We start from the raw sequence: 288,358 nt of genomic DNA, 5'->3' as shown, positions 1-288,358 counted from the left end.
CAAATTCCAAAACTAGTAGCAATTTAAACCTTTCAATGCAGTTTTGGTGTAGGCCACAGAAGGGAAAATATACTAGTTCCGTCACTTTCTTTGCAGACCCAATCAAATAAAAAAATTAAAACTACACAAGGTTACATTGTAATAGATAAGCCTTTATTTTTTTTCAGTATATATGATCCATTTCTATTACAGCCAGAAAGAGTTCAATGGATCATAGGGCTGCAGTAGCTAGCCATGGCCCTAACAGTAAGGGGAGATTATTGCCAAGCTACACATAGGGGCTGATTTACTAACCCACGAATCCGACCAGAATTGGAAAAGTTCCGACTTGAAAACGAACATTTTGCGACTTTTTCGTGTGTTTTGCGATTTTTTCGGCGTCTTTACGAATTTTTCGTTACCAATACGATTTTTGCGTAAAAACGCGAGTTTTTCGTAGCCTTTACGAAAGTTGCGTAAAATCTTGCGATTTTTCCGTAGCGTTAAAACTTACACGAAAAACTTAAAAGGTGCGAAGTTTCGCGTAAGTTTTAACGCTACGAAAAAAGAGCAACTTTTTGCGCAAGTTTTAACGCTACGAAAAATCGCAAGATTTTACGCAACTTTCGTAATGGCTACGAAAAACTCGCGTTTTTACGCAAAAATCGTATTGGTAACGAAAAATTCGTAAAGACGCCGAAAAAATCGCAAAAAATAAGAAAAAATCGCAAAATACCGATCTTTACGAAAAAAACGCAATCGGACTCATTTCGACCCGTTCGTGGGTTAGTAAATCAGCCCCATAGTGGTGTATAGAAATGCATTTAAACAATTACTTAAAAAAAAAGTTTTGCTTGTTATTTAAAGGTCTGTAAGTTTCTATGTTTCTATGCTTCTGTGACATACAGTATTTACGCTTTTCTGACAATATCTCCCATAGTAACTGTACACAGAAATCCACTAGATTCCCTATAGGGAATTGTGCTGACATGACTTGCTTTAAAGATGTGTTAAGCCATGGCTGCCAAAAGGCCAAATGAGCTGGGAGTGCCACTGTGGCCGCTCAAACATTCGTAATAACGACACAACAACATCTGTGTGGATAAATTAGCGGCCACAGCTTTTATTAAACATATATATGAAAAAACAACATTAACAAAATATGCCAACTGCTGGGGGGCCTGGCAGGCACTAATTGAACCCCTCTGTACCAGGAGTCTCCTGCAGCTGGCCCCAGCCATAAGCTGCTGACTAGCCTCTTAACTCACCAAAATTATCTCCAGACTACACTGTCAGATGTTGCCATCCGCCAAATAAAAGCTGTGACAATAAAGAACCTAGGCATGAGATACATAAACAGAACATATCACAAAAGTGATATTGTGCCTTCAAGTTCAGCAAATGCATGAATTACTTTTTAGAGCTGCATTAACATTTGGGCCCAATCAAGTTTCCAGTGCACAGACTAACCAAACAAAAGGGATTCTGGGAACAAATTCTTTAAGGCCCTTAGAAAAATCCCATTTACATGGGTTTATCCTGTCGGCTAAAGCTTACCCACTGGGTTTTAAAGCAGCAGCCAGGAAAATAGCTGATCAGATTCCCAACTACAGACCGGTTTCACCTTTCTTGAGGCTCATCAGTATAGTGCAGGGTTTTCTGATCAGCTTAGGTAGAGTCAACGTGTGGTTTCACAAACAAATCATTTTCTGTTCAGTGCAATGTAATTGACTGTAATTGAGACAGTTACTCACAGTCAATCTCTTCATGAACAGTAAGATGGAGATACATACAGTACAGTCTACATTCTGCTAGTGGTGCCATCAACTGCAATCAAACCTAGGTTTGGGGTCTGTTATCTGAAATGTTTGGGACCTGGGGAATTCCAGATAAGAGTATATATTAGTAATTTGGATCACCTTAACTTAAGTCTGCTAAAAAGCCATTTAAACATTAAACAAACCCAATAGAATTGTTTTGCCCCCAATATGGATTCATGCAGCTTAGTTACCATCAAGTACAAGGCACTGTTTTATAAAAGGAAATCATTTTTAAAAATTAAAATTACTTGCCTAAAATGGACTCTGTAGGAGACGGCCTTCCCATAATTCGAAACTGTCTGAATAATGGGCTTCTGGATAAGGGATTCCATACCTGCACTCATTTTAAATTGAAATAAAAATAGTAAAAAACATAAGATACAGTAGAGTTGGCCCTAATGACTGATTAAATGTGTGACTAGCCAAGCAAGTGATGGGACATGGGTGAGCATCAGTATGCTGGTTAATGCTAGAGTAGATTAGCAGAAACCATGTAGTTTAACAGACGTTTCCCTAGAATTTCATTGGCTTTAAAATGCATTAGGCTGTGTATTTTACACAACCTAAGAAGTAAACTATTAAAAGCATCACTCTCATAAATATAATAAGAAAGCCTGGATCGACACAAGTACTTCCAGCTGAAATATATACAGTATGGAACACATCACAGTATATAATAAAGAAAATGGGGCCCCTATCAGCTGAATCAGTCTGAGCATCTGAGCACCAAATCAGTTTCCTGCCCCACTGTGCTGTGTAACAAGTGCAACTCTATGATATCTCTCCCTATGGGCTGTTATCAGTTGCAAGTTGTCTCTTTTTGGAAAATGTTGTACATTTTGTCATATAGTGTTTTGTACTGAAAAGTCATTCTTACTTGCCAATAAGCGTGTGGCCTATCTGTTTTATAAAATGAATACCTTACAAAATGTGTTTTTTTATTTGTGACATCAATACTATATCAGTATACAGCCTGCAGAGTCCTGCGTGCTTGTTTAACAGCTTGGTACATGATTCTTTCTTGAAATTTTTTCTACAGCAATGGGATTAAACATTTGGCAGTTCTGGGCATTAAAAAAGCAATTTTATAGAACATAATATCTCAAACCTAATTCTACAGCATTATACTGGTTCCATATACAGGTGGACAACCTTTTATCTAGAATGCTCGGGAGCTTCATGCCTTTAACTATTAAAACATTTACGTTGCAATAGGATTCAGTCGAATAGGATTGTATTGCCTTCATCCTGGATTTATGCAGCTTAGTTACCACTAACTACATGCTACTGTCTACAGAAAAAAAGCAAATTGCTGAAAATGGAGTATAATTCCTTTAAGTAGAGCACTACAGGAAATTCTAGTGATTTATTTTGGAGTTTACTGGTTATGGGTTTCTGAATAATAGATCCTGTACTTAAATACCTTCAATTACAAGGTAAAGCCTTATTATTGTATGTAGTATTCCTTGCTTTCAGTATCTGGATAGTATATGGATAGAAAGCTGTCTAAACAATATTTCCTATACAAGTTTATTAAGTTGAGGGATGAGAGTAACTACCTAACAACTACCTAATCTTTACTTTATCTAGATCTTTTTTATGTAGGGGCCAATACAATAAAAGTAGTAACATTTGCTCCAGGTCCAGCAATGAAATATGTACTTCTATTATTCTAAGTGCAGTAGACCAGTAAATACAATGTTGTGATTGGTTGCTATGGGTTACTATACCTGGAGCACAGTTTACATTCCCCTATATTATTAGAAGCTGTACATGACAACGTTGAGGGCAGTAGTATTGTTTGGGTAATTAGGTGAAGGATAGGTCAGGTTAGGGTGATTAACATAATGTTAGCGTCCCGCAGCACAATACATACAGTAAAGGTGGCCATACACGAGGCGATTTCGCTCGTTGTGCGATGAACGATTATATCGACAAACGATCGTATGGCGATCGAGTTCCCATACGATATGCCATCCACGGGCAACGATAATTCGGGAAAGATTTTGTCGCATCATTATCGTAAAATACCTACGATCGTATATCTACGTACGATCGATGTCGTTGACTTCTGCTGCTGGCAATCGTGACATGCGCAGAGAACAATCGTTGAAAGACAAATGTCTGACACTCACACCAACTGGCAGATTTTATCGTTAAACGACCAAAATTTTTAAACCTGGCCGATCGATTTTGGGGACGATAATGTCGGCTTGTTTGGTGGGCCGACGATCGTTCGTACACCACCAACTATACGATAACTTAACGATAGCATCGGATCGTTCGGGAATCGGTCGTTTGTAAGTAAAAAATCGGTCCGTGTATGGCCACCTTTAGGCTCCAGTGTTGTAGAAACAATTCAAAAACATTTTGAATGGACATATGCCTGGGGGACATGTATCCAATGCAAAGGGGGAAATCCACAGTCCAAAACCATTATTAAGTTAAGTACATTTTTTTTCAACTTAATTGTTTTATTAAAAATAAAACAGGTATTTAACAAGAAGAAACATGGTACATGATGTATTGGTTACAGAGTGGGGCATAGACCATAGCTATTACCCCATGAAGCGAGACATTCTAATACCTCATTATGGAGGGTAGAATTGTTGGCAGCTATTAGGCAGTTAAATCTCTAGGTTCTGTAATGTGCACTAAAAAGGCAAAAAGACGAATAGTAAGGCGAATAGAGAAAGACATAAAGAGGGGAGATGGAGAGAGTAAGAAAAGAAAATAATGACATGGGGAGGAGTAGTAGAATTGTACACAATATATGTCCTAGAGCTGGGGTTGTTTAGTATCCAGGGTGGCACATCTCCCTTCTTAAATGTGGAGACATATTGATCCCATCTGGACCATATCTTTGACACCATCCATCTCAACCTGCCCATCATATTAGCTATCCTGGATATCTTCTAAGCTTTTGAGGGTGGTAAGGGATTTTTATTAGTTTAAAGTGAAAATGCTGTTAAGATGTAGTTTAGAAGTTTCTGTTCATTCATCATAAAACAGTCCAATGGTTTCCCAACTATGGTGGAAAGAATGTCCAATTTAACTTCTTAGAAGAAAAATAGTTTCTCTGCACTTGTCCAAAAGGGATTAATAATGGGGCATTGGCTCATTATGCACAGTTAAGAGGTATTTTATCCAATTTTTTAACGTGTAATACAGGATAGACTTTGCCTAACATTGTCCCATATTTCTTCACATGTCTCCAATGACATTTCCGTTGAAGTTATCCTCTCCCATTTAAGCATATATTTATATTTTGGAAAGGGGTCTTTTGGTAAGTCATTCAACATACACTAAAGGATAGAGATTAAAGGTGGCCACACACGTGGCGATTTGCGATCTTTCCTGCGACCATCGGTCGCACGAAAGATCGTACAATCAGCCACAAACCGTTCAGGGCTGAAACGGCAGATAAGGAGGTAGAAACAATAGGATTTCTACCTCCTTCTGCCGATTCAGGGCTGAAGGCAGATTTTGGTCAGGCACCTTCTATGGCGCCCGATCAATATCTTTTAATTGGCCCGATCGGTGAGTCGACCAATATCAGCAGCTTCCTGCGACTTGAAACAAGGTTTCATACGATATTATCGGTGCGTGCTTGGCCAGCTTAAGTCTTTTCTGCAGAGGGCCCCACCTGTAGAGGTTGTTAAAACAAGTGAGAGGGGATGATTGTGGATGAAATATTAGGCAAAGTTAGCTATTTGCATATGTCCAGAGACCAAGGGATCAGGTGCTTATATTGCATGCTCTTGAATGTCAGAAGTTTGTTAGTAGGGGGGTCCAGAAAATCATACACAGTAAATAGTCCTTTATGATTCCAATGTGATTAGAATGTAGCAGACATCACAAGAGGAAAGGAGTTAGCTAATAATGGGATTTAGAGTGGCTTAGAACAGACAAGGTGGTTTTTAACTTTTGCACAGACGCCAGATATGCAATGAAAATGTAATTGAGCTGAAAGTGTCCTGATGTCATTTATGTTGGTTGGTATGTCTAGGTCCTATATATGGACACTGGGATGTACAGAAGTCATAGTAATTCAATTTGAGCCCATTGTGTGGGTATTTGGCATAAATGGGCTGCAGTTAAGTACCTTTTAATTGTACAATACTGTACAGTACTGGTGGTGTAGACCATTAAAGGAACAGTAACGCCAAAAATGAAAGTGTATTAAAGTATTTAAAATATAATGTACTGCTATCCTGCACAGGTAAAGTTGTGTATTTGCTAAAGTAACAGTACTATAGCTTATATAAATAAGATGCTGTGTAGCCCTGGGGGCAGCCATTCAACCTGGAAAAAAGGAGAAAAGGCACAGGTTACATAGCAGATAACAGATAAGCTCTGTAGAATATAATGGGGCTTTATCTGTTATCTGCTAATTGCCTGTGCCTTTTCTCCTTTGAATGGCTGCCCCCATGGCTACATAGCAGCTTTGTTTATATAAACTATAGTAGTCTTTCTGGGGCAAACACACCAGCTGTACCAGCACAGGGCAACAGTACATAATATCGTAATTATTTTTATTCACTTTTTTGGTGTTACTGTTCCTTTAAATGCACAATGCAATAGATCAGTCACTCTCACTGACCTAACAAAGGAATACACTGAGCTCTGAAATGGATACTTAAAAGATGAAACTTTTGAGCAGTGCACTCTCAAGCTGCGTAGTGTTTGACTGGGCTCACCCAAGAACATCATGTGGCCCATTTATTAACATTCAGAATTTATTTGTTTTCACAAATCATACTTTTTTGGCGCTTAAAATCATGTATTTAAATAATTGCTTGACACACAATTTTATTCAAATGTATCTAGTGTAAAAACCCTGAAAAACTCTAATACAAAACTACGCCGTCTAAGAACTGGCAAGGTCATGTAGAAGGCAATTGGATCTGTCCTAGGCAAATTCTAACAATTTTTTTATCTAATTTGTGGGTTTTAAAGGAACAGTAACACCAAAATATAAAATAAAAAAGTTTATATAAACAAAGCTGCTGCGTAGCCGTGGTGGCAGCCATTCAAGCTGGAAGAAAGGAGAAAAGTCACAGAGTACATAGCAGTAGTGATAAGCAAATCTGTCCCATTGTGTTTCACTGAAAAAGGCAAGAATCTTTCAAAAGATTTGTGTAACGGGCAAAAATGCGTGAAACTGAGAAAATGTTGCAGGAAAAAAAATTTGCCGCATGCAGCAAAAAAAATTTGCCGCAAATTCATGCCTGACAAAAAATGTCACCCATCACTACATAGCAGATAACAGATAAGCTCTGTAGAATATAATGGGGTTTTATCTGTTATCTGCTGTGTAACCTGTTCCTTTTCTCCTTTGAATGGCTGCCCCCAGGGCTACACAGCAGCTTTGTTTATATAAACTATAGTAGTCTTTAAAGCAAACACACCAGTTGTACCAGTGCAGGGCAGCAGTACATTACGTTGTAATTACTTTTATACACTTTCACTTTTTGGTGTTACTGTTCCTTTAAAATCCTTCCTATTTCTTTTTTTTTGTAAGTGCACAAAAATTCTTAGGAAAATTAGGATTTTGTTTGTTTTTTGTTTGTAATTTTTACTTTTTTTTGTTTGTTTTAGTCGTGGTAGAAAAAAACTCAAAAATTACACAAATCCTAATTTTGATAAATATGCCTCCCAGTCTATAGTCCACTGTAGGTTCCTTCACACTTTTACTGCTCTGTGTAATATATTTTACTGCTCTGTGTATGTATATATGTATATAACAAAGTCCAGAGTGGGGAGCACACCACAATCATGTAATAAAACCTAGGTGCCAGAGCTTGTGGTAAAATCTTCAGACTAGTAACGAATGTCGGCACTCATAGGATTTCCACAAGTAAGCAAAAATAACAAAGAAGCTTTTAGATGCGAATGGTGAGATTTATTGGTTCCAACGTTTCAGTCCTTTATTGACGAAAGTCCTAGTACAGGACTGAAACGTTGGAACCAATAAATCTCACCATTCGAGTGCCAACATTCATTACTATATATATATATATATATATATATATATGTTTGCATGCATTTGCTAAACTTATGTAGGATCCACCCTGACCAGGGCCCACAGGATAATTCCCAGGATAATTCAGACCATTCCTGGTGATGAGCGAATCTGTCCCGTTTCGCTACGTCGAATTTCCACGATAGTTTCGCAAAACAATTCGCCAATGCCGAAATGAGGAAATTCACTGCGACTCCATGCCTTTTATTTGTAATTTCTGCGCGGTTCACAGTTATATCCAAACATAAAATTCTGTTACAGTTTCTACACTTGTAAGTTTTTGGCCACTCTAAAAAAGAAGTTGTTTTTAACAAAGGTTTTCAGACATGTGGGGTTAATTCCCCGATTTTCTGTACAGAGACTGGTTAGGCCTTATGTATTCTCAAATGGTTAATTTCCTCCAGTCATCATATTTTCATTCAGGCTGACCCCATCACTATGTGATTCAAGTTTGGGGAGTGGAGCCTCAAAGCTGTAAGGTTGGCAGCAGTTTCAATTTCTCCATAAAAGTCAATGGGTGAAATTTGATTGGCTGTTGTTGGCCCCTCCCACTTTGGAATCATCCAACAAATGTCGCTGTTTCATTCTGTGACCCCATGATTAGGTTATTCAAGTTTGGGGGGTGTAGCCTCAAAGCTGTAAGGTGCAGTTTCAATTTCCCCATTAAAGTCAATGGGTGAAATTTGATTGGCGGTTGGTGGCTCTGCCCACTTTTTCTAACCTGGAACTGCAGTTACCCAGTGACTTACTCTGCAAAGTTTAGGGACCCTAGAATTAATAGTTAAAGAACGGCAGCAGTTTAAATTTAAACCAATAAAAGTCAATAGGTAAATTGTGATTGGTGGTTGGTGGGTATGCCCACTTTTTCTAACCTTGAGTCGAAGTCACCCAGTGACAAACAGTGGGCACCCTGGCATAAATAGTGTGAGAATGGAAGCATTTTAAATCAATAAAATTCAATGGATGAAATCTGATTGGCTGTTAGTGGCCCAACCCACTTTTCCTATTTTGAACTGTGCAAAGTTTGGGGACTCAGGCATAAAAATTGTGAGACTGACAGCATTTTACACTTCACCATTGAAAGTAAATAGGTGAAATGTGATTGGCTGTTGGTGGCTCCGCCCACTTTTTTCTAACTTTGAACAGCAAATACCCAGCGACTAACTCTGGAAAGTTTAACAACTCTGGAATTAATACTTAAATAATGGCATCAGTTAAGTATAAACCAATTAAATTTAATGGATGGAAATGGATTGGCTGTTGGTGGCTCCACCCACTTGTTCTAACCCTGAATATGTAGTCAGCCAGTGACTGACTGTGCAAAGTTTGGGAACCCTGACATAAATAGTGTGAGAAATTTAAACCCAAAAAAATCAATAGGTGAATAGTCTATAGGTGAAATCTGATTGTCTGTTTTTGGCCCTGCCCACTTTTCTAAACTTGAAACATAGTCACCCAAAGACAAACTGTGCAAAGTTTGGGGACCCTGACATTAAACATGTGAGAATGGCAACAGATAAAATTTCCCCACTGAAAACAATGAAAGAAATGTGATTGGCTTTTGGCAGCCCCGCCCACTTTTTTTAACCTTGAGTATGAAGTCACCCAGTGACTGACTGTGCAAAGTTTGGGAACCCTGGCATCAAACCAATAAAATTCAATAAGTGAAATCTGATTGGCTGTTGGTGGCCCCGCCCACTTTTTCAAAACTAAAACTGCAGTCCCCTAGTGACCAACTGTGAAAAGTTTGGGGACCCTGGGGTTAATACTGTGAGACTGGCAGCAGGTTGAATTTCCCCATTGAAAGTCAATAGGTAAAATCTGATTGGCTGTTGGTGGCTCTGTCCACTTTAAAAAAAAACTTGGTTGTGTAGTCACCCAGTGATTGGGAGTTTGGGAACCCTGGCATCAAACTAATAAAAAATCAATAGGTGAAATCAGATTGGCTGTTGGTGGCTCCACCCACTTTTAAACACTAAAACTGCAGTCCCCTAGTGACTGTGAAACTGTGAAAAGTTTGGGGACCCTGGGGCTAATACTGTGAGACTGGCAGCAGGTTGGATTTCCCCACTGAAAGTCAATAGTTAAAATCTGATTGGCTGTTGGTGGCTCCACCGATTTTTTTCTAACCTTGAACCGCAGTTACCTGGTGCCTAACTCTGCAAAGTTTGGGGACTCCGGTGTTATTACTGTGAGACTGGCAGCAGGTTGGATTTCCGCCAAGCCAATAGGTAAAATCTGATTGGCTGTTCGCAGCCCCGCCTACTTTTTGGCATCCAACAATCATCATATTTTCATTCAGGCTGAGCCCATGACTATGTGATTTAAGTTTGGGGAGTGTGGCCTCAAAGCTGTAAGGTTGGCAGCAGTTTCAATTTCCCCATTAAAGTCAATGGGTAAAATTTGATTGGCTGTTGTTAGCCCCTCCCACTTTGGGGTCATCCAACAAATATTGCTGTTTCATTCGGGGTGACCCCATTATTATGTTATTCAAGTTTAGGGGGTGTAGCTTCAAAGCTGTAAGTGTGGCAGCAGTTTGAAAATCTTCCCTGTCAAAGTCAATGGGAAAATTGGGGGGTTCGGAGCGGCGCCACAAAAAGACGGGGGGCGGGATCGCTTAGAAAAGCACAAGCAACCTGCTCCGCTATAGGGCGAAGAAGTGTGGGGAGTTTGGGTGTTGTACCCCTAAAACTGTAGGAGGAGTAGCGTTTAGAAAATGGGGGGCGCTAAGAATAAGAAGAAGCGGAAGAATAAGCTGAAGAGGAAGAACAGTAGGTTGGGGGGTTTCAACCAACATAATTATGGGACCTATTATCCAGAATGCTCGGAACCTGGGTTTTTTCAGATAATGGCTCTCTGTAATTTAGATCGTCACACACACATTTTTTATTTACATGGCTGCAACATTTTTGATGCGACCGCAACTTTTTTTGAAGTGACTGTGTTTTTTATTTTACACGAAAGAATATTTTCAGTGTCAAAATTTTGAGCCCGTTTTGCCAGTGGCGAAATGGGGAATTTGCTGCGAATCCATCCATGGCTGGAGAAAAATGTGCTCATCACTATACGGGACTATGGGTGTTAATTGGGCATTTTTCATTATGTAACCCTCGTTTGTTAACTTATGTAACCTTTTACCATTTGCAGTCTTAATTGACCTTTAGTAACCTTAAAGTTACCCTTCATGAACTTAAGTAACCCTTTATTTAATAGGATGTACAATAAAAGAAACATTCTCGGTTTGGGAAATATAGGATTATGTATTCGAAATTAGCATCGTTTATCTGAATATAAGTTTGTTGAAGTTGCACTTCCTATCTACTGGGGGATGAAGGTTAGTCACAAACCATTTAAACAGATCAGCAGGTCATGGCCGAGAGAGGCTGCTCACCAGGAAAGCCCCTTGCCTTTCTACTGTCCGTATATAGAGAGACCCAAGCCAAAGAATATTCTCTGCCATTCTATGTACTTAGGGGCTAATTTACTAAGACACGAATTCGAATCCGAATTGGAAAAATTCCGACTGGTAAACGAACTTTTTGCGACTTTTTCGTATTTTTTGCGATTTTTGTCGTTGCCTTTACGATTTGCACGAAAAAACGTGAGTTTTTCGTAGCCATTCCGAAAGTTGCTCAAAATCTGGCGATTTTTTCGTAGCGTTAAAACTTGTGCGAAAAGTTGCAATTTTTTCGTAGCGTTAAAACTTGCGCGAAAAGTCGCGCCTTTTTCGTAGCGTTAAAACTTAAAAGGTGCGACGTTTCGCGCAAGTTTTAGCGCTACGAAAAAAATCGCAACTTTTCGTGCAAGTTTTAACGCTACTAAAAAATCGCCACATTTTGCGCAACTTTCGGAATGGCTACGAAAAACTCCCGTTTTTTCTCGCAAATCGTATTGGTAACGGAAAAGTCGCGACAATTTTCCGAAAAAATACCGATCATTACGAAAAAGATGCATTCGGCCCGTTCGTGGGTTAGTAAATGTGCCCCTTAGCTTCTGCTACATTGTTTTAGGAGTCAGAACCAGTCCTACAGACAGATACTGATTTCAATAGCAAATCAATTTATAAATATGTTCACAATTTCTATTGATGACATCACTATTGAGTTAATGGTTAGTGATTCAGGCTGTGTTCCTATGGCAACAAGGATGCCATTGTAATGTCATAACGCTCTTATCACCAGGCTTGTCTTATCTCATAACTTCATGTACAAGACAGTGCCATTAGTTGGTGAGCTATCGAGCATTACACATCGTGATTGTTCGGTGCAAATCAACCAATAATCTGTAAGTATGGAAACTTTATTATTTATTAGGATAAACAATATACTTTTAGAACCTTAAGTAACCCCTTGCACAATACATTTGTGTGTGTATATATATATTTGAATTATTTAAAAGCCTTCCTGCAATTTGGAACTATATATATATATACCTGTATATATACATATATATATAATTGAATGTGTGTGTGTGTGTGTGTGTGTATATATATATATATAGTTCCAAATTGCAGGAAGGCCATCTGCCATAGAATCCATTTGTAATAATTCAAATTTTTTAAAAAGATTTGTTTTTTCTCTGTAATAATAAAACAGTATTTTATAGTTATAATTGATGTAAAAATAAATGTATGTATATATATATACATACCAATGTAATGGTCCCACCCTCATTTTATGCAAACCTATTGGTTTAAAATTGTTCAAAGGTGAGCACTACTTTCCCTTTTTGCTATATATAGTATATAATATATATTATAACATTTTAAGCATAAACTGATGTTTCTGTTTCTTTTTCTCCACAAATCTGTGATTTTTCTCTACAGTGTCTCATTTTCACTTTGCAAGTGAAAATGGTTAGACAGCAACAAACAACACAACTATCAAAAAAATCAAAAACATCTAAGTCAAAAGAGAGAAAGCCAAAAACATGCGAATATAAGGTGAGCAAATGTTTTTTAAAAACCCATAATGCTGTGTTTTAATTAGGAAATCACTGATCCCAGCATTCCATTAGGGATTGGGCTGAATCCTAGTATTTTTACAGGATGTAGCCAAATCCTTAGGGTTCCGTTTCAGTGCAACACTATAGATTTCAGTATATAATAATTTGAGTATTTCAACTTTATCTCAATTCAGAAAATATTTGGTTAATATACAACCCGGATTCCAAAAAAGTTGGGACACTAAACAAATTGTGAATAAAAACTGAATGCAATGATGTGGAGGTGCCAACTTCTAATATTTTATTCAGAATAGAACAATCACGGAACAAAAGTTTAAACTGAGAAAATGTACCATTTTAAGGGAAAAATATGTTGATTCAGAATTTCACGGTGTCAACAAATCCCAAAAAAGTTGGGACAAGGCCATTTTCACCACTGTGTGGCATCTCCCCTTCTTCTTACAACACTCAACAGACGTCTGGGGACCGAGGAGACCAGTTTCTCAAGTTTAGGAATAGGAATGCTCTCCCATTCTTGTCTAATACAGGCCTCTAACTGTTCAATCATCTTGGGCCTTCTTTGTCGCACCTTCCTCTTTATGATGCGCCAAATGTTCTCTATAGGTGAAAGACCTGGACTGCAGACTGGCCATTTCAGTACCCGGATCCTTCTCCTACGCAGCCATGATGTTGTGATTGATGCGGAATGTGGTCTGGCATTATCTTGTTGAAAAATGCAGGGTCTTCCCTGAAAGAGATCACGTCTGGATGGGATTATATTTTGTTCTAGAACCTGAATATATTTTTCTGCATTGATGCTGCCTTTCCAGACATGCAAGCTGCCCATGCCACACGCACTCATGCAACCCCATACCATCAGAGATGCAGGCTTCTGAACTGAGCGTTGATAACAACTTGGGTTGTCCTTGTCCTCTTTGGTCCTGATGACATGGCGTCCCAGATTTCCAAAAAGAACTTCGAATCGTGACTCATCTGACCACAGAACAGTCTTCCATTTTGCCACACTCCATTTTAAATGATCCCTGGCCCAGTGAAAACGCCTGAGCTTGTGGATCTTGCTTAGAAATGGCTTCTTCTTTGCACTGTAGAGTTTCAGCTGGCAACGGCGGATGGCACGGTGGATTGTGTTCACTGACAATGGTTTCTGGAAGTATTCCTGAGCCCATTCTGTGATTTCCTTTACAGTAGCATTCCTGTTTGTGGTGCAGTGTCGTTTAAGGGCCCGGAGATCATGGGCATCCAGTATGGTTTTACGGCTTTGACCCTTACGTACAGAGATTGTTCCAGATTCTCTGAATCTTCGGATGATGTTATGCACAGTTGATGATGATAGATGCAAAATCTTTGCAATTTTTCGCTGGGTAACACTTTTCTGATATTGCTCCACTATCTTTCTGCGCAACATTGTGGGAATTGGTGATCCTCTACCCATCTTGGCTTCTGAGAGGCACTGCCACTCTGAGAAGCTCTTTTTATACCCAATCATGTTGCCAATTGACCTAATTAGTGTTATTTGGTCTTCCAGCTCTTCGTTATGCTCAAATTTACTTTTTCCAGCCTCTTATTGCTACTTGTCCCAACTTTTTTGGGATTTGTTGACACCATGAAATTCTGAATCAACATATTTTTCCCTTAAAATGGTACATTTTCTCAGTTTAAACTTTTGTTCCGTGATTTATGTTCTATTCTGAATAAAATATTAGAAGTTGGCACCACCACATCATTGCGTTCAGTTTTTCTTCACAATTTGTTTAGTGTCCCAACTTTTTTGGAATCCGGTTTGTAATAATAATAATATTTTTCTGCCATCGTGCTACCAAAACTTTTGTTTTTCATGTCATAGTTTTGCTTTGCATTAATCTATTAATATTACATTTCCAGGATCCCAGTATAGATATAGAGCTGGGGAATGCTACTGGAGAAGGTAAAACTGGCCCTGTTAACAAGGTGAGCTTCCTGAGCAAGAATCTAAGCTAAATAGTGTTTATTAAGAGTAATATAATAAAAATGAATATTTGTTTTGTTTTTGTTCATCTATACTGTGTGTGTGTATATATACTTTATTTATATGCAATTTAATTCTCAGTCATGTTATATCAGACTGACTGTCATTGAGCAAAAGACAGTATTGGTATTGTAATATACAATACATGTTATACAGGTATGGGATCCCTTATCTGGAAACCCGTTATCCAGAAAGCTCTGAATTACGGAAATCCCGCCTCCCATAGACACCATTTTAATCAAATAATTCAGAATTTTAAAACTGATTCCCTTTTCATCTGTAATAATAAAACAGTACCTGTAATTGATCCCAACAAAGATATAATTAATCCTTATTGGTGGGAAAACAATCCTATTGGGTTTATTTAATGTTTTGTTGATCTTTTAGTAGACTTAGGGGCACATTTACTAATCCACGAACGTCCGAAAAGCGTCCGAATGCGTTTTTTTTGTAATGATCGGTACTTTGCGATCGGTACTTTTTTTTCGAGCTCTCAATACGAAAGTTGCGACAATTCGCGAAAGTCGTAATGGCTATGAAAAAGTCGCGACAATTCTTGAAAGTCAAAATAGCAATGAAAAAGCCGCGACAATTCTCGAAATTTGTAATGGCTATGAAAAAGTCGCGACAATTCGCGCAAGTCGTACCGGTTACGAAAAAGTTGCGACAATTTACGGGAAAGTCGTAACGGCGACGAAAAAAATCGCAAAAAATACGAAAAAGTCGCAAAATGTTCGTTTTCCAATCCGAATTTTTCTCATTCGGATTCGTGGATTAGTAAATCAGCCCCTTAAGGTATGGAGATCCAAATTATGGAAATACCCCATATCCGGAATACCCTTGGTAATGGGTCCTATACCTGTACAATATGTTATGGCAGTGCTGTCCAACTTCTGTTGTACCGAGGGCCGGAATTTTTCCGGCCTACGTGGTGGAGGGCCGATAATGGAAGCCAGTTTTGACCACTCCCCTTTTTGAAACCGCACCCACTTGAAACCACACCCATGTTATCACATGACCATACCCATATTAATGGTTGTAGTACAGCAAAAACCTGCCATACTCTGCCTGCCCTACCCTGCCTGTGTGTGCCATACTCTGCCTGCCCTACCCTGCCTGCGTGCCATACTTTCACTGTGTGTGCCATTCTTGGCTGGTTTGTGCCAAACTTGGCCTGTGTGTGCCATACTCTGCCTGCCCTACTCTGCCTGTGTGTGCCATACTCTGCTTGCCTTATGCTGCCTGTGTGTATGGCACACACAGGCAGCCTACAGTGACACAATGCTGGCACTGCTCCTACAGTCTGCACAATAACTATATATTAAAATTTTTTAATTGCAGTACCAGCTCAGTATATGTTCTTTTTGTAGTGTGCAGGGATTATTTGTGGGTTTCTACTGCTCCTGAGGTGTGAACAGGGGAACAATATGGGTGATTACAGCCTGAGCCTGAGGTGTGAACACTGCAGGGGGGAACAATGCAGAGATTAAAAGGTGTGAACAACACAGGGGATTACATATTTAAACAATACAGGGGGATTACAGCCTGAATCTGAGGTGAGAACCATGCAGGGGGCCAGTTAATCTCAGTACTGATACCATTTAAAGCTTACACAAGAGTAAGCCATCAAAGCAGCCAGACAGGTGGGGGGCCACACAGAGGGGGGTCACGGGCCGCATGCGGCCCGCGGGCCGCCAGTTGGACAGCACTGTGTTATGGTTTGGACAACTCAGCAATCACTCATCATAGATTGTTTGTGAGACCTTATGTTTAAAAATATAACATTTTAATCATGAACTAATGTTTCAGTTTCTTTTTCTCCACAGAGCTGCAATTTTTCTCTACAGTCTCTTCTACTGAAAATGTTCAAGATACTTAGAGACTTTTTCTGTTGCTGCCTGCCTTGTTGCAGACAGCCAGAAACACCAAAAACATCAGAAACACCCAAAACAGCAAAAAAGAGAAAGCCAAAAACATGCGAATATGAGGTGAGCAAATGTTTTTAAAAACCCATAATGCTGTGTTTTAATTAGGAAATCAATGATCCCAGCATTCCATTAGGGATTGGGCTGAATCCTAGTATTTTTACAGGATGTAGCAAAATCCTTAGGGGCACATTTACAAAGGCACGAACGCTTGTAGCGTTCATTCGAACACTCCGATCGTATTTTCGACGAATTTTTCATGCGTCTGCACGATTTTGTACGCTTGCACGAAAAAATCAGAAAGGTTTTCCGCTGTTTACAATTGTACGGTACAAAAATTTTGTGACTTTTGGATCGCCAATACGATATTATCATGACTAATACGATTTTTTCGTAAGCATTTTTGTGATCTTCAGAAATTTTCGTTTTCAATACGAATTTTTCCCATTCGGGATTCAAACTCGTGATTTGATAAATCTGCCCCTTATGGTTCAGTTTCAGTGAAACACCTAGGCCATAGATTTCAGTATATAATAATTCATATGCACATTTGAACATGATGAGTTTTCAACTTTCTCCCAAGTTTTATCTCAATTTGTAAAAAAAATCAAAAATACTTGTATACAATATTTGCAGAGTTGTTTTTCTGCCATCGTGCTACCAAAATATTTTTTTGTTTTTCATGTCATAGTTTTGCTTTGCATTAATCTATTAATATTACGTTTCCAGGATCCCAGGGGAATACTACAGCTGGGATATGCTATTGGAGAAGGTGCAAATAGCTTTGTTTGCAAGGTAAGCTTCCTGAGCAAGAATCTAAGCTAAAGAGTGTTTATAAAGAGTAATAAAATAATAATGACTTTGTTTCTCAGCTTGCCTGTGCCCTATACGGCATTCCATATTTGTGTGGGCTCTAAAGTTGAAAAGAGTAAACCATTTAATTATTAAATGAGATTACCTGAAGATGGGAATAAAGGTCCCCATACACGGGCCGATTTTAGCTGCCGATATCAGTCGCCAGCTAATCGGCCCATGTATGGGCACTACCGACGGGACTGCCCGACCGATATCTGGCCTGAAATCGACCAGATAAAGATCGGGCAGGTTAAAAAATCTAGTCGGATCGGGGACCACATCGGCTTGTTGATGTGGTCCCCGAACCGACTTTGCCTATACCCGTTGTTATATTGGCTTTATTGGTTTATTGGCTCCAGGGCCAAACGATCAAATTAGCCTGGATTCTCCCGATATCGTCCACCCGTAGGTGGGGGATATCGGGAGAAGATCCGCTCGGTTGGTGACATTGCCAAGCGAGCGGATCCGAAGGTGTATGGGGACCTTAAGACATGCAACTGATTGCCCCTTTTCCATCTACCAAATCCCATAAATGCTCTTGTTAGTCACTAGTGAAAAGCGAATCAGTCCCATTTCACTGTGCCAAAAAAATTTGCAAAACTGCTGAAAAATATGTGAAACTGTGAAATAGTCACGAAATGCAGCTGCTGCACGACACTTGATGCAATCTTGACATTTTGCATGTGACCACAACATTTTCTATGTGACTGCAACCTATTTGATGGAACCACAACTTTTTTCTTATTTGGAGATTTTTTGCCGCAGTTGCGTCAATGGTGAAATGTGGAAATTTGCAGTGAATCCATGCCTGCCGATAAAATTCGCACATCATTATTAGTCACTGGACACAATTTAAAAAAAAATTAGCAAATGTATTCATCAAAAAATGAAAGTATATTAACAAACTTTTTTTTTTCAGGGTCGCTACCTGGAAAACAATGAGACAGTAGCCATTAAAGTTATGGATGCTGAAAAGGTAACATATGAATTTTAAATTAATAACATAGATACATTAAGTCTTGTCTTTCATCAAATAAGTAATAGGGCTATATAGCTTAGTTCTAAGAAGTACTGTATTTGTGACCCATTACTATACCTCAAAATATGAGAAATTTGGACTAACTGGAATTTCTTTTACCTAGGCTAACAATAAGGAAATCAAAAATGAGATTAAACTCCTCCAAAAATATACTGAGCATAAGAATATTGCAACATTCCGTGGAGTATATTTAACACCTGTCCCGAAAGGAAGGGAGAAATTATGGGTAAGGAATTCATTTTTTAATAAGTTACCTATAGAAGGTAGAAACCTAGTGCTGCTTCCCTGATATTGTTTGGCTAAAACCATTGGCTTGCTGAGAATGACTAAAGATAATGTTCAGAAACACCTGAACCTTGCGTAACGTTAAGCTCAAAATACTTTAGGAAGCAGGCCTGAAAATGTGTATATCTTTTATTTACAATGCAGATTGCAATGGAATATTGTGGAGGCGGCAATATTGCTGAATTGATAAGCAGAACAACATACAGGGCATTTCCCGAGCCTTGGATTGCCTACATCATTCGGGAAGTCTTAAGGGTATGTTATTTTTCACCCATTTTAGATTATTCTTGGAATCTGTATAATGTCTATATTTTGCTTTAGTTCAAGTTGAAGAAAGTACATTTTTTAATACATACATTTTGTTTTTTGCTCTTCCAGGCCCTGAACTACCTTCACACACAGGGAGTCATACACCGCGATATAAAGGGTCTTAATGTAGCCCTTACAGAAGATGCACGTGTTCGTTTAAGTAAGTGAAATTGAGCTAAAAGAGAGCACAGCACTAAACTTAATGTGATATTGTATGCTATTTAGTGTTTTTGTGTAGTGAATGTATTTGATTATTCTTTCTATATACAGAAAAAATAATTGGCTGCTACACTTTTGACACTACCTGTTTTAACCACAGTATTTGGGGGGATTTGCCTTTGGTTTTTTAAACATTCTTTTATTTTTATTTTTCATTAAACATCTTATATATCTAGGATATATAATAATGCTGTGATTTCTGATTTCAGTTGATTTTGGTGTCAGTAAGAAGCTGAAGAACCAACAAGGTACCTGCAAAGGCCCAGCTGGTACACCTCATTGGATTGCACCAGAGGTTTGGTTCAGCGCAGCATTTGAAACTGTAACATATGACTGCAAGGTAAGATGCTTACTATAATGCCCTAATACCATTGCATTAAGCCTGCAATTTGTTTAAGTTTAGCAGGTAACAGAATTATTTAATGTTATCTAAATTCCTAAAAAAAAGGGGAGGGGGGAGCAGAAGCCAAAATATGACAATAAAATGTTAAGATTAAATGTTAAACTAACAGTAACACCAAAAAATGAAAGTGTATAAAAATAATTAATATATTATGTACTATTGCCCTGCACTGGTAAAAGTTGTGTGTTTGCTTCATAAACACTACTACAGTTTATATAAATACCCTGCTGTGTAGCCATGGGGGCAGCCATTTAAATTGAAAAAAGGAGAAAAGGCACAGGTTACTTAACAGATAACAGATAAGTAGCATAGATTCCCATTGTATTCTACACAGTTTATCTGTTATCTTCTCATGTAACCTGTTCCTTTTCTCCTTTTTTCAATTTAAATGGCTGCCCCCATGGCTACACAACAGCTATTTCTATTAACTACAGTAGTCTTTCTAAAGCAAACACACAACTTTTACCAGTGCAGGGCAACAGTACATTATATTTTAATTATTTTAAAACATTTTTATTTTTTAGTGTTACTGTTCCTTTAACTGAAATAAGTCCAACAAGCTTCTACTTTAGAAATCAGTACTAGGGAGACTGTACAATACAAAGTGATGGTGATGCAGTTTATTTCTCGCTTTCCCTCCCCATAAGAATTCATTTAGGATAAGAGAGTCCTGACAGATTCCTAACAAGTTACTGTATATACTCGAGTATAAGCCTAGTTTTTCAGCACCCAAAATGTGCCCTCGGCTTATACTCGAGTCGGGTGCCATGGGTCCCTCCAGACTAGCACCCTCTGTCCTTTGTGTGCAAATTAGGCCACCCGCAACCAGACCCTCCAGTGCCCTGGCCCACTCCCAAATTCATCTTCATCTACCATCCTCACCTGTCCCATTCTGCACTAGTCATTGCACTTTATATTCTATTTAAACTATATATAGTTTTGAAGGATTTTAACTCTTTGTGTTTTAGCTTGTTTGCTGATTGAGCTAAGGGGGTAGTACTCTTAAGGTATCATCATTGATACCATATTGTTTTTGTTGACCCTCTTCTCCACTAGAGCTAGTTTACTGTTTAAATATTTAAAAACACATACCCCACTCATTTAATGTAATTTTATTGGTATTTATTTTGATTATTGAAACTAAGCAGTAGCTGCTGCATTTCCCACCCTAGGCTTATACTCGAGTCAATACGTTTTTCCAGTTTTCTTAAGTAAAATTAGGTACCTCGCTTATATTCGGATCGGCTTATACTCGAGTATATACGGTATTTGGAAATCATTTATAGGCCTCACTATTTAATAACTTTCCTTTTCTCTTTTATTTGTAGTGTGACATATGGTCACTGGGGATCACAGCCATAGAGATGGCAGAAGGAAAGTACCGTAAGTACAACCCTGATAGTTTCAGTGTTTTCTCCACAACTATATAAGCATGTATATTTAATAATAACTTTAATCAATGACTAAGGATATAGGGATTTGTGTTCTACAACACCTGGAGGACTACACTATACATGGTCCTTGATAGTGAACATTTTGGAAATTTATTGTCATTTTTTATTTTTTTTCCTATTCCCATTAGCAATGCACTCTGTTGTACCTGATGAAGTGTGCAAAAGAATCCTGTATGATGACCCTCCCACACTAAGATCTCCAAGCAATTGGTAAGTCATCGTGATATGGTTTTTTACCATGTATCATCAGTTAATGATGCACTGTGGCTCTAGGCTGTTAGTAAGATAAAATGAATCCCTATTGGAAAAAAACAATCCTACTGGGTTTATTAAATGTTTAAATTATTTTTAGTTGACTTAAGGCATGGTGATCCAAAGACACCTTATCCACAAATCCCCATGTCTTGAGCATTCTAGATTACAGTTCTTATATCTGTATATTACAAATGATTTAATATATTGGATATATGTAGAAAAAAAAGGTTTACTTATGTACCCACAGGTAAATTATTGCACCATTATTTAATTTACAGGTCTACAAAATTCAACTCATTTTTGGGTCGCTGTCTTCAAAAGGATCCAAAGCTTAGGCCTAGTGCCAGACAGCTCCTCAAAGACCCATTTGTGAAAAACCTACAGAATGTGAAGACGGTCAGAGCAGAGATTCAAGATCTAATCTCTAAGATTGATAAAGCCATGAATGCTGAATTCACAAAATCAGAAAGCAGTTCTGAGAGTTAATATTGAGAGTTAAGATCAGCTATTGTTGAGGAACTACAAATAAAAGAGGAAAAGTCTAGAAGGTAAACACACAGATGTTTTATCTTAACAGCCAACACAAACTTGTTAGATTTCAATTTATTTGTGATTTATGAAAAGAGATTGTGAGACGTTTGAACAAACAATTCCTTCAAATTTGACTATTTTTGAAAAACATGCTATATAGTTACATCATAAAGCTGTTTTCATTGCCTGCAGACCAATGTTGCTAAGCTGGCTGTCCGTCTGGCCTAAGTTTCTATGCTGCAAACAATAGAGAGACTGCTGTACAAGCAAACATCACATTTTGACTTTACTAATTAATTTCAGTCAATATTTGCTACTGAAAGAAGAAGATAGAAGAAGACCATAGACAACAGAGGAGATTTCATATGGGTTACCCTGAAACATTTTGACTGGCTAGCACGGTACGTCACCTTTTCCTGCATCTAGTGCATTAGGAAATCGGAAATCAGGAGTAAAGAGCTTGGAAACAATCGAAAGACTGCTGAGCAAGGAAACACTGCGTTTTTACTTTTTTCCTTTAAGTACATCTATATTTGCTACTGAGAGAAGACACTACAGACAACAATGGCTAATGACAACTAATGCTCAACATAAAGAAAAAACACTTTTTAAATAAAAACATTGATATCTGTTATATATATGTATCTTAGCTGTCAATCATACATTGCCTGTATGTCTCAGGCATCGAGGCAGGACAGTCAATGACTTTCACTTTCCATTCTGCACTTCTTTCTCTTTATAAAATCTAATGGTGGGGGGGGGATATCAAGCCCTGCGACACAAACCATTGCCCAGGTCAGGGTGGTGCCAGCTATAACAAATACCTATGGGACCTAATATCCAGAATGCTCAGGACCTGGGGTTTTCCGGATGAGGAAATTTGGATCTCCATGACTTAAGTCTGCTAAAAACCATGTAACTATTGAATAAACCCAATAGGACTGTTCTGCCCCCAATAAGGGGTAATTATATCTTAGTTGGGATCAAGTACAGGTACTGTTTTATTATTACAGAGAAAAGGGAATCATTTAACCATTAAATAAACCCAATAGGGCTGTTCTGCCCCAATAAGGGGTAATTATATCTTAGTTGGGATCAAGTACAGGTACTGTTTTATTATTACAGAGAAAAGGGAATCATTTAACCATTAAATAAACCCAATAGGGCTGTTCTGCCCCCAATAAGGGGTAATTATATCTTAGTTGGGATCAAGTACAAGGTACTGTTTTATTATTACAGAGAAAAGGGAATCATTTAACCATTAAATAAACCCAATAGGGCTGTTCTGCCCCAATAAGGGGTAATTATATCTTAGTTGGGATCAAGTACAGGTACTGTTTTATTATTACAGAGAAAAAAGGAAATCATTTTTAAAAATTAGAATTATTTGCTTATAATGGAGTCTATGGGAGATGGCCTTTCCGTAATTCGGAACTTTCTGGATAACGGATTTCTGGATAAGGGATCCAATACCTGTATAACTGTAGGTAAATAGTTAAGACCACTATATGGGGATTACCCTGACAGGGCATGGTGGCTTGTCAATTTTATGATCATAACCTTGTAATGATATGTTCTATTTTAGTAAATACATAAACTTGCATACATACTAAATGACTAGTGCAACAGGGGACCAGGGGGGATCAATCCTCTCTCTTTTGTATGCCTTTAGCTAATTTGGCCGGATCAGTCGTACTTCCATTCTACGTAGCCTTGGAGTGCTCTCACAACCCCCCTTATCTGTGTATTTTGTATTTTAGCCAAGTTATTTGCAGGAAGAATGGTCAAACTTCGATATGGTTGTAGCACCCCCACACCTGTCCCTTTAATGGTGGTCTTATTCCTTTAAAAATGGTTGTTGGTCTGGACAGTCTCTCTCCTTTAAAAGCTGCAAGCGGGGGAGGATTAAGCCTGTGAAACCAATGCTTTGGTCTTGGCAATCTTGATGCCAGCCTATGAAAAATATGACTTTTGGTAAATAGTCACTGTAAACTGCCACGTGGAGTTTACCTTGATGTTATATGATGGCTTTCCAATTTTATGGTCATAGCTCTGCAACTAAAACCCCCCAGGGAATGTATATTTTTAAGTTAGCCTTGGAGTACACCAAAACCATTCCCCCCTTTCTTGTGTTGCTTTCCTTATTGCCTTTCTCATAATATCTAGGTTCCCTTGCTTGAGGGTAGTACCACCACAAATTTACTGGGGTTTTGTAGTAGCTTTGAATAAAACGTGGGGAACTTAAGCTTATAATAACAACTAGAAAGGGAAGTTTCAGAACATACTTCATGTTGGTTTGAAAATTGGTCACTGAATGAAATCTGATCTGTTGTTGGCTCCGCCCACTTTTTCTAACCTTGGACCACAGTTATATAGTAAAAACCACTGTGCAAAGTTTGGGGACCTTGGTTTTAATAGGGTCTGAATGGCAGCAATTTATATTTCCCCACTGAAAGTCAACGAGTGACATCTGATTGGCAGTTGGTGGCTCCACCCCCTTTTTCTAACCTGGAACTGCAATTAGCCAGTGACTAACTCTGCAAAGTTTAGGGACCCTACGATTAATAGTTAAAGAATGGCAGCAGTTTAAATTTAAACCAATAAAAGTCAATAGGTAAATTGTGATTGGTTGGTGTGCCCACTTTTTCTAACCTTGAGTTGAAGTCACCCAGTGACAATAAAATCAATGGATGAAATCTGATTAGCTGTTAGTTGCCCAACCCTCTTTTCCTATTTTTGAACAGCAGTCCCCCAGTGACCAACTTTGCAACATTTGAGGACTCAGGCATAAAAATTGTGGGACTGACAGCATTTTACACTTCACCAATAAAAGTAAATAGGTGAAATGTGATTGGTTGTTGGTGGCTCCCTCCACTTGTTCTAACCCTGAATACACAGTCAGCCAGTGACTGACTGTGCAAAATTTAGGAGCCCTGACATAAATAGTGTGAGAAAGGCAGCATTTTAAATTTAAACCCCAAAAATTCAATAAGTGAAGTCTGATTGGCTGTTGGTGGCTCCACCCACTTTTTAAAACCTAAAAATGCAGTCCCCTAGTGACCCTGGTGTTAATACTGTGAGAATGGCAGCAGGTTGAATTTCCCCATTGAAAATCAATAGTTAAAATCTGATTGGCTGTTGGTGGCTCCACTCACTTTTTCTAACTCTGAACTGCAGTTACCTGGTGACTAGCTCTGCAAAGTTTGGAGACCTTAGTATTAATATTTAAAGAATGGCAGCAGTTTAAATTTAAACGTATGAAGTCTATAGGTGAAATCTGATTGGCTGTTGTTGGCCCCACCCACTTTTCTAAACTTGGAACGTAGTCACCCAGTGACTGACTGTGCAAAGTTTGGGAACCCTGGCATCAAACCAATAAAATCTGATTGGCCGTTGGTGGCTCCCCCCACTTTTTTGCAAAACTAAAACTGCAGTCCCCTAGTGACCAACTGCACAAAGTTTGGGGACCCTGGGGTTAATACTGTGAGAATGGCAGCAGGTTGGATTTCCCTATTGAAAGTCAATAGTTAAAATCTGTGTTGGTGGCTCCGCCCACTTTTTCTAACCTTGAACCGCAGTTACCTGGTGCCTAACCCTGCAAAGTTTGGGGGCTACGGTGTTATTACTGTGAGAATGGCAGCAGGTTGGATTTCAATAGGTAAAATCTGATTGGCTGTTCATGCTCCGCCCACTTTTGGGCATCCAACAATGCAATCCAACAATCATCATATTTTCATTCAGGCTGACCCCATGACTGTGTGATTCAAGTTTGGGGAGAGTAGCCTCAAAGCTGTAAGGTTGGCAGCAGTTTAAATTTCCCCATTAAAGTCAAAGGGGGAATAAGCTGAAGTTGAAGAACAGTAGGTTGGGGTTTTTCAACCCAACACAATGAAGAAAGAATATAGCTGCACAGTCAGACGATTACAGGAAGGAGCAGATATGTTTTCAATAGTTTCCAATGAATGTACTCAGCAGAAAATCATTAAAATAAACCCCCTCCCTCCATTACATTTACAGATACAAGACACAAGATGGGACATACCATGTGTGGCTAAGTGCAGCAGTGTACAGTCTCTACAAGGCAAATGGATGCCCTTTAGAAATACAAAAGGGGGCGCTGCAGCACCAGTGTGCAAATACAAGCTACCAAACCGAATGAAAAGGGGTAGAGTCATTTTGTGTCTAACCAGTGTTTTTAAATGAATAATTTCAGGGATAGAGATGTACAGCACACAGTTACACAGAAGGACAAATACACAGCCTTATTAAAATAAATATATTTTGCACTTTTCTGCCATTAATCATATTACACAGCTTTATAAACAGACCCTTTCCTCTAATACTCAAAAAATAAGGCTACATATTTTAATAATGTAACTTCAAAAATATGTTTTTAAAATTTTTAATGGCACAGTGAATGATTTACTATGTAAACAGTGTCATTTAGAAATAAAAAGTGCCCCATATAAATCATGATAGAATCTCTTTAATTTGTTACTACCGGCATATTCAGACCTGCCTACAGTCTAGTTAAAGGTGCTGGTATGTACATTTAGCTAAAGCTGGTTATCCACATATTAGTGCATTTATCTACAGTAACCACCACAAAGCTGAATAATAGAAAAGAATTGAGATTTCATGCTAGGTGTGTCCTTTGTTTAGAGGCTTATCCATAGTAATACTGTACTTGAATAAAGATTTATTATGCCATTAAATAGAATTACAAGGTTGTATGCCTTCGATAGCTATAAGATCTATTACATGTAGTGATGAGCAAAATTTTTTGCCAGGCATGGATTCACAGCGAATTTCTGTGTTTCGCCATTGGCGGATTGTTTTGCAAAACAGGCACAAAAATTTGGCGATGGAAAATTCAAAACACTGCAAAAAATTGTTGCAAATGTCAAAAGAAATTGTCGTGTAGGCCAGAAAAATTACACCGTCAAAAAAAAATTGTTGCATGCGTCAAAAAAAAATCAGCAAAACGGCACAGATTTGCTTATCACTCATTATATGTAATGCTTGGGACCTAGGCTTTTCCAGATAAGGGGGTTTTCTGTCATTTAGATCACCATACCTTAAGGGACACATTTACTAAAACTCTAACATTTCTAATTTTTTTTTTATTTTTAAAAATTCAAATAAACTCATTTGCCTGGATGTCCGACATTTATTTAAAATTCTGAACTGAAAAAGCCTGTGCAGGAAAAAGTCCCAGAAAAGTCACTATTGTTACTTTTTCGAATTGTCCCACAAAAAAACCAGTGTGAAGTTTCAGAGCAAAGCAAGGATCCTCCAGGGAAGGGATTTCTGCCATTGACTTCTACATGATCTCAGCAAGTTTTAGTTGGTGAATTGTTGGATTCGGATTTTTAGCTGTTTTGTGGCATAGTAAATCTCAGAAAAGTTGCATATTTTTTGCCTGTGGCTTTTAGTGCTAAAAATCCAATTCAGAAAAAAAAATCTGTTAGTTAATGGCCCCTTAATAATAGGATTGTTTCGCCCCCAATATGGATTCATGTAGCTTAGTTACCATCAAGTACAAGCTACTGTTTTATAATTACAGAGAGGGAATCATTTAAAAAAACAGAATTATTTGCTTATAATGTGTTTCCAGTAATTTGGAGCTTTTCTTGAGCTTTCTGGATAATAGAACCCCATACCCATACTTTTATTTTCCAGCATTATTTTATATTTTAGCTGTTCTCTTAACAAAACACAAAGTCACCTTTTCTACTTATTGGGGTTCCATTTGATTCAAATATCATTAAGAGTTGAACTTGTATAATACATGTTGGGATCCCCAACCTTTTATACCTGTGAGCCACATTCAAATGGAAAAAGTGTGGGAGCAGCACACACCTGGGGGTGCAAATAAGGGCAACATTTGACTATTTGTTAGCCCCTATGTAAACTGGCAGCCTACAGAAGGCTCTGTTTGGCTTTACACTGGGTTTTATGCAACCAACACTTGCCTCCAAGCCAGAAATTCAAAAACAAGCAAATACTTTGAGGCCACTGGGAGCAACATCCAAGGGGTTTCTTGATCACTGCAGTAAAATGGACACCTGAACAGATTTAAAAAAAATATCAAAGTTTTTTTTAATAGCCGAAGTGTTTTGCTCTGCACAGCTCCCAAGCTCCTTCCCTGGAAGCCATGCACTCATGCACATCCATGCACACAGAAACTAGGACTTAATATGTCATGTAATGAGTGACTTTTTGTAATGAGTTAGTGTTTCCAAGATGTGATGATACGTAAGTCAGTACTTGTCCAGACCCACCCACTACATTGCACATGTACTTAGTACGGCAAGGTTGTTGAGCTCCTAAGTGCTGATATTTCAAAGATTAATTCTATATGCAGAACATTTCCCAGTAAGAAGCCTCTTGGCATAGTGACTACTTGCACTCTATCCCATTGGCAGATTGCAGGTGGAACTAAGCAGCTTCCTGAAAACATGGGGCTTTGATGTGATTGGTTGGGTGGCAATTGGCTTATGGATAAGGTGAATAATATGTTTCTGGGTTGGAGGATTGCTTTAAGCAGAATAGGAGGGACAGGGTAATAATAGGGTGGTGCCTTGAGTAACCCTTGATTGATTGGTCATGTTACTAATGGGTGGGGGTCAGTGTGTATATGGCTGTCCAATAAATATTCATAATTTTGTTATGAATTTGTTCCTAAACAAAATTGTGATATATGGTACATTAATGGTAATGGCTTTACTGATCAATACATATCTATCTATCTATCTATCTATCTGGCTATCTATCTATCCTCTATCTGTCTGTCTGGCTACCTATCTATCATCAAATTTACAAGAGAACCCCCCCCCCCCCCCCCCGGCTCTGCTGTCGGTACTGTTGGATTTAGCAGCAAGTTTCCAGTGGAAGTCTAAGGGATTTTTTTATTTACCATATAGGCCACTGGGCCACGGTAGATATGGCCCTGACTGTTGTCATAATAAGACGTGAATGTGTTTGCCTGAAAGCAGTGCATAATATTGTGCACAGAGGTGTCACTGCAAAAAAAAATGTCTGAAAAAGTTATTAGCATATTTATCTCTGACTTTATGTCAGGGATTTTAGATATACCCTCAGGCTGACAGTTTCCCACAAGCCAAAGTCAGATCTGTTACCCTTTTATGTGAAAGGCTCATTAGCATTTAGTACGCCGCAGGTTGGAGATGCCTGTGGCTGATTTAGCAATGAGAGTGAGAAAGTATTACTAAGTTACTGAAAACAGAAAAACCCAACTTTTAAACGACAGAACATTGAAATGTCAGCCTGTTTAAGAGAGAAAATTACATGGAACTATTAAAGCTTGTGTACAAAATTACATGTTTTGTCATAAAAGTAACTAACAGTGTAAAAAAATATATGTGAGTTTAGATAAAGAGCTGTCTAAAAGCCTTGTGTTGCTAGCTACCTAATGTAGCTTCTCCAAATGGGAAAAGTAAATGCACGAAAAAAAAGTGGCAAGTTCTCTTTAATGGGAAACTGTTTTAAAACAATCACTAACTTGTAGTAGACATGTAGTAATTCTATTTAACATACAGTATGCTTTATTATTTTAGTCATGTACTTTCTCAGCCTAACATTTCCCTCCTACTACAGTTAGGTATCTGTTATCCAGAATGCTCTTGACCTAGGGTTTCTCCAATAAGGAGCCATTCCGTATATTGGACTGGGGGTCCGTATAGGGCTGTGGGGCCCTTGGGCTGTTAGAGAATGCCAAAACATATGATGTAGCCTTTCCACCCGAATCCTTTCTCAAGCTTTAGTTCTCCTTTACGAAGCAAAGTGGTTCCTGGAAAAGTTACATCACAAACGCGGCTCCTGTTCATATTGCTATAAATGTTTTACTACACCATACTAATGTACTGTAGTACAATTACTTCAAGGGTCTTAGTAAATAGTTTTAATGAGCAATATTAGCTAAAATCTAATGGGAACTGGATACATGCTTTAGTCTTGTAATTACAATAACCCAAAGAAGATTCTGGCTATAATATAACAAGGACAGACAGGCTCCATCTGACATTTATTTCAATAGTAAATAATCACAAAGATTTATTTTTCCATTTTGCAGCTCTTTTGAGTTAGGGAATGGTGTGGTTTTCTCTCCCAGGAGAGAGAGAAATTAAGGCTTTTTGGGCAATAAATCACACTGATTCTTTTGCAGTGAGTGAATTGTTGGTTACAATGTTCAGAAATTAAACATAATGGGAATTGTTCCACCAAGTGACTTTGACTGATTAATGAATCAGCTCATAGACTTCTGACATTAACTTTACATTATTAGCAGTTCCTATTAATATTGACGTAGTGACAAGAAATAAATGAAACATAGAAAATAAGCATAATTGTCCACTGCAAACTCAGTGGTGTCCATCAGGGTAGGTTTGAGGCATGGTGCTCCCTGGCATTCTAAAAACACATCCAATAGCTGTACTTACATAAATACATGTATGTACTTATTGTACAGCGCTGCGGAATATGGTGGCGCTTTATAAATAAATGTTAATAATAATGTATGTGCCATTTCACAACCCACATCACCGACATTACAAATGATGCTGTGTTGAAACACAAAAAAAACGTGCGTGTGTGTCCATGTATTGTTCCAGAGTTATGGATGAGGTGCCACTGGCACATTGAGAGCTAATCTGGGGGCAAGCAGTGGCCCTCCTAGTACTAACAAAACCGAAGGGACTAACCAATACCATATCTAGAGGGTTTATTTGGATAAAGAGGAGAATCTTGTTTGAAGATTAGCTCTAGCAATATTGCAATGTCTAAATACTGTACCTTGGCCCAAATAATATAGCATGGTACAGAGTTCTTATCCAGAACACCCATTATGCAGAAAGCTCTGAAATACAGGAAGGCCATCTCCAATAGAGCCCATTAAAAGCATATAATTCCCATTTTTAAAATTTTCCTTTTTCTCTGTAATAATAAACTGTACCTTGTACTTTAGCCCAACTACGGTATAATTAATCCTTACTGGGGGCTACACAATCTTATTTGGCATAATAAATGTTTAAATTATTTTTAGTAGACTTAAAGGAACAGTAACACCAAAAAATGAAAGTGTATAAAAGTAACTAAAATGTAATGTGCTGCTGCCCTGCACTGGTAAAAGTTGTGTGTTTACTTCAGAAAGTCTACTATAATTTATATAAATAAGCTGCTATGTAGCCATGGGGGCAGCCATTCAAAGGAGAAAAGGCACAGGTACATAGCAGATAGCAGATAAAACACTATTATAACTTATCTGTTATCTGCTATGTAACCTGTGCCTTTTCTCCTTTTCCAGCTTGAATGGCTGCCCCCGTGGCTACCCAGCAACTTATTATATAAATTATAGTAGTGTTACTGTAGCAAACACACCAGTTTTACCAGTGCAGGGCAACAGTGCATTATATTTTTATTACTTTAAAGCTATTTCATTTTTTGGAGTTACTGTTCCTTTAAAATATAGTAATTACAGAGAAATTCCTTATCCGGAAAACCCCAGGTTCCTGAAATTCCCAGTAGCCCATACCTGTATTATGTTCTTTGCTTGTCTGGGTAAGACCAATGGAAGTTCATAAAACATGACATTAAACAACAACCAAAATGCATTTTTGGACAATACTGCTTTTTAACTCATCAGTACAGGTATAGGACACGTTACCAAGGTTATTCTGGATAAGGGATCAGTAATTTGGATCTCCATACCTTAAGTCTACTAAAAAATCAATAAAACATTTATTAAACCCAATAGTTTGTTTTGCATCGAATAAGGATTATTTATATCTTAGTTGGGACCAATTACAAGGTACTGCTTTATTATTACAGAGAAAAAGGAAATCAGTTTTAAAATTCTGAATTATTTGATTTAAATGGAGTCTTTGGGCGACTGCCTTTCCATAATTCGGAGCTTTCTGGATAATGGGTTTCCAGATAAGGGATCCCATACCTGTACAAATCTGCTGTTTCTCTATTCCAGAGGTAGGATGGATTACCTACATCTCAGGTGCCTAAAATAAAGGTCAGTTTGAGTAACATTTGGAGTAAATGTAAATTATTGCTGCATATTCTCAGAGTACAAAATTGCTATATGACTCTAATTCTAAATCAAGGGGAGGCCCAACAAAGTAGAGGTGGGAAGATAAAAGATGAAATGAGAAATTGTATACTATATATAGTCACTATATATTGTGTTGTTTTATGTGACTGCTTATTTGTGCTAGTGTTTTTTTGTATAATGCAAGTATAATACACTGTTTTATACATTGCATAATGAGCCACGTAGCAGGTACTTTTGGGAATAAAGAGTTATATAACACATGCAGAACACATTGAAGTTGAATGAGTTTGTCTATTCAGCTTGATGCTTCCTGGGTTTCGTACTGAAATGCTGGCAAATACAAACAGACTGCTCTTTCTTGGTGAATGCCACTCACAATACTAATGAGAGATTCAAAGAAGGGAGCAGAATGCAACACAATGGAAATTCTTCATGGTTTGTCAAAATAAATAAGCATTCTAATACCAGACTGGGGTGTATGGCTCCCATTTTGTAACGTTGCACACACAGTGCACCATTCACTCATTTAATTGTGGGCAAGTAGTTCTTAGGGCCAAATCCTCCTCTCCTGATTGTGTAGATTATTTATATGCAGTGCTATCTCTATGTTTGTGTGTGTGTATATTTATATGAACCGGGGTAGTTGGCACCCATTCTGTTTCTGCGTCCCTAGCGAAATTTATCCCCAGACACTGATCTCAGTGCATTATTTTTTAGACCCCCAAAGAGAGCAACTGGCTGACCTCTGGTTATACTGTCTCACTACAGACTGCTGCTCACCATGATGAATTATATTTGACCTTGATCACTGCTATTTTTGATTGACTATTTTTTTTGGCTTTAACTGCTGCCATATTTTGATCAATTGAATATGGACTGAAATTTCATTTTTTGGTTGATGCTATTGCTGCTAATTGTGATTGTTTTTTATGATAATGAATCCTTGGTAACGAATTCTATTAATTGATCATGTTAAATTATGTACTTTGAGACTACGGAATAGTTATATGTTTTTAGAATTTTATTGTAGTCTGGTCAGCAACAAGGTTATTTATATTTAAAATTAAGTATTAAATTGATATTAATAACCTGTGGCATCTTCATTTTTAAATGATGTACATTTCCTGATCCCATCAATAGTCAATCATTTTCTGTTCTTTTCCATGTTCTTCTACAAAATGGTCATGTTCATTACAGAAACATTCCATAACAATATAAGGCAGAAAATAGCCAAATTGCACCATTTAGCAATAGGGGCAGAGTATGATATTTGGAAACAGCGGGTAGATCTTTCCATTATTCATTAGTGTCACCCTTGGATTCCACTTAGGATCAGATAAGGAGCATTTTCAATGCATTTAAATGTGATTATAGAAAAAGCACATCATTCTGCACTATGATGATTTAGTGTGGCACTTGCTGAGCACAGCCAGATGATTTGTTCTTTAAGCAAATTTGTAATGCTTGTTAGAACTTTATATTGGTCAAAGATTACTGCTTGGGACATTTAGATATTCCTATAAATAGCTGTTCTTAGCCTCTTCATATTTTTACCTACATACATAATTCATGATAACTTCCCACTGCAAAGCAGCAACATTATTTTTTGATGGAATAGATTTTATTTTATAGAATTTTTAAGATACTTGAAAAAATTAGAAAGTTATAGCACGCACTGTTCTCTTTGGTATGGGGCACTTTATCACAGATACAGATGCTTTTGTAGGGGGTATCAAATCAAGGAGCCCCTACCAGAATGGAGCCCTTAATTCTATGAAACCTATCTGCTGCAAGTTTTATTAATTAATGGGAGAGCTTTATAGTATACCTTTTAATGATGTTGGATTTTTGTTTGTGGAAACAGGGCCATGCAATCCTGTCACAATTGTAGGGAAATGGTTCACTCTATACAGCTCTCTGGGATTCTAGGCTTGAAGGTATTTGTGGATCTGGAGCTGCCCCAGCACTTTTCTAGTAAGGCACTCATTGAATGTGGATAAACCAGTGCAGTGGACTCTATGGGTAATGAGGTGGCCTTTTCTTTGCTGGCACTTTGGGGCAGTGGTAACTAAACAAATACTGATTGATGCTGTCTGTGCCTTCCAATGAGTTCAATAGGTAAATAGCTGCAATATTTACATAGCTAAAGTCAATACAGAGCAGAGCTGGACACAGCTTTCCTTGGAATTTTAGAGCAACAATAAGATAGATAATGTGAGGTTGGTAGAGGTAGCTTGTATGGTAGCTTTTTAGACTGTCAACCTTTACTCAGCAGTCTTTGAGCACCCTCTCCCTAAGGATAGTTCTGAGTTTAGGGGTGGGGTGCTTAATAGTTATAACCTTACTCTACCCTTTCTGGTGCTAGCATGAATAGAAGACCAAGATGGCAAAATGGTAACGGTGGTATCAGTGTAGCCCACCTTATATTTATTGTATAGTTATCGTCCAACAACATATAAAGGGCAATTTTGAAAATCTCTTTTCTGCTGGGCCACTACACAACTAAAGATTCATATTCTGCATACAGTATGCTCTATGTACTGTGTTATAGCACCTTGCTAGTTACATTTTAAGAGAGGGTTTAAAGATCCTAATACTTTTTCAACTATTGTTACACTTTTGTCTATTAATACACCCAATATGTCGGATTGTCATCTTAACAGCTAGAGAAACCTGCAGGGTGGAATGTGGTGAATGAAAACATTGTGCAGAGATACAGTGATCATTCTAAGGCTAAATGGCAAGTGCACAATCAACACAAAACTGACATAACGTAATAAAGCTTGAGGAGCATTTGGTTGGTATGTGCAGTAGATAAACCTGTTTTATACCTGAGTATGGAAGGTTTGCTGGAGATGGTCATGGGGCATATTTATAGAGGTGCCTAGACTATTGTATGGGGGTGTTGGGGTTTGGTGCCTAAAATGAAAAAAAAGCACTCTGCCCCCTGCTTCCTGCAGACAAGGAAGTAGTTCATCTGGACACAGCTGGAGGATCTGTAGGAGAACAAAAAACACAAATGAATCATAAGAATGGAATAAGTAACCCAAGACCTATTGTATATACTGGGTGTGCACTTGTATGAATAAATTCAAGTTTTAACACTAGTGCTGCAGCGGTATCTGCCCAAGGAGAAGAGAACCCGTTTGAAATGCACAGCACAGCAGCACTAAAGGGACTAGGCACACAGAAAGACATTACTGAGGCCAGTATGGCAGCTACAGGCTGTGATTGACAGTAGCCCATTAGTCACTGAATTGTTTGTGCAGCTCTTGGATCCCATCAGCTAATCAAGATCCTGATAACACAAGCAACCTGACATGTAAAAAGTTATATTATTATGTAAAAAGTTATATTATTATGCATGTTTAGTAGCATGCGTAGTCATTATACTTCTGTTGTGTGACATCTCTGGAAAAGTCCCCTTTTTTCAACTCTAGGCCCAAAAGAGGAGTAATTAATCTCTAGAGATAAGGGCAGGTCAGAACAGTCAGATAATAGGTGTGAAAGAACACTCTCTGGTCATCAGGGCTACAAAGCATAGGTCAAGTCCCAGGGGATCCTAATAGATAAAGAACATGAAGCATGATGGAACATGTAAGTATAACTCCTTGTGTAGTGGGTAAGCTAGGCCTTATTCATGGGGATGCCTCCTTTCCCCAAGAGTAAGGTGCAACTCTTTGTGCGCCACCCTATAGCACAAAGAGCTGCACCTCAGGGTGCAACCAGCATGAACAAGTGCAAAATACAGGGTTCTTTGTACCCATTTTTTGCATTTTTAAAGTTGCCCCATAAGTTAAATGAGACCCAATGTATTGTCGGAATACTTGCATTCAAAGAATTGAACAACAGATGTTAACTATGCTTGCCAAGGAGATGAATTCTGCTTAATCCCATCTTTAACACACATAAGGCAAAGAATATACTGGCTACTCACTGGAAAAGTAACTGAAATTCAATTGACTTTTTAACTTCCAGCACAGAAGCTCTTATTCCCAAGATTGGAGTCTCATTTCAAGTTACAGCATGTGTTTCCCTCCAGATGGAACATCTACCCTCTGTATGGTTATATTTTTAATATTTCAATTATGTATGCGGTTGAAAAGTATATAATAGGGTGCTCAACTTTGGAATCAAACACACTGTAATATATTAGAGTATTAGGATTAGTGTGTTCTACTTGAGCACGTATTGTCTCACAGAAGGATTTCGCTGCTGAGCATGCTAATTATAGCCATGACAATAAGGCATATTCAATTAATCCCTGCTAGAAATGTCACTAATCCCCCACTTCAAGCAGCATTTATTCACCTATGCAACTGTCCAATTCAAACATAATGGGGGGTCATTTCTCAACACTGGGCATATTTGCCCATGGGCAGTAACCTATGACAACCAATCAAATTGTTGCATTCATTGTTCTACATGCGGCTGGCTGAAAAAAAGCCAATCATTAATTGGTTGCTATGGGTTACTGCCAATGGGCAAATTTGCCCAGTGTTGATAAATGAGCCCCAATGTGTCTCTCAGTGCTTCATTGCAAGGCAATTTAATCTGTCTAAGAAAGGTAAGAATGAATATGGACAATTTAAATAGAGAAACAAGAAACATTTTATCTCGGTCCTGTATATTTAAAGGAACACTAAAAAATAAAAATGTTTTAAAATAATTAAAATATAATGTACTGTTGCCCTGCACTGGTAAAAGTTGTGTGTTTGCTTCAGAAAGACTACTATAGTTTATATAAATACCCTGTTGTGTAGCCATGGGGGCAGCCATTTAAATTGAAAAAAGGAGAAAAGGCACAGGTTACATAAGAAGATAACAGATAACTGCGTAGAATACAATGGGAATCTATGCTACTTATCTGTTATCTGCTTAGTAACCTGTGCCTTTTCTCCTTTTTTCAATTTAAATGGCTGCCCCCATGGCTACACAGCAGGGTATTTATATAAACTGTAGTAGTGTTTATGAAGTAAACACACAACTTTTACCAGTGCAGGGCAATAGTACATTATATATTAATTATTTTTATACACTTTCATTTTTTGGTGTTACTGTTCCTTTAAGCCATGACGCTAGCTATGAAGGATGGTACAACTATTCCTTGTGATCTCAATGGAGACCCCAGTTTTGCCTATGCATAGTTTTGTGCCTACTTTTGTGCAAGTTGATTGGTCTCTTTCTTTCCTTGCCATGCAAATATAAAGCATTCTGTGTTCCGTGTCCTTGGACGCAATTCCTTTTACTTTACCTACGGAAAATTAAATATTCCTCTCTTTTTTCCAGGACTTTGAACATAAAAGATAAAGTTCATTAAAGCTAATTTACTAGCAAATTATTTTCTTCTCATTATGGCACTAAAACATATCAAGCAGTGAGATAATTCCCTCTCTGACCACAACCCAGCCAATCTTACCATTACAGTTCTGCCTAGCCATTTACCTCAACATGTTTGCCACACAATCCTTGCCATAAAGCAAGGCAGGACTGTTGCTCTTGTCAGGAAAAAACAATAGTTTGTAGTGTGTACCAAGATATAGAATTACCTATGCTACCTGGCTCCCCTGGTTCAGTAGTGGAGCTGGCAATTCCTTGGCTACCAGTTGTGTGAGGGATGTGTAAGGGTTGTGTAAGGGTTGTGTAAGGGTTGTGTGAGGGTTGTGTAAGGGTTGTGTGAGGGTTGTGTGAGGGTTGTGTGAGGGTTGTGTAAAGGTTGTGTGAGGGTTGTGTGAGGGTTGTGTAAGGGTTGTGTGAGGGTTGTGTGAGGGTAGCGAGGAATACATTTCACATTCAGTGACACAGTGAATAACATGGATATGAAATGCAGTCATGGCCATAACTGTGGCAGTGAAATCATGTGGGGAAGGAAATGTTTCATAAAAAAAGATGCAGAAATGAGACAACAGGTTTTCAAGAGTTTCAAGGCATGCTTATACTCAAACACATTATAAAGTTCTCTTAAATTTGCTCTATAATGAATACCTGAAATATGTGGATGTTTTTTCTTAAAACATAAATAATGAACGTGGCAGTTTTAGATTTTGGCTCCTATTCTACCTTAATCTTTTCCAGCTCAAACCCATCTAGTGCACCTCCGATTCCATTTGTGGTCCCTCCTTGGTTCCTCCTGCCATTTTCATTGCCTCATGTGAGTGTAATGTTGTTCCATCTATCCCTGCAAGAATGTTAAATGTTTATTTTAATATGCATTAAGCTTTTGGAATCCTTCTAAACATCCATCCATATTTTCCAGCCCCTGCTGCTAAACAACACACACACAGCCATCTATCCACTCACAAACATTCACACAAGCACAAAATCTAATTTGCTTTATACCTAAAGTCAAGCTCAAACAAGACCAACCCTGTCATTTCTTCTGACTAAGGAGTTAGAATATGTTTTTATTCATTTTTGTGCACATTTAAATGCTGGCAATTTGAGGCAGTCTTTTGTCTCCCTGAGTTTGTATGACAGGGCTATAGTCACACTGTTACTTTTTATAGTGCTCGTGCCATTGGGTTGGGTTCGAGGCTGCTGTTAAACCTGTGGTATTTTAGTAGACAAAGATGCACTTCCTTCTCATGTTTCATTTCACAGAAAGGGGTTGTGGGAGCACTCCAAGGCTAAATAGAGTATACAAATACAATGGAAGTGTGACTGATCTGGCCAAATTAACTACAAGCATACAAAAAGAGGGGGGATTGATCAATGCACATTCCCTGGTCCCCTGTTTAATAAGTAAATTGTCTATGCTAGTGCATGTATTGACAAATAACAGGGATTTTTAGTTACAAAATTATGATCATAAGATTGGTAAGCCACCATACCACGTCAAGGTAAACCCCGTATGGCAGTCCTATCTATTTACCTCTGGTCATATTTTTCAAAGGCTGGCACTCCCGTGCACTGTTGCCATTCTTGACCTGGGGGCTGGTTTGATTCAGAGGGCTTAGTCACTCCCATGCCTTCCCATGCAATTATGGGATTTATACTGATTACAGGTTTGTGTGACTTGGTGAGTATAACTCTCATGTCTGATGGATTACCTTAGTAAAGCAAACACACAGTGATGGACAGTTTATGTCATTATATGTAACTCATACTTAGCAAGGAAAGTTATGCTAAATTTTTATTTACCACTACAGTACAGTTATTTATTGGGGGTGTAGTATCTGCAGCCATTATTAAGGAAAAACAAATATCAGGTTAAGCTTGCGGCCATACTGGGGATTACTAGATTTCTATTTGCTATCATGAGAAAACTCACAAACATCACTGCCAACAACTATGGTACAAATGCCCATATGAGTGATAGGCCAGCACTGTACATATAGACCAAGTATTTTCTCAAGTGACTAGCTCAGAAACACCACCTGTTGCATTTCCCATGATAACTCCTCCTGAAACTCTGGGGCTAATTATCTGCAAAAATAGATTGGACTAACAAATGTTGCTTACCCACAGTGAGAAAGTTTCTTGTCTGGTCTAAGTCTGAACAGGGACAGACCACTTTGCAAAAAGCAGGATAATTAGATAAGGAACATATAATTGAACGTGGATTCTGCTTTCTTGCTTCTAAATCTCTTAGTATGAGTTGCATGAATTGCATATTACAATTTACAATGGCATGACTGTAAGATCACTTTACTTTATAGGATCTATAGCAGGGATCCCCAATCTTTTTAACCCGTGAGCAACATTTAAATATAAAAAAAGTTGGGGAGCAACACAGCCCCTATGTGAATTGGCAGACTATAGGAGGCTCTGTTTGGCAGTACCCATGGTCTGTATGCCTCCAAAACTTGCTTCCAAGCCAGAAATTAAAAAATGAGCACCTACTTTGAGGCCACTAGAAGCAACATCCGAGGGGCTGGTGAGCAACTAGTTGGGGATCACTGATCTATAGTCACATCAAATCACGTCAGGTTACCATGCCCTTAATTTAATACTGAATATAAATTGTATAAGGGCTAAACTCCACAGATTTTGTAGGATGGTGTCAGATCGACAGAAAGCATCCTGCAAGTCAGATGTAGTTGCATGAGTTAAAATATTATAGGACTGATAGAAAAATCCGATGTGTAAACTATGTGAAAGATTTGCCATCATTGAAATACACTGACTGTCAGATGGAGCCTCAGGAGCAAAACCTACCATTTGACTTTATTTGATCCAACTTTACATTACAGATGTGGAGATCATATTTTGTAGGATACAACAAAATCTTGTGCTGTTGCATGCTGTTGCATGGTGTTGCATGACAGGATCAAAAGACAAAATCTGATCCACATAATCTGATCAAAATCTCATGTAGATTTTAGCCCTAATAGGTGTAACAGAATTCTGCATCATTCTGAAATTCATTACCAATGGATGGGTATAAAACATGATTGTATCAACAATAAAAAAATAAGCACATTCAAGATAGTATATCCATTGTCTGGGTGCCTACATATGGTCTGTCTTTGTGTATCATGTTTATTATTAATGTGCTGATTAAATGTGTTCTTTTATATGATTCCCAATCAGTGTATGAATAATATACTCATTATCTGTGCTTAGATACCCAGCGGTGTTACAATACAGCAGGCACTCTCATTATCAGTGCATTGCTAAGCACCAATAAAAGGCAAACAAGCCTTCAGTATTTACCAGCAAAACACAAGTCAATTAGAATGTATTCATTCCCAGTAAAATTTACTAAGTACCCCCCCACACACACACACACGCACCTGATTTACCTTGGCTTGCACTTGCTTGAACCCTGTACGATTTCACGATTTCAGGCCCGTCAGTAGTGCCCATACACAGCCCGATTAGCTGCCGAATCGGTCTAAGGGACCGATATAGGCAGCTAGAATTGGCCCGTGAATGGGGACCTTTAACCTTGGGTACCCAGATGTTGTTGACCTACAACTCCCATATATTTTAACACTTGATTACATGCCAGAGAGTTCTGGTAGCTGTAGTCCAGCAACATCTAGGGGCCCAAGGTTACAAAACTAGGCCTGGAACTGAAGAAGACTCTGGTTCAGGGCTGTATCTATTTATAGGCACCAGAGCGGCAGCCTTAGGGAGGGATTCTCTAGGGTACCTACATAATGGATAATTTTTTTTAAAATAAACCCCCCCCCCAGCTGCCAGGTACTTCCATGCCAAACCATCAATGGAGCTGGGGGAGTGAGGGTTCCCACAGAGAACACGGGCGCATACGTACGTCATCAGAAAGTGACATCAAGCACACCCGTATGTGACATCACTTCCACAACCTAGGGCTGTAGTTATATCTGATGCCTAGGGTGGCACCTGACCTAAAACAACCCTTCATCTCCTTCGGGCATGTGTGAATCACATAACAATACATTATTTTTGGTTACCATGGAATGTAACAATACAAGCTATCATCTTAGGCTGTCAGCCCAGCCTATTAAAAAAATCCAGATACTGGAAAGTCCTGGTTCCACCTTTATTTTGTTTTTATAGCATTGCCCAGCAGGACTAGCACTTACCCAGCCCTATAGTTTTGGTCTCCACTGATTGAATTTAAAAAAGAGGCCAAAGAAGGGCAACTAAGCTGATAAATGGAAATGGAAAGTGTCAGTTATAAATAAAAGACTGACCAAATTGGGATTGTTTACACTATAGAAGAGGCGTTTCAAGGAGATATGATAACTTTGTATAACAATAATAAATAGGACCGTACAAAACCACTCTCTGATGCTTTATGTACTTGTAGGTCCTCCCAGCAGAGGAAGGCTATTCAACTGAGGAGAATGGAGTTTCCACATTAGAAAGCTTCAAAAAAGGCTTATAAGCAAGTGAGAAAACATAAAGTTAGTAAAATCAACTATTAGCAAAAAGTTGTCGAGGGACTGGTCCAGTTGCCTTCTAGGATTCAGGGAGACACACCCCCCCCCCCCCAAACACAAATTGGAGAGGTTTTAGACAGGGGTTTTCATTTTCCTCTTGATCAACAAGCAGTTAGGAAGCTTTCATTTACTCCAAAAAGGTTTATCTTAATGGAGTTTTTAAGCCCAAATTACTACGTTTCTTGCGTGGTGTAAGAAAATCTTTTTCCCCAGGCCCCCACCACTTCCCCAGCCAAAATTACAGATGACCCATAAATCTGTGCATGCCACGGGTCACCTATGGGCCCCCTTACAGAAGAAGCAAACACAGGCACCTCCCTGTGGCCGTGGGGTCTGCTTCCTCTGCAGCTACACCACTCGTTATTTGGTATAGGAAAAGGACACAAGCAGAAGCATAGAGCATCTATGATCTTCCCATAACTTTATACTGAATTTTGCCGTACTACCCAGTATAACTGACTGTGCTGATATAGGAATTGCAGCGTTAGTACAGATCCTCACACTATGACAGACCTTAAAAGCCTTATTACTTATGTAAGTACAGAAGAGACTAAAAGCAAATGCACATCCCCCATTAACAGGCTGTGTTAAATTGTTTTAGCACTTGCACCTCAAAAGACATAAAGGGGGGCCTTTAATTTGACCCCAGATGCAAGTGCACAAACACTAAGGGGAGCAATAGCTTTACACAATCTCTCCCGTCCCTCCAATGAGCCTATCACTGTCCAAAATTTGCTGTTCCTACGAAAAGCTGCTAGCAAGTGAGAACAAGACATATGCATCTATTCTGCTATCATAAATACACCTAGACCAAATTTGCTGCATACTTTAGCCAGATCCTGCTTTATCTAGAGTTGGAACTTGTGCTTTCCTGAGATAAAATAAACAGTTACGCAAATGTATGGCCCAGAATGAGCAACAGCCTCATCATTTATATACTGTCTGTACATCATGTCACTGCATGAAAACTGCCAACTTAAGCAAAGGATAGAAAGTCTTTTATAAATAAGTCACTCATAGCCAAAGAACAGTTGATGCTTGCAATTAGCTTGCAATGGTAAATAGCGCAAACCAGCTCTTTGAATGGGCTCCTTCATGTAATTGGTAGCCATATGCAGTGATATGTACTGTATGCACTAATGTTTGTTCATAGCTTAAACTTCAACTGACCCTCAGAATATAGAATATACAGTGTATCCTGTATTGCTGATGATTTATTGGAGCAACTGATCTTATTAATGAAATGAAGAAGGGACACAAAGCTTCAACAGAAATGTCCATTAGATTGCACATGATAAACATAAAAGTCCACTTAACTCGGGTCTAGGAGGCATGGGACATGCAAATAAGCCTTGATTCACATATCTGAAAAACAAATTTGGCAGTACCTCAACAGCTATTAGAATACACTTAATGCACTCACTGGTAAGAGTTTAACTCACATATCCTTTACACCACCATTACCAGTGAGGAAAGAGAAGATAAAACTTAAAGGTGCAGGCAGAAGGTGTAACACTAACTAAATCTAGGCAGGGTCAGGGCTGGCATTAGGCAAGGCATGTACTAGGCAGAAACAAGCCAATCACTGGCCCATTTTAACCCCAGCTCTGCTTGTGCTGAGCTCACTGGACGGAAATGAGGCCAAGTGGGATCTATATATAAAGGGTAGGGTAAAGAAGAAACTAGCCATGCATAGGGTAGTGTAGCCAAGAACAAGTGTGGGAGGAACAAGACTGACTCAAAAAATCCCCAGGCCTACAAGGACATGTAGCTTTTGACAGGGTCGGATTGGGCCACTAGGGCACCGGTGCTCTAGTGGGTCCTGGCGGCCCAGACCCAATCCCTGCAGGGAACTCCACCGAACCTCTGGTTCCCCTTCCCCAATGTGCTGCAGGTAAGACTACGACTATGACTGCAGGGGTCCCATGAGGTATAAGGGTTCAACAAATGTTTATTAAAAATGTCTCATTTCTAAAGTTTAGGGGGCTCTAAAATGATTTCACTGAGGGCCCAGTTACACCACTGTTACTCGTGCCCTTATTACTTCATATTTGTACCTAATATCATTATACCAGGATAAATGTTATATAACATGATTGCCAAGCATAATATGGATAAGATATCTGGTATTCCACCATCTAATCTGTAAAAATCTATGAAAAATTTGTGATTAAACCCAAAACTGTGTAACCAACTAGTTTTTATCTCACGTGTCCAAATATATTTGTCCATTTATATATTTATGTCAATTATATTTGCTTGTTTCCCTCCTTAGCATATATTTACAGCATGTTGAATTCACCTGTGTGTTGGGCCTGTACTTTATTGTGCAAAATGTAAAGGAAATAGGTTTGGATGTAACAATGGTAGCACATGTGTAATTACCTGTACCTGGGCAGGAAGATAGATAGCTGCTACTATATCACTGCTCCAGAACTGAGCAAGCTTGTCAAGTCCTACTGTATATAGAAAATGCTTAGCAACAACATCACTGCTTGGCAACATGAACTCTGAAACAAACTAATAATAAACTGATAATGAAAAAGCATCCACTTTGCTTTTAATAGCCATAGTGGTCAGCACAGCCATTCTCTCTAGATATTGCACTTAGGAACTGTACACGCTATTCATATCTGATATTCTTCATAGGGGACTTTTGGCCAGCGCTGCTCTACATTAGTGCAACTCAGCGCCCAGGAATAAAACGGGAATTGATCAAAGAAAAATATAATTACCTGGCAAGAAGATGTTATTTTGTGTTAATTATTAGGATAGATGTAAAGTTGAACTTGGCTTGTACCACGCGTGAAAATATATATTACTGGGCAATAAGTGAACATCAAAACATGTTCCTGAATTGCACCCCGTGTTGGCCCAGCCATGAAAGCATATGTAGGTCTTCAGCTGCTGTTAAACTACAACATCCCACCTTTTCTGGCAGCCATCAGTCTGTAGAGGCATGCTGGGGTTGATAATGAATCAATTCTGATGCAGAATAGCCATTATTTTAATGTTCCCAGCGCACTGGTTCCTGTACCTGTAACTATGAACAATAAAAACTGCCTGTGACTGCCTCCAGGAGAAAATGCTGTGTAGGAATGTCTACATTTACGCACAAGGTAATGAAAGAAATACGCTTTGGGAAATGTTATTTAAAGCATACCATTCACATATATCTGTAACTTACAAGCTTCTTTATTCTGCTTCAGCTTTCTTAGATCTTTGATTTTCAGAGCATGAACTTATTTCTCCTTTTAGTTAAATTAAGCAAAAGTTGCGCAAAGTTGCTGCAGGAGGAATCTTTGCATGACTTTAGAATACGGAAGTAATGCAAAGGGCTTTCCACCGGCGACTCCTACTGTTGCAGATGGAAAGCCATTTTAGTGAGGTTAGTCGCCTGCAATAGCAGGGACCAATCGCAGGTGATTTAATGGCTCCGTGGGTCCTTACCCTGTCATCCTGGCTATCTATTGATTCCTGCTTCCCTTCCAGTTCTTCTGTTTCCTGCTTCACTTCCAGCTCTTCTGTTTCCTGCTTCCCTTCCAATTCTTCTGTTTCCTGCTTCACTTGCGGCTCTTCTGCTTCCTGCTTCCCTTCCAGTTCTTCGGTTTCCTGCTTCCCTTGCGGCTCTTCTGTTTCCTGCTTCCCTTGTGGCTCTTCTGCTTCCTGCTTCCCTTCCAGTTCTTCTGTTTCCTGCTTCCCTTGCGGCTCTTCTGCTTCCTGCTTCCCTTCCAGTTCTTCTGTTTCCTGCTTTCCTTGCGGCTCTTCTGCTTCCCGCTTCCCTTCCAGTTCTTCTGTTTCCGGCTTCTCTTGCGGCTCTTCTGCTTCCTGCTTCCCTTGCGGCTCTTCTGCTTCCAGATTCCCTTCCAGTTCTTCTGTTTCCTGCTTCCCTTCCAGTTATTCAGTTTCCTGCTTCCCTTGTGGCTCTTCTGCTTCCTGCTTCCCTTCCAGTTCTTCTGTTTCCTGCTTCCCTTCCAGTTATTCAGTTTCCTGCTTCCCTTGCGAGTCTTCTGCTTCCTGCTTCCCTTGTGGCTCTTCTGTTTCCTGCTTCCATTCCAGTTCTTCTGTTTCCTGCTTCTCTTGCGGCTTTTCTGCTGAATGGAGCCTCCTGCTTGCTTTTAGTGTCCCCCTAGCTGTAAAACAAAATCAGTTATTGTGCCAGATGGGGGCGCTTCACGGGGCAATTCTGCAAAGTCCTGAAATGGGACCTGTCCCTGTGGGATGGGAAGAATGGTAAGCATTATGCACTTTATGTTCCCGTATGTTCCCCATATTATGCCCCTGCTGTCCTTACCACTAGACTCCTCACCAGTTCAGTCCCCAACACTAAAAGAATTCCTAACAGCTAATGCTTCCATTAATGGTTATTTGCTTACTGTCCTCTGGGTTGGGATAAACAGGATTAATGTACAGCTGAACTTAATGGCCTGGCTTGAGTCTTATTTTAAATGTCAACTTATACATTACACTGTTCTTAAGTAACTATTACCTTCCATTCATAAGAGAAGAATATTAGCCATGATCCATTTAGTGCTTTTATCCGCTTGTTCCATGCAAAGTATCAGATATATGATTAATATAAGGTAAATAATTATAAGGAATTTTGGAATCATGCCCCTTTTGCACTCAAACCTTGGGCCAAAACAAACGAGAAGATATATAATCCCCAAATAATGAAGTTATATAAATTGTATATTTTTATTCAGCTAATGCCAGGTTATTGGCACAACAGCTCAAGACAAAGAGTCGCCCTAGGATGACAAGACTATACAGAAAGTGCACAGACAGTACATAGACAGTTAGCATTGCAGACACCATGCTTTCAAGAGGAGCCATGGAGCTTACAGTTAGCAGTATAAAATTGTCTAAGGCTGCTAATATCTTACAAACCACTGAAACAACTTAACTTAATTTTACCAGCAAAGAGGCCAGGACACAAATCCATATGTGGAATGAATAAAAAGGTTAACTAGTGAGGTTGAAAAACATAAATCCATTAAGGTCAGACCTACAAAAACATTATACAAGTTGATATAGAGAAAAGGAAACCGAAACACCCTGCCCCTTGAAATAACCCATATTGGAACAGGCATCTATTAGGCAGATTAAAGAATCCTCTTGGGAAGGACCACATAGCTCAGCAGATGAGTCTGTATGGGCCTCCTTATTGATCTGATCATTGGCTCTTAGGTAAGTGATCACATCCGTATGACTTTGCCAAGCACATAGGTAGCAAGAGATTTATTCAGACAAAAACTGGGAAACAAACAGGCCAAAGTTTCTCATTTGATGCTAATGTTGTGATAACGAAAAAAAATATTTTTTTTGGAGGTGTCTAGGGCTACTTAATTTAGTTAATCTGTACTGGCCAGCCTGCTAGGCTTTAATGTGTGTTATTCTGTGGGGAATTTATGTCTTGTATACAGATTTATATAAAGTGTTTAATTTTTATAATTCATTGAAGTTTGTGGATCACTACATTAGTGTTATTGTTGTTTGGTTTGGAATTCCCTAAAGATGGCCATACACAGGCAGATTTCAGTTGCCAATGTGGGTCCTTCAGACTGATAAGGCAGCTTATCTGCCCATGTATGGGGACCCCCGACGGGCCTACCAGACCGATATCTAGCCTAAAATTAACTAGATCTGGATTGGGCAGGTTTGATGTTCGTGTTGGATTAGGGACTGCATCAGCTCATAAATGTGGTCCTTGGTCCGACAGCCCATATACCCACCGTTCATCTGGCGACCTTACCAAATGAGTGGATCTAAGTGAGTAATTAAGTCATAATATACAAAATCTGGGCATAATATATTCATTTTCTATTAAGAGCTGCAACCCAGAGTCTTGGTGGACAGGAAGTGACAGGAAGTTTTTGATTGGCTGCTGGCAGTTCCTCTGCCTATGCAGCATATTAAGGTGCACAAGTAATTTAGATTTGTTTAGCTTAGTCTTTCATATTTTATTAGCATTAAATTGGACTTGTCACTCAGACATAAAAAGCTGTATAATAAAATACCTTTTTGTAGTAAGCATGAAACCCTCATTTTTTTTAGTAAAACATCCAGACCTGTTATAAATGTATTTAAAAATCTCAGCTGTCATATATTGCCTGCCCGCCTCTATGCCTTGTTATGCCCCCAATTCTTAGAATACCATAACATTGACTGAATCTGAAATGTTGAGGTTTGTCTGAGACGCTTGATTCAGTGTGCATTGGTTTATATGCTACATATGGTGTTGTACCATTTCCCCCTTTTGGGGCATTACATCTTCACCTGGGCCATAATACTATTCCCGTATTATTTTATGCCTAATTGACGGTACTTGCCATTAACCTCAAAGGGATATTGTGGAAAACTATATAGAAATTCCTGGACTTACATAGAACATGCTATATCTCATTGCACATAATGAGAAAACCAGCTCTATGGAGAGTACTGTTAACTGCTGCCTTGTTCAGTTGGCTATGCCTCCAGGGATGCCATGCCACCTCCCTGGGACTTCTAGGCCCCGTCTACTCTGGTTTTATAAATAATAAAATGATACACAATATGGAGCTTGTGAGTAGGGTTGATATGAAGCTTGTGGCCAGCCTACAAAAGGACAAAGGTTGATTAAGCAAAACTATATGTCAAGCTGATCCATACATAGCCTTGTATAAGAATGATGGTATGTTGGACCTTCAATCACCATCTAAAGGGAAAATAAAAACAAAGGTATCTTTAGTGATCTCTGAAAAGTCAGCTAGAGTATTTGATTCTTTTAGCCTTCATACAATGTCTCTATTAGATGTAACTATGACCCAAAGCATCAGACATTTTAATGCGTTCACATAAAATATATGTACCCATATCCATTAGGAAGATAATCATTTCTACACATGCACTCCCTTATCTCTTGGCAGTACTGTATAACAGACTATGCAGAAATCCTATCTACAATTCTCTGACCCTCTGCATAGAACAAATTTGATTTTCAAAAGATCCAAAGGCACAGCTTCTCTGGTATTTAAGGCCTCAATGAAAATCATAACTGTTCACATGACATTATGCTGTACAATGGTTCTCTTAATGGCTTGAGACAGTTTTGTTACCATTTGCTGTTCTGTTTTATGTCTGTCTGACCTTAAGCTTTGAATACACCTTTGGCACTGATGCTATTTTAAGCACCAAGTTGGATGCTCTCGGGTCAGATGTACGGATCTGCTCTTAGGTCAGAGAAAATGCCATCAATAGATTTTTCTCTCTAATGGAGAATAAAGGACATTTGTAGTCTTTGGCAAAGGTGTATAAATAGCTTGTGTGGTCAATGTGGCTTGTTGGCCTCTCAGGGGACAGGGGCCTTTATCTCCCCATAGGGAGTGCATTGTGTATTTCACCATTTCCCAGAAGTTTTTTGAAGTGTGCAACACAAGGCAATGATAAAAGTAGCCGAGTGGTAGCCGACAAGGCCCAGCTATCTGTCTAAGGCAGGGGTGGCCAAACTACGGCCCGCGGGCCATGTCCGGCCCATTGGCCCGCCGAGGATTGGTGTGTCTCGCTTTTCCTAACAGAGACAGCAGTCCGCAATCTTCTGTATTTCAGAAAATCCCGACTCCTCAAGTCTCATCACGCGAGACTTGGCCTCAAGACTGCATGTAAATGCAGCAACGCAAAACCTAGGGGACTGACGAGCGGAGATGGCGCTGGCCCGGCCTGTCTGTCAAATTTTAAAAGTCAATGTGGTCCCTGAGCCTAAAAGTTTGCCCACCCCTGGTTTAAGGGGTACACAAGGGGTGTACAGTGTCATTACTATTCATTTGGTTGCCAGAACATTATTTTTATATGACTTTATAATAAGTAAATTGAGGCCCCCTATCTAGAGTGAGCAATGCAGGAAGGGCAAGAGCTGTCATGAGCAATGCTGCAACCTGGGTCTAGCTGTCTCTACTTTGGCCCCCTTCGCTCTTTATAGCTAATTAATGTGTGTATGACACCCCCTCCATTACCCCCATATGGATTACATGGTCAGGACACTAAAAGCCAGAAACACGGGGAACAGGAGTACCTTACCAACACAGGTACCCAGGAGTCTACAGACCTTCCTTTTAGAGAAGATAATTTGGTGTGTGTTTGCTTAAATACATTGGTTCAGCACCTGTGTACCTGCCAGTAGCTAAAAACCTGCCTATTACTTCAGTTCAGCTACATACCAAGCAGTACTAAGAGCTTTTTAATGATTCTCCACCTGCGGAAGCACGCTGGCAGGGAAATGCTAAGTGTGCCATTGGTCTTATTGTCTTTATTCTGTACAGTAGGAATGTAAGTGGAATAATTTTCAAGCCTGGATGGAGGCACAGCTGTTACATGTATATCTTTGTTCTCTCACATAGAGATGGTTCAAGCACTTAACATACAGTACAACATGCGAATCAACTTTATATCTCCATAAACCCCCTACCTGTAAAATTGTTGCTAGGGGAGAAAATATATAGTCATCAACCTACCCAACACATATACACCATACACACACAAGTCATGCGCAACATTATTTTAATTTTAGTTTCACTAAAATACACTGCAAAATATAGGAAAAGAGAAAAAACTAGTTAACCCCAGGCCAAAAAAAAAATTATACAAAACAACTAAGTTTAACCATTTAATTCAAATGTAGTGGGTGTCTGTTCCATTTCACCTCAAAGGGGATTTTTTGACTACCCAAATTATTGGCACCAATATGCTCCTCATTCTTTAACTTTAAAGAATAAGTAAACCTTTTTTTTTTATTAATAAAATTACTCTAAACAGCTTCCCAGCATTGCCTACCTTTGTCCCTCTGTTCTTTCTGCCCTGGTTCCTCAGTTACAAGCTTCTCCATTCCTCTCCTTCCTTGTTCATAGTGAAGCTCCGCCCCACTTCCTGTTCAGGTCTTTCATTACATCGGAGATTTTTAACAAATGAAGGGGACAAGGACAGGGGCAATAAGGGCCATTTAGGCCATGGGAACATGGAGCATTGGCTCTCACCCTGTGTTTTTTCTGCAGGCTGGGAAGCAGCTCCTTTCCACAGCTCCAGTTATCTCCACTAAAAAGTACAGCTTCTGCTTGAGTGCAGGTACACGGAGTGAAGTGGAGATTGGGCCGGAAAACGTGAAAATGAGAAACTACAGTTTCCAGCTTTCAGGCCGACATCCAATCCACTCCATGTACTTCTACTCAGGCGGAAGATGTACTTTTGTGTTTTTGCATTTTCCAGGTCAATCTCTGCTTCACTCCCTGTACCTCCACTCAGGCGGAAGCTGTACTTTTCAGTGTAGACAGAGAGAAGATCTGCTCGGTGTTTCCTTGGCCTAAGAGCCCCATGCACAAAACACTTAAAGCTCTGTGACCCGCACCTTGCTACCAAAGGAGCTATTAACTCATGCCTGATATTGCACCAGTAACAGCCATTATGAATCAATAGTTACACTTCATATGAAAATCTTTGCTCCTGTAGTATGCATATATATTGGATCTCTTCTATGTTGGAATACAGTTGGAATACATTATTTGTGCTCCATGAATATGAACTTACCACTCCAGCTCCTCCATCTGAGTTAGCACATGAGTCAAATTACCACGTTAAAACTGGTGCATCCATCCATCCCACCTAGGGTTGTCAGGCTGGTATTACAAATTTACTGGTAATGTAAGAACTAGTGAATTCAGCCCAAGCCTGCCTTTAATCTGCCCCCAGCCAGCCCCTATCTTCCCTTTCTAGCTTTCATACTAACAAAATCCTTCTTGGATTCCACGCTGGTTGATGCAACTCTGGCTCTTTGATATAATTGCTCTGCCCCTGTGACATCATAACCCTGCCCAATTAAGTCATGATCTGCCCCCTTTTTGTGCCCATTCCCTGCCTGGCCAGTATAGACATTAGAAAATGGTGGCAACCCTAATCCGACTGCCTGATGGTCGAATTGCAAGCAGATGGTGTTTTGATGCAGAGCACTGGAAATTAGGCAACCCTGAAATTATCAGCTCTTTTGCTTCCAAAATAAGTGTTTTAATGCATTATGCACAATTGCACAATCGTGGCCACACTTACACCACAATTATGGGAAAATGTTGGTTATTGGGTAAGAAATAGCCAAATTGCATCTGAACTGCACTTTGCACACTGCTGTTGCGCTTCTAAATCTTTTTAAACAAAATGTAATATTTACGTGGGGCTTCTTGGTTTAATGCAAAGCTCATTGGCTTTTTTCCTATTCAGTTAATTGTACAGTATATATACATATTACTGTATACATATATACCTGCTTCCTGCAATGAAACCATAATGAAATAGCCCAAGCTTTGCAATGGGATCCTGGTTCAGGCAGAACACAGATTGCAAGCAGAGCGCTATTAATTATCTAAATGGTCAAACTGATTGTGATTAAGAATTTAATTTGAATAATTTCTGTGATTGTACCACTCAAATCTGTTAGAAAATGAATTGGTTCTCCTGTGTATATGCAATGTTTTTATTTACTTCTAGGAACTTTTTATGTGAATAACACATTTGTCGGTCCAGTGGAGTTAAAGCACTTTATAGCACTTTATAATAATTCTGACCTTTTAACTAAATAGAAACAATGGAATTAAAAAAGCATAAATAGATTTTTGTGCTACTTCCGCACCTGGTAATGTATGCTGTTCCACTCACTATCTCATATTGCTTCATGCAGTGATTGTGTGCCCAGAGGTGTGAGTTCTTATCGGAAATACTTTTTGCTCTCTGTACAGTATCAATGTGTAAACAACCTGTTCTCATTATACCATGTACAATTGGTTGGTTCCATGTGTTCATTTTTCTTTGGTTTTTAATTTCCTATATCCCATTTAGGCTGGTGTTATGATAGAATTGAGTGTGTTTGATCCTAGATGAAATTTTCTGCCTTACTCGACCATAAAGCCCTTATAAAAGTGAATTACTGATTATAAATGGCATTTTCTTATACTATTAGACCAGTTCTATGGAAGAAGAATATTCTCATTCCCCCAATATGGGGGAAAGTAAACCCTCGAAAGGAATTAAAATAAAATAGTTTAGAGTGCTCTTACGGGCACTTTTGCAATTTGCATTCATTTTGTTTTGTTTTCAAGATATAAGCAATTTTTACACTGTTATAATAATGAATTTGAACATTAAGTTAATGAGAAGAGTAAACTCTTGTGACATTGCTCTGCTTAGAACTAACCAGAGAAACATCAGATGACTCTTGTTTCTGTCATTTCTCATATGGGGGTCATTTATCAACACTGGGCAAATTTGCCCAAGAGCAGTAACGCATGGCAACCAATCAAATTGTTGCATTCCCTGTTGTACCTGCAGCCGTTTGAAAAAAGCCAATCACTAATTGGTTGCTATGGGTTACTACCCATGGGCAAAACTTAATGTTGTGAACAAAACATCATCACAAGAATTTCCTTTAGTAGCTAAAGCTGGCCATACACATTCAGATTTTAGTCTTCTTCTGACGAACGTTCAGATATCAGTCGTATGTTTAAATGCAATGATCTAAAACTAACATGCAGACTAAAATTGTAGGATTAAGTCTTTAAAATACAAATCAGAAGATATTCTGAACATGAAATAGTTGGCAGGCACCAATCATACCAAATGGCTTCCATCGTATGTCCCCCAAGGATATCATTTGATACATATTACATTCGCGGATTTTACTGTTATCCAAAAAAATTTTCTAACCTGTCCAATTGACTAAACGACAAAAGCACTGGCACTCAGAGCTACAAACGGGACTAGCCCTTTATAAAAGCCAGTTCCAGTGTTTTTGTCGCTACTTGGAATTCTTTGGAGGGTGCCGATCCCCCGGCAGTGTGCACCGAGCGCTGAATTTGTTTGGAGAGTCAAGGGTGTGCGAGGAAGGTCTTTTGTTCATCTTCAATTGACTAAACAACCCATTGCTATAGTAAGAAAATTATCAGGGCAATAATTTGTTGCCCACACATGTATTCTTTCTAATTCATTATATTAGGAGTGTAAAAAGTGCTAATTTCAATACTAGAAAAAATAACTGTAAATGTTTGTGCTTCCTTTAAGCAAAAATGTTAATTCGAATCCTGTCTCCGTATTTGCTGTAACTGTATAAATTTCTTTATAACTTTAGACATTTCTGTCAGTTTGTCCATGTAGTTGTTTGCTTACCTTTGGATTAGTAAGTATCCTAACTGGCTGCTAACACTTTCCCCTGACATTCTAATCATGTGCTTGTGATTTATTTAACTTGAAAAATGTTTGACTTGTCTGCCTTGTTTGATACTTTGACAAATTAACATGCATTGAAAACTGTACAGGTCATCGACACATGACTGCTATATTTTATAGGGCCTAAAATGCAATTTACACACGGTGCTGGTTAACCTGTGAGACAAGGTTTTAATGGCAGTTCCTATATTTTATGAGAGGCAGCAAACTCTGACCTGTTTTTCTATTTCCTTTGTTCCTCCACAGCCCAATGCGTGGTGCCTTTTATATGTGTTTAATATAGAAAGACGTGGGCTCAGTCTGTGCCAACTACAACAAATTATGTGTCATGAACATTGTCTTCCCCACATGGGTCTTATGTTCCCTTGAATAGCCCCATGGTCAATGCACGGCCTTCACTGGACTCTTTTATATGAGACCTATAGATGCCACAAAGACATAAAGAATCAAAAATAACCTAAAGAAATCTTTTTTTTTTTTTCATTTCGTTTGTCCATACTGACCTTGAATGTGTTTGCTGTATTGTTTAACAAGTGAGCAGTAAATACCTACTTGGGTCTAACAACCATCCTGCAAAACTAACATGTTCTATTGCATTCCATTGCATAACCTACTGTAAGGTTTTATTGAAATGGTAAATTGTGCAAACATTTGTGCTCCATACTATGGCCATGTTCATTATCCACTGTGGCCCCTAAATGCCAGTAAAGCCGACTCCAAATGGGAGTTCAGTTTAAATTATAAATAACATAAATGCATGACCTTCCTTTTATGAATAGAGAAGCTATATGACATTTATATGTCCAATGCACAAACTACTCAGTTGAGTGCTAGTGCTACTAGGAGTGCCAGGGATAAGCTTTACAATATTTGTTGGTTCCAGAAACTACTTTGAAAAAAAATGTCATGCCTCTTTACCTTCTCTAATTTAGTTACCCCCAATGCTCAAGCTAGTGTCTGTGGAGCAAAAAAATATTTGTGCAGGTATGGGACCTGCTATCTGGAAACCCATTATCCAGAAAGTTTCAGATCCTGGGAAGGCATCTCCCATAGACTCCATTATAATCAAATAATTCTAATTTTTAAAAATGATTTCCTTTTTCTCTGTAATAATAAAGCAGTACCTTCTACTTGATCCCAATTAAGATTTAATTAATCCTTATTGGAGGCAAAACAATCCTATTGGGTTATGTAGTTATGTAGAGCCAAATTATAAAAATATCCCATTATCCAGAAAATCTAGATCCTGAGCATTATGGATAACAGGTTCTATACCTGCAGTTACAACCAGATATATGTATTGTGTATTTTCTATGTCTGGCAGCTGCTAGGCCTCTTTCCCAACCTATACTGTTAAGTGCACATTAATCGTAAGCACTATGGTACACCCCTTTGCCTGTTACTAGATTAATGAATGAGATGGACTTTGTGTGAGGAACATTGAAGACAAAGGCAGGAACACCACTCAAAAATATTTAAGTGAGTGTTAATGCATGGAGGTCTGTCTGCCCCAAAGTCTTTTTTTTTAAATAGATATTTATTTATAGGGTTAAAAAACCCATAAAATAAGTAATTAGGACTGGGTGTTAGACTTCAGATCATTCATCTGTCTAGTGTGGGAATGTAATAAAATTCATAAAGGGAATAAACTGCGTACAGATAAGAAATAATAATAATAAAAATTAGCATTTTGCAATGTAATATTTTTCATTAGACTGTTAATGCATTACAAATTTTAATTGTGCATTGCGAATGTTTAAGACTTGCTTGAAGATGGTGTAATTGTTAGCACCAAAAAATGACTTTATTTAAAAAGCTTTATAACATATATTGCACACTAGCGCAAGCTAAAATAGTTGCAGTCACTATCCTACTGTCACATGAGGGGCAAATTTATTCCCAATGTGAATATTTATTACATTCCGCCATATGTGTTTTATTATCTTATTACCATTATGGCATTTACAGTTGCGCCAGGATGATAAAATCTGTGATTGGTTGAATGCAGAATGTTGCATAATACACCTTACCAGAAAAAATTGTGCAAACTAAACTTTACACAGAACTGCCCTAAACCTACAAAACTGTTAATTGAAATGAATTTATGAAAAACTGCAGAAATGGACAACAATGTAGCTCCTTGCATTTTTGCTTTCACATATACGCCCTGGGTCTCTGCAGTTAATATTATATAATTGGTTGTAATATTACTAGAGCATCGGACACAGGAACGCGTTTCGTGCAGCTCCAGCGTCAGAGAGATTAACATTTCTTTACTTGCAGGCATAGATCTGATGACGGGTGGGATCGGGTGAAATGATTGGCTGTCAGCAGCTCAGATCTCAATGCTACTGTATGTCGGCTTCTTTATTTCACAGAATGTGTATGATCACTTCAGCAATAAGTTGTTTGTTAATGAATTATAGCGGAAAAGACTAAAGATGTAAGTAACAAGTGAGCTGGTATAACTATCATCTATCTATCTATCTATCTATCTATCTATCTACCTACCTATCTATCATTTATCTATCTATCTTCTAGCTCTATTTTATGTTTGGCTAAGCAGTATAGTACTTGGCCTCTTAGGGTCTACTACAGTACCTGATACCAGAACCCATTCTAAGAACGTTTAGATATAAATGTTATTTGGTCTTATGGAGATTTTTTTAAAGATTTCATGGGGGATTTTGCGAAACCGTAGCAGGTTGGCCTGACACATGTGTGTCTCAGACTTCTGCCAGTCACCAGCTAAAATGTCATTTGGCATTTACTCAAAAAAACCTAAAACTGTCTCTAAAGGCTGCAAGTATCAGTTTCCTCCTACAGTACTGGGGGTTAGATTCACTGTGCGTGAAAACTTTCTAGGTAAAACCCAATGTCACTTGTTAGCATTATGCATCATTTCCACCTTTTGATGTTAAGTTTGCAGGTTTGTATAGAGAAAAAATAACATATAAATACAATTGCAGTACAGGTCACTCTTTCAGATTCCAGACGCTACAGCTCCAGGTATTAAACATCAGACTGAGCTATTTTATTGTATTCTCGTTGACCAAGAGACCGAACCTTTCTCTGCAGAAGAACAGGTTATTTTATTTTTTTCACTATAAAATGTATTTATACAAAATGACTACTGCAGAGTACTGTAAAGTGGAGATTACAGTCAGTCTTTGGCAAGGCCGTGTACTGAGACAGAAGGGGAAATGAGAATCGGCAGAGACCGCAAGGTTGGCCAGACCTAAGGCCAAAGGTTATAAGGGTCAAAAGAACTGAGATCCACCCATGGATATTCTGCCTAGTGGTAATATGCTGTTACGCATAACCCATGATCAATGACAGTGTTTCTGTATTTGCTTTAAAGGAGAAGTCAGCATTTACATTGCATTCATCATCAACGAAATAAGCTTCCATGGAAATGTTTTCTTCTATGAAACAATGAAGAATGGGCAAAAGAAACACAATAACAGATCTCCACATGTTATGCTTTTTCCAATATTATTTAGAGTTAATATTATATGACAATACATAGACAGAGGGAATAAAACAAATTGTACATTAGATATCCCTGGCAGCTAGATAGCCAACTCCCCATTTATTCAGGTGGCTGCCGCCTATGCCTTGTTATAACCTATATATATATTTGTACAACTTATGCTCTTATCATTGGTGCCAGCATTTAGTCTGTGGGCATACCCCAACAGACCATACATAACTCACTTTATAAGTCAGGTATGTACAGTATATATGTATAAATTTATTTATGAAGTGCTACAAGGATACATGGCCCTGTACAATCTTACAGTGTACAAAAGTGCACACAAGGAGGACAATTATTATAATAAATACAATGTATAATATTATATACACAGAGATTAAGTGTCTTATGGTATGAGACAAAGTAGGAAGGAGGTCCCTGCCCGTAGAGTTTACAGTCAGGGGTCCCCAAACTTTCTTACTCGTGAGCCACAGTCAAAAGACTTGGAGAATCATCATTAACGTTCATGGAGGTGCCAAATAAGGGCTAAGATTGGCTATTAGGGGCCTCTATGCACACTATCAGCTTACAGGAGGCTATATTTGGTACAAAATCTTGTTTTATTTAACCAAAACTTTCCACCAAGTCAGGAATTCAAAAATAACTACCTGGTTTGGGGGCACTGAGAGCAACATCCAAGGGGTTGGTTAGCAAAATGGTACTCACGAGCCTCTGGTTGGGGATCACAGGTCTAAGTGGATGGATAACATACAGGCACAAATTGAAGGGCAAAGGTGCACAAGGTTTGAGTATTGGCCCTTAAGTGCAGGACTAGACAAAATAATGTTCTAGTGCTCCAGTTAGCTGCAATGGCACATTACCTACAGTCAAAGCTCATCTTGTTTGATACATTCACTGTTAAGGGTTAATCACAGAGCAACTTTAGAAAGAAATGTTGGCCTGATCTACGTGTGTCTCAAAGTGCTTGCTGTTGGCACGGACTACAAATTGCAATATGTCTCCTGATACTTTCTCCTCAGCTATTTGCCGACATTCAGGTTGTGAAATCCTAGTGCTCACGGAACCGCTCAGTGTTCTAACCCCTTCCCGAGGGCTGATATATGAACTGACATGACTACTCAGAATACTCTTTGGGCACTGACATGTGATCTTTGCTGCATGGAAAGCCGTCACTTCACGTACACAGATCTCTGCCACCTATTTTCTAGCTGGGATAACTTTCAGAATGCAAAGGCATCTGGATTTCCAGTAAAAAAAAAAACCATGCTTTCGTAGTGTCATATTTTATGCATATGCCAACTATTATTTATTTAATATATGAGCTGTCAGGTGTAAAAGCTATAGTAATATGTATTTGTCTTTTGTAAAAGTACATAAGTCATGAGTGACTGCCAATTTATTGTGAATAATGCATGTAGGTTATGCAATAACCATTCCAAACCTATGTTCTGGTACAGTAACCTATGTTACACTAGAACAGTGTTTTTTTCCCCACAATGCACTGATTTTTCCCAGAATTCATGCATCATTGCAGTCGTTGAATCAGATGCAATTGTGCTTCATCTGACTTTTATGCACCGCGCCTGCCGGTACTGTCTCTAATTCGTCAGAATGGACGCAACTGTGGTTTGCTGTAAATTGGACATAATTGCACCAAATATTTTCAAAGTATGTTCCAGTGTTCAGTGTGGGAATGACATCTGCACCCAACCCTTTAAGTGCAACTGTGATGCAGGGTGCTAAGGGAACTCTGGAGAAACCATCTGATCAGGGGGTGAAGGTAACGTCAGGTACAACGCAATGCGTCAATAAACACAGTAGTGCTCAATTCGGAACGGAAGGCAGGAAGGACTGATTGCTGCTGAGCACAACTTTAAGCAAGTGTACAGAGCACATTTGGGTGCAAGCAGGGCCGCCCCCTGTCCGTCGACCTCCCCGCCCCCCTCGTGCGTGCGCGCAATGCTTGACCCCAACAATGTATGTATGTATGTATATCTGTATTTATAAAGTGCTACTTATGTACGCAGCGCTGTACAGTAGAATACATTAATACAAACAGGGGGTTATTAAGATAATAATAGATAAATACAAAGTATAACAATAAATACAAGATAGAGTTGCAATAAGACACAAGAAGATGGAGGTCCCTGCCCCGTAGAGCTTATAATCTATATGGGAGGGTAACTTACAGACACAAATAGGCAAATATAAGTGCTGTAGGTCCCAGTGGATGACACTACAATATAAGTGTTGATTCCCAGATCAGGGGCTGTGCGAGTGCTCTTTAAGTTTAGTTTTAAAACGACTGAGGGAGGATTCTCTTCGGAGGAAATCAGGGAGGGCATTCCCAATGTAAGGGGCAGCAGGGCAGAAAGGTTTAAGGTGGGAAACAGCAGTAGTAGTGGGGGGCGCAACCAAGCAGTTGCTCTGTGAGGAATGGAGGAGTTGGCCAGGAACATATAGAGACACAAGGGAAGAGATGTAGTGAGGAGCAGAGGAATGGAGGGCTTTGAAGGTTAAGAGAAGGAGTTTGTAAGATATTCTTTGTTTAATGGGAAGCCACGATAAGGACTTTAGCAGGGGAAGGGCCTGAACTCTGGCAGCAGTATTTAATATAGAATGTAGGGGGAAGAGATGGAAGTTAGGGTGGCCGGTTAGTAGCAGGTTACAGTAGTCAAGTCGGGAAAGGATGAGAGCATGCATAATCAGCCTAGCTTTTGCAGTAGAACAAGCTATGGTACCCTAATACAGGATCCCCTGCTTATACATTTGAATCATAAATATACAATTCCAGTCCAAGTCTCTCAATCAGATCCCAGAATGCAGTTCTAGAAAGTAAAAGGATGGTGATGCATACACAGGGTTACTTTATTGTATTTGTAATAAAGTAGTAATTTTGCAGTTTTCTTTTTGTTTTTTCACCATAAAATGAATATCCAATGTGGTTTCTGATTTATTTAAAACCCTTATTATTAAAATGAAAAAATTACTACTGTAAATTACTGCAAAATTGAAATTACAATAAGACTTGGCTGCTTATCATTGGGAAGGGCATGTATTGATTCTCATAGGAGCAGCACAACCAGGTCATGAGGGGAAGTGAGAATCAGCAGAAACAGCTTCAGCCGGAGTTGAGGCCAAAGGTTATAAGGGTCAAAAGAACTAAACACAAACAAATGCAGCCTAAGCAAGTGGCCAGGTCAGGAGTAGGTGGGCTACTGTAAGTCACCAAACATGCTGGGTCAATATAAGAACAATTTCATCATACAGAGAAAATTTATATTAGGCACTCCGAGAAAAAATGAGTCACTAATGAAACCCCATAGACCTCACTGCTACCAATGAATATACTGGCCAAGACACGCAAATAGGCAAAAATTGATGAATTGGCTTATGGGGAAAACGGCCATGTAAGCTTTGGAGTGCCTCTGGAACAGCTTGCAATGAGTAACCACACAGATACCAAACTTATGGTGATACTTGCCATCATTATTGTAGGTCTTTTATACATTAAACTTCACGATGAGACCTTAATAAAAAATGTTACTGAGATGCACCTGATACATATTTTGACAAATGGTAGTTTGCTGTTACACATTATTTATAAATAAGGATAATGTTTCTTTATTTGCTTCGAAGGAAAAGTCATTATTTGCATTATGTTCATCATCAACCAAATAAACTGAATTTACTTGGAAATGTTTGCTTCTATGACATTATAAAGAAAGGGTGAGAAAAAAATGAGATCTCCACATGTGATGCATTTCCCAATAATATGTAGTGCTAATATGATATTACAACACACAGATAATGAAACAAAAAGCACATCAGAAATCCCTGCCAGTTACAAAGCTGCAAGATTGCCAGTCTAAGACCAAGCATTTCTGTGGGATGAGAATTGTGAAACTTCCTGCACAAATTGGCAGTAGCACTCACACAGCCAGATTGTGGCAGGTCCCGAAAAACAGTCATAAACACGACAGAACTCAATGAGCAAATACGCAGGCAATTAAATATCTCAGATATTACAGACACTTTGCTCTGCACTTGGACAGGGAATGTAGAATATGTGAATGTATATCATTTCTTTTCTTACATCTTTTTAGTATTACAGATTGCTGCATGCACAGAAATCTGTTGGTGGATGCTGGATATTGTAGTACAGGACCTGGGGTTTGCATGGTATACAGCATTATAAGAAGTTTTACTGACACCATTCCATAAATGGAATATATCACTTCCCTCTTCTTAGAACTGAGGCTCTGTGTGGCGCCTAGAAAGCTTTGGGGTCTAGGGTGCTTACCCTATCCCTGTACAGAACACTCCTTTTCTAGATACTGTATATACTCGAGTATAAGCCTAGTTTTTTAGCACCCAAAATGTGCTGAAAAAGTCACCCTCGGTTTATACGTGAGTCAGGTGCCATGGGTCCCTCTAGACTAGCACCCTCTCTCCTTTGTGTGCAAATTAGACCACCTGAAACCAGACCCTCCAGTGCCCTGGCCTAGGCTCCCACTAGCAATACTTATTTCCCCTTACATCTCCTCAGGGACCGGGTCTGCTGCCAGTTTGCAAATGTGCAATGAGCGTGGGGTAGTACTCATATTGTTTTTGTTGACCCTCTTCTCCGCTTACAGAGCTAGTTTACTGTTTTTCTTTGAAATAAATATTGAAAAACATATACCCCACTGATGCCTCAATTAATGTCATTTTATTTGTATTTATTTTGATTATTGAAACTTAGCAGTAGCGGCTGCATTTCCCACCCTAGGCTTATACTTGAGTCAATACGTTTTTCCAGTTTTCTTAGGTAAAATTAGGTACCTCGGCTTATATTCAGATCGGCTTATACTCGAGTATATACGGTATTTTACATATGAATGGGAGCTTCCATGATCATACTTCTTAATAAGGGCATTTAGGTCATGCCCTTATACCATATCCATCCAGAATTCCTAATTAATTAATTTCTTCCTTTTTTCTCGTCAGCCCTACACTAAGATTTGGGACTGTCCCATAGATACCAAGAACTGTACTTCCAAAACTGTGGGTTGGACCCCCATGAGGACCCATAGGATTGGCTGCAAGCCAAACTGAATGTCAGTGTGAGATTCGGAGTGAATATTAGAATTTTGGCTGAATGGATGATGATATATCAATGTTCATCAATAACCTTCTTTTTTATTGAGAGGGCCCAAACCATATGCTGGACCTCAAAACGATGTTTAAGCCCAAAATATCCCAAATGCACTCTAGAGTTGCCTCTTCAGATAAATATCAAATATCATCATTTCAGAACCATGGAACCATTTTGGGGATATGGAGTTAGAAAATTCTTTGGTTCCAGATTAACTGGGAGGAGAGGAAGTGAAGTCACATTACCCCTGAGTACTTCCTGTCCATTGAAAATGTTTCACCCAGTTAGAGATACATAGAAAAACTGCACATCTATGTATGTGTCCCAATACATGATTCTTTCTGCAGGCAGCAAGGGACAGAAATACATTATCAGCTGTATCCAAACATGGAAGTTGCTATCCCAGGTACATGCAATCTGATTTATGTTCTGGGAAACTTCCTGTTTGCTGGTTCCCAGCTAAGTTTTATTTTTACTGTCATGAAAGCAAAGATTCAGACTGAAGACCTTTACTGAAGGTTTACTGCAGCATCACATCAGCACCTTCTAAAACACAGGATAAATGATATTCTCTATGCAATTTGCCAGCAGCTTTATGGGGATAATAAAAGTAGGCCACATAGGAAAAGAATGCCAATAGTTCAGAGAATGAACGTACATAGCTCAGCTATTATGAACCTGAATGGACATATGGAATTTGCATAGATAAACACTGGCTGATAGGACTTTTTGCTCATCACTGTTGTTTGGCTGCAGTTTGAAATGACAGTTTGTACACATGCATGGCTGCCTCAATAAGCCTTCTTTTCACTGTGTATAAGGGGCTGAAGGGGAACTTGAACTTAAAACCACCAATCATGTTGAAGTGTTTTCCCTTTTGCCCTCGCCAAATCCTCCCCTATTAAAGGACCAGCAACAACAAACATAATAATTACTGATTTGATTTGCCATACAGTTTACAATTATCTTGTGCACATAGCTTTTAAGAAGAATTCTTGATGTATACTTTGTCCTTTGCTCAGTTAGTTTCTGTTTTCTTAACAAAGGTAAAAGCTAAAGGTGGCCATACTCAGGTCTCTCCCTGCCCCCACCCCATCCTAATTTGGCCCAGCATGTTAGTGGCAAAATCAAGTACAGACCACTTATTTGGTGACCTTACTAGATGAGCTGATATTAACTTACGCCCAGATTTAGATTGCAGCAGGTCTAGTATCCCATAGCAACCAAGGAGCAAGTGGTGATTACTGGTTTAATAAATCTACAAAAATGACATTCACACATTGATTTACTATGGGTTACTGGACCTACAGCCAGGGGCAGATATTTGTATCACAGTACCTCTGGGTTCCTACACACCTCTCCCTAACACAATCTACCCTCCTGCATGCCCAGTCCCCAGGGCAGCTGTAGCCTGTGGGCAGCATGAAACACCTAAAATCTGTGCCTGGGCCTTTGTGGCCTTCCCATAGATCTGGGCCTGCCTACAGCATTTTTCCAGAACACAGTCCTGTGGGTGCTGCTAAGCACAGCTAGTGTGTTCCTCTGTTTCATGTACCTCCAGATCCAAGGAGCCTTGTCTTAACACTGAGACCTGACTAGGTGTATAGGCCTCCCTAGAATTAGGTATCATATTTGCTACCCTCGTAACTAGATTCCCAATGCTGTTTGATATTCTTTCAACAATGGTTCATTAGCAAACAAGCTTTCAATTACTCACTAGTATATCTACTCTGCTAAACAGTCCCAACTGCTTATGTACATAGAGGATCACGCAGTACAGTTTGTTATTTTATGAGCAGGGCTGGGTAGAGAATGGAATAAGCAGGATTTAATTGTGTCTGTCATTTCAGTCCTGGGGACAGGGATGAATCATTTGCACTGCTGACATATAGATTTCATTATGAATGTACCAAATGTTTTCTGATATTAGATTTAACCAATACACTTTAATAATATTAACAGTTGTCATGACAACAGTGGTGTTTTGCCCTGTTTACTTGTAATTTTAGTATTGTCCTTGTAATTGTGTCCACTTCTTCAAGTATCTGTGTTGGATGCTCTATATACACCAGAGCTGAATAGAAGAATGTGCCCACTGATTTGTTTGGTTTATTTTGCTTTCATAGCAGGCAAACCCCTTTTACAGAATCCTCCTTTCTGATTGCATGGAGAATAAAGGTTAATGAGAGTAATTTCTTTCACTTGTAGTGAAAGTGGAAAATGTTGTGTAAAATAAATAAACAGCACATCAATTACACATTACCATCATGGGTATCTTCCGTGCACCTTGCAGTTGCCTGGTTATGAGTATGCAGTTATGGGCACAATAAGATGCTAGTGCCACTTGAAGTATTATTATCACATGGCACATACCCCAAAAGCCAGCCATGAGTATTACTGTTTCATCAGCACAACAGACCTGACAATAAAACAGAGGGAGGGGTTGGATCACTGTGAGCCTAACGTGGATTTGGTGGTTCCCAACATGGCTTCCTCTTACTCTGTGGAATGTCTGTGTAAAAGGATAGCTCATCTCAAAAAGAGGGGGTATATTTCCCTTTAATGGTGAATTCAGCCTTAAAGAACAATGAAAGGCAAAGTCACTTGGGGGTGCCAAAATGTGCCGGTCGAGAGGTCCTGGTAAAACGAAGCAGGAAGGAGGAAGCGCTCGCTGCTACCCCGGGCTGGTGCTGTTCTCTCCGAACAGGGGTACGAGGTAAGCGATTAAAGTCACGTGGGGGTGCCTAACATTTTGGCACCCCCAATTGAATTAGGCTTTCCTTGTCCTTTAAAATCATCGATGATTGACTTATTCAACCTCGCTATAACACTTTCAATTTAGAGATCACCGTCCTATTTCTTTTAGATTTGGGGCAATTTCATTTTGCATTCATTAACGGTCCCCCTAATCATGGCTCTGCTACTACCTACCATTACAGCCATTATCAGTATTTATTTTATTTTCTGTTCTCTGCACACACAATAATTCATTGTCCAAACTATACTTCTTATATGAGCGTGCTTTGCATTCCTCCTTGACTCGGGGAGGAGGGCCTAGTGTACTGAGAGTAGAGAACATTCCTACTATTCATTCTTGCATTGGTACATACAGGTATGGGCTGCCATAGTATCTCTTTTAAAGGGGTTTAGAATTGAAAATGCTTCATGGTCTCGATGTATAAAGAGTACTTGTCCTAAAGCTTGACAGACAGCAAGCCTTGGCAGTAATAGGGCTGCTCCCACTCACGCTCTATGTAAAAATACAGATTTAGGGAAGTAATGCTTAAACAAAACAACCAGTGATTCCACAAATCAATAGGAAGTGAAACCTTCCTAAATGGAATATATACCATGCAGATTTTCCAAAATAAAATAAATGTGCCCATGAAAATGTATCTGCTTGCTCTTGTGATCAATAAAACAGCTTCAAAGTGATTGCAAGTATAACTTTTTATTAAGGTATCCAAAATACACATATATTTATATATATTTATATATATATTTATTGTAATATATAATTCATCTGCTAGTTGAAGTTAAGACAGGTGCAAAATAAGCACCATTATTAAGACATTTAATATAAGCTATATAAATGTAAAATCTGTATACCTCTCTTAAAAGCGATGTCTGAATAATCCAAACTGATAAACAATTTGAAAATCAGTTCACATTTTTTAATACATATCAGTGTATGTACTTAAATTCAAGTTTCTTTATTAAGCAGAGAAGCCTACAACAATTCTAGGAGCTCTAGGGAGGAATTCACGGATGTCAAACTTATAATTTGTTATATTTTACCATTAAAATATTGCTCTTTTTTCAAAATTGTAAATTGCTGTTTAAGAGCAAAATATCACGTCAAAAGTGCAATGATGTTGTAGTAACACAAACTTACATATCTATTAATATGTCTCTGTGCCACACTTATTTCAGTTGCCATTTTTGGTGGTTTTGCTGGTTTTATTGCTTATAAATTGGTAAATTAGGTTTTTTTTCATTAAAAAAAAATATATATGACGACATCCTGTGTTTTGGTGAATTCTCCCCTTCCCCTATCTTGTTAGTATAACAGTGCAGCATATGTTTTAGCAAGAATATAGAGGCAAATGCTAAGCAACATCTCATATAACTGGTGATTTGCTTTTCCCAGATGACCTTCACATTTCATTAATCACAATCTCACACTTGAAGGCATATTTATCAAAGGGTGAAAACTGAGGGAAATTTCACAGCTTTTTGTTCACTTGCATAGGCTTTTCTTAGGGCTTATTTGTCATATAACTGTAACTCTATTTTCATGCCATAGAAACCCTATAGAAGTGAACTGAGAACTTGGGAGTTTCTTTCTATTGAACTGTTGCACTCTTTTCACTCTTTGGTAAATATGTCGCCATGAGAGGAGAGTATAGATTCAGGAATAAGAGATGCAGCAAATAAAAATTGAGCATTTTTTAAAAATGGTTCCAGCGCAATCTAGGCAGAGGAGTCTTGTCCTATTGGAATGAAGCTCTCACATGACGGCTCTTTAGAGGCTGAGGTGGGCGGAAGTTGTCCACCATGCAACAAGGGGTATCTCCTTCAGCATTGAAGAAAAGGCTACGCAGCTGTGACAGCTAAATAACAAAAGAAAAAAAATGTTTACCCAAATGATTACAGTTAGTCAGATGGACTGGGCAAACGTTACAAGGTATACAGGACTCGGAGCAAGATTCTACCCCTTCCTTCTCACCTATGGTAATGCACCTGTCACTTGGTATAGCATCCATGTCATTTGCAGGATATACCCTGGGCTTCCAGCATCACTGGGGCCCATTAAGCATCTGTAACTATATATTAACTACTATAAATATCCATAAGGGAAGGCCAATAAGAGGCCTTCAGCTGTTGCTGAACTACCAGAAACAGCTATATGGCTGCTGGTTGGACTCTACTGCTGTTTTTTTTCCCTGTTAGAAGCAGACCTTCCTACAGTGACAGTTGCCCCACGATCGCTAACTCTGGTCTAAACTGTGTGCCCTACTCCCTACATGGTAAGTGCTGATAACCAGCAACACTTCTGCTCCAGAGGAACCTAGCAGAAACCCAGTGTCTCTATTAGATAACCAAAACCTCTTCTGATAAAATATGAAAGACACCATGGTTACAAATTTTTACAGACTCACTCCAAAGCTGAGTTTTTATCACTAGCACAAACATTTTCCTAATCCAAGGTTCCTTTTTTCCTGTAAAATGTATGCGGTACAGCTATATACACCATGAGTAAAATTCCATGCTACCTCCATGGTATCAGTAAGATTCCCAGATCCGACCCCAGTAGTTTCTTATATTGGCCTAAATTAAATTCCCTATAAAAACTTTATTTTATGGTTATCATAAAAAAACTTATGGACAAGATTCAATTTGAAAAGAAAACAATTTTCCATGTTTTCCCATAGACCGAGTTTTCATGTGATAAACAGTAAGATACGTTTTTCTCATTAAATTGCATCTGGCTCTGTAGGAAACACTGGAATTGAATTAGGAGATAAACTTTTCTGAGAAAATTGAATCTGGCCTGTTATGTTTAAACAGACTATCAGCCCACTATGGGGTAATAGCATAAAAGACTGTTTATTAGAGGAAGGGGCCATACTTATTGCCTTAGCTAAGGAATAGAAGTCCCTGGGAATCATTCCTTGCTATAATACTAGTGCTTGTGCTAAACCTTCATTTAAGAATTCCACATACAAAACATCAAATACACTAAGGAGTGTTGGCCTAAGCTTCTATGCTATATGCTAAGAGAATCATTTCTGAGGCGATATGCTGGAAACAAAATGGAAATATTCACACAACAGTGAAATCTGATGTAAATACGGCAAACAAAACAAACACAGATACTAGATTACGTAAATTTACTATTCCTCTCCTTTGGTAAATAAAGGTGCATTTGTCATATAACTAATACAAGAATGACATGGAAGAATTGGCTCAAAGGGTGTAAGAAACAAATCTCCAGGGTTTAAAAAGATTTCTTTTTTCAAACAAAAACCTAGCAAGTTGTATGTATGAACTCCATGCCCTTCCTTTCCCTGATTGGGCACCACTGTAACTCACTGGCTGACAACCAGCTTTGCTCCTTGTTCAGAAAATGGACATAGCCAGCATATATACTGTGTAGCAGAATCCCTATGTTTACAACTAGCCTGCTACAAACAGCAACTTACATAATATTCAATTACAAATAGCTTCATATACAGAGACTGGGTCTGGCCAACACACGTCCCCACCACAACCAGACCTACCTCTAGCACTTGCTATGTAATCAGACAAATAGTTAAGCTGTCATGTTTGTTAGAGGCAATATACCCAGCTTTTACCCCTATTAGGTAAACCCAGAAATATCAGAACTATCTTTCTAAGACCCAACGCAGATTCCAATCTGGGCTACAGATTCCTGCTCCTACAGATCATCTGTCGTGCCTCCAAAAAAAGCCACTCAGGTGTTTTCATTAAGGCTAGCCTTACAGGGAGATATCATCTCTTCCAAAAACTTTTGGCACACTGTTCGAATCTATGATACATTTCAAGCAATGATCTTAGCTTGACCACCCCACCTTTTCCCTCACTTTTGAGGAGCAGAATGCTCAATGAAGACATTTAAGGTGCATCTTATGTAACTGGTTTGACTCAATGGCCGATAAAGATTGTATATGTAGTTTTCTTTTAAAAAAGGAGCTCATTTTTATGTCATTGTGTAGGAGGAGACATTTTTAACATTCTTTTAGCATGCAGAAAGCCTGTCTTACACATACAAGACATTTCAGTAGATGTCACATCATGGCCTTTCTGAAAATAGCATTTTGTCTTCAAAGGCTTAACTAACCTCTAATAGCTACTTGTTGGGGCTACAAAAATACTGATAATTGTCTCTACATGTGTTTTAGCAGAGACAATTTTCAGTATTCAGTAATTTCTGGCATTTTGTAGCCACAACAAGTAGTTGGTCACAAGTAGCTCCGTGTGTCACAGTCCTAAGCAAACTTTAGGAATGTGTCTCTCTTTCACAAGGTGACTGTTATCATTAAACACACCTACTGATGCGCCCACAAGTAATTCTTTTGTTACAAAAAGTGATATGAATATATCTGAAAACAATTTCTCGATGAGGCGATAGGAGTTACTTATCCCCCTCAGGCTTGCCCTATCATTATTACTATAATCATGTCTTCTAAAAGCATGCACAGAATTTATATACACGTAAATGAGGCCTACCTGCTGATTGCTCACAGCTATTGGTTCCCTCAGGACATGCCACAGAACACACTGGAGCAATGGGGGAGTAGTCAAAGATCCTTTATAATTCCAGAAATCCAGTGAATTGGGAAGTAAGACAGAAGGATCGTAATCAGTAAAGGGTGCCTCGTTACCCTAAAAAAGAAAAGAGGCAGAATATTTTAGTTGTTTTTGTATGTATGTAGCACCTTATTGTTATTGCCTTCCCTGCAGAATGTTCAGGCATCAACCTCTCATACAGATGGTTCTTAAACTGCTGTTGCATGATGGCGAATGCAGGAGCTGTGTCAGGATTGTAAAAGTAGTGGAAGATTTAAACAGCTGTCAAGCTAAAGAACTTCCTGCTCAGTCCTTGCTTTTGCAGCCATATAACAGCAGATGATCCCTGAAAAGTCTGAAGTGAATGGAAGATTAGTTGCATGAAGAGGAAGGGGAAAATGATAGCATGATGGGGACGTGAATATGAATGAAAGCAGTAAAAAATGGAAAAGGAGGAATGGGGGACAAGAACAGAGCAGAAAGGCAGGAAAATGGAACTGGGGAGAGATAGGGAGATGGCGACAGCAAGAAGAAGAAAAAGAGAAGAATAAAAATAAGGTGAAAGGGGCAACTATGAGTCTTAATTAGTAGGGTTAGACAACTAGAAAATATCTGCAGAAATCAAGAGAATGCAGAACCCTTTAGATATAATTTCTATTTAGCAGACAACTAAAAATCTCCATTAGTGTTTCACTAAATAATAAAAGTGGATAATTAAAAAAAACTATCTATGTGAAAGTAGAGAATAAATGCTGCTGTGCAGTTGCTTGAAATAAAAGTAACATAAACAAGTAAAATAAAACAGGTGATGGAAATGTTAGCATATATTTGGGTATATACAGCTGTATTATGAAAAAAGTAGGCAAAGTTACCTTGTTTGGTATAAGCTTTAGTGCATCAAGTACTTTCTGCAAGCCTGGATGTGCTTCTCCTACCTATAAAATATTTAAAAGAAAACACGCTTTTCAGCATTCTTACGTGTATTTATAGTGTGAGAACTATACCACATCACTGCATGTAAGAGCGCTGTACAAGTGACAGGCAAACCGAGACAGTAGGTAAAGAGGGCAAGGCCACCATTAGAACCCCACTTTTTTACTACGACCCCTTATTAGTCTAAAATTTTGTTTTAAACGCTTCATATAGTTGGAAAAAATATGTACAGAAGAATTCTCTACAGAAATTATTGGAATATCAGTCTATTCTTGGCCATAAGGGGTTATGTACTATTGTGGTCTAGGCCAACTGGCTAATTAGTTTAATCCATGTATGGGCAGGACAACTGCTCTATGCACACCTATGTTATAGTCTCATTCTTTACTGTTTATTAAATGAAAACTAAACACAATATTATATTTACATACACAGAGTGTATAAGGGATCTGTGATTTAACCCATTTCTTACCTTTAAAAAGACCCCGACCACAGCAAGTCCATCACAGTGTTTTACGGCTTCTGCCATGCTGGCATATTTTGTATTCCAGTGAACCAAGTGAAGCTGAAATGAACAGCAGGAAACCATATAACTAACACAAAACCAAAAGAACAAATTCTGCTTTCCCTATTGAATTCTACATCATCTAGGGGTTTGCATGCAGGAAAGAATTATCTTTATTTCCCATGAATATGGGATTGCTAGTTGTCCCTTCCAGTTCACCTTCCCTACCCTTTCCTGTTTTTTGCTTTCTGCTGTTACACTACATGCTTTCCTACCTCTACTGTTGTTCCACCCTCTGATGATCATTTATACATATCAATATATTTCCTCACCTCTGCTTCATATTTGACTCCATCGACTGTATGCTCCGAGCCATGACCGTCACAAGATCCCCAGTGGAAGTGGAACTGCTTAAGGCGGTAGGGGTGACTCACTGCTCCCCCACTAAGCACTGCAAAAAAAGAAAAGAGCAAGTAATTAACATGTGCTAGAGTTTCCCTCTTAATCTGCAAAATGGACGGTGATGTTTGGCTAAATCCATTCCCCTTAAATACATTAGCAGAGTCTCTATCAAGCAGAGGAAATGCTCTTCCATGTGTGCTAAAATAAAGGCTAAGGCTAATGCCCAAAGCAGGGATTAGTCGCCTGTGATAGATCTCCACTACTGCTCGAGTATAAGCTGATCCAAATATAAGCCGAGGTTCCTAATTTTACCTTATTTAAACTGGAAAAACTTATCAAAATAAATACCAATAAAATTACATTAATTGAGGTATCAGTGGGGTATATGCTTTTAAATATGTATTTCAAAGAAAAACAGTAAACTAGCTCTGCAAGTGGAGAAGAGGGTTAACAAAAACAATTTGGTATCAACAATGATACCTTTAGAGTACTACCCCCTTAGCTCAATCAGCAACCAAGCTAAAACACAAAGAGTTAAAATCCTTCAAAACTATATATATAGTTTATATATAATATAAAGTGCAATTTCTAGTGCAGAACGGGACAGGTGAGGATGGAAGATGAAGATGACTTGAGTATAAGCTGAGAGGGAATTTTTCAGTACATTTTCGGTGCTGAAAAACTAGGCTTATACTCGAGTATATACAGTAATCTCTCCTAAATGTCTTTCCACTGGCAACACAGAGAATCGCCGGGGGAAAAGCCAACACATTAGTTATCAGCCACTCTGCATTGGCCTACACCTCAACATTGGGTATACTGACCATATGTCTATGATCTGCAGCACAATAATTCTGAAAATAATACAATTTTGCCACTGTGCAGTAACCGATAGCAGCAATCAGCAAATGCATTTACACCAATAAAACAAATCTTTATCAAAAGATTCCTCTGCCCAATCCCCCTACCCCAAATAATTCCAAAACACAACTAGCTTGGTTAGGTATTTTCAGGACTCTGAGACATGGTTCTGAGTCATTTATTAGGCACATACTCAATACAAAGTCTTATGGAAGTGGTCTCTACACACACAAGCCAAGGCTACAACATGTAGTAAGAGAGGCTTCAATATAATGCAATAGTAGTCCGTCCTTTTATAAGCGTCATATATGTGATGGTTTACACCAAAAGTACAATAGCCTTACAGTTATTCCCATAAAAGGCAAAACATTTGCTACAGAAATATCTCTTATTAAAGAGCATGCAAGTTACTAGTTAATCCTTATCCATAACTTAAGGTTTCCTGTGAAAAGCGGAACTTGATGTGTTGTTTATTGCCTCCTAGAGTGACGGGGCTGTTTGCTAGACATCGCACAGTCTTATCTCTTTCAGCTATTCACTTCATGAACCTTCAACATTTCTCTCAATTGTTAATTAACCCTTTACTGCACTATTAATTATTCCTCTTACCTCACCCTGCCTTAAACCGATCTATATTAGGGACATAAATTGGGGCCGTTAGTCAAATGTAGGGACGGTGTCTCACCTCGGATAGGTCAGTCTTGGGCAAAGGTCTCTTATTTATCAACAGTGTGTGGTTGGGGAACTTTGTTTCTTTACCAATTCAAAACTATTCCATTAGGTATAAGCCTTGAATGATACTATGATTAGTAAATGGCTGAAGAGTAAATTTCAAGCTCGCCATCTAAGAGGTCAAAGCAATTTTATTTTGTCTCTGCATACCTTCATGTTATAAGTCTCTTTAGATCACTTAGATAATACAGATTCATATATTAGATTATATTCCTGTCTACTAAAACATTTTAGCATCCGCTGGTTCCATACAGATTCCTACAGTACAGGAAATTCTGCTCTTTCAAGGCCACCTTGGGCGGCACTGTGCAGTGCATGAAATATTGAGCATGTCTTTTGCCTTCCAGTTTTAGCAAACACAGAGTTTAGCAAACACAGGGAAGAATAACACATGCCCACTCCCTACCTTGCAAGGTAACTGGCACTTCTAGATAGGACTAGTACCTCCTATAGGTACACAGAACCTCCTGTTGGCCCTTATTTGTATGTAATATGTATATATGACATGTATACATTTCTATTGTACAGTGCTGTGAAATATGTTGGGGCTTATTTAAATAATAACAATAATAGCTAATTACTGAAATGATGGCAAACACACGTCAAAAGCTAAGGTTACTCATGGTTGGTAAAGTATCCAAAAGCAAATACTTCTGTAACTTGTGCTGTGTTGCCGCTCCAAAGGCAGCAATAGCTTTGGCAACAAAATTTGGGAACTACCACTCAACCATTTTCCATTAAACTTAGTGGAAACTCACCCACAAAGACAACTGTTCTCTTTAACCCGTCCATAGCAGAATTGGATACGGATTTGGATTCAGTTCGCTATTTGGCCAAATTGTATGAAGTATTCAGGGTTCAGACAGATCCCAAAAAAGTGGATTCCTGAAGGGAAGGTCACTAACCCCAGCAACAACATCAAGAAAAAACTGGTTTTATTTTCACTGTTACTTTTTGTATTCATGTTTTTAATTGCTTAAGGCAAGGTGTAGTTCACCTATAAGTTAACTTTTAGCATGTTATAGAGTGGCCAATTTTATTCAGCTACAGTTACCTACATAGAGGCCACTGGTAGCATTACTCTGTACAGGCCAGAAGACTTTTGCATTTGTATAGACTATAATAATTCCTTGAACTGCTCAGTTATTGAATGCAGCGATGTCTCCTTCATACCCTGAGCAGGGGGTTCCTGTCTCTGTCAGCCTGCTGTCTCTTTGTTTTATCTCCCCGTCCTGCTGGCGGATCTAGCAAATATCACACAGTGGGAGATTCCTGTTTGGAAGGTTGAAACAGAAAACAAAGTGTCCTTGGAACCTGTAAAGCAGAAAACTAAACCTGTGACTTTTAGTGGTTGCTGAACTACAGCTCCCAGAATTCTTAGCCACCCCTGGCAAAAGGCTGACAGCTAGGACTGTGTTGGACAGCAGCAGCACTAAAGTCTTCTTAAAGTAAATATATATACTGTTTCAAAGTATGGTGTCTCCCTTCACTCTTTGAAAAGATATAATTTACCAAAATGTGCTGTGTATATTTCTGTTTACACATAAAAGTGGGAGCTTCCATACTTTGTGTTTTGGCTTGGGCATTCTACCAATACACATGTGTCAAAAGCACCAACTTATTATGACCACTAAGGGTGCTGTTGCTACTGCGGGCCAGGTAATATGATGCACCTAAGAGTTAAGGTAACTAAGCTGAAATTGAATTTCTGTTCACAGTATCAGCCCTGCCCTTATACTGTATTTTTTATTCTAGGGGAACTAGAGCCGAGACTGTCATAATAACTATATACGATAATCCCTGCTTCACATATAAGGCTGTGGCTTCTGAGTAGATGACTAATTTCTTTGTATCCACTGGCTGTGTGTAGCCCAAGATAACATCTCATTGTGTGGCTAAGCTGTGCTGGTAGAGCAGTCACGTACAGGCCTGCCACTATTGTTCCGCAAAATGCAAAATATACAAGGTGATAGAGTGCAAAAATGACACGGCACAGGAGGAATGTTTCTGTCAAACGTCTGTGTATATTCTTAAGGTTCTTGGTTGTACTACAAAAATAATTGTAACACCTATTTGGCCTATTTAAGGACAAATCCGGGCTAGTAGTATAAAGGAGAGCATGGGTTACATGCGACACTTAATACAAAGGAGTGAGCCTCCGCTATATGGGAGAATTAGATGGAGCGAGGGTGTAGTTGAACTACAACTAGCTGAGGTGTGTAGTGCAAATAATAAAAGATGGACGCCAGAGGATTCTTTATAGATAACTATAGTACAAGTTTATTTGGATACAGGCACAGTGTAGTAGTGCAGCAGGGTTTATACTCACAGACACAGCAGTGGATGGTCACAGAGGATAACAGCAGATGTGACCCTTAAGGAACAGTATAACCCACTTGATAGGATATGCAGAGTATTAGCTGTATACCAGGAATGGATGCCCTTTACTGGAACAGATCCCCTCCAGCCAACTATGGTTCAGGGTAAGGAACTGCCTGAATCCTGCGTCTTAACTGTGGTCCCTACAGCAAGGCATACAAAGCCTGGGTTAGACTAAACCCTTACAGTCTCCTTTGATGGGGCTAGTGCTGCCCTTACTAAATAAGCTGACTATGCTCACCACTCCTAGAGGGTGCTATTACATATGACTGACTGTGCAGGCTTTACCTCGTTCACGGGGCCCTGTCCCCGACTTATCACTAGGGTAGGTGGTCCCCTAGGGTACAAATGGCTTCTGGGCCTATGTTCTGGTCCAGGCTCAGTTGGGATCTGTCCAGAACACAGCATGCAGCCAAAAGAGGAAGACACTCCCTTGTGCAAGACACTATATAGTCTGCCAAGGGGAGTGGTCAACCTGGGCTAAACCTATAGGGGGTAGCCTAATAACTGTAATAGGAGTGCAGAGGGCTCTGCCCTATAACAGCACAGATTAGATAAAGATAAGGGATAACACCATAGGGAGCTTAACCCTATGGGTCCCTACATAATCATATTCTCTAGTTCACATGCCAAACGCAACCAGAATGTTTTTGCCCATACTGCCCTGCTGTGTGCCATAATCTAAACCAGTGATCCCCAACCAGTGGCTCAGGGGCAACATGTTGCTCCCCAACCCCTTAGATGTTGCTCTCAGTGCCCCCAAACCTGGTAGTTATTTTTGAATTTTTGGTTGAATACAAACAAGATTTCCTACTAAATAAAGCCCCCCTGTGAGTGTGCATAGAGGCCCCTAATAGCCAATCACAGCCCTTATTTGGCACCTCCATGAACTTTTATGGTGTTTGTGTTGCTTTCCAAGTCTTTTTACATTTGACTGTGGCTCACGAGTAAGAAAGGTTGGGGATCCCTGATCTAAACAGATGATAAGTGGCAGGCTACAGGTGACACCTATAGAACAACTGACATTTAGTCACTACAATGTTTCTCTAGAGCAGTAACAACAATAAAATGCACAGAGCTGCCCCAGTTTAAGACTGAAAGCTAAGTTTCATGTCTGTTAAGCTTTTGTATTTATTAAAGGAAAACTATACTTAACCAATAGATAGTTTATATCATGTTAAGTGGACTATTCAAAATCATACTAAAGGGGAATATACTGTATATCAGTAAATATTGCCCTTTTACAACTTTTCCCTTGAGCCACCATTGAGTGATGGGCTGTGTGCTCCATCAGAGAAAAGTATATATTAATGAACATTAATTTTTTACATAAAGCAGGGTTTTACATATTAGAGACCTAGATTGTCCAGGGGTATAGTTTTCCCTTTAAACACCAATGTTAGGCACATCACACCTATGCCCACCAAAGATACAACAGGGAGGCTTTCCTAAACCCAATCTCCATGCCCTGTGCCAGTCTGTACTGGGAGTTGTGGGAAGATGAACTCCCTTAGCTCAATGAACTGAATGAAATACTTAATGGAGCACAGGAAGGCTACATTGGGTTTAGGCTTAATGTAAGTTAAAACAATTAAAGCAGATTATTATATTTAGCTGCTATGGAAGTCAAATAATGGAAATCCCAAGCAAAGAGAGGTCATGATTAGCATGATTCATTGGTTGGTTTAAAAATAGGCTAGGTGCCTTCCAGCAAGAGAAAGCATTTGGTAGAATGATTATTGAATGAAATCATCTGTGTCTGATACAAGGACGAACGTAATTCTGTTGCAATTTATGTGCCTGCTGTCCTGAAATAAATGAAGAGATTTACTAGTTTGGGGGTCTGCACAGAACATGAAGGTAAACATGTTGTTTGATTTCAACATAGACAGAGCTGTCAACCAACCCCATGTCATGAGGGAGATAATGATCCCATCCTGATTTATTTAGGCTGGAATTCCTCTTAACACTAAATGGTTATATGAAATAAGGTCTCAAAAAGGCCTGGAGTGGATCATTATCTCATGACATGGGGTTGTTTGACAGTTTAACATGCAAGTTGTTAAATAATTTGTATATAATTTGATTTGACCATCCATAAAGGGTCTGCTAAAGTGCTCATAGGCATACTTATTGTTGGATGCTAATGTCAATACTGGTCAAACTGCATTAGCACCACTCAAGGCCAGTTCAAAATGGCTCAAATAATTGAGATGTCCATCCTGTGAACCTTCATCTGTATGATAAAGTATGGAGACAGTTGCACCAACTAACACTTGGAGCAGCAGCATGCTTTCCAGCCACCATCCCTCTAGGGGTTAAACCCTTGGCAAACACCAATGTAGCACTGAATGAGTAAAATGGAAAGGCAGCAAACTGATTATTAGTAGATAGGATCATGTTGGTAATTTTATTTTGATGTTAAGCAGCAGGATAATGGACTCATTACATTGGGGGCAGCATTATAGAAAGGCAATTAGTTTCATTTGATAAAAGTACAAAGTAGAGGAATAATATAATAGCGCCAAGGGAGGATAATTATTCTGTAACATGGGTACGGCTCAGATAAAAATCTATTATGAAGGAAAGATAAAAAGCAAGGCCGTTGCACACTTGGCAGCCCTGGGCAGGAGCTTTTCCTCTCCGTAAGCAAATAAAACAACAGTAATTGCTCAGTTACAAATGGCTCACAACGTCAGTAGTACAGTAAGTTAGGCAGTGCGATGTAGGAGGAGTTTGTATCGGGATAGGCTCATAACATATGGTCACTTTTTAGCAATGCAGGCATAAGGTCATACCATCATGGTAGTTATTAGTGTAATATACATAGGCTTTAACATTTGCATCTGTGATTTTACATGGGTATCTTGCTTGGTGTTAACTGCTGAGCTTGTACATGGTTCGTATTTTTATAGCCTTTGGTTGGGCTAAATAAAACACTGGTTCATTCAAGTAAAAGCAAGCCTGCCTATTTATAGACCAGCTATCCCTCATAATGTTATTTCTTAAGGCTCATTATCAGAAACAAGACAGTCAATGGCTTTATTGTGCTCACTAAGGCTCATTTACCAACACTGGGCAAATTTGCACCTAGGTGGTAACCCATGGCAACTAATGAGTGATTCCCTTTGTTCAGCCAGCTGCAGGTAGAACAATGGAAGCAAGATATTTGATTTGTTGGCGTGGGTTACAGCCCAGGTGAAAATGTGTCCATTGTTAGTATAAGAGCGGACTCATTGCAAAAAGATCCATTTGCTTCATTAACCACCATCGCTCCATTGTAAGAGCATATTTGTAGTTGCTGCGCATATGAAAAATAAATGCAGTATGCTGTGGTCATATATTAGTCTCTCTTGGGCCCATAAATGTGAAACATGTCACTTGCAATCTATTTATCCAACTTAATGGCAGGAATAGATGCATTCAGCAATATCAAACATCACTTGTTTCAATAAAGTCACCTTCATCATCAGTAGGGGCATAGTTTTGTACATTGCACAGCCCCTCGGGCATAAATGTTGTTGTGCAATGTACCCCAAATTGACTTCTTGTTCCTATAAGAGAACAGGATGGGATGGTGTTGCTACTGCAACCTATATGTCAACCAGAAATATGTATGGCAGTACAGGTATCCAGAATGCCTGCTATATTCTCCAAGCACTTGTGTGTAAGTTTTTGCTGAACTTTGCATGTTGCACCGGATTAAAGCAACACAGCTTTGCCATAGGAGACAAGGTGTATGAATGATGTGCAAGTTAGGTGATGGTGAGGGGATGTTTAAGTGTTTCCCCTGCCCACCCCTCAAGAATGCCAACTGGGGAACCTGCACTTTTTAGCACTCACCCCTGGGGAAGGGTACAAAATCCAAAAAACGTGATGGACTGCCCCTATTATTTGCACTTTGCAGCTTGCATGTTGTGTTAACCGGACCTCTTTCTGGATTATTTTCTAGTTATAAGTTAGGCTTAAGTTTTTGCCAATAAGAAGAATAAGAGAATGGTAAGTAGGGCACCCTTTCCTTCTTCAAGAATCCTCAACAGATCAGCTATGGTAGAGAGAGAAGCTGAGCAGAACATTTTGGATCCAAGGGATTTCCATTATTCATGAGATGGGAACAAATGCACAACACACACACACAGTGTGACCTAGATGTGTCCCACAATCCGACGCTTCAGCGATCAAAGTGCCCTGGAAATATTTCTCATATTAAACAACTGCATGAGAAAGAGAAGCCCCAGTGTTACTACCACTTTTTTTTTACAGAGTTCTAGGAACTGGGAACTGGAAAAAAATAACTTTTCGTGAAGGGGGGTGCTTTTCCCTGTAGGTCTCATTACTGATGTAAATGTGTTATAGATCTGTTACAGCATAATATTGGTTTGCAATAAAATATCACATAATTTCAATACAAGATTTGTTTTACAGTAACCTGGGAAAATTGGTCTCTCTCTTTCTCTCCCTATATATATATATATATAAAGTCCCAAAAGATAGTCACTCACGAAAAAGAGAGATTCCATCGCCTGGGTGCAGTCCTTAAACCTCTGGATAGTAACACGAACAAACGGACCGCTCCACACAGGACTTAGAATAAGACACTATTTATTTCAGACTATAACAAAGACTGACGTTTCGGCTGGATCTCCAGCCTTTCTCAAAGTTACAAATCAAACAGAGGCACAACCCTAAATACAAACAATGGCGGGAAAAAGAGAACCATGACGTAGGTGTGTGACGTGTAGAGTGACGGACAAATCTTACAAAATCAACATGTGTGTGTGGTACATATATGTAATATTTGACCTTTGGTTGAACATAAAATACATCATTTTTATTTTGGTATGATGATCATTGTTTCCATGAGTATTGCTGTGAGGAGGAACGCAAGGCAGTGTATTACTTATGTTCCTTCTTATTTCTGTATTAAATGCAGCAGACAATGAGTGTGTATGTGTCATTATGGGTAGTGCTATGTGTAATCTCCAAAGTGCAGTCTCTTTTTCCAGGCACAATTGCTGTATGAACTAACCAAAGATGGTATAACTCCCTGCAGCCTGATTATGGGCATTAGCTAAGAATGATGGGAGTGTTTATGACAACAGGAATATCCTATAATCTATAAGGTTCTTCCTACTGTATAAACTGATAACACAGTGCTGTTAGATCTCTGTTGCTTTAATACACACATCCCGGTCACTGGAGGAACTAAAGGCTTTGCAGGGAATCACAGACCATGCGCGTACTGAGCTCTCAGATTATTAGCTTGTAGAGTGAACACATTGCTGTGTCTCCCTGGGGTCTCCTGGGCCCAGGTCCACTCGATAAATCAACAGTAACATTCTAGTGAGGCACGACCCTGACTTGTATTCGGCAGATATATAAATACAAACACGGAAAGAGCCAGGGTTCTCTGCTGATATCCTACTTATACTGAGTCTTTCCCGGAATGTACTTCTACCCTCTTTACTCTAGTGGAAGATCATAAGATGAATTTATAAGAGCAATACCATGAATTGTATATACTGGATCTGTATAGAAGGACAACTGTATTAAATGTCATTGTGGATAAGGTCACTGAGTAGTAAAGGGGACGTTGTCTTAAAAATGAACAATTTCTTAATGAATGACTTGTCTTCTTGTGCTGCTTCTTTTCAATATTAAATGTTCTCTGGTTACAAGGGCTGCAGGGATCACTGATCACAGAAGTTAAATGCAGGGAGCTGAACAGCGGACAGGGTACCTTTATTTTAGTCAATCTGTTGCAGCTCCTACATATAAATTGTATGTATGTGTATATGTATTGATGCCTATAATACGGGTAATTCCCCATGACAACCAACAAGATGTTTGCTTTCAAACATGAGGCCAGGGAATGCTACCTGCTGATTGGTTTCCATGAGTTACTAGAACTGGAGCAAACATTGCACCTGATACTGCATTTCCCCCATTGTGTGCAGAAAGGGGCAGATCGGCAGGAAAGTAAAAACTACAGTTGGGGTTAACTTTAAGGAAACAACTCTGGGCCACAGGCTGGGCTAAATCTCTTTTCTCCTCTTTAGTTCTGCACTTTGACCCGTCTGTGCTATACGGAGCTTACATTCTATTTTTAGTGTCTCAGCCATAAGGTGCCAAGACGGACACAGCAATGAATCAGGTTCTCAGAGTCCAGTCTCCCAGTAACAGCCCTTTCCCATGGTTTAACCCATTCAGCCCTACATCATTTTCTGTTTATGGGAGCACCTGCAGCAGACACAGGCAACCTTGCAGAACTACACCTCTCCCACATCCGATAAAACCAAACACACCAAACAGATTGCTTATATCTGATTTAAATGAAGCATGTCCAGCCTGCAACCTGCTCTCAAATCCCCGTTAAATCAGCTCGATTCTGCATTAAAACACCTTGTTTATTGAGGCATGCAGCAAAGAGAAAGGATACAGTGAATATAAAACATGTATGAGCCGATTATTGTTCACCTGTATATAACAGCTAGAGCAGCAAAGCCTTGGGCCATTCAGTACAATAGCATATGGATAATAAAGGTGTTGCCTATGTTATTATAATGACATACTGAATAAATAACATTTTCCCTTGTATCTCTGCTGTGCTACCAGCAGGGCCATAGAGTTAGGGGTACATGAACTTTACGGGGGTGTTGACTTCCCTTTACTATTAAATAAAAAAATAACCAGTGATTTCATGAAATATACATAATTAATTTTGTTCATGAATTCAGCAATTAACTGCACCCCCAGCAGAACCAAGCACTGCTGCAGGGGGGTTTGGCTATAGAATGGGCAAGTGAAATGTCAGAGCTGTGGCGCTGTCTCTACAAGTCACGTGAGAATAAAAGAAAGGATCACTATGGAACAAGCGGAACATCCAGTGTACATGCCTAGATGTGGTACAGATACAGTGCAGTAACCTAGAAACAGAGGAAAGACCCCAAATGTTAAACTAAGATCAGCAGCATATGTACATATTGGGGGATAGGTACTGAAATCTCTGCAAATGCCACTGCCCTTAAAGTGACATTATAGCACTTTTTAAAGGAGCACTATATATTCTCCCTTAAAAATTACATACATGTAAACTTAGAGCTGGCACATTTGCCTGTGGTGGCTTCTATATTGCTGCGCGTGCCTGCGCCTGGGCTGATTCTGTATCTATCTGTATCTATCTATCTATCTATCTATCTATCCCCCCATTTTACCCTAGAGCCTACAAAGAGGGACAAATCCACCTGCTGCCAGCCCTCCTACCCCCTAACACACACATTTATTAAAAGAACAACACAATCAGACAGATCAATATACATGCTGCTTCTAATTTAAAGTCGGTCTAGTCAGACTTCCTAGTCGATGGCAGGGGGTGGGGATACGTCACTAATTATATACATATTCATTATGATACTTTCCACTTAAAGTCAAACTGGATGTCCTTCAGCAGTTGGAAACTACAACTCTCAACACCTTCTATGTGTTTACTATAAAATCCTGCAGGGATAATCAATTTGTAATAGAGAAGAACTACAGCTCCCAGAATCCCCATATGACTCATGATGCTGGAACAATTGTAAAACTTGTAGTTCAGCTCTCTATCAGATCTCTATCAGCAGAAATCTGCACTGTGACAAGCACTGAGAAGTCACTGGCCCATTGTGAGTCATGCTGATAGTGTGAGCTGAATACAGTAGCAGGCTGAGAAGTTACACACAGTAGCGTGTACACAGCATATCTCTTGCAAAAAAAAAGATAACAGCCACCTTGAAATGTATCCACCTGTAAAACACACACCCAGCAGAGTGCTATTCACTAAAAATCTCACCTGATTTGTCTTCTGAGTCGTCGAACTCCACATTGAAGGCGTGTCCATTGTTCAGGATGACTTTGGCCGTGGACGGGTCGTACTTGATGCTTATGGGCTTAAGGTGGTGGTCATACTTAGCTTCGGCTGATACAATGTTAATAGGGGACTGATGATCTCCATGGGCAATAGGGAAGGCATGGTGCCAAGTTGCTGGTCCTAAGGAAATACACAAAATTAAAAGGTTATATCCTCTCTTTCTGCAGGCTTAACAATCAGTATATATATATATATATATATATATATATATAGTGTGGTCTATTTCTTAATTAAATATACAAACTACTTAAGGGGAAGTTCTCTTAAATATCAAGTATTGTGGGTAATGGAAATCATAAGTAACTAAGTTGTTTGGGAAGTGATCCTTATTTTTTGTGTGTTTTAAACATTTGCCATTTTATACTGTTTGTCTAGTGTCATTCACCGCAGCAAGCATAAAACTGTTGACTTTGGTTAATGTGTCTAATTAAATACCCAGTAGCAGTGCCAGGAAGTAATCTGCAGCTGGGCAGAAGCAGTGCTACCACGTAACCTTCAGCCACGAGGGAACTGTGCCATGAACCAAGTAACCTAGTGCCAAGTAACCTACAGACAGGAGAAGCAGTGCTGCCAAGTGTCCTACAGACAGGAATGGTTCCACTAAGTAACCTATAGCCAGGGCAAAACAGTATTACTAAGTATCCTACAGACAGGAATGGTTCCACTAAGTAACCTATAGCCAGGGCAAAACAGTATTACTAAGTATCCTACAGACAGGAGTGGTTCCACTAAGTAACCTATAGCCAGGGCAAAACAGTATTACTAAGTATCCTACAGACAGGAGTGGTAACCTATAGTATTACGAAGTTTCCTACTGACAGGAGTAGTTCCACAATGTCCCCAACAGTTGAGGGAGTGGCTGTACTATGGAAAACCTATGACTAAATGTTATGACAAAATGAAACGCATAAGGCTGACTCTGCTATTGCTACTTTAATTAATCTGATTTTTACATTCTTGCCATGAGAATTGCTCATTGAGTGCCTGCTCCTATACACATGGTTGTGGCTGCACTAAGTACTCGAAGTGAGAAAGATCCCACTACAGCCATTGGTGAACAAAATTGGACCTAGTATCTAGTAGAATGAAGTTTAAAGTAGCTGGACTTTCCGAGTTTTCTTGAAAACATTTCACCACTTATCCGAACGGCTTCTTCAGTTCAACTGAGTGATAGGAAGTTTAATGGAACCACTGAGATTGGATGGCTGTGACTGTACTACCCATAAGGGTTTCAATGCTGAGGAATTCCCTACCACTCAGTTGAACTGAAGAAGCTGCTTAGATAAGTAGTGAAACATTTAAAAAAACTCAGAAAGTCCAGTTGCTTTAGACTTAATTCTGTATATACTGTATATCATGACCTGAATGAATGAAAATCCTCATAGACATTTCAATTTAGTAATCCTCAACCATAATTGCACAAAAGACATATCATCCTGTTCAGATGAACTGCAACACTCCAGACAGCTGGAGGACCACAGGTAGGACATCCCTCAAATTACATAATTTCTCTGATACCCCTGCCTTTCTGAAATGTCTCTAAAGCTGAGCTGGAATTTCTGGATCAAACAAAAAGCCTTGAAGTATAGTAAGTTAGTCTATAATCCTGATCCAGTTGCATCTCCTTGTGTGCAAGGAACAAAAGCAAGGGGTACAATGAGCAGGGACAGTCGAATAGATTTGCTACTTTATTGGTAATTCTGAAGTAACAGAAAAATATTAAATAAACAAATCACATGTATTTTGTCATTTTGCCCCTTATTCTTTGCTTTCACTGACCCAATATGAAAAGGGAAGCAAAAGGAATGTCAAGGTTCCACAAGGTCGGAATAAGATAACAGAGCTCCCTTAGAGCAAGTAGCCCGGGGAGATTAATCAGTAGCTCTTAGCAAAGTTAATATTGAATTATTCCCTGAAACAGGCAAACAGTATGTACAACCGCTGCTAATTCTCAGATCCTTCCCTACGTGCCCATCCCATGCTGGCATGGATTTCAGTTAGGAAATTACTGGGAAGGGATATTATTAAAGCTGAATTATTAAATAGGTTGGTGGCAGTGGGTTTTAATGACCTCAGTAAGGATGGGATTTATAGTTATGTTATTTCACTACTGGAGCCTTCATTTCATGTCAAGGTCACACAGGCAGCAGACAGAAGAGGGATCCCTGCCATTCAGTACACTAGTAACACAATGTATTGCTACGGCACTCAAGGCATCACATCTATTGAATAATAACACATAATGCACACAATGCAATAGTTTGAATAAAGTTTGGAAAACATATCAGATTCATGCACAGGGATGCCCAGTGACAAACAGTTACAGATTTATAGGAGAGATACCTGCCAAACACTAAATACAAGATCATATCCCCTTGCATTGAATTTAAAGGGAATCCCAAGTACCGCAATCTAATGAACAATCTCCAGTAATAAAGAAAACAGGGGTACAGAGCTGATGCCATAAGGGTGGGATATCTAAGGATGTGAGTCTTTACAACTTCACAGGGATATGGGTGAGCTACTCTTCTAGCTGAGCTTTCCTTAGCTGTTTGGCATCTTTAAATATCATGTCATCACCTGTCACGGTCAGCCCAAGTCTGCTAAAGGAAAGATACCCCACTTGCTGCCATCACTCACCATTGTCAGGACCATATCCCCAAGCGTGTGCCATTCTGTGTGGAGTAGTTGTGTGCTGTCAGCTCGCTGCCTGCTTGTGACAAGTGTCCCTTTCTGGGTGCCCAAGAGCTCTCCACCTGGCGTCTTGTTGTGCACTTTTATAGGATCCCACCAACTCCATCTCCATCAGAACACAGCAGGTGGGTTTGGCTCTGGGAGCTCAGCCTGTTTATGGGTGGAGACCAGTATTAACCCCCTTATCGGGCAAGTAGGGAGATAAAGGGTTATCATTCTGTGCCAGCCCCTTCTCCAGCCCTCCTCCCATTCATTATCTCTCAAAACTCCTAACTATATGCACAGTAAACACACAGCACTGCTGTCTCTTAGCACCCATAACAAGACAGGCCAGCTTCTCCAGTACTGGCTGGTATTGTCCAAGCCTGTCCTGGGAAAAACCCACCGCAAGGTGCAGTGAGGGCAATTCAGCAGCAGCAACACCAGGCTCACACTGCACAATAGCACAACATACAAACTAACAACACGTCACAAAAATCACCTGCTGCAGTGCACACACATCTCCCAGCAGCACTCACAACCCAAGCCAACAGCATTCAGTGGCGGCCACAAAACCACATTCCACTTCAGGAAACCACAGCCTGTGGCTCTCCAGATGCTCCAGAACTACTGTTCACTACTCTGGCTGTTACGGTTAGGTTATGGGAGTTGTAGTTCTGCTATATCACAAACACAGATTTCAAGCAGGGTCAGACAGGACCATTTGATGCAGTTCTTGAAATCTGAGGTCAAACTTTTCCTGACACACACACATGGATATATACACAGTAATACACACACTTGGATATATACACAGAAATACACACATACACAGTGACACACACACACATATACACAGTAACACACACAGATATATACACAGTCACACACACACATATACACAGTCACACACACACACACACATATACACAGTAACACACACAGAGATATAGTCACACACACAGATATATACACAGTCACACACACAGATATATACACAGTCACACACACAGAGATATACAGTCACACACACAGATATATACACAGTCACACACACACAGATATATACACAGTCACACAGAGATATACACAGTCACACACACACAGATATATACACAGTCACACACAGATATATACACAGTCACACAGAGATATACACAGTCACACACACACAGATATATACACAGTCACACACAGATATATACACAGTCACACAGAGATATACACAGTCACACACACACAGATATATACACAGTCACACACAGATATATACACAGTCACACACACACAGATATATACACAGTCACACATATATACACACACAGATATATACACAGTCACACACACACACACACAGATATATACACAGTCACACACAGATATACAAAGTCACACACACACACAGAGATATACACAGTCACACATATATACACACACAGATATATACATAGTCACACACACACAGATATATACACAGTCACACACAGATATACACAGTCACACACAGATATACACAGTCACACACACACAGAGATATACACAGTCACACATATATACACACACAGATATATACACAGTCACACACAGATATACACAGTCACACACAGATATATACACAGTCATACATATATACACACACAGATATATACACAGTCACACACAGATATACACAGTCACACACACACAGATATATACACAGTCACACATATATACACACACAGATATATACAGTCACACACACAGTCACACACACACCTGTGAGGGGACCGGCAAAAGTAGATCAGAAGGAAATCTTCCTGCATGGCTCTGCTGGCTATAGGCTACTTGGTGTTTTGGTCCCCAAATACAGATTATTTGGTAACACCCCATTCTTTCTGGCTGTATTTTGCTTAATGGCCCCAATCCCGCACTGGCTGTAGGGTACAGGGTGGCACTGCTCCCTCCTCATTGTAGAATACTTGGGGCAAGTGGCACTGCTACTCCCTCACTGTAGATTACAGGGTGGCACTGCTACTCCCTCAGGCTGTAGATTACAGGGTGGCACTGCTACTCCCTCAGGCTGTAGATTACAGGGTGGCACTGCTACTCCCTCAGGCTGTAGATTACAGGGTGGCACTGCTACTCCCTCAGGCTGTAGATTACAGGGTGGCACTGCTACTCCCTCAGGCTGTAGATTACAGGGTGGCACTGCTGCCCTCAGGCTGTAGATTACAGGGTGGCACTGCTACTCCCTCAGGCTGTAGATTACAGGGTGGCACTGCTGCCCTCAGGCTGTAAATTACAGGGTGGCACTGCTACTCCCTCAGGCTGTAGATTACAGGGTGGCACTGCTGCCCTCAGGCTGTAGATTACAGGGTGGCACTGCTGCCCTCAGGCTGTAGATTACAGGGTGGCTCTGCTGCCCTCAGGTTGTAGATTACAGGGTGGCACTGCTGCCCTCAGGCTGTAGATTACAGGGTGGCACTGCTGCCCTCAGGTTATAGATTACAGGGTGGCACTGCTGCCCTCAGGCTGTAGATTACAGGGTGGCACTGCTACTCCCTCAGGCTGTAGATTACAGGGTGGCACTGCTGCCCTCAGGCTGTAGGTTATTTGGGGGCACTGCTGCCCTCAGGCTGTAGATTACTGGGTGGCACTGCTGCCCCCAGGCTGTAGGTTATTTGGGGGCACAGCTGCCCTCAGGCTGTAGATTACAGGGTGGCACTGCTGCCCTCAGGCTGTAGGTTATTTGGGGGCACTGCTGCCCTCAGGCTGTAGGTTATTTGGGGGCACTGCTGCCCTCAGGCTGTAGGTTATTTGGGGGCACTGCTGCCCTCAGGCTGTAGGTTATTTGGGGGCACTGCCCCTTTCAGACTGTAAGTTATTTAGAAGCTCTGCTGCCCCTGCCCGTACCGCTGGCTGGGATTACTTGGGCGCCCAGTTCTCCCTTGGTTGTTATCAGGGGGCTCTGGTTACCCTGGGTTACTTGTTGCCCCCCATAGATGGGTATTTGGCAGGACGTAGGTAAGTGTGAGTGTTCCCCAGCTGTGAGATGGAGGGCAGCACTGCCCCAGCCCAGGCTGTACGATCCGCTCGGTGGCACATCGCTCAGCTCACTAGGCTGCCTGCCCGGGGGCCACATCAGCGGGAGAGGAGAAGGACTGGGCTCCCATACACAGGGGCTGAGGGTCCGGCCTTTCCCAGAGTTCAGTGTCTCCTCTCCCAATTCCCAGCCCAGGGGAAGCACCGACCGACCCAGTGCCACTTCCCCAGCAGCCAAGCAATGGCATCCCCGGCACGGCAGGAGTCGCATCCTCTGTCCCGTCTGTCCCGTCTGCCCTTCTCCCTAGCCCCGCCCACACGCTCAGGGGCCACAGAGCAACAGGAGAGAGTCGAGTCGGATCGCTGCGGAACTTTCACACTTTCGATGCGATTTAATTGTGACCGAGGTGCTAGACCTGCCAGGTGCAACCACCCCCGGATCCTTCCACTGAACCAGTCCAGCAGCGACCAGACGCACCTACCTTCCTTTCCTCACGATGGCAAATCCAAAAATATCAGCGAATGTCATTCATATCAATAAATCATCCCTTGACCTTGGCAGGCTGAGACTCGGAGCAGCCGCTTGGGCTGTGTGAGCTGGATTCTTAATCAGGATAGGATTACAGGGAAACCGAGGTATGCGCTGCCCCCTTGTGGCCGAATGAGAGAATACAGCACCGTTTCCTATTCCAACTGATAAGGGCCCATTAGCTCTTGCGACCCCTGCGTATAATGATAAATATCATCATTTTTGTAAGTAAGGCTGGTTTAGTGATTTAGGGTTAAGAGTTAAAGTTAAGGATTTATGATCATGGATTATTGTAGTTTGAGGTAATGGAAACCTAAGTGGCTAGTAACACTACAAAATCCAGCACATTTACCATGGGGGATCTGTGAGTTTGCACTGCTGCTATTTATAAATGCTGACTCCTCTTTAGTAAGTGATAAGTTATTACAAGTGTTAATAAATAGTTACTGGGTTGCCTTTCCCACTGGCAATATTGCTGATATCACAAATTTCACAATAAAAATTAAAAATTAGATATTAATTAAAAATCTTCTGGAGGAGTGCTATTAACTGATGCATTTTGTAAAAAAACATGTTTTCCCATGGCTAGATGCAGGGGTTGGCAGAAGAGGCACCCGCAACAGTGGGGGGCGCTAGGCAGGTATCTCTGTCACCAACCCCTAGTCTGGGATCTCTTACCCCCACTGCTAATTTCCTGCTCGCTCCCCTTTGCTGTTCTCCCCCCTCAATGGCGTGCATGTTTTATTTCAATTTTGTTCTATCAAGGCACATGGGGAAGTTCACTCCCTACAGAAGGTTGCTGCTGATTCATTGACACTCTACATTAATTTACAAATTACTGTGTTATTTTTATTGCCAGTAAAACATAAATGTGCTATTAGGGAGCACAAGGAGGAAAATAATATGGAAACTAGACAATAGTAAGTGGTAAACTATACTTTATTTAGTCTAAAGATGATCTCCCCGTGTGCCACAGCCCTAACTGAGTGGTAGGGAATTCCCCAGCAATTAAAACCAAATAAAAACACAGATAAAATCTACCATTGTCTTAAGCTGTCTAGAAATGGCTTCTATGACCATTCTGTTTTAATCCCCATGCAAGAAGATAGCAGCAGGCTTAGTTCTAGTGGCATAGGGAGTATGGTCTGATATGGCTCGGTGGCTTGCTAGGCATAAAGTGGTTGTTAATGGCTTCCCATGGGTGTGACTGTAATTGGGAATAACCCCTACATGTTTTCTGTGCAGACAACGTTTATGCCACCAGCAGAAGTTTTCCCTTGATCACAGTTCTGCATGGATAGTACATCAACTGTTTATAACTAAAATATGGATAACTGATTGCAGGCACAAATCGGTGAAATTACTTGGGTAAATGAAGTATTACCTGCTGCTCTCAGTGCCACTTAAGCACAATATTCTCTTCTTCTATGAGAAACTGTGAGTTTCACCTTTTAAACACAGAGCCCTACTGTATATCTAGGACTGAATGCACCATAACTGGAACTGGAGTCAGAATTATTGCCAATGGCAACTGACAGCCCTTGAATTGGATTTCCTTCCTTTCTTTTTCTATTTACTGTTACTATACACTAACAGGAAAAAGGAAGGAACCCCTACTTGCCTAATAATCACAATAATTGTGTTTATCTCTGGCCATCTCATACAGCAGGCGCTCTGAGGAGCTCTAAGTCAGACCTTATTGCTGTCATCACTATTTAAGTTACATTATTTAAGTTACAAAGCAATACAAATAATGTTTTATTTTGATTTTGTTCTATCAAGGCACATGGAGAAGTTCACTCCCTACAGAAGGTTGCTGCTGATTCAATGATGCTCTACATTAATTTACAAATTACTGTGTTATTTTTATTGCCAGTAAAACATAAATGTGCTAGTAGGGAGCACAAGGTGGAAAATAATATGGAAACTAGACAATAGTAAGTGGAAAACTATACTTTATGTGGTCTAAAGATGATTAAAGGGTTGTAGTTATTTATAAGTATGTAAGTAGACAGTGGAATTCTAGGAAAAGTTGTATTTGGTCTTGGAGGCATGGAGCGTCACATCAGACCCCCTATCCAGAAAACCCAAGGTCCCGAGCAATCAAAGTATTCTAGATTAAAGATCTCCCTGCATGTAGAAAAGCATGTTACCATAGATAAAAGATTGAGACACTGTGTTCTGTCAAATTGCTTTTATTTAATGCTCACAACCACCAAACATTTTATCTCATTGCTGCAGAAAAAAGTATAAAAAAAGAGTCATGTACCAAGCTGTTAGGCAAGCAAGCATGACTCTGCAGGACAAAAAGTAGAAGCATTGATGTCACAAATAAAAAAAACTAATATTTTTTAAGCAATTCACATAGGCAAGTAAGAATGACTTTTCAGTACAAAACACTATATGACAAAATGTACAACATTTTCCAAAAAGAGACAACTTGCAACTGATAACAGCCCATAGGGAGAGATATCATAGAGTTGCACTTGTTACACAGCACAGTGGGGCAGGAAACTCATTGATTTGGTGCTCGGATGCTCAGGCTGATTCAGCTGATAGGGGCCCCATTTTCTTTATTATATACTGTGATGTGTTCCATACTGTATATATTTCAGCTGGAAGTATTTGTATTACTGCTGCTCAAGGTTTATTATTATATTAACTTAATGGTGTTGATTTTTACCTTAACAGCTCAATTATCCCCTTTTAGGTTCCCAACAACACATACTGTACCCTTTATACATGTAGCCAATCAAATTCATGGGAATCTAGGGGCATACAGAGCTATTGGTGCTCACCTATCTCATCTCGCTCCTGTGTTTTTGCTTTGTTATATATTTTTAATACTGTAATTTCTTGTAATTAAGTAACATATTGGATTGCAGTTGATGCTACCACTAGCAGAATGTAGGTAGATTCCAAATGTAGTTTGTCTGTCTATATCTACTGTATGTACCTACTGTTGCCCAGTGTAACCTTTTATTATGTTTCTACTCACTAATAAAGACTGCAACTTGGTTCACCAAATTAAATGCAGCCTGGATACTGACACCTTGTTTTTGGCCAAAGTTCAAGTTGTAAAAAAGCATGATATAACCTTAAAAAAAATAGCTCCTCTATGAGGCAATGATTTCAGCATTTGCCAAACTAAAGGGACAATATTCCTTTGCATTTCTTACTGATTCTTCTTACTTTTTACCCATTTAGATATTTAAACACCATCCCATAATTTATATTGGAGATGTCCAACAGATGACCAGTAGATAGCATATGTGGCCTGTTGATTCTCAGCCATAGATCTCAGGCTTGGGGCCCACCTGCCTTTGCCTGCTGCCATGCTGAAGTCATTCCTAAGTGTTGTGAGACTTTTGCAAATACTTTTGAGGATTTGGTTGGTCTTTACTGAGTGACCAAGTACATGGATGAAAGCTATCTGCATTTATGCACAATGTATCAGACTTCTCCATATTTACATTTGTTGGCACAAACATTTACTGCTGGCACTCAGTGGCATAAAAGTGAGCACAACTTTTGGCTGCCATGTTGCCATGTAATTGGCATATATTGGCATCCTATGTACTAGGTGCAAATGGAATGCTGCTCTGCACAGGGACTAGGGTGCATATTCTATGTCAATTGCACACCAGTGGGTGCAACATTATCACACATAAGGCTTACATCCAGCATTAAAAATGACCTCTAAACTATTGTAAAATATGGGAATGACGTAATATAACGTATTAACCTTTTTTTCCTCACTGAAGTTGCCACTGAAGGAGCAAACTCTGCTCCAGGTATAGTAACCCACAGCAACCAGTCAAAAACAGCATTTAGAATAATAGAATTCATAGGTGAGGAGAACTGAAGCAAAATACATGTTTATTAGATCTATTAAATCTAATAGATCTAATAAGTCTAGTCTAGTTATCCAAGGTCCCTCTGATGTCTTGACTTCATATACTGGTATAGGATCTACAATATTATCCAAAAAGCTTCTTATCCAGAAAGATCCAAAGTAAAGCAATACCATTTCCCACTGTACCTTGTACAGTACCGTGCAGTAACTGAGTGACATAAATCCATGTGTATGGCAAAGCAATCCATGTATAGGGTTTTTTTTACCTTCTGTAATATACTTTTTAATGGCCAGATCAGCATTAATGTTAAGGTATGCATTTTATATAATAAAGCAGGGCCGCTGCTCCCTATAAGCAGAGTACTCAGTCTGCGTAGGGCACCAACTCCCAGGGGGGCACCATCCCAGCTGCTCAAAAAAAATCATTTTTATATATTATAACATACCCCCCAACACTGTCCCGCCGGTTTTTATAGCGCATCCCGCTGTCCCGGATAGTTCAATCAATGTCCCGCATTTCCGGGACATTCATTGAACTATCAAGCACAGCGAAATGCGCTGGCTGTACCCTACCATCGGCTTCTTCTGCTGCTCTGCAACTTGTGCGGCAGTGACAGGCCCTTTTATAAGGTTGCGGCCCGTAGAACATGTGACATCATACGCATGGGGCGCAACCTTATAAAAGGGCCTGTGCCTGTCGCTGCCGCAAAAGGAGCAGAGCCACAGAAGAAGGAGCGTCTGTGTACGGCGGGGGTTACTGTGTAAGGGGGGGCTACTGTCTATGGGGCTACTGTCTATGGGGGCAATTGGGGGAACTTACTATGGGGGCATTGTCTATGGGGGCATTGTCTATGGGGGCTATTGGGGACCCTTATTATGGGGGCATTGTCTATGGGGGCTATTGGGGGCACTGTGTGTGGGGGCTTAGTGCACCCATTTGGCCAGCAGCGGCCCTGTAATAAAGTGCCATAGAAGCAAGTAAGCATGACTCTTCAGACACATGAAAAGACAAAACAGTTTGTTACAAAATGTACTTTGTTTTCTAACAGAATGTAAAGACTTGCAACTGATACGGAGAGATATCATAGAGTTGCACTTGTTACACAGCACAGTGGGGCAGGAAACTCATTGATTTGGTGCTCGGATGCTCAGGCTGATTCAGCTGATAGGGGCCCCATTTTCTGTATTATATACTGTGATGCGTTCCATATATATATTTCATATGTATACTGTTGATCCAGGCTTTCTTAATATATTAACTTGACAGTGATGTTTTTATTAGTTCCCTTTTTAGGTTACCTAAAATACACAGTATTAATGCATTTTGAAACCAATTAAATTCTAAGTAACTTCTGGTGAAACTCATGGTTTCTACTAATCTATTCTAGGACTACCCTCCTTACTGATGCTCACCCATGTCTCCCATGGCTTGCTTGGCTAGTCACACATTTAATCAGTCATTAGGGCCAACTCAGCTTTGTTTTATGTTTTTTACTATTTATTTAACTTAAACGTAAGTGCAGGTATGGGATCCCTTAGCCAGGAGCCCATTATCCAAAAAGTTTCACATTATGGGAAGGCCGTCTCCTACAGAGTCATAAGGGTCAGCTTGTGTATATTTATTATATTTGCTGCTATTTTTATACTACATTAAATGTTAATATTTGACTGCAGTTTATGTTACAAATACCAGAATGGAGTTTGTGTACTTACCACCATGTACCTATGGCTCCCCACTGTTAACTCTTATTATATTGTCTCTCACTAATGAATAGATAGATTGCTGCTCGGTCATTATCCGTCTGTGCACAACGCAATTGGAGGCAAAGCATAATGTTATTTTTAAAGAATTATGGTAACCTTCAGCTAGATAGACATAAAGGCACAATATTATCTAATGCAGCATTACTTTTAATGCAGTTTTAAAAAATAGTAACCTTCAATTTAATAGCTAAAATGTGTTTTAAAATGTTGCTTTATTCCATCCATTTTCTGATCTTGAAGGCACAATATCACTTTTACATTTATATAATATTGTCTGTCATTACTTTTAGCCATTTATATATTTGGAGTCCAACCAATAATTTATACCCGTGGTGCCAAACAGGTGATCAGTGGATACAATGTGACCTGTTCATGCACAGCTATAGCCTCCAAACTAGGGGACCCACCAGGGCACATTTGTCTGCTGTCTGCTCAGCAACATGAATGCACATAATGAACATTTTTGTAAGTAAATGTTTGGATGAAACACCATTCTACATAAGCCCACTTGGCTGCTGTGGGACACTGTATATGCACAGTGGCAGAAGAAAATGAGGGCCGTCTCAAAAAAATATGAAATATAAAATATTCATTTATAGCGGACCACTTTCGGGCACTCCTTTTAGTCTCACTCAAAGGTACAGCCACAGAATAAGGCAGCAGTAGTAGTGATGATCTGTATCCTTCTGCTCTTTCCATACACCATTCATCCACCCACATATATTCATTGCTTTACTTTACTGTTCTCTTACATCTTTCTCCCTAGCACAGGACACTCTCCCAAATGTTTCTACCTATCAGACAGCAGGAATCCACGCAAAGCATAAATGGGTTTACAAGTTAAGTTATATTATGATGGGGTGGGACATTGAAATTGTCGCTTGCAGAGTCTGTTTTCATTCTTGGTCCCCTAACCACTGCAGTTACAGACACATTATTTCTGTGTTTACCTGCCCAGTAAATGAAAAAGATTAATGCTAGATCCACTACCATAAGAACTCATTTGGCTACTTGTCTGATGAAGGGGTGTTATATGTGTTGTACTGAATAAACTAGCAGGGTTTCTCCCACTGAAGCAGTCCTGTTGTGCCAGTATCTTTGTCCAGTTTCTGATTTGGCTCGGTCAGAATATTTTAAATCCATGTGTTACTGATGATTTGAATTCTTCCAGTGCCCAGCTATTATTCTGGTAAATTCTGTTTTCTGTTTCACTATACATCTATGCATCTACCGATGAAATCATCAGAAAACCTAGTTTCATACGATTATTAGACCATGTGTGGGCTCAGGATTATTGGCCCAATAATTGTCGTACCATGGCGATCAGTCATTTAGTGGATCAACCAGGTTAAAAAAATTTCGGTCGGATAACGAAAAAATCTGCGCATGTATTGCGTATCTGAGGATATCCTTGGGGGACCAACAATGGAAGTCACTTTCGTACGATTGGTGCCAACTATTTCATGTTCAGAACATCCTCCGATTTGTTATTTTTAAGGCTTTATCCTACAATTTCAGTCTGAAGGTTAGTTTTAGATTGTTTCACTTAAATGTACGACCGATATCCAAATGTTCATCGGAAGAAGCTTAACTTTAGAAACCTTCCCCATCTCCCAACTTCCTTAGATTGCATCTAAGCTGCAAACTCTCTGCTGGAACTTCCAGGGGTAGCTAAACCCAGATCAGCATTAGGCGTTGCTGCCCTCTAGTGATAAATATACAGATTACATATAACCAGAACAGATGAAGAAACAAATTAAACCTCTTTCACGCATCTCCTTGAACATAGCAAACCTTTTGGCCATGTATAATTGTTTAGTCCGTTCCGTGTCACATATAGGTTTAACATTATCAGGAGACATTTGTTACATAGTAATTATTTACTGTATGTGCTACCTTGTCCAAATGATATGTTCCCCAGACACACTATCCAACTTTCTACAGTGTAAAAAACATATACCGTCCCTCTACAAAGGACTCAAGCACAGTGCAAAGTATGAGATTTGGAAAAAAATCACCAATTTTTTTCAAAACACTGAAGTGTTTTTCCTAGAATCCCAGCTTCGTTTCGGGTGCTTGTTAAGCAGCATCTTCTGCAACTTGTCAGTGCCCACTTTTTGTGAATCCTGTGCACATTTTGGTTCATGTTTTCATAGTGTAGATGGTGTTACTTTCAGCCTGCCAATGCTCCTCATTTGCCTGTCGCAAGTCAGTTGTAGTTCCCTGCAAGGATCCCTGGCATCTATGTATGAAATCAAACAGTTTATCAGAGATGGATGGAGTTTGGCTGAAGTTGCTAAGCGCATGAAGGGGCCAAAATAACTTTGTGAACTGATCATTAGAAATATTGTCCCATGTATGAATGTGGTTTTCATAGCACTTTAAAAGCAAAACAGTTACAAAGTTACTTGCAGCTGCCAATATGATAGATGTCCCCTTATCACTAGGATGGCTAATCTCATACCTGGGACAGAAACTTCACTTCTTTAAAAAAATGACTGGTTCATGGTTATAATTTATGGTATCAATGGACATCTACTGCCTTTCCAGGCATCTCACTGCTACTAGTGGCCTCTGGTTTGGGGCCCAAGCAGGGACAATTCATCTTTCCCCAAATGCACTATAGCATACAATACATTTGCATCTATAGACGGCACATTCTCATTGCCATTCTTTATGGTATCCTTGGCCTTCTCATATGTTTGTTTAAAGGAGAATGCAAGTCAAAATGTAAAAAGCATACTGCCCAATAGTCCTCTTATTGTTTAGTAAAAACGCCACACTTTTGGCTCACCTAATCAAATATTTACTCAGTCACACTTACTTCACATTTTCTAGAACAGGCAGCCATCTCTAAAAAGGTATTCTCCCTTCCTTTCCCTCCTTGCTTCATACTGCACATGTGTTTCATTCCCTCCCCCCCTCCCCTCTGCCAGATCCGCTTCTGATTGGCTGGTGGGCATGTGTAGCTCAGAACAGCAGACAGGATCAAGTTACACACATGCTCAGAGAATAGGAAGGCTGCCGCTGGCACCTACAGGAAGGGGAGAGAGATTTCAGTGATGTCACTGTAGGCTTCACACTGCTGTAGGCTGCCAGCACCATATCTCAGAGAAGCAAGCAGGGATCTGGGAATTTAGATATGCAGTAAGTACTTAAAAAGAATGCCTTTAGACTTACTTTTAATTTATATTAACCTTTCATTGTCCTTTAAAGTGATACTGACATGAAAAACTACTTTTCAAAATATGTATATACATAAAAAGTTGCCTATAGGTCGTGTTGACAGTTTTTCTCTGACAGGTTTGATTTTGTAAGTAATTGTTACTTGAAGTTCCTAAACCTGACTGTTTTGCCAACCTGACTGTCCCTTCTTAACCTGTCAGTTATAGCTTCTAATGCTAACAGACAAATATGGCCGCCCCCTCATAGAGGAACACAGGGGATCAGACAGGTAATGTAACCGCATCAGGCAAATATTTTTATGGCAAAATTATAAAGTTCTTGCAAAGACATTGTTATGATAGATGTAAAAAACAGATTTACTTTCTGGTGTCAGTATCTCTTTAAGAGATCATTGGGGACACAGGTTGAGTGTTGCTTTTAGGGAGGCACTGAATCCGCTATTTTCAGATTCACTGAACCCTGAATCCTTTGTAAAAGATTTGAGTGAATACTAAACCGAATGCAGGAGATTTTGGCAGCCTATGTGGGAGGTGGTGTGAGCGGGTGGGGCCGGGCTGGGGGTGCGAGTGTGCGGGGGTGCAAGAGCATGTAGGGGGGCATCTGGGCCTGGGTTCGCTCAACTTTCAAAATTGTCCCTGCCCACATGCAGCCCACAGACATCCAGTAGGACAGCCCTGGTCTAGTGGAACCTGTTATTGCTTTAACATTCGAGAATGAATGTGCCTCACTCTGTGCTCTCCCAGATTCCACACAATACTTTATCCTGCCTAGAATGGTTCTCATGTTCACAACAAATTTGCTTTACAACAGGTGACAAAGGGAACCATTATGTTGCACTACCTTGTAGATTCATTGGCTTGTTGGAAGGCACACAGCCAGTAGTGAAAGGTCATATATAGATATAATTAGGCAAGGTATGAGCAGTGAAGTTATCACAAACTGTTATCAGGTAAAGTTAACAAGGCGTGAAAGAACCAATATTAGACATTAGCGGAAGGATGGGCGTGTTGCTTCCATTTGATCTGTATTGTTCATGGCTACTTCCATTTAGGCTAATGTCCCATGGGGAGATTAGTCACCCGCAATAAACCTTTGATACCGCAGGCGATTAATCTCCACAAAAGAGTAAAATGAGACTAGTCCCTGTTAGCTAACAAACCCAGAGGGCATTCCTATTTGCCACACTAAGATTCTAGAATAGTCTGAGAACTGGCTTAATTAATAAAGACCAATTTATTGTGTATCCGGCGTGTTCTTAGTTGGCCTATCTCCCAACAACAATCCCCGTATCATTTGCCCATAACTGTGAATTGCGTGAAGGTGCCACATTGGCAGGTACCAATCTGGGTGGGCGCAGACAAACGTGGGCTGCCATTAACAGCAAACAGAAGGAACTGTTCAAACATGTAGAATTCTCGTGCTTTAGATTTAGCTTAAAAAAAGATTTCTCTTTGCCCAGACATTTACATCTCAATGACTGTAATTGCTGTGCTTGGGGTGATCTCCGGATCCGTGTTACATTTTCCCACAAAAGATCATTTGCATTTAATTAAAAAGACTGCAGTTCTGTGATACAGATGAACCAATTATGTGTGTGATAATCAGCAGCGCTGCAAACAGCACAAACACGGAGATTCTGCCTTGTGACCCCAATGTTTCAAATGGAATAGTTTTCTGGAATCTGTTTTTTCATAGATGTGTCAGACCTGAGCTCAATGTCAATGACTAATTATGGATAATTATATAAAAGATAACTTTTAGTATATTATAGAGTGACCAATTCTACTCAACTCTTTAGTTGGTCTTCATTATTTATTTTTTATAGGTTTTTAATTAATTGCCTTCTTTTCCTGACTCATTGCAGCTTTCAAATAGGACGGGGGGGGGTCACTGATGCAAAAACCAGAAGGCACACTAATTCATGTTTGGTGGGACTGCCGGCACTTGCTCCCTTCTGGAAGGAAGTCTCGCCATTACTTTATGAAGCAACAAGCATACCAATCTAACTGACTGCTCCCCTGGCACTACTTAACCATGGATTACAAAACATACCACCAGACTTAAGGAAGCTAACCTTCCATATTATTACTTCGGTCAAGTTATAAATCAGTGTCGGACTGGGCCACATGGATACCAGAAAAATTCCCGGTGGGCCCAGGTGTCAGTGGGCCCTCCTGCTCCTAGCCATTTGGCCGAATTCATGGTCATTACTTATTTTTCTATGGCAACAAAGCAACTAAATATATAGAATATAGTATGTAAAGATAAAAAACTAGGAACATATAGAAACTGATAAGAAGTGGATGAAAAACAGTTTGGAGAGTGGGCCCATGGTCTTAGGTTTTCTGGTGGACCCCTAGGGTCCCAGTCCGACACTGTTATTAATACCACGACAATGAAAAGCTAATAAAATATACAATACCAAACAAGGAGGAACTGGTTAACTCACAGACTCTAATCTTCTACAAAAGATATGAAATGACAAATACTTCATCATCAACCAAAGAAAGGAGTATTCATCAAAAATGGCAAGCATGGAAAACTGAGTTTCTCAAACATCAGTAGCAGACACATAGGCCGAAGCAAACATACAACAACCAGCAGATAACTAATTCTACCACCACAGAGAAGGAACAACAGAAGCACCAGGAATGAGTAGCCAGCAACCTCAGATAACCCCCACCCCCCCTCCACCAATACCTCCCTATAACTTGCCTTTCTGTCTCTTCTTCTTCTACAAGCTAAGTGGACATAAAAGATAGCTGCTGTGTGATCTTTTAACTTTTTTTTTTTTATTTGGGCTATTTGCAACTTTGTATTGATTTATATCTATTTAATGGCCACTAGATGGTGGTATGTTACAGACTATAAATAGGCTAATATACAATACATGAGGCTGCCTTGATAAAGGGTCAATATAGACCTGAAAGTTGCTATTCTGGCCTGTGCCAATTGTGTGAATAAAGTCGGTTTTAAGAAGATTAATTTGGAGTGCTGTTCATAATTGAAATATCCTTAACAAAGCACCATGTAACATGTAACAATATTATATTGATTGACCCAACAATGTTATAGAATGACCAATCCTAAGCAACTTTTCAATTGGTCTTTATTATTTATTTTTATAGTTTTTTAATAATTTTCCTTCTTCTAACTCTTTGCAGCTTTCAAATGGGGATCACTTACCTCGGCAGTCAAATAACTATTACTCTGTTATTTGACTGCCGAGGTAAGTGATCCCCATTTGAAAGCTGCAAAGAGTTAGAAGAAGGAAAATTATTAAAAAACTATAAAAATAAATTTTACTCTGTGAGGCTACAATTTTATTGTCAATGTCACATTTTATGACTTATTTTTCTATATAGGTCCCCTCCTATTTATATACCAGGATGTCATTCAAACTACTCCCTGGTCAGTAAGGTAATTTGAACCCTAGCAAACTGCTGCTGAAACCCCAAACAGGAAAGCTATCATTATAATTTAATAACTAAAAAACTACAAATCATAAAAAATGAAGACCAACTGCAAAGTCTCTCAAAATATTACTCTCTACATCATACTAAAAGTTAAGGTGAATGACCCTTGGATACGGCTGCTAGCAGCAGGACATTTGGTTATTTCCCAATTTTCTTTGGTTATAGCTCATTCACCAGGAGTGTTGCTTCCAGTGGTGTCTCACAATCTCAGTATTTTGAGTGACTTAGTTACATGACAGCCAGTGGCAGATTTCTGATCCCCATTCTGCCCCCCCCTCCCCGCATTCGCACAGGTGCACATTTAAACTCATACGGAGCAGTGAGGAGAAGTCCCTATTGCTCCGTATGGGAGCAAAATTTCCGTCTATGGGAGATAGCCTTTCCGTAATTTGGAACTTTCTGGATAAAGGGTTTCCAGGTAACAACTCCTATACATGTACAAACATAATTATTTATAAAAATTATCATTTACAATAATTATTTATAATCTTAAAATGTCTGTACACATCATGAAGTGGGAATTTAAGTTCCTTTTTATGTTAGATATAGGAAACATTTATATTTGTGTATTTATTCATATGTACTTTCTATTGAAGAGATCTCTTATAAGCCCTGGTCTAGAAGAAAATGTGCATTTTTTAAATTTAATTTTATAAGTGTTTAAATATCCATTATATTATTAGCCTTTATTTATATAGTGCTGACAGGCCCGGATTTGTGGAGAGGCCACAAAGGCCCGGGCCTAGGGCAACAGAAGTTTAGGGGCGGCATGCCGCCCCGCCGCAAGAAAATTTTAAAATTTGGCTCCCATGCGGAGCAGTCGGGACCTCTCAGTGGGGGGTGATGTCGCACGTTCGCGCATGCACACTGGGGGGAGCGCGCATTTGCGCATGCGCACGGGGGGGGACCAACAGGCGCGGCCTCGGGGCGCCCAGGAGAGAAATCTAGCCCTGAGTGCTGACACATACACTATGGTCAGTTCTATCAGGAACCATAGATAGATGGACAGACAGACATGCTGTACGTTCTGCTGCACCTCCATAGTGTTAAAGGGGTAGTTCACCTTTAAATTAACTTTTTAGTGAAGGTATGGGACCTTATATGCAGAATGCTTGGTACCTGGGGTTTCCAGAAAAGGGGTCTTTCCATCTCCATACTCTAGGTCTGCTAAAAAATAATTTAAATATTAATTAAACTCTATTATTGTTCCACATCCAGTAAGGGTTAATTATATCTTAGTTGGAATTAACTACAAGGTACAGTTTTATTATTATAGATTAAAAGGAAATCAGTTTTTAAAATTAGAATGATTTGATTCAAATTGAGTCTATGAGAGATGGCCTTTCTTTAATTTGAGACTTTCTAGATAATGGATTTCTGTGTAAAAGATCCCATAATGTAGAGAATGCTATTTTAAGACAATTTGAAATTGGTCTTCATTTTTTACTATTTGTGCTCTTTGAATGTTTAGCTTTATGTTTCAGTAGCTCGCTGGTTTGGAATTTCAGTAGCTACCTGGTTGCTAAGGTGCAATTTAACCATGCAGTGGTTTGAAATAGAGATAGGAATAAAAGCAAGTAACAATGACAATAAAACTGTAGCCTCGTATAGGTTTTTAGCTGCTGGGGTCAGTGACCCCCCATTTGAAGGATGAAAAGAGTCAGAAGAGGAAGGAAAAGCCCAACTTCGAATTATGGTATTTATTAAGTGCAAAAAAACTGAAAACTTGAATGTAAAATTCGCCGTGTAAGAACTTGCGTCAATGGGAGCTGTCATAGCAAAGTTCAAGCCATATTTTAAAACTTGAGACATTCGAGTTTTCCTTTAAAGAAAGTGACCATTCAATATGTGAGTTTATTTGATTTCAAAAAAGAAACTTGAACTCACAAACAGGAAAATTCATACATATACATATATATATATATATATATATACATATACATACATATATATATATATATATATATAACTGCCATTGACTCCCATTGACTTCTGTAGAAACTTTTTTGCACTTAATAAATATCAGACATTCAAGTTTTCGAACCATAACTCGAATTTGAGTTTTTTAAGAGCAAAAAAACTCGAATCGAGAAAAAAAAAATCAAACTCAACCTTTAACAAATCCCCCCCTAAGTATCTAAAAAAGTGAGGCTCTTGTCTGGTTGTTGTGGACAAAGATGCCAGTATATAGTAATGTATCATGTAACCCTGTGATATCACTGGTATGAATACACTGCCAAACTCTCAAATACATATAGCATGGGGTAATTCAGAGTGGGGAATGTTAGGGGCCAAACAATTCAAAAAGTATGATACATGATACATTACATCATCACAATCCACTGCCAGTATTCAGTAGTCAATATTGCTAGTTAGATACTTTATAATTATGGTACAAAGTCTTATAAATAAGATCTGCAAGTGTTGCATGTTTTTGAAAAAAGTATTTTAATTTATTCTATACAGACTGTATAACTTGTATAGACATGGGGGGCATGTTTAAACATATTTATTTATACCACTTAGATTGTAAGCTCTACGAGGCAGGGACCTCCTTCCTACTGTGTCTCATACTACATGGCACTTATATATATATATATATATATATATATATATATATATATATATATATATATATATATATATATTTATTGTATTTATTTCTTATATTGCTTGTCCTCCCTGTGTGTAATTTTGTATTCTGTAAGATTGTACAGCGCTGTGTATCCTTGTGGCGCTTTAGAAATAAAGTTATACATACATACATACATACATACACCTCCAAGCACCTCCACTGGAAAACATTATCCGTGGCCTTTTATTAAATTCAGTAACTCAAAGCATGTGTTATTTTGGGGGCCAGAGTGAGTGATTTCAAATGCTTGGGAAGAATAGTTATTTTTTTATTGAGCAACTAAATTGGTCTATTAATTAAATTAACATTTCAGCGGAAAATAAATAACTACGTTTTGTAGGGAACTTGCAGGATTCCCCATTAATTTTTTTTTTATAAATCTGACCCAAGTAATCCTTTTGGGCCTCATTAGAACTGCAGATCGTACAATCATCAGTTTTAAATAAAAATATTCACGCCTGATGATAGAACATTACCCATACTACCTAATGGTCAGGTAAATAAATATAATTCATAACCATAGGAAATGCCTAATTCATTCATCCATACATTTCAGAAAGGTTAGAGAAGCACAAACCTGTATCAGCTCAAATAGCAAAAATTTTTTACCAAAACAACTTTATAATGTTCTGTATGACTCAATATAACTTGTGTCTCTTAAAGTGCATCAACCAGTGAAATAGCTTAACATGCAAATGAAATATACTTTTTATTTTTCATTTAGCATCAGTTAGCCTGTTAATCAGAGTCAGTTAACCTACCAGTACACATACTTAAACCATATATACCAACATCAATACTAAGGGGCACATTTACAAAAGCACGAACGCTCCGAGCGTATTTTCGCCGATTTTTTCGGGTGTCCGCATGACTTTTTCGTATGGCGCACGACTTTTTCGGACATTTGCACGAAAAAATCGGAAAGGTTTTACTGTTGTTTATAATTGTTCGGTACAAAAATTTTGTGACTTTCGGATTGCCAATACGATATTATCGTGACTAATACGATTTTTTCGTAAGCATTTTTGTGATATGTGCGATCTTCCGAAATTTTCGTTTCCAATACGTTTTTTTCCCATTCGGATTCGTGGATTAGTAAATGTGCCCCTAACTGTAGATTTTAGTATCACAATAGCCTTGGATATTATGCTTGTACTGGGGAAGCACTGGAGAATTGGTACATGGAGAATTTAAACAACTGTCAGATCTCCTGCACAGCCATTACCCAGCGTTCCAGGAAAAAAGCAGATGTTAACTTTTGACAAAATATTTGTAAGAAGTGAAATAGTAAATAATAAGGCAATATTCCAGTTCAGTAAGCAGGTGGCACCAAACCTTAAGTAGAAGTAGGGCAGTCTTTTCTGCACATTCTCTGTACATGGTTTGTGCTGCTGTCAGTTACTGAGGGGCCGATGCACAATATATATAAGGTTGAATAGAAATTAATACAGATAATTGCAGCCCTGCAGCTAAAAGGCAGCTCTAAAACCAGCACAATTTGCATCAAAATTTAATAATCAACTCTGTAGCTTTATCTTATATGACAGTTAAACCTAATTTTCTGATAATTTTAAATGACCCCTAAACTCAACCCCTCAACGGCTGCTTAGAGCACACTGAGCATGTGCACCTGATTTCTTATCGGGGACCACCCGCCCCCATTCGCCGCCCTCGCAAACACTTCCCCCCCCCTCCCGTGTGAGTGCATGCGCATTTGCGAGGGAGCACATTTAACCTCACATATGGAGCAGTGGGGAGAGGTCCCCATTGCTCCATATGGGAGCAAAATTTCGGTCCCTTCATTTGTGCCACCCTAGGCCCGGGCCTCGCCACAAATCCGGGCCTGCAGACACTTTCCAACATGGGGAGCTCCTGTGACAAGTTTGAAGGCCTGGATCATTGCTACTGATGCTGAAAGGTTAGGCTGTTTATCAGCAGTCATTTTGGTTCTACTGTATAGATATGTGCGTCGTCAGGTGTGTATATTGTACATTATATATATAGACACAGTGTTTGTAAAACACTAGAGGGAAGGCACATATCTCCCAGAATTGTTCTATGAGACCCAATATATGAGGAGAATAACAAAGGTTCTGTATAATCAATCAACAAGCACATGTGCTGGGAGTGATGTAGCAAGTACTTGAGACTGTCTGCTGAGGGAGTGAGACTTGTGTGGGAAAACTCCTGAGAAACTTTGGGGCTTAAAATTAATATATATAGAGAGAGAGAGAGAGAGAGAGAGAGAGAGAGAGAGAGAGAGAGAGAGAGAGAGAGAGAGAGAGAGAGAGAGAGAGAGAGAGAGAGAGAGAGAAAGAGACTAACTGATTTTGCTTCAGAGAGCAAGACCCGTGCAGTCAGGCTGCCAGTAAACCAGGCTGTTCTGCTTAAAGGACAATGAAATGTTAATATAAATTAAAAGTAAGTCTAAAGGCATTCTTTTTAAGTACTTATTGCATATCTAAATTTCCAGATCCCTGCTTGCTTCTCTGAGATATGGTGCTGGCAGCCTACAGCAGTGTGAAGCCTACAGTGACATCACTGAAATCTCTCTCCCCTTCCTGTAGGTGCCAGCGGCAGCCTTCCTATTCTCTGAGCATGTGTGTAACTTGATCCTGTCTCCTGTTCTGAGCTACACATGCCCACCAGCCAATCAGAAGCGGATCTGGCAGAGGGGAGGGGGGGAGGGAATGAAACACATGTGCAGTATGAAGCAAGGAGGGAAAGGAAGGGAGAATACCTTTTTAGAGATGGCTGCCTGTTCTAGAAAATGTGAAGTAAGTGTGACTGAGTAAATATTTGATTAGGTGAGCCAAAAGTGTGGGGTTTTACTAAACAATAGGAGAACTATTGGGCAGTATGCTTTTTAAATTTTGACTTGCATTCTCCTTTAATAAACCAAAACTGTGAGATGTTATTGGTCTAGTTATGCACTGCTTGTTTCCCTCTTGAAAACCTCCGTTGTGAATATAATAGATGGATTTATGTTTAAAGTTACCTTGGATGTCGCTCCCTTTTTACTTTGAGTGTGTGAGTATGTGTACTTCAGCATGGTGTTTCATACACTAGCTCACCTGCCTGTACTCCTCCTGTCACACTTTCCCAGAATCTCCATACACAGCTTTCTGAGTTCTGTTTTTCCAGCAATTCCACTTTACAAAACATAAATAGTAGGACTGTTGCCAGGAACATGGCATTTTATGTATTACATTTAGGACAGTTGATTTCATGTGAATTTTGTCTTAAAAATACAAGCTATACACGGTCATTGTAACTTACAGTTATACATTTAGTGATATATTACAATATATACATTATAACAGGATGATTTTCATGCTCATGCTTTGTATGGTGATTTAGGCTTGGCATTTATATATCAGTTGAGATGTACAGTAAAGCTGGTTGTATACAGTTCTCATTAGTGGGAAAGAACCAGGAAGGGTGTCAATGTACAAAACTTTTGCAGATGTGAAGTTAGAAACCAAAGGATCAGGCGACTGTTACGGTCTTATAAATAATAGATATCACTGAGTACTGCCATACATTTACTGAAAACTGCACAAAAATTTGTTTAATATGATTTTATGGTACTTGTATGAGATAAATGGTAATAAATCATGGAAAAAAATTGTACAATTGGGTAAAATAATTGTATTTTGCTTTGGAAAGAGGTGTCTAGACCTCAATGTGCTGAGACCATTTTACTATATATCTATATAGAAGTTATATTCTCACATTTATGTACCCATTAACCTAGAATCTAATCTTGGCCTGTGTTCATATTCCAGAAAGTTATTAGGTCTGGTTATACACTGCCCTTGGAATAGGTTTTTGAAGCAGTAAGATACACTTGATGCTAAAAGAAAAGACAAATTAAATGACTTCTTATGGCAGGGGTTTATTGAATGTAGATAAAAGGGTTAATCAAAAGAAGCTCTGATTTCTCTTCCTTTCACAGGCTGCGGAGGTCGAAAGTTGTCCACCATGTGGCACTCGATTTCACCTTCTAGAGTTGAGTAAACACTCCGGAATTTTTCCATCTAGCAAAAGAAAGACATGGGGTAACACCTTTCAAACAGTCGACCACACCACTATCCTGATTGGTAGCTATGGGTTCTTGGATCTTTGCATATGATTATTCCATACAGAGCCACGTGTAAGATAGGTGGCTGTGTAAAAAACGGCTAAACTCCACTCAAGTTTGCTGCATTACTAGACTGTAGACTGGATTCTTGGCTGGAGTTCGGTACAAAGAAGCGCAAGCAATTTACCTGCTCGGGACTGACAGTAATTGGTTCGCTCAGGAGCAGCCAAGTAACACATTCTTCGCAGGGTGGAGTTGTAAATGAGCCTTGGTATGTCCAGTAATCCCGAGAGGAAGGAAACAAAATTGTAGGATCAAAGTCTGTAAAATGAGCCTTCTTTCCCTAAATAAAAGAACACATCAGTGTTTTAAAATAAGGTGTGTGTCTATATGAGAACTGCCATGCTGATTCCTGAGCTAAAATACAATAACATTCATTGACACCAATGCAACCGTGCCTCCAGCCTGGACTAATATTCCATTGTCTTTCTAGCAGGCTGGTCTCAAGCTTCTCCCATAGCCCTTCTATTGGGGCATGATTCATGAACAAGAAGTCATGATGACAGGTTTGAAATCACAGAGGTTGTGATCACTATAAAATATTATAAGGTTATAGCATTTGTTAGCCAAGCATTATGGTCACCTCTTATTTTCATAAAAACTTGTGTTATTTTAATGTAGGCTATGGGTAAACCTAGGGAATTGCCTCTGTTAAAGAGAAATCTATTTATTTTGTGGTTTCATTTTAACAATTACCTTGTTCTTGATACAATCCAGTGCTTCTAGAACCAACTTCAAATGCGGTTTGGCTTTCCCAATCTGTGTTTAAAATACAGAACATGAAAAATATTATCATTAAGAAAAGTATATTATCATTATGGTCTTAAATCCTAATACACAAATAGAAATTCCCTTGGCTCAACATGCACAGCTGTGTCTACACACACATTCACAGGTTGGAAAGTGCTAACAATCATTTGCACCAGAAGTCCCAACCCATTGCCTGTGCTCTTACTAAGTATGTGGGAGTGGGCAAACATAAAGCATATCGGTTTTAAAATGGTATTTTGATAAAATAACATCTGCAGTATATTTACGTGTGCACACAGTGCCCATATATAATAAATTAATCTATTGGTTATCTCCAAAGTTTGAATGCTTAGAAACTGTATCAGTCATTATTATTATCATTAGTATTTCATCATTTATTATTTATATATAAAAATACATTTCTCACTGAATAAATTCAATCAAAAACTGGGGTAAAAGTTTTGCAGCCCGGCCACAGGCTTTTATTATGCACAGTGCCGAATATGAACCCTAAACACTTACAGGACCCTAGAATGTGTATACATAATAGGAAGCATGGATTATGGAAGATGCTAGTGAAAGCAGGACACTTCGTACACATGGATTTTTTCAATATATTATTTTACTTTATTTGTTTGAATTGCATTAACTGTTACCTGCTTTATAGAAGATAAACTTACTCTTACCTTTAAAAATACTGCTATTATGGCCACACCATCAGGATGCTTCTTTGCTTCTGTTATGTTGTCATACTTTGAATTCCAGTGTATAAAGTGCATCTTTAAAAAAAGATAAATATATATAATGTTTAAAAACTATTTAAAAATGAATAAGGATAAAGAAGCTTAAATAGCAATATAGCATATATAAAACATATTACTAAACCCGGCTGTCTATTTGCCCGAAAGTGTGTACATGTATGCCAAGCACGTATAACACCTAGCAGTCTCACTAATGGATTACTGGGCTACGTATAGACAAGTATTAAAAAGTGTATGCGTGAATATGACAACGCAAGGATTAAGAACTCTCTACGTAACCACCATAAGAAATGGGTCTCATGGAAGAATTTTACTGAGGCTGATACCCAGGAATTATAGCTAATAATTTATATTATTTGCTCTTCATATTTTTTTTTCCTTTCTTCTTTCTCCTGTCTCTTTCCCCTGTTCTCTTCCCTTCTCTTTCTTCCTACTTCACTTCCTTGTCTCTCTATGCTCTCTCTTCCTGTCATGGTATGTCTTAACACGTACAGACACATTCAATATTTGACATACATGTAGATATAATGCAAAGCTTGACTGTTAAACTTGTATATGCAAAAAAACTATCAATAAAAAAAAGTGTATGCGTGTCTCCCATGTGCCTACCAATAAACATGAAATAAGAATATGTTTTAAATCAGTAGTAACATCAATGATTGGAAACACAGTTCAAGGCAAGTTCTTACGTGGAGTACAGCAAATCAGAGGCAATATAACAGGTGCAAAGTTTGCTGTATCTCTAGTAACCCATAGCAACTAGTCAGAAGGGTGCATTTACTGTTTGGCTGTCTAAAGCAAATTGGTTACTATGAGTTACTAGACTAGGAACAATCTATGTGTCAGCTATTACATAAGCAATCAGATTTGAAATGTTACCTACAAGTTAGAAAACAAAAGCAAAGATCTTTTTGGTTGCTATGGACAACATCACTGGTGATGTTTGTCTCCAGTGTTAATGAATACACCCCTAGTGTTTTATCCCCAAGTGCTAATTGTGTTGTTTCAGGCCCAGGACATATGTTTTCTCCAAAATTCAGCCCTGCTCACACTCAAGAAAAATCTGCCTATAGTTATATATCAAAACACAGTTAAATCCTGAGTGCCAGTTTCCTTTAAGCTTTAAATGGACAGTTGTGAGTGGAATTACCTCTCCTGCATATCTGAAACCATCAATAACATGCTCAGATCCATGGTCATCAGAGGAACCCCAGTGAAACTGGAGCTGTCGGAGTCTGTAGGTTCCATTCATGGGACCATCTTTAATAACTAAAGGAAAAAATAAGAATTATTTACTGCCAAATCAAGGAATCCCAATATAATGATCAATAACGAACCTTGGAATTATCATGGTTTGGGAGAAACTACACAGAACGTGTATAACATGTTACAGCAACCTCACGGTACTTTGATATTAAATGCAGTCCAACCTTTAGTTTGTATTTACACAATATAATCAGAAGACCCAAGATGTAATTTAAGGGATACTATAATGACAAACTTTAACCTGTTCTAAAAATGTCCCTTTAAGTCAGGCTACTGCCCAGGTTTCTCTATGGGACCTTGCAGTAGCTATAGTGTTACTGCTATTGTGCTATTGAGTGAGTCTGAATAAGGTAAAGATTGGGTTGCGGTAGCTCTGAATATAGTGAGATATCCAATCCTTTGAATATTAAATCATAGTGATTGCATGGCTCCAGTTGTAAAAAGAAATGCCAGTATTCACTTAATTCATGGATCCTTAACTTCTGGATGAGGATGCAAAAATTGGTCCTCTGTTTCTATGATCATTTTTATTGAAGAAAAACGTGTCCGTACATTAAAAAATACTTATTAAAAGGGGAGCACAGCTTATTGTAATTGGGTTTTTTCCCTTATGAAAAGAGAGAGCTCCCAGATATTATTTTGGGTTCCATTAGAAAATTATTAAGAAACGCTTAATATAAATCTGCATGTTTGTCAGCTTTGGGAGTGGCTAGCTCTAATTATGCTCTCCTGATCCTAAACCTGGGTGTTTGTTTGGTTTCCTGATGTCACCAACAATAATCACTTATTTTGTTCAGCTCCTCATTGAGTTCTCCCAAACTGAAATTCTCCCTCAGTCTACCCAATAGCTAAACCACTAACTACAATGCAGCCCCAAGCTACCAAACAATGAAAACTATCTGCCAGGAAGGGCCAGGTGAAAGCCCCCACAAAATAAAGCAGTTAACACACACACAATCTTGACACTTTGCAATCTCATATATATATATATCTAGAGTGGGGAACAAGCTTGTACCTCTGAATGATGCTTGCTCTTAGGGATCAGTGTGGATAGTTCACCATAAATAAAGATTTTGCTAAACAAAGAAGTTTAAAAGTCACCTGATTTGTCAGTAGAATCATCAAATACCACTCTGCATGTGGTTCCATCATTGACCACCGTTAGGGATGTTGAAGGGTGGTAGGTGGAAGTCCATGGGCGCAGGGTAGGGTCATGTTTTATGTATCTGGTAAGGAGTTCAATAGGGGACTGTTGATCTCCTTTTGCAGCAGGGAAATATTCTGCCCATGTATCAGGCCCTAAAAATAATACCACAATATTAACTGACCACTACATTCATATTTAAAAAGGCTAATACTTCCAATAAGTTAAAAATCAAGCAAAAAGCATGATTTTGACCAATTTTGATATCACTGTAAACATGCATTGGCTTGTTGTACTTACCATTGTGACTGGCATATCCCCAATCATGTCTGCGAGACATTTCTGTTAGTTTGGTTTCTTTCTGCTTTACTATGGAGCAGACTGTGAAGGGGTGACTTCATTGGGGGTTTTATACACACCTCTTAGCCTCCAATAGCAGAGATTATTTGGAATCCTGCCTTCTTTGGGTTGGAGAATGAGGCAACAAGAAAAATATTTCGACTAACAAGCCCTCTCCCCTGGGACACTGCTTAAAGTATTAGGAGATTTTCATGGATTTAGAAGGAGCAGAAATAATATACACTACCTAATCTGATCACAAGCAAACGACAAAAGGCCAGCAGCATACAGATATGGATATAGATATAGCTGGATCACTGGCACAAACTGACATATCTTTCATGTGATGAAAAATGTGAATCCCAAGTGTCTAATATTGTAAAAGCTCCTTGGCTATGTGGTTAGTACTTCCCCATATCTAACATGCCATAAGGAAAAAATAAATGACAGAGTTTAAGAAGCAATTATGTAGACTAATACTAATGTATTTTATAATTATTTCATATGCATAAATATGTTATATTAAATTGCCTTGCCCTGCTTGAGGGGAAAATTGCAGGGAAGCAAGTGCTCCATCTTGTTCCCTCTTTGGACACCTATGTAAGTATCTTCTACTAGGGTTGCCATCTTTTCCAGGGGTGGGTGGTGATGTCACAGAGGCTGGGCATGATGTCAAGGTGGTGGGGCTATGGCGATATCATACTCTAGTTATATAAAGGGCTGATTTTATATTGCCTAAAACATTCAAGGTCTTTTTACAGTAAATATCCAGTGGAAAACTATACCCTTTAGCAGGGAAGGTCTGTGCCTTCAAAGATGCCCCCAGTAGCCCCCATTTACTTTTCTGCTGATTCACTGCACATTCTCTGTGCTGCTGTCACTTACCTGAGCTTAGGGCCCAACACACAATATACTGTATATATAGAATAGAAATGTTGCAATAAAAGGTTGATAAATAATACTGATTTGTAGTGTATGGCAGCTCTGAAACCAGTGCACTTAGCATCAGAAATCAATAATCAGTCCTCTATGACAGGCCAGCTTAATTTTCTGCTTGATAATTTGTGATGACCCCTAAGCTTAGCTTCTCAAGAGCTGCCCAGAGCACACTGAGCATGTAAATGTTGCAGACACTTCTACTAAAATCCAATATGATGACCCCTTGTGACAACTTTGAAGAGTTACTACAATAGAGATGCCAAATTGGTGTAATAAATTCAGTATATAAAATATTTCTAGCCATATTCATTTTTAAGGGGTTAGTTCTCCTTTAAGTGTCTTTTGAAAACCCACAACACCCTAAATTCACCTTAATATGGCTGCAGTTATTATAACTAGCATTTATCCCAGACTCACTTGGGGTTAGTTTTATCATAAGCTCATTAACCTGCCTATACTTTGGATGGTTTGGGTGGCATCTAGAGTACTAGAGTTCTGTCCATGCAGACAGAAGGGAGAATGTATACAGTCAACACAGAAAACCCCATGCACTATTTTATATTTATAATACTATAATAATCTATTTTATTTTTCATTTACTGATTACTAATGAATCTCATTGTTGCAGTGTAGAAGAGGTGCAGTGTCCCTTTTGTCTAAGCCATTTTAAGGGACTTGTATATGGATATATAATAATGAAAGCCATGCATATTATGAGGTTTCTTGGTGACGCCTATTACCATGATGAAATGAGTCGTACTGGCACCTTTTCTTTATAAATGGTGATTCTGAAAGCAAAGACTTTGCTATGTTTGGTGAGGTTAACCACCTGGTGTTCTCTTTCCTGCAAACAAGCGCACAATTGATTTTGTGAAGAGCAGCTTTGGGCCGGGATTCTAACTATTAAAGTTGTGCTGCCAAACTGGTACTTAAATCCAGCACGTACACATCATGTGGGTTATGTGCAACACTCCAGGATGCCTTTAGCTTTGGCAGCTGTCTGAAATACAGGAATAGCAATTTGCTACTGGCTTTACTGCTGAAACCTAATAAAGTGATACTTTAGGATAACGTACTTCACTAGTCATCACTTGTGCGTTGCTGCCTGAATTGTACAGACTCATACATCTATTCTACCCCTTTCTAATGTAGGTGTCTGTGTGGGCGGATAGAAAGAGAAATCATTGTTATTATATTGCTTATCATTTAGAAACTTCCATAGACCTATTAAATTAGATTAATAGCCCAAATCAAATGCAAATGAAATTAATATAAGGCTCCTAAACAATTAAACATTTGGTAGGTTGTGGATCAAGGGTTGAACTGATTCCTAAAATAAGAGATAGGATGATAGGAATAATTATTCCTATTAGGTCCGAAAAAGTCCAATATTTTTACATATGGCCAATTGTATCATTGTACCACAATGAGATGCAGAGGCTTATTGGAGTGATTTACAATGGTTTTACACTTCCCTTAAAAATAATCTAATGCTGAGAAATTATAATTTATTGCTGGTTTTTCATTTCAGCCTTGACATTTTCAGCTACTGTGCATTTTACCAGTCACTGGTGAAACTGAATTTTATCTTATAATACAATGAAAAGTTATTGGGCACTGCTCCATGTTCCGCCTACCATGCCAATTGCCTGTAGAGCAATATACAGTACATGGTGGGTAGCCATAGCAGTTTATATTTACATTACCCTATCATAAGAAATGATTAGGGAGAAGATTAAACTCTACAAGGTACCGAAAAAGGGCATCTATCTAGCTTCAATAGACTGCATGCACATAACATACTGTCTTCACTATTACCGTATTTTTCGCCCTATAAGACGCTCCGGAATATAAGACGCACCCAATTTTAAAGGAGGAAAATCTAGAAAAAAAAGATTCTGAAGCAAATACTGTAGTAAAATATTTTATATCAACTGTATAAAGTTAATTGTCTCTGGGCCCCCCCCAAGCATCCTTCAGCTTCCCCCAGGGCCCCCCCAAGTATCCTTCAGCTTCCCCCAGGGCCCCCCCCAAGTATCCTTCAGCTTCCCCCAGGGCCCCCCCCAAGTATCCTTCAGCTTCCCCCAGGCCCCCCCAAGTATCCTTCAGCTTCCCCCAGGGCCCCCCCCAAGCTTCCCCCAGGGCCCCCCAAGTATCCTTCATCTTCCCCCAGGGCCCCCCAAGTATCCTTCAGCTTCCCCCAGGCCCCCCCCAAGTATACTTCAGCTTCCCCCAGGGCCCCCCCAAGCATCTTTCAGCTTCCCCCAGGCCCCCCCAAGTATCCTTCAGCTTCCCCCAGGGCCCCCCCAAGTATCCTTCAGCTTCCCCCAGGGCCCCCCCAAGTATCCTTCAGCTTCCCCCAGGGCCCCCCCAAGTATCCTTCAGCTTCCCCCAGGTCCCCCCCCAAGTATCCTTCAGCTTCCCCCAGGGCCCCCCCAAGTATCCTTCAGCTTCCCCCAGGGCCCCCCCAAGTATCCTTCAGCGTCCCCCAGGGCACAAACAGCATACTTCCCCCCCGGGCCCCCAAGCACCTTCCATTTCCCCCCAGCGGCCTCCGGCTCCTGCTTCCGTGCTTTTATAAGGTTGCGCCCTGTGCGTGTGACGTCAGTACGTACGGGCACAACCTTATAAAAGCGAATATGCGGCAGAGAGCCGCGGCACATAGAGGAAGGAGCATTCGCCGTATAAGACGCACAAACTTTTTCCCCCAAGTTTTGGGGAAGAAAAAGTGCGTCTTATATGGCGAAAAATACAGTAATACAGGTATCCGCTATCCAGAAAGTCCATAATTATGGGAACCATAAGACTCCATAGACTCCATTTTAACTAAATAATTCAGATTTTTCAAAATGATTTCCATTTTCTCTGTAATAATAAAACAGTACCTTGTACTTGATCATAACTAAGATATAATGAATCCTCACTGGAGGCAACACAATCCTATTGGGTTTAATTAAAGTTTAAAGGACATAAGGTATGGAGACCCAAATTATGGAAAGATCCCTTATCTGGAAAACTCCAGGTCCCAAGCATTCTGGATAACAAGTCCCATGCCTGTACATACATCCCATAGTAATAGAATTCATGTTCCCAATAAAGTATGTATGAACAGGGATAAAAACAATACATTTATCAATAAAATGCATCAATACACAGGTATCTTTTTTAGTTTTAATGTAAAAAATTAGAAGCTCATAGATAAACATATATGGGGTTATAAGCTGCCAGGGGGAGCCTGTTGTGCATGGTTCAGTAAAGTTCCTAAAATGTTTTTCTCCATGGTGTGATGGTACCATAGGTCCACAGGCAAAGTGTCTGAAGAATCTAAAGAAATGCAATTGCCAAAAATATAAGCGGTAGAGTAGTAGCTGAGCGTCAACTGGTAAGTTTTAGAGTTGGTAGCAGACGTAAATGCAGTCATTAAGAATCAAATGATCATTGAAACTGGCAATGAAACTAGAACCTTGTTCTTCCTTAAATGCTTCCTGTGAGTGTTGATCCCTCACTTTGGATTTATTAGCAGAAATATTAAGGGACTGACAGTAGCACTAACCACTATAAGAGCAAGTGCTGCACATCTGACTGTCCCTTAGGTATGGTGCCCCAGTGTTCCACTAGGTAAAATACATTACATTACAACTACAGTACTTTATGCAAACCGTTTCATAAGATATGACTTTTTTTGGGGAGGGTGCACACAGAGCAAACATTATTCATTAGATTTACTGCAGCTTTGTATTCAGGGTCAGACTGGGGGGGGTGCAGGGCCCACTGGGGCTGCCACTGCAGGGGCCTTGCACCGCACCAAGGGACCCTCACTGTGGTCCCCAGTTTTCATTGGATCCATAATTTATGCTATTTTTCTAATTGTAACATGATCCTAACAATGGTTAAGACCTCATAAAATATAAAACTAAACAATGTTATGTGTGTTCCATGACAAAATATAGGAAATTCTTAGACTTGATGTGTATGAAAATATATTCCATGACTTTTATATAGTCAGGGAATTACTTGTTGACTTCACATACCCATAGAGTTTAACAACATGAACTGGGAAACATTCAATTCAGTGAATAATTGCAATTTGCATAAAATGAACCAGAAAATAAGCTTTCCTCAACAAAATCCAGACCATTAGACCCTATAATTTTTATTCTGTATCTTTTTCTGTAAATACCTTATTTACAGTGTATAGGAAATTTGTGGCTTTACATCAGGTAAAGTGGCACCATGGCATTATATAGGTATTGCAAACCCCATTTTTTCCATACAACCTGGCATTTACAGTATCTGTTTAACTTTTTATTGCAAAGTCTGTTTGTGTATGTGAGGCATGGATATTATTCCTATTTATAGTATAATGTGTAAAGCTACAATCGCCTGAGAAATCTTGGCATGGGTCAATGAGTGGAAAAACAGTTTGGCAATAATGAAGTGGGTTTACCAAGCACTGGCAAAATACTTGAGCAAGGAATGGGAAGAATGTGATTGGTCCTTATAAAAATAGTAGAATTCCTTCTGTAATCATGGTCCTCTTTCCTCATTGGCTGCTGGCAGATGACAAACTTCCCAAGGACTTTGGCTTAAGGCCTGAAGCTTAACTCTGCAAATCTGCAGAATAAAGAGATACACGTACACCGTGCTGGGAAATCAATGTGTGTGTTGGATTGCAGCCACAAACAAAATAACAAAATTAAATATTATTACTTACTATTTACTTACTATTTCCTATGATGCACTGTGATACGGTCCACACTGAAATTCAAAATAGGCCCTGGCATTTCAAGTACACAGAGGCCCATACAGCCCCCCACCAGCCCAATAAATAGTGACTGTCTATGGCACCTTACAGCAGCCCCTCTGGCATTTGCCAGATCCCACAAATTGCCAGTCCCAGCCTGACTGTGATGTTCTCATTGATAAAAGTGCATCTTTTTTTCAGTTTTGCTAGAGGAGCCAGCTGGCATATAGATGGCTAAACTATTGCACTACTCAAATTTCGGTGTTTATTTAGAATTAGAATGGTCAGTCCACCCTTTCTCCTTCTTTATGACACAAGTACAAACATGATAAAGTCTGGGGAAGTTTGCAGGCCAGACCAGACAATGGGCAAAACAAAAAAAACTAGATCCACCAGGGCACAGTATTAAAAATCAAAAAAAAAATTTTCATTCATTAAAAACGAGGACAGACAATGTTCATAAAGACATCCCTATTACCGTGATGTGTACAATCACCTGACGTGTTTCCTGTCTCTTTCTGGTGCATCATTTGTTACATTAAATATATGCTCCAAACCTCAGAATTTATACTTAAACTGGTATAAAAAAGCAGAATGTTGATATTGTGTAATTTCTGTTTTCTCCCCTTTTTCACTTTCCCACTAACTTTGCTTCACCATCTCCCCCATTTTTTTTTCTTCTTTGCCCTCCCTTTCCATCCAAAGTGTTTTTTTTCAAGTCAGTATGTTCTCAGTTAGCTCAACTCACCTACAATATAGACGTTATTCTATTTTAAGGTTTTTCAAAATCCTAGATGGACAGGTGTATTTGTCCTTCTAAATCATCAGAGGCAAAATAATAATTCTGAACATAAATCCTTTAAGCCTTTTTGAAATGTGGTAGTCAGGTGATGAAATCCAGAATACAAAGAGGCATTTGTCACCTCTCCAGTAAAGCCGTATTGATATCACAGATCTTTAGCCGGCACACCAACACTAAATGCAACATGGATCTAGACTTAGCTCTGCACCACGTGTAATATAGGTTACAAAGGTAACTCAGCAGCCCGAGAGAGAGAAGGGAGGATGTGATATATTACAGGGAGAAACATGCCTCGATCATGGATATAAACCTGTGCTCTAAACAGTTTAGCACATGTGGGTGAAGAGGGTGAAGATAATGTAGTGTTGGCATAGAGAAAATGATAAAGATTTAAACATGGCACAACACAGATATATGGTATATGGTATATGGTATATGGCACATAGGAAGGAGTAGGAGTGAATGGGACACCAGGAGCAGGAGCACCTAAGGTTTGGTGATAATACCTCATTCGAGTTGGTCCAGAAATTGGAAATAAATTGAGGAGGAATAAGGGGTAGATGGCCAATGTGGCACTGTGACAGTCAGGAACGGAAGTCTGTGAGGGAGAGAATAGGACGGATAGTTTTTGCTAAATAATTCTGCAGCGGATTTGGTTGGTGTGAATGAGATTGCAGAAATAAAAGCTGAAACCAGATCAGACTCTCATTTAAACTTTACAGACCCAATCCTTCAAGTTACCCCCCCCCCATTCTCTGTATATTATGTAAATATTGTGATTGCATATTTCTTTTATAGCACAGCATCAAGTTATGAATGTCACAGATCCTTGGTCTAAAAGGCATATAATGGCACAATATGAGACAGAATGGATAACCTTTATCAAAAACAGCAGGACATTTCAGGGCAGTGGGGGAAAAATTCAACTGGGACCATGACTTTTCCTGCAATTGGTAATTGGTCATCTTTGTACTGGGATCTTTGTATATATTTATGAAACATCTCAACTGGGTAAAATCATTGTCAGATAAATTGGAACTGAAACCCCCCACATGAAAAGTTTTTCCTGTTATTCCATGCATTTTCAAGAAAATTAATAAATTAAAAAAGTGATATAATTCACAATTCCCATTGACTTCTATGGCCTCTTCACAAGTTCTAAGTGGTGTAATTTAGATTTTTTATTTTATTTTCCACAATTTATTTCTATACTTGTTCAATACTTGTTTTTTCAAATCACATTTTTTTTTCTTCAGTTGCATTCATGATCAAGATTTTGCTGCTGTTTGCAGAAAATATGCAGTCATTTTTAATAATATATTGGCCCCAAAGTAAGGTTAAGTAATATGTTGTATACCTTTCTTACATATATATATTTGATTTTCTTTACCAATTTAATGAGCAAGTATATAATAAAAGGAGCAACCATTAGACAATCCTAGCCAGCAGCCGTGGAACTAATGCATGCAACTGAATCCTATTGCTGAGTAGAGTTGTCTCTATATCTTCATGATACAAAAGAAGAAATGTTGGTTTTAAACAATAAACAGTATTTTACAGCACAGCAATAAAGTTATAATGGTAAAATTTATAGGGTTCTGAATGATGAACAGATCACATACATAGATATAGCAAGACTAAATATTGTTACTTACAGTACTTCTAACTGGGTAAGTAAGGGGATTTACAAAGGCATATCTATGCCAAGAATTTATTACTGACTTTGAGCAACTCCCAGGGGATTTTATAGTTTCAGATCTCCAGAAAATCTTTTGAAAACCTTATTTGTACACATTCAGTTAAGAATTGAAGCATTAAATGATAACTATACTGTAACAACCCTGCATAAGAAATGAGACTGTACATAACAGTATACTTATAAGGGTGAAGAAGAAAGTACAGATATGTTGTATAAGCATCCCATCTTGTGAATAACACAGCTTGAATCCTGCCTTCCGGAACAATATTTCCCTTGAGCAGAGAGGACAAAAGCATTTCCAAGTTGTCCCACGTGATATCTATTTTCAGGATTGTTTCTTGATTTAATAAATGCTACTGTGTAAAATAATTACCTCGACTATAAGTAGTTGGTTTTAATTAAACAAACTATATATATATACTTTATCACTATAAAGTCATTATCATTTTTTTCAAAGGTCACTCGTCCTTTTTCCTGGTGAGCTTTCAGCTAACTTTTAGTATATTATAGAATGGCTAATTCTTAGCGACTTTTCAATTGGTCTTCATTATTTATTTTTCATAGTTTTTAAATTATTTGCTTTCCTCTTCTGACTTTTTCCAGCTTTCAAATTGGGGTCACTGAACACCAGCAGCAAATATATGCTATTGCTCTTTGAGGCTGCAAGTTTATTTTTATTGTTAACTTGTATTACTTATCATTCTATCCAGGCCTATGCATTTTCCATTTTATCATTCAAACCACTGTCTGGTTGCTATGGTAATTTGGACCCCAACAACCAGATAGCTGCTAAAATTCCAGACTGAAGAGCTGCCGAACAAAAAGCTAAATAATTCAAAAACCAGGAATTATAAAAATAAATACCAACTGAAGATTGTTTCATAATAACACTCTCAATAACATGCTAAAAGTTAATTTAAAGGTAAACAACCCCTTTAAGAAATGTTAAATACTGCAGGCGAAAGATGAGCTCTATGGTTTTACTAGATAACATTCTTTTAATGGGGTGTCCACCCATAAGAAACCATGGTGAATATCTGATTCAGGAAATCAGAGGGTAAGAGAGTGTAAGTTGGTACTTTAAACCTATGCTTTTGGGCTAATAATAAACAGGCCAGAGAGAGCACCCAGTCACCTATTGAACCTTGCCTTAAATTCCAAAGTGAAGAGCTGTAGAACCAAACGTTCTCTCAAGGAATGAAAATGGACATCTCATTGTAAAGATCATACTAGAATTGCGTATTCATTTTGAGCCCCACATTTTATTGTGGCAGGTTAGGGTAAAAGGTTGCCTATCTAGCCACGCACTACAATGTACCAGTGTCTGTAGAGTAATTGTATTGGTATAGCGACTACCAGACTTAGAAGTTCCAACAAAATTACCAATTAACTTTTATTGTAGCTAAACTGATGTCTTTCCCATCTTGTAAAACTAAATATATGCTGTGTGTACGGGATATAGTTCACAGCTTTGATGGCGTTTAAACACTCAACACAGTCATGTCAACCAGTACATCACATATTGTACCAATTCACTGACCTTCAACAGTGGCACTCAAGTAAGGGGTTAAAAAGCCTACATTCATAGTAATTTACATCCCTCCATTCTGTCATGTTTAAATGGCTATGCACCACTGAGCCTGATATAGTAATTATAAGAATTTCCAGAATCCATCTCTTGAAAATAAACAGAAGCCCTAATTACCTAAAAAGGCATCGTTATTTTAAAAAGTTAAAGCTATAGCACTGTATAGTACTGGAGCCTATCTCACCTATTAAGTGCATTTTATTTAGCTCTGCAGGATGCGGGTTTAATATGTATCCAGTATTCAAAAGGTGAGATGGCAACCATAGAGTTGGCCTCCCTTCTGGGCTGATTATACAATATACTCTTTAAGGGTAATTTACAAGGCAGAACATTGTGTGCAAAGTGTACTTTGCATACTGCGTTCTGTTGTTGCGGTATGACCACAGGCTCCTGCGTTCTGTTTCAGAGCCCAGAGACCTGCACCTAGCCCCTTGAATAGAGCGCAGCCTGTCTTAGGCCCCAAGGAGATGGGCAAGAGAAAATAGGTGCAAGTTAGAGAGTGGCAGAAGGTGCAGGCCACAACAGGGCTCTGCTAGGACAGGTGGTAAGGAGCTCATGCTTGTACCTAATGATGCTGTTCTCTGCTCCTCAAGAAAGATTTTCATCCAACACGAAGAGCAGAGTGCAGCTTTCCCCAGGATGCAAGTGCTTGTTGAGTGAGCACTGGGAGGTGTGTTCTTGTGCTCCAGCATTTGTGCCCCGGGGATCTGTAAATGCCCCCTTATCACAGGGTTGAATCATATTAAAATGATCATGTCACCTACTGTATTTATCTTGGGGTGGCTTGGACCATAAGAAGAGCTGCGGGCCTCCAACTGGTCAACCCTGCCTGTATTCCAATACAACATGAACTGAATCAGCTAGGACACCATGAGAACATTGTTACTTAAATTGAATATACAGTATAGCCTACAACACCATGCCCTCACAGTTCAGTTCACATGGCGCACCCCAACACAACATTACACAGAATTTATTGTAATAGAAAAATGTCTGATAACTGTTTTAAAAGATGGATTGACATGGAAGGAACAAAAAGTCTACAAATAGTTTGCTCCATATGTATATGTAATTGGATAAGAATGAATTGATCAGTTTGGTGCACACAATATAGGCACCACACTACATTCACCCACATTTACAGCGTTACTCATTTCAATAAAGAAAAGGCTGTGGTGATTCACTTATATTTTGCAGAAGCTTTGTCCCCATGCTTAACAAGTAAGTGTCATTAAATACTATTATCTAGTTCCTTTCTCTCATGTCCTTCTTGATAAGTGTGGTTTAAACCCTCAATATAAGAAAGCAATTAGCCACAGTGGTAAGAATCCTATCCAAAACTCACTGCCTTTATTGCTGCAAGATTCATTAGTAAATTAATGTATTATATGAAATATGTGATAAACCAAACATAAATTAAATAAAATTATTTTAAAATCCCTTAATGTCTATAAGACATTGTCTTGAGCATCTCAGAATTGCTTAGTGTAGTGCAAGCTTTAGAACCATTTCTATGTTGCAGTTACAGTTGCAACTCTCCTTTTCTGCATACAGTATTTATGAGGTTAATGAATGTTTTTAAGCTTTTTAATGGGCCCTTTTTATTACATTCTGCATATCATGAGGTGATCAGGTAATAAACGAGCCTATAAACTGGTGCTTCAAAATCTATATAAATCGGTGCATACAAGGCACACACGCAAGTTTGTTGCTACAGATAGAGAAAAGTTGTTGCATCTGATTGAGAACAATGAGCAGCCTGAACTGGGGATACGACTCACACAATGGTATGTGCAGTTAATAGGTGTGTAAAGCTTCATTTTGTGAACATGTAGAGATTATAAAGAGCCTGTTACTTTTTTTTTCTGTATTGCATTTCGGATGATAACCAAATGTCGGTGCTGACAAATATAAAAACAACGAGGTTTTGAGATAGGATATAAACCAACAAATCTAGAAGTAGAAGTATACAAAGAATAGATCTATAAAGAATAGATGTAAGACCAACAGAATACATAGAAGAGATCTGTGATATACAGTGTGGGACCCATTATCCAGAAAGCTGTGAATTATGGAGAGGCCATCTTTCACAGAGTCCACTTTAAGCAAATAATTCTAATTTTTAAAATGATTTTCTTTTTCTCTGTAATATTTAAACAGTACCTTGTGCATGAATCAATATTGGTGACAAAACAATCCTATTGGGTTAAGTTCATATTTAATGATTTTTAGCAGACTTAAGGTATGGTGATCCATATTATAGGATACCAGGTCCCAAGCATCCTGGATAATAGATCATATACCTGTACTAAGAATAAATTAAGGAGATACAGTATACAATGCATAGATCTAAGGGATGGTATATACCAAGAATAAATCCAAGAGATACAGTGTAAAATAATAGATCCTGGGCAGTGCTATCCATCTACTTACATGTAGTGGGCCAATAGTTTCTCATATGGCACGTTTGAGGGCCAGATTCAATTAAAATTATGATGTGATACAGCAAAGTCTATGGAGCCTTTGAGCAGACTGAGGGCCATAAAAATCCTATGCTATATTTAAGATATATACAGAAAATAGATCTAGGAGATATATATGCAATCTACAAAGCATATATGTAAAAGATACTGTACAAATAAAATAAAAAATATGCAAAGGATTGAGTTACTGCCAGGAGATACAACAGGCAGACTTGGGATACAAAGGATATTTATTTAGAATTATTATGAAAATTGAAAAAATAATATAAGCTTCATCTCATGTAAAGACATTTTAAATAAATCAATTAAAAATTGTGTACATTCTAAAATAATCAAATTACTTTCCCTCTCAGCACTCTGATGAACATGTAGGTTAAACATATCATTGGCCTGTGGTGCTCCCTTTGCCTATACAATGTATTAGAAAGAGCGATAGTGAAGCTTAAGAAACGGTATCACATTTTTGACTTATTATATTTAGAATAGATGAAGCCTATATTATGGTTTAATTGTCATAATCGGTCCCCTATTAAGAGATGGTTAGATGTAGAGGAGCCATAATAAACTGCCAATAGTAACCTCTTAGGTGTAGGAGAGCCCTGCCAACCCAGGTATTCACCGAGGCTCTGAAGTCATGATGCAGCGCTGGGGTTACTGCGTATGCGCACACCAGGGGACAATACGCACCAGAGAGCGCCTAAGCAGAGGAGCCCGGGGATCAGCGCACCTAGAGGGAGGAACGTGTGGTGGTCTCCCAGTGCTCCCTAGAACATGTTTAAGAAATGAAGCTTATATTTATTTGTATTGATTATTGTACTTTGTATTTATTGATTATTGTAATGACCTCCTGTTTGTTTGTGAATGTAGCACTATATAAATAAAAATGTACATATATACACACAAATGCAAGATATACAAACAGACCATGGAGATAGGGTACAATATACCAAGAACAGATTAATGAGATTTAAAACCAGAAATAAGCAAAGATACAAAGAAGAGACCTAAGAGTCACAATATAGAATATATAGGGCTGAAGACACAGAAGATGCAGAATATAAAATTAATGGAAAAACTTATCTTAAAGGTACAATATAAACTAAAAAAGTCCACAAAACTAGAAAATTCTTAAAGGAGCAGAAAACCCCCTTGTTCAACATAACTTCCATCAGTAGGAATTGTGCTGAACATACTTTCGATTATTGTTTCAAACATAAAAAATTATTTGTTGAGCTAAACAGGAAAACTGAATCTACTCCATGTTTGGTCCTTGTGAGGGAGATAATTACCAACCCCTTCCTTTTGCCTTTGTTGTGACTGTTTTGTTAGCCAGAGTCCATTATGCACAGGAATTTGCTGTACTGTGGCAATCTAATTATTTACCTTACAAGAACCTTACATGTAGTAGCTTCAGTTCGCTGTTTGACCTGGTTAAAGGAGAAGGAAAGGTAAAAACTAAGTAAGCTTTATCAGAAAGGTCTATGTAAATACAGCCATAAGCACTCACAGAAACGCTGCACTGACTTCTCTGTCAAAAGATTTGTTGTGTCTGTAATTCATGTGCCACAGACACGCAGCTCTCTGCTCTTTCCCCTCTCCTGCTCCCCTCTCCCTCAAGAATGCTAAGAACTCACTCCCCCCCTTAGGAATGTGGATCTGAGCCAATCAGCTGGAAGCTGGCTCATAGTCTTACAAACTGAGCATGTACACGGGTCTCGGTCTTGGTGCAGGAGTGAGGCATTATGGGAACTTTTTTTACACAGCTCAGTGTTTTTTCTTCCTGTTTGGCTTCTGATCATCTGAATAAGTGAAATATGGGGAGACTTAAGGGCACTATTGAAACAACTGAAGGTATGCCTGCAGCTTGAGATTAACTCTTTATTAGCCTTTCCTTCTCCTTTAACGCAAAGAATAGAAAAAGCACATGTATACATATGTGCAACATAAGCCCTATTTATTGTACTTATGTTAAGAAAAGTGGTATACAGTCTCTTAAATTCGAAAAATGTATCTGTTTACTTTAAGGGTAGTTGACAATAGCCCCATAAAATATATTTTTCTCTTATTTTTCTCATTTAACACATCTAGTGATAGAGACTATTAAGAGGAAATACATTCTGCATTTGAAACAGAATATTGGGTCACCAAGCTGATTCCCATATTCAATCTGGGTCCTATCCAAAGAGCGTAAGAAACATTGCGCTAAATTTGTATGGCTCAACATTATTACTTGGTTTTTGTGTTCCCCTGCCTAGCTTTTTAGCATGTTCCCTGCTGCAAACAAAACACTCTAAGCTAATTTACTGACCCTGCATGGAGAAACCTATGAAACACAATTCAATCTTTGCTTCTATTGTTCTACATGTAGCTGGGTACACAAACTACTCACGGACTTGTTGTATGTAATTTGTTGGGTGTAATTGCTCTCAAATATAAAAAAGTAAATATAAACTGGGCCAGATTCAAATCAAGGAGAAAACACAAATGTATGGTTTATCGCATAATATGTAATGGGCAATATTCAATTTGAGGAGAAAAAACTTTTCTCCTAATTCACTAAGTCACTTCAATAAAGTGATAAACAGATACATTTTTCTAACTGAATTGCATCTGGGTCCATGAGAATTGGAACTAAAATGGGAAATAAGCCTTTCTCATCAAATTGAATCTGGTCCATAAGTTTTCACATGATAAACCATTAAATAACAATTTCTCATTAATTTCAATCTGGACCATTAGGCCAGTGAGAAGTTTTTCTCACTAAATCGCATCTGGCTCTATGGTAAAATCTTTAGCTTTTCTCATCAAGTTGAATCTGGCACATTTTGAGCAATTTTCTTTTAAACTATATTGTTTTAAACATATTTCAGTATATTTTATAATTACATTTTATATTTTTATTAGGCCCAGACCAGTGGCATAAACTTTATCCCATCGCCAATGGAGATTCCCAGTCTCCTATCGATGTTAAAAGCGGAGAAGCAAAAGCAGATGAGTCTCTAAAGTCTCTCAGCATTCGCTACAATTCAGATTCTATCAAGTCCCTAGTCAATGTGGGCCACTCATTCCAAGTGCTGGCCGAGGACAAGGAAAACCCCTCAGGTAAAAAAAAGAAGAGTATTTACCATTTTGTTCAGTTACTTTATCTCTATGGACAACCTCCTTCCTCAGATCAGTTGTATGTAGAGTGCAATAAAAGGTGGTGTAAGGAAACGGGGTTGCAACTGTGGCATAGTGTGTATTGTAACACACTTTGAGGGGTGCAACAGTGGGAATAGTGTATATATTAAGGCAAGATGGGGCCACTGGCAGGCACTGCCATTGTGGAATAGTGTCTATAGTACAACAAGATGGTGTCAGGGGTTTCATCAGTGGAAATAGAATATATTTCCACTATTTTGTGTATTAGGGCGATTTGGAATTAATGGAATGACATTGTGGGACAGTTTATACAGTATAGTATAACAAGATGGAAAGGGCTGCAGCTGTAGTATAGTATGTATAGTTGGGCAAAATTGTGTCTGTTACAGTATGTTTACTGAAATAAACATAGTTAGCAGAATCTCCTTAGTAGCTGCTGTACTACATTTTCAGCATATACCAGAAGAGGTTAAAGAAAGTATAGTGACTCTCAGTATTTGTAATATGAATTGTTTTGTGCAGTTTCTAAGCTAAATCCTTTTTATTTAAAGTTGTAGCACAGGGGCCTCTTAAAGCAACCTATCGGCTGAATCAGTTCCATTTCCATTGGGGAGCTTCCAATGACTTTGGCTCAGAGCATACTGTGGATGGAAAAGGATATGCAGCAGAGGTAAAAAAAAAAAATAACAGGTATTAGTGTACGGATGAATAGAAGTGAATTTTATAGTGTACATTTTATTTCTGGGGGTGGGTGATATCACTCCAACTTGCAGCGCAGCAGCAAAACGTATGACTGAAGTGTATCAGAGCACAAGACCCATGGCTGGGGACACCTGGGAAACTAAGAATGAATATGTCTAGCCCAATGTAAACTTCAATATTAAATATAAAACAAATCTGTTTGCTCTTGAAAAAACTTATTTCAGTGCAGAATTCTTTAATGTAGTCAAACCATCACATCAGAAATCCCATCCCCACTCTTTTCTAATCTATTGAGGGTATTGCTCTATCCACGTAAGCAAGGACCCAGCAGGCATCTTGGCAGAGGAGCCAGTAAAAGTACTATATTTTAAGGTGTTGGAGGTGCATAAGGAACTGAAGATAGCAATACTAGATACTGGAGTCAGTACCCTGGTACCTATCAACAGAGTAACTACCCAAGCGTTAATTTTAGGGTAGTACTTATCCCCCTAAAAGTTCCAGGACTGTCTCAGGGAGCCAGGCATCTATTTGTGAGTACAGGAACCTTGATAGTTGTAACTGACTATTGATAATATATTTTATTGCCAGGATATGTAATAATGAGGCGCTGGTACGTTGCAATGCTATCTACCATCTCTGTGTGCAAAGATTTAAAGATTCGTTCAAGAGTCATATACTTTCTCCATATCTACTGCAAAATGTGTGAAAGAGTCTAATGTACCAATGCAACCCATAAGCAACCCTCAAATGGAAGTCAAGGGTCATATTTGACACAAACCCTTAGACCAGTGATACATCAGTCTCATTTTATACATCTGCTGATAAAGGCCTGAATTACATGATTATCAGCCAGTGACAATACAAAGTTCAGAGAAAGGCTGTTGAGTGCCTTGTGACTGCAATAAAAGCATCTTATTCATATTCCAGCTGGCGTCTTGTAGTTAACTTGTCTGTTAGAGGCATGTGGTCAGGGCCATATTTAGGTCCGGCGTGTCACAGGTTGTGGAAGTGACATCACTCATGCTGTATGTGACTTCACTTTCTCTACGTGTGACGTCATTTCCTCTACAAGTGACATCACTCCCTGCCTATGCTCTCATGCTACTATTCCTTCCTTTAGGAAACAAATATCCAAAATCAATATGAGTAAAAAAAAAAGTTAAATATTACTTTCCTGTATTTTCTTTCCCTTGTATTAGTTACATCTGGTTCACTGGAATTCAGACAAATATTCAAGCTTTGCAGAGGCATCTAAGAATCCCGATGGATGCGCTGTTGTTACAGTTTTCATAAAGGTAAGTAATGTGAAGTGACAAAAAGTATTTTAATATTAATTATACCCAATAGGATTATTTTGCCTCCAAATATTAATTATATCTTATTATCAGGTACAAGGGTCTGTTTTATTATTACAGAGGAAAAGCAGATATGATTTAAAAATGTTGATCATTTGATTAAAATGGAGTCTATGAAAAATAGCCTTCCTATAATTCAGAGTTTCCTGTATAGTGAATGTGCATATAACCAATTGCATAACTGTATATAGAGAGATGAATCTGTAACAGTGTACAGTGCTGTGTATCCTTGTGGCATGTTATAAATAAAGTTATACATACATATGGAAAATGAGCTCTGTAGTGCTGCCTTTGTTTTATTTAACAAGAAAAGCAAACCTGAACAGTCCTTATCTGGTCAATATTTGATTCTGTTAAAAATGCATTGACAATCAGTTCTCAAGCAAACAAAATAGTGGATATTCTAGTAGACCAAAATTGTTCAATTTTTTCCACTTTTTTGGAGTAGCAAATCTAGTCCACAGACCACCAATTTGACAGCCCCACAAAACTAAGAGCATTTTAAGATTCTTTGAAAAGCCCTATCTTTATTCTACCTTTCATATTTCTTCTTCTAATTATATTTCTTGACTATTAAAGGCAGTTTTGCCCATTATGAAATACAATAACATATTGCTCTAAATGCAGAATTTTGACACAATGTGTAAGTAAGTAATGTGCTGTACTTGGGGCGATCCGTAGGTAATCAAAGGGCAAGGCAATTTCAGTAGATTTCTTGTCCACAGTTGTGCAGATTTATTGCAGGCAACAAATCTCCCTGTGTGCTATTGCCCTTAATGGCCCTTTAGTGTGCCCCTATCCTATACAGCTTTGCTTTCTGTTTATTACAGGTTGGCAGTTCCCATCCAGGCCTGCAGAGAGTAGTTGAAGCCCTGGAGCTGATTGCTGCAAAGGTAAGTTGTTTGTTACAAAACGTAGGATAAATAAATGCATTTTATTATATTTTACAAAATGAAAGGACTCAAAAAATACATTTTTATTACAATAAAACTATACTGCATTGAGTATACAGGCTATGAAGGGTAGTCCAGGGAATCAGAAGTAAAGCATTCAGTATACACTACATATTAAAGGAGAAGGAAAGCTACTTGTATGATTTCCCACTGGCGATTCACTTTATTGCCAGTGGGAAAGCATTCTGGGGAGATCTGTCACCTGCAGTGGCCACATTTAACCGTAGGTGGCAAAGCTCACGTGTGCTGTGTGTGGGTGTATTTACCAAGACCTTTCTGATGAAGCTTACATAGTTTGAACCTTTCCTTTATCTTTAGAGCAATGCCACACAAGGAGATTACAATAAATCTTCTGTGGGTGACTAATCTCCTACAAATGCTTTTCCACTGGCAATAATTTATATCGCCAGTGGGACAACATACAGGTCACTAAGTCACCCAGAGTTTCCTTGCGAGACAACTTTAGGTGACTTTGGAAAAGCAAAGCAATACATGTGTTTTCCCACCTTTTATTTACAATATTGCTGGGATGCAGTGGATAATGTTTCTTGCTGGCAATATATAAAGATACTTAACATCTTCCTCCCTTACTTTTGGTTGGTTGTGAGTAGGACACTTGATCCCTCCTTGTACTCATATTACAGGGCACATGGTGTTGAATAAATAAATTCTCATATAGCAATAGATATTATGAGATATTAGTTGGCTGGCACTTGTACTATTATGCGCCACTTTTTGCAAATAAGCGCTTGTGTCCCCTTCCTTCCTGTATTGTACTTTTGTTAGCCAGTATTAATTAGGCCACCATATTTACCTAATATTATTACTACATTTTTTGCAAGGTATTAAACCAATGCACCTTTCAATTCTGCATGGATTACAAATAGCATAAACTGCATGTAACACTGTATACAGTCTTATAGGATCTATAGGCATGGGTTTTAGTCTTTATCTGTGTAGCTTATTAAACTTATGAAGGTCTACAATGTCAATAATATGATTTGGGTGCAAATGGTAGGTTTTGAAGGTATGGTAACAATTCTAGGTTCATATCCCAGTAATATTGTTTTCTAAAGGTTAATTATAACCACCATTCTGAGCTACCTGTATGAGGCACTATAAAACAGTCTGGGCAAAGTCAAGTATTGCTCTTAATTTTGACATTATAATTTGGTTTTAGGGTAAACAAGCAGCTTTTACAAATTTTGATGCTTCAACTTTACTGCCTGCTTCCATGGACTACTGGACTTACCAAGGATCTTTGACTCATCCTCCTCTGCTTGAGTGTGTGACCTGGATTATATTCAAGGAACCAATAAGTGCTAGCTCTGAGCAGGTAAGTACATATGATTTGTAAGAAAGCATGACAGATACTCCTACGTTAATAAAACATGCTGTATGTACTGTAGAGTTAGTCTAGATGCTCTAGATGTTTCAGAACTCAAAAGCAAGTTCAGAGAGAGATTTTAAATTCACAGAACCTTCCTTGCAGACCAGAAATAACACAAAGATGGTACATAGTTACTTCTAAACCTGCATAAACCTGCATACACAAGGGCTTGCACTCCATACACCACAGATACATAAACTACAAATAAAAAAATTACCATTGCCTATGCTTTGTTCCAGGTATTGCTAGTCAGTGCTAAGGTCTGCAATAAGTTCATATGCCCTGCTATTTTAACACTGAACTCCAATGATATACTATATTTTTAGGTCTGAAGGACCTCATTTATGATTGCATGTGCTTTGCCCTTGTCTGGCTGCCCCAGTCATTTGCACTGGAATAGTCTGAATATCCCTGCTTTGCTGTATAGCTTGAATTTGGATGAGTGTTAGGTTATTGTCAACCACTATTTTTTTTCCTTAGATAAACTTGTTCCGCAGGATTCTGTCTTCTGCCGAGGGGGAAGAAGCTTGTCCTGTGCTGGCCAATCACCGCCCTACCCAGCCCTTAAAGGGCAGAGAAGTCAGAGCTTCATTCCAATAAGTCATTTGAGAATGGTGCTGGGTGCAATACAGAGAGAGAGAAGGAGTGTGTTATAATGTGCGTTCTCTGTAATTAGAAAAATAAACAGCAATTGTTTCCTTTGATATTGCTATTTATTTGCATTAAATCATCACAATAACTTTGGAGCTTTCTTGAGAAGAACTACTGAGAAAACAGACTTTTCTAATAAGAGGAAACAAAAAGCAGATAGGTATTACTGAAAGTGATATAAAGACTAGTGATGAGCGAATCTGTCCTGTTTCGGTTTTCAAAAAAATTGCGAATCTTGCAAAAGCCAGAAAATTCACAAAATTTGCCATGCGACAAAAAATTATCGCACACATAAAAAATGACTCGCGTCCAAACATTGAAGCACACAGCATTTTTTTGACGTGTCAAATCCACCAATAGCGAAACATGGAAATTCGCTGCAAATCCATGCCTGGCAAATTATTTCATCCATCACTAATAAAGACATTTCATTAATAATAACAACAACAAAAGAATGTACCCAGCCTGGTAAAAGTATAAATTAAAATGCAATGACCATTTATTAGTAAGCAGCATTTAATAGAAAGGGAAATATTTTTTTTTTTGCTTATCGCACATCTGCTACATGTATGACAAACTATCAAGTTGTCCAGTGCCCTAGCAAATTGTCTTCAGAATTCTTGTGTTTAGGTTCCCCTTTATGTGACAGTCCTCTATTAGCACATAATATGGTTATGTATATTTATATATAAAAAATAGCTGTAATATTCTTATACTATAATTCCACAGCATCAGATTAGTACTCACCCATATATTTCACCTTCATTGTTCTTGACAGTAGGTCCCCATTTTATCTGCATTGCTAGCATGTTGAGCAACAAACCCCATTATTATTGTTATTACATTTATTTATGAAGTGCTAACATTTTCTGCAGCACTGTAAATAAGTGTACATAGCTTACAAACAGGGTCCTGCCTGCCATTGTTTTGGAACTGCTGTAATTCCCTCCTATACACAGTTTAACACCATCTGCAGACATAGGATTGGTCTCTCAATATAATGTCTCTAGGTCATTAACAAGCAAATAATATAAAAGGTCAATGCTAGAACCTTCAGTATACCTAAGTATACAGCACTTTTCCTTAGGGCCACACTTAAAAGACTCACCTCTATATTATTGGGCACTTAAGCTGGATGCCCTGGGCATTGGGCCTATATTAAAGGATTTCTATCCCAGTTTTAGGGTTGGAACTTTGTCCTGAGATCTCAAAATTCCCCTTCTGGGAAAAATTTTAAATTATAATTGTTTTTACAATTACAACATTTAACTCCCTGTATCCTACTTAGCAATGATATCGGGAGTCATATTACAAAACTAAAGGTGGCCATACACGCACCGATATTATCGTACGAAACCTCGTTTCGTACGATAATCGGTGCGTGTATGGCATGTCGGCGAGTCGACCGATATCGCAGGAAGCTGCCGATATCGGACGACTCGCCGATCGGACAAGTTTGAAAATTTTGATCGGGCGCCATAGAAGGCGCCTGACCAAAATTCTCCCTTCAGAGCTGAATCGGCAGAAGGAGGTAGAAATCCTATTGTTTCTACCTCCTTACCTGCCGATTCAGCCCTGAATGGTGTGTGGCGGATCTTACGATGTTTCGTGCGACCGATGGTCGTACGAAACATCGTCGGATCGCCACGTGTATGGCCACCTTAACTGGAGGTTCAACAGTTGTACATTCTTGATGTATATGGGTTATCCCCCAACTCATGCTGGGCCCACAGACTTATTGCATTGCCTGGTGCCCCCTTTTCTAACTTCAGCCTTAACTTGCTTGTCATAAATGAGGCTAAAATCCATCATGGATCAAATATCCAGAGTACACAACATGTGTATTCAATTCAAGTCAAACCCTGCACACACAAGCCTATTTTAAATGCCAGTAAACTGCTTTTATTTATTTTGTTTTAAAAAAGTTAGTTTTAGTTAATTGTATTACATTACGATGAAGTCAATGGTGGTTTTTACACCTCTTGTTATTGTAGGGTTAGAAATTAAACTGTGGCTTGTATGGACAATAGCCTGCTAGTCCCCATTAATTTGTTAACTATTTCATTTCTACTTTGAAATGAAAGAAATCGTGAAATGAAGTTTTGGAAACCATGCAATGTAGAAAGCACTGATACTGCTTTGCCGATAACTCTTATTTTATCATTTATTTGTGGTAATACTGCATATTTTAACAAAATTATGAAACTAAAATATCCATCAGTAAATGGTAGGTTTTAACAGTAATAATTTTAGCTGGACTTGTAAGAGTGTACAATCATATAGCTGGCACTAGGTGCCACTTACCTATTAATTCCGAAAACCTTAAGGTGGCCATCATGGAACTGCTGCTCTGCTCCAGGATGTGCTGTCAGGGTTATCCATGTTGGTTTCCATGGACAGAAATAACAGCTCATGATGTGTATCCATACAATGGAGTATGATACATGTTTCTACTTCCATCTGGCACAGTGTCTCCCATAATGCTCTATGAGACCCAGCATATGAGGAGAACAACAACCTCAGCTGTGATCAGCCTCAAGTAACTAACTTAACGAAAACTGTGAGTTGCTATTATGTGAGTAAAACAGATATATTTCTGTTTCAAGTTACCCTGAAAGTCACTGTCTTATTAGTTTGAGAAGCTATTGCCATGGCTGCCATTCGAGTGACTTTTCACATACTGTGAAGTGCATTGCCATGCCAGCCCTGCAGTGTGCTACATTCTATAGTTCCTGAGGAAGGCTGCTGTGTTCTCTAAGTATCTGATAGCTCCATTAAGGTACACTTTAAATTTTAAAAATTAAAATTAAATGATAGTGGCACATTTCATACTTTTATCACCATCTATTGGTTTATAGGTATGCCATCAAAGTGCAGTGTTATTTCAGGGTGTGCGTCTCTATTCTGGTGTATCAAATAGGGATCCAGCAGTGTGAGTGTGGAACTTTGCTTTGCTGTTTCTATGGATTCTGGTACAAGTCTGTAGTGTATGGGCTCTAAGCGCTAGTATCCATAGATGAGCCCCATAAACTCAATATCTTGACACCATGGGCCTGATTCACTAAAGGGCGATAAAAATTATCGCACGCTTTTTTGCGTTAAAAAACACAAAATAATTTGCGCACGATTCACCATAGTATTATCGCGTGCGAAAAATCGCCATTTTCGCATGGGTTATTTCTCGCACTAGTTTTACCGCATGTGTTAATTTCCGCGCTGAAAAGAATACGATCGCATGATTCACTATAACTTTTGCGCGCTAAATATCGCATTCGGCTATGCAAAAATTAACACCTACTACAGGCAGGCGAAGAATTATACAAAAGTACAGTAAATGATTTTTTGCAATAAAATATGGACTTACAGTGTTATTTATTCAAGTATGTGTTTCCCCTAGAGTGACGCAGCCGCCAGTTTGCAGCGAAATGTTCATTTTTAATACAGTAATTTTCTGCAAGTATTGGCGTGTATGGCTAACATGGCGTGCGTTCATTTGCGCGACTATTTATATTTGGCTACAAGTGATGAAATGCTTCGCCAGGCATGGATTCGCAGCAAATTTTTGGATGTGCGTTGAATTTTTTCGCGGCGGATTTTTTCATGCGTTTCGCAAAACAATCCGCCAATGGCAAAACGCATGAAAAAATTCGCCACACAAAAATTCACCGCACATACAAAAATTTATACAAGCATCAAAAAATAATAGTCACAGCAACAATTTTTTTGCCCGCACAACATTTTTGCCGTTTCGTGGATCTTTCGAAAGATTTGCTAATTTTTCACTAAAGAAACCAGAACACATTTGCTCATCACTAGTGGCTACTATTTATAAGCATCTACTATTTATATGATACCATTTATATGTGGCTAATATTTATATACACCATTTATATGCGGCGACAATTGTTATACATTATATTTCTAAGCTACCATTCATATGCGGTGACTATTCGCGGGCGTAATTTAGCACATGTACCAGCAAATACCGCATTGAAATAGTCTTCGCGAGTTAAATAACGCATGCAATATCGCGCGTAAAAAAGCGCGAGTATGCTTATAGTGAATCGTGCGAAAAATCGCCAAAATTAAGACGCGGTAAAAATTTTAGCGCACAATAAAAATAGCGCACGTTTTATCGCCCTTTAGTGAATCAGGCCCCATATATTTTACCACAGAAGGCAACACATGGACAATATAAGAGAAAACAAATACAATGACTGAGCATTTCTGATGACACCTCTAGATGGCAGTGCATATACACTGGGTGAAGTGCAGCTCATGTACCTTCTGTAACTAAAAAACATTCAAAACTTTCTAAACAAGTTTCTAAACAAATAGTTGCACGCTATTACTTGGTTATCTAAGGGTTACAGCACAGAAAGAAATAGGTTAGGGCAGTGACACATGGTACATTTTGTCGCTCACAGCTACAAAATGCCAGAAAATAAGGTGAAAATAGTGAATTCTGAGAAATGTCTCTGCACAATTTGTGTGCATTTCTGAGTGATTATATGATTTGAGTGTTTGCAGCCAGGACAAAACACAGGTGTCATTGCACCTCCCATAGACTCCATTATAAGAAAATAATTCTGATTTTTAAAAATTATTTCCTTTTTCTCTGTAATAATAAAGTAGTACATTGTACTTGATCCCAACTAAGATATAATTACCCCCGATGGGTTTATATAATGTTTAAATTATTTTTCAGTAGGCATGAGATCCAAATCACGGAAAGACCCCTTATCCAGAAAGCCCTGGTCCTGAGCATTCTGAATGACAGGTCTCATACCTGTATAGTAATATAGCTCCTGTTACAATAGACCATCAGCATAACAATATTAGATATCGCACAACAATATGTAAATAGCTGTAAAAAGGTGGTCTCTTAGATAAAAGAAATGTGCAGAAGAACCTAGAAAGGTCAGGGAACTGTGATTCTTCAATGTATATTATTAGATAGAATCTTTTCCTCCTACGTATAAATTGGACTCGATATTAGACATGAGTGAGCAGCTCTGTAGCCATATGAAACATAAAACTAATAAACTAGCAAATAATCACTGCTACTGACTGGTATGTGAACTTTGAGTAGCACTTTTGTAGTGTCAGTTATAATGTACTCTCAAAGTATACTTTGAGCATATTTGCTCTGACCATGCTGCACCTCCCAGAACCCAACCGCACCACTATATTTAGGGTAGGAGAGGGGGGGCAAAGGTACAGCTGTATATATAGTTACACCACTGGGCTGAAATAAATTATATAAGTGATGTATATGAGGTATAGTGTGTAAAGAGCTCTGTGACCATATAAAATTATAAGGCTGCAGGCTGAGAACTACGAAAATCACTTGTATTCTAGTGTATATGGCATAATGTGCCCCTTAGTGTAATTGACAAGGATTTTAAATGGCAACATGGAGTTCTGTGATCATATACAGGTATAGGACCCCTTATCCGGAAACCCATTATCCAGAAAGCTCTGACTTACATAAAGGCCATCTCCCATAGACTCCATTATAAGCAAATAATTCTACATTTTTAAAAATTATTTTTCTTTTTCTCTGTAGTAATAAAACAGTATCTTGCACTTAATTCCAACCAATATAGAATTAATCCTTATTAAAGGCAAAACAATATTTTGGGTTTAACATTGGGTTTTAACATTTATATTATTTTTTAGTAGACTTAAGGTGTGGAGATCTAAATTACAGAAAGACCCCTTATCCGGAAAACCCCATGTCCCAAGCATTCTGGATAACAGGTCCTATACCTGTACTGTAAAGGCACAGGGCTGCTTACTCATTTATACTGGTACATGATCTCTAAGTATCAATTTTGTGGGTGCAATGTGCTAATAAGCTGCCCAAGCTGCTATAAATTTTGCACTTTCTGCCCTGCCCTAATTCTAAGCAACTTTTCCATGAATCTTCATTTTTTCTTTTTGTATAGTTTTTTAATTATTTGCTTTCTTCTTCTGACTCTCTCCAGCTTTCAAATGGGGGTTGCTGACCCCAATATCCAAAAAAAACAAATGCTCTACAAGGCTATAATTTTATTATAATTGCTATTTTATTACTCATTTTTATATTAAAGCCCTCTCCTATTTGTATTCCAGTCCCTCATATAAAGCAGTGCCTGGTTGCTAAGGTAACTTGGACCCTAGCAACCAAATAGCTGCTGAAATTCCAAACTAAAGAGGTGCTGAATATAAAGCTAAATAATTCAAAAAACACAAATATTAATAAAAAAATATCAATTGCAAATTGTCTGAGAATAACACTCTCTGCACTATGCTAAGTTAATCTACAGGTGAATAACCCCTTTAAAACACAGACTGTAGAGACTTGAGTCCCCTCAGATTTCCAGACCCCATGTCCCAAACTTTGGGAATCCCATACCTGTATTGGAAGTCATTATGGAGTTGTGAGACAAAATTAAGTCATAAGTCTCCAGACTGCATTCTACAGGTTAGGCAACCCTGTGTATCACTATTGCCTTAAAGGGGATAATAAACTTGGTTGCAACAAGGCCAAATTAGTTTTTTAACTTTAAAAGAGGCATATATTTTCAGGGGAGGAGAGGTATATATATAGGGATACCATAATAAAGTCCTTATTGTTTTAACAGTAAGTCCTTCTTGCAGACATGGGGGCACCCATTATGATTAGAAGAGAGGAGATTCCATGTTAATATTCGGAAAGGATTTTTTACTGTGGGAGCTGTGAAGCCGTGGCATTCCCTCCCCGAATCAGTCATAGTGGCAGATACATTATATAACTTCAAGATGGGGTTGGATGGCATATTAGCAAGTGAGAAAATACAGGGTTACTGAAAATAGTTCTTAGTACAAAGCTGATACCCAGGGACTGATCTGATTGCCATTTTGGCGTAAGGAAGGAATATTTTCCCCCAGAGGCAAACTCAAGAGACTTTAGATATTGTTTTTTGCCTTCCTCTGGATCAACTAGCAATTAGGCAGGTTTTTATACCCTCATAAAAGGTTGAACTCGATGGGCATGTGTTTTTTTTCAACCTAAGTTACCATGTTACTATGTTATAGATCCTCTACTCTAAATTGTACTAATAATAGAAGTGAGTAAAGGATTGTAAAAAAGAATTAAGGCCCAGTAATGAAGGTCAGTTTGGTAAGTTACAAATTTCAACACATGAAGACTGGCTTGGCTATAAAAACAATCTTTTTTAAAGATTCTCCCATTAACATTATACATGCATGATTGTGCCTCACTGTCTAATTTTGTCCAACTGTATATGCCCATGCCCATCCTTCTCTTTTTTAGAACACTTTCACTCTACCATTTATTTTGACATGTCATTTATGGATACTCATCATCTTTTTTATGGTAGCCTTATGTGGCCATTTTTATTCTCCACTTGTGCATTATTTTATTTGTAGACTTTGTTTCATTCATTCAGAAACATCTCTTTAGTCCTTATCTCATTCCTTCCATATATGAGTCAGTTTCCAAATATAAACCCGTGGAACTAAGAAATGTTGCCTTAAAGGTGGCCATTCATGCACAGTGCGTGTATGGTGGGAGACCAGGCCAGGGCCAGCTTTAGGTCAATTGGATCTATGGGCCCAATAGGGCCCTGCACCCAGGGGGCCACACCAGCAGGAATAAGCACAAAAAGCTCTCCAGCCCTCCCCCAACAACTCCTTATATCTTGTCACCATTTCATATGTAACAAGTCCAGTTGCTTTAGATTTATTTATACTAGATATACCATGACTAAAGCTTCATAGTCATATTAGCTAGAGCATTATATTCTCTAGCTGGCTACTGGGAATAATGCCCTGTTTGGTTGACATTCAGTTTTGCATCCAGTGTCATTCTTAGTTCTTTTCTGTAAAACTGAAAAATAGTGTTTTCTATAAAATTCATACATTTCCAGGTATTTCCCTCTAGGGAGCAGTGACAGAGAGGAATAGTTACATTATGGATCTGCCTTACCATACAGAACTGTCCTTAGTGGCAGAATGATCCAGGGCTCTAATTGGTTGTTGGGAGCTTTACTTATACAGGTATAGGATCTGTTAACTGGAAACCTGTTATCCAAAAAGCTCTGATTTATGGGAAGGCCATCTCTAATAGACTCCATGTAAATCAAATAATTCACATTTTTTTCTCTGTAATAATAAAAAAGTGCCTTGTACTTGATCCCAACTATAATTAATCCTTATTTAAAGAAAATCAAGCCAGTTAAGTTTATTTATTGTTTAAATTATTTTATAGTAGACTTAAGGTATGGAGATCCAATTTGCAGAAACCCCCTATCTGGAAAACCCCAGGTCCCAAACATTCTGGATAACAGGTCCCGTACATGTACAGTAAATGAGGAACCTCAACTATTCACATGTTTCATGGATCCCAAATAACAAAGCCTCTACTGGTCTTCACATGTCTGATTTTAAAACCTCACTGCCATTTTGGGGATCCTGGAAGTTCAGATCACTTAATACATCAGTTATGTTAAGCTAAAGGCCCAGTGTGGTCACTCAGGGTGATTTAGAATTAAATGCATTTTACAAAATGAGGAGAAAATTAGAGTAATTATCATACTGCAAAACATCTATGACAGACAGCTCTGTATCTTTTCCCCTTGATAGCATTTCTATAAAATCCCAATCAGTGTATACAGCTAGACTCAATAGTGCCATTAATTATCTGGCAAGGATATGAGAAAAGAACGAGCCATGGGCTGAGGACAATACATTTTTTTTCATGTGACTGATCTGTTAACAAAGGCAGATTCTCTGCTATCTACAAAAAAGGAAAAGGTAATTATATGTTTAAAAATACGTCTGTCGCTGTTTCATTAAATCTAAACATATGAAACAAAAAATGGGAGCTTCCTACAAATGAAATGAGAAAGATGGGTTCTAAGAACACATAACTTCAAGCACACACATTCACCATCACAGTAAATGGAGTTATGGACAGAAAAAATTAAGTTTCCTTTTATAAAGCACCACATTACTATATGGAAGGCCATATTAAATGAAATATTTGGGTGATTGGTGAGTGCTACAGGAGCCACCCAGGAGGTAATCAAACCTCAGCTTTCCCACTGAAGGCTGGTGCCCTAACCACTAGGCTATCCCCATTCCTCCCACTTGTAGGAGGAGTGGGGTTAGTGGAGTGGGGGGTCTCTTGTCTGTTACATATTGGCATGTCCTAACTTTGTGAATGAAACATGCAGGATTAAAGCCTTCTGCTTGCACCAAGACCTGTATAACTAAAATATGCTGCACTATGTATATAGTACAATAATAGGCAAAACATCTCTTTGAAAACTGCTTGACCTGAAAGCAGTCGCTTGTGTGGCTAGCCAAGCTGGAAGTAATAAAGCCCTGTGTGGGTTATATGAGAGAGTTTTCATAGAAGGCTGGCTGGCCACTATTATATCACATACATTTTCTGTTTTTTTAAATGTGTATATTGACAGATGTACTGTATTGCTAAATAGTTTAGAAGTAGAACGTAAACAGGAATGGAGCTGACAATCGGTGGGAAATGACAGAACATAACAGACTTTATTGGAAGTGAAATACACACAGAATAAACATAGAGGGGCTCAGGTTGGGATTTGGTGAGTTCCCTTGGTGCTGCAGCCACAAATAGCCCTGACCCCACCCAGGGCAGGCCTTCGGCCAATTGGGCCCCGTATCAGCGGAAATAAGCACATAAAGCTGTCCAGCCTGCCCCCAACAACGATTGCCTGATAATGCAGCTATGTGTTCTGGGACATTAAACACAAAATGGACACCACATTTATACTGCTATCACAGAGTACGCACTTTCTGTCTTTCATTGTGTCTTTCACTGTGCAGAGTATGCTTGAGGGGCCAATAATCACAGTTTTACACTGTATATAGTATGCTTGGTATGTCAGTGTCCAGTGCTTGGGGGCCACATTGTGCCATGAAATGTTGGGGGCCAATGGAACAAGAGAAAGAGACACAATAAGGCAGGGTTACACCATCAGTCACATGTAGAGAGTGAGAGGCGGGACTATTTGCCCACCCAGCCCTGGAAATCTATGGCAGCTGGCAACTCCTTGTGTAGGAGGCCCCGCCAAAATGGTCCCAGGTGACCATTATTAGCAAAAGCTTTGGATATCAGTCGTCTCGTCGATCGGGCAAGATGGAAAATTCTGATTGGGCTCCTTTGAAGGTGCCGATACATTGGCAAACATTAATGCTGAATCATCAGATAAGGGTTGACTTCTCTTGTTTTTACTAACATATATGATGATTCAGCTCTCAATGGCATGCATACTGGTACCAAGAGGGCCAAGCAATCAGATCAGCCCAATATCACTCACCTTAGGGTGGCACATTGGGGGAAAATCCTTTTATTTGGCGACCTCACAATTTGTTCACTTATTGCACTTAACAGTAAAAAATAGATGACCTTGTACAAGAGATTATATACATATGAAATCTGTTATCCAGTGTTATCCAATACTAGGAACCTTATGCTTTTGGACCACCATACCTTAAGGCTACTAAATGACATGTAAACATAACAGTAAAGAGTGTTTTGTCATCAGCATGGATTTACCTAAAGATGGATTTATGCTACATCAAGTACAAGGTACAGAGAATAGCAAATCAGTCAAAATTAAGAATTGTTAAATTTAATTAGAACACCATTGAAAATGGAATTGCTGGATGTCAGCGCTCTTTGAATAACAGGTTTCCAAATAATAATGATCCGGTGAGCTTGGTGAGCTTAAAGGAGAAGGAAAGGCTAAGCCACTTGGGGGTGCCAAAATGTTAGGCACCCCCAAGTGACTTAGATCGCTTACCTTTTACCCCGGGCCGGTGCCCCTGTACGTAGAGAACAGCACCAGCCCGGGGTAGCAGCGAGCTCTTCCTCCTTCTTATTCGCATGCGCCGGCCCACGGATTTCGCCGGCAGAAGAAAAAGGAAGGAGGAAGCGCTCGCTACAGCTACCCCGGGCTGGTGCTTTTTTCTCCTAACAGGGGCACCAGCCCAGGGTACAAGGTAAGCGATCTAAGACACTTGGGGGTGCCTAACATTTTGGCACCCCAAGTGACTTAGCCTTTCCTTCTCCTTTAAACCCCAAAATATGAGCTTAATTCTAGTAAGTAGTCACCTGGACCATAAGTGGTGCCTCCTTTTTCTTCTTCTACATCAGTGGTTGTTGGACTTATTTCCAGCCCCCATTCATTGGTGCAACCTTTGGTCGGAGTTCCCTGTAGTGCATAAAAAGAGTACAGGTATAGGAGAATATTCAGCCATAGTTCTGTGGGGTACAAGAGGAGTGATTTGGTAAACACTTTGAAAATGATTTTGTGTTCCAGAGCTGATTAAGTTCACTTTTAAAGTAATTTTTGCAGGGTTTATTGATATCTTAATGGGTGAAAGCTGATGGAAAAGTGAATAACTCCTTTAATTATTAGCTCTCGACACATGGCATCACTTACAGGGAAAACAAAGAAGAAGTTAAGAATAAACAGTGCCGCTGGAAAGATTACAAAGGTTACAAGTAATAAAAGTGTAGGAAAATTACATAATGACACAAGAGGCTGGATACGACTCATTTATGTGTATGAGGTTTTTTCTCAATATCAGTCTTTAAAGAATCAAACCTACTTGTTATCAGTGTGAGGTTGCACATTAGCCATGGTCATGAAACTGATTATTGAAATTGGTCATTGCAACATACCATGTGATACAGATAAAGCTTGCTATCTCCTTTCTGCACATTAGGGATCAGTAAATACCTTGCCATCAAGCATCTTGTTATTCATGCCACAGACCTTGGAAATAACTAAGAAACCTCTTTGAATGACAAAATGCAGGTCTTACAACTTACTGAGCCTTAGGTGGCTATACATATTTAAGCTTCAGACTGATTCAGAAGCTTATCTGCCCACGTATGGGGCCCCCCAACGTGCCTAGCTGACTAATGTTGGGCAGGTTTGATTTTCCTGGATCAGGGCTGAATTGGCTCACTGATGGCTCCTCTTCCTCCTACCCTCAGATACCCATAGCATCTATTCACAGGCCCAAAAAAGCTTTTCTGCCAGATGAAAAGATGCTTATAGAGCCAATAATGTACAAGTGGGCAAATTTGCACAAGTGCAATAATGTTTGGCAACCAACTAAATTTTAGCTTTTATTACTGCAGCTGACTGAACAAAGCTACTCATCATTGTTTATAAGAAGTAACTGAGGAGTTATATGACTATATTAAAGCACTTGGAGAGACTACTAATCATTTTAAAATGTTTCACATTTGTGTTTATATTATCACTTTTAATCTCCAGAATATTGGTGCCTGGTAGCGTTGATATAACACTAACAACAGCAATGGCAATAGAGACATACATGGATGCATTGTCTGAGCAGCAGCAAGCAAGCTGAGTGGTGCTGCCTGTCATCATAGCCATGGCTGCAACTCTAACAGCACTCTCATGTTAGTGTCAATAAACAGCAGGCACTATTATGGGCACATGTATGGGCTGTGTATGGTACCTTTCTGAAATCAGAATGTGATATTTATAAAGCTATGTATCTGTACCCCCGGTAGTTACGCCACTGTGTGGATGGGGTTTTAATTGTTCTTTATTAGGTAGGGGCAGTAACATTCTATATCAAGAGACAATGGTACCTGTTTTTCTACTACTGTCTATAGAGTGGCACAAAAAACAGTCCACCTTGCAAGCAGTTAACTCACTAAGTATTTTGAACAGCTACTATGAGTGACACGGACACAAGTAAACACGGGCCAAAGTTATTAAGAAAGCAAATAGAGAGATTTGACATTTATTAAAAACCATGTTTATTTAACCATATCTGTATCAGTAAAAAAAAATAAAACAGAGGCGATACATTAGAATACATGTAATATACAATTATCAAAAAGGATACAATCCTAAAAAATCCTGACCAAGATGACTATGCTTCTGGCACTTAGAACCTTGTGGAGATACCTTACCTCTCAGACAATGCAATGTGACATTAACCAACAAAGAAAATAACTCAATACACAATACCATATAGGAAATATTAAATGGAAAATAGGGTATTCCCTATGACAGCTAATCTAAAGAAGGCCACATGTACACCCTCATTTCTTTAAACTACAAGATGAAGGAAGATTACCACCTCTGTTGACCAAATTAGCAGTAAATAATTGAATGCATTGGACCAAATCAATAGCCTCCCCAATCAGTTCTGGGCTCACGTGGATGTACAGTATATTGTTCCAGGTGAAAAATCCCAGAAGATCACATTGGGCTGCCACATACAATCAACAGTCTGAATTTTATATTAGCATTCATATGAAAATATTTTTTACCTATTTTTGTTTAGTTTCTGAGCGTAAAGTCTTTGCATCCTGTTTCTTCAACCAGGAAACAGTATTTTAAAAAAAAAAAAATGATGAAAAAAATCAGACCCTCTAGTTTAAAGCAAGGCAACACATTCAATTTATCACATAAGTGGCCTGTGGTCTGTCGTCATAGAGCACCGATTAGGTATCTAGCCATAAGATTAGTGGGTAACACCCTATTATTTTAAGTAATACTGAATGTAACTTTTTTAACTTAATTACATCTAAACTATGTGGCCAAATAGATGTGGGCACTTGTCTATCCAACAATTCATTTTAATACCAAGGATATTAATATCAAATTGGTAGTCTCTCTGTTGCTAAAACAGCTTTTATTTTCTACTTCTCTGGGAAGGGTTTCTACTAGATTTTGGAATATGGCGGGATTTGTTTCCATTCACACTGATGCTAGCTGATCAGGCCTGACTTGTATCGGTATTACAGCTCAGCCAAAAGTTGTTCCATATGGTGAGGTTAGGCCAGCCAAGTTCTTCTCCCATCTCAGCAAAACCATTCGTCACACACCTTACTTTGTGTATGGGGGAATATTGTGCTGAAACATGAAAGATCCTTCCTGAAACTGTTGCAACAATATAGGAAGCACTGAATTAACAGAAATGTCATTGTATGATGTACTGGCTCCTGTTTCTGCAATAATGGCAGTGGCTTAAATAGGCAATCCAGTCATTCAAAGGAATATCAATCATATACAAAGACACTTACAATAAACAAAAGCTTGATAAAGGTTTTAGCAGAGCACTGGAAGTGTTCTAAAGCAGGGCTGTCCAATTTGAGTCCCACTGGCCAAATATGGCCCTTCAAAGGGTTTTTATGGCCCTCAGTTTTCATAGACTTCATTGCATGACATCATCATTCTAATTTAATTTGGCCCTGGAAAACGATGTATAAGAAATAATTGGACCTCTACATGCAATAAATTGGGAGAGCATTGATCTAAAGGAAAGATGCTCTGACTTTCCGGTTCTTGAGTGGCTGAACTGGGCGGTGGTTGCTTTTCATGCAGCACGCTTCTATCTCTGCTGTGTCTTTGGTGAACAAGAGGCTGCGGAACCTGGCCAGCTGCAAAAAATATACAAAGTGTTTAAGTATTTGAAGTAGAAGAATAAACCATTTTCATTCTTTCCAAACTTGACTGACAAAATCTTTATTTTGATGTTTGAATCTTAATTCAAACACCAGTAGAATACATCATAGGCTATAATGTATCTTTATGATGTTTGAATAAAGATTTTCAGTATTTTACTTGCTATTTTAATTGCCTTTTTGTGCGAATCTATGAGTGCCCACCAGAAATTTGCCCTTAGCCTTCTCATATTTTCCAATCGAGCCTGTTACTTTTAAAGTTTGTGGAATATGATCTAAACTACCAAAGTGATAGTACAAAGGCTGGTCACCCTGTCAGCCATTGAAATCATTCTCCTCTGCGCAGTTTAGCTCTGTATCTTGGTCCTAATGAGCGATGTTTCACTTGTGCTGAAAATGCCACAAACTGAACAACGCAAGCATTGGGCTGGAGTTTTATGAAACATTACAGCAAATAAGTCTTTTCAAGACACTAAACATTTTTATTTCAGGACAGTTTGCAAAACAAATTTCACACTTTTACCAAAGTAGATGAATGTGTCAGTTGGTCAGAATGGAATAGTAATGGCTGCACTAAGTTGGGTGTGTCCCTAGAAATTTACCCTCCACACAGGGCAATACCAGACATTTGCATTGTTTAAGGCACTGGTTATTTTCATGTGCTGATATTTGTATAAGTTCAGCTAGGACATGAAAAAGTTTGGAAGCTGCCTGTGATTTAACGTGCGGTCTAGTTCTGACCCATTGGAGATTTGACTAATTAATCCAATGATGTATTTAGTTCACTCTCACTTTGAGAGGCTGATATCATGAGGCTGTATTGTTAAGGGAAAATCCATGAAACCAGTCACAGATTCATAAAAGCAAATTTACAGCATATTTACCTGTTCATGGCTAATAGATATTGGTTCCTTTAAAACAACCCATGTGACACTTTCTAGAAGCGGTGGAACAGTTAGGGATCCTGGGTAGGTCCAGAAATCCATGCTGGCAGGGAGCAGGCATGATGGATCAAAGTTTGTAAATGGAGACTGTTTGCCCTATAAAATAAATAAGTATGGCACAGCTTACTCACACACATGAATCATATTTTCTGTTAAAGGAACAGTAATACCAAAAAATGAAAGTGTATAAAAGTAACTATATATAACTATATGTAACTAAAATATAATGTGCTGCTGCCCTGCACTGGTAAAAGTTGTGTGTTTACTTCAGAAAATCTACTATAATTTATATAAATAAGCTGCCATGTAGCCATGGGGGCAGCCATTCAAAGGAGAAAAGGCACAGGCACATAGCAGATAACAGATAAAACACTATTGTATTCTACAGAACTTATCTGTTATCTGCTATATAACCTGTGCCTTTTCTCCTTTTTTCCAGCTTGAATGGCTGCCCCCGTGGCTACACAGCAGCTTATTATATAAATCAGGGGTGGGCAAACTACGGCCCGCGGGCCACATCTGGCCCCTTGGCCTTTTTAATCCGGCCCGCCGACGACGCCAAGTCTCATCACGCGAGACTTGGTGTCATTGGCGTGCTGGAATTAAAGAGACGAAGGGGGCGTAACGCTGGCCTGGCCCTGCCCGCCCTGGCCTGGTCCGGTCCGGCCCTGGGGTGAGTAAATGTGGCCCGTGAGCTGATATAAATTACAGTAGTGTTACTGTAGCAAACATACCAGTTTTACCAGGGCAGGGCAACAGTGCATTATATTTTTATTACTTTAAAGCTCTTTCATTTTTTGGTGTTACTGTTCCTTTAAAGACATTACAAAAACATAATAAAAAGTAATTTTGACAAAAGACAAATTAGATAATTGGCAAACTAAAGCAGTCATACATACACGATCATCCTGATTTCATTCACCTACTGGGTGCCAAAATCTGAAAATAAAATCCCACCCACTACTGTAAAAGCTAAACACGCCAAAGGGTTGATAGTGTCTGCACTGGATAAATTAATGGAGTCTGTAATGTAAGAGATCTCAGGAGAAGAACCCAACAAATAATTATTATTCTTATTTACATTGCATATTACAAGGTGCACAGGGTGGGGTGTTCTGGCCTGAATTACAAAGCACTTAAAATGTCTAGAAAAAAAACCAAATGTATAAAATTTATACTTAAATCATTTGCAAATAAATCACTTCAAACAATGCTAAATGAGGTAGCACTTAGTACGTTTGACTTTTGTGAATCCATATTTGGACAGGGGAAAAGTATCCAAAAGACAAAAGATTAGCCAATATATTTTTTACAAATATGAGTATTTAAATTGTTACCTTAGATCTGATAGCACCAAAAGTATCTGTTATTCTCTCAATGTATCTGTTCGGCTCACCAACCTGAATGGGAACATGAATGTGAATACATTTTATATATTCAAGTTTTAGTTTAGAGTTCTTTTATGTTGGCTAGACCAAATAAAGTGTACAAAGTTATAATTAGGGCAGAAGGGTTTACTTCATTGTGGCCAATGAGAAGCTACCAACATAGACCGTCTCTATAATCACTTTTCCCACAGCTCTAGCACTTCCTGTTCTCCATTATCATTCTTTATTACACTGTTTTTCTTCTGGCTAATGACATTATTTTTTTATCTACTATATAATAGACTAAACCAGATGTTGGAGGTCATTAGTACAATTTAACTCACTTAAGTTTACCCAAGTTTAAATAAAGTCCAATGGGCATTTTAATTATTGTACACTGGATTCTCTTTCATAGGGCATAATTGTATTAGTTTTTATATTATTTGGGTGCAGTTCACCTTTTGGACAATGACACATGAGGAGATAGACACCCTGCGGTTAATCTCCTCTATTGGTGGCAACTAATCTTTCCTTTGAATGCTTTTCTACCGGCAATAATGTAAAATTGCTGGAAGGAAAACTTATGTTTCGCTTTGGCTTTTCGAAGTTGCACCGAAATTGCCTCGTGAGGACACTTAAGGTGACTTTAGAAAGTGACGCGTATGTTTTCCTATTGGCCAGTAAGAAAGCATTCAGACTAGATAAGTCGCCATTAGAGGAGATTAATTGCGGGGGAATTTGTCTCCTCATGTGTCATTGCCCCTAAAGAGATTTCATACTTTTTTTCTCATAAAGGGGATATTTGTTTTTAAACAAAACTTAGTCAACAGATAATTTATATTCTAATGTAACTTATAAAAGAACTACCGTAGTGGCACATATATATCAATAAATATTTCTAAAAAATATTTCTATTTAAATCTTTTCCCTTCAGCTACAATTTTGTAATGTTCCATGTGCCATTAACCTGAACCTGAAAAATGTGAACTCTAAGGGGCAGATTTATCAAAATGTGAGTTTAGAGCCTAATACATAAAAACTCACCCCCATTTATACATTCCTATGAGATTTTTAGAAGCGTATTTATCAAATGGTGAGTTCTAACTTTCACCCATTGATAAAAACACTTTGAAAAATCCCATAGGAATGAACAGAATGGCATTTTTTTAATATATTTCACTTCAAGAAAAGGCTTTATTAGAATAAGTATTAGAAATGTGTTTTAATTATCATCTATTTTATTTGATATAGGGCATTATTTATGTGTGTGAAAAGTTACAAAGTGCAAAAAACGTGCACCCTTTCATCTACCTTGCCCCTATGTTATCCTGCGTGTGTGCCGCTAGGTACAACTGCCCACCTCGACCACAACTCAGCTCATACAGAGCATTGGGGAGAGGACGCGCTAAAGTTTCTGCGCGTCCTCTCCCCATTGCTTTGTTGCGGGCAAAATTTTCTGGTGCGGCAGGTTGGCATGCCACCCCTAAATTTCTGCTGCCCTAGGCCCGGGCCTTTGTGGCCTCACCACAAATCTGGGCCTGCTTACACATCATTCATGTGTGCCAGAGGATGCTGGGAGAAAAGGAATCCTGTTACTGTTCCTTGTACCCATCCAGGCTGCACATTGCCTCTTGCACAAAATTTTGAATCAGGGAGAGGGACTGACTATAGCATGCAAACAGGGTGAGCAGGGGCTCTATGGACTACAAATTTGCACCCTTTAAACCCTGATACCTGTTGCTTTGTTTTTAGGTAAAGCAGTTTGTTCTGAGTTGTAAGCTTACCTTTAGGAACACCCCCAGTACAGCGAGTCCATCTGGCGCACAAGCTGCCTCAACAAAACTGGAAAACTTTTCTGAATTCCAATGTACAATATGCAGCTAAATGGGAAAGCAGATGTACACTGAGCAAAACAGCAGAACTCAATGGCACATACATTGACCTCCCCTTACATTCTCAGTCCATCAAATATTTTAAAGGAACAGTTCAGTGTAAAAATTAAACTGGGTAAATTAGATAGATTAACTATATAACTATATATAACATTTTTTATTTTGTGCAGTCTATCTATTTTGCCCAGTTTCATTTTTACACTGAACTATTCCTTTGATGTCATGGTGATATATATGGGACAATAATTGGTCCTACATTGTCTGACTTGTGTGACCCACAATACACCACAGTCCTTTTTGAACTGCTTAAATACATAGTCAAAAGGGGCCAAGAATATGACATGCAAAGATCTCACAGAAATGGCATGCAATGAATATACACCTACTAATTCTTTACCCCCAGCCAGCATGGTAAGGCTTACATTGCTTGTAAATAAATTACAAAGTGCCAGCAACATAGATTTAAGGATTCACATTGCAATCAAATGAATGGAAAAATTGCTCTAGTGGCGTTTGGCATTTGAAGGGTTAATGGCAAGAGCATTTTGAAGGGGCACCAACATGTTTACACCTTCTTTCTGAATCCAAGCCCCTACACAAGGCAGGTAGCAAGGGAAAAACTGTCATTCGGAATGACAAAATAGAGAATGCTCCCTGATGGTACTGGGGCTGATTCACATTGGTGCCACGGAGTAGAACAGGGAAAGACTGTCACTCTGTAGCCACAAACATGAACAAACAAGTACTCATGTGTAACTGCAAGTGTGCAGAGGTAGAATGATCCCCGTACCCAATAGGTTTATATCTTACTCTTAATTTACAAAAATTAAACAGACGTCATGCCTATACCATAGGTATATTTTCCCTTTAAATTTAAGGCTATAAAGACAGATATAATGGATAGCAGTGGTATTTATGACTTGTCTACTGAAGCATTAATCAATAAAGTGTGATAAATGTACAGTAAAGCCATTTCATCACCCGTCATAACCTTGAGTACACAAAAGGGACAATAATCTTCACTGTCGAGTCTCATCGCACTAATAGACTGACAGGACCTTGCAGGGGGCAATGAGAATCACTGCTTTGTATTGCCCTGTAATATACTCTTTTAATTATTAAATCAAATAGTTTTATGGTTTTGTGCTTCACCGATTACATTGTTATCTGTTCCTGGAAGACATTATTTTCATTTAACGTTGAGTAATAAAATGAACTATCTGTATTACCTCAGCTGCATAGTCCATGCCATCCACCTTGTGTTCAGAGCCATGGCCATCGCTGGACCCCCAGTGAAAATGGAACTGACGTAGTCTGTAGCTTCCAATGAAGGGGCCACCCCTGAGCACTGTGTAATTGAAATTACATTGAGATGAAATTTAGAGAATTTCAAGCAGCTAAGAAGTAAGGGCAACTCAAGGAACATTTTTTTTCTATTTTCAGAATGTGAACATCTGTGGTTTATTATTTATTGTACCACTGTAACATGGAACAATGCTAAAGAAGAAATGGGCCTATTGTGCAGCTTCAGTGAAAAGTTTCCCAGTCATCTTGCTAGCACCATCCAGCCAGTTCTGCTTCCGCTGGCTACTTAGCCCGGACATCTTGTGGCTTTGCACTGTAGGATGCCAGCAGCTCAGTGGACCTGACAGGGAACTGCAGTTTATCCCCATGGAAATGCAGATCCATGATTGGCTACTCAGTCCTACTGTGTTCCTGGGGTAGGGCTTGAGGGCATGGCCAGACATGGAATAGAGAGGATCTATGGGGAGTTCAAATTTTAAATTGTAGCTGTAACCATCATTTTAGCCCAAATGTATTTGTCATTGGCTAAACAAAGGGGATGATTGTATAACATTTTAAAGGCCAAACACACCCTAATCTGCAGATGCTCTAAAATGGACCAAACGGAAAGTCTGTATTGATGCAATTTAATAAGGTACTTGCATCCAAATATGCACCAGTGCTTCTATATGGGTACATATGGCATCCATCCTGGCTTTACTATTGAATGCTGCAGGAGTGCATTTAGAAACCCTGGAGCTGGTGCTATCTCCCACAGCAGGCTGCATCAACAGGTGTACCAGACTTGCACCCAGTGAATTGGATGCAAATGCTGTTTGGAATGCACCCTCTGGAAGTGACATGACCTTTACTCTGGGATTGCTAAATGTAATTTGCACCTAAATTGTGTCTAAAGCAAGAGCACTCAGGTACCTTAATAGCCCTGGCCATTTCAAAGATGGGGAAACACAGACCACTTTGGCCTTTGGTACACGGGAAAGGAGGTGCTATATAGTATATCTTTGGATTAATTAGGAGCACTGAAGTCATTGTTCCTGAGTGATCCTGAGTGCTATAGGCAGCGTGTTTCGCAGTCACAGGGAGTGGAGGCAGCTTCCAGCAGGAAAGGGTATTTTGACCTTTGAGATTCTCCCTGATAGATACAACACTGCCAAATGCTCTGACATAGGAGAAATTATAGTCTACTGCCATTCGTACAAATCTGTGGTGCGTAACCTGCTGCTCTTATGAGCAAAGTTTCTGTTGCCAATGTAAAAGCTGAAATATACAGAACAAAGTATGTATATATAACATGCAGCAAACACTGATATGATGCAGTAGTAATACACAGAAAGATCACCCAAGTGCTAGCTTCACTTCTCATTGTGGTGCACGTTTCATTCCCTGAGTGCTAAGTAGAACACACAGAAGCTCAAGTTGTGTGACTCAGTGCTGAAAACTTTCAACAACTTGGTGACGTTGTACAAGTGTTTTGGTTTGAGGGTTAGGCACCCTCAGCTGCTCCAGCTGTTGCAGAACTAGAGCTCCCAGCCATTTAAAACTGCAGAGGAGATTCTGGGGCTTATAACTGTTTGTTATACAGGTATGGGACCTATTATCCAGAATGCTTTGGACCTGGGGTTTTCCGGATAAGGGATCTTTCCGTAATTTGGATCTCCATAACTTAAGTCTGCTAAAAGTAATTTAAATATTGAATAAACTTAATAGGCTTGTTTTGCCTCAAGTAAGGATTAATTATATCTTAATTGGGATCAAGTACAAGGTACTGTTTTATTATTACAGGGAAAAAGGAAATTATTTTTAAAAATTATAATTATTTGCTTATAATGGAGTCTATGGGAGATGGACTTTCCATAATTCAGATTTTTCTGGATAAAAGGAATCCTAAACCTGTACCCTGTTTTATCTTTTGTAGGGCCAAGGGAAATAGGTTAATAGTAATTGTTAGTAACTTTTAATTGAGCAAGGCAAAGTTAAACCTGTAGTTTATTAACACACCTAAAGATATGGGCACAGGGTTGGACAGCTGAGGGTAGATGGGAAGTTGACCCAGTAAAGGAACCCTTCAGACCTCACAGCTGAAGACACAGGAGTGGGGAGTGCTCAGTCCTATGTTCACCAGTAAGTGTGGCTACAAACAGCAGCCAATATGGTACCATATTGAATATTCAGGCATTTATATATGTTACTGGCCAGAGGAAATGGCTGGGCAAGGGTGAGCATTGTGTGCAAAGGGGCATGGGGGCAGTAAGGGTTCAACTTTGCTTGATTAAAGTACAGCAATAACAAACACACATATGCAGCCCTGTGGAAATACAACAAATAACTGTATATATGCTGCTGTACCTGACTAATCTAAAGAGTAAATGAGTGTAGTACAATCAGTTACACATACCTGAGGTATCGTCCCCATCATCAAACTCCATGGTGAATGTATGGCCAGTGTTAATGACAACTTTTGCAGAGTCATGGTCATAATTAACCTGGAGAGGCTGCAGTGAGGGGTCATAGATAGCATCTCTTGTTATGATATTGATTGGAGACTGGCGATCGCCATTGGCAAGAGGGAACAGGTCGTGCCACACTTCTGGGCCTGGATCAAATCAAGGAAGATTATACATTTTATTTGGCAACATTGCTTCCCCTTAGGTTTTGGACTTATAAGCACGGAGGCCATAAAACATATGCCATTGTCCCATCTACTTAGGACAAAGGCCCAGACTGGCGATATGTGGTTTCTGTTAAATGCCAGAGGGGCTGCTGTAAGATGCCATAGACAGTCACTATTTATTGGGCCTGTGGGGACTGTTTGGGCCTCTGAGTACTTGAAATGCAAGCTGTTTTCATCTCCTCCCAGTAATCCATCTAGATTCCCTTATCTAAAACATAAATTGGCCACTAGTTATTAATTACAGTATAGCCACTGGTACCTGTGTCATCATTCCATGCTTTGAATGATACATAATCTCCGTGGAAAGTGTCAGCACTATTTAACTAAAGGGAAATAATAATAATGATAATAATAAAATGCAAACAGGCACAGTTCAGGGGACCAGCCATGGCCACATTCTATAACTGTGCTAATTATGACTGATAATAATGCAAAGTGAATGCAAACGTTCCAAAGTGAAGTTATTTGTCATGACAAAGTGCCATGTGCGACACAAGTATGTGTGACACAAGACAAAGTATGCTGTGTGTATTCAGTTAGTAATGGCCTTGGGCATATTGAGCAAAGGGGCAATGGCACGCACTGTATTTTCATTGCAGAAATCTTCCCTTACACTATAAAGGCATCAGAATGCTGTCTGTGTGTGATACATTAACAGAGCTTATGTACCTTTCACCCTCAAATAGGATCTTGCTAAGCAAAACAGAGTTGTTAAGGTGGCCATACACGCACCGATATTATCGTACGAAACCTTGTTTCGTACGATAATCGGTGCGTGTATGGCATGTCAGCGAGCCGACCGATATCGCAGGAAGCTGCTGAAATCGGTCGGCTCGCTGATCGGCCAAGTTAGAAAATTTTGATCGGGCGCCATAGAAGGCGCCTGACCAAAATTCTCCCTTCAGAGCTGAATCGGCAGAAGGAGGTAGAAATCCTATTGTTTCTACCTCCTTACCTGCCGATTCAGCCCTGAATGGTGTGTGGCGGATCTGACGATGTTTCGTGCGACCGATGGTCGTACGAAACATCGTCGGATCGCCACGTGTATGGCCAGCTTTATATGCAGTGAAAGTGACAAGGACCCAGGGACAGTGTAAATAAGGCAGAGGAAACCATGGCTATCTTGTAGCAGTAGGTAATGAATAGACTAAACACTAGCCACAGATAACTCTATCTCTCCAATACAGAATAGATGCAGTGTGTGCTGATAGTGCGGCTGTGAGGTTCAAGGCCAGAAGGTGGAGGATAATATTTAACTCTTTCACTGTCATTACTGGCTGCTAATAGGCATATAGATAATGCACAATTTGTTAGCAGTGACTGGCACACAAACCTGGGGGCCTATATATATATAAAAGGGTAAAATAGGAAACCTCCAAAGATTCAGTAGCAAATAGATCTTTGTAATTCTCCCCTTGCATCATTTGCCCCTTGGTGCCCTAGAGAAGGAAAGTCTCTAACTGTAGAAGACCCTAAGGGGCCCATTTACTAGCATTTCTATTTTGTTCCTTTTCACAAATCGCATTGCTAAACAAATTGCAATATATTAAGCGTAAAAACCACAAAAACACTACTACAAAACTTTTCCATCTAAAACCTGGCAAGGTTACGTGAAGTCAGCAGGAGCTGTCCTAAGCAAAATGTAACGATCTTTATATAATTTGTGGTTTTAGAAGTTTTCATATTTTTTTGTTTGTAAGCGCACAATTTCTTGCAAAAATAAAGATTTCAGGGTTTTTGTATTCTTATAGGGATTCTTTTGTGGGGGGTTTTCGTTTGTAGTTTTAATATTAGGCTGTTTTAATAAATTACTAAGCATTTATCGTTTTAGTGAAAATTAGTTTTTTCGTGGTTTCAAACACCACTAAAATGAGAATGTTGATAAACGGGCCTCTCAGTGTCCATCATGTAGCGAGGAACAAGAAATGGTGTGGAAATACATTGCAATTTGAGTGCAGTGTTTTTATAGCCTTGTCATGCCAGAAAAAAGGTTTTTTTATGCCTCTTCTGCTAAACTGAGTACAAGTTTGTGACTGATCCTGTGGAATTCCACTGCGGGGTGCACCAATAGGCGCAACAGATTTGTGCTAAAACTATCACTCACTAATGGCATTTTAACACTGAGTGCCAGAAGTGGCACAATCCTGACTCTGAAAATGATAAAGTGACCCATTTGTTTCAATGCACCAGATGCACTGCAATGGGAAGCAACTACATGCGTGGCTGCAATTCTGGGCTGCATTGTGGGGAAAAAACATGGTGATTTGCATCCCAGATTGCACTATGCACACTGCACTTGGGTAAATGAGCCCAGAATGTTACCGACAGCATATGAAAGAAAAGTTACAGGGCATTGCATTCTCAGCAAGTTTGCAATTCACTATAACTTCCATGGATCTATAAGAATCCATGACTGTCCATGAACCTCAGAAAACATGCATTTCCTCCTGTGAGTACATTAGTTTCTCTTTTATTAAAGAAAGAGAAAACAATTCAGAATGCAGAAAGTAGGCTTCACATGCATATTAATGGATTTTCTATTAGTTAGTGGCAGTTTCCCCCCATTCATGTGCTGCTGCTGTTTTACCTATAGATCATAGCTCATATCAACTCTACTTACCATTGTGATCTTCGTATCCCCACTGGTGCATCATGTTTGAGGTAGCAGTGTCCCAGAGTTTCCCCTTTGCTTGGTTTCTTTGCTATAATTTAGCTAAATGCTAAAGTTGTTGCAAAGTTGCTGATCTTCCTATAGAGCCTTGTACAGCCCTGGGCAGCTGAAGGAATAGATCGGAATTGCTCAAGTGCAGTTATTTTGTCTCTAGTTCCTGCCCACTTTTTCACACATTCATAAATATGGGAGGAGTAGACATGATCTGCAAACCAAAGTGCAATCTTTTAACCCAAGCTGCTTGTTTAAAGGGACATAAGCCACACTGTAAACCTCTTTACCTTCTATACAAGGCACAAGGTAACTGTGCACACATAAAGCTTTGACTATGAAAGATGCCCCTGTCATTCCAATATAAAGTAACACATTTATATGTGTTATATGTGTAGGTAAGTATAAGCATTGACTGTAGGGAGGAATTGTGAAGAGTCCCTTTGGTTGACAATTCCTTTACCTGAGTATGTAAAGCTTCATTAGGGACTAGCTAGCTTAGCTAACCGATTATCAGAATGGTATGCTGCTGAATTGCGCCAGTGCAGTTACCCATAGCAACTAAACCTTTGCTTTCATTTTTAAACTTGCAGTAGACTCAGCACAATAGTACAATACATGTTGTACAAAAGTATAATGCATCGTTATTTTAATGAATCAGACAATGAAGAATTCTGCATCCAAAGCTCATGCTGGCAGCTGTCATAGACAAGTTAAACACATATGTGTCTTTAGGCCAATAACACAAGGCAATTTTGTGGGCACTTTACCTGATGCTTTTTGCGCCTTCTTAGAACTGTACTCAAGGGCAAGTGCAATTTGCTAAAATCGATAGAAAATTTAGCGTACATAGACAGCGTTCCTAAAAGGAACCCTACACTGCTTCTGGGGAAACCAAAACTCTTGCCCAGTCTGACCCAAGGGATCCCTGTAATTAGCTTGGTCAGGGATGTAGTTCCACTTGTGGGCCACTTCAGTAGGCACAATTGACATGCACAAAAAAATTTCTAGTGAGGTTATTAATTCCATGTTCATTGTGGTGCCAGGAGTGAAACATCGCCACTCTGAAAACGCTTGCTACAGTAAGCACACAGCATGCAATTGTTATGGACACAACTTTGACTGCAGTAGCTATTATGCTGGTATTTTAGGAAAAACACTGCATTGTGGGTAAAAAAAACATGGCATATTGCATCTGAAAATTGCACTTTGCACCATAATCATAAAAGAAGGTGCCTGAAAATGGCGCCTGCTATTATGTGCAAAGCAATTGTGTGAGAGCACTGCTACCTGAAAACAGCCAAGGGTGTGTTTTCCAGGGCAACTGGCACCTATGCTGGTTCTTTTTGGTGACTTCCAGTGAACACAATGGGAGGCAACAGGGCAATTTCAGATGCTCTGAAGCTGCATAAAAAAACACCCAGAATAGGCCCTGACATTTCAAGTACACAGAGGCCCAAACAGCCCCCACCAGCCCAATAAATAGTGACTGCCTATGGAATTTTTGCAGCAGCCCCTTTGGCATTTGCCAGAACCCACAGATTGCCATGCTGTCTAGCATGAACTCCTGTCTGTAACCCCATTTCATTTACACAGCCTTTATCAGTTGTTCATTTTTATGACACTGACATCTCATTTGCTTTGTGAAGTGATTGTTATTATTGCACTGCAGTGGTGCAGGCTTGCCATTGGATTCCCAGAGGGAGTTGTTCTTGAGAAAATATTTAATTTATAGTTACTATTTAATCAATGTGGTTTTGTTTTCAGACCTTGGTGGTAATTTATTCTTAGTCTGGAATTATGTTTTTTGGTCCAACATGCATACTTTTTCATAATTATGCATTTTTATATGAGCCAGTAGCTCAGTTAAGTCTACTCATTAGCATGGATTTAATCCCTTACCTACATACTACAGTCACCCTACTTAGTCGAAACAGGGGGTTAAAAGAAAAAGCCATATTTTGTAATGTTTGCCATTATACTTATCTATTAATTACCAATTATGCAGCTCTAACTAACCAACAGAGCTTGCATTCAAATTTCCTTATCAGAGTCACTTCATTTTACACGTGAAATGAAGCAATGTAAGAAAATGATAGCAAACTTTTTAACCCAGCCTCTGTTATTGCCAACTAGATATTGCCAAATTAGTAAAAATTGGATTTAATATTTGGACTGGATTTAATTTTTTTTAATTGGACACAGTCAGGTAGATATCTATTGATGAAGTATGAAAATCAGGTGAGCACCACCTTGGCCTACCAGAGTACCAAATAAGCCTCAGCGTAGGAGAATTCCAATCCCCCCCGTCCTTATTGCCACAGTAGGCCTGTGTAAAAACCTATACCATTTGGCAGTATACAGTACATATCTAACTGGTGTGAAAGTTGGCCAAGTGTCCAACACTGTGTTTGTCTGTTTTTATATTCTCTGCACTCCTGGCTGTGACTCCTGGAACAATGTTGGAAGCTAGCTTACAGAAAGAGCAAACACACACTGCTTTTACCTGTTACTACATTTACACATAACTCTAAAACCACTGGAAATCTTTAATGATGTATGCTGAAATGTTGCTTAGAATGACATTTCCTTTCAATGTACAAAAAATAAATCAATTTTGGGTGCAAAACCACTTTAAATTGTTGACATTTTAACTGTATAAATTTGGTTATTTGAACATGATCAGAGGCTGACAAGTTTCTTTTTTTCTTTGGGGTGGGGGGGGGGGGGTTGTAAACGACAGTACTTCTCCTTAATACCTGAACCTATTCTTTTTGTAGATGATCTAGATTGCCCTTCTAGCAAATTATCCACAGGGATGGAATAATGAGATGACGATTCCAGAAAGATGATGTCCATTGACTAGTGATAATGCAACTGCATTAAATTTACACAAAGGGAAATATTTGGTTTTTGAAGCTTTAATACCACAATGAACTGAACACAGGGTGCTGGAAGGTGAAAGTCAAAGACGCTGAAGTGGAAAGTTCAGAGGAAACACTGTTGCCATAGACTCAGAAAGAGTGGAAAGCCTTGTGTTTTACAGGACACGAGGAATAAACAACTCTGTGGTCAAGTGGCTGAACAGGCCTGTGGTTTTCCAGAATGAAGCTTGGATTTTCATTCTCAGATGTGCACTGCAGCCTACGGAATTGTTCCAGCTGTAGAGAAAACAATAGTTTTTTTACTTTGGGCATACAGTTTGTATTACAATTACAAGTATGGGATCGATTATCCAGAAACCCAATATCCGGAACGTTTGGAAGAACAGTAAGACTATCTCCCACAGACTCCATATTAATCAAATTATTAAATTTTTATATATAATTAATCCTCATTGGGGCAAAACAATTTTATAGGGTTTAATGAATATATAAATTATTTTTTTGTAGGCTTAAGGTATGGAGATCCAAATTACGGTAAAAAGCCCTGGGAAACCCCATGTCCCAAGCATTCTGAATAACAGGTCCCATATCTGTATATCATGTTTTGCTAAATGTAGAAGTGTAATAACATGAAAACAAAATAAATAGCTTTCATCTTTGCAGGTGTTATGGAATAGTATTAGCAAAAAGATGTTGGAGGAGACTTTAACCTGTGCAGCAACAGGGGCAAAGTGAAACTGGAACACTGCTGTTGTCCTACAGTAACCATCTGTGGTGATTTTGAAGAATGTGGAGTAAATAATAATGGATGTACCTGCTGTGAGCTGACAGTTATGGCCTCCTGAAGAATAATCCAGGTAACGCACTCAAAGTAAGGTTTTGTGGTCAGTGATCCCATGTAAGTCCAGTAGTTAAGATCCTCTGGAAGGAGACCATTGAGATGAAATTCTGTAAAGGGACAAGCTTTACCCTACACAGATAACAAAAGCATGATGGTGGTTAGAAAGGTTTAGTCATCTTACAAAAGGTAAACTCATGACTGTGGCTACAAGTCTTTTAGTTTTTCCAACAGTAGTTCAGAATACATTGCTGTTTTGAAATAAACACTCTAGAATACTGCACCTTTGTTTTAACTTTATCCAGATTTTCTATAATGCTTTGTAGGGCAGGGTTTGTGTTTCCGAGCTGCAAGAAGAAATCAAGTGAATAGTTAAGCATTTTCTGAATGTAACTTCTCCCAAAACCTGGATATCATCTGCCAGTTTTACACCTACTTTTCCATTCATTATATATACTGTACACTTTAATCTGAATTGTTATATCCAAATTCTGCAGCCAATGTTACTGTTTTACATGTCAAGCAAGGATCACTAGCAGTGAGATCAAAATACAGTAGAATCGTATAGGCCTATGATTAAGTGCGCACGCGCACGAAACGCGTTAGGCAGTGCATTTTAATGGATTCATAAAGACATCATTTTAAACCGCTTGGAGTTCGGAGTGCTTGGAGCTTCTTTCGTTTCTACAGAAACGTGTCCATGTCCCAATGCTTCTAGCTACATAGGGTAATAAATATTTTATTCTGCAAGTAGATAACGTCTTTGCCAATATTCTTTCCTGAATATTCTTTCCCAAACAAAATGTAGGATGGATGTTTTTAGGGTGTTGGAGAACAGAGGCCACCAGAATCAGGCTCTATGTAAAAATAACTTTGCTTTAATTTTATAAAGCATATTTGCAAGCCAGGGGATCATTATACTATGGCTTTCTAATTCCATTAGACTGTTGCAAAAGGACAATGGTCATTTTATATATAGAATCAGCCTGCCTTATATTATAATACAATACTAAACATTAGTCTGTTTGAATAACTTGTCTTGTTTTTGTTCAGAGTCAGAATAAATGTTGTTCACTTGCCTTAGGGGGTCAAAAAAAAATTATTGCCTATGCACAGAATTTCCTATATAGTACATGAAAAGTCCCAAACATGTTACCAGGTCTATTAGCCATCGCTTAATGCTGTTTGGCTGTTATGTGTTACTAGATCTGGTGCAAATTGCAGACTTTTATTACCATTCTTACATGCCTATTACTTAATAGAGAAGTGTTTTTCATAAGCCTAAACCACTGCAAAGTACTGTACCTTTAAGAAAACCCCTACTACGGCTACACCATCAGGATGCTTTGCGGCTTCTGCAAATGAAGTGTACTTTTTTGAATTCCAGTGTACTATGTGGAGCTAGGAAAAACAACACAACACACTTTTGTAACGTTCCATCGTATAAAGGATGCGCATAACTATATACACTGCAGGTTATTAAATTGGTATAAAATACAGTGGATATCATTTCCCAGTTATGTCAAAAACATAATTGTCACAAAAAAACTAATGCAAATTTATTATGAGACAAAACCGCAACAAGTCTGAATAGAAAAATATGCCTAAAACCTGTCAAGATCATGTAGAAATCAATGGCAGATGCTTCTTGCACAACTGGAAGATCTTTCTTTGCTTTGTGGTTTTTAGATGTTTCGAAATTTTTGACCAGGCTTTTGTGCAACGATATGAAAAAGTCGACTTTTTTTTGTTCATGTTTTTCAATTCAGATTTTTTGATGGAAATTAGTTTAGTCTGTGGTTTTAGATATTTTTTAAACCACAAAATCTGAATATTAATAAATTACCCCATCCTAATGTTGCATTATTAACAGTGTAGGCAATTACAAAAGGAAGATTTTCAGTTTTAATACAAAATTTGCCCAAATTTCTCTGAAGTGAAAATGCTGGAAGGAGCTTTGGCCAAACCACAACAAATAAAAATCACTATCTGCATACAGTGGTAATAATTTCTAGTCCAACTTGATGCACAAAAACATCAGAGATGTCCACAGACAATAGAAATAATAACTGCAGGGCTTGATCTATCATCAGATAGAGATGCACTGGGGCCTAGCAAGATTTAGGGGCCCACTGTGCTCTACAAAAGGAAATATGTAATGATTTTATAGTAATGGGGAAATAATATGCTTTGAAGCCATGGATTGCCATTTATCCTGCTATCACCCCCAACCCTCTCTTTGTATGTCTCTAAGATCATCTAGTGATGGTACCAAACATATCAATTGCTGCAGTGCTGGAAGACACGTTTCATTTAGCTCTTAAATGACAAGTTCTTAGCTAAATAAAGGATATCATAAGTACATATTTCAAATTATTTTGTTAATTACATAATAAGGAGAATGTAAATACACAAATACATCTTATCATTTTCTTACCTCAGCAGGATATAGGTGTCCATCAATATTGTGTTCAGAGCCATCCCTATCAGATGATCCCCAGTGGAAATGAAACTGACACAGGCGATAATGTCCATCTAACGGCCCCTCGCTCAGTACTGCAATAAATCTTTGTATTAATTTGTAGCAAATATGTATCCATCTGTTACTTTGCACAGATCTGGTATTCTGGTGGTTATTAATAGTAATATGGGGAAAATATCCACCATCTGCTAACCCTTAGCAATTAGTTAGTTGATTGCTTTAGTTATTTAACTGCAGCAGATGATTACAGGCTAACTACTCATTAGATGCAAGGAGAAAATTAACAGAATGTGAGGATAGTTTCAGTTCTAATCAAACCAAGACTGGCACTTATAAGTACTGACATTTGTGGACAGGTACCATTGCCATAGTGAGCAGTTCAGTAGTTGTTCTAATTTCAGCCTATTTGGTTATGTGGCAAGAGATAGCTTATCACTGAAATCAGTCCTTGTCCTGGAGGAGCAGAAATGTAATTTTCCTACCACATTCACACATTAGGGTCCATTATGTTTGTATTATGTAGGAGTGTAGGAGGAGACATGAGTACTTTCAGGAAACCCACACAAACATGGGGAGAGCAAGCAATCTCCTTGCATCAAACTTAGGACCCCAGCACTTCCCCAGTCGTGCTAACCACTCTATTAAAACCTACTGTACATACCTGATTTATCACATATATCCTCAAACTCCACATTAAAGCAATGCCCAACATTGACAATCCTTTTAGCTGTTTTGGGATCATAGCTGAACTTCAGAGGCTTCAGGGAAGGATTATACTTTGCTGTTCTGGTGTTAATATTGATGGGAGATTGATGGTGCGTCAAACAATGTTTGTGGTGTGAATAGTGCAGACCCATCTTGTGCTGTATTCTGAAAGGTAAAAAAATAAATAAATAAAAGGTGATAGATATATATATATATATATCATTCAAACGGAGTGATAAATGCCCATCTTAGGTCTTGTATGAAGTGCTGTACAGATACACATAGAATTCCAGACTCTCGGTATTACCATAGGGTTAAATTGAGACTTGCAAAATTAGGGACATATCTAACAAATGCAATTCAAATTAAATGCCGTCACTGCAGCCCTGCAGCATGCATATATTAGACATGTCCAAATGATGCTAATATTGTGTTTGCCTCATTTATCACTGCTACCTGAGAGAAAGGCATGCATTGCTTTCAACTGTAGTTCCAAATAACATTTCATAATGATTGTAATTTTAAAACATCAGAAAGATGCTTAGATTTATATTTTCTTCCATTATGCAACCAAAATATTTATCTTTTTTTAATTTCATTTTTGGGTGCCACTGCAGTAATATCTGAGCAGTGTGTGCAGACACTGCGGTGGTTTCATCAGGAGCACAGGAGAGGGCAGCATTCCCCGCAGAAATACAAAACCCCTGTAAATAAGTGGTACGGTGCGCTGTTACTTGTAAAGATCAGATCCACACTACATTGTTATCCCATAGCTGGGATCAGGGGAAAATGGCTTTGTTATCTAGTAAAATGTAAAACTGTGGAATCCAGCTGCATGCAGTGTTCTGATTACTAGAGCTATATTCTGATAAAGCTTGCAGCAGTGCAAATTTCATGTGACTGATGCTAACGTTCCTGAATGTCCTACTTAGCATGGTGCTATAATGATGTCAGTGCGGATATAGCCATTTTGCCAACATACCCTTATGTATTTGGGGAAGTTTTCTATCATGCCAAGTTCTGTTAAACACAGTGTACTTCATTTTTGGTGTGAGAGTACCATCTATATGTTATTGCTGTGGCTCACTAGTTACCGTATTATGCTTCCCCTAATTGGTGGCATACATGAGGATAGGGAGTACCTGCCATAGTCCCAGGCTATATAACAGAAATAAACTGTGCATGTAATGTCTCTTGTGCAACATCAACAGCTGGTGGATCCCAGGAACAATAGGAATTAATGGGACAACAGTTTGGATTGGACCAAAATTAATGGAAAACTAAGCCCCCAAACAATGTAGGTCTCTATAAAAATATATTGCATAAACAAGCTCAAATGTAAAACCCTGCTTCATCTAAATAAACCATTTTTTTAAATATACTTATTTAGTAGTATGTGCTAATGGGTACTCCTAAATAGAAAATTGCCATTTTAAGAATGAAGGGCCACTTTATAGGATTGACGGTTAATGGACAGAGTTCTGCCTTTTGCTCCCACACTACTTCCTGTTACAGATAGAGCTGCATTATTTCCTGTCAGGTGATCTCTGAGGGGGCACACAGTCACTAAGCATAATATAAACTATCTGTTGGTTAAGTATTCATTCTGGGGGTATAGTTTTCCTATAAGCAGAACACTGGATTTTGTTTCTACATATAGGCTTCTTTTTAAATCAAGACCTATAGGTATCTACATTGGCGTATATATCACAAAGACCTAAAGTACCTGATAATGCACTTGTGAGTGCATTTAGGACATAGAATTACTTTTTTTATCTTTAAAGATATGCTGTTTATAGAATGACACCTTGATTTAATGTTATCTATAGCATAATATTGTAGTATTTATGCCTGGGAAGCAAACAACATATTTCTTATTGCATAAGCAGGGAAGTCATTCAAGCAGGAAATCTGTGTGATACACCAGTTGCACATCCAGGAAGAAAGGGGATTGGGAGTTTCCATTTACAAGTAAATTCTTCCTTGAAGAGGAATCAAGGAAGTAATGGTTGAATATTAAAGGGATGGTTTACCTTTAAGTTAACCATTAGTAAGTCATAGAATAAGCAACTTTTCAATTGGTCTTTATTATTTATAGTTTTTGAATTATTTGCCTTCTTATTCTGACTCTTTACAATTTTTACATGGGGGTCACTGACCCCAACAGCCAAAAACTACAATTTTGTGTTACTGTTGCTTTTTATAACTTAGTTTTCTATTCAGTTCCTCTCCTATTCATATATCAGTCTCTTATTTAAACCACTCCCTGGTTGCTAAGGTTATTTGGACCCTAGCAACCAGATAGCTGCTGAAATGCCAAACTGGAGAGCTTCAGAAACAAATAGAAATCATTAAAAAAAACTACAAATAAAAAAAATGAAGACCAGTTGCAGATTGTCTTAGATTATTACTCTACATCAAACTAAAAGTTAGTTCAAAGGTGAACAACCCCTTTACTGTGCAGATCTGGAGCAATCAGTTGGGAAAAAAAGAAATGAGGAAATCTATTAGGAAACTTTTCTTGTTCATTGTTCACCAGGAGGAGGGCAAATGATACAGAGGTACCTGGTACATGAATGGCAATGAGCCGCTCCTACATATGTAGCATTACTATAAGAAAATCTGTATTTAACTGATCAGTGTGACCTTGTCCTATTGATTAAAGGCACCATAAAATGCTGACATCGAGGGGTATAATCATGGTTAGCTGGAGAAGCATTACCTACGCCAAGGTGTATCTTCAATGATCAATAAAAAATGTACAGTGCTGGGAATAATAAAAGGACATTATTTCAAGTTTCCCAACAACATGACTTGTTTTAGCCAAAGTAACTTTATTGCCAGAACAACCACATCATAGCTATTGATAGGAAATCAGTTTAATTCAGAGAATTTTTAGTTCATATCTAACTCTTCGCAAGATCTAGGGGACTATGAAGAGTTTATGAATAAATAGGGCCCTACAGCCCTACATAAAATATAAACTTTTAAGAGCAGGGGAAGTAAAATGTTTGGTTAATGGACTTGAAGGAGTTGCCATGCAGAGCTGAGCAGGGAGACAGGGCAGATATTGATATAAAATATTAATGAGAAGTTTGTTACATATGAAGACACTGCACTACTCTACATACATGGAAATAGATACACGGATTAGCCTTCTAGTAAATTTGATTAAGACTAATATAGCAAAAAAGGACTTAGGTTAAATATATGGCAATGAAATAAAAAATAAAGAAAATTAATAGAGTAAACTAAAGCACAGTATAATTATTGCAATGATACATCTGGCTGGGCAGGCTAGGGTGCCAGTTGGCTCTGCTACTCATTCATACAGCCTTAGGATCTCCGTGCCATTCAACAGTGGCACAATATCTTTTGTAAATACAGGTATGGGAGCTGTTATCCAAAACGCTCAGGACCTGGGGTTTTCTGGATAAGGGATCTTTCTGTAATATGGGTCTGCATAGTTTAAATGTATGAAAAAATTATTTAAACATTAAATAAACCTAATACAAATATTTTGCCTCCAATAAGGATTTATTGTATCTTAGTTGGGATCAAGTACAAGTTACTGTTTTATTATTACAGAGAAAAAGGAAATCATTCTTAAAAATTTGAATTGAATTTCCAGATAATGGATCTTATACCTGTACAAGCAACACACTCACTAGGCTGCACCCGTGCCTATTCACAGCCTCATAAAAATATGGTTGCAACAAGTACCAATGGCAGAAAGTGCCAAAAATCATCATTCTATATTAAGCCAGTTGTTCATGTGCCTTATACTCACACAGCAGCTGATGCTCGATGCTTCTTTCAGTCTGTACTGAGCTCAACTTCTCCTGGATTAATATAACATGTACGTGAGGCACCACAATAAAGGCCAAATAAGTTATACTGGTTCCACAACATATAACTCCCATTCTATTTAAGAAGACAGGTGGAACAGGAAGGAACTGGGGGAGCGGTTACATTTGCTCTTGCAATAAGCGGACTTACCATGTAATGCAATACTACAGTTACCTAGCACAGGCACACACACAGCCCATTTAACACTCACAAATTCTGTTATTTTCCCTCCTTGTGACACAAGTGATGGACACGCTATCTACTTTGGTTTCACTGTGCACGTCAAAACATGTTTTATACAAAAGTATATCCCAGTAATTACAATCTGTCAAGCATGGCATAACACTCCAGCGATTCAGCATCAGCCCAAACCCTGATATTGAAATAAATGGCTGTGTTCCATAGAAACATTTATAATGATAATTATTGTACAGGTAAGGGGTCCATTATCCGGAAACAAGTTAACCAGAAAGCTCCAAATTACACAAAGGCCATCTTCTATAGACTCAATGTTAAGCAAATAATTCACATTTTTTTAAAAATGATTTCCTTCTTCTTTGTAATAGTACCTTGTATGTGATTCTAGCTAAATGATGACTTTGTAGACCCAAATTACAGAAAGATCCCTTATCCAGAAAGCCCCAGGTCCTGAGCATTCTGATAACAGGTCCCATACCATATGCTGGGGACTCTTATACATACTAAAAAGGTCTGCTGATAAAATAATAATCAAAACACCAGGCACTCTCACATAATATCCAGTATATATAAAGCTGTTGAGTTAAATGTCGGCATAAAAAGCAGTGTCTGTGTAAAAAGCAGTGTCTGTGATCTGGCTCCTACCCCCATTCTCAGTTACACTAAGCCTCTTCTTATGCTTTGCTTCAAACTACGTTAATTGGAGATTAACAAATGTAATGATGTGATGCTAGGAGTGGGGACATAAATCATGGGACTGGTTCAAAAGATTGGCCTGGAGTGGCATAAAGTCCATCTAGAGTCCATACCCTATTATCTATACAGTATATATATGTTTCTGGGGACCTCTGCTCCATGCAAACAGCCTTTACATAATAAAATATGCAGCAGTAGTCAGTAAAGCCAATGCACATACCTTGGAGACCACCTTGCACTGGGTTATAGCCTAAACAGCAATACTGGCAGCTCTTGTTTAAATGGAACTGCCTTTATTGTCAGTTAGGGCAGGGTACTACACATGGCACAGTCTATGTACCATTAAAGGATGGGGGGGTTATTGAAAGTAGCTGCTGACAGTATAGCTGCCCCCATACACTAGGGATACCCATGACTCTTGTTTAAAACTTAAAATGTAGAGTTAATATTTTTGGCAGAACGATTCAATAAATTAAATGACTTGGGAGGGACAGTAACTACAAAAGTGATATCACCCTATTCTGTTGGGTTGATTTAATGTCTAAATGATGACTTTGTAGACTGTATGGAGATCCAAATTACAGAAAGATCCCATATCCAGAAAGCCCCAGGTCCTGAGCATTCTGCTCGCTGCTGGGAAAAGGGCAAGTTGTCCAACACGCTTGCGATTGTAAATGAGCCCTATGGTTTTCAGGCAAAACATTCCTCTTGTGTTTATTTAATGTCTAAATGATTACTCATTAGTGTGTACAATCGACCCCAGAATGGAACTGTAACAGTTAAATACTGACCTATTCTTATAACTAATTACCTTTAAACAACACATCTATAATATTGTGTTTTACCCCACTGTGCTGTCACACTGTCCGTCAGCTAATTGGTACAAGTATGGAACCTGTTAACCACAATGCTCAGAATCTGGCCCTCTGTTCTAAAGGCAAGAAATGCATAATACAATATAAGTTGTATGTTTGCAAATAATGTAGCCAGGAGCAGCCAGAGACTGGCAAAACCAGAGCCCCTGTCCCTTCCCTTAGCTGCCATTCCTTGTGCTCCGCTTCAGTTCTGATTTTGCCTAACGTCTGATTTAAATGACATTTTCACCATTAAAGTGAAAGTAGGGAAAGTAAGGAATAATTTGGGGATAATTACATTGTTTTAATTTTACTTTTTATTACCTTATATTTATAAGACTTAATTACACACACCCCTGGATATAACATTGCAATGGCTACTTTGTTATGTAGAAGTGATATGTAAAGCATAAATAATATCATTTTACAAATTACCATTTTGACATCAAAAATACAAACAAATTATAATTCAAACTGGGGATTCCTGAAGGATTTCCAGCAATTTGATGTTGTCATCTTTATTTATACTTTTCTGTCATGAAAGTGTTTAATGGACTGACACATTTACTATTACTACATTTTCTAAATGTAGAAATTCATACAAATGTGTTTAGCTGCCTTGTGAAGTAAAACCCCATTCTGCTTCATAGGGTGTAAGCGCTCAGTGATAGATCTGATCTCTAACAACCCTCCGTATGTTTTATCCATAATGCAAACTGTAAGAGCCTCGGGTGGCACATGTGTGCAATAGAGCAGAACTGGCATAGATAGTTTAAGCTTTATTGTGCATTGGTACAACCCAGAGCAGCTGAGAAGACTGCTGAGAGAAGAAAATGGTGGTGCAGAGCTCTCTATATGGCAAAACCATAGGTAAGTCAATTTCTTATAATTATTATTTATGGGGCAGCACCTAACTAACTAGGTTCTCCTCCTGAGATTAAGCCATTGTTTTTTATTTAGTTACTCTGCCGCACAATGTGGTAGCCCTTCAGATGTCTATTAATTATCCTCCAAAAAAAACATCCCTCATACATTGTGGGAATAAGGTTGTATAATGCTGTTTTATCAGTGCCAGGAACCATATTATTATTGCTGCATGCAGTTATTATGCCACACAAAAGTAAATCCTGGTTGGAATTAATTGTCCTGCAATGTATATTGAATTAATCAGGGAACACAAATACATTACTTACAATGGTCACTCCCACTTCAAATTAAATAAAAGTGGATCCAATACAGAACGCTGCGGGACCCTACTGAAGCCAGTTTCCTATCCAATTGCAAACAACTTCACCAAGACCAATAGACCTTAGTTTAGAGAGCAGTCATTTGTGGGGGACGGTATCAAATGCTTTGGCAAAATCCAAATAGATTAAATCTACAGCACCCCCACTGTCCAGCTTCTTACTTACCTCATCATAAAAAGCAATTAAATCTGTCTGACATGACCTGCCCTTCATAAAGCCATGCTGATAACTGCTCATTATGCCATTCTCCACTACATAATTTTATATGTAATCCCTTAACAAGCCTTCAAATAACTTGCCCAGCACAGACTTACTGGCCTGTTATTGCCATGATTAAGAGATCATAATCCCTTTTTAAATACTGGAATTATATCAGCTTTTCTCCAAGCCATAGGTTTTGTATCAGATAAAACTGAGTCTAAGAAAATTAGAAAAAGTTGCCTGCCTAAAACTGAACTGTTTATTATCAGGTTCAGGGCTCTTGTCCACATTTATTTTGCTTAAACATTTAGGGCTCTGGCACAGAAGGGAGTTTAGTCGCTCGCGACAAACCTCCCTTGTTGCAGGCGCGGCGGCGTGATTTGCGGAAATCACAGAAGTTGCCTCAAGAGGCAACTTCGGCAATCGCGCTGCCGTGTATGCCATCCCACCGCTGATTTACATTTTCGCCGGTGGGATGTCATATTGGGGAGTTTAGTCACCCGCAACAAGGGAGATTTGTCGCAGGCAACTAAACTCCTTTGTGTGCCAGAGCCCTTAAGGTACCATATTCTGTGTCTTTACAGACGTCCCATAGTTCAAATGGTGGGAGGGGAACTCCCAACCTACACAAGATGCCACTGTACTTATTATTACCTGGTACAAGTATTGTATATCCAAAGGTTCATTATGAAGTTCCAAAATCCAGTATTGCCATTTCTCATGATGTTCTCTGCTTTGATATGAACTAAGCTACCTTATATGCATATTGTTGGTAAAACACTCCTTTTTAGGGTTTAATGTGTAAATATAAACTAGCCTTACGGAACAGTGCTCCACATTACACAAAGGAAACCCTAGGTCACAAGCACTGGGTATAATGGATCCCATGCCTGTATAGCACCCCCATGCTGAGTAATGTCTGCACAACAGGCTGTCAGAATATTTAAGGTTTAATTTTAGTTCTGACACACAGGTACCGACATCCCTGTGATTGCTGCTAAAAGTCACTGGGTAAAATCCCTAAAGGCTTTCTAAATTAAATAAGCATTTAAATTGTCAGCTACAAAACTAATTTGCACTGAAAGTATATTAACTCCCACACCTAGGGTGTGTTCCTTATCCTAAAATAGCCCAGCAGAGAATGGAATCCCCAGCTTCCTTCTTTATTTATTCACCAAGCATAAATCATCACACAACAGTGATGAAATAAATACATATAATATTTATACAGGGTAACAAGACCTGTCTGTAAATGAACCACTGCGAAATGAATGCAGATTTTAAAGGTTATATATAGATTCTTGCTTTCCTGAAGGCTCCAGGCATCATAATGTGCCCAATAATCCACCCAGAGCGTTAGAGGAGTGATATTGCCAGCGTGTGTTTATCAGTCTATCCCCTATAACTCACTAGCAACCAGACAGACTTGTTTTCTGAGGGATTCAGAGTGGTGCTTTATACTAACAAATTACCCATGAAAGGTTCAGTGTTAGTCTGAACCCTAAAGGGAATTTGCTGTGCCAGCTGGGTAGGTGCCCATGTAACTCCTGCTGAGAACTCTCTGCACATTGTGGCAGCAGTGATTGGGGGGCTGTGTGGCCAGAGAAGAGCTGCTTGTGTTGCTACAGGGGGGCATATCCTTGGTATTATAGAACTGCATTTCATATGTACGGCCACACTATTACTGGGGTAACTTCAACAGAACACAACAGAGATTGGTTCTCAACTCAAACAGTTTTATATGTGGTTCATTTTAATCAGGGTCAGACTGAGGGGTGAAGGGCCCACCGGGGCTCCCGCCCCAGGGGCCCGCGCTGCCCCCCCCACCCGCAGGGGCCCCCCTAACCCCCCTCGCAGGTCCCCCCACCTGACATCCTCCCCCGAGCGTGTACATTTAACATGTCAGGGGAGGAGCTGTCGGGCAGGGGGAGCGCCGGCAAGGGTCGGGTCTGGGCTGCCGGGGCCCACCGGGATTTTTCCTGGTGTCCCGGTGGCCCAGTCCAACCCTGATTTTAATGTAGTATCATAAATAATGATTAACTGGCCACTTTATACAAACACAAAACTAAATAAGTTCCATAGGCTGTATAGAATTTGTTAGTGTGTGGCCTGACAGTCTCAGCATCCTGCTTACATATTCCACTGCCTTATAGGAACGGTACCTACATACCAGCGCTGGACCCTACATCCCTTCTCCCATGGGTGCCACACTGATGGGCTTATTCATCAATTTTCAAATTTGTGAATTTGAGTTTTTCTAAATCGAATAAACTCATATAATGAATGCTCGCTTTTTTATTAATAAGGTAAATGTGTTTGAATAGAAAACTTTATATATGGCTGAAAATATGGCTTTGGACAACTCCCTTTTATATGGCCTAGGACAACTCCCATTCACTTCTATAGAAATTTGCAAGATTTTAGATGGTGAATTTTAACAAAAAAGTTTTTTTTTATGCAAATATATAATTGAATTGTAAAAAAAATCAAATTGAAATGTTGAAAACTCTCCTCAATTGTGAAGCCATGATGCTGGCCTGGGAGGTGGTGTAAACTTCAACCAGTCCAATGAGGCTGCAGGGGGAGACGGGGTTTACCTCTATGTACCCATATACAGGTATAGTCTACAATTTTATAGCTATATTCTTTTAGATTACACACTCTAGATCTAGACTCTAAGGCCTAATTTATGAAACACTGTGCAAGGTGCAAAAACAATAGGTGCAAAGGTTGCTGCACTTTGCAAAGCATAGCTGTATCCCCTGTACTACTGATTGCCTATGCAGCACCATTTTGTACCCCTGGGGTGCTCTAGCACTAAAATGAGGCCCCTTGAGCTTCTGATCATCAATACTGTGCCACATAACAACTCATTCTTTAAGTGAAAAATGTCTTAGTAATTAGGAACCTCAAATGTGAAAAACATAAATACTTATTTTACCCTATAACATTCAGATCTTAGTACAATGAAAATGTCTCTAGCTAAATGTTTGTAAAAATGTAAATACATATTACTTTTATTAGTAAATACTGAAATAAAGTGAAGATGGAGTAGAGACTTGTATGCATTATAGTATTAAACCTACAAATAAAGTGAAATACAGTAGTGCGGGGTATTATATATTTACCAAATGAATGGCACATATATGTTACTTATATGCACTAAAGTAAAATTACAGAAGTGAATAAAGCCCTTGATCTATAGAAGAAAATAACACGGCTGCTGAGGGGCAAAACAAATGTACAGTACAACAGACATTCACATCCCTAGATCCCATACAATTACACACGTATACCATACAGAGTCTACTAAAAATAGAAGACACCTTGGTGTAGCCTATATAATGCAATATGGAGCAATGTAATTCATAGGATGCAGCAATCAGATATAGCAAAACTATGCTAAGAATAAAAGCTATTTACTATACCAGACCAAGTTGATAGCAGATCTAGACTTCACATTTTCAGCTTTTGGAATGATAAAATCCCTTGCCAATCGCCCTCTCTTGGCATCCAAGTCAAGCCCTCAGTGGCCCTAGCAACAAGGCTCTGACTTCTGAGTTCCTCCCTCAGGACCCATAGCACGGCATCCGAGAGATGGCGGAACCTGCTACGTTCCATGGGACCTAATAGACTGCAATTCCAACTTCTGCCAGAAACTGCAGGGGCACTAACGATCAGAGAGAGTTATTTGTGTTATGGGATCAGAGGGAAGCCCTTAGAATACAAATGTTACTAATTATCAGCTATTTGCAATGGCTGTATAATACTCGGCGGAAGATATATAACAATTTGCTTTGTAAGGCATTTAATTAACTGCATAGAATAGAATGATAGCATTACAAAAGGGTTATGGAATGAAACACAACAATAACTTGGATACTCAATACAGAGGGGATAAACTCTTACATAATCCATATAACCTTTTATTTTTTCATCTAATTTGTTATCCTGAAATTGAGGGTATAGTTGTAATACCATGTGCTCTTGTTGCTTGCTCTGAGCATCTCCCAACCTAGGGGTCAGTCTGTGGGAAGGGGAGGCACTGCCAGTGGTTTCCTTCATTGTGTTACTTTGGAAAAGACTCATAAAACTTGGACCAGAACCAGGGACAAAGGGTTAGGTGTTTCTCCATCAAGTGCAATTTATGACCTACATCTCAACTGTAATTCTGAGATCTACCATCCCTGTTATTTGGCCACACACACACACACACACACACACACACACACACACAAATCTACTGGTATGGGATCTGTTATCCAGAATGCTTGGGACCTGGTGTTTTCTGGATAGGGCATCTTTCCGTAATTTGGATCTCCATACCTTGTCTACTAAAAATCAATTAAATAAATCCAATAGAATTGTTTTAAAGGACACAGTGAAGAAGAGATTGTAAGCCCTTTTGGGCAGGACTTTACCTCTTGTATCAGTTGTTGTTTGTATGCAATCTGCATATTCCATGTTTATGCCAATTTATCGCACAGAGCTATATAATATATGGGCGCCTGATGATACAAGCCAATACTGAATGCGGGTTTGCGCACATCCAGCAGCAGCTCAATGCGCATGCCCAGCTGACCCATGAATACAGGGATAACACTAACCCTACTGCGGGTGGTTCCGATGCGAGAGTGTGGGCAGCAGGACTGGGGATGTTTGGGGCTCTGGGTACGGCTAGCGATGCAGCAGGTTTTACATTACTAACGCAAATGAGACAATTAAAGAAACGGATACCTTTATTACTCAGGACAAACAACAAAAGCCCAAGTCACTGCCCTAAATCCTGCCCTGCGCCTTCCCAGCATTCCATGCCTCACAAACATCTCCCCCAAGCGCCCTAATGGGGACAATCCAGTCTGTTGCACAATGACTCCGGCTCGGTAAGTGAATACAATCTGCACCCCAGCTCTGAGCGGAACTTCCCCGTCGTCACGTAGCCACGCCCACACACCAGCACGCTGCAGGCCACTCCCCCTTCCCGCTCGGCATCGGCTGCACCTGTCGCAAGATGATGACGTTGCCACACGCACATGTGCTATCTGGGCAGGGGATTGCCACTTAGTGAATGCAGGAAGCGCTGCGGGCTTCAGTTGTTTACATTGAGGATGAGCCGGGCCGATTAGCAGAACCGTAACCAGGTAACGGTCTCATTACTTTGTCACTAGTAAAACTGAGGGGTTAACAGATACGAAAGATTATCGGGGTTTGCCCACCCTTCACTGGTTTCATTTTCTGTCCTGGTTCTGACTTCCAAAACTATGTAGCAGAAGCCAAAACATTGAAGAGCTGACCTCTGCTACATTGTTTCAAGAGTCAGAACCAGAGGACAATAAAAAGGTTTAATCCTTGAATCAACCGACAAGCACATGGGGCTCATAAAGGTTCTTGGAAGGGCCACATTTGGCCTGTGGGCGTCTGGTTGGACAACACTGGTTTCATAATTATTTTTCTTTTTATATCCCTTTTCTTTGTTAGATTGCACTAACGTTTCCGCAAGCCATTTACCATCCAGAGTGATCATCATTATCATCATCAGAAGGGATGGCAAAAAGCAAAGGGAAGGGGCAAAAACAAAAGACAACAAAAAAACAAAATGTATTTCACGTGGCAAACAGTAAAAGTGTCAAAGCCAAGAATAAAGCAAAGCCAGTGAAGACAAGTCTAAAGAAGGTGTGTATCCCAATATTTCCCATTTAAACTAAAGGTTTTGGGGAAACTAGAACAAAACATGAAAAGGCAGAAGGTTTGTAATGGGTTCCTTCTGGCACACAAATTGGAACCCAGATGAGCCAAATCTGCCTGGGTTGCTGCTACTCTTCCATTAAATGAAATTTGTTTAATTCCCTGGCACAGAGTAAAGTTGGTGCATACACAGTATTATTGTGCAAATACGCAGACCACAGTCCCTGGGGAGAAGACACAAGCAGCCGGCACTGTGCTTTGCAAAACAGAATACCTCAGGCCATTGCGATTATTATAAATGAGGCTCAGGGTAAAAAGTTATTATTTAGTTTACTGGGAGTAACCTATCAAATTTGCACTACACCACAGATAATTCACAATTTGTTTTCACTTAAGGGAAAGAAAAGGGGCAGTTGGTTGGGATGCACTCTAGTGTGTTTGTGGGCTAGCACCAAGATCTTATAACAGGATGCAATTGTGCAGCCCCCACTGATTATCCTTATTCCTGTGCTTTAAAAGTCTTGTGAACCCTACATTTGTTTACGTTTAACAGATACATGGCTGTGGAAGCGAGAAGGTGAGCACCATTAACAAGGTATTTACAGAAATAGAAAAGGAGGTTGTACAAGCAAAACAGAATATTCCATCAACCCAGATAAAGAAAAAACAGGTAACTAATGGTTCTATTCTATAATCCTTTGTAGTAATGTAGCCAGACATCCACCATGTCCATTTCTGTATGTTCAGAGAAAGGGCTTCTGTAAAATTCCATTTCCCATTGTGTTTTTTTCATGACTTTAGGTAGCCATACACGGGCAGGTTTAAGCTGCTGTTTTAAGTTTAGACAAATTCACCAGCTTATCTGCCCCTGTATGTGCACCACTGACCATCCTCCCCAATCCGTATCGCAGACATTTGAATTAGAAACTGGAAAGGAACAACACATGGGCAAATAATTCCGTAAAGTGCAAGTAAACTCCAGCATACAGGTTGAATGCAGAAAGGGGAAAACCAATGTACATGCGTGGAGGTGCCATTGCCTTACTCTGCAGCACCAGGGGGAATTGAGCAGCTAAGTGTGCGTGTATATACTCTGAACAAAAAATTCTGCAAAATTCTCCTTCAGTGGTGAAGGTCAAATTTAAATCTGCTTAGATTATTTCTGCAATTCTGCATCATGTTACATGTATGTTAAATCAGATGATTCCATGAAGCTGGTTACTAAACTATGAATTTTCTCTTTGCCAGAATGCCAGCTCCACACAGGAAGCCCCACCAGATGTAGACCAGGCTGCAGACTTGTTTTCACAACTGTAACATTATAAATCATTAAATAAAATCCAAAATGTTTGTTTGAATGTTTATTATATAAAAAAAAAAAGTTCAACCAGTACAAACATTGGCATATATAATAAATTCACTGATGCAAAGCAAGAATATGGAGCTGCCATGTTGGCTCCGCTGTAGTACCTGGCAGTGGCTCTGCACACTGTGCTACCCATACAAAGGAGTGAAAGTGTAGTGTTTCAAGGCACTTATGTCCAACTAAGAATGCAACACAAGTTCAGCAGAACCTGAAACTGGCAGTGACTATTTACATAAAAAAAACAAACAGATGGCGCATTCTTGGCTGCTAGAGCACATCCTACAGCACTTTTAAAAATAATAGGTTTTATAGTTAAATGTTAAATCAAACTACATCTGCAATAGCTCATGTGATGGCTGGTATCTTATGTTTGCACATACATATCAGTGCCAGTCTAACTATGTAAAAAGGCTATTGTCATATTAACAAAGAGGGTACTGGGGAGTTGGTGGGGGCATAGACTAGAAAATCTCCCTAGACACCCATTAGAATTTATTTTTTTTCCCCAGAGATCATTGAGGCAGGCTGTTGGGCACTGGGAGTTGGCAGCTTTTATTGGCTGGCCTGGGTGTGGGTATTTTAAAGAACAACAAAACCCTCCCTTCTGTGGCAGCAGTTAGACTCAAACCAGTCTGTGTGTGTTAAAAATGCAGAGTTGGGCAGCATGATTGGCACACAGCTTGGTGTGGGAGACCCACAGCTGCGCAACTCTTGCAATTTTAAGGGAGGTACACCTAGAGGCATATCTGAGGCAAACTGGCGGCACAGAAGTAGGGGAGAGAATCATTGGAAGGTTTTGTTCACCTTTAACACAACCAAGTTCTCAGCCCTCTATGTACATACCTCCCATTAATTGGAGAATCCAGTGTCTATATATTCTCATTTTCCAGTGCATTTCTCCAGAATACACAGAGTGTCAAGTAAAGTGACCAACATTCTGGCAATGGATATTTGGTTATGCCTTAAAAAATAAATCTTTGTTATTTTGTGCAAATGTACGATATTCCCTTTAGTTCAGGGATGGGGGCGTTTCCTAGAACCCTGGGTCATGGACATATTAGAAAGAAGGCCATTGGTTTGATGTTGCTGCAGTTCATATACAGCAATGTTCTGCTTTGGCCTTTAAATGTATCACCTATACTATAAATGAGGTTAGAATTCATTAGACAACAGAGCCAATCCTCCATGCTGTCAGGGTTCTGACCATGCCTTACTCTTCTGTAGGAATAGGCAAATGAAAAAAAAAAAAAAAAAAAAAAAAAGGATAATTTGGCCTTCTTGCAGCCTCCATTACCAAACATACTTGCCTACTGCCATTGCCCAAACTCCAAAGGGGAAGGGGCTAAGACATGTAAATTGAGTTCCAGCCAATTGGATTTAGGCCCAAACAATACTAGCTGCTGACACAGCGGGGGGAGAGCACTGTCTGAGCACCTCAGTCCAATATTTGTGGGCATGGGGAGGTGCAACAAAGAAGTGAGATTGGTAACATGTAGTTTATTAAAGTCATGGTGATACTTTTTTTGCTACAAAAGGGGCTTTAAAGTGCCCTCCATTCATTACTATAATAACCTCCTGCACACAAAGGTTAGTAATAATGGTCTGACCCACATGCGACAGAAAGTTAGTGGCCCTTGTGGAGTGCAGTCTAATTAAATTCCCAAGGTTCTTTCCAGACAGGAATATTGGCAAACTTTACTAACAAAGTAGATAAATGTAGGCCCCATATATATCTGCTCTTCATGCAAGCTTTCCCTAAGTATATACGGCCTCATCAGACTGCAGTCAGAATCCAGGAAGAGTGCGGATAGTGACATCGCATCTGGTCACAGACTGCAGCAAACAGACAGCAATAGAAGAGCTTAGATACAGCTGGAATAGTCACTCCGACTGCACTGGCATGGAAAAGCACAAGTACATGAGACCCAAACAGCCATTAGTTCTCACTCTCCGATTCAGCCACGTGACAAGAATTACACAGTTCAAAGATAAAAAATTGTGGAAGAATGGAACTGAAAACCGTAAAATGAATGCATTTTCAATTGAAACATAAATTTATGACAATCAAGGATTTAAAAAAAACAAAAAAAAAAGATTAGACTTCATCATTAAACCTGGAATATCATTCTCAGTATATCTACTTTCAAAGTGCAAAAAAATACGACCCTAGCCTATATACATGTATAGTACAAAGATCAACATTATGGATATTTTCCCTGCTAGTAGTAGGGCAGAGAGGTAGAGACTGGGAAAGGAAACCCCCCAAAACTGTGCCTAATAATTTAATATCTGCACATCAAAGAGATCACAGACACCTTCGTTGTCATCCAAATTGAAGCTGTAGTCATCTGGAGTTGGTGAAAGCCGTAACAACGGGAAAACTAGAGGGGGAAAAAAAAAAAAAAAAAAAAGAAGCTTTAAAAAATTTTTTTAAAAGGGATAGTTCACCAATAATTAACTATGATTCCAAGACAATCATCAATAGGTCTTTAGTTTTTGGTCAACTTTGAACTATTTAGTGCTGCAGTTTGGAATTTCAGCAGCTTGTTGCTAGGGTTCAATTTAACCTAGCAACCAGGCAGCGGTTTGAATGAGAGACTGGAAAATGAATAGGATACTGTCGGAATAGAAAGATAAGCAGTGGGGGGAAAAAAAAAAAAAGCAATAAAATTGTAGCCTCTCAAAGAAAGTTTTTTTGGTGCAGGGTCACTGACCCCCCATATGAAAAAAAAAAATAATAAAATGGTAAGAGGCAGAAGAAAAAGTAAATAATTAAAGTAAAACTATTATAGATGAATGTCAACTGAAAAGAGTTGAAGAATGTTATAAATATATATTAATGATAATAGAAAGGATAGAATATACTTAAGTTAATGTAAACTACCCTGTGACCCGTATATCATTCTAGTCAATATACATTCATTAAATTCAGTTGAAGTTATTTGGAAATTGCTATTGAAAGCATCTGGCTTTTGTCTGCACTGCTTCTTTACTCTGCACCCCACTATTACAGGTTCCCAGTATGGCCGCTGGTACGCACAGGGGCAGCATAGCCCATCATACAGCATGAGTGCAGTGAATACTAAACATCTTGTTATTAAAGCAATAAGATAAGTCGGTTTTTTGCCTGGAAACAGGGAAGTTGAAGCTACTACATGTTTGATTCATTTAAAGACAATTAGATTACCAACAACCAACCCCCACCCATAACTTTGTTGTGACCGTTTTGGCTTCCAGATCATCAGAAAAACATTATGCAGGGGTATTTATCTGGACACTGGAATTTGATTTACCTCACAAGGACCAAACACAAAGTAGCTTCATTTTCCCTGTTTAACTAAAGAAACAAAAAGACAAAGCCCTTTTGCAATTAAAACAATAGGCACAAGTATTATTCACATCTCATGTTTGGTGACTAGGAATATTCAGGCATTTTGCCACATGAGGGGGGGAGACAAATCCCACAGGCAAAGCACCCCAATGTGCTATCACCATGCCACAAGTTCTTGGGTACTATAGTTCAAACTATATATGAACTGTAGCCATGTTTGATCCCATAATAGTTCTTTGGTACTGCAGGTATTGCAGAACTGCATCGTGCTACCAGCTCAGCTAGTGGATGAATACGGTGAGTTATATTTCTGTAAAATCTAGGGGTGACAATAGTTACCTTCCTAAATCACACAACCGCAAAAGTGGTAAAGCACCACATTTTATAGAACTAAAGTTACCAGCATCGCCTTCCCACCAATAATGCTGACATTGGTAGAAGTTTAGAAATATTCAAGCCCTAAAGGCAACCTGTGTGAGAACATGGGTGTTACATACCATCAGAAGACATAAGCTCATCAATAAGGTCTCCGCTTATTTGACCTAGGCAACAAAGTACAGTAATGTAAAAGAGCAGATTTATGACAGAAAAAAAAGCTAAACTGAAATTAGAGATATGCTTCTTTGGCTTCATTAATGTTTCAGGCACAGAAAGCTACAACCTGGGCCCTCTTGCCAGAAGTAACGCACAGTATAGAGAGCTTACCTTCCTGCTCATCCATTTTCGTTATATCAAAGGCATTGGGTCTCAGAATACTATTAACATCCAGTGGAAGCAGAGGGGAATAGTCGCTGGAAGCGGCCGAGCTTTGTGCTACATCTGTTCCAAGTGCAGAATACAGAATGGACTCGGGAAGTTCAGGGTAAGAGCTTGATGTGTTCTCCTGCAGATCGCTGGCTGGGCACTCAGGATTTAATTTACCTAAAAAAATCAAATACAGCTCAAAATGACAAGAATGCCATCTCCCATAGACTCCATTTTAAATATTTCTCTGTAATAATAAAAAAGCACCTTGTCCTTGATCCCAACCAAGATAGACAAAACAATCCTACTGGGTTTACTTAATGTGTTATTGATTTTGTTTCAGTAAACTTAAAAGTATGACTATCCAAATTATAAAAAGCTCCATTATCCGGAAAACCCCAGGTTCCAGGATTTGTCTTAGACACAAGATGCAAAACATACCACTATAGTATCCTTTGGCAACCAAACATTTATTTCCAGGGGTGGGTCACCTTTAAGTTAAAGTTATAGTTTTTGAATTATTTGCCTTCCTCCTGCAGGGGTCAGAGTTCCCCAGTTTTCAAATATCCCCTGCAGTCCAAAAACTATTGCTCTGTGAAGCAAAAACGTAATTATTGTTACTTTTTCTGATCTTTTTATTTAGCCCCCTTCTATTTATATTCCACCCTCATTTAAATTATTGCCTGGTTGTTAGGGTAAAAAACTGGAGAGAACCGTTATTTAAGTGAGCATCATCATCTCAAAATCTTGTGTATGAGCCAGAATGGAGGTCTGATGCCCATGATACACACCGTGAGGAGGAAGGGGGAATGAGAGGAGTGCAGTGACATTTAGGAAAGGCAGAATGGAAAGTGAAACTAACTGCCTGTTCCACTACTATGCCTGAGGCACAGGCAGGACAGGCAATATATACAACATCTAAGAAAAAAAAAAAAAAGTATAATGTATTTCATATTTAATTTGAAAGGGACTTTTATTAAGTGCAAGGGAACATGGAGTGCAAATAAACATAACCACACTGCTGTGTTTGCACTCCATGGAAGCAATTAATAGCACAATGTAGGCGCTGTTTGTTGTTTTGATAGGAATGCTTGGCTTGCAGAAACACCACCCCTAATCCCACCCAAGACAGTGGGATGTTCCAGCTACCCAGCCAGCTGGCTGTGCTGTATTGGTTTATTTTGCTTTCCCCCCACCAGGGTCACTTCATTTTCACCAACTGCAAACAAAATGCATTACTCACCTGCAGCTGCCTGCTCTGTCAGGTTACTCTCTTGTTCTTCTTTTACACTGAGAGAGCTACTCTGTGCTGCTGGCTGTTTGTTTGAAGAGGCCGTAGCTTCAGGCTGTGAATTGGGTTGTGTAAGGTCATCCGGTGGAGGAACAGGAAAGACGACAGGCTTGGAGGAGCTGGATTCCTTATTAATCAGAAGTACCTGAATAGGACCTGAATTGCTCTTCAAACTAATCTGGTATTTCTTCTGTCCGTTTTGACCCTAAAAGTTAAAACAACACCCCCCCAAAATGCATTGGTACATTGTATACGAATGCAGTGCTTTATACATGTAAACTTACTTACAGATAAAATTTATGAAATAAAGCCAATCCACAAAAGCTAATACTTATGGGACCCACAGGCACAAGCCGGCCAACCACTGATATTTATGATTATTCTATAGACCTATTTAAAGCAAAACAAGATGTAATTTATACCATTTCAGGAATCGGAACTTCCAGTTGAGTGCCTGAGGGAGCCTGGATAGCAAGAAGAGTGTCCCCTAGAGTGGAAAGCAAAAAACAGCACTTAGCATTTTGCTAGTCATAATAATTATATGTATCTTTATCAATAAGGTGGGACAAAATATAGTAGATAAGTTATGTTGGAGCACCTACCATTAAAGCAGTTACACAGGTCTTCGTGAGTAACAAATGAATACGTAAGGCAAAGTTAAGGAATAAACAGAATTGCATGTTGATCCAGCTAAACGGGTCAGTATAGGTTATTTACCAAATAATTATGTTCAACAGATCGTTAAGGTTTGAAAGCTGGACCATTAGTTCGGAAGGGAACACCTACAAAACCACTATGTGTAGTGCATTAGGCTCTCTGTGCCAGCGCAGATCATGGAGCCTGCAGCTTTAATGATTAATATCCTTACAAATTCATCAGGGCTCCAATAACCTGCTCCAAACTCTGTATTCCTGGCACAGAAAGCTTTGGAACTGGATTTGAAAGGATATATTCCATTTGAAGATGAATCCATAACATTTTTGATGCTTTGCTGAAGCCATGCTTTTTGCTGGTCAAGTTCTTTTTCCTTAAGTTCCAGGTCCTCAATTTCTGCTTTCAGGTTCCTTAGTCTGTCAAGTACTTCTTTTGTGTTGCATCCTGCACCTACACCACTTCAACAGAAGTACAGAGATTTAGTGCGGGACGGTATCAGTCTCCAGTCTTGCAATTTATGCAAAAGCAGCAAAAACAGATTATATTCTAAGCCATTGTAATTTTTCTGGAAAAGATGGCCCCAGCTTTACTGAAGGCTAGGGTTGTTTTGTTATTAGAAGAAGGACATCACTCACTCATATTAATACAATTATACATTATATACATATTTATGTATACAGAACACATATGTTTAATTGAAAAAGGATGCCCTTTTTTTGAAAGATGGTATATTTTACCTTTAAAGGAGACATATCCTATAAAAATTATGAATGTACCAGTGAATTATACTCCTCTAGATATAGAAGGATTGTGCTTAAAAAGTTGTATTTCAGACTGATTTATTGAGAGATTCCAGAAAAACCCCACTAGCCCCGCCCATCTGTTCCAGTTCCTGCTGGCTGAATTCTCTGGATGTGCAGGGGAGCCGGCGGCCCCCCGTACACTGCACTGTAGGATAGGAACCAATCAGCAGCTAGGCTGACCTGATAGGGAACTGAAGCCTGTCTGCTTGTGTGACTGCAGGGCTGTGATTGGCTATCCCCCTCCTACTGTGCTTCTGGCAGGGATGGTTAGGACACAACCACTCTCAATTTCACACTGGAGGGAGAAGTGATGGGATCTATAGGGAACTCCAATAAAGGGGCCATTTTTACAGATAGGATTAATTTTTAGCACAAAGTGAAACCAGAACCTTATATTATTCATAACTGCCTACAATATTAGGGTTTTTCCCAATTATCCAATATGTCTCATTTAAAACAATTACCATCCTATTAATGGATTCTTAATGTGAGGGTATCCCTGACATCCTCTGAATCAATTTTTTTTTTTTTTTTTTATAAAGAGGTCTTTGGGGAGTTTACCAAACTTTCAACAGCAACTCTTTTTAGCAGTTCTCATATCTGGAAGCCTACAGTTTTTCTTTAGATGTGGTCCAGTCCTAGTTAGGTTTGGTGCCTAAACTGCCTAAAAATGTAAAATATTTTTTATTAAGAAAAATGTGATGTGGGTACAGTCAGTAGTACTTTTAGATGAATGGTGCACTGGGCCTTTTGATTTTGACCACCACTGGTTTTGCTTGGATATAACTTTCCATTAGGTAAGAGTAGAAAGGCTAACAGCAGTTTTTCACAGGATACCAGGCCTGGACTGGCAAATGCCAGAGGGGTTGCTGTAAGATGCCATAGACAGTCACTATGTTTGGAGCTGGGGGGGCGGATTGGGCCTCTGTGTACTTGAGATGCCGGGGCCTATTTTGAATCCCAGTCCAGGCTTGCAGGTTACCAGCAGTATCCAAATCCCTCACTGTGTAATTGCAAATTTTAGGCAATCATTTAGCCCTTTGAATGCTGCTTTGTTAAATGCATGCATAACTGTGTAAACAACCATAACCTGGAAAAGTAGTAGGAGTTTAACCAGACACATCCCTAAATATACTTTTGCAAAATCCAAATAATGTCCTTACTTCCACTGAATGCTGTTCTTTGATTTCTTCTCTATTAATCCAATACCTTCCAAAACATTGGTAATATCATATATTCTTCTCTTTTGTCTGACCGCAAGACTATCAGCAGCCTGTAAGGGAAAACATTTTTTTTAGACTTTGAAACTGTATGTTGAGCGGCTAGGAATAAAACATATGTTGGTATCATTGTAAAGCTTCTTACACATGGGCGTTTTTCCTGCATTTCCCTCCCGTGAATTTTTCAAGGGTTCCACCATGGGGGAAAAGCAGGAATGAATGCAGCCTGTTCTATTCAATGAGTCTGTAATGAACAGCACCAAGTTGCGTTCAACCTGCGCCCAATGCTTCCCCGCAGCAGAGCGACTACAGGCTAACCGAAACAACAGGCTGTGTTTCCTTATGCAGCGGAATGCATGAAGCAACCACCACAAGGACCTGCATGAACAATCTCATCTGTAAGAGCACTAACAAGGCAATCCTGTAACTATGGAACAATTTACTTATATGATTTAATAAGATTATACACAAGGACAGTAACAGATGCAAAACAAAAGACAAAAAACACACAACAAAGCAGCTAATGCTTAGGGGGATCCCTTACACTGGCAACTAGTCTATTAAAGGGGAGATTAACCCCCAAACACATTGTAAAACTGATTGGTGCTCTAATCAACAGGTTTGCAATTTACATTTATTTTTGGTGTTCTGCCCACCTCCAAAGGGTCAAATTCAGAAGGGGAGGGGATTGGGATGGACAGCAGATTTATAACATTATCAGTGTAGAACTTGCTACTATTATATAAACCAGAATAAAATGTTAATTGCAATGCCAAACAATTTTCATTCTCCCACTAACATTCACAGAAACCAATAATTAAACCACCCCTCAACCTCAATGTACATGTACGAAAACCAGAATTTACACAGTTAAAAGGAGCAGTGAGGAGCAAACAATAAACAAAAAGTGTTAGGTTTCCTCTCTGTTATAAAGTATCCCCTGCTGCAGTGCCAGCCAGAGAGAACCAAATCAGGATGAACAGAGAGCAGCAGACAAGTGACCGAGCTGACAGTTACCAGAGAGGCAGTGGAGTGCTCAGCTAGAGACAGTCTTTGAGCTCCAGCCTAAAGGGAGAGAGGGTTCTGCATCTTGTTCAACTGCCTGTGGGTGCCTGTTGCCATCCTTGAGTGTCCCCTGTGTAAGGACAGGTGTTTCTTGTGAGCAACTGCCAATCCAAATGAAGAGGTACTTTGGGGCAGGTAGCGCTACCTGGGGGAACTAATGAGCTCTTGGGGAAGAGACTTTGCCAGAGACTCAACTGGGCAAGGGTATTTCCACCAGGAGTGGAGTGTGGAACTGTTTCCTGGAAGTTTGTTTAAAACCACATGGGTTTCCCAAAAGCAGGGTTATATTGCTTGACTTTACAGTTATTGCATTTTTCTAAACTGCCATATAAAGTGTATCTTTTCTGCAAAACTGTGTGATTTATTTTCCTAGTGAAATTCCCCTGAGGTGTGCTCCTCAGTGTCCACTAGGTGGAGGCACTGTGCTATAAATCCTAGATCCCCAGGATCTTTCACATGCAAAGAGAATTCAGCCTTCTGAAATAAGTAAGCAAGCACAGGCCAGGGAAGTGTGAGTGTAATCCAATTAGTGTAGAGTGTGCCAAGAAAGGGTTACACACCCATTTATTTACAGCACTACATAATATGATGGAGATTTATAAGTGCAATTTAATATTGTTTTAAACAAGCAGTAAACTGAATTAATTCAGGGTTCCAATATTATTCAATATCTATCTGTTTATATTGTTAGCACTGCCGGTACCGACTCCTGAAAAAATAGTGCAGGCTGGCTGATTCTAACAGATCTGGGGAAGACCTGACTTCTGCTGCACTGTTCTTAAAAAAGGACCCAGAAAAAAAAAAAAAAAAAAAAAAAAAAGGGGGATGAACAACTACAACTTACAGTACATATAACAAGAAGTGTATACACAAAACAAATTAGCATTACAAATACTAATAAATATACGGGATGCAGAGGGTCCTGGTTAGCAGAGCTTACAATCCAGAAAACAGCTTCTGCTCCAATGGGCTTCAGTGAGGACTGTGGGAAATCTTAAACATTTATGCACAGGCCTGTAGTGTTCTGAAAAACTTCTGATCCAAATTCAAGTGCCATGGAGAGGGGCGCACTGGCACGAGCTAATGTGCCCTAAATTCTATCCTTTCCAGACTATAGTGTGCTCTGCAACAGGGCACAAAAACTTGCAATATATATATATATATATATATATATATATATATATATATATATATATATATATATATATATATATATATATATATATATATATATATATATTATATATATTTATTTATTTATTTATTTATTTTTTTTGTCATTAAGGATCTGTGTTCCCCTGGCTTAGGTTGGACACCGATTCTTACTATACGAATGATATACAAGAGCTTTTGCTAATGCCATGACATCTGCCCCCTGCATGCAGCAAAGGAATATCTGAAGTGGCCTTATGTGTGTGTATCCAACAGTCAGTGTATTTCAGGGAGAATCTATACAGTCCTGTAGTGTCACAGCTAAACAAAACACAAAATAAGACAATAATATTAGATGGCTCATATTGTATGTTGTCAACAAACCCAAATGATGTTTAGCTACATCTGACTTGTTACATATGATCAGGGAGCGCGGGGGCTAGGGGTAGGCAGGAGAGGTTGCTCCCTGGCGCCCCCAACTGTTGCACCCTAGGCAGCTGCCTCTTCTGCCTACCCCCGGCCCTGCATATGATCTGTATGTACAAGGGGCCACAATAAAGCCTCGGGTGTAAATCAGTATTATGAGGCAGGGTAGCAGTGTCGGACTGGCCCACCAGGTACCAGGAAAACTCCCGTGGGGCCCAGGGGTAAGTGGGCCCTCCTGCTCCTTCCCATTTGGCCTGTTTCATGGTCATTCCCTATTTGTGAATAGGAACAAAGAGGAGAAATAGATGGAATAGTAATGCTGGCCTGTAAATGAGAGACTAGGAGAATAAAGAGGTTGGGTGAGGAAAAATAGTTTGGAAAGTGGGCGTGGGCCTAGGGTGTAAGGTATTCTGGTGGGCACCAGTTAGGGGAACCATACCCAGTCTGGCACCATGAAATAACTACGTTCCCTTAGCCATGCCGCCCCTATAGATAAACACATCCCTTGCCCCCATCACACTAAGCAGCCAAGACAGATGCCCACCGTGCCAGCCCCCTCCTACAACTCACTTGCGCCCCTCACTGTCAGTGCAGGTACTGCAGGCAGCCCAGCGGGGCTTATTACAAGGGAATCCACCTGTTGTACAGCCCCCAGCAGCCGCTGAGCGGATAACCCACAAGGAAAGGCTCCGGCGCCTACCGGAGAGTCGGGAACTTACCACTTTCAGGTCCAGCACCCCATCCTTCGCCTCCTGCAGCAGCGACACAAACTTACTAGTGAGCAGTCCGAGGCTCTTCTCATGCCGGCTGGACGCTCCGGCTGGTTCCGCCATGGTACGGGCCGAGCAGAGCTACAGTCGGGGCGGGCCCCGGAAGCCCGCCCCCAGCCCGGCAAGTGATAACGGGGAAACTCGCCGAGACACGCGGAGAACACGAGAAAGAATCCAGTTCCCGGAAATGACGTACCCGCAGTTGCCTAGAAACCACACACTCCAGGAAAAGTTTTTGAACGCTCGGAGTGACATTTAAAGAGGCGGGGCTTCGCAACAATCCGGAAGAACAGTGACGGGGCGGCCATATTGGATACTGGCACGGAATCAGTATTACAATTCCTTTGTGTCAAACACGGATTCTCTTCGTGCGGATGATTTTTATTTTCTTTAACTGATATTTTCAATATTTGTCCTGGCCTGTGGATTAATAGAGCCTGCCGAGGTACACGCTGTATTGCAAAGTAGGCGCGTCCCCCTCTCATCTCTATGGTTAAAAGGCAGGAGGGCTGAGCAGGAGGCGGGGAAGAGCCTGGGATTGGCTTGGAGAGAGGAAAACAGTGCAGCACATGTGTGGCTCTTAGGGAGGAAGAGATCGGTAGGAGGGTAGAGAGCTCTTTGTTAGAGGATAAATAGCTTGCTCATTATTTGGGAATTGTAATACTCATTTATTGGTGAAATACATGCTATTATTAGTGATGACCATATAATAACTGATTGTTTTACGTCCAATAAAAACAAATGTTTCGAGAAACAAAATCCTACTGCTGACATTCAAAGCCCTTCACTCCTCTGCTCCTCACTACATTTCCTCACTGGTCTCTCTGCTCCTCACTACATTTCTTCACTGGTCTCTCTGCTCCTCACTACATTTCTTCACTGGTCTCTCTGCTCCTCACTACATTTCCTCACTGGTCTCCCTGCTCCTCACTACATTTCCTCACTGGTCTCCCTGCTCCTCACTACATTTCCTCACTGGTCTCCCTGCTCCTCACTACATTTCCTCACTGGTCTCCCTGCTCCTCACTACATTTCTTCACTGGTCTCCCTGCTCCTCACTACATTTCCTCACTGGTCTCCCTGCTCCTCACTACATTTCCTCACTGGTCTCTCTGCTCCTCACTACATTTCTTCACTGGTCTCCCTGCTCCTCACTACATTTCTTCACTGGTCTCCCTGCTCCTCACTACATTTCCTCACTGGTCTCCCTGCTCCTCACTACATTTCCTCACTGGTCTCTCTGCTCCTCACTACATTTCTTCACTGGTCTCCCTGCTCCTCACTACATTTCCTCACTGGTCTCCCTGCTCCTCACTACATTTCCTCACTGGTCTCCCTGCTCCTCACTACATTTCCTCACTGGTCTCTCTGCTCCTCACTACATTTCTTCACTGGTCTCTCTGCTCCTCACTACATTTCTTCACTGGTCTCTCTGCTCCTCACTACATTTCTTCACTGGTCTCTCTGCTCCTCACTACATTTCTTCACTGGTCTCTCTGCTCCTCACTACATTTCCTCACTGGTCTCTCTGCATGTTCCTGGTCGTCTCCTCCGCTCCTCTCAGAGCCTCCGTCTCTTTACACCATCCACACCCACTGCGCTCTCTCATCTTAAACCTTTCTATCTCGCTGCTCCTTACCTCTGGAACTCTATCCCTGAATCCCTCCGTAGGGAAAACTCACCCACTCTCTTTAAGAAAAAGCTCAGCTGTTACCTTCTGGAGCACTAAGACATTATTTTGCCCAGTCCTGCGCTTAAGGGTAAATGCCCATACCTGATACTCTTACCTTCCAGTTTGTGCCTGTATGTTACCCAACCACTCAGATTGTAAGCTCTACAGGGCAGGGACCTCCTTCCTACTGTGTCTCATACCACATGGCACTTATATGTATTTATTGTATTTATTTATTATATCACTTGTCCTCCCTGTGTGTAATTTTGTATTCTGTAAGGCTGTACAGCGCTGCGTACCCTTGTGGCGCTTTATAAATAAAGTTATACATACATAAAAGAACAAAAAGCCACGCCCCCAAAACATTTGCTCCTCCCCTGTTGTTAGAAGATTCCGCAGCTGTGGGAATCCAGGGCATCACCCCTTCACCCCGAGTAACAGGAATGGATTGCAGAGCTCAGGCCCTGGGTGGGGGATGAGTGGGGCTGCAGGCCCTGGGTGGGGGATGAGTGGGGCTGCAGGCAGTGTCGGACTGAGATGCCAGGGGCCCACCAGAAAACCCTGGACCATAGGCCCACTCTCAGAAATTTAATTTCTCCTCTCCTCCCTCAAACTCTTTATTCTCCTAGTCTCTACATACTATACTCTATTCTTCCATCTATCAAGCTTTGTTGTTCCCATACAGAAATAGGGAATGACCATAAAATAGGCTAAATAGTTAGAAGCAAGAGGGCCTACCTGGAGTTTTCCTGGTGGGCCAGTCCGACACTGGCTGCAGGCCCTGGGTGGGGGATGAGTGGTGCTTCAGGCCCTGGGTGGGGGATGAGTGATGCTGCAGGCCCATCTGTACAGAGGGGTGGCAGTTTGTGCCACGGATGCTGCGGGCAGGCAGGTTTCTGACGGGGTTGCACCTTGCTGTTACCCACTGTTATTGGTATTAGTGACTGGCTAGTAACAGCCTGGCCACAACCCTACTGGCATTTCTTCTCATTGTATCATTGAACTTGAAACCAGTGGTGGATTAATGAGATGTTCTCATCACCTGATGTATACGTTATATTTGTTTGTAATAATATATGTCCAATGTATAAACCCACTTACTATACAGCGCTGCAGAATATGTTGGCTCTTTATAAATATATTTTAATAATACTAATAATAATGTGAGGCCCCTAGGCATAGCCCCCCTTCTAGGCTACTCCTGGAGACACGCAGCACAGTCGGCAGGCAAGAGTACACAGCATTGCTCTAATGCAGTGATCCCCAACCAGTGGCTCAGAGGCAACATGTTGCTCCCCAACCCCTTGGATTGTTGCTCTCAGTGCCCCCAAACCAGGTAGTTATTCAATCTGAAGAAAATTTGCCATAAATACTGCCAAGTTGTTGCAGTGGAAAAAGTCACAGTCATGATGCTGGGAAAACTCTCAGAGCTGGCAGTGTGTATAGGATGCTCACACAATGGTCGGATGGGATAATATTAAGCCTTTATCTGAACATTTGCCCGGTGGCCATAAGAACACATCAGCCCCATTCGGCTCAACTCATCTTTCTGTGTATCGACAGTTTTAGCCACAATAACTGCTCAGTGTGCAATACATGGCCTCTCATTCAGAGAGCTGAGGGGGCCACTAAAAGGCTAATAAAGAGTTAATCTCAAGCTGCAGGCATACCTTCAGTTGTCTCAATAGTACCCTTAAGTCTCCCCATATTTCACCTGTTCAGATGATCAGAAGCCAAACAGGAATAAAAAACGCTGAGCTGTGTAAAGAAAGTTCCCATAATGCCTCGCTCCTGCACCGAGACTGAGACCAAGTGAACATGCTCAGTTAGTAAGACTATGAGTCAGCTTCCTGCGGATTGGCTCAGATCCACGTTCCTAAGGGGGGAAGTTCTTAGCTTTCTTGAGGGAGGGGGGAGCAGGAGAGGGGAGAAAGAGAAAGCTGCGTGTCTGTGGCACATTAATTACAGACACAAGAAATCTTTTGACAGAGAAGTCAGTGCAGTGTTTCTGTGAGTGCTTATGGCTGTATTTACATAGACCTTTCTGATAAAGCTTAGTTTTTACCTTTCCTTCTCCTTAAATTAAATGTTACTGTCTTCATATAGATGTAACCAAAGCAGCTTTGGATTTAGTCTTTTTTATGGTTTCTGAATTATTTGTCTTTATCGAACTCATTTGGCTGCTACTCTCAAAATTGGGGGCCAGCTTTAAAGGAATTTATTATTGATTTAAAGCAACTATTTAACGTACCCACTTATTTGTTTAAAAGCAGATGGTATCAGACAACCATGACAACTTAGTAATTATTACAAATTATGTTCTTTGAAAACATCCGTAGTAACATTTATGGCACAAAATTTGTATTTTATATACATGTATATTAGCAGCAGACAAGCAATGTACAGCTATATACATAATATTCTAGGAATAAATTATTGCCCCTTATTTGTTTTCAAAAGTAAAAACACCCAAAACATTAAAATTCCTTTTGGATGTCACTGAAAGCGCCGGTAAGACGTTTTATTTTTGCCTCCATGATTTTTTTACTGTTAGCAGTTTCTTTCAAAAGCTGCCGCATTTCTTCTTCAACTTGGTAAACCTATAAAGAAAAAGAAATAACCAAAATGTCAGGCTTTGTTAAAGGGCAAGCAAAATCAAAATATAAATTGGATCCATATGAATTGGCATGTGTCTTGTATCTGTAAAAATCTTGTCCTTAAAAAAAAAAATCCTGTTCATTTAATGCTCTGCTGTCTGCAGCCACCTTTTAGCTGATGTCTAAAGCGCACCCAGTGGAGCCCTAAGTAATGAAAATTCATAGCCTGCCCCAACAGGCATCTCAAACAAAACTATATTTATGCTGAACATTATCTTCGAGTTATGCAAAATTTTAGACTGTACGGCCAGTGCTTTGGTGCATTTAGCTGCATATAAATATAAGGCAACATTTAACATGAAAAGCTTATTTTAATGGGTTAACCCCATGTATTAAAAGGCAAGTTGTCCAGGAGCACTAACTCATACAAACCAATAATACCAGTAAATGCTACCTGCTGATTGGTTGCTATGGGTTACTGCTCCTGGGCAGACTTAGTGGCAGACTGTAGGTGCTAAATTGCACAAGTGCAATGAATAGCAACCAGTCAGGTTCTTGTTTTCATTTTCTAAACTTTGATAACTAATTGCTAATTAGTTGCTTGTGTAATAAGCACCATGACATGTTTTGTGTTTTTTTAATGTATCAAATGCTCTAAACACCTTTTAAAAACATTTAGATTTCTCTTTATGTTCTTGAGTAGTTTGCCCTTGCACACCCTCTCTGCTTTCTTTCTCACCACATTTCCCTGCATACCTTGCTTTGTAACACTGGCATTCTTTTATTCACAAATGATATCTGTTATCTCATATTCTCTTCTATTACTCATAGGATGACTGAGATATACCAAGAGAAATTAGAGAATGTAGTGGGAGGGCATGACACACAATGTGAATCACCCATAGTGACTACAGCAATACTGTATGTAATGCTTTTATGAAGGGGACGGGAGAGGTAGGGATACATTTTTCAGCACATATAACCAATAATATCTAGGCACATTGAAAGTGAATTGTTAGTGGGCAGTTCACTGTTATATTAACTTTTAGTATGATGTACACCAGGGGTGTCAAACTCAATTATATAAGGGGGCCAAAATCTAAAACACAGGCTAAGTTGTGGGCCAAATTTTTTTTATTGAGATACTTAAAAAAAGGATAGATTCTTCCTTACTCTAAGACACCATATCACACAGCATCCTCGTGCATTAATCATGTCCTGAAAATAACAACAAGCACAAAGCAAAATGGACAGGACTGCATGAGAGCCTGGCCAACCTAGGTCCCAGATGAGCAGAGGGTTATTATGTGGCCCGTGGTGACTGTGCCTGACCAATTGCCTGACTGCGCCGCTCCAAGGGGCTGCTTTTACATTCTGCCCTGCAGGGTGCGAAATTACGTAATAAGCACCCTGCGGGGCAGAAGGTAAAAATGGCCACTTGGAGCATCGCAGTCAGGCATTTGGCCAGCTGAATGGTCATGCAGTCACCACGGGCCACATAAAACAGAGCTGGGCTGGATTTGGCCCACGGGCCTTGTGTTTGACACGTGATATACACAGTGATATTCTGAGATGATTTGCAACTGGCCTTGATTTTTTGTGGTTTCTGAATGATTTAGTTTTATGTTCAACAGCTGTAAAAAGGCAGAAGAGGAAGGAAAATACATACTATAAAACATAGAAGACACCAATTGAACAACCCCTTTAATGGCTTCCCAACATCATTTGGCTGTTCCTAGAAAACAGACTCTAGGTTTCTCTGTAAGAGATAATGGTGCCTGATTTGTACAAATGATTTACTTTCAGACAGGACATTGCAGAGCGCACCGCTTACTCTTTCATTTGCTGCTTCAATTTCTTTTTGCTTGTCACTTGCCAGCTTGATCAGCTCAGCCTGGTGGGCAGAAAGAACAGATTCCAGTTGCCTTCGAAATGCATCGTCCACAGACCGAAGCTTCTCCGTGGTCACCCTGAGACAAGGCAAGAACAAATAACATTAACTGGTGTCCTAGCAGAAATCTGGGGGAATTCGACAAAATAGAGAACACGCGGCTCCATATATGGTTCCAACTTCCGGCTTCCCACATTCATGGTTTCATTGTTTGACAGAAGGAAAAAAATATCCCATTTTCACAATGTGATATCACAGAGAAGGAATGACAATCTATGGGATATAGAGACAAGATCTGACTATCACCACCTGAATGTATGAAAGTGATGTCACTTTGCCTTAGAAAGTTGATAAATATACTTCTTAAAGGATCAGTAACACCAAAAAATGAAAGTGTATAAAAGTAATTAGAATATAATGTACTGCTGCCCTGCACTGGTGCAACTGGTGTATTTGCCCCAGAAAGTTTATATAAACAAAGCTTTGTAGCCATGGGGGCAGCCATTCAAAGGAGAAAATGCACAGGCACATAGCAGTAGCAAACACACAACTTTTACCAGTGCAGGGCAACAGAAGATTATATTTTAATTACATTAAAAAACTTTAATTTTTTTGATGTTACGGTTCCTTTAAAGTAATAAATAGAACATGTATGAGTTTTTATTTATTAAGCTCTAAACTCACATTTTGATAAATTTGCCCCTTAGTATATTACAGAATGGCTAATTCTAAGCAACATTTTAACTGGTCTTCTTTTTACATCTTTTTTTTCTTTATAGTTTTTGAATTATTTGCTTTCTTCTTCTGAATCTCGCAGCTTTAAAAGGGGGAGTCACTGACCCCAACATCCAAAAACCAAATGCTCTATATAAGGGTACAATTTAATTGTTATTGCTACTATAAGCCTCTTCATCTCATAATCCAGCCTCTTATTTAAATCAGTGCCTGGTTGCTAAGGTAATTTGTACCCTAGCAACCAGATAGCTGCTGAAATTCGAAAAGGAGAGCTGCTAAATTTAAAACAAACTAACTAAATTTAAACAAAGGGGTAGATTTATCAAAATGTGAGTTTAGAGCTTTAATAGATAAAAACTCACCCATGTTCTATTCATTCCTATGGGATTTTTAGAAGCGTATTTAGCAAATGGTGAGTTCTAACTTTCACCCATTGATAAATACGCTTCTAAAAATCCCATAAGAATGAATAGAACGTGGGTGAGTTTATTTCTATTAAGCTCATATTTTGATAAATCTCTAAAAGTTAATCTAAATGTGAACAACCCCTTTACAGGCCTATAACTTTGGTATTCCCCTTGTACCCAGGTACAATGCACTTTATCCCTCACCTTGTCTGGCCATTGTGTGCGTTTATTTTAGAGTGTATTTTAAATTATTTTTTCTAAAATAAAGTGGGTTTTTTTTTTTTTTTTTTATAACCAGTATTTATGTGAGCCCTAAACATGGGAATTCTTTTCTCATGGGTACCTTATATTTTTTTTAAGCAACATTTTTGCAGGGGAGCTCCCAATGCACATGCAGTGCCATTAGAATACTGGGTCTATTATTCAGTGCATCCACCCAAGTCTAGGGGTAATATTTAAAAAAAAAAAAAAAAAAAAACACTGTAAGAAGAAATATAACCAATCACAAGGAAATAAAACTCTGCAAATATGGGTTGGATATGGTTTTCATCCAAAGGCTCCCACTAAAAAACTAAAGGTTAAACCTGTAAATGACTTTTAAAGAAAAGTTAGACATATGGTTCTTACTTATTATATAACATTCACTACTGGGCTGGACAATGTTCCAAAGAAATAAGCTGATTAGCAACATTGGCACCAGAGAGGAGTCTCTCTTTCCCCAAGGCAAATGTGTATAAATAATGTGATCATTAGCAAAAGGTTAAACATGAGTGATTTATGTCTTATTTCAACCATCATTATGTAGTTGTGGTGCTAAAACTAATAGTTCTCTACTTACTTCTGAGACTGAAGGCTTTTGTCTCTCTCTTCAATCAGCTTCCTTTCCTTGGCATCAAAATTCTCTTTCATCTGTCTGACTTGTGTTTCAAGCTGACTTAGTAATTCTGCTTTATCTTGCCACTTTTTATTCATTGCGCTTCGAAGAGAAAGAGCAAATGCTTGAAATGAGCAAAGATTTGACATCAAACAGCACAAGCTGCATTGCTAACACCTCTGCTCTAGAGGCTGCTTATTCACCTGTAAGCTTTCTTTACATCTTCCAGCTCAGATTCCTTTTCCTCTAGAAGTTGTTTGACTTCCTCCTTTCTCTCTGTCTGCCTTTCCAGCTTTTCTTTCAGCTCTTCCAGTTGTGTTGTCCGTTCGTCACTTTGTTCTCTAAGAGTTTTTTCAAGCTGAATATTTTCCTCTCTCAGCTTTCTGATTCGCTCATCTCTCTCCTGCAGACCCTGAATGCAAGCTATGAATCAGGTACAAATTCACTGGCAAACAAGTTCAGAATTCATTGTAATGCTGGGTTAAGGAAATCCCTGGTTTGAGGTGTAGTTTATTATATGGAAAAAGTAATCCAAAGTTGTTGACGGGTTGTTTCCAAAATATCATTAAAGGGGTTGTTCACCTTTAGGGCTCTGGCACACGGGGAGATTAGTCGCCCGCGACAAATCTCCCTGTTCGCGGGCGACTAATCTCCCCGAGTTGCCATCACCTGCCATCCCACCGGCGAAAATGTAAGTCTGGGATGGCACACGCGGCGGCGTGATTTCGGGAAATCGATGAAAAAGCCTCGCAAGGCAACTTCGGCGATTTGCCGAAATCGCGCCGCCGCGTTTTCCATCCCACCGGCGACTTACATTTTCGCCGGTGGGATGGCAACTCAGGGAGATTAGTCGCCCGTGAACAGGGAGTTTTGTCGCGGGCAACTAATCTCCCCGTGTGCCAGAGCCCTTAGGGTGGAGACACACGGAGCTACTTAGTAGCTACTTGTCACGGCTACTGAATGCCAGAAGATACCCTGCCATAGATAATACTGAGAATTGCCTCTGCTTAAACACACAGAGACAATTATCAGTAAAATGATCAGCACTTTCTATTTTGTAGCAATGACAATTAGCTGCTACTAGTAGCTCTGTGTGCCTTCACCCATAAATGAACTTTTAGTATAATATACACAAAGCTATTCTGAAATAATTTGCAACTGGTCTTCATTTTTTATTTCAAGTTTTTGAATTATTTATCTTTTTGTTCAGCAGCTATCTGGTTGCTAGGGTCCAGTTTTACTTTGCAGTGGTCTGAAAGAAAGACTGGAATATGGATACAGGAGGGCCTATATAGAAATAGAAGTAATAAAAAGCAATAGTAACAATAATATTGTAGCCTTAGAGGGCAATAGTTTTTTGGCTGCTGGGGTGACTCCTCCATTTAAAGGGCATGTTGTGCCAAAACAACCCAGAGTTAAATAGAACACTAAGTTTTTTTTCAGCGTCAGCTACTTGTAGGCAGTTTTGCAGCGGTTAGGCCAGTGCCACACGGGGAGGATAAGTGCAGGCTGGGAATCTCTCAAAAAAAGCTTTTGATTGTGCCTCTACCCGGAGCCATTGTGTCAGCCTGGCTGCAGTCACAAATAGCGCAAAACTGCATACACAACTACATACGCACACAGTTTTCACTCTGAATTCTGCTGTGTGCAGCCCAAGATCTGCCCTGTGTGGCACTGGAGTTAAGGTGTGGCTCTCTGCTTATGTAGGGACAGGATTAATTACTGGGACATGTTGCTGTCAGTCCTAACTGCTGTTTAGAGTGTCTTAAAGAGCATTAGTCAGAATTTTCTTTTTTAATGCAATTATAGCTATAAAATATGTACAGATTCAAAAGCTTTTTTTGTCAGCAATGCAGACACAGAATCCATTCAGTGCATTAGGGGTTTGCAAAATTTTACACATCTATATATAACAAAAGAGATCTGAGCACAGTAAATCGGAATAGTACCTCTTTCAGTTTCCTTATAGTCTCTGTCTGATCATCCACAACTTTGGTTTTTATTCTCAGTGTGTCAGTATCACGTTCATTCTGCTTTTTCAAACTTTCAATCTCAGTAGAAAGAACTTCAATTTTGGCTTCAAGTCTTCCTCTATCCTGGGCAAGTGACACACCTGAGAAACGGCATTTCCAACCAAATACATTAATTTGCATTTACCGAATGCTATGAAAAGGCTGTCAGGTATTCTATGAAGAAAGCAGATTAGAATCTGACTAAATGTATCTAAAAAAAATAGTTTTACAAGCCCCCCATGCCTGGTAAACAATGCTCCCTAACTAGAGTTCAGAGCAATGAGATTCTGCCAAACACCACACTTAACACACTTTAACCTACCAACTGACATTGTGAATTTTGAGGTTAGGATAAAAACAATAATGGTGAGAGCAGCTGCAGGAAAGACAAGATGTCAATGGCCTATGTCATAATAAATTTACAAAGAGATGACATCCGTTATCTAGAATATATAGAATGTAAAGAGCAGTAAGGATCTTCTGCTTATACTTATACTCTGAGAAGGGACACTTAAAGCCAAATAAAAACTGTTAATACCAATACATCACTTTTTATGGTAGATTAGCAGTACTTAGACTAACTTAGGCTGTCATATTTACTCATGACCAGGGTCACAACTGGCTGGTTTTAGAGCTAAGTTTATTCTTTTAAAAACACTAACCTATACACTGCAATGTATACATCTCTACTGATAAGGCCTATTCCACACAGCGCATAATGATGATGGTATCGTAATATGGGATTACATGGGCAGACATAGGGAGTCTTAAGGTGGCCATACACGTAGTAATTTCGATCTTCCCACCCTTCACTGACGTTCAGGGCTGAATCGGTGGAAACAATAGAAATTCTACCTCCTTTTGCTGATTCAGCCCTGAACGTAGATTTTGCTTGGTCGCCAAAATCTTTAAACCTGGCCGAATGACGAGATGACCAATATCCATAGCCTTTTGTGATATCGGTCGCCTCATAGAGCCACCATACATGCACAGAATATTGTATGAAATGAGGTTTTGTACAAAATTATTGGTGCATGGAGAAGACATCTCATCCATAGGCTACATTTCAATTTAGATTGAAGTTTAAATATTGGATTAAAAGAGCATTTGTTACTTATTCATCTTCAACTAAGAATTCTTACTACAGTATATTGCCTTGATTATTGTTCAATGTGTATCTTGTAGTGAATTAATCAGGCCTTGAAAAGACTGATGATTATACTTCATTTTTCCCCATGAGTAAACAGGTTAAAATTGCTTGATCTTCTCTCTGTTAAGGCAGCTTACTGGGCCGGATGTAACAATACAGCAATAACTGGTAAAAAGCAAACAAACAGAAAGAGTGGCCTTAATGGACTACAGGGTGGCCACTGAGTGGCAGGTGGGACTGCTCAGTAGCCATATGTGATTGAGGCTTCCCAGATGCATCATTTGACTGCAGCTCGTTCCATGAATTGACTACTGAGTGACGCCCAATGAAAATAAAGGTTTGCAGGGGGCTGCCCACTTTCAAAAAAACGAATGAACAAAAGCTTCATCTCAAAAATGCAAGACTGCCTTAATGGAGAACTAAAGCCTAACTAAAAAAGTAGGGGCAGAAATGTTGTACATTTTGTTTTGGGCTTCTGTCCCAGCCCAAGGCACCCACTTTAGCAGAGAAGATCTGTGCCCCCAAAGCTGCCCCAGTAGCCCCCCATCTTCTTTTCTGCTGACTCCCTGCACATTCTCATTGCTGCTGTCAGTTACTGAGCTTGGGAGCCGACTCACAATATACTGTATATAGAATATAACTGTCACAATATAAGGCTGATTAGTAATTAATACAGATAATTACTACACAACAGCTGAGAAACCAGCACAATTAGCATTAGAATGTAATAATCAGCCCTGTAGCATCAGCTTATATGACAGACAAACCTCATTTTCTTCTTGATAATTTATGATGACCCCTAATCTTAGCTTCTCAACAGCTTCCCAGAGTAGACTGAGCATGTGTGTGTCACTGGCATTCCAAGATGGTGACCCCCCCTGTGACAACTTGAAAGTCTTGGATCATTGCTGCTATTGAGATGCTGAAACTTTAGGCTGGTGCAGTAAGTTCAGTATATAAAACATGCCATTTTTACCCATATTCATTTTTAGGGTTTAGTTCTCCTTTAAATAATTCCTACTCTTAATAAGATTACGTTATAAAGATTTTGATAGCTGAGGATTCTAGTAGCAGAGGTTAAGAAAACTGATGGTGAAAATCAGGGAAGGCAGATATCTTTATCCTATCTAATAAATAATTATGTTGTTTTGTTCCAAATAGGTTATTAAAAGGAGCATGCGGGTATGGGATCCATTATCTGGAAACCTGTTATCCAGAAAGATCTGAACAGGATGGCCATCTCCCATGTACATTTTAATCAATTAATCAAATTTAAAAACAAAAAAACACAATTTCCTTTTTGTCTGTTAAAAACATAACCTTGTAATTGATCCAAACTAAGATGTAATTCATCCTTTTGATAAAGCAATCCTATTGGGTTTATTTAATGTTTAAATGATTTTTAGCAGACAAAGTATGGAGATCCACAGTATGGAAAGATCCCTTATCCAGAACACCCCAGATCCTGAGCATTCTGGATAACCACTTAGATTGTAAGCTCTACGGGGCAGGGACCTCCTTCCTACTGTGTCTCATACCACATGGCACTTATATATATTTATTGTATTTATTTATTATATCACTTGTCCTCCCTGTGTGCAATTTTTTATTCTGTAAGACTGTACAGCGCTGCGTACCCTTGTGGCACTTTATAAATAAAGTTATACATACATACAGGTCCCATACCTGTACTGCTAATTTAAGAATTAATTTGGTCTAGAATACTTTTTACATTACTTTCAGTCATTTCTAATTTCCATGCTGCCCCTCCATTCTATGCTAATGCTTCTACAACTGATACCACTTTTGACAAAAATATGCCACAGTCCTATTTCCTACCTATTCAGTCTGGTACTCTTCACTCCTATCTATAGAACACATACAAATTTAGACATTGTAATTTATTATAAGCCCATCTGACACACCTAGGTTTTCCCAAAACTATGCCCAAATAAACATAAAAGTATACATGCAAAATGGAGTATGCATTAAGTAAAATAATACTGCCTAGTTAAATTTCCAAATATGTTTGAAGAAACCGGTACTGAAAGTTACAGAGCCCCCACACACCTACCCACCAAAGTGAAATAGTGCTTTTACCTTGTTGTGTTAGCTCTTGCCCCCAGATTTTCCTCTCTGCTTTTAATCCATCTATCAATGACTCCTGGGCAGTGAGCTGTGAAATCAGTTTTGATTTTTCTTGCTTAAGAAGTTCAATCTGAACAGTTTTCTGTCTTCCCTCTTCAGCCACTTTTTCCAGAGAGTGTATTTTGCTCTATAAGAACATGAAGAAATGCTGATCAGCGTCACCCACTGAATGAGCAATTACTCAAAATCTGTAGCCAGTGGAGGATGAAATGGCACTCAATGAATGATACAGAACAATGTAGATTCATAAAACTATTAATTTTTGTCACCGATTTTTTCCCCCAACTCTGGGGCCAGATATCTACTGGCCCGGTCAGAAAATCCCATTGAAAGAGGACCATGTCAGCTTATTTATGTGGTCCTCTCCTGACAGGTTTCCCTAGTGGTGAGGGTCGTGCTATCATATGATCCCAATTTGACCATAAATAATGGTGGATAAATCAGATAAAGAGTATGTCTAACTGTAACCCACTGACTGGCTGGACATAACCATACTTGTCAGCGATACAATCGCTTAGATGAGACAAGCAAAGCACAGCCATTTGGTGTTACTGTGGGCCAGTAATGAAATGTTCCTGCAGCAGCAGCAGCAACCTCAGATATTCTCGTGTACTAAGTTCTTGAAAAAAACTTTGGAAAAATAATTAGAAAAATTAACTCCTAATGAAATTACAGAATTACCATAACTAAAATGACCCAAATCAGTTGTATGTTGGGAAGAAAAAGGCAAACTAAGTTGGCAGTTTGAAGGTACAAAAAAATAGGATAGACTGGGAGGGTGTGAAAAAACACATTATTTCACTTTTATAAAAAAACTGCCTCTCTGAGTACATATAGCCTTATACATTACTACATAACACTACATGTAACCTGTAATAGAACAAAGGTACTGACTTTTAAATCACTTATGATATCTTGTTTAGCCTTGGTGATCTCTGCAATTCTTGCTTTCTGTTCCTTCACCATGGCAGTAAGCTCCTGAATTAAAGTGGCCGATTGCTTTTCCTTTTGCAGACAGCGGTTAACAATCTCCTTATGCTCTGCCAACTCTGCAGCAACGTTATCGAAACCATCTTTAACCTGCATCACATGAAAACAGAGATATCTTGCAAATTACGTGTCTACACGTACATAACTAATTTGCTGTTGCCGGAACATTGTTGTTCTTTCACATTATTTTTAGCATTTACATTTGAAGGCCTTTAATTGTAATTTCAGAGAAAATATTTTATCCTCACTGGCCTTATTTCCAAATGTAAAAAATTTTAAAGAGAAGGAAAGGTACAATTCTCTGTGGGGAGTTCTAAAATGTTAGGCACCTCACACATCACTTACCTGATACCCCAAGGCTGCTGCTCCTGTTTGCAGAAAACTGTACCGGCCCGGGGTACCTGCCGGGCTTTTTACTTTACTGTGCATGCGTCAGCGTGGGAGTAACAAAGAAAGAAGACAGAAGGAAGAGGATCACTCGCTCACCTGGGATATCAGGTAATCAGTTCAATGAGTAGGGATTGTTCTGAACTTACTTTTTGTTTGTTATTTCAGTTAGGAAATATCAATTTTTTGTTATTTCTTGACTTAACCAGGCAAATCTATAAGCCCTCCCTTGGGCCCTTACATAGACTTATAATACGCCAAGTATGTAAGGAGGAATCAATATTCACTCTGAAAAGCAGTTATCGGAGTATTGGTATTCACAGAGAAAGACATCAGGTAGCATTCAAGCAAATACAGACACAACAAAAGAAGCCCAGATTCTAATAAAGCTGCTGATCAAATAACTAAAATGAAAATTCTGTCTTTCCACAACACAAACTCAGTTACAAGCCCAAAAATGATCTCTGTAACATGTGTAAATACACAGGCACTATACCACTTTAACATTACATCTTTAAATCTTCCTGCTTCAATGATCAAGGCCGCACGAAACTCATCTTCTAGATCAGCGTACTGCCGAGTCAGCAAATTCATCTTCTCTTGAAATGAATGTATTTCTTGACTGTGGCGATGTGCTTCTTTGGCCATTTCTTTAGCCAGCGCATCCTGAAATTCAGGCCCATTAAGTGCAACTCTGGCTTCCAGTTCCTTTCTACAGGATGCAAATATATCAAGTATGAACTACACAGGGTTAAAACCACAGCACTGATAACAGACTACTGTTATGAATAAGACAATAGAACATTCATAAGTAGGATTTATATTACCTTCATTCACATTCCATCTTTGCAATTCTACTGGCACAAAACTAAGGGGCTAATTTATCAACATCGCACAAAAAATCCCAAATTCAAATTCTGGGTTTCAAAAACGGACTGTTTGATATTTGATATTTAAGTGTAAAAAAATTTAAATACTTTAATGTAAAACTGTGGTATAATGTAGAAGTCTACAGGAGTTGTCCTAGGCAAAATATAAGCTTTTTTTTTTTTTTTTTTTTTTTTTAAAGAGTTTGTAGGCTCATTTAAAATGATGAGTAGAATGCGAATTTGCACTGGAGTTTTTTCATGGTTTAATTCGTTCAAGTTTTTTTTAAATTATTATTATTCAAAAAGTGATAAACAAGCCTCCCCATTTCATGCAAGTGCAATGTGCAAGGGAAGCCCAGTACATATCAACTGGTCAGTGACAGGTGGTACATGACTCCCATGCATCTTGTACCTCATACACAGCACAAGGCACAACTGCCACACAGTAAGATTATTACTACAGTACTACAGACTTATCTTGAATCTAGATAATAAATCTATTATAAAGCCTCCATGGATCTATAGCACATGTGTCAAACACAAGGCCCATGGCCAAATCTGGCTAGCTTGGCTGTTTTATGTGGCCAGTGGTGACTGTGCCTGACCGTTCAGCTGATCAATAGCCTGACTGTGCTGCTCCAATTGGCTGCTTTTACATTCTGCCCTGCAGGAGGCATGGTACGTATTACGTCATTTCGCACCACGCCTCCTGCAGGGCAGAACGTAAGAACGGCCCTTGGAGCAGCGCAGTCAGGCAATTGGTCAGCTGCACGGTCAGGCACAGTCACCACAGGCCACATAATGACCCTCTGCTCATCTAGATTGGCCAGGCTCTCATCCAGTCCTGTACAGACTGCTTTGTGTGTTATTTTCAGAACATGATTAATGCACAAAGATGCTGTGTGATATGGTGTTTCAGAGTGAGGATAGATCTATCCTTTACTAAGTATCTTATCTTTACTAGTATCTTAATAAAAAAATTTGACCCACGACTTAGCCTGTATTTGAGATTTCGGCCCCTTTATATGATTGAGTTTGACACCCCTGATCAATAGGCTCAGTAAGGATCTGCTACCGTACCTTATTCCATTCTGTTAGGTTTGCTAGATGTTATGACAAAGTGAACGATTAATAATATTTTAAATTCATACTTCTACTGCAGTTCGAGTTTTTTTTGCACTTAAAACAGTCCTCTAACATTCTGTGCTTTATTATATAACATCAAGTAACAGAGATCCTCTATTTGCAGACTTCAGAGGTTCCAGTAGCATTATTTGGCAGAGCATGCGTCATACAGAACTTAGCAAAGAAACATAAACCCCACACATTTATAACTACATACAAGCATGGGACCTGTTATCCAGAATGCTTGGAACCTATGGTGTTCCAGATAAGGGATCTTTACGTAGATTTCCTGGTATACAGAACTGTTCCAGAAAACTTGAGACTCCTGCTATTTATGGGATAAAAGACTGTGATAATGCACTGGCAATAGTCATCACTACTTCTTTAATAGAAAAAAAATGGTCAACTCACAACTGGTACTCTGTACCTAACTAGGGGGGCACCCACTAAGTTTGAGAGCCCTGGCTCTAGTCTCCTGTGATGGCAGCCACCTGGTAATTTGTACTGGGTAACACTGTGTTGCTACTCTGCCATTACTCTGTCTGCCTTAACTGTTTAAATTGTCAAAAGTGTTAAACTTAATAAAAAAAAACATATCTAAAGCTTCTTATAAAAGCTTCTCTTTCAAGTCCTCATTCAGACTAAATTTGTCGCTACCTAAACATGACAATTATTTAAATTACATCTGTAAATACTTTCCATATTGGTGAGCAGGCAACAAAATACATATATTTGCCCCCCTCCCCCATACAAATCACCTGCAGCAATTCACATAAAAATAAATAGTGGGTGAAAAATCCCTGTGCGTAGCATTACCTTTATAGGGAAACTAACAGAATGCTGTTGTACATGTTTTTCACAGGTAACTTACTACTGAAACTCTTATAGAGCAAGCTGCAAAACATAATTATAGTTTTCTTTTTAATTGGCAATAATATCAAGAACATTCATCAGCTACCTGTGTAATTGCTCCTTTGACGTAAGCAGTTCATGAAGCTGATGAACTTTTTCTTTTTGCTGACGAAGAGAGGCTCGAAGCAAGTCTATTTCTCTTTGGGAAGCTGATACTTTGCGCTCAGCTTCTTGGACTTGTTTCATCTGTGGGAAAAGAAACCCTGAGCGTTTTTTTTCACTTGTCACATCTGTGGCTGGAATAAAGCAGCTAAAAGACTTTTCACTACTTAAAATAGTTCCTACAATATCATTGCTGCTTTCTGTGTAGCACATGGCTCAGCTTCAATAGGCGAAGGGGATGCCAGGGACCCCAGAACCAGATATCAGGTGCAATTTTTTGAAGAGGAGCACCAATCCTGAAAGCATGTAAGATACTAGGAATACTAGGGAATGCCCAAGTGATCTTACTTTCTTTTTTAAACCCAATTTGAAAAAATGTTATAGTCCTAGATTAAGGAGCCTTAGCTCCCGCAAACAATGATTATAAGGGCTCTGGCACACGAGGGAGTTTAGTCACCCGCGACAAATCTCCCTTGTTGCAGGCGACTAAACTCCCTGATATGCCATCCCACCAGCCATTTAGATTTTCGCCGGTGGGATGTCATTTCGGGGAGATTAGTTGCCCGCAACAAGGGAGATTTGTCGCGGGTGACTAATCTCCCCCTGTACCAGAGCCCTAAGGGTGAAAATACATAGAGCTACTAATAAAAGCTACTTCTAGCGGCTACTAAAATAGACAATGCTGATCATTTACTGATAACAGTATCAACATGTGTTTTAGAAGAGGCAATTCTCAGTATTGTCTATAGCAGGGTATTTTTTGGCGTTCAGTAGCCGTGAAAAAGTAGCTGCTACTAGTAGCTCCGTGTGTCTTCACCCTTAGAGAGTTGTAAATCAACAATGGCTTACAGACTACACTAGCATTGTTAATTAGGCACCCTTCATTAAGTATGCCACGTATAATTTTGCCCTTGGGATAATTACACATTGTACTGCACTGCTGAGCATCTGAAATGGGGTTTCACCACCCAAAAACACAATTTTATTGTCGAAACTGTGGCAAAAGGTACTTCTTCACCTTCGCCCACCGCTGATTATTCTTCACTCACAGTAGTACTATAGAGAAAATGCAATTTGAAGATGATTATTCTTGGTAGAATATCTTAGGTAAGACTTTTCAGAGGCTAAAGAGGCATGTTCCTTAATGCTTTAGATTATAAACACTTGCGAACCTGGCTCCATTAATTCATTTTTATTCTGGACCCTTTGCTTGTTAAAAAATTATGACCAATGTTTGTTATAAATTAATGTAAAGGGTACTATACAAATGATATTATGATGATAGCCATGTTGCATATTTAATACCGTGCAACTGCAACAGCCCCTGCATAGATGACCATTATCCTGCACGTAATGGGAGGGGGGGAAACAATGATTAGATAGGGATGTTTTTGAGCATGATCTCTTCTCTTTTGCCATAACCCCATTAATTGTAATGGGAAAGTATTGAAAAGTCCTCAAGTTTCGTTGCAGAGTGCCAAACTTTCTCAAGCATACAAAGCGAGCAGTATGTACTTCTATAGAAATGATATATGCTATATATATACCTCAAGGGCTGCTTGTTGTATACGTTGTGTCTCCAGTTTAGCTAATGTATCATCCATAGATTTATACGCTCTTTGATAGTCTTCCTCCTTGTCTTTCAATTTCTTTAGTTCATCTGCAAGTTTTTGATTCTCTTCTTTCAAATGATGGATCAGTTCCTGGAGTTTAGATTTTGCACTTTTTTCCTTAAAAAGCAGTTCTTTTATCCTAAGATGTAGCATTAAATAAAACCTAGGTTACCACTTATCTACAGAACACATTTTATGTTCCAGTTTGGGGTAGCATCATTTGAAAAGAAAGTCATCTCAACGAGGCATTTTCAGTGCTATTTACCTCTCTCAGCAAATATATAAAATAAACCAGTTCCCCTATGCTTAGCTGTCCAGACTCACACTCTTACTCCTTTAGCAGTGATATTATGTGCCTCCAAAAACACACCTAGAAGCTCCCAATCTTCTTTTATGCTTATTTACAGCACATGCTCTGGGCTGCTGTCAGCTACTGAATTTTAATAATATAAAAGTCACAATACAAGTCTATTTAGTTATTAATTTATTTCACATTACATGACCTTTAAACTGCCACAATACCTTAAGTTTTCTCTGAATTATGTCAGTTCAGTGGGAATAACTATGCCAGCATTGTTTATGGTATGTTAATTTACATTATAGCAAACTTAGGCAGCTGTTCCTACTAATGCTCTATCTATAGAAATCAATTACTAAGCACATTCATTGGCAAGGTCCAAATTACATTATTTATACTGCCAGTCTGCTTTTGCTGTCAATAAAGCAACCAGAAACAAGCAACATGGCAAATATAACTTTAAAATAAAAGGGAGCCATGTCTAATAGGAAAGCAAAGAAGGATATTTACCCTTATGAAAACTGTGAAGGGTTATAGCATCTTTTAATGTAAAGCCTTCTTACCTATCAGTGGTATAAACAGCCATACTGTTAACGTCTTTTTCTTCTTTGGCCTGGTTTTGTAGTTCCTTTATACTATCTGTTAACTTCAAGACAACTTGTTCAGCCTTCCACCTCCTTTCTCGTTCCTGGTCCAGATCTTGCACAAGTGCCTGCAAAACAATGCATGTTGAAAGACCACTCACACCTGCCATAATTCATAGAAAGAGGTTAGGAAGAGGCTCGCAAAACTGATTTAAGGATAACTTAGTTGCTTAGTTTCTAAATGGGGCCTGAGACTGTTGTAAGGGCAGAAGTAATAAGTGCCTAATGAGGAAATGCAGAAAAATACAGAGGGGCTGATATTAATAACAGATAATAACTAGAAAGGGAAGTTTGAGAACAAACTTTATGTTGGGTTGAAAACGTGAAATCACAAAATGAAATCTGATGTTGGCTCCGCCCACTTTTTCTAACCTTGGACCACAGTTATATACTAGAAACCACTGTGCAAAGTTTGGGGACCATGGTTTTATATTTTTATAGTGTCTGAATGGCAGCAATTTAAATTTCCCCACTGCAGTTACCCAGTGACTTACAAAGTTTAGGGACCCTAGGATTAATAGTTAAAGAATGACAGCAGTTTAAATTTAAACCAATAAAAGTCAATTGGTAAATTGTGATTGGTGGTTGGTGGGTGTGCCCCCTTTTTCTAACCTTGAGTCGAAGTCACCCAGTGACAAACAGTGGGCACCCTGGCATAAATAGTGTGAGAATGAGAGCATTCTAAATTTAAACCAATAAAATTCATTGGATGAAATCTGATAGTGGCCCAACCCACTTTTCCTATTTTTGAACTGCAGTCCCCCAGTGACCAACCCTGCAAAGTTTGGGAAAATAAAAATTGTGGGACCAACAGCATTTTACACTTCACCATTGAAAGCAAATAGGTAAAATGTGATTGGCTGTTGGTGGCTCCGCCCACTTTTTCCTAACTTTGCACTGCAAATACCCAGTGACTAACTTTGCAAAGTGTAAAAACCCAGGAATTAATACTTAAATAATTACATCAGTTTAAATATAAACCATTGAAATTTAATGGGTGGAAATGGATTGGCTGTTGGTGGCTCCATCCACTTGTTCTAACCCTGAATACGTAGTCAGACAGTGACTGACTGTGCAAAGTATGGGAACCCTGATATAGTGTGAGAAAGGCAGCATTTTAAATTTAAACCAAAAAAAAAATTCAATAGGTGAAATCTGATTGGCTGTTGGTGACTCCACCCACTTTTTAAAAGCTAAAAATACAGTTCCCTAGTGACCCTGGTGTTAATACTGTGAGAATGGCAGCAGGTTGAATTTCCCCATTGAAAACCAATAGTTAAAATTTGATTGGCTGTTGGTGGCTTTGCCCACTTTTTCTAACTCTGAACCGCAGTTACCTGGTGACTAGCTCTGCAAAGTTTGGGGGCCTTAGTATTAATATTTAAAGAATGGCAGCAGTTTAAATTTAAACATATGAAGTCTATAAATGAAATCCGATTGGCTGTTGTTGGCCCCACCCACTTTTCTAAACTTGGAACATAGTCACCCAGTGACAAACTGTGCAAAGTTTGGGGACCCTGACATTAAACATGTGAGAATGGCAGCAGTTAAAATTTCCCACTGATAACAATGAAAGAAATGTGATTGGCTTTTGGTGGCCCTGCCCACTTTTTCTAACCTTGAGTACGAAGTCACCCAGTGAGTGACTCTGCAAAGTTTGGGGACCCTGGGGTTAATACTGTGAGAATGGCAGCAGGTTGAATTTACCCAATGAAAGTCAATAGGTAAATCTGATTGGCTGGTGGTGGCACTGTCCACTTTTTCTAACCTTGAACCGCAGTTACCTGGTGCCTTACACTGCAAAGTTTGGAGACTCTGGTGTTATTACTGTGAGAATGGCAGCAGGTTGGATTTCTGCCAAGTCAATAGGTAAAATCCAATTGACTGTTCACAGCTCCACCCACTTTTGGGCATCCAACAATCATCATATTTTCATTCAGGCTGACCCCATGATTATGTGATTCAATGTGACTTTGGGGTCATCCAACAAATTCAAGTTTGGGGGGTGCAGCTTCAAAGCTGTAAGAGTGGCAGCAGTTTGAAAATCTTCCCTGTCAAAGTCAATGGGAAAATTGGGGGGTTCGGAGCGGCGCCACAAAAAGACAGGCGGCAGAATCTCTTAGAAAAGCACAAGCAACCTGCTCCGCTATAGGGCGAAGAAGTGTGGAGAGTTTGGGTGTTGTACCCCTAAAACTGTAGGAGGAATAGCAATTAGAAAATGAGGGGCGCTAAGAAGAAGAAAAAGTGGAAGAATAAAATGAAGTCGAAGAAAAGCAGGGCGGGGTTTTCAACCCAACACAATAAACAAAGAGTTGGGAAAATAAAATGGGATGTAATTCTGTGTAATACACATATTCCACTCAGGTACTGTATTTCAGCTGAGGTTTAGGTTCTATAAAATAATGAAAAAGGGTAGCAAAAGTGTTACTCCTAAACTGATAGAGAGATAAAAGATAGACAGAGAGAGAGACTGATAGACAGACAGATATGGACATAGACAGACAGACATAAATAGACATAAACAGACACAGACAAACATAGACAGACATATACAGACAGACACAAACTGAAAGACATATATAAACTGAAAGCCAAATCCCTTGGGCCGTATGGTGGCTCAGTGCATAGCACCTTGAGTTCAGTTCCGAGCAGGACACTTCAAGCCGCGTAGGAGTCTCTATGTCCTCCCCGTGCGGGCAGTGGGTTGCGCCCCCACAGCACAAAGACATAAGTTGCCAGTTACAGTTCCCGGGAGTTGGCCGCTCCCAAGTTTTTTATGTGCAGTCAAAGAGTAGTTTTATCACATATAAAAGCCAAGTGCCTTAAGTCATTACATCCATTGCAATTTACCTATTGCACCAATCATATACAGTGGAGGCCATTATTGCTGCTCTCCATCTTTCTTTGTCTTATTTGGACAAAACAAAATACTTATGTAAGGATGTTGTTTATTGACTTTAGTTTTGCTTTTAACGCTGTTATTTAAGAGAGGCTAATTCGTAAGCACTGTAAAACTCCCCCTTATATATAGTTTAAGTTCATTTTAATAATTACCACAATGTGGGTTATAGGAGAGAGAGTTTACATAGTTGATGGCTGGCCAGCCAATATCAATTGGGAGAAGTGCCTTCACACACACACACACACAAACTAAAGCAGAGCCATTTTCTGAGCCAGCCTCACTCTCACACACACACAGCATCATGTGACCAGGCTGGGGCTCAGAGAAGATACAAGGGAACAAGTTTCAGGCTGCAGTAACTGCCAGAGAGACGGCCGGTATTATCAGGAGAGAGACCCAGAATCAGCACAAGCTGAGATCTTAAACACCATTATGGCCACCTGGGGCACTTGTACTTGCCCTGTTTGAGGGGGAAATTCTGGGGGGCAAATGCCTCCTTTGTCTCTTACCGTGGATGCCAATGCTGCTGACAGTAAGAAACCATAAGAAACTAGAAAGGGAAGTTTGTTCTGAAAAAAATGAAGTCACTGAATGGGCTCTGTCCACTTTCTCTAACCATGGGCCACAGTTATATAGTAAAAACCACTGTGCAAAGTTTAGGGACCCTGGTTTTAATAGTTCTGAATGGCAGCAACTTAAATTTCCCCACCGAAAGTCAACAAGTGACAACGGTGATTGGCGGTTGGTGGCTCCACCCCCTTTTTCTAACCGGGAACTGCAGTTACCCAGTGACTAACTCTGCAAAGTTTAGGGACTCTAGAATTAATAGTTAAAGAACGGCAGCAGTTTAAATTGAAACCAATAAAAGTCAATAGGTGAATTGTGATTGGTGGGTGTGCCCACTTTTTCTAACCTTGAGTTGAAGTCACCCAGTGACAAACAGTGGGCACCCTGGCATAAATAGTGTGAGAATGGCAGCATTTTAAATTTAAACCAATAAAATTCAATGGATGAAATCTGATTGGCCGTTAGTGGCCCAACCCACTTTTCCTATTTTTGAACTGCAGTCCCCCAGTGACCAACTTTGCAAATTTTGGGGACTCAGGCATAAAAATTGTGACAGCATTTTACACTTCACCATTGTACCATTAACATAGTAAATAGGTGAAATGTTATTGGTTGTTTATAGGCTCCGCCCACTTTTTTTCTAACTTGAAATGGCAAATACCCAGTGACTAACTCTGGAAAGTTTAACAACCCTGGAATTAATATTTAAATAATGGCAACAGTTTAAATATAAACCAATGAAATCTAATGGTGGAAATGGATTTGCTGTTGGTGGCTCCTCCCACTTGTTCTAACCCTGAATATGTAGTCAGCCAGTCACTGACTGTGCAAAGATTGGGAACCCTGACATAAATAGTGTGAGAAAAGCAGAATTTTAAATTGAAACAAAAAAAAATTCAATAGGTGAAGTCTGATTGGTTGTTGGCGGCTCCACCCACTTTTTCTAACTCTGAACCGCAATAACCAGGTGACTAGCTCTGCAAAGTTTGGAGACCTTAGTATTAATATTTAAAGAATGGCAGCAGTTTAAATTTAAACATATGAAGTCTATAGGTGAAATCTGATTGGTTGTTGTTGGCCCAGCCCATTTTTCTAAACTTGGAACATAGTCACCCAGTGACAAACTGTGCAAAGTTTGAGGACCCTGACATGTGAGAATGGCAACAGTTAAAATTTCCCCACTGAAAACAAATAAAGAAATGTGATTGGCTTTTGGCGGCCCGCCCACTTTTTCTAACCTTGAGTATGAAGTCACGCAGTGACTGACTGTGCAAAGTTTGCGAACCCTGGCATCAAACCAATAAAATTTAATATAGGTGAAATCTGATTGGCTGTTGGTGGCCCCGCCCACTTTTTCAAAAAGAAAACTGCAGTCCTCTAGTGACCAACTGTGAAAAGTTTGGGGACCCTAGTGTTAATACCGTGAGAATGGCAGCAGGTTGAATTTCCCCATGTAAAGTCAATAGGTAAAATCTGATTGGCTGTTGGTGGCTCCGCCCACTTTTTCAAAAAGAAAACTGCAGTCCTCTAGTGACCAACTGTGAAAAGTTTGGGGACCCTAGTGTTAATACCGTGAGAATGGCAGCAGGTTGAATTTCCCCATGTAAAGTCAATAGGTAAAATCTGATTGGCTGTTGGTGGCTCCGCCCACTTTTTCAAAAAGAAAACTGCAGTCCTCTAGTGACCAACTGTGAAAAGTTTGGGGACCCTAGTGTTAATACCGTGAGAATGGCAGCAGGTTGAATTTCCCCATGTAAAGTCAATAGGTAAAATCTGATTGGCTGTTGGTGGCTCCGCCCACTTTTTCAAAAAGAAAACTGCAGTCCTCTAGTGACCAACTGTGAAAAGTTTGGGGACCCTAGTGTTAATACCGTGAGAATGGCAGCAGGTTGAATTTCCCCATGTAAAGTCAATAGGTGAAATTTGATTGGCTGTTTGTGACTCCGCCCACTTTTAAAATCTATAACTGCAGTCCCCTAGTGACCAAGTGTAAAAAGTTTGGGGACCCCAGTGTTATTACTGGGAGACTGGCAGCAGGTTGAATTTCCGCCAAATCAATAGGTTAAAATCTGATTGGCTGTTCACAGCTCCGCCCACTTTTGGGCATCCAGAAATCATCATATTTTCATTCAGGCTGACCCCATGACTGTGTGATTCAAGTTTGGGGGGTATGGTCTCAAAGCTGTAAGATTGGCAGCAGTTTCAATTTCCCCATTAAAGTCAACAGGTGAAATTTGATTGGCTGTTGTTGGCCCCTCCTACTTTGGGTCATCCAACAAATGTTGCTGTTTCATTCGGGGTGACCCTATTATTATGTTATTCAAGTTTAGGGGGTGTAGCGTCAAAGCTGTAAGTGTGGCAGCAGTTTGAAAATCTTCCCTGTCAAAGTCAATGGGAAAATTGGGGGGTTCGGAGCGGCGCCACAAAAATACGGGGGGCTGGATCGCTTAGAAAAGCACAAGCAACCAGGCTGTGACACAAAGGAAGGAATTTTCAGGTTCTTTGCTTTTCACCACTGGCGCAGTGTACTGAAGACTCTGATCAGTGAGGTTTTCTTAGGGATACTGAAATTTAGTTTTAAGAATCTGTTCTGTTAAATGTACGTGATTGGTGACTGGGAAGTTATTAAGCCAATTAAAAATATTTTTTGGGGGGCGTGGCGTGGGGCATGCACTTGTTAGAGCTCCGCTATTGACCCTGCAAACATCCTGAACAACCCGCCACTAACATTCTCAACGGAGACAGAACCCTCTGTGAGACAGCTGCTACCCCAGAGAGAGCAGATGGGGCAACACAAGGCACATAAATGAGCCCGTCTCGAGAAATATGCCCGGGAAACAAATCAAAATGGCGCAGACTCGGACGAGGCCACAAACAGCTCTGACCAGACCGTGAGTACTGCCGACAACGCCGCATCCCCACGCACAAATACCACACTGGGGGCAACCCCGCAGAGCACAGAACCAACCCTGCGCAATGTGATGGCAGAAATCAGCCGCTAATAGCTCTTGCACTTCGCTTATTAATACTAAAACAGAGGAGATCAAAATAGACCTCTCTAATATAAAATCAGACTTGCAAAAGGTGCGCGAAAGCACCACTGCAGTTGAGTCCCGAGTCAGCAATTTGGAGGACTCGTGCAGAGACTTACCTAACCAGTAAGTCGATCGGGCACACAGAGTTCCAACTAGGCAATCATCTCCAGGGGCACCTCCTAGACCCTTAATTGCCAAACTACTAAATGCCCGGGGCCGTGACAAGATTCTCTCCCTGGCCAGGACACAAGGCCCTCTACGCTTCCAAGCATCCACCATTTCTATTTTTGCTGATTACTCCATGGAGGTACAGAGACAATGCTCGCAGGCTTTCAAAGCTGCGTGAGGCTGGTCTCCCCTATACGATGCTCTACCCTGCTAGGCTCCGGGTGCAAGCTGAAGGCCGCTTTACCTTCTTCACAGCGCCACAGGAGCTCAATCTGTGGCTGGATGCTAGAGGAGTGCGTCCCTAAAGGCCCCTGAGTGGACTGCCTAGGGAAATACTTGCCAAAGATCACCTTTTATTTCCTTGCCGGGCCAGGCCTCTACAAAGTGCGGGTTATGCACCCGGTCACAGTAAGGGTCATTGCGGGCCTAACGCAATGCTGATTTTTTACCTAAGGTGTTGTTCTAAACTTTAATACCAGCTCCTTCTATTGGAAGCTTAACGGAGTGGCGTGACCCACCCCAATATTGATCAGAGTTATGGTTTATGTTAAGGGACAAGTTCTACCCAAAGTTGGGAACCAGGTGAAAGGGGAGGGGGGTAGGTTTTTGGGAAAATTTCTTTTATGTGTTACTTCCCAGCACGAATGTTGGTATAATGTCAATATGCAACTATATGTAAGGTGTTATGTAATGTACTTAAGTAGGTATTACCTCTAAACACTTACCTAATCTCAGATCATGGCGATTAGGCTGACAAGTTGGAATGTGAGAGGTCTCAACTGCTGAATTAAGCGTAGATTGGTACTAGACTTCCTTAAAAGACACTCCACCTCAATTGCCTTCCTTCAGGAAACGCACCTGACAGGCTCTAAAATGTTAGCCCTCAAACACCCGTGGGTAGGATGGGCCTATCATGCCACCTAATCCACACACTCTTCAGGGGAGTCCATTCTCATAGGCAAATCTGTCCCCTTCAGGTTTGACAGCATCAAGACTGACCCTAAGGCCAGACTTATTTTTTTACACTGCTATTTCTAGTCATGTGAAATACTCTTAGCCAACATCTACATCCCCCCACCTCAATACACTATGAAAGTACTTACTTCACCCTTGTGCCTGAGATGTGGCTCTGAGGTCGCCACACTAATACACACCTTATGGAGTTGCCCAAGCTTAAAACAATACTGGGGCGAAGAAAAAAAAGGTAAACGTAAAAAATAAGAGCAGTGTAAAGTAGGCTTACAGTCTTAGTTGTTTGGGAGGCAGTTACAAATAGAGAAGTTGGTTAAAGCACGAAGGATCGTTCCAACCCTCCACTGACGTTCAGGGCTGAATTGTCAAATATGGAGGTACAAACAATAGGATTTCTACCTCCTTCTGCCGATTCAACCCTGAAGGCAGATTTTGCACAGGTGCCTTCTCTGGCGCTCGATCAAAACCTTCTAACCTGCCTGATAGGCGAGTCGACCGATATCAGCAGCCTCCTGCGACATCGGTCGCCTTACCAAGATGCCATACATGCACCGAATATCGTACAAAACTAGGTTTCGTACAATATTATTGGTGTGTGTATGGCCGGCTTAAGGGGAGAATATGAAACAAATCAGTTGTTTTCAGTAGAGAAGTGAGTTACCCAGGGTGACAGGGTCACTTCAGACCAGAGAACAGAAACAATGGGGCAGTACCCCCATGTATGCAAATAATCTCCTGTATCAGGTCACCCTCTAAAGCACGTGGGGGAGCAAATAGGATTAATAGCATATTTGCGCTTGGGGGTAAGGTACCAGTGATATATCACTTTATAAGCAATTTCCTCAACTCCTACGTTGGGAGAGAATTTAAAACCATTTAATATTAAGTACTTACTCTGTATGTAGATTCCTCGGTTGCATTTCTGATGAGCTCCCCTTTCTTTTTTAGACTCCCTTCTAGAGCATGGGGCTTTCCAGGTATCTGTCCTGTACTGCCCGTTCGCCCAGATGACACACTAGTCTCAATATCTGCTTTACTCTGAGTCTTGGAAAGAGGTTGTTTCCTTGATACATTCTGTTTTGGCTCACTATTGGAAAATACAGACAATACAAACAACTAATTAGTTATACACTTATGTCTTTTACGTACATGGCCAAACTGGATACTATGGAAATCAGTTGCTCTCAACAGGCTGATGAGGCCACCCACAGATGGACAATTAGTAATGATTTGGTTGGTTTGCAGTCTTGTCAGCCCATGCCACAGTCAAAACAGAATCCAACATCACTACTTTCAGTAGTCAGTCCAGCACTTAAACAACCAGTACATAAATTATAGCAGCTTTTTTTACTAGACTGCCATCTAAGAATTAGCTTTGTGGTAATATGGAGAGACTGCATTACTTCTGAGAGACTTCTAAACAAATCCCCAATACAGCCCCATAGGCAGCAGAGTTTGATGGCAAGCAGCAGCAGCAAGTATTTGAAATAGAAACTGATTTATTTGCAAGCCATATAAATTACATAATGATACACACATACCCGACAGATGTTCTGCCTTTCGACTGCTGGCTGGCCTGATGCTTCTGATGCTTAGAAGCCTGGCTTGTTTTACGACACCCAGGGGTTCTTGTTGTACTACCCTTTCTGTTATCCTTTGAACTTTCAGAGTCACTTTCTGTAGTGAAATCCGTATCTCTCTTGGCTTTCAGTGTAGTCTGTTCTGAGATTGGGCAGGAAGCCTATAAAAAAAAATGAATCTTGTCAGCTAACAAGTATTAGTTGCAAGCAACAAACAGATTAAAGGAACACTAACACCATAAAATGAAAGTGTATAAAAGTAATTAAAATATCATGTACTGTTGCTCTGCACTGGTAAAAGTTGTGTATTTGCTTCAGAAGACTACTATAGTTTATATAAATACTCTGCTGTTTAGCCATGGGGGCAGCCATTCAGTGGAGAAAAGGCACAGACACATAGCAGATAACAGATAAAACACTATTATATTCTACAGAGCTTATCCTTTATCTGCTATGTAACCTGTGCCTTTTCTCCTTTTTTTAAGCTTGAAGGAACAAAAGGAAAAGGTCACACGGCACCTACACCTAGATAAGTGTAATGGAATGGGCTTTAGGAAGGGATGAGCCAGTGTAAGTTACATAGTTACATAGGGTTGAAAAAAGACCATTGTCCATCAAGTTCAACCCATCCAAGTAAACCCAGCACACAACCTATACTAACCAATCTATACACTCACATACATATACTATTAGTGCTGGGCGGTATACCGGTAAAAACCGATCACCGGTTTTTTTTTTGAAACCGATATGTATTTTCTACATACCCCCATACCGGTGTGCTGAATACTTCCGGGTGCGCGCACGTGACGTCAGCGCGCACGTGACGTCAGCGCACTCTACAAAAGCGCCATCGCTAGGACGCATTCAGAGTCGGATACCAATGTGAGCTGTCGGGGGGTGCCTGGCCAGTAAATATATTTTATGTGAAGGGGATGGGGTTGTGTTTGGGGGGGGGGGTTATATTTATGTGAAGGGGATGGGGGGGTGTTTGGGGTGGGGGTGGGTTATACTTATGTGAAGGGGATGGGGTTGTGTTTGGGGGGGTGGGGGTTATATTTATGTGAATGGGATGGGGGGGTGTTTGGGGTGGGGGGGGTGTGCGGATGGGGGGGTGTTTGGGGTGGGGGGTGTGTGTGCGGATGGGGGGGTGGGGGGGGTGCGTGCGGATGGGGGGGCTGCGTGGGGGTGGGGGGGGTGCGTGCGGATGGGGGGGGTGCGTGCGGATGGGGGGGTGGGGGGGCTGCGTGCGGATGGGGGGGTGTTTGGGGTGGCGGGGGGGTGCGGGTGGCGGGTGTTTGGGGTGGTCACCTAATCATGCATGGGGAAAAAAAAATACCGTCAAATACCGTGATACCGATATAATTTTGAAAAATACCGTGATATAAATTTTTGGTCATACCGCCCAGCACTATATACTATATATATATACAACCAGTAATACTAAAGTTATTTTTATTAGCCTAACCCCTCTTCATCGACTAGCAGAGGGTGTCATTGCATAACGGAGTTTGTATTAACTTATACCTTCATAAGAAGTTCTGAAATCTGATCCTCCAATTTCTTAATTCTTATCTCACGCAATATGTTGCTGTTATCATGGAACCGGGCAATATCATGCTCAGATGAGGATGTAATATCTGTGCTAAAGTTAATAGCCTCTGAGGCAGCTCTCTGCTTTCGGTACTTGGTTAGAACTTCATCAATTCGAGCTGTTTTTACAGGTCCACTTGCAGATTCCTACATTTTAAAGGCAGTACAAAAACAGCAATATTGATAACATAATATCCAAGTAAATATCTAATTGGTTGCTATAGGTTATTGTAATAGTGCACACCACCCATTATGTCATAACCCCCTTTTTATGCGATAAAATATTCAGTCCTTCTATCTAGACCAAAAGCTTGTTTAATCTGGGCCTTCCCTGCTGGTATGTTAATATAGGTATGGGATCAGTTATGTGGAAACCAGTTATCCACAAAGTTCCGAATTAAGATAATGTCATCTCCCATAGACTCCATTATATGTAAATACTACTATTTTTAAAAATAATTTCCTTTTTTTATATAATAATAATAAAACAGTACCTTGTACCAGATCCCAACTACAATCTAATTAATTCTTTAAAGAGGCAATACAATCTTTTTGGGTTTATTTAACATTTAAAACATTTTTTAGTGGACTTAAAGTATGAAGATCCAAATTACGGGAAGATCCATTATCTGGAAAACCCCAGGTCCTGAGCATTCTGAATAGGTCCCATACCTGTACTAAAAATCTAAAAATACACACCCATTATATGCTTTGAAGCGTTAATAAGAAATAAATTACCTTCACTTCTTTTCTTCCACTGTCAAAATTTATAAGGTATTCCAAAAAGTCCAGATTAGCTAAATCCATTGAATCCACCTCATGTGCTGTGACTGGAACACCAGACCTGTCTATCCCATCTAAAGAGTTTAACTGAGGCAAGTTTTCCAGGATTATTTCTCTGTATCCTAGCAGAAACCAGTATACACAGCAATTAAAGAATCACAAACAAACAAGTAACAGAGACAAATTTTTCCCTGGCCCTGTAAGTGAACAGCAAACTACTCACTAATAAATAGTGGGTTACTGGAAAGGGGAAACTCTTGCCTTTGTTACTCCATACCTACTAAATGTGCTTGCATATAAACACTGATAATATCTGTCCACATACTGTAACCCACAGCAGCCAAAAAAATGTTCATTTTCAGTAAAATGTTTTTTTCAGTATTGTAACCTATATTCTTAAGCGGTAGTTCACTTTAAAATCAAGTAGGCCATGTCTATTATTATGGACGTTTGGAAGAGAAATACTAGGACCCCCAATATAAATATAAGGAACAAAATAGGCTAAAAATAAAATAGAATATTCACAGCCAATCTGTTAATGTACAAGCCTGATGACGATCCCTAGCGGGTCGAAACGCGTCGATATGGAATATCAATAAAAGTTTTTTATTTGATTTACAAGCCGTGAGTGCTATTTATGGAGTGGATGTAAGATTTGATATGCACCCGGCTCCTGCTCTCTGCGTATGGTGAGTGCCATTAAAATATATATATATATTTTTTTATAGTTATAAAGATACGGCCTCTAGTTTTCTCCAAGTATACATGATGCAGTGATATCTCCCATTGCTTCTGCCCTTTCTGAACCCAAGTTGTGTCTGCTCATTTGTGCTTCTTTCCTGTATATGCAAAGATCCCCTTATTTGGTGATCTCGCCAATCTAGAAGATCGTACTATGCATAGACAGTCAATAATGGCACTGATGAATTAAAAATTCTATCTTTTCCTAGCCCACTCTGAGGTTGCAATTCTGCATTTTTCAGTTGTTACGCAGTTCATATGTTTTACTACTGTGGATTCACACCGACATCAGTGCTACAGTTTTACCTGGAGATTTGTCACCCAGGGAGTGCAGATTTCCTGTGCGTGACAAATCTCTCTCTGTACCATGAACATTTACATCAGTCAGGGCCACCAATGGAGTGTTCTTAAAGATCACTGCCCTCTTCTGTCACCAGCAATTTGATGAAAGCTACACTATAGCAGTCAGCCCCTAAATAGAGAGATTCACATCATACTTGGGTGACTTGGCTCCCAAATTTGGTTGTGGCTATAGAGCACTACTGACTGAACAGATGGTAGCAAGAATCCTACATTTAACTCTTTTTAGGCGCAGAATGTTTAGAATGTGCAAACAAATCCATATGTAAAGTATTTCATCTAGCAGAATATCATGATAAATCCCTTTTCAATTCTTTTTGTAAACTTCATGATTACCTAAGACATTACAAACAGGGTTTCCTTTTGCATTTTGCTCTAATGTAAGGTGAAGCAAGCAATTCAATCCCACCATACTCTGGAGAACTTCTTCAATGTTATTAATGCAATTACTATGAAGATACAGGTGGCTCAGTTTATGATTCCTTCCATGAAGGGGTATAAAACCTGGAATATAAATGTTCATGTTAAATATTAAAAATAAGGGAAATCAAACAATCATTTTTTTTTTTTTGCAATAGCCAGTGTGAAATATTCATTAAAATAATTACAATATCCGGCCTGTGTAGCCTAGAGCAGTGCTGTCCAACTTTTGTGGTACAAAAGGCCAGAGTTTTTACTACTCCCCCTTTTTTTAAAACACCTACTTAGAACTTATAAGACCATACTTACAGTAATGGTGGTAGAACACCAACAAAATATTTGTTGCTCACTGAAGGGATATCATCCATAACTCATACGTGAAAAATTTTATGAAGTCAAACTTTTAAGACATACCCTTAAATCCACATGCCTCTTTAACCCTTGTAGTTAGTGCAGCACATATAGGCCATATACTAACTATTTTCACACCAGACACCCCTCCCACAGGCAGAGTAGTGCAAACAGAGTATGGAACACACAAGCAGCACAGGGCAGGCACTGTATGGCACACATAGGCATCACAGGGCAAACAGAGTATGGCACACACAGGCAGCATAGGGCAGGCAGAGAATGGCGCACAGGCCAGGAAGAGCAGACACAGTCAAAGTAGGGCAGGAGACAGGAAAACGTATTATGGTCTAACAGGTGTGAACAGTGCAGTGTATTACAGGTGTGCACCATGCAGGGTCTTGCAGCCTGAATCTGAGGTGTTAATGCAGGAGCCAGTTAATCTCAGTACAGATACCATTTAAAGCTTACACAAAGAAAACACAAGGGGGCCTACTGCCCATCAGTTAGACAGCACTGGACTAGAGGATGCACTGAATCTTTGATGTAAAGAATACCATGCTCAAATCCAAACCCTATTTTAAAATTACACAACATCAGGGGTTCAGATTTTATTTGGCCAAGAATTTAGGATTCTGACTAATTTATCAGCATGAACTTCATCTTATGAACTAAGATCACACCATAATCTCAATAAATCAGCCGCAAGTTGAAGCAAGGTATTCACACAGAGGCATTATTTTTTCTCTGGGCACTAATATTTTCTTTTTCTATCCCAAAATATACAGGTAGATTAATTTGTTCATGATACAAAAATACACTAGGGCAGCAACTGAAGTGAATGATTTCTAATCTGTCACTTGCTTCTGAAACATGTAGGCGCTACATAAGGCTAAGTATACCACCAATAAATGTTTCTTAAGGTTTTTCTTGGCAAGTAAAGCAATGGTTCTATAGTTTAGAGCAGTGTTTTTCAACCTTTTTTGGGCAAAGGCACACTTGTTTCATGAAAAAAATCACGAGGCACACCACCATTAGAAAATGTTAAAAAATTTAACTCTGTGCCCAGCAGCAGTGCCCCCCTAGTACATTTGTGCCCAGCAGCAGTGCCCCCTAGTACATTGGTGCCAAGAGCAGTGCCCCCCTAGTACATTGGTGCCCAGCAGCAGTGCCCCCCTAGTACATTGGTGCCAAGAGCAGTGCCCCCCTAGTACATTGGTGCCGTGCCTACGGCACACCAGGCAACATCTCGCGGCACACTAGTGTGCCGCGGAACAGTGGTTGAAAAACGCTGGTTTAGAGCAGTGTTGTCCAACTTCTGTGGTACCAAGGGCCGATAATGGAGGCCAGTGTTGACCACTCCCGCTTTTAAAACCACACCCACTTAAAACCACACCCACTTGAAACCACACCCATGTTATCACATGACCATACCCATATTAATGGTGGTAGTACAGCAAAAACCTTCCATACTCTGCCTTCCCTACCCTGCCTGTGTGTGCCATACTCTGCCTTCCCTACCCTGCCTGTGTGTGCCATACTCTGCCTGCCCTACCCTGCCTGTCTGTGCCATAGGAAGGTAGAGTATGACACCCACAGGCAGCATACAGTTACACAATGCCGGCACTACTCCTACAGTCTGCACAATAACTGTATTTTAAAAAACTTTTTAATTGCAATACCACGTCAGTATATGTTCTTTTTATATTGCGCAGGGTTTATTTGTGGGTTTCTTCTGAGGTGTGAACAGGTGACCAATGTGGGTGCTTACAGTCTGAGCCAGAGGTGTGAACAATGCAGAGGGTCAACAATGTGGGGATTAAAAGGTTTAAACAATACAGGGGGATTACAGCCTGAATCGGAGCTGTAAACCATGCATGGGGCTAGTTAATCACAATACTGATACTATTTAAATCTTAAACAAAAGGTAAAACATCAAAGCAGCCAGACAGGTGGGGGGCCACAGGCCGCCAGTTGGACAGTACTGGTTTAGAGAACCATTTTCCTTTGTAAAACACAGCAAGTATTCTCTCCATATTCATTAAAATTTGTCTAACAAAGGTCACTTTTTCTGACCAAAATTTGGAAGACAGATAGTGCCATTTTGACCTTTGGCAGACACTAAGCCCCATATGTTAACAGGGTATATTTCTATTTGATGCAACTTTATTTCCTTTTATTAAAATAAAATATAAAATAGCAGTTCAACAACATTTCCTCTCTGTTAGTAATATTGTATAACAATATTTCAAAACAGAACTGAATTGTTTTTGTGTGCCAGTATGGTAATTTGATAATTAGTAAATACTCTCAATGAGAAATTGATATAGGAAGTTATACATTCACTCACCGGTAAGGTCTTGTATGCGGTTATACGACAAATTCAACTTCTTGAGATTAAATAGCTTTCCCAACCCTGAGCAAAACAATCAAGTAAAATTGTTTAATGAAAGCAAAGAACACCACCATTACATTAATAGGGATCATCAACTTAACTAATTGAATGAAGTACTTTCAAGAACAAACAAATAACCGTGTTTCACAGTTTTTGTAACATTTTTTTGAGAGACAGAGAGATAGAGAGAGAGAGACCCTGATTAAAGGAACAGTAACACCAAAAATGAAAATGTTTTGAAGTAATTAAAATATAATGTACTATTGCCCTGCCTTTTCTCCTTTTTTCACTTTGAATAGCTACCCCCATTGCTACACAACAGCTTTGTTTATTAATACTATAGCAGTGTTTCTAAAGCAAAACATACAACTTTTACCAGTGCAGGGCAATAGCACATAATATACGAATTCCTTTGATACACTTTCATTGTTTTGTGTTACTTTTGCTTTAATTCTCTATGTCAGTTTTATGGCTTTTGAATTGCTTCTTTGTGTTGCAGGAGGAAACTTCCACGGGGGCCCCAACCAATGAGTTAACATTACTCTGTTATATTTCTACAAACATTCTGACATTCATATTTCTTTGAAGATATAAGTGGGTTCTTACTTTGTCCATAACAACTGAGGGGAACCAAGTAGCTGAAGTTATTTTATGCAAGGTATTTGAAAGCAGTCATTTAGATGTGTGTGAATGAAAGTGTTTGTAGGGAAGTGTTGCATGGCCAGCCTATGATATCATTCACAATGACCATACAATCACTGGGCCAAATCAGGGTAATCCGATTGTTTGTACCTTGGGCCAATAATCAAATCATACTACAGGCCTATCAGGAGGGGACAACATTAACACCAACCAATGCTGTCTTCAACCAACAGGATTATTTAGCTTGCTATATATTGGGTGGGCATGCCATCGGTAGGGCCCAATACACAGGCCAATAAGCTGCTGATATGGTCTGTAGGGGCCAAATTTGAAGCTTTTCTCAGCCACTGCATGGCCAGATCAGGTTGCGGTATAGCGACCTAAAAAACACATCTACCTTTCTCTGTGCATAATTACAATATTGTTTGCAATAAGAATGATCCCAGCATCTCAGAATATTCTGTACTTAATTAATGTAAATAAATTGTGTACAGGGACATTTCTGAAACAATGTCAATATATTGCAGCTCAAAACAGGGGGAATAGCTTAGGGTTCATGGCCCCAAAGCAATTTTGGTACTTGCCTACATCCCTATCATGATTTATGCACTGGGTCTTTCACCGTTTCTGTTCCAGTTTAAAAGATCTAATTGTTGTGCTAACAGAGCCCTTGGGGCAACTGGCCTGAGTGTGGTCGCAAAAAAACCCACACCATGGCAACAACCAGGGTCAACTAAGGAACGTGGGTGTTTGTGTAGCACAGAGATACTTTTATAAATGACTACACATAAATATTCACACACATTTGAATCCTTCTAGCTGTACAATTACAACTCTTGCAACCTCTCTCAGTGCTTGGGACTGCTAGTTCAGCAAAAGCTGGATGGCTGCAATAGTTAACCCAATTTTCGTATACATAAGTAAACAAGTATTCACTATGGGCACTATATTTAGATTAGTCACTACTGGCAGTATAATTTAAAATACAAACCTTCTACCCATGTCAGTTTGTTACAAGACAGATTCAGGCTCTGCAAACATGTCAAGGAGTCCAGCCCTTCAATCTTAGTTATAAGATTAGATGAAAGGTCCAGATGCTGTAAGTAACAGAGGTGTCCAAGTCCTTCAATCTTGGAAATGTGATTACAATGTAAATTGATGGAATAGAGATGGGAATGCAAGCAAATCTCCAGCAAGCTGTTAATAAAGTGATGCATTTGAATTAACTACATTTTGTATTACAGAATTAAATTACCCAACCTACTGATCTACATCCATTTCACATTATGTTCACATGAACTCTGATGTCATACTGGGAGATTAGTAGCTGCTACTTGAACCTGGCTACATATAATTTCCATTATCTCCAGTGGGGCTTAATAGACCATGAGCCAGTAGCAAAGAAGCGATGACAGAACATACAAATAAAGGCAAATAACTTCTCAACTACTAAACATGGGCCTTTGCTGCAAGGCTTGAACCTTCAGCAAGAGAAGAATACTTCAACATTCAAGAAATCAAAGTACAACCCTGTTTCCAAAAAAAGTAGGGACGCTATGTGAAATATAAATAAAAAGTGAAAGGGATGGTTTTCAGCTCATATAAATCCTATATTTATTTGCAAATAGTACAAAGACAACATATCAAATGTGGAAACCGAGAAATTTTTAAAAAAAAAAAAAAAAAAAAAAAAAAAAAAAAAAAAATTGCTCACTGAATTTGATGTCAACAACATTGGCATTGTCTTGTTAAATATGCAAGGCTTTCGCTGAAAATATGTTATCTGTAGGCAGCTTATGTTGTTGAATTAAACACCATATTTTTTGCTTCATACAAGTCCTGTGAGTGCAGTTTGTTTGTGCTTACTAATTATGTTATGTTAACCATGCACCCAGGCAGTACCTGGAATTCTCTATGTGCACCATTCCAGGACTTATATATACACATACATACAGTCATATGAAAAAGTTTGGGAACCCCTCTGTAACGATACCTGGTGGTCTAGCGGGGCGGCGGGGACGCCCGGCGCCTCCTCCGGTGCGGGGACGCCCGCCGTCATCATCTAGGCGCGCGCACGTGCCTCTCTCTGTCCCTTATGCGCATGCGCGCTCTTGATGCGCGCGCATGCGCACTCGCGTTGTCGCCGGCGCACGCGTGACGTCATTTCGGCGCGAAATTCAAATATTTAAAGCGCTCACTGTGCTCTATTCGTTGCCCAACGTAGGTTTTCCTTGCTGATTTCCTGGGTGCGATTCCTGTTCCTGTTCTCCTGTGTTCCTGACCTTGCCTGTATTTGACTTCTCTCGCTTGCTGCCTGTATTGACCTTTTTGCCTGTTCTTGACCTTCCTTATTGCTGCCTGGACCGACCATTGCCTGCCTGACTATTCTACTGGATTCTGATTCTGTGCTGCGCTGCCTGACTGTTGCTGACCCCGGCCTGTCCTGACTACTCTAGTGTTTCCCATCTGCCTGTCAAACGATTGGTTCCTGTGCTTTCTCAGAACTCTCTCCTTGGGTTTCTCACAATAAGACCTGGCGGCATCCGAGTAGCGAAGGGCTCCTCCCGACGTGAAAGGCGGCGGTTATAGGCGGAAGAGTGAGCCGAGACCGGACCCTTAGAGCCTGTTCTGAGTTTTAGGATACCAGTCGTGACACCCTCTTAATTCTTCAGAGTTTTGTTTTTCATTAGCTGACCTTTTAAAGTAGCAACTTCCTTTTAATACGTAACCAACTTCCTTTTAATACATAACACGCCTTATGGAAACAGTAATATTTCAGCAGTGACAGTTTATTGGATTAACAGAAAATATGCAATATTTATAACAAAATTAGACAGGTGCATAAATGTGGGCACCCCAACAGAGATATTACAACAATGCTTAGTTGAGCCTCATTTTGCAAATGTAGCAGCCTCTAGACGCCTCCTAAAGCCTTTAATGAGTGTCTGGATGGCAGTATTTTGGAGTATATCATTATGCAGGGTGAGAGGGGTTCCTAAATTTTTTCATACAACAGTGTGTGTATATACGCACTCCCACAAATCCTTAATCAAATAATCCAGGTGCTACCCACTTGGCATACTCACACAAAATCCCACATAGGCAGGTTTACAATAAAATTACTTTTTATTGTTCCATAAAACTAGGTTGACACGAATGTCGACCTAGTTTTATGGAACAATAAAAGTAATTTATGTGGGATTATATTATATCGCTCATCACTGATGTGTAAGCAACTCATGCCATGTGTACTAATGCATCCCCATACCATCATAGATGCTGGCTTTCGAACTGTGCACTGATAACACGCCGGATGGTACTTCTCCACTTTAAAACAAAAAACGCGGTGTCCATAATTTCCAAAAAGAATTTCACATTTTTATTCGTTTCCACCACCTCAGTCCATCAGAAACGACTTGGCCCAGAAAAGGCACCAATGTTTGTGGATCACATTTATATATGGGTTTTGTTTGCACAGTATTTGTCAATGCAGCGACAAACTGTTTTCAAACAGTGTTTTTTTTATGTATTCCTTAGCCCATGTAGTAATTGTCACTACAGAATCCTGTCTATAGATCATAGTTACATAGGGTTGAAAAAAGACTAGAGTCCATCAAATTCAACCCTTCCAAGTAAACCCAGCACACACAAACCTATATTGACCTATCTTACATACGTAAACCCTAAATACCAACATCAATACTAACTGTAGATATTAGTATCACAATAGCCTTGGATATTATGCTTGTTCAAAAAAAAAAATATCCAAACCCTGTTTTAGGCATTAACAGAATCTGCCATCAAAACATCACTAGGAAGAACATTCCCCAACCTCACTGCCCTCACTGTGAAAAACCACCTGCACTGCTTCAAATGAAAGTTTTGTTCTTCTAACCTAAAGGGGTGGGGCCTCTAGTTCGCTGATCGTTTTTATGGGAAAAAAGACCACCACTTATCTGCCTATAATCCCTTCTAATGTACTTGTACAGAGTAATCATGTCCCCTCACAAGCCCCTCTTTTCCAGAGAAAACAACCCCAACCTTGACAGTCTAACCTTATAGCTTAAGTCTTCCATCCCCTTTACCAGTTCAGTTGCAGTCACTGGACTCTCTCCAAAAATCCCCCAAATCCCCAGATTCTTCTTAATTAAGGATATCCCCAACACACTACCATTTAGTGTATAACTTGCATCCAATACTGGTTTTTGGTTGCGTCCTTTGCAATTGAGAGTTTGCTGGATTCTCTGAATCTTGTAATGATATTATGTACTGTGATAAAATTCCCAAATTCTTTGTGATTTTACACTGAGGAACGTTATTCTTAAATTATTTGCTTACACAGTGTTTCACAAAGTGGGGAACCCCTCCTATTTTATTTCAGAGACACCCAGTCTCTCTGGGATGCTCTATCTGTATCCAATTAGGTTACTGACCCTTTCCTATTGGTGAGGTGTCCCACCGGGTGTTTTCTTTGACTTCTCCAGTCTGTTGTTACTCCTGTCCTAACTTTTTTGAAATGTGTTGCTGGCATCAAATTCTAAACAAACATACCTTTTTCAGAAAACAATAACATTTCTTGGTTTCAACATTTGGTGTTACCTTTTTACTGTCTGCAATTAAATATATGTTTTAAATAATTTGCAATCATTGCATTTTCTTTTTTACATAAATGTATTTACACAGTGTCTAATTTTTTCATCCTAGTTTTTTTCCACTCTGGCCCTGGTTAGGTAAAGTAAATTCCCTCATGGTTGCTGAGGGTGCAAATAGCCCTAAAGATCTAAGATGCATGTGATCCTCAAGCTCCATCTCTCCCACCTTGGGCTCTCCTCTGGGGAGCATAAGTAAACTGACCCACCCTAGCTGTGAGGTGATAGAGGATCTGAAGGTACTTATGGCCAGGGATAAAGGGGCCCTTCATTTCTCAAGTAGGGCTCAAAGACTTTGTCCCCCCTTTGTACTTTTTTTGGGGGGGGGGGGGGGGGGGGTTTGTTTTTGCACTTTGGTCAGCCCCCCTTTAGTTCCTGACAAGGGTAACCTTTACAGTTGGGCCCTCTCCTGTGCTCCAAACACCCCATTTTAGACACCATTCAAATGCCATTTACCCAATCCTTAATTACCAATAATGCAATCTCCCACCGTACCAGCCACAGCACACTGTAGTGGGGCTCATTGGCCAGTGTGGAACACATTGTACTTTGGGCCAGTCTTACAGCAAGAATCATGCAGAGCAGGGTTGGGGGGCAGGCAGGAAACTCCTCTGACTGACTTACGGCACCTCTACCACTGACATACGGCACCTCTGACTGACTTACAGCACCTCTACCACTGACATACGGCACTTCTGACTGACTTACAGCACCTCTACCACTGACATACGGCACTTCTGACTGACATACGGCACCTCTACCACTGACTTACGGCACCTCTACCACTGACTTACGGCACCTCTACCACTGACATACGGCACTTCTGACTGACTTACAGCACCTCTACCACTGACATACGGCACTTCTGACTGACTTACGGCACCTCTACCACTGACATACGGCACTTCTGACTGACTTACGGCACCTCTACCACTGACATACGGCACTTCTGACTGACTTACGGCACCTCTACCACTGACATACGGCACTTCTGACTGACTTACGGCACCTCTACCACTGACATACGGCACCTCTACCACTGACATACGGCACTTCTGACTGACTTACAGCACCTCTACCACTGACATACGGCACTTCTGACTGACTTACGGCACCTCTACCACTGACATACGGCACCTCTACCACTGACTTACGGCACCTCTACCACTGACTTACGGCACCTCTACCACTGACTTACGGCACCTCTACCACTGACATACGGCACTTCTGACTGACTTACAGCACCTCTACCACTGACATACGGCACTTCTGACTGACTTACGGCACCTCTACCACTGACATACGGCACTTCTGACTGACTTACGGCACCTCTACCACTGACTTACGGCACTTCTGACTGAATTACGGCACCTCTACCACTGACATACGGCACTTCTGACTGAATTACGGCACCCCTCCCACACAGCAGCATCTTGTATCCAGGCATAATTTGCTCAATAAATTCAGTCCCATTTTGAAACCCATTGAAATCCTCGCTTACTTGCGGATCTGCTTGTCCATAAGGCTTAACTCCCTGCTCCCTGGGGCCGTGCTTGCCATTTTCCCACAGCAGTGCTATCCCGACTGTGCTGTTCAATTATCCCGCTCATTGGCTCCTATAGCCCCGCTTTCCCGGGCTCTTGTTGCCAAGACTACAGAGTATGCAAGCGCAGTGACGCAGCCGAAGGGGGCGTAACCAGAAGGGGCGTAGCACGTCGCACTTGTTATAGCGCAATTAGGCAGTGTAGGGAATGGCAGGTTGTACATGAGCTCGTTGATTTTTGGGCCGCTGATTACTCCTGCTACTGCCAGGGGAAAGCTTTCATTCAGCAGCAGCCGGCGCTGTTATAGTCTTTACTCCTGGTGTTTCGTGATCCGACTTGTGCGGTGGAACAAGAGCTTCCGCTTCGAATTTAACCAAAAAGATTGAATAAGTAATCTAGTTTAGGAGAAAACTGGTGAACTTGGGCAAAGAAATCGGTAGATTTTTTAAGGTTTTTTTTTTTTTTTAATCTCTGGCGTCAGAGCGTCCCTGTGGTTTTGTGCAAACAAGGGGGCGATTTCTCTAGACCAGCGTTTTTCAACCACTGTTCCGCGGCACACGAGATGTTGCCTGGTGTGCCGTAGGCACGGCACGGCACCAATGTACTAGGGGGGCACTGCTCTTGGCACCCATGTACTAGGGGGGCACTGCTGCTGGGCACCCATGTACTAGGGGGGCACTGCTCTTGGCACCCATGTACTAGGGGGGCACTGCTCTTGGCACCAATGTACTAGGGGGGCACTGCTGCTGGGCACCAATGTACTAGGGGGGCACTGCTGCTGGGCACCAATGTACTAGGGGGGCACTGCTGCTGGGCACCAATGTACTAGGGGGGCACTGCTGCTGGGCACCAATGTACTAGGGGGCACTGCTCTTGGCACCAATGTACTAGGGGGCACTGCTGCTGGGCACAAATGTACTAGGGGGGCACTGCTCTTGGCACCAATGTACTAGGGGGGCACTGCTCTTGGCACCAATGTACTAGGGGGCACTGCTGCTGGGCACAAATGTACTAGGGGGGCACTGCTCTTGGCACCAATGTACTAGGGGGGCACTGCTGCTGGGCACCAATGTACTAGGGGGCACTGCTGCTGGGCACAAATGTACTAGGGGGGCACTGCTGCTGGGCACAGAGTTAAATTTTTTAACATTTTGTAATGGTGGTGTGCCTCGTGATTTTTTTCATGAAACAAGTGTGCCTTTGCCCAAAAAAGGTTGAAAAACACTGCTCTAGACCAGTGCTGTCCAACTTATGTGGTGCCAAGGGCCAGAATTTCTCTTGCATACATGGTGGAGGGGTGCTAATGGAAGCCACACCCCCTTTAATCATACCCATTTTATCACAATGGTGGTATTGCAGCAAAAACCCAAATGCTTCATCCTCACTGCAGGGATATCAACCATCATTCATAAGTGAAAGAATTATATTATGTCATATTAAGACGTACCCTTAAATCCATATGCCTCCTCCTCCCCTGTGTATAGCACAGCAACCCCCAGCACATAGTTACACACCTAAGGGACCATTTAATCGCTATTTCCAACTGCTAACAAACTCACAAAACAAACCCCTGCCAGGTTCACCTCCCATAGGCAGCATAGGGTAGGCAGAGTATGGCACACACAGGCAGCACTCTGCCTGCCCTATGCTGTCTGTGTGTGCCATAGTCTGCCTGCCCTATGATGCCTGTGTGTGCCATACTCTGCCTGCCCTGTGATGCCTGTGTGTGCCATACTCAGCCCTACCCTGCCTGTGTGCCATGCTCTGCCAGCCCTATGCTGCTTGTGTGTGCCATACTCTGCCCTACCCTGCCTGTGTGTGCCATACTCTGCCTGTCCTATGCTGCCTGTGTGTGCCATACTCTGCCTGCCCTACTCTGTCTGTGTGTGCCATACCCTCCCTGCCCTATGCTGCCTGTGTGTGCCATACCTTCCCTGCCCTATGCTGCCTATGTGCCATACTCTGCCTACCCTATGCTGCCTACACACAGGCAGCATAGGCCAGGCAGTACATACAATGTCTGAGGTGTGAAAAGGAGAACAATGTGGGTGATTACAGCCTGAGCCTGAGGTGTGAACACTGCAGGGGGTGAACAATACAGAGATTAAAAGGTGTGAACAACACAGGGGATTACATTTTTAAGCAATACAGGGGGATTACAGCCTGAATCTCAGGTGAGATTCAGGGGGCCAGTTAATCTCAGTACTGATACCATTTAAATTTTACACAAAGTTAAGCCATCAAAGCAGTCAGACAGGTGGGGGGCCACCAGTTGGACAGCACTGCTCTAGACAAATGATGGGTTCATTGCGTTAATCCTATTTGGCAGCAAAGAATCACAATGGTTTTCAGTTTAGGGGAAAAAAGGCCAATTCAACATAATAGAGTTGACATGAAGTATTATATATTGTTTCTCCTGACATGGAAGGGTCTCCAGTGGGGACTATTTTATTAGAGGACAATGCATGAAATTGATTCTGACTTCAGAGGGTGAAGTTCGGCAAATGGGACAAAAAAAGGACTAATATAAGAAGATAATGGGTGAAATTGCCAAACGTAATCCTGGGGTTTTCTCTGTCCCCAGTGGCTTGTGTGCAAACAAGGGATATATTTGTGGACAAAAAGGATTATTAAGGAGAAAAGAATGGTTTAAACTGACAGTTACCTTGGCTTTATGTACTCCTTTTTTCTCCTGTATCTGGAGAATCCTAGTGTTATTTAGGCAAACAAGGGCTAATTTGGGAAAAGACTGACATTGACAAAAAGTTGTGTTGGGCTTTTAGAGGCTACTCATGATAAATTTAGTTAGACAATTGATGAAACTGACCATGGGATCTTGGGTTTATAGGTTGTATGTTTTTCTGACATTAGAAAAGAATGGCAGTTTTTTTTTTTGTGCAAAGGCCAGATCTTTTAAAATTTATGGGCAAAAATGTCATACTTTAGAAAAAGATAACGGGTGAAATTAAACAAAAGCAAATTTGTATTATGCTCTTCCTCATCAGAGGGTCACAGGTTTTTTTGTTTACAAGGGCCACATTTTTCACAATTTATGGAAAAGGGCTTGTTTAGATGAAGACAGTGGGTGACAGTGACCAGAAGTTTTGGGTTTAGGCTATTTTTTACTTTGGTGTCAAAGGATCAATTTATTTTATGTGCAAATAAGGGCCAGATTCTAAACAAAGTAAGTAAACTACATAGGAGATTTTGATTAGATTTTGTGGGATGCTATAAAATCTGATTCCCACTGCTGTAACGTAAGTCGGGTTGGAGAAAGTTGGATGTTGTGTTTTGTTCCTGCATCAACATCTGTGTTTGTGCCAACAAGGGCCTGATTATTGTTTACCAGCAAATTTAGGACTTGTCCATTAAGGGCTCTGGCACACGGGGGAGATTAGTCGCCCGCGATTAACTCCCTGTTCGCGGGCGACTAATCTCCCCCGTGAGCCAGAGCACTAAAAAAAGTATTTGAAGCACAAGCCTGTTTACTGACACTTCCTGTAGAATTATTGGCCAATATAAAGAAAGAATACAGTAGTTGGCTATCATTTGTAACACAGCGTGGCTGGACAGCTCAGTGAAAGTTAGTGCAGGTTATACTATGAAGCAATCCCTGTAAAAGTACTTGACTATAGGGCTGCTTTGTTTGTTACCATTTTTCTCTTTTTTGAGTTACGCTTTTGCCAGTTTAGAGTAACCTTTAGCATTTATCTGCGAAAAGGCTGTGCACCAATACAGTATATGTCTTTGGTAAAACCTATGTGTTTTACCGCTGCTGAAATGTTTGTGTGGGACCTTTCTGTTTCCTACCCTTATTTTATATATCACCGATCGGTAATGGGTTTCTGCATTTGTTAGAAACAAAAAGTTAAATTATCAAGCAACATCATTCTTGCTGTGGTGCTTAGACCGGCAATGGTTTGAGCTTATCTCTCCATGGCCCATTTATATTTCTCATTTGTAAAAAAGCAATATTTTTAAATCAAATACCGTATATACTCGAGTATAAGCCGATCCGAATATAAGCCGAGGTACCTAATTTTACCTAAGAAAACTGGTAAAACTTATTGACTCAAGTATAAGCCTAGGGTGTTTGTTTTTTTTTAACTGTCAGGCAAGTTTGGGAATGCTAAGGAAGCTGCCTTACTAAGTATCAAGTACTTGCCATCCTGCTGTGTGCACTTTGCTTATACCTATATAACCTGGCTATAACAGTTAACTTATACCTTGTACTTCAGCCTGCTGTAAAGTCCATAGGAGCTCTTCACATATGAGCTTCCTTAAAAGAACAGTAACACCAAAATATGAAAGTGTTTTAAAGTAATTGAAATATAATGTACTGTGGCCCTGCACTGGTAAAACTGGGGTGTAGCAATTGCTACCCCCATGGCTACACACCAGGGTTTATATAAACTCTAGTAATGTTTCTGAAGCAAACACAAAACTTTTACCAGTGCAGTGCACTTTTATTTTTCCCCAAATTGCATAATCTGTTGAGCAAATTACACGTGTCAGTGTTTTCTTATGATGTTTTAACATATAAGAACTATATATAAGTATATGCCTGGACCATTGTTACTAAAGTACAATAACTTTTTTTATAGAAAGGTACCTCAGAGTAAATTGCTGTAGAACTTTGCAAGCAGACTTCCCCCCAGCAACACCCACTTTCCTCCAGTGAGCTCCAAAGTCATGTATGCCCTCTATTAATGGTGTTTGTGTGCATTTTATTTGGTAAAAGTAAAAATAGGGAAGCATTCAAAAGGGCACACATACTGGTATTTAGACCGACATCAGTGTGAGTAATTAGCAAGGAGCATACCTCTCAACTAAGGATGGTCCCTCAGACAGAGGGAGGACAGTAAGGACCCAGGGCGGGGGTGTTCTGGGATGCTGCAGTTTATGAGCGCGCCCGAATGACAGGCTGCTTCCGGCCCCGGGACGGCTGCGGTGCTGCCGTATATACATACAAACAGTGTATACTCATAAGCGCGCCCGTGCTGCAGTTTGAGAGCGCCGGAATGACAGTCCCATTCCGGCCCTGGGACGGCTGCGGTGCTGCCGTATACACACGCGAACAGTGTATACTCAGTAGCGCGCCTGCGTGCGTCGGCCGTCCACAGAGCATGCTGCCGTATTGACTCACCTATAGGTGCCCAGTTCCCCGTGCTCCTCATATTCTATTGAGCGAAGCCATGCACCCGCCGGCCGGGTAAGTCCGTCCACGGGGGAAGGGGGGGATGGTGCTACCGTATATACGTATATACTCGAGTATAAGCCGAGGCTGTCTTTTTCAGCACATTTTGGGGGCTGAAAAACTCGGCTTATACTCGAGTATATACGGTATTTGGATTTGCATTTGTTAACTCTATAATTAGAAATAGTATGCAGGCCAACAATGGATTGAATTAATATCTGTAAGTTAAACAGTACATACATACAAAAAAAATTTTTTTTTTTTTGCTTAAGCTATTAACAGGTAAGGTTTTGGAAAGGACAGCCAAATACATTATATGAATTTTGAAACTGCATCAGTTAGGACTCCACAAGGCTTTCTCTATTTGCATTTTGCAGCAACCTCTGGGATTGCTTTTCTATTGTTACAACCATGTCAGCAATGGGGTCAGGATAAGATGAGCAACACTAGACTAATGCAGGCACTTGGAATAGGCATCTTGTTACAACTCAGGCAAACCTGGGCTTTTCTTTAGCTTTTCTCATATTGTACAGCATATTAATAAACTAGCAGATTTTGGATCTGTTATCCAGAATACATGGGACCTGGTGTTTTTCGGATAAGGGATCTTTTGAATTCTGAGCTTACTAAAAAGTAATTTAATCATTAAATAAACCCAGTAAGATTGCTTGGTCTCTTGTAAGGATTAATGATATCTTAGGATCAAGTAAAATGCACTGTTATATTATTACAGAGAAAAGGATATCAATTGTTTTTTTTTTAAAATTGAATTATTTGTTTAAAATGAAGCCTATTGGAAAAAGCCTTTCTGCTATTTGGAGCTTTTTGGATAATGGGTTTCTGAATAAGGGATCCCATAACAATACTATAAACAATGACAAACAATAAAATAAAGCCAAAAGTTTCTATAAATTGTTTTGCCTCCAAATATGGATTCATGCAGCTTAGTTGCTATCAAGTACAATGTGCTGTTATATTATTACAGAGAAATATTTTCCTATACTGGTCTTATTGGTAGATGGTTTCCCGATTGATAAGTTGTCAATGTTGGGAAACTGTTTCCTAAATAAGATCTCACTTGTAGACATATTGGTAAATCCTTTCGGCTAATGATGGTTTCAGACCAAATAAAAGACCACTAAACATATTCTAAACGTTCTTTGCTATTGAATGATTACCAAACAATTGGTTCTGTACCTACACTTACCAATTTGACCAATAATCTGTGCATTTATCTGGCTGATTAGAACATGTACAGTGTGTATTGGCCTTAAATGAGCATGGCATTCAAAGAAAATGATAGTGTAAGGTCTTCAAAAATTAACTGCACAAATAGATACATAATATTCTCTATATTTATCACACAGAATCTGACATAAATTAAGGTTACTAACTAAACAGAAATTTCAGTGCCTGTGTAGAAAATTTCTTTGGGTGTTGGTACTGTGAGGTGTAAGATCTTTACCAGCTAAGAAAAGACAATCCCTGTAGAAATGGTTGTTATTGTACTGAGTGAACAATAGCTATACTTTCTCTTTAAATATAGATACTAGACATGCAATAGTAAGGGTAGTGTCTATACACTGGCTGATCTGAGTGTTACTTAACAGTTTAACCTGCAAATATTGCCAAATTAGCACGGGGTTGGTCAGATAGTGGTGTTATTAGACATTCTAGCTAGTGACCTGAATGATGGGATCAGAACAGAGGTAAGGAGGCTGTCACTTCTAAGTCTGTCAAAGCCTTATCCTCCTGCTGAGAAGAAAGTCTGGAAAGAATAAGTATGATCCTGTAAAATCACAGGGAGGTCTTCAAGGTGCAATCAAGTCAGATGGTTGAGCGCCGTTGCCAAAATCAGTCAAGTGCCTACCAAATCTATGGCATATATGAACAGCTTAGCTCTCTGGTGGTCATTATTTTGTTGGTGTGTGTGGAAATCCATACGGATTAACAACATTGGCTTCTACCTTATGTCATTTTGTTTATATGTAAAACTTGTAAATCCTGTCTGTAAAGTAAAACAATGGCATAAATATCTGTCAAAACTGGAAAAAACTATTTTTAAAGAATGTTCTTAATTTACATCATGAAACCAAAGCACTCAGTAGAAACCCCATGCAGACATAGGGATACCATAAAGCTTGATGCAGATATAACCCTGATAAAAGGCCCCTAGCATCTCGGATGTCAGTACCATTATGAGATATTTGTGTAAAAAAAATATTTTACATTTATTTCTGAAATTTCTAAAATGAGTTGAACTGGATGATGTCATGTCAAAAAGGACAATTTATTTTGCCTTTAAACAGGAGGCTCATATCTACATCATCTACATGCATTATATATTATTACACATAAAGGAAACATTTGTTTGTAAAAATGAGTGAAACAATACTAATTGATCCTGATATGTTTCTTCAGCTAAATATCATTGTCATTGGTTTAATCAATTTCTAACGGGATTGAACTGTTTACCCACCATCTTCTACAGCAGGAATCTCCAACCTTTTTTACTCATGGGCCACATTCAGATGTAAAAAGTTTTGCTGAGCCACATAAGCATGAAAAAGTTCTTTGGGGGATGCCAAATAAGGATTGGCTATTTGCTGGCATGCAGTAGTCTCTGCTTGGAGTAAAACTGTGTCTTTCTGATTCCACAACTTGGTTCCAAGCCAGAGATTTAAAAAATGGGCACCTACTTTGAGGCGATTGGGAGCAACAGCAAAGTCACTGGTTGGGGAAAAGTGTCGCACAGTGTTCCCAAAAATATCTATACTTTTAGAGGCAGACTGGACCTTTTCTAATTCTATTTCATTACTGTTAAAATGCCTAGGTACTGAAGTATCTGCAGCTCTCAAGTAAGCCATTTGACAAAAAGGGTGCTGTTGGCTGGATAGCAGCGATGGACGAAACCATAGTGGGAGGTTAATACGGGGATAAAACTTTTTACACTCTTGCTTCCCCTAGTGTCTGTCCCTTCTGTTTTGCTTGGGAATGTTGTCTTGATCTAAAATAATAAAGTCACAATTGTTTGTTTCCAAAAAGCCCTGGGGAGCTACCCTTATATTCCACACTTTCTATATTAAACTAATATTTTAGAATGTGACTGGAGCAGGCCTCAGCATATTGTTTCTGCTATAATTATTCCAGAATTAATTGGTTTCACTAATGATATGTGAGTAATGTCACTGTGGGGTGGTGTTTCTAATGCTAGAAATTGCCCCCAGTCAAAGAGAATGGGGATGGTCACATATGCCTAAAAATTCAGGATCTAACATATCTTGAGCATTTTTCTATAGACCAGTGTACACAGTGATTTGAGGGATTATTTAGTATTGCCCTGAAAAGGAGCACTAAAATCAGGACCCTTAGTGCTCATGCACCAAATGCGATTGGGGCAATTGTGTGCTCACACCTGCCTATCAATATCCTGAGCATGTGAATAATACACAAGCTAGAAGATATTCTAGGGGAGTCCCACTGGGTATTTGCTCTCATTTTTTGCACTTTGCACATTTTATAAAAGGTAGATGTCAGAGTGAGGGTGATTTGCAACCATGGTTGGAGTGGAGCATGCCTTCAGGGTACAAGCTGAGCTAATTTCCAATTTTTTTATACGTAATTCTGCTGAATGGATGGTGACATTGTCCATTAAAGCACAGGAATTAGTCTTCCAACAGTTGGTCAAATAACTGGCTCATGGAGCGACCCTTTTATCATTGACTGAATAGATTTTCCAACCCATTCCTTTGTTCCAGTACAGTTACTTTCATATAACTGACCCATTTGTGGCCCACATATTGGAAGATGTCACAAAATTGATGAGATTAACCTATTATATATAAAAAAATAAATATTTTCTTCTGCCCTTTCGTCAGCCTTTTAAAAAGTGACAAATGTGGTGGTTTTTAAAGAGATACTGACACCAGAAATGAAACTGTTTCTTAAATATGTCATAACATTGTCTTTGCATGAGCTTTATAATATTGCCTTAAAGAACTACAACTACTAGAACAGTGGTTCTTAACCTTCCTAATGCCGCAACCCTTTAATGCAGTTCCTCATATTGTGGTGACCCCTAACCATAAAATTATTCCTAAGACCATCGGAAATATGTGTTTTCCAATGGCAACCCCTGTTAAAGGGTCGTTCGACCCCCAAAGGGGTCCCTACCCACAGGTTAAGAACTGCTGTACTAGAACTACAAATTGTTATGTATTTTTAATTTCATCTACAGTTAATATGACAATCCTAAAGAAATGTGTTATTCTATTACTTCTCCAAAGATATGGTGCTCTTGCTCATCCTAGGATGTGCCACTTGCCATCTTCATGAACACATTTACCCATTAGGTAAAATCTGTTGACATACTGGTTCAACTTCTATCAGGAATTCTTGATTTCTCCTATAGTTTCTATATGAATCCAAAAATAAAATTGTTATTCTCTTTATCTCTGTGTTTTAAAAACTTGTTATACCACTGAGAGCTAAACAGTGATACAACATTTTACTCTTATTAATTGGTTAACTCAGGTTCCAGAATATGGCAAATCAAAGAAAGAAGAATCTAAATATATACATATATCTTAGGATGCTAGGGTTACCAGGCAGTTACAGTGTTTCTCAGGAAAGCCGTGAGCAAACATGTGCAACGTAATATTGCTTTTTTCTCAATCAATCTGGTGACAATAATGTTATCAAGTTCTATTTGTTCTTCTTAGGATGCGCCACTTACTGTCTTCATGAATGCATTTACCCGTTTGTTAAAATCTATTGGGGTGCTTTTCCAACAAATTCTATTATGAAGTTTTAATCTCAACTACAGTTAATATGAGAATCCTTAAAAATGTGTTATTCTATTAGTAAACGTATAGTAAATTTGAACTAGATCTGAAATTATGGACTTATCTATACAATATCCTGTAAATGGATGTTAAAAAGTTGCATATTGCAACTTATATATAGGGTAATTCAAATATATACATATACCTTAGGATGCTAGGGTTTCCAAGCAGCAACGTGTCTCTCAAGAAGCCTGTGAGAAATTGGTTTCTTTTTAAATGATTTGGCGACAATAAGGTTATCAAATGGTATTTGCTCTTCTTCCTATAATCCACTCGCCTGCTTCATGACACCTTGTTCCATTTGATAAAATCTATAGGGATACTGTTTCAACAAATTCTATTATGAATTATGATCTGAAATCATGGACTTACCTATACAATATCTAGTTAATGGAATAAATGGAAAATGTTTCCATATCGCAACTCGCAAGAATCTAAATAGATACTTATACCTTAGGATGCTAGGGTTTCCAGGCTGCTACAGTGTTGCTCAGGAAGGCCATATGCACATACACGCCCTTCCCGTCTTCATGACCACATTTGCCCAATTGGTAAATTCTGTCAGGATACTTGGTTTTCCCTAATCTTTTAGCAAAAAATCCAATTATAATTCTGTTAATCGCCATGTAATAAAAACACATTATAGCATCAACATTTAAACACTAATACCGTCTTTTACTCTGTTTACAGGTTAACTGAGGTTCCACAATATGGCAAATCAAAGAAAGAAGAATCTAAAAAGATAATTATACCTTGTATCTCCTACCTTTTCCCTAATCTTTTATCAAAAAAATCCAATTATTATTCTGATAATCGCCATGTAGTAAAAACCCATTATAGCATCAAGATTTAAACACTAATAACACCTTTTACTCTATTATCAGGTTAACTCAGGTTCCGCAATATGGCAAATGAATGAGAGAGTACGGTAGGGTAAAGTAGATCTGAGTAGAGTACAGTAGATTTGCATAAGATAGAGTACAGTAGGATAGAGTAGATCTGAGTAGGGTAGAGCAGAGTTGCATAAGACAGAGTACAGTAGGATAGAGTAGATCTGAGTAGGGATGAGTAGATTTGCATTATTATTATTATAAACATTTATTTATAAATCGCCAACATATTACACAGCGCTGTATTTGCATGAGATAGAGATGAGTAGATTTAAGTAGGATGGAGTAGAGTAGAATTGATTGTTTTAGGCATTCTGGATCGCGGAGTCGTTCACTTCTGATAAACAAGTCCCATTTTCGAACACCTAAGAGAAAAGCGTGATCCCATTCAACAACTAGGAAGTCCTACTCCAGAATAACACAAGCAAAGAGAACCCAGTGTGCGGTCCTTGTCACCTCAACAAAAAAAACGTATAGTCGTAGATCTTTGTCACCTAAGAAACACATCAGAGTACAGTAGATTTACATAAGATAGATAGTACAGTTGGGTAGAGTAGATCTGAGTAATATAGAGTAGATTTGCATAAAATACAGTACAGTAGGGTAGAATAAATCTGAGTTGGGTAGAGTAGATTTGCATAAGATAGAGTACAGTAGGGTAAAATATATCTGAGTAGGGAAGAGTATGTTTGAATAAGATAGAGTACAGTAGGGTAGAGTAGATCTGAGTAGAGTACAGTAGATTTAAATAAGATTACAGTACGGTAGAGTAGATCTGAGTAGAGTACAGTAGATTTAAATAAGTTAGATTACAGTACGGTAGAGTAGATCTGAGTAGAGTACAGTAGATTTAAATAAGTTAGATTACAGTACGGTAGAGTAGATCTGAGTAGAGTACAGTAGATTTAAATAAGTTACATTACAGTACGGTAGAGTTGATCTGAGTAGAGTACAGTAGATTTAAATAAGTTAGATTACAGTAGGGTAGAGTAGATCTGAGTAGAGTACAGTAGATTTAAATAAGTTAGATTACAGTACGGTAGAGTAGATCTGAGTAGAGTACAGTAGATTTAAATAAGTTAGATTACAGTACGGTAGAGTAGATCTGAGTAGGGTGGTGTAGATGTGCATAAGATAGAGTACAGTAGGTTTGAGTAGATTTAAGTAAGGCAGAGTAGATTTGCATTAGATAGAGTACAGTAGGGTAGAGTAGATCTAAGTAGAGTACAGTTGATTTAAATAAGTTAGATTAAAGTAGGGTAAGAGTATACTATTTGAATTAGATAGAGTACAGTAGGATAGAGTAGATCTGAGTAGGGTGGAGTAGATTTGCATGAGATAGAGTTGAGTAGATTTAAGTAGAATGGAGTAGAGTAGAATTGATTGTTTCTAGGTATTCTGTTAATCGTCATGTAGTGAAAACACGTTATAGTATCAAGATTTAAAAACACTAATACCATCTTTTACTCTGTTAACAGGTTTTCTGATATTCCACAATATGGCAAATCAAAGAAAGAAGAATCTAAAAAGATAATTATACCTTTTATCCCTAATCTTTTATCAAAAAATTCAATTATTATTCTGTTAATCGCCATGTAGTAAAAACCCATTATAGCATCAAGGTTTAAACACTAATAACACCTTTTACTCTATTAACGGGTTAACTCAGGTTCCACAATATAGCAAATGAATAAGAATACAGTAGGGTAGAGTAGATCTGAGTAAGGTAGAGTAGATTTGCATAAGATAGAGTACAGTAGGATAGAGTAAATCTGAGTAGGGTGGAGTAGATTTGCATTATTATTATTATTAACATTTATTTATAAATCACCAACATATTCCGCAGCGCTGTATTTGCATGAGATAGAGATGAGTAGATTTAAGTAGGATGGAGTAGAGTAGAATTGATTGTTTCTAGGCATTCTAGATCATGGAGTCGTTCACCTCTGATAAACAAGTCCCGTTCTCAAACACCTAAGAGAAAAGCACGATCCCATTCAGCAACTAGGAAGTCCTACTCCAGAATAACACAAGAAAAGAGAACTTCTCCCAATGTGTGGTCCTTGTCACCTCAACAAAAAAAACGTATAGTCGCAGATCTTTGTCACCTAAGAAACACAGCAGAGTACAGTACATCTGCATAAGAAGTAGATCTGAGTATGGTAGAGTAGATTTGCATTAGATAGAGTACAGTAGGGTAGAATATATCTGAGTAGGGTAGAGTATGTTTGAATAAGATAGAGTACAGTAGGGTAGAGTAGATCTGAGTAGGATGGAGTAGATTTGCATAAGATAGGGTTGAGTAGATTTAAAGGAACAGTAACATCAAAAAATTAATGTTTTTGCTACAGAAAAGCTACTATATAAATTAGCTGCTGTGTAGCCATGGGGGCAGCCATTCAAGCTGGAAAAAAGGCACAGGTTACATAGCAGATAACTAGTAGATAAGCCCCATATAATGGGGGTTTATCTGTTATCTGCTAAGTAATCTGTGCCTTTTCTCCTTTGAATGGCTGCCCCCATGGCTACACAGCAGCTAACTTATTTAAACTATAGTAGTCTTTCTGAGGCAAACACACCAGTTGTAGCAATGCAGAGCAACAGTACATTATATTGTTATTGTAAGGCGCTCTGCGGGGCCGGCGCGTTCTCCTACCTTAGTTCGCGCCGGCCGGCAGACGCGCTCTGGTATGGGCCCACACTTCCGGGTTCGGCGGGGACGGCGCGACGGTACTGCGCATGCGCGATGACACGCGGACATGCGCAGTTGCGCGCCTTGAAGCTTTGGGCGCCATCTTTGTACAGGTTTTTAGTTCTTCCGGTTCCTTTCTGTTTTGGCGCCAAAATACTGCTATTTAAACCCCTTCCTTCAGTGTTTCATTGCCCAAGCTGGCTTCTGGTTTATTGTCAGTACCTGCTTAAGCATTTTGTTTGTTGTTTTCGGTTTTGACCTTTGCCTGTACCCTGACCACGATTTCTGCTACCTGCCTCGACCTTTTGCCTGTGCCCGACTACGATTCTTGCTACCTGCCTCGACCTTTGCCTGTACCCCGACTACGATTCTGCCTTGCCTTGCCGGTACCCCGTTTTTGTCTGAACTCTGAAAGTTTGCAGGACCCCAGCTTGGACCGCAGCAGAAAGTTCCGGGGCCCCAAAAGGGCGTCGGTGAAGACCGGGAAGGGCTGGGAGTTCCTGTTATACCGTAAGAGTCAGACTTTGCATCCAGCGGTCGCACACTGGTTCCTAACTAACTTGAACGTTACAGTTAGCTTGGGCCAATATGGAGCCATCTCAGGCCGCTGCTTCTGCTTCTTCGCTGGAATCCATTTTGGAAGCCTTTATGAAACGTCTGGAGCAGCAGGAGACTCAGCAGATGCACCTAGCGCAGACTTTACAGCACATTACCACCCGCCTTGATGCATTACAGGTACCTCAACAATTGCCTCAAGTATTTCCTGATTTGCCACCCTCTCCTCCTCGGGCCGCTTCGGCATCTGTTCTTCTCTCCGAACCCAAGATTCCCTCTCCCTTGCGCTATGGAGGTGATCCTGAGACCTGTCGAGGATTTCTGAATCAATGTAAGATTCACTTTGAACTGTTTCCTCATCGCTACCCAAATGAAAAATCCAAGGTTGCTTTTGTTATTGCTCTGCTTTTTGACAAAGCCCTTGCTTGGGCTTCCCCTCTCTGGGAACAAGATGATCCTCTCATTAACAATGCGGCTGCTTTCCTCTCCACTTTTCAGCGGATTTTTGATGCCCCTGGTCGAAAGGTTAATGCCTCAGCTCGCCTTATGAGAATTACCCAAAGTTCTCGTGCTGCCTCTGACTACGCCATCGACTTCCGTACACTAGCCGCTGAAACTTCCTGGAATAATGAGGCTTTGGTAGCAGCTTTTTGGCACGGTCTCAATGACTCTCTTAAGGACGAACTAGCTGCTCGTGACTTACCTCCTCTTTTCGAGGACTTGGTTTCTCTCGTCATTAATATCGACACCCGCTTAAGGGAGAGACAGCTTCAAAAGAACCGCCCTCGGAGGTTTGTTCCAGAATTCTCCTCTTCAGCACCCTCTCCAGCCTCCGTACCAGCCTGCATGGATGAACCAATGCAACTTGGAGCTACCAGACTCTCCGTGGAGGAACGTAATCGTAGAAGGTCTGCAGGTCTTTGTATGTATTGTGGAAACACCGGTCATTTTGTCAAGATGTGTCCCAACAAGCCTAAGCAATTGCCTCAACAGGGAAACTCCAGCGCCTAGGTCAGTTGGGGAAAACTTCCCTAGGCGAAGCTAGTTTTTTTCCCCATAATTCTCGCACCCGAGTATTGGTACCTGTCTCCATTTCGTCCAATTCCAAGTACTGTTCCTGCCAGGCCTTCCTCGACTCGGGAGCTGCCGGAAACTTTATTGACCTGTCTTTTGCCAAGTACTCTCGAATCCCTTTGATGCCCCTAAAGGTTCCTCTGTCTGCTCAGGCTGTCGATGGCAGACCTATAACTCCTGGCCTCGTGACCTCTTCCACTCCTCCTCTCCGCCTGCGAGTGGGATCACTACACTCTGAGGTAATCACCTTTCTGGCCATTCAGTGTCCCGCTACACCCATTATTCTTTAAAGAAGTTGCCATCTGCCTCTGCTCTAGCCAAGATTTATGTCAAAGAAATTTTTCGCCTCCATGGTTTTCCCTCCAGTATTGTTTCTGATCGTGGGGTACAATTTGTTTCCAGATTTTGGCGAGCCTTTTGTAAATTGTTGAAAGTCAAATTAAATTTCTCCTCTGCATACCATCCGCAAAGTAACGGACAGACTGAAAGGACTAATCAGTCCCTAGAACAATTTCTTCGTTGTTTTATTTCGTCCAACCAGGATAATTGGTCTGAATTACTCCCATGGGCTGTATTTGCTCACAATAACCTCAGACATGAGTCCTTAGGATTCTCTCCTTTTTTTTGTGTGTATGGCTTCCAACCGAGGGCCCTTCCATCTGAACTAATTAAATCCGATGTTCCTGCTGCGGAGGTAATGGTCCGGGACTTTAACAATTTATGGTTACTTGCCCATCAAGCGCTTCAAAAGTCTTCCTCCCTTCAGAAGACCGCTGCTGATAAACGTCGTCGTCCTGGCCCTTCCTTCCATGTTGGGGACTCCGTTTGGCTCTCTACGAGAAATATCAAACTGCATCAACCTTCTCACAAGCTGGGCCCACGTTTTATTGGTCCCTTCACCATCAAGGACATTATTAATCCAGTTTCTGTCAGATTGAATCTTCCTCCCAATATGACTATTTCGGATTCCTTCCATGTCTCTCTACTCAAGCCTGTAGTTTACAATGAATTTTGTGCTGCTCATTCTTCTCCTGCTCCAGTACTTCTGGATGGTCAACAGGAATTTGAGGTACAAGAAATTATTGATTCTCGAATATCCAGAGGTAAGGTTCAATATCTTTTACATTGGAAGGGTTTTGGGCCTGAAGAGAGGTCTTGGGTCAATGCTAAAGATACTCATGCTCCTCGGTTGATTAGATCCTTTCATAGAAAATTTCCTGAGAAATCTTGGGAGCCCCCGGTGGGTGCTCCTGAAAGGGGGGGTACTGTAAGGCGCTCTGCCGGGCCGGCGCGTTCTCCTACCTTAGTTCGCGCCGGCCGGCAGACGCGCTCTGGTATGGGCCCACACTTCCGGGTTCGGCGGGGACGGCGCGATGGTACTGCGCATGCGCGATGACGCGCGGACATGCGCAGTTGCGCGCCTTGAAGCTTTGGGCGCCATCTTTGTACAGGTTTTTAGTTCTTCCGGTTCCTTTCTGTTTTGGCGCCAAAATACTGCTATTTAAACCCCTTCCTTCAGTGTTTCATTGCCCAAGCTGGCTTCTGGTTTATTGTCAGTACCTGCTTAAGCATTTTGTTTGTTGTTTTCGGTTTTGACCTTTGCCTGTACCCTGACCACGATTTCTGCTACCTGCCTCGACCTTTTGCCTGTGCCCGACTACGATTCTTGCTACCTGCCTCGACCTTTGCCTGTACCCCGACTACGATTCTGCCTTGCCTTGCCGGTACCCCGTTTTTGTCTGAACTCTGAAAGTTTGCAGGACCCCAGCTTGGAGCGCAGCAGAAAGTTCCGGGGCCCCAAAAGGGCGTCGGTGAAGACCGGGAAGGGCTGGGAGTTCCTGTTATACCGTAAGAGTCAGACTTTGCATCCAGCGGTCGCACACTGGTTCCTAACTAACTTGAACGTTACAGTTATTACTTTTATACACTTTCATTTTTTGGTGTTACTGTTCCTTTAAGTAGGATGGAGTAGAGTAGAATTGATTGTTTCCAGGTATACTAGATCGCGGAGATAAAAAAGTCCCGTTCTCGAACACCTAAGAGAAAAGTGTAAACCCGTTCAGCATCTAGGAAGTCCTACTCCAGAATAACACAAACAAAGAACTTCTCCCAGTGTTCGGTCCTCAGGTTAACTGAGGTTCCACAATATGGCAAATCAAAGAAAGAAGAATCTAAAAAGATAATTATACCTTTTATCTCTTACCTTTTCCTTAATTTTTTTTATAAAAAAATCCAACTTTTATTCTGTTAATCGCCATGTAGTAAAAATACATTATACCATCAAGATTTAAACACTAATACCGTCTTTTACTCTGTTTACAGGTTAATTGAGGTTCCACAATATGGAAAATCAAAGAAAGAAGAATCTAAAAAGATAATTATACCTTGTATCTCCTACCTTTTCCCTAATCTTTTATCAAAAAAATCCAATTATTATTCTGATAATCGCCATGTAGTAAAAACCCATTATAGCATCAAGATTTAAACACTAATAACACCTTTTACTCTATAATCAGGTTAACTCAGGTTCCGCAATATGGCAAATGAATGAGAGAGTACGGTAGGGTAAAGTAGATCTGAGTAGAGTACAGTAGATTTGCATAAGATAGAGTACAGTAGGATAGAGTAGATCTGAGTAGGGTAGAGCAGAGTTGCATAAGATAGAGTACAGTAGGATAGAGTAGATCTGAGTAGGGATGAGTAGATTTGCATTATTATTATTATAAACATTTATTTATAAATCGCCAACATATTACACAGCGCTGTATTTGCATGAGATAGAGATGAGTAGATTTAAGTAGGATGGAGTAGAGTAGAATTGATTGTTTTTAGGCATTCTGGATCGCGGAGTCGTTCACTTCTGATAAACAAGTCCCGTTTTCGAACACCTAAGAGAAAAGCGTGATCCCATTCAACAACTAGGAAGTCCTACTCCAGAATAACACAAGCAAAGAGAACCCAGTGTGCGGTCCTTGTCACCTCAACAAAAAAAACGTATAGTCGTAGTAGTGCTGGGCGGTATGACCAAAAATTTATATCACGGTATTTTTTTTATTATATCGGTATCACGGTATTTGACGGTATTTTTTTTTCCCCATGCATGATTAGGTGACCACCCCAAACACCCCCCCCCAACCCCAAACACCCCCCCATCCAACCCCAAACACCCCCCCATCCCCTTCACATAAATAAACCTTACGGGCCAGGCAGCCGCAGGCACCCCCGACAGCTCACAGAGCCTCCTGGCAATTTTTCTTACTATTTCCGGGTTGCGCGCGTGACGTCAGCGCGCACAACCCGGAAATAGTAAGAAAAATTGCCAGGAGGCGCCCACACCGGTATGCCGGTAAGTTAAAATTTTTTATCATCTTTTTTAAAAAAACCGGTGTTCGGTATATACCGGTATACCGCCCAGCACTAAGTCGTAGATCTTTGTCACCTAAGAAACACATCAGAGTACAGTAGATTTACATAAGATAGATAGTACAGTAGGGTAGAGTAGATCTGAGTAATGTAGAGTAGATTTGCATAAAATACAGTACAGTAGGGTAGAATAAATCTGAGTTGGGTAGAGTAGATTTGCATAAGATAGAGTACAGTAGGGTAAAATATATCTGAGTAGGGTAGAGTATGTTTGAATAAGATAGAGTACAGTAGGGTAGAGTAGATCTGAGTAGAGTACAGTAGATTTAAATAAGATTACAGTACGGTAGAGTAGATCTGAGTAGAGTACAGTAGATTTAAATAAGTTAGATTACAGTACGGTAGAGTAGATCTGAGTAGAGTACAGTAGATTTAAATAAGTTACATTACAGTACGGTAGAGTAGATCTGAGTAGAGTACAGTAGATTTAAATAAGTTACATTACAGTACGGTAGAGTTGATCTGAGTAGAGTACAGTAGATTTAAATAAGTTAGATTACAGTAGGGTAGAGTAGATCTGAGTAGAGTACAGTAGATTTAAATAAGTTAGATTACAGTACGGTAGAGTAGATCTGAGTAGAGTACAGTAGATTTAAATAAGTTAGATTACAGTACGGTAGAGTAGATCTGAGTAGGGTGGAGTAGATGTGCATAAGATAGAGTACAGTAGGTTTGAGTAGATTTAAGTAAGGCAGAGTAGATTTGCATTAGATAGAGTACAGTAGGGTAGAGTAGATTTAAGTAGAGTACAGTTGATTTAAATAAGTTAGATTAAAGTAGGGTAAGAGTATACTATTTGAATTAGATAGAGTACAGTAGGATAGAGTAGATCTGAGTAGGGTGGAGTAGATTTGCATGAGATAGAGTTGAGTAGATTTAAGTAGAATGGAGTAGAGTAGAATTGATTGTTTCTAGGTATTCTGTTAATCGTCATGTAGTGAAAACACGTTATAGTATCAAGATTTAAAAACACTAATACCATCTTTTACTCTGTTAACAGGTTTTCTGATATTCCACAATATGGCAAATCAAAGAAAGAAGAATCTAAAAAGATAATTATACCTTTATCCCTAATCTTTATCAAAAAATTCAATTATTATTCTGTTAATCGCCATGTAGTAAAAACCCATTATAGCATCAAGGTTTAAACACTAATAACACCTTTTACTCTATTAACGGGTTAACTCAGGTTCCACAATATAGCAAATGAATAAGAATACAGTAGGGTAGAGTAGATCTGAGTAAGGTAGAGTAGATTTGCATAAGATAGAGTACAGTAGGATAGAGTAAATCTGAGTAGGGTGGAGTAGATTTGCATTATTATTATTATTAACATTTATTTATAAATCACCAACATATTCCGCAGCGCTGTATTTGCATGAGATAGAGATGAGTAGATTTAAGTTGGATGGAGTAGAGTAGAATTGATTGTTTCTAGGCATTCTAGATCATGGAGTCGTTCACCTCTGATAAACAAGTCCCGTTCTCAAACACCTAAGAGAAAAGCACGATCCCATTCAGCAACTAGGAAGTCCTACTCCAGAATAACACAAGAAAAGAGAACTTCTCCCAATGTGTGGTCCTTGTCACCTCAACAAAAAAAAGTATAGTCGCAGATCTTTGTCACCCAAGAAACACAGCAGAGTACAGTACATCTGCATAAGAAGTAGATCTGAGTATGGTAGAGTAGATTTGCATTAGATAGAGTACAGTAGGGTAGAATATATCTGAGTAGGGTAGAGTATGTTTGAATAAGATAGAGTACAGTAGGGTAGAGTAGATCTGAGTAGGATGGAGTAGATTTGCATAAGATAGGGTTGAGTAGATTTAAAGGAACAGTAACATCAAAAAATTAATGTTTTTGCTACAGAAAAGCTACTATATAAATTAGCTGCTGTGTAGCCATGGGGGCAGCCATTCAAGCTGGAAAAAAGGCACAGGTTACATAGCAGATAACTAGTAGATAAGCCCCATATAATGGGGGTTTATCTGTTATCTGCTAAGTAATCTGTGGCTTTTCTCCTTTGAATGGCTGCCCCCATGGCTACACAGCAGCTAACTTATTTAAACTATAGTAGTCTTTCTGAGGCAAACACACCAGTTGTAGCAATGCAGAGCAACAGTACATTATATTGTTATTACTTTTATACACTTTCATTTTTTGGTGTTACTGTTCCTTTAAGTAGGATGGAGTAGAGTAGAATTGATTGTTTCCAGGTATACTAGATCGCGGAGATAAAAAAGTCCCGTTCTCGAACACCTAAGAGAAAAGTGTAAACCCGTTCAGCATCTAGGAAGTCCTACTCCAGAATAACACAAACAAAGAACTTCTCCCAGTGTTCGGTCCTCAGGTTAACTGAGGTTCCACAATATGGCAAATCAAAGAAAGAAGAATCTAAAAAGATAATTATACCTTTTATCTCTTACCTTTTCCTTAATTTTTTTTATAAAAAAATCCAACTTTTATTCTGTTAATCGCCATGTAGTAAAAATACATTATACCATCAAGATTTAAACACTAATACCGTCTTTTACTCTGTTTACAGGTTAATTGAGGTTCCACAATATGGAAAATCAAAGAAAGAAGAATCTAAAAACATAATTATACCTTGTATCTCCTACCTTTTCCCTAATCTTTTATCAAAAAATCCAATTATTATTCTGATAATCGCCATGTAGTAAAAACCCGTTATTTAAACACTAATAACGCCTTTTACTCTATTAATGGGTTAACTCAGGTTCCACAATATGGCAAATGAATAAGAGAGTACAGTAGGGTAGAGTAGATCTGAGTAGAGTACAGTAGATTTGCATAAGAGAAAACTGCACCGGCCCAGGTTACCTGCCGGCCTTTTCACTTTACTGCGGGATCACAAAGAAAGAAGACAGAATGAAGAGGATCGCTTGCTCGCAAGTACTCCAGGCCGGTTAAGTTTTTTGCTAACAGGATCACCAGCCTGGGATATCAGGTAATTGATTACAATCAGTGGCCCCAGTGATTGTACCTTTCCTTCTCCTTTAAAGGGACAGTATGTCACCTTCTAAACATCAGTTTAATGAGTAGGGATTGTTCTGAACTTACTGTTTGCTTGTTATTTCAGTTAGGAAATATCTATTTTTTGTTATTTCGTGACTAAACCAGGCAAATCTGTAAGCCCTCCCTTGGGCCCTTCTGTCTTTCCACAACACAAACTCAGTTACAAGCCCAAAAATGATCTCTGTAACATGTGTAAATACACAGGCACTATACCACTTTAACATTACTTCTTTAAATCTTCCTGCTTCAATGATCAAGGCCGCACGAAACTCATCTTCTAGATCAGCGTACTGCCGAGTCAGCAAATTCATCTTCTCTTGAAATGAATGTAATTCTTGACTGTGGCGATGTGCTTCTTTGGTCATTTCTTTAGCCAGCGCATCCTGAAATTCAGGCCCATTAAGTGCAACTCTGGCTTCCAGTTCCTTTCTACAGGATGCAAATATATCAAGTATGAACTACACAGGGTTAAAACCACAGCACTGATAACAGACTACTGTTATGAATAAGACAATAGAACATTCATAAGTAGGATTTACATTCCCTTCATTTACCTTCCATCTTTGCAATTCTACTGGCACAAAACTAAGGGGCTAATTTATCAACGATTCAAATATTTGTGCAGAAAAATTCCATAAAACCTGACTGACTTTTATTAAGTGCAAAAAAATTTAAATACTTGAATGTAAAACTGTGACAATGTAGAAGTCTATGGGAGTTGTCCTAGGCTTTTTCTCAAGTTTTTAGATTTTTTTATAAGAGTTTGTAGTTTCATTTAAAATGACGTGTAGAATGTGAATCTGAAGCATTGGAGTTTTTCAATCAATTTTTAATTCAATCAAGTTTTTTTAAACTTATGAATTCTTTAATAAATAAGCAAACATTCAAGTTCAGTTAAAGTTTGAGTTTATTTAAATAATAAAAAAGCTCTAAAATTTACAAATTTAAAAAGTGATAAATAAGCCTCCCCATTTCATGCAAGTGCAATGTGCAAGGGAAGCCCAGTACATACCAACCTACATGACTCCCATGCATCTTGTACCTCATACACAACACAAGGCACAACTGCCACACAGTAAGATTATTACTACAGTATCTTGAAACACAAGGCCCGCGGGCCAAATCCGGCCTGCCTGGCTGTTTTATGTGGCCAGTGGTGACTGCTGCCTCACCGAATCCCTGGTCCTGGCCGAATTGAATCGTAATTAGCATATGCTAATAGGCATTCAGAAGGGTTAAATGTTAGGGGGAAACCCTTCCCGGTTCTAATTAGCATATGCTAATTAGGATTCGGATTCAGTTCGGTATTCGGCCAAACCCACCAAAAAGTATGCCTCCAAAAATACACCTATTAGCTCCCTATCTTCTTTTATGCTTATTCACATGCTCTGGGCTGCTGTCAGCTACTGAATCACACCCAACAAACAGTGTATATGCAATATAAAAGTCACAATACAAGTCTATTTAGTTATTAATTTGAATTCACATTACATGACCGCATAGAAACCAGTAAATTCTGCATCAGAATTAATTGTATAATCTATGACAAATGGAACATCAGGTTCTGCTAATGTTTGATGTTTCTTACATGATTTCTAGGCATGTGCAGTGCCACTGGCACTCAAATATGGCATAAAAAGCAGGTGCAGACAACTCCTAAGGTTACTGTTAAGAGAGCTTTCAAACCTCTAGGCTGGTACAAGTTTAGCATTTTTTAAGTATTAACATTATTAACTGTTTGTGCAAATATTCTAGGAGCTCTTCGTAATGACATATAACTTGCGTACAGCTCTAATCATGAATTAGGACTTTATTCATATCCACAGACTTCCTTCCTTTAAACTGCCACAATACCTTAAGTTTTCACTGAATTATTCAGTTCAGGGGGAAAACCTATGCCACTATTGTTTATGATATGTTAATGTACAGGATAGCATATTTAGGCAGCGGTTCCTACTAATGCTAAATCTATAGAAACCAATTTACAAATCACATTCATTGGCAAGGTCCAAATTACATTATTTATACTGCCAGGCTGCTTTTGCTGTCAATAAAGCAACTAGAAATAAGCAACATGGCAAATATAACTTTAAAATAAAAGGGAGCCATGCCTAATAGGAAAGCAAAGAAGGATATTTACCCTTATGAAAACTGTGAAGGGTTGTAGCATCTTTTAATGTAAAGCCTTCTTACCCATCAGTGGTATAAACAGCCATACTGTTAACGTCCTTTTCTTCTTTGGCCTGGTTTTGTAGTTCCTTTATACTATCTGTTAACTTCAGGACAACTTGTTCAGCCTTCCACCTCCTTTCTCGTTCCTGGTCCAGTTCTTGCACAAGTGCCTGCAAAACAAAACATGGTGAAAGACCACTCACCTGCCATAATTCATAGAAAGAGGTTAGGGAAATTTAGTTTTAAGAATCTATTGTCCTCTTAAATGTACGTGACTCAGAAGATATTAAACCAATTTAAAACCATTTGTTTTATATCTTTTTATTTAAGTTTTTCAACATTGCATCAAAATTCAGCATTAGAACAAATTTTTTTTTACAAACATTTTTTTTTTGACAACATGAACCGGGGGGTAAAGGGAAGGAGAAAAAGGGAAACGTAAAAAATAAGAAAGCAATGTACAGTAGGCTTACAGTCTTAGTTGTTCGAGAGGCAGTTACAAATAGAGAGGTTGGTTAAGGAGACAATATGAAACAATCAGTTGTTTTCAGTAGACAGGTGAGTTACCCAGGGTGACCAAATATTATGATGAAGCTCCATCTTATCATCTAAGATAGCTGACAGGTAATGCATAGAGTGGATAAATTCTAAAAGTCTGTCTTTGACCATTGTTATAGAGAGAGAGGGGGATAGCTGATGTAAAGCTATAGCCCATCGGGTAGCAGCCAAAATTTGTGCAATCAGCATGCGTCTTTCAAGGGGAAGGTTAGGGTAAGGGGTTAATAATAATGCAATTTCTATGGTAAGGTAGATAGGTGTGGACAGAAGTTGTGAAATAAAGTGGGACACTTCAGACCAGAGAACAGAAACAATGGGGCAGTGCCACCATGTATGCAAATAATCTCCTGTATCAGGGCACCCTCTAAAGCACGTGGGGGAGCAACAAGGATCAATAGCATATTTAAGTGTAAAAGAGAACTATAAAAACTACACCACAAATATAAATACACTAATAAGTGAAACAATTAAACAATAAATAATAAAACAGCAGCCAAGGTAAAAAACTCAAAGTCTCTCCAAGAAATGTCTAATCCGGTATATACAATACCGAGTCCTCAGCGCTCTTCAGTGAATAGTGTTCAATAGATTGATGTGATAAAAGTGTTGGTCTTGCTGCTCCTCCTCAAGTCACCCCCTTGACCGGGTCCCAAAAGTTTGTAGAAAATTATGGCAGGAGCGCATAAAAGGAATAAAAACAAAATGACACACAATCCCCAAGTAAAAGCGTGAAAAGCTTATTTGCTCTGTGTAAATCACCGCGTGTAGTGATACATTATGCTCACCAGGTGGCCATAATGAGTAGGTCAAAACGTATATAAATCCAGAATCAGCTTGTAGCCGTATCCTCCGTATGGGCACAAACAGGAGAGAAAAGCGGCAAATAGTGCAAAATCATTTATTTAAAAGATAACTAGGTGAAAATCTACTTACAAAATGTAGATGGTATACAAGCTCTTAACAACTCGACGCGTTTCGCGTACTGAACAGAGGAAGCGTACCGTTCAGTACGCGAAACGCGTAATGTATCACTACACGCGGTGATTTACACAGAGCAAATAAGCTTTTCACGCTTTTACTTGGGGATTGTGTTTTCTTCCCTCTTTTACTTAACCTTTTTATTGTTTAGCAGTTTTGCACTATCATTTTGTTTTTATTCCTTTTATGCGCTCCTGCCATAATTTTCTAAAAACTTTTAGGATCAATAGCATGTTTGCGTTTGGTGGTAAGGTTTAGGTATGGGACCTGTTATCCAGAATGCTCGGGACCTGGGGTTTTCTGGATAAGGGATCTTTCCGTAATTTGGATCTCCATAACTTAAGTCTGCTAAAAATATTGAAAAAACCCAATAGGATTCTTTTGCCTCCAATAAGGAGTAATTATATCTAAGTTGGGATCATGTACAAGGTAATGTTTTATTACTACAGAGAAAAAGGAAATCATTTTTAAAAATTAGAATTATTTGCTTCTAATGGAGTCTATGGGAGATGGCCATTCCATAATTTGGAACTTTCTGGATAACGGGTTTCTGGATAAGGGATCCCATACCTGTACCAATGATATATCACTTTATAAGCAGTTTCCTCAACTCATACGTTGGGAGAGAATTTAAAACCATTTTAAATGTATTACTTACTCTGTATGTAGATTCCTCGGTTGCATTTCTGATGAGCTCCCCTTTCTTTTTTTAGACTCCCTTCTAGAGCATGGGGCTTTCCAGGTATCTGTCCTGTATTGTCTGTTCACCCAGATGACACACTAGTCTTAATATCTGCTTTTCTCTGAGTCTTGGAAAGAGGTTGTTTCCTTGATACATTCTGTTTTGGCTCACTACAGTACAAACAACTAATTAGTTATACACTTGTGTCTTTTATGTACATGGCCAAATTGGATACTATGGAAATCAGTTGCTCTCAACAGGCTGATGTGGCCACCCACAGATTGACAATTAGTAATGATTTGGTTGGTTGGCAGTCTTGTCAGCCCATGCCACAGTCAGAACAGAATCCAAGATCAGTACTTTCATTAGTTAGTCCAGCATTTAAACAACCAGTATATAAAAGTATATAAATTATAGCAGCTTTGTTTACTAGACTGCCATCTAATAATTAGCTTTGTGGTAATATGGAGAGACTGCATTACTTCTGAGAGACTGGTAAAGAAATCCCCATCCAGCCCCATAGGTAGCAGTGTTCGATGGCAAGCAGCAGCAGCAAGTATTTAAAATACAAACTGATTTGTTTATTTGCAAGCCATATAATTTACATAACGATACACACATACCCGACAAATGTTCTGCCTTTCGACTGCTGGCTGGCCTGATGCTTCTGATGCTTAGAAGCCTGGCTTGTTTTACGACACCCAGGGGTTCTTGTTGTACTACCCTTTCTGTTATCCTTTGCACTTTCAGAGTCAGTGTAGTCTGTTCTGAGATTGGGCAGGAAGTGTATAAGAAAAATGAATCTTGTCAGCTAACAAGTATTAGTTGCAAGCAACAAACAGATTAAGGTAAAAGATACTTTAAACGAGAAATCTTATTGGAAGTTCAATCTAGAAAGCCTTTCTGCAAGCTTTATGTCGATATCTCACCAATATGAAAAGGTCACATGGCACCTACACCTAAATAAGTGGAAGGGAATGGGCTTTAGGAAGGGATGAGCCAGTGTAAGTTATTTTTATTAGCCTAACCCCTCTTCATCGACTAGTAGGGGGTGCCATTGCATAACGGAGTTTGTATTAACCCCAGTGAGTTAAACACATATATATGGAGGAGTTTGCCCATACTTGCCCATACTTTTGCATTCATAGATATTTATACCTATATGAAAATCTGATCCTTCAATTTCTTAATTCTCATCTCACGCAACATGTTGCTGTTATCATGGAACCGGGCAATATCATGCTCAGATGAGGATGTAATATCTGTGCTTAAGTTAATAGCCTCTGAAGCACCTCCCTGCTTTCTGTACTTGGTTAGAACTTCATCAATTCGAGCTGTTTTTACAGGTCCACTTGCAGATTCCTAAATTTTAAAGGCAGTACAAAAACAGCAATATTGATAACATAAAATCCAAGTAAATATCTAATTGGTTGCTATAGGTTATTGTAATAGTGCACACCACCCATTATGTCATAACCCCCTTTTTATGTGCTAACTATAAAATATCCAGTCCTTCTATCTAGACCAAAAGCTTGTTTAATCTGGGCCTTCCCTGCTGGTATGTTAGTACAAGTATGGGGTGCGTTATCTGGAAACCCGTTATCCACAAAGTTCTGAATTATGAAAATGCTATCTTCCATAGACTCCATTATACGCAAATACTACTAATTTTTAAAAATCATTTCTTTTTTTATATAATAATAAAAATAACAATAATAATAATAATAAAACAGTACCTTGTACCTGATCCCAACTAAGATCTAATTAATCCTTAAAACAGGCAATACAATCCTTTGGGTTTATTTAACGTTTAAATAACTTAAATGACTTAAGGTATGAAGATCCAAATTACGGAGATCCATTATCTGGAAAACCCCAGATCCAGAGCATTCTAAAAATTTTGGTACTAAAAACCTAAAAATACACACGTATTATATCCCATCTAAGGAGTTTAACTGAGGCAAGTTTTCCTAGGATTATTTCTCTGTATCCTAACAGAATCCAGTATACACAGGAATTAAGGAATCACAAACATAACAGAGGCAAATTTTGCCCTGGCCCTGTAAGTGAACAGCAAACTAACTACTCACTAATAACTAGTGAGTTACTGGACAGGGAAAAATCTTGCCTTTGTTACTCCATACCTACTAAATGTGCTTGCATTTAAACACTGATAATATCTGTCCACATACTGTAACCCACAGCAGCCAAAAAAATGTTCATTTTCAGTAAAATGTTTTTCTCAGTATTGTAACCTACGTTCTTAAGTGGTAGTTCACTTTAAAATCAAGTAGGCCATGTCTATTATTACATTTTTTGGTGTACAATTTCCAGGCTTTGGATTTTAGTAGGTATCTGGCAGCTGTTGCCTTATTACCCTAGCAACCTGGCAGATGATTGGAAGAGGAATACTAGGACCCAAATATAAATATAAGGAACAAAATAGGCTAACAATAAAATGGAATATTCACAGCCAATCTGTTAATGTACAAGCCTGAAAGTTTTTACTAGAATCTTAGATATACCGTATTTTCCGGCGTATAAGACGACTTTTTAACCCCGAAAAATCTGTGCCAAAGTCGGGGGTCGTCTTATACGCCGGGTACTTGCTTGCAGGGCCCAGACGATCCACCACCCCTCCCGCTCGCCTCCTCCGGCTGCTTAGGTTGCGCCCCGTGCGTGCTGACAACACGCGTACGCACGGGGCGCTACCAATAAAATTGCTTCTGCCCTTTCTGAACCCAAGGTGTGTCTGCTCATTTGTGCTTTTTTCCTGTATATTCAAAGATCTCACCAATCCAGCAGATCGTAGCATGCATACAGTCAATAATGGCACCAATAAATTAAAAATTCTATCTTTTCCTAGCCCACTCTGAGGTTGACGACACATGGGGATTTGTTGCCTATGGGCAATTCTGCAGTTTTCAGTTGTTACGCAGTTCATATGTTTTACCACTGCGGATTCACACTGACATCAGTGCTACAGTTTTACCTGGAGATTTGTCACCCAGGGAGTGCAGATTTCCTGTGCGTGACAAATCTCTCTCTGTACCATGAACATTTACATCAGTCAGGGCCACCAATGGAGTGTTCTTAAAGATCAAACACTGCCCTCTTCTGTCACCAGCAATTTGATGAAAGCTACACTATAGCAGTCAGCCCCTAAATAGAGATTCACATCATACTTGGGTGACTTGGCTCCCAAATTGGTTGTGGCTACAGAGCACTACTGACTGAACAGATGGTAGCAAGAATCCTACATTTAATTCTTTATAGGCTCAGAATGTTTAGAATATGCAAACAAATCCATATGTAAAGTATTTCATCTAGCAGAATATCATTTGATAAATCCCTTTTCAATTCTTTTTGTAAACTTCATGATTACCTAAGACATTACAAACAGGGTTTCCTTTTGCATTCTGCTCTAATGTAAGGTGAAGCAAGCAATTAAATCCCACCATACTCTGGAGAACTTCTTCAATGTTATTAACACAATTACTATGAAGATACAGGTGGCCCAGTTTATGATTCCATCCATGAAGGGGTATAAAACCTGGAATATAAATGTTCATGTTAAATATTAAAAATAAGGGAAATCAAACAATCATTTTTTTTTTTTTTGCAATAGCCAGTGTGAAATATTCATTAAAACAATTACAATATCTGGCCTGTGTAGCCTAGAGCAGTGCTGTCCAACTTCTGTGGTACAAAAGGCCAGAATTTTTCTGACCTATGTGGTGAAGGGAAAATAATGGAAGCCAGTTTTTACTACTCCCCCTTTATTTAAAACACCTACTTAGAACTTATAAGACCATACTCACAGTAATGGTGGTAGAACACCAACAAAATATTGGTTGCTCACTGAAGGGATATCATTCATAACTCATATGTGAAAAAGTTAATAAAGTCATAAACTTTTAAGACATACCCTTAAATCCACACACCTCCTTCACCCCCGTGGATAGTGCAGCATCCCCCAGCACATATGGGCCATATACTATTTCCAAATGATAAACTAACACCAGGCTCCCCTCCCACAGGCAGAGTAGTGCAAGCAGAGTATGGCACACATAGGCAGCATAGGGCAGGCAAAGTATGGCACACAAAGGCAGCACAGTGCAGGCAGAGAATAGCTCACAGGCAGCATAGGGCAGGCAGAGAATGGCTCACAGGTAGCATAGGGCAGGCAGAGAATGGCTCACAGGCAGCATAGGGCAGGCAAAGTATGGCACACACAGGCAGCACATGGCAGGCAGAGAATGGCTCACAGGCAGCATAGGGCAGGCAGAGAATGACTCACAGGCAGCATAGGGCAGGCATAAGGCTGCCTGTGTGTGCCATACTCTGCCTGCCCTACCCTGCCTGTGTGTGCCATACTCTGCCTGCCCTATGCTGCCTGTGTGTGCAATACTCTGCCTGCCCTATGCTGCCTGTGTGTGCCATACTCTTCCTGCCCTATGCTGCCTGTGTGTGCCATACTTTGCCTGCCCTATGCTGCCTGTGAGTCATTCTCTGCCTGCCCTATGCTGCCTGTGAGCCATTCTCAGGCAGGGTAGGGCAGGCAGAGTATGGCACACAAAGGCAGCATAGGGCAGGCAGAGTATGGCACACACAGGAAGGGTAGGGCAGGCAGAGTATGGCACACACAGGCAGCATAGGGCAGGCAGAGTATGGGACACACAGGAAGGGTAGGGCAGGCAGAGTATGGCACACACAGGCAGCATAGGGCAGGCAGAGTATGGCACACACGGGAAGGGTAGGGCAGAATAAATAGCAAAGATTTTCAGTGGAATAAAATCAACAACATTTATTGGCTCAAATTAACAAAAACATAACTTATATGAAAAGCATACTATACCAAACAATGACCAGGTGCATCCTAATCTCCTAACGCGTTTCGCACCATGTGGCGCTTCATCAGAGGAGGTAGAGCAAGGCAGAGTATGTTTCACACAGGCAGAGTAGGGCAGGCAGTGTATGGCACACACAGGCAGCATAGGGCAGACAGAGTATGGCACACACAGGCAGCATAGGGCAAGCAGAGTATGGCACACACAGGAAGGGTAGGGCAAGCAGAGTATGGCACGGGCAGGCAGCATAGGGCAGGCAGAGTATGGCACACACAGGCAGCATAGGGCAGGCAGAGTATGGCACACACAGGCAGCATAGGGCAGGCAGAGTATGGCACACACAGGCAGCATAGGGCAGGCAGAGTATGGCACACACAGGCAGGGTAGGGCAGGCATAGTATGGCACACACAGGCAGCATAGGGCAGGCAGAGTATGGCACACACAGGAAGGGTAGGGCAGGCAGAGTATGGCACACAAAGGCAGCATAGGGCAGGCAGAGTATGGCACACATGGGAAGGGTAGGGAAGGCGGAGTATGGCACACACAGGCAGAGTAGGGCAGGCAGAGTATGGCACACACAGGCAGAATAGGGCAGGCAGAGTATGGCACACACAGGAAGGGTAGGACAGGCAGAGTATGGCACACACAGGCAGAGTAGGGCAGGTAGAGCATGGCACACACAGGCAGCATAGGGCAGGCAGAGTATGGCACATACAGGCAGCATAGGGCAGGCAGAGTATGGCACACACAGGCAGCATAGGGCAGGCAGAGTATGGCACACACAGGCAGCATAGGGCAGGTAGAGTATGGCACACACAGGAAGGGTAGGACAGGCAGAGTATGGCACACACAGGCAGAGTAGGGCAGGTAGAGCATGGCACACACAGGCAGCATAGGGCAGGCAGTGTATGGCACAAACAGGCAGCATAGGGCAGGCAGAGTATGGCACACACAGGCAGCATAGGGCAGGCAGAGTATAGCAAACACAGGAAGGGTAGGGCAAGCAGAGTATGGCACACACGGGAAGGGTAGGGCAGGCAGAGTATGGCACACACAGGCAGCATAGGGCAGGCAGAGTATGGCACACACAGGAAGGGTAGGGCAGACAGAGTATGGCACACACAGGCAGCATAGGGCAGGCAGAGTATGACACACACGGGAAGGGTAGGGCAGGCAGAGTATGGCACACACAGGCAGAGTAGGGCAGGCAGAGTATGGCACACACAGGAAGGGTAGGACAGGCAGAGTATGGCACACACAGGTAGAATAGGGCAGGTAGAGCATGGCACACACACGCAGCATAGGGCAGGCAGAGTATGGCACATACAGCCAGCATAGGGCAGGCAGAGTATGGCACACACAGGCAGCATAGGTCAGGCAGAGTATGGCACACACAGGCAGCATAGGGCAGGCAGAGTATGGCACACACAGGAAGGGTAGGACAGGCAGAGTATGGCACACACAGGCAGAGTAGGGCAGGTAGAGCATGGCACAAACAGGCAGCATAGGGCAGGCAGTGTATGGCACACACAGGCAGCATAGGGCAGGCAAAGTATGGCACACACACAGGCAGCATAGGGCAAGCAGAGTATGGCACACACAGGAAGGGTAGGGCAAGTAGAGTATGGCACACACAGGAAGGGTAGGGCAGGCAGAGTATGGCACGGGCAGGCAGCATAGGGCAGGCAGAGAATGACAGGAGCAGGCAGCATAGGGCAGGCAGAGAATGACAGGGGCAGGCAGCATAGGGCAGGCAGAGAATGACAGGGGCAGGCAGAGTATGGCACACAGGCAGTAAAGGGAGGCATAGCATGGCACACACAGGCCAGGTAGAGCAGACACAGGAAAAGTAGGGCAGGAGACAGGAAAACTTATTACACGTGTGAACAATGCAGTGTATTACAGGTGTGCAACATGCAGGGTCTTGCAGCCTGAATCTGAGGTGTTAACATTGCAGGAGCCAGTTCATCTCAGTACAGATACCATTTAAAGCTTACACAAAGAAACACAAGGGGCCTGCTTCCTTTTATTAAAACAAAATATAAAATACCAGTTCAACAACATTTGCTCTGTTAGTAATATTGTACAGGTATGGGATTCCATATCTGGAAACCCACTATCCAGAAAGTCCATCTGCCATAGACTCCAATATAAGCAAATAATTCAAATTTTTAAAAATGATTTAAGTTATGGAGATAAAAATTACGAAAAGATCCCTTATCCAGAAAACCCCAGGTCCCGAGCATTCTGGATAACAGGTCCCATACCTGTATAATAATAATAATAATATTTCAAAACAGAACTCAATTGTTTTTGTGTGCCAGTATGGTAATTTGATACATAGTAAATACTCTCAATGAGAAATTGATATAGGAAGTTATACATTCCTATATGCTGTATGCTGTTATACGACAAATTCAGTTTCTTGAGATTAAATAGCTTTCCCAACCCTGAGCAAAAGAATCAAGTAAAATGGTTTAATGAAAGCAAAGAATACCACCATTACATTAATAGGGGTCATCAACTAATCTAATTGAATGGAGTAGTTTCAAGAACAGACAAATAACTGTGTTTCACATTATGTTCACATGAACTCTAATGTCATACTGAGAAATTAGTAGCTGCTACTTGAACCTGGCTACATATAATTTCCATTATCACCAGTGGGGCGTAATAGACCATGAGCCAGTAGCAAAGGATCTGAACATACAAATAAAGGCAAATCACTGCTCAACTACTAAACATGGGCCTTTGCTGCAAGGCTTGAACCTTCAGCAAGAGAAGAATACTTGAACATTCAAGAATCAAAGTACAACCCTGTTTCCAAAAAAAGTAGGGACACTGGGTAAAATATAAAAAAAGCGAATGGGATGGTTTTTAGTTTACATAAATCCTATATTCATTTACAAATAGTACAAAGACAACATATCAAATGTGGAAACTGAGAAATGTTGTTTTTCAACAAAAAAAAATGCTCAGAATTTGATGTCGACAACATTGGCATTGTCTTGTTAAATATGCAAGGCTTTCGCTGAAAATATGTTATCTGGATGGCAGCATATGTTGCGCCAAAACACACACAAATATATATATATAAATATAACACACACAAATATACAGTCATATGAAAATTCTTTGGAGTTTTGTTTATCACTGGCTGAGCTTTCAAAGTAGCAACTTCCTTTTAATATATAACACGCCTTATGGAAACAGTAGTATTTCAACAGTGACAAAGTCAATTGGATTAAAAGAAAAAATGCAATTGAAATCATGTTTGTGGATCACATTTATATATGGTTTTTGTTTGCACAGTATTTGTCAATGCAGCGACAAACTGTTTTCAAACAGTGTTTTTTTGACGTATTCCTTAGCCCATGTAGTAATTGTCACTACAGAATCCTGTCTATAGATCATAGTTACATAGGGTTGAAAAAATACTCAAATTCAACCCTTCCAAGTAAACCCAGCACACACATCAATACTAACTGTAGATATTAGTATCACAATAGCCTTGGATATTATGCTTGTTCAAAAAAATCATCCAAACCCCTGTTATAGGCATTAACAGAATCTGCCATCACAACATCACTAGGAAGAACATTCCCCAACCTCCCTGCCCTCACTGTGAAAAAACACCTACACTGCTTCAAATGGAAGTTTTGTTACTCTAATCCAGTGATCCCCAACCAGTGGTTCGTGAGCAACATGTTGCTCACCAACCTCTTGAATGTTGCTCCCAGTGGCCTCAAAGTAGGTGCTCATTTTTGAATTTCTGGCTTGGAGGCAAGTGTTGGTTGCATAAAACCCAGTGTATTGCCAAACAGAGCCTCCCATAGGCTGCCAGTCCTCATAGGAGCTATCAAACTGAATTATAGCACTCATTGTCACCCCCAGAAACTTTTTCCATGCTTGTGTTGTTCCCCAACACTTTTTCCATTTGAATGTGGCTCACGTGTATAAAAGGTTGGGGATCCCTGCTCTAATCTAAAGGGATGGCCCCCTATCTGCCTATAATCCCCTCTAATGTACTTGTAGAGAGTACCGTATATACTTGAGTATAAGCCGATCCGAATATAAGCCGAGGTACCTAATTTTACCTAAGAAAACTGGAAAAACTTATTGACTCGAGTATAAGCCTAAAATGTATTGGAGTCAGTAGACATTTTTCTTGCACCAAAAATGCACTGGAGTCAATGGGCTCTTTTTGATGCACAATAGGCACTTTTACACATTTCAGCAGTCCAGACCTGACATGGAACATATGGGCTATTTATATATTAAACAACTGCAGTAAGTAATACATTCCTTATGCTATTTAAAGTACTAAGTTGGGAGCCCTTTGTCATGGTGAAAAACGCTAGCTATGTTAATAACAGCATTGAGGTACATTACATAGTTACATAGGGTTGAAAAAAGACCAGTGTCCATCAAGTTCAACCCATCCGAGTAAACCCAGCACACTTAACCCACACCTACCAATCTATACACTCACATACATAAACTATAAATACAACCACTAGTACTAACTGTAGATATTAGTATCACAATAGCCTTGGATATTCTGATTGATCAAGAACTCATCCAGGCCCCTCTTAAAGGCATTAACAGAATCTGCCATTACCACATCACTAGGAAGGGCATTCCCCAACCTCACTGCCCTCACCGTGAAAAACCACCTACGCTGCTTCAAATGGAAGCTCCTTTCCTCTAATCTAAAGGGGTGACCTCTGGTGCGCTGATTGTTTTTATGGGAAAAAAGAACATCCCCCAACTGCCTATAATCCCCTCTAATGTACTTGTACAGAGTAATCATGTCCCCTCGCAAGCGCCTCTTTTCCAGAGAAAACAACCCCAACCTCGACAGTCTCACCTCATAGTTTAAATCTTCCATCCCCTTTACCAGTTTAGTTGCACGTCTCTGCACTCTCTCCAGCTCATTAATATCCTTCTTAAGGACTGGAGCCCAAAACTGCACTGCATACTCAAGGTGAGGCCTTACCAGGGACCTATAAAGGGGCAAAATTATGTTCTCATCCCTTGAGTCAATGCCCTTTTTTATACAAGACAGCACTTTATTTGCTTTAGTAGCCACAGAATGACACTGCCTGGCATTAGACAACTTGTTATCAACAAAAACCCCTAGATCCTTCTCCATTAAGGAAACCCCCAACACACTACCATTCAGTAGATAGTTTGCGTTTATATTATTTCTACCAAAGTGCATAACTTTGCACTTAACAACATTGAACCTCAGACATTATTTATATGTAAGCCTTAGTTACTTCTTATAAAGTGAAAACATTGATTTAGATCTTTAAACATGATTTTTATGGTGTTGTGTATGAAAATGCCAATACTGATTTATCATTCAGGCAAATCCGTTGCTCCAGCATGCAATTACTTCACGTCACGCCGCCCCCGTGCATCACCCGAACATGTTTAAGGAGAGTTGTTTTCCTTCATACAACTGTCCTACACTTAAGTGCTTTAACTAAAGGGCTTACTTAGACAATGGTAACAGACTTTGTCCAGACTGAAGCTAAGCAAAAATTTACAAAAATGGAGTACCTGTGTCTGATTCACTCCGATGTCTCTTAAAGCATTAGTGCATGTGCTGCAGCTACAATCCAGCCACATCCTTTTTGTGAGCAAGTCCTCGGTATACTGCATGTCCAGCAAGTGGGAATGCACTGGCCAAGAACATGAATGTTACCAGGGGGCAGCATTCCTGAAGACAAATTGAGTAATTATGTTAAAGTAATTCCACTTAAACGCAAAGTATGATAAAATTATGGTAAAACCTTACAATGATCCTCTGTTACATCCCCTTAATTATCAGTAGAAATTCCTTCATCTAATAATATTTTGACCTATTGTTCCTCTGTAAAGCAAATCTAAATCTAGTATAGTGAAATCTATGAGCCAGACAGCTGGGGGAGGATCTGCAAACTGTTTACTAGACTGGAGGGTGTAACCCCAAACTGGACTGTATGCTTGCATTTTATGGCACATTATCTTCAGTCTCTTTATTCATTCTCTAAAGGTGCCCATACACTATAAGATCCGCTCGCTTGGCGATGTCGCCAAGCGAGCGGATCTTCACCCGATATCCCCACCTATGGGTGGGCGATATCGGGTAGAAAGTAACTTAAAAAAAAAATAATCCGATCGTTTGGCCCTGGGGCCAAACGATCGGATTACATTTGTGGTTATGGGGCAGTCGGTTCGGGGACCGCATCAACGAGCCGATGCGGTCCCCGATCCGACCGGATTTTCTAACCTGGCAGATCGAGATCTGGCCTATTTCAGGCCAGATATCGGTCGGCCAGGCAGCTCTGTTCTGCCCATACACGGGCCGATTAGCTGCCGAATCGGTCCAAGGGACCGATATCGGCAGCTATAGTCGGCCCGTGTATGGGGACCTTTAGTAAGCAGGGGCATTATCAGTAACAGCCATACACAGTTATGCTGCACAACGCCACTAACAACTAAGGCTTTATTTTTTTTGTAAGTGTAATTAATTCTAATAAACCAGACAGTGCACACATTGTGTAATTCCTCTTTTAAGTAATGGTTGGATATTCAAAACATACATTCTAAAGTGCAGCTGGAACCCAACGACTCCTTACTTACTTCACGGAGCGCCAGCCTGTGCGTCACCCGAACATGCGCGCACGCCACGCCGCACCCCCCTCATACGTCACCCGAGCATGCACTCACGGGCGCAATCCCCCCCCTGCGTTACCCGAACATGCACTGACGGGAGCGCCGCTCGCGACTGGCTCGCGACGCGCACGCTGGTTCGGGGGTGGTGGAGCGACGCACGGGGGGGGGATGGGGGGTTCGTGCGGCGCGATGTGAGTGCATGCTCGGGCTACGGATTCACCAGTAGCACAGGTAATCGAGGACTCGAGTATAAGCCGAGGATTCCTTTTTTAGCACATTTTGAGTGCTGGAAAACTCGGCTTATACTTGAGTATATGCGGTAATCATGTCCCCTCGCAAGCACCTTTTTCCCAGAGAAAACAACCCCAACCTCGACAGTCTAACCTCATAGTTTAAATCTTCTATCCCCTTTACTAATTTAGTTGCAGTCACTGCACTCTCTCCAAAAATCCCCCAAATCCCCACATTCTTCTCAATTAAGGATATCCCCAACACACTACCATTTAGTGTATAACTTGCATCCAATACTGGCTTTTGGTTGTGTCTATTGCAAGTTAGTTTGCTGGATTCCCCGAATCTTGTAATGATATTATGTACTGTGATACGTTACACTGACAATATTTTACCTTACAATATTTGCTTACACAGTGTTTCACAAAGTGGGGAACCCCTCCTATTTTATTTCAGAAACACCCAGCCTCTCTGGGATGCTCTATCTGTATCCAATTAGGTTACTGACCCTTTCCTATTGGTGACATGTCCCACCGGGTGTTTTCTTTGACTTCTCCAGTCTGTTGTTACTCCTGTCCTAACTTTTTTGAAAAGTGTTGCTGGCATCAAATTCTAAACAAACATACCTTTTTTAGAAAACAATAAAATTTCTTGGTTTCAACATTTGGTGTTATCTTTTTACTGTCTGCAATTAAATGTTTTAAATGATTTGCAATCATTGCTTTCTCTTTTTTACAAAAATGTATTTACACAGTGTCTAACTTTTTCATCCCAGTTTTCTTTTTTCACTCTGGCCCTGGTTAGGTAAAGTAAACTCCCTCATGGTTGCCGAGGGTGTAAATAGCCCTAAAGATCTATGAAGATGCACGTGATCACCAAGCTCCATCTCTCCCACCTTGGGCTCTCCTCTGGGGAGCATAAGTAAACTGACCCACCCTAGCTGTGAGGTGACAGAGGATCTGAAGGTACTTATGGCCAGGGATAAAGGGGCCCTTCATTTCTTAAAGGAGAAGGCAAGGCTAAGTCACATGGGGGTGCCAAAATGTTAGGCACCCCCAATGACTTAAATCGCTTACCCTTTACCCCAGGCTGGTGCCCCTGTTAGGAGAAAAATGCACCAGTCCGGGGTAGCTGCAGCGCTTCCTTCATCCGCGTTGGCGCGCTGTGCATGCGCATTAGAGTGAAAAGCTGAACTTTAACAACAAAGTTGGCTTTTCACTCTAATGTGCATGTGCCGGCCCAGTGATTTCGGCACAGAAAAAACACAGAAGAAAGCGCTTGCTACAGGTACCCTGGGCTGGTGCTGTTTTCTACTCACAGGGGCACTAGCCCGGGGTACGAGGTAAGCGATTTAACATTTTGGCACCCCCAAGTGACTTAGCCTTTCCTTCTCCTTTAAGTAGGGCTCAAAGACTTTGTCCCCCTTTGTACTTTTTTTTTTGGGGGGGGGGGGGGGTCTGTTTTTGCACTTATGTGATTTTAGCATCTCAGACTTTACTAAAAAATCCTTCGCTTCACTTTCCCGTTCCTTTACCCTGTTGTGGTCAGTCTTATAACTGGTATGCAGAATCCTACTGTTCTCCATTCATTATCTGCTCAGCACTAAGCAGCTATTCTTTTTCACAGCAGCGAGCATATGGCTGTAAGGGGACCAACACATTTATTTTACCCAATGTTGCTTAGGCCTATCACAGCAACTCCATGTACCCCATGGTTCTGTAACCTCTATTTCAGCTCAATAGATGCCTTCCCAGACTAGTACCAGTAGAACATGGGTTACACTGAGTGAAAGAGGAAGGTGAGGGTGTTGTGCAACTACACCTCTTTTAATAGTATGCAGAAAAATAAAAAACGAGGACGCAAGCGGTTCTTGCAAACAACAAAAGAATAAGTGTTTATTTAACATACAAAAGGTTACTCACAATACAGCTTCTCAGAGGCCTGTGGTACAGGCAACACCACATACAGAGTGTAATACAGACTGACACTCCCCTGCGGACAGACTTGGCAGGAATCTCACTTCACCTCTGCCACACCCCATAGTGGATCCCCTCTGGGAATTCTCTATCCTGATTCCCTATTCACTGGGATCCCTACACTACAGGCAATATGGCCTGGGAGAGATACCTCCAAAACTGCTCAGGAGCTCAGAACTACTCTTTCTAGCTCAGCCCTAACTGCCTTACATCCCTAGAGTGGTACTATACAGGGAGCTACACCTGCCACTATCTAACGCCTCATTTACGGGGCCCTGTTCCCTGACTGTAACTAGGCCTGTGCCCTGGGCTCACAGCAGCCATCCCCCAGCTGGAAGCAAACAGGAAGGTGCCACTCCTTTCCCAGCACTATACCAAAGTGAGGCAGGAAGTGGTCACCATACCTGCTAGCCAATAGCACACATATGTTACTGAACTCACTTAGATACATTCCCTTCCGCCCAGCAACTAAGGAACCTGAACCTGTAGGGATTTAAAGCCATAGGGGCCATTTAACCCTATAGGTCCCTACAGTTATTTCAGAGCAATGAGCAACAGGCTTGTTCAGATCAAGCCCGCTTTAGCATTCCATTCTTTGGTTAACCCCTCCTTTAGTTCCTGACAGGGTTCTACATATAAGACAACACTGGTGTAGCAGCCATTTAGCAAATAGTTCCAAGACTATCTAGGGCAAAAATAAGTTTCACTCTATATCTAATGCTAACAGGCCTTAAAGCAAGGCTTATAAGAGTATCTAGGAGACACGCTTTCTCCTAATATTATGTTAACCCTTCAGTAACCTTTACAGTTGGGCCCCAAACACCCCATTTTAGACACCATTCAAGTGCCATTTACCCAATCCTTAATTACCAATAATGCAATCTCCCACCGTACCAGCCACAGCACACTGTAGTGGGGCTCATTGGCCAGTGTGGAACACATTGTACTTTGGGCCAGTCTTACAGCAAGAATCATGCAGAGCAGGGTTGGGGGGCAGGCAGGAAACTCCTCTGACTGACCTACGGCGCCCCCGCGCCACTGACTGCACTGACTTACGGCACTTCTGACTGAATTACGGCACCCCCGCGCCACTAACTTACGGCACTTCTAACTGACTTACGACACCCCCGTGCCACTAACTTATGGCACTTCTGACTGACTTACGACACCCCCGTGCCACTAACTTACGGCACTTCTAACTGACTTACGACACCCCCGTGCCACTAACTTATGGCACTTCTGACTGACTTACGGCGTCCCCCGCGCCACGGACTGCACTTACGGCACTTCTGACTGACTTACGGCACCCCTCCCACACAGCAGCATCTTGTATCCAGGAATAATTTGCTCAATAAATTCAGTACCATTTTGACTGAAACCCTCGCTTACTTGCGGATCTGCTTGTCCATAAGGCTTAGCTCCCTGCTCCCTGGGGCCGTGCTTGCCATTTTCCCACAGCAGTGCTACTGCTACACCTCCCAGCGGGACAGCCCTGACTTTCATAACACGGCACTATCCCCGGTGTGCAGTTCAAATGTTCCGCTCATTGGCTCCTGTAGCCCCGCTTTCCCGGGCTCTTGTTTCCAAGACAACAAAGTATGCAAGCGCAGTGACGCAGCACGCAGGCGAAGGGGGCGTAACCAGAAGGGGCGTAGCACATCGCACAGGCTTCGCGCTTGTCATAGCGCAATTAGGCAGTGTAGGGAATGGCGAGTTCTAAATGTACTCTTTGATTTTTGGGCAGCTCATTACTGCTACTGCTGCCAGGGGAAATAAAAGTTTTTTCAGCAACATCCGGCGCTCTTATAGCCTTTACTTCTAGTCGAAACAATACTCATGTCTGTTTAGAAATCCGACTTGTGTGGTAGGACAAGAGCTTCCGCTCGGAATTTAACAAAAAATATTACATTAAGTAATCTAGTTTAGGAGAGAATTGGTGAAATTGGGCAAAGAAATCGGTAGATTTTTTTAGGGTGTGTTTTTAAATTCTGGCGTCAGAGGGTCCCTGTGGGTTTGTGCGAACAAGGGGGCGATTTCTCCACACAAATGATGGGTTCATTGCGATAAAACATTTTGGCAGCAAAGAATCATGGTTTTCAGTTTAGGGGCAAAAAGGCCAGTTTAGGAGAATTTCTGACATGGAAGGGTCTCCAGTGGGGACTGTTTTATTAGAGGAAAATCCATGAAATTGATTCTGACCTCAGAGGGTGAAGTTTGGCAAATGGGACAAATTTTTCACACTTTAAAAAAGGACTAAGAAGATAATGGGTGAAATTGGCAAAAGTAATCTTGGGTAATCTTTCGCTCAGTTACTATAGACAAAAACGCTAATTCAGGACTAAAGAATGGTTTAAACTGACAAAGTTACCTTGGCTTTATGTACTCATTTTTCCTCCTGTATCTGGAGAATCCTAGTGTTATTTAGGCAAACGGGCTAATTTGGGAAAAGATGGTGACTGACAAAAAGTTGTGTTTTTAGAGGGTACTATCTATGCAAACAAGGGCAGATTTATTACATATTTGGGGCAATTTAGGCAGACAATCTGTGAAACTGACCATGTGATCTTGGGTTTTTAGGTAATATTTTTTCTGATGTTCGAGGATCACAGTTTTTTTTTTTTGGCGAAAAGGCCAGATCTTTTAAAAGTTATGGGCAAAAATGTCATAATTTAGAATAAGTCAATGGGTGAAATTAACCAAAAGTAAATTTGTTTTTATTCTCTTCCTCATCAGAGGGTCACAGGTTTTTTTTTGTTTACAAGGGCCACATTTTTCACAATTTATGGAAAAGGGCTTGTTTAGATGAAGACAGTGGGTGACAGTGACCAAAAATCTTGGGTTTAGGCTATTTTTTTACTGTGGTGTCAAAGGGTCGATTTATTTTATGTGCAAATAAGGGCCATATTCTAAACAAAGTAATTGTAGGTTTTAGGGATAAACTAATACGGGAGATTTTTATTATTATTTGGTATAAAATCTGATCCCCACTGCTGTAATTTAAGTCGAGTCAGAGAAAGTCTGATGTTGTTTTGTTCCTGCTGTTTACCAGCAAATTTAGGACTTGTTCATTAACCCTTTAAGTGCCAGCCGAATTCGTCATTTCGGTTCCCCCCAGTGCCAGACGTTTTTTAAGCATTTTGTACTCATTCGCTTTAACAATGTTTTTTGGTAGGAAAACCTCCATGAAACTAGGGAAATTATATATCGTTTTTTTCGTCACTAATTGGGCTTCGACATACATACCAAATTTTATAACTTTTCTGGAGATATGATGTGTATTTTGGGTGAATTATGTAAAAAAAAAATAAAATTATGAAAAATTTCTGTATATTTTGAGTTTATATTCCATAGAAAAGTTAATTTTACAAACTTTTTTTTGTTGTTTGTAAAAGCCCTGATACTCCCAAGTCCAACGATACCAAATATGTGGTGGTACCCCACAGTTCCTGTCCAGAAGTAACCCCCAAACTAAAGCAATACTTAGTACAATATCACACCAGAACAAAGCGGAAAAGCGCTTGTAACAGTTGATGCAGCATAACTTATATGTAAATCTAAAATATCCCCTCATGTTTGGTATCTTTAGAAACTACAGACCTTCAGGTTTCTAGGTGCAATGTAGTTTTCACTAAAAAGCCAAATACCTTTTGTCAGTGCATTGTGAAATTTGGAAGTTTTTTTGACATTTTTTTTTTTTCTAAAACGTAAACTTGGACGCATGATCAAATGTGGATTTGACAAAAAAAAATCTCATAAAAATTTTCTAACAAAGGCAAATTTGAAAGACAAATTTCTACTGAATAAAATGATGCCCCATATGTATGGGTGCACATAAAGACATGGGCACCAAACACTCCAAAGCGGGGGCAATGCACAAGGGCAATTACAGCTAAAAATGTGGGTGCTGTGCTCTATGTGCACTACCTGCAGTTTTTCAGTGTTAACCCCCCCTACTTGTGAAATAACCCCCACAAACTATATATTTCTGAAAAGTGCACACCTTCAGCTATTCAGAGACACCACTCTTCTCTTTCTACATAGAAAATTGTGGCCGCAGTCCCTTGCAGAAGTCAGCGCTTTGGTCAGAAATCGAGGAAAAAACTGATAAAAAACCTAGATTTCTCCCCAAAATCTCCATGGCAACTACCAAAAACTTACTAAACATCAATCTGCAAGTTCCCCTGAATAAAACAATACCCCATATGTATGGGTGCACATAAAGACGTGGCCACCAAATGCCCCAAAACATGGGCAATGCATAAGGGCAATTTCAGTTGATATTTTGGGGGCTGCGCTCTATGTGCACTTCCTGCAGTTTTTCAGTGTTAACCCCCCTACCTGTAAAATAACCCCCACAAACTATATATTTCTGAAAAGTGTACACCTTCAGCTATTCAGAGACACCACTCTCCTCTTTCTACATGGAAAATTGTGGCCGCAGTCCCTTGCAGAAGTCAGCGCATTGGTCAGAAATCAAGGAAAAACCAGATACAAACCTAGATTTCTCCCCAAAATCTCCATGGCAACTACCAAAAACTTACTAAACATCAATCTGCAAGTTCCCCTGAATAAAACGATACCCCATATGTATGGGTGCACATAAAGACGTGGCCACCAAATGCCCCAAAACAGGGGCAATGCATAAGGGCAATTTCAGTTGAAATTTTGGGGGCTGCGCTCTATGTGCACTTCCTGCAGTTTTTCAGTGTTAACCCCCCCTACCTGTAAAATAACCCCCACAAACTATATATTTCTGAAAAGTGCACACCTTCAGCTATTCAGAGACACCACTCTCCTCTTTCTACATGGAAAATTGTGGCCGCAGTCCCTTGCAGAAGTCAGCGCATTGGTCAGAAATCAAGGAAAAAACAGACACAAACCTAGATTTCTCCCCAAAATCTCCATGGCAACTACCAAAAACTTACTAAACATCAATCTGCAAGTTCCCCTGAATAAAACGATACCCCATATGTATGGGTACACATAAAGACGTGGCCACCAAATGCCCCAAAACAGGGGCAATGCATAAGGGCAATTTCAGTTGAAATTTTGGGGGCTGCGCTCTATGTGCACTTCCTGCAGTTTTTCAGTGTTAACCCCCCCTACCTGTAAAATAACCCCCACAAACTATATATTTCCAAAAAGTGCACACCTTCAGCTATTCAGAGACACCACTCTCCTCTTTCTACATGGAAAATTGTGGCCGCAGTCCCTTGCAGAAGTAAGCGCATCGGTCAGAAATCAAGGAAAAACCAGATACAAACCTAGATTTCTCCCCAAAATCTCCATGGCAACTACCAAAAACTTACTAAACATCAATCTGCAAGTTCCCCTGAATAAAACGATACCCCATATGTATGGGTACACATAAAGACGTGTCCACCAAATGCCCCCAAACAGGGGCAATGCATAAGGGGGGGGCTGTGCTCTACCTGCAGTTATTTAGTCTAAACACCCCCATACCTGTGAAATAACCCCCACAAACTATATATTTCCAAAAAGTGCACACCTTCAGCTATTCAGAGACACCACTCTTCTCTTCTACATGGAAAATTGTGGCCACAGTCCCTTGCAGAAGTCAGCGCTTTGGTCAGAAATCAAGGAAAAACCAGATACAAACCTAGATTTCTCCCCAAAATCTCCATGGCAACTACCAAAACTTACTAACCATTAATCTGCAAGTTCCCCTGAATAAAACGATACCCCATATGTATGGGTGCACATAAAGACGTGGCCACCAAATGCCCCAAAACAGGGGCAATGCATAAGGGCAATTTCAGTTGAAATTTTGGGGGCTGCGCTCTATGTGCACTACCTGCAGTTTTTCAGTGTTAACCCCCCTACCTGTGAAATAACCCCCACAATCTATATATTTACGAAAAGTGCACACCTTCAGCTATTCAGAGACACCACTCTTCTCTTTCTACATGGAAAATTGTGGCCGCAGTCCCTTGCAGAAGTCAGCGCTTTGGTCAGAAATCAAGGAAAAACCAGATACAAACCTAGATTTTGGTCAGAAATCAAGGAAAAACCAGATAAAAAAACCTAGATTTCTCGCCAAAATCTCCATGGCAACTACCAAAAACTTACTAAACCTCAATTTGCAAGTTCCCCTGAATAAAACGATACCCCATATGTATGGGTGCACATAAAGACGTGGCCACCAAATGCCCCCTAACAGGGGCAATGCATAACGGGGGGCTTTGCTCTACCTGCAGTTATTTAGTCTAAAAACCCCCATACCTGTGAAATAACCCCCGCAAACTATATATTTCCAAAAAGTGCACACCTTCAGCTATTCAGAGACACCACTCTTCTCTTTCTACATGGAAAATTGTGGCCGCAGTCCCTTGCAGAAGTCAGCGCTTTGGTCAGAAATCAAGGAAAAACCAGATACAAACCTAGATTTTGGTCAGAAATCAAGGAAAAACCAGATAAAAAAACCTAGATTTCTCCCCAAAATCTCCATGGCAACTACCAAAAACTTACTAAACCTCAATTTGCAAGTTCCCCTGAATAAAACGATACCCCATATGTATGGGTGCACATAAAGACGTGGCCACCAAATGCCCCCAAACAGGGGCAATGCATAAGGGGGGGCTTTGCTCTACCTGCAGTTTTTCAGTGTTAACCCCCCTACCTGTGAAATAACCCCCACAATCATATATTTACGAAAAGTGCACACCTTCAGCTATTCAGAGACACCACTCTTCTCTTTCTACATGGAAAATTGTGGCCGCAGTCCCTTGCAGAAGTCAGCGCATTGGTCAGAAATCAAGGAAAAACCAGATAAAAAACCTAGATTTCTCCCCAAAATCTCCATGGCAACTACCAAAAACTTACTAAACCTCAATTTGCAAGTTCCCCTGAATAAAACGATACCCCATATGTATGGGTGCACATAAAGACGTGGCCACCAAATGCCCCAAAACAGGGGCAATGCATAAGGGCAATTTCAGTTGAAATTTTGGGGGCTGCGCTCTATGTGCACTACCTGCAGTTTTTCAGTGTTAACCCCCCCTACCTGTGAAATAACCCCCACAATCTATATATTTACGAAAAGTGCACACCTTCAGCTATTCAGAGACACCACTCTTCTCTTTCTACATGGAAAATTGTGGCCGCAGTCCCTTGCAGAAGTCAGCGCTTTGGTCAGAAATCAAGGAAAAACCAGATACAAACCTAGATTTTGGTCAGAAATCAAGGAAAAACCAGATAAAAAACCTAGATTTCTCCCCAAAATCTCCATGGCAACTACCAAAAACTTACTAAACCTCAATTTGCAAGTTCCCCTGAATAAAACGATACCCCATATGTATGGGTGCACATAAAGACGTGGCCACCAAATGCCCCCTAACAGGGGCAATGCATAACGGGGGGCTTTGCTCTACCTGCAGTTATTTAGTCTAAACACCCCCATACCTGTGAAATAACCCCCGCAAACTATATATTTCCAAAAAGTGCACACCTTCAGCTATTCAGAGACACCACTCTTCTCTTTCTACATGGAAAATTGTGGCCGCAGTCCCTTGCAGAAGTCACGCTTTGGTCAGAAATCAAGGAAAAACCAGATACAAACCTAGATTTCTCCCCAAAATCTCCATGGCAACTACCAAAAACTTACTAACCATAAATCTGCAAGTTCCCCTGAATAAAACGATACCCCATATGTATGGGTGCACATAAGTACATGGCCGCCAAACCTGAAAATGCATAATATTGGGGCTGCACTCTATGCACCCCTTTTTTTTTTTGCCTGCACCCGAATGAATGGAATACGCTCGGGTGCAGGCACATGTAGCCGATATACGCATGAAAACGCGTGAGAATGCAAAGTCTCGCGTTTTCATGCGTATATCGGCTACATGTGCCTGCACCCGAGCGTATTCCATTCATTCGGGTGCAGGCACAAGTAGCAGGCGTAGGGCTGAATTTTCGGCAAGCGTTTTTCCACTTGCTGAAAAAATCAGCCCTACGCCATGTGTGGCATCAGCCTAACCCTTGGCAATAGAAACTACCAGAACAATCTTAGCACCTCTGGACCTTTCTAGAACAACTGAAATCAAATGAAGTTAAAATGGAATAAAACCACTAAAAGCAATCAAAGAACAATAATTGCAATGAAATCGGTGATCAGAGCCCTGGATCCACCAATGTCACTGCAAAAGCAACCTTTTTGGGGCACTAAATACACAATAAAGAACAATGCAAAGATAAAACACCATAAAATCAGTAAATTCAAATAAAAACCGCTCAAACCAACAGAAGAACAATTATTGCAATGAAATCGGTGGTCAGAGCCCTGGATCCACCAACGTCACTGCAAATTCAGCACCCAATAGCAATACAAAAGTTATAGTGCAATAGAATAATTCAAAAACAGAAATCAATTATGAAAATGCAAAAAAAACACTAAAATGCAACCAAATAAATCAGATAATTATAGAGCAAGATCAGAAATAAAGTTTTAGTAAAAAAAAAAGACTGCCAGAGAAAGCAAAGAAAGAAAGAAAAGAAAAGAAAGAAAGAAAAAAAAAAAAAAAAAAAAAAAAAAAAGTGTAAGTGTGTGTGTAAGTGTCTGTGTGTGCTTGGGAAAGTTGTAAATAAGTGTGTATGTGTACAAAAGTGTAATAATGACAAAGATAGAAGAAGAAATGGAAAAAAAAAAAAAAAATTTTAGACAGTTGAGATAGAAATAAGCAAAATAAACAGTGGTTAGAGAGTTGTAGTTCAGCTTACACAATGCAGGCAGGCGATCAGGGCGACCAATCTGGCAGGAAGGCAGCAGGAAGGCAGCAGGGGGGCTCCAGCAGTCTCACGTGGCAGCAGAGTGAAGAGGCGACGGCGGGGGCGGCGACAATTAAAGGGACAGCAGTGGACACGTCATCAATGCGTGTCCACTGCTGTCATTGGCTGAGGACCCGGATCGGCGGCGCTGGGGGACCCGGATCGGTAAGTATGACCTCTTATGCTCGTTGCCTAGGGGGTTGTGCAGGCTTTACAAGCGCTGCGCTGCTTTAAAAGCGAGCGCAGCGCTTGTAAACCCGTTAGTGCTGTAGGACGTAGATTCTACGTTCTATGGCACTTTGGTCCCTTGGTACCTAGGACGTAGAATCTACGTCCTATGGCACTAAAAAGGTTAAACAGGTGAAGCACAAGCCGGTTTACTGACACTTCCTGTAGAATTATTATAGAGACACACAATACATCACTAATCTATGAAAACTCAGCCACCCAGTTCAGTGCAGTATATGCATACCTTTTTATAAACGATTGTAGCCTACAGTTTTGTATATAGATTAAGAAATTTTGTCGATCAAATGCTGTAAAGATTTGTTTTATGTCCAGTGATAATGCAATATACGCTGCTGGGTTTCTATTTTAAACTTTTATTTCAAGTAAATCAGTAGGTGATCAGACAGGCATTCACTGCTTATCTGAAGGAATGTTAGATTGATTCTAATGTAAAAAAAAAAACCCATAAAATTATCTACAACTGTGTAAAATATTGACATCTTAAGTCACACAAATTTGTAAATCGTTGGTGTAATGTCTCCAGTCCTTAAAGAGATACTGACACTAGAAATGAAACCTTTTTTTACATCTTTCATAACATTGTCTTTGCATGCTATTTATAGTTTTGCCATAAAAGTATTTCCCCAATGCTTTTACATTCCCTATCTGATCCCCCATGTTCCTCTATGAGGGGGCTGCCGTATTTATGCTGCAGTAGGCTGTTAGCATTAGAAGCTATAACTGACAGGCTGAGAAGGGACAGTCAGGTTGGCAAAACAGTCAGGTTTAGGGACTTCATGTAACAATTACTTACCAAAGAAACCCTATCAGCAAAAAATGATAAACATGACCTATAGGGAACTTTTTATGTAGATTCATATTTTAAAAAGTAGTTTTTTCATGTCAGTATCACTTTAAGAAGGATATTAATGAGCTGGAGAGAGTGCAGAGACTGCAACTAAGCTGGTAAAGGGGATGGAAGATTTAAACTATGAGGTTAGACTGTCGAGGTTGGGGTTTTTGTTTATGGTAAAAAAGCGCTTGAGTGGGGACATGATTACTCTGTACAAGTACATTAGAGGGTGTTATAGGCAGATGTGGGATGTTCTTTTTTCCCATAAAAACGATCAACACACCAGAGGTCACCCCTTTAGATTGGAGGAACGGAGCTTCCATTTGAAGCAGTGCAGGTGGTTTTCAAGGTGAGGGCAGTGAGGTTGGGGAATGCCCTTCCTAGAGATGTGGTTATGGCAGATTCTGTTAATGCCTTTAAGCCTGGATGAGTTCTTGAACAAGCATAGTATCCAAGGCTATTGTGATACTAATATCTACAGTTAGTATTAATGTTTGTATATATAGTTTATCTATGTGAGTATATAGATTGATAAGTATAGGTTGTGAGTGCTGGGTTTACTTGGAAGGGTTGAACTTCATGGACTCTGGTCTTTTTTCAACCCTGTGTAACTATCAACCAGTCCTGTCTCGGCCCCACTACACATACTCTAACTTGTGCATCATTCAGACACAGATAGGGAACGCCAGCAGATGCAGGTTACATCAGGTCCTTTTTACATTATAATTTTAATACATTAAACTTTTGTTGGGAATAATGAGATCCTAATTTCCTGCCTGTAACTTTAAGGGCTATAATACACATGGTGTTTTGTCTTCTGCTGCCATCTCTCAAGTAAGCCATTTGACAAAAAGGGTGCTCTTGGCTGGATAGCAGCGATGGACAAAACCATAGTGGGAGGTTAATACGGGGATAAAACCTTTTACGTTCTTGCTTACCGTAGTGTCTGTCCCTTCTGTTTTGCTTGGGAATGTTGTCTTGATCTAAAACATAGTTTATGGTTTGAAATTTATCTGTAAATAACAGATTTATTAAAGTCACATTTGTTTGTTTCCAAAAAGCCCTGGGGAGCTGCCCTTATATCCCACACTTTCTATATTAAACTAACATTTTAGGGTGTGACTGGAACAGGCCTCAGCATATTGTTTCTGCTATAATTATTCCAGAATTAATTGGTTTCACTAATGATATGAGTAATGTCACTGTGGATAAGGGTAGTGGCGTTTCTAATGCTAGAAATTGCCCCCAGTCAAAGAGAATGGGGACGGTCGCTATATGTCTGGTGACATGCACATATGCCTAAAAAATCAGGATCTGACATTTCTTGAGTATTTCTCTATAGTCCACTGTACACAGTGATTTAAAGGGTTACTTAGTATTGCCCTGAACAGGAACACTAAAATCAGGACCTTAGTGCCCCATGCGCTTGGGGCAATTGTGTGCTCACACCTGCCTATCAGTATCCTGAGCATGTGAATAATACACAAGCTAGAAGATATTCTAAGCGAGTCCCACTGGGTATTTGCTCTAAATTTTTGCATTTCGGACATTTTATAAAAGGTAGATGTCAGAGTGAGGGTGATTTGCAACCATGGTTGGAGTGGAGCATGTCTTCAGGGTACAAACTGACCTTATTTCCAATTTTTTTATATGTAATTCTGCTGAATGGATGGTGACATTGTCCATTAAAGCACAGGAATTAGTCTTCCAACAGTTGGTCAAATAACTGGCTCATGGAGCGACCCTTTTATCATTGACTAAATAGATTTTCCAACCCATTCCTTATTTTTTTTTAGTTTAACTTCCTATTTTAGTTATATACCATCTTGTTTTTTCATATTTTCTCCAGCAGTTACAGCACAAGGGTGACTACTAATCCACTATACTGTATGCTGTAAAGCCAATTAAATCTAGGTGCACAACTTAAAATACATATACAAAATGTCATTGTCTATAGGTCTTCGGTAAATATAGCAGATTCACACAGAAACCAGTAGGCACTAAACTGGACCTCATGCAAAGCATGTAGACTACAGCTCAATCCCTAAGGGGATTCAACTGTTTACCCACCATCTTCTACTGCAGGGATCTTCAACCTTTTCTACTCATGGACCACAATCAGATGTAGAAGATTTTGGTGAGCCACATAAGCATGAAAAAAGTTCTTTGGGGGATGCCAAGTAAGGATTGGCTATTTGCTGGCATGCAGTAGGCTCTGCTTGGAGTAAAACTCTGTCTCTGTGCTTCCAAACTTGGTTCCAAGCCAGAGATTTAAAAATGGGCACCTACTTTGAGGCCATCGGGAGCAAAAGCAAAGTCACTGGTTGGGGAAAAGTGTTGCACAGTGTTCCCAAAAATATCTATACTTTTATAGGCAGTCAGGACCTTTTCTAATTCTATTTCATTATTGTTAAAATGCCTAGGTACTGAAGTATCTGCAGCTGATTCTTGTTTGAAATTGTGGCTGTTCCTTAATACATGTGTTAATCTGTGTAGAGGCTTGGCCAATGCAAAATATGCCACACAGACCTTTTAACAGGAGTACCCTGTTACATGTTGCATCAAGCTTACATTGTATTGTGGTGCCTTGCTATACAATGTCCTTAGGGATCATATACAATGTGGAAGGCAGGGTGTAAAAAGGAGTGCAATCCTTAATGTTTTTGCACTTTACACCCTGACATTACACTAGATAAATAGTGCTTCCTGCATGCAGAAATGCTAAATTCATGACGGATAAATGCATAACTATAAGTTCCATGCAGGATGCTGCCACTTTGCAGAGCGATTTGATTGGAAAAAATTGGAAAACTGGGCAGCAAACTGGAAAATGAGGTTCAATGTTGACAAGGATCTAGGGGTTTTTGTAGATAACAAGTTGTCTAATTTCAGGCAGTGTCATTCTGTGGCTACTAAAGCAAATAAAGTGCTGTCTTGTATAAAAAAGGGCATTGACTCAAGGGATGAAAACATAATTTTGACTCTTTACAGGTCCCTGGTAAGGCCTCACCTTGAGTTTGTGGTGCAGTTTTGGGCTCCAGTCCTTAAAGAGATACTGACACTAGAAATGAAACCTTTTTTTACATCTTTCATAACATTGTCTTTGCATGCTATTTATAGTTTTGCCATAAAAGTATTTCCCCAATGCTTTTACATTCCCTATCTGATCCCCCATGTTCCTCTATGAGGGGGCTGCCGTATTTATGCTGCAGTAGGCTGTTAGCATTAGAAGCTATAACTGACAGGCTGAGAAGGGACAGTCAGGTTGGCAAAACAGTCAGGTTTAGGGACTTCATGTAACAATTACTTACCAAAGAAACCCTATCAGCAAAAAATGATAAACATGACCTATAGGGAACTTTTTATGTAGATTCATATTTTAAAAAGTAGTTTTTTCATGTCAGTATCACTTTAAGAAGGATATTAATGAGCTGGAGAGAGTGCAGAGACTGCAACTAAGCTGGTAAAGGGGATGGAAGATTTAAACTATGAGGTTAGACTGTCGAGGTTGGGGTTTTTGTTTATGGTAAAAAAGCGCTTGAGTGGGGACATGATTACTCTGTACAAGTACATTAGAGGGTGTTATAGGCAGATGTGGGATGTTCTTTTTTCCCATAAAAACGATCAACACACCAGAGGTCACCCCTTTAGATTGGAGGAACGGAGCTTCCATTTGAAGCAGCGTAGGTGGTTTTCAAGGTGAGGGCAGTGAGGTTGGGGAATGCCCTTCCTAGAGATGTGGTTATGGCAGATTCTGTTAATGCCTTTAAGCCTGGATGAGTTCTTGAACAAGCATAGTATCCAAGGCTATTGTGATACTAATATCTACA

At 39.8% G+C, this 288,358-nt stretch overlaps 8 protein-coding genes and 3 long non-coding RNA genes across 17 annotated transcripts; 4 read left to right on the top strand and 7 right to left on the bottom strand.

The window, feature by feature from the left end:
* The first annotated feature begins 17,446 nt into the window (after nucleotides 1-17,446).
* LOC105947621 lies at nucleotides 17,447-18,833 on the top strand. Its single transcript, XR_004223143.1, has 3 exons — nucleotides 17,447-17,514; nucleotides 18,494-18,550; nucleotides 18,717-18,833. It is a non-coding gene; the product is annotated as an uncharacterized LOC105947621 (long non-coding RNA).
* Nucleotides 18,834-19,597: 764 nt separating this feature from the next.
* On the top strand, nucleotides 19,598-21,495 carry LOC116411493. The gene is made up of 3 exons (XR_004223136.1): nucleotides 19,598-19,766; nucleotides 21,158-21,212; nucleotides 21,412-21,495. It is a non-coding gene; the product is annotated as an uncharacterized LOC116411493 (long non-coding RNA).
* A 44,829-nt stretch (nucleotides 21,496-66,324) lies between these two features.
* On the bottom strand, nucleotides 66,325-90,194 carry ca2 (carbonic anhydrase 2). 2 transcript variants are annotated; one of them, XM_012964640.3, is made up of 8 exons: nucleotides 90,101-90,194; nucleotides 86,565-86,768; nucleotides 83,847-84,044; nucleotides 71,977-72,095; nucleotides 71,612-71,704; nucleotides 71,079-71,141; nucleotides 70,147-70,302; nucleotides 66,325-67,505 (listed from the first exon to the last, which is right to left on the bottom strand). In XM_012964640.3, the coding sequence occupies exons 2-8, from the start codon at nucleotides 86,596-86,598 to the stop codon at nucleotides 67,386-67,388; spliced, it is 783 nt and encodes a 260-aa protein (XP_012820094.1). In that variant the 5' UTR covers nucleotides 86,599-86,768; nucleotides 90,101-90,194; the 3' UTR covers nucleotides 66,325-67,385.
* An 18,748-nt stretch (nucleotides 90,195-108,942) lies between these two features.
* Nucleotides 108,943-113,537, bottom strand: ca3 (carbonic anhydrase III). The gene is made up of 7 exons (XM_002939151.5): nucleotides 113,430-113,537; nucleotides 113,087-113,284; nucleotides 111,870-111,988; nucleotides 110,645-110,737; nucleotides 109,905-109,967; nucleotides 109,336-109,491; nucleotides 108,943-109,104 (listed from the first exon to the last, which is right to left on the bottom strand). The coding sequence occupies exons 1-7, from the start codon at nucleotides 113,467-113,469 to the stop codon at nucleotides 108,985-108,987; spliced, it is 789 nt and encodes a 262-aa protein (XP_002939197.2). The 5' UTR covers nucleotides 113,470-113,537; the 3' UTR covers nucleotides 108,943-108,984.
* An 11,417-nt stretch (nucleotides 113,538-124,954) lies between these two features.
* ca1 (carbonic anhydrase I) lies at nucleotides 124,955-133,944 on the top strand. Its single transcript, XM_002939152.2, has 7 exons — nucleotides 124,955-125,027; nucleotides 128,628-128,825; nucleotides 129,416-129,534; nucleotides 130,766-130,861; nucleotides 131,752-131,814; nucleotides 133,055-133,210; nucleotides 133,745-133,944. The coding sequence occupies exons 1-7, from the start codon at nucleotides 124,991-124,993 to the stop codon at nucleotides 133,862-133,864; spliced, it is 789 nt and encodes a 262-aa protein (XP_002939198.1). The 5' UTR covers nucleotides 124,955-124,990; the 3' UTR covers nucleotides 133,865-133,944.
* Nucleotides 133,945-146,736: 12,792 nt separating this feature from the next.
* On the bottom strand, nucleotides 146,737-159,338 carry ca13 (carbonic anhydrase XIII). Its single transcript, NM_001078980.1, is given in 7 exon segments — nucleotides 146,737-148,385; nucleotides 149,294-149,449; nucleotides 150,691-150,753; nucleotides 152,505-152,600; nucleotides 153,842-153,960; nucleotides 156,313-156,510; nucleotides 159,209-159,338. Coding segments are annotated over 7 exon segments (792 nt in total). The 5' UTR covers nucleotides 159,243-159,338; the 3' UTR covers nucleotides 146,737-148,259.
* Nucleotides 159,339-162,155: 2,817 nt separating this feature from the next.
* On the bottom strand, nucleotides 162,156-178,108 carry car1_predicted (carbonic anhydrase I). 5 transcript variants are annotated; one of them, XM_012964941.3, is made up of 7 exons: nucleotides 177,943-178,108; nucleotides 166,117-166,325; nucleotides 165,411-165,529; nucleotides 164,279-164,374; nucleotides 163,258-163,320; nucleotides 162,950-163,105; nucleotides 162,156-162,411 (listed from the first exon to the last, which is right to left on the bottom strand). In XM_012964941.3, the coding sequence occupies exons 2-7, from the start codon at nucleotides 166,310-166,312 to the stop codon at nucleotides 162,265-162,267; spliced, it is 777 nt and encodes a 258-aa protein (XP_012820395.1). In that variant the 5' UTR covers nucleotides 166,313-166,325; nucleotides 177,943-178,108; the 3' UTR covers nucleotides 162,156-162,264.
* On the top strand, nucleotides 178,078-180,240 carry rbis (ribosomal biogenesis factor). The gene is made up of 4 exons (XM_002939153.5): nucleotides 178,078-178,346; nucleotides 178,684-178,878; nucleotides 179,444-179,560; nucleotides 180,139-180,240. Exons 2-4 carry the CDS (start codon nucleotides 178,750-178,752, stop codon nucleotides 180,205-180,207), a joined length of 315 nt encoding a protein of 104 aa, XP_002939199.2. The 5' UTR covers nucleotides 178,078-178,346; nucleotides 178,684-178,749; the 3' UTR covers nucleotides 180,208-180,240.
* On the bottom strand, nucleotides 180,237-191,904 carry e2f5 (E2F transcription factor 5). The gene is given in 9 exon segments (NM_001127408.1): nucleotides 180,237-182,637; nucleotides 184,085-184,129; nucleotides 184,293-184,508; nucleotides 185,575-185,827; nucleotides 186,045-186,109; nucleotides 186,225-186,268; nucleotides 186,573-186,734; nucleotides 188,243-188,352; nucleotides 191,662-191,904. Coding segments are annotated over 9 exon segments (1,116 nt in total). The 5' UTR covers nucleotides 191,776-191,904; the 3' UTR covers nucleotides 180,237-182,530.
* A 3,675-nt stretch (nucleotides 191,905-195,579) lies between these two features.
* Nucleotides 195,580-276,217, bottom strand: lrrcc1 (leucine rich repeat and coiled-coil centrosomal protein 1). Of its 2 annotated transcripts, none has more exons than XM_031903468.1 (19): nucleotides 276,050-276,217; nucleotides 229,633-229,838; nucleotides 227,955-228,020; nucleotides 225,173-225,340; nucleotides 223,691-223,857; nucleotides 222,887-223,099; nucleotides 221,324-221,523; nucleotides 220,677-220,869; nucleotides 212,058-212,206; nucleotides 211,131-211,335; nucleotides 209,528-209,667; nucleotides 207,086-207,287; nucleotides 206,093-206,278; nucleotides 205,151-205,325; nucleotides 201,838-202,001; nucleotides 200,092-200,300; nucleotides 199,853-199,990; nucleotides 197,816-197,951; nucleotides 195,580-195,984 (listed from the first exon to the last, which is right to left on the bottom strand). In XM_031903468.1, the coding sequence occupies exons 1-19, from the start codon at nucleotides 276,106-276,108 to the stop codon at nucleotides 195,862-195,864; spliced, it is 3,099 nt and encodes a 1,032-aa protein (XP_031759328.1). In that variant the 5' UTR covers nucleotides 276,109-276,217; the 3' UTR covers nucleotides 195,580-195,861.
* Nucleotides 255,645-265,041, bottom strand: LOC101733048. Its single transcript, XR_001171036.3, has 6 exons — nucleotides 264,322-265,041; nucleotides 262,095-262,298; nucleotides 261,560-261,703; nucleotides 260,913-261,106; nucleotides 258,740-258,888; nucleotides 255,645-256,975 (listed from the first exon to the last, which is right to left on the bottom strand). It is a non-coding gene; the product is annotated as an uncharacterized LOC101733048 (long non-coding RNA).
* Nucleotides 276,218-288,358: the final 12,141 nt, after the last annotated feature.

The sequence above is a fragment of the Xenopus tropicalis genome, chromosome 6 (genome assembly GCF_000004195.4).
Source record: "Xenopus tropicalis strain Nigerian chromosome 6, UCB_Xtro_10.0, whole genome shotgun sequence".
In the NCBI taxonomy this organism is placed as follows: domain Eukaryota; kingdom Metazoa; phylum Chordata; class Amphibia; order Anura; family Pipidae; genus Xenopus; species Xenopus tropicalis.
The sequence above is the reverse complement of the archived record's forward strand: the minus strand, read 5'-3'. Positions and strand labels throughout refer to the sequence as shown.

Coding starts and splice junctions, on each gene's coding strand:
- ca2 (XM_012964640.3), bottom strand. CDS start 86,598: ATGGCACACGCTTGGGGATATGGTCCTGACAATG. Junction 84,045..86,564: donor GGGATATGGTCCTGACAATG/GTGAGTGATGGC, acceptor GTATTTCCTTAG/GACCAGCAACTTGGCACCAT. Junction 67,506..70,146: donor TAGCTGTGAGCAATCAGCAG/GTAGGCCTCATT, acceptor TTTGTTATTTAG/CTGTCACAGCTGCGTAGCCT.
- ca3 (XM_002939151.5), bottom strand. CDS start 113,469: ATGTCTCGCAGACATGATTGGGGATATGCCAGTCACAATG. Junction 110,738..111,869: donor GTTTCAGATATGCAGGAGAG/GTAATTCCACTC, acceptor CTTTTTTTAAAG/ATGCACTTTATACACTGGAA. Junction 109,105..109,335: donor TTACTGTCAGTCCCGAGCAG/GTAAATTGCTTG, acceptor TTCTTTTGCTAG/ATGGAAAAATTCCGGAGTGT.
- ca1 (XM_002939152.2), top strand. CDS start 124,991: ATGAGCAGCCTGAACTGGGGATACGACTCACACAATG. Junction 129,535..130,765: donor GAAAAGGATATGCAGCAGAG/GTAAAAAAAAAA, acceptor CCCTTGTATTAG/TTACATCTGGTTCACTGGAA. Junction 131,815..133,054: donor TGGAGCTGATTGCTGCAAAG/GTAAGTTGTTTG, acceptor ATTTGGTTTTAG/GGTAAACAAGCAGCTTTTAC.
- car1_predicted (XM_012964941.3), bottom strand. CDS start 166,312: ATGGGTCTGCACTATTCACACCACAAACATTGTTTGACGCACCATCAA. Junction 163,321..164,278: donor TAGTAGGGGTTTTCTTAAAG/GTACAGTACTTT, acceptor TTCTTCTTGCAG/CTCGGAAACACAAACCCTGC. Junction 163,106..163,257: donor TGGATAAAGTTAAAACAAAG/GTGCAGTATTCT, acceptor TTATCTGTGTAG/GGTAAAGCTTGTCCCTTTAC.
- rbis (XM_002939153.5), top strand. CDS start 178,750: ATGGCAAAAAGCAAAGGGAAGGGGCAAAAACAAAAGACAACAAAAAAA. Junction 178,879..179,443: donor TGAAGACAAGTCTAAAGAAG/GTGTGTATCCCA, acceptor TACGTTTAACAG/ATACATGGCTGTGGAAGCGA. Junction 179,561..180,138: donor CCCAGATAAAGAAAAAACAG/GTAACTAATGGT, acceptor TCTCTTTGCCAG/AATGCCAGCTCCACACAGGA.
- lrrcc1 (XM_031903468.1), bottom strand. CDS start 276,108: ATGGCAAGCACGGCCCCAGGGAGCAGGGAGCTAAGCCTTATGGACAAG. Junction 223,100..223,690: donor GTGGAAGAAAAGAAGTGAAG/GTAATTTATTTC, acceptor TTTAAAATGTAG/GAATCTGCAAGTGGACCTGT. Junction 206,279..207,085: donor AAGCAGGAAGATTTAAAGAT/GTAATGTTAAAG, acceptor CATGTGATGCAG/GTTAAAGATGGTTTCGATAA.